Source organism: Adiantum capillus-veneris, chromosome 2 (assembly GCF_014529385.1).
Source record: "Adiantum capillus-veneris isolate H3 chromosome 2, ASM1452938v2, whole genome shotgun sequence".
NCBI classification, from domain to species: Eukaryota; Viridiplantae; Streptophyta; class Polypodiopsida; order Polypodiales; family Pteridaceae; genus Adiantum; species Adiantum capillus-veneris.
In genome coordinates, this window is record NC_140932.1 from 46,720,414 (window position 1) to 47,008,771 (window position 288,358).

At 40.7% G+C, this 288,358-nt stretch overlaps 2 protein-coding genes and 1 pseudogene across 2 annotated transcripts; 1 reads left to right on the top strand and 2 right to left on the bottom strand.

Annotated features, from left to right (window-relative positions):
* Positions 1 to 6,793: 6,793 nt before the first annotated feature.
* LOC147462711 (uncharacterized) lies at positions 6,794 to 57,617 on the bottom strand. Its single transcript, XM_086485133.1, has 4 exons — positions 57,184 to 57,617; positions 56,998 to 57,068; positions 55,846 to 56,239; positions 6,794 to 7,696 (listed from the first exon to the last, which is right to left on the bottom strand). The coding sequence occupies exons 2-4, from the start codon at positions 57,009 to 57,011 to the stop codon at positions 7,277 to 7,279; spliced, it is 828 nt and encodes a 275-aa protein (XP_086341259.1). The 5' UTR covers positions 57,012 to 57,068; positions 57,184 to 57,617; the 3' UTR covers positions 6,794 to 7,276.
* A 6,355-nt stretch (positions 57,618 to 63,972) lies between these two features.
* LOC147462712 (uncharacterized) lies at positions 63,973 to 188,308 on the top strand (annotated as a pseudogene).
* A 4,640-nt stretch (positions 188,309 to 192,948) lies between these two features.
* LOC147462713 (putative histone H2A variant 3) lies at positions 192,949 to 195,138 on the bottom strand. The gene is made up of 2 exons (XM_086485140.1): positions 194,890 to 195,138; positions 192,949 to 193,454 (listed from the first exon to the last, which is right to left on the bottom strand). Exons 1-2 carry the CDS (start codon positions 195,007 to 195,009, stop codon positions 193,158 to 193,160), a joined length of 417 nt encoding a protein of 138 aa, XP_086341266.1. The 5' UTR covers positions 195,010 to 195,138; the 3' UTR covers positions 192,949 to 193,157.
* Positions 195,139 to 288,358: the final 93,220 nt, after the last annotated feature.

The window sequence follows — 288,358 nt, forward strand, 5'->3', positions numbered from 1 at the left end:
ATTTTGGTATACTAAATAATAAGGTAATTATGTATACTGGATGGGCGGTCCGGCCACCCCACTACAAGTAAAGTTTTAACGCCTTTATTCCAATAGTGTAGAGAGAGAGATAGTAGTGAGAGAAGATGAGAGAGATAAGTGGATGGGATAGAGAGAGAGTGGAGAGGAGAGAGATATAATAAAGAGAGGTTTTGTTTTTATTTATTTTTATCTTTACTCTTGTTTTTGAACCTTTGAATAAAAATAGGAGGAGGTTCTCACCACAAGTCTACCAAAAATTTAATTTACCATTGCTAGAATTAAAATCTTATCGTCTCATTTGCTAAGGATCAATAAAAACTTGTCGGAACATAGACCAAGTCATCAAACTTTGTCGATACTCGTATAGGAAAATTTTTGATTTTGTAAATCTCCAAAAATGCCAAAATTAGCTTAAAAATCCAAAAAATCACTCAAAAATAAAAAACAACAAACCAAAAACATCCAAAGAAATCTCTAACTTTTTAAAACTGTTAAATTTGTTTTAGCAATCACATTTGCATACATCTAACATGTACAAGCAAGTCAAAAATAGGAGATTTTATCAAAAATATCAATTACAACAAAATCGTCAAATCAATCCTCAAAATTAGCAAAACTCAACTAATGACGGTGCAAAACACATTCAAAATAGCTTGTTAAGATCATAAATCATCACGTTTTTTACAAAATTGATTAGAAATTAGTGCAATAATTAGCAAAAAATGCCACAAAATACGAACATTATCCAAAACATTATTCAAAGTTTTATAGTGTAGCCAAATAAAATCTCAATAAATTGCCAATCAATTTCACCAATGAAAGTCAAAACTAAGCAATAAAATGTCACAAAATTGGATCAACAATGATGCCATTAGAGTGTGTAAATCCTTGTTTTGAGGTCAAACTTGCATCATTTAACCAATACACACATCAAATTTGTAATCAAACTTATATGCATCGCGTGCGGGCACGCGCACATACACACACACATACACTAATAATTGGAACTTTTAAACATTTTTTAGGTGCAAACAAACGTGTTAAACATGTCAAATTTGTACATTAAGCTCTAAAATGTCTAATTGGCACAATGCCCAAATCACAAATCAACAATTCCATTCTGTCAATCCCTAAAAGTAGGCATAAAATCACTCAAGTAAGGTGCACATACACTTATCTTAGTGCACACAATTGAAATTGAGCATTCAAGCATGCATTTGGCACATTCACAAGGAAATTGCCAATTTATGCACATTCATTTCTATAAAAAAATCAGTATTATGATGGCATGCAAACACACAAATCAAAAGTCCAATATCATAAGATCAACAACAATCTTGCATACTACACATTTCTCAATTCCACTGGCACCACCCATTTGTTGATTGCTCAATGTGTACATCAATTCCATTGAGCTCTAGAGCCCAAATCTTGCATTCAATAATCAAGCGATGGTTATATCACAAGCAAAAATTGACATTTTTAGAATGCAATCCAACCTTCTAATTAGACAAATATTGAAGTATAAGCACCAAATGTTAGTCCAATCAGTAAAAAAATTGTGTGTAAATTTAAAAAAAATTAGTGAAAGTAAAAAGAGATTAGTGAGAAACTAGAGTGTATAGGCACACAGTTAGAGTATATTGTATTAAATTAGGGAAAATTAAACACATTGCCATTTTCACACACACAAATCCAAAGCCTATAAAACAAGCAAAACACAATCAAATTGGTGAGGAAACCTATTTGCTTATGCCATAATTACATTAGTGTAGGCCATCAGTCCCTGGAAACGATGCCAAATGTCGGGGGCACCATCATAGTGTAGCTCCAATGACCAACACATAAATATCAATCTAGGGTGATGAGCTACCTGACTAGGGTATGGAAACACTCACACAAGATTAGTGAGCTAATCATTGACAACATGAACAGTGACTTCATTAGGTGACCTTCCCAGCCTATGGAGGAGCTAAGCCACAAGATTGGCAATCTCCACATCCACTTCTCTCCAACTCAATCACACACACTCACAATTGCAATGATGCACAACATCACTAACCCCATCATGCTGTTAGGAAATAAGACGCAGCTAAATAGATATTTGAGTAGATTACTTAATGGAGAGAGATCGATTTCACACACAAGAGATTATAGAGTAGAGAGAGAGAGAGAGAGTACAAACGATATACGTGGTTCACCCAATGTGGGCTACATCCACAGGAAAGCAGCCACTTAATGGCTTTAGTACTTCAAAACAAGAAGTATTTTACAAAGGGAATATACCCTTAATAGAGCTCCCACCTTGCTTCACTCTCACCACCTCGCACTCACCTTGTTGCATCAACTTCACACTCTAAAATGTGTATAGAAATGGCCTCCTTTTATAGGCCAAAAGGGCTGCCCTCTCTCATGAGAGGCAACCATGTGTAGCCGCCCTTGTGTAGATAAGTCCAAATCGGACCCTCCAATCCGCTCATGTGTAGCCGTCTTTGAGAAGACAAGTCCGCTTTTGAATTCAGCCACCGGTCACCGGCCATTGACTACCGGCCAACCGACCGGTCGTTTTCCGACCACTTTCCGGCCGCCGTCCGGCCATATTATTCCGACGAAAAGGAATATTCCGATGAATTTTTCTCGAGAGTGGCCGTGAAAATTTTGGTTTCGACTTATTTCCGGCGAGTTATTTTTCTTCACACACAATGGCTTCTCCTCATAATGAGGGCCTTACAAATGTGCGTTTTTACCACAGAAAATATCAGGCTCCATACTTAACACATGCAACACACTAATCACAAGTGCACACATAGATCTATCAATATATTTCTCACCAAATGCTGTGGTTGTCGCACATGTGAGGGGAGGGGAGGGGCATTGAGAAGCTGAGGCATAGGGTTGGGTGACTCGCTCTATGACCAATTGTGAGGGAGGTGGTGTGCCCATGCACATTCATGCAGGAAGGGGAAGAAGAAGAGAAGAGTGATCGGGGGAAACAACACATAGTGAGAAGTCACAATGTGTTTCCTTTTTTGTATATACACTTGAAGAGTACATCAAGTTAGTGAGTTAGTGTGTAGAGGGTGTTACTCACGGGCGGGTAGCCATAGGCCTTTACCCTAACAACTCCCTTATATTTGTAAAAGTCACCCACATATGGATCTAGAAATTGTTCAAATGCTTTTCGCAGCCTCAGAATCTAAATGAAACATTGGGAATTGTGTTTTTCCACCTTTGGGGCCCCACTAGGGATATATATTTTTGACAAACAAAACTTTTTGTAAGTTATGGACAAAATTAGGAGGAAGATGAGAAGGTAGGAGTATGTGCTTCTTCCCTTTTACATCAGAATGAAGGTTATCGATTCATTCATGATCCTGTACCTATCCTTCTTGCCAAGACTGAAAATGAGAAAATGCAACCTGAAAGAATAACTTTTTGATGGAAAATAACTTCAAGGATACAACACCATGTTTGTTGGGAAGATAAGATTGGGTTGCTAGACCAAAGGAGCAAGGTGGAATAGGGATATTCAACCTAGTGATACATGCAATAACCGAATGTGTCAAATTTGTGGTATCCATAATAAACCAAGGGTAGACATGGGACATTATGACATGGGATATGATTGACAAGGTAAAGCTGATCCTCCAGAGGGGCACATGGAAAGAGCTAAGAGCTCATGACAAACTATTGGCCCCACCTTGAGAAAAATGTGAGGATAGGTAGCAACATGGGGAATCTAGGAAGAAAATGTGCCAAAGTATTTAAAGCCCTTGAATAGGGGGAGACAATTAGATACGTCAAGAACTCCATAACCCATTGGTCCCTCTGGATTTCTAAGGTTTGAGGTGCTACTTAGAACGTCTTGGAGAGAAATATCTTAAAAAACGAACAAGAAGGGATTAATACATTTAACTCAGTTTTGGGGAGAGAAGCATCATGAGCTAGAAAGGCACAAACCAACTAGGTACCCAGTATAACCTCAACAAAAATGAAAGACTACTAGTCATCAGAATGGTTGAAGTTTTGAGAAAGGTTATAGCACCCATTAGTGAGGCAAAATTTGATTGGAAAGTTTAGCATTGGGTACAACAGGAACTTTGCTCTACCGCAAACTAAGGACATAGATTAGGTTAACTCACAAAGATAATTGGTATTTTCCACTTAGTAAACAGTGGAGGTTGCTATGACTTAAGTTTACTTGGGCACTAGTTGTAGGTAACATCCAGGATCCTCTATGTCCTAGCATAATAAAAAATCTTTTAAGAAAAATAAAAAAGTGTTTAGTTGAGCTTGAATTGCTTAAAACTCAAAAGTTACAAAGAGCCCAAGCATATCCTTTGCACAACGTTTTCCAACAAAAAATACATCATAGGGGATGACCATCGTAACTATCCTTACTTATTTATGTTGAAGTTCTTACTACAATGTATTTTCCACCAGCATGTTTCTAGAACAACATTTGTGTTTAGGAGATCACACTTCCCTTGAAACAATAGCATCTTTTTGGACTACTAAGATAGCTCTCAATACAATGGCTCTTACTATGCATATATTAGTCAAAAGATCCAAATCATCAACGAACCTCAAGCCTATAGCAAAGTCGCTCATAAAGAAGGTAGTTCCCAAATGTGTGTACACCCTTGTGTAGACTGAGCTCGTGATGTCACAAATTTTTGAACATCCCCTGAATAGGTGCGAGAGGGATTCATTTGGGTGGTTACACCTGACACAAGTGGCTTCGGCAAGACCTCTAGCATAATGCAGGTCTTCTTGAAAGGTGCTTTTGGGGCAAATACCTATTGGGAACAAGGTAAAAGCTAGGGGGATTGGCACATGCCTATGCTTAAGATGTAAAGTGGAAAGTAAAGACCCCTTCATCTACTCAAAGACTACACAACCACAAGATGTCTAGAAGTAAAATTTGCAAATGGGTCCAGAAGATTTAAAGGATCCCCTTTTTCAAAAAATGATGTAGTTCTAGGATGCACACAACTAGTCCGCTTTAGCTATCTCAAACAAACGTAGAAATGAAGAAACCTTTGAGTGTTTGAAAGAAACAGTGCAATGATTAAATTAGACGAAATCGTACAAGAAAGCAGGGAATGGATTCTATCTACTAGAGAAGCTAACTATGTGGTGACAAGTAACTATGGGCTTCCTGCTACCACTCGGTACACATCTTGAATTTTAAATCTATTAATAGGCATGCTTAGGTCTACCCCTTTTGTATCTTTTGGCTCCTCAAGGCACAAGCTATGCTTGAGGATTATTGCACATTCGTCTCAAAGATAATATAACTCAATCACTAGCTAGTGAAGACCTCCCCCACCTATCCATGGTATGTCAGGTGATCAGGGGCCTAGCAGGAAAAATTTGCAAGTGGGTCCAAAGAACATGGTAGATTAGATTCTTCAAGAGTAATCTGTTCCTTGATGGCAAGAAGTTGGGAAGCCCTCCTCTGCTCATGTGCACTCAAACTATCAGGTACTTCTTCTTTCATCATATATGCCAAGCGAGGAACCGCCGTGTGTTTGAAGGAGATCTTGACGTGTCAAGTTTTTCAAAAATTATACAAGAAAGAAAAGTGGTGACTATATGCTAGGACACAAGCAAGACTTGGAAGACTAGTCTAGGGCCACCCATACAATAAGTAAAGCCTAGAAATACAGCTCACCTACTCTTTTAAACTAATGATGATATGTCTCCATGAGAGGCGTTAGATATCCATCTTGTGATCATGAGCACCTCAAGGCTCGGTCTGAGCTTGAGGTTGGTTTGTAATTTTATGTTGTGCTTAATACAATTCACTCACGTATTGTGAGTTTGAAAAACAAAAAGGATTTCTTAAAATGATTATCTCTCAAGGAAACTAAGTAATAAAGGATAATGCCTCTTCTATGCATGCGAAAGTATTTTTCAAGAGTACGTGAATAATTAATATCACATTCTTTGACCCAACCCCTAACCATAGCTTGCATTAGTGCAAGATTATATGGGTCAAGGAGGCTTTTCCATTCCCCCTTTCAAGCATGAATATGTTTTATTGGATGAGTCATGGTTACATCAGAAACTACTTAAAAACTTACCTTTCAGAAGTTATCTAGTTGTTAGCAAAACCTATGTGTGTGTGTGTGTGTGTGTGTGTGTGTGTGTGTGTGTGTGTGTGAGAGAGAGAGAGAGAGAGAGAGAGAGAGAGAGAGAGATATGCAAAATAAGATGCACACATATATATTGAAACATTATAGGCATGTATACAACAATGTAAATATAGGAACAAATTTGAGTGAGAGAGAGAGAGAGAGAGAGAGAGAGAGAGAGAGAGAGATCTACGCAAAATAAGATGCATAGGAACAAATTTGAGAGAGAGAGAGATCTATCAAAGTAAGATGCATAGATATATTGAAACATTATAGGCATGTATACAACAATGCAATATAGAAACAAATTTCCTAATATTAAAAAGGCCCTTCAACCTAAAGAATGTCCTTATGTCTGAGAAAAGGGAGAAGGGATAAAATGCTCCTAGTAGTGTACCAAAATTTTTTTGGTTTGATTTCATAGTTGAAATTTTGCCTGTTTGGAGAAGCATTATAGGAAAGTGTTCACCAAAACTAAGAAAAAAGAAACATTTAAAAAAATCTCAAGTTTTGTGTCAAAAGCTTGAGGATTGGCTAGTTCTTACAATAATTTTTGTAAAGTCCAAATTACAAATTACAAATTACAAATCATAATCCAATAGAAAACCATCCACGCACAATTAGTAGAGATAGATAGACACTTTGCTTTTTCTCTCATATGGAAGAATGATATGAAACAAATACACCATACCTCATGGTCGCACCTCCGACCCCAAGATAACTATGTACACCATCTTTAAAATCCAATAATAGAGTGTGCTGAAGGCAATGCTTTTGCCTGAGTTGGTCATTTGTTGATTGCAACTACGAACTTATTGGGAATGTAGCAAGGTAATGAAGTAGGCTTGCTTTCTGGATTGTGCATGAGAAAGCCATGCACGCCAAAATGCAAGCTCGAAGGAAAATCTCGGTGGCGGCACAAATGAGGGGAATACAAAGATAGATTCAACAAAAATTGCTTGGGGTTCTATGATGGTGGAGCAAGTAGTTTTCTAATGTCTCCTTTTTTTTTTTTGGGGGGGGGGGGGGGGGGGGGGGGGGTGTTTGCTTGTGGGAGGAGAAGGGGAATGCACCTCTACGGTTGGCTAAAAAAAAGCATGCAATTTTATTTTGAGTTAGCTAAGGGTGGACCAAAAACGTTCGGTTTTGATACTACTATCGATAGAGGTGGCGGCGCTACTAGTTGAATTGGAAATGTAGGTGATGTTGTCAGGGGGTTGCAAGCTGGCATGATGCAAAGGGCTACTAGCTAGATTCATAGAGGTTGGGTTGTTAGAACCATTATTGTTGTGGAAAGGAGAAGTCACTGCAGCAGCCGCTGCTATTTGCATCAATGATGCATTCTCTGCATGGGAGGCAGCTCGATAGCGCATCACCTCCGCCTTCACCATGCTTAGCTCTGCTTGCAAGCTTCTGGCTTGTTGTTGTAATGCCGATATCACTCCCATGCACCCATACACAGGATCTCTTATCCTTGCATTCGCCTCATACACCAAGCTATTTGCCGTGTCTGCTCTTTGGCTTTCTGGAACCTCCTGCAAAATGCCAATTCCATTCCATTTGTCAATCCTCATCTTCTAAGACACTCATAGTAACTTTGATCGCTTCGCCTTAAAGATTTTTCTACATTCTAACATCACTAAAAAGAAGGTAGGGTGCTCATCTTCTTCTTGAAATTTTAGAGTCCAATAGGTTTATATGCAAAATTACTCCAAATTTTAGATATACATTGGATGTTTTCGCCTAAAACAAAATTGAAGGGATAAATTTAGGAAAACATTGAACCCAAATTTTTACACAAAGAATTCAAAACAAACTTGCCACCCCTCAATTTTAGAAACTAAAGTTAGAAATTCAAATTAAAGGAACAAAAGCCTAAAAATTTCCAGCATTAAGACCATTAGACTAAAGTAGTTTGTCCTCCTATGGATTATGGATTGAAATTCTAGCTAGCTAATTTAGACCATGATTCTTTGTACCATACACATTTATTTTGTATATAGTGATGTGTACCCATGCATGAAAAACACACACATGGTTATTGTGTCATGGCACATACATAATGTGAAATGAAATTCTACCTCATTTTTTATGCCTTTTTAATATGCGGGAACAAATGCTTCATTCTACATAATGTGATATATGTGAAAGCGGCTACAACACTTTGCAGTCATGTAGATGTACCAATTTGGGGATTCATGGCTGTAGATGTAGCACTGCTGGTTGTTTAATCACTTTAGAATATTCTTGGTTTAGAAATGTACATATGCCAAGTGCATCATGGTGGTACATTCATCTACCAAGAATGTGCAATAGAGTGATTATTGTTGGAGTGCGTGACATACTTCACACCTCCTATGGAACCTCTCCCTCTCCACTTGCATAGATTTTTCAAATAGTACCCATATATTGATATATGGCCCATGGGTGTTTCTACACATGTTCCAATTGCATATAAATACAAGAGATGAGTCAAAGCAGAGTCAAAGCAGCCTCTAAAAGAAAGCATATGGGTTCTATACTTGATTTTTTCCTTTTGGCCTAATCATTGAGTCATGTCATATCTTATCCATGATGTAAAGCATAAAGATGTAGCTCAACTCTATATAGCAAGCAACCATTGTAGTCATTTTCAATTTATCAATAATCAAACTCTATTATGCTCTCTCTCTTCATGAATGGATCACTTTTATTTTTGCCCTTACTCAATAGCTGGTATTAGAGCGTTTACTCAACTTTTAGTGTGGTTAGCACCTCCTAATCACCTCTTGATCCTAATCTATGTTTCCACCTATGCTAGATTGTGTGTGTATAATCACTACACACTAGATTGTCACTCAAATCTCACTTCTCCCTCTCTCTCTCTCTCTCTCTCTCTCTCTCTCTCTCTAGAATAATCATTGATCAATCCTTGATTAGCTCGTTGACGACATGCACATGGAACACTACCTTCACCATTTCATTATAGGATGATCACAGTTAGTTTCTCATTAGCTATTTCCTTAATTAGAGTTTTATTTTTTTCTATTTAGTTCTTCATAAAATCCAATCTTGACTTCATGAATGTGTGGGTTCATAGCCTACTACTCCAAATCCAAAATGAGTCCTTAAGCTCAGAAATAAGATCTTATTAGGGCTACCTAATCTACACCAAAGTATAGGTGTGTGTGATGAAAGACTACTCAAATTAAGTATAAAACATGTTTTGGAGGTTTTTCTATATATACGGAAATCTTGTGGGCCTCTTGGTCAAGGCAATAGACCCATTTCATGTGGCACCCACAAGGTGACTATTTCAAATTTTGTCAATTTTGAGAGAGGGATATTGGATAGATCCAAAACCCACTTAGTCTAATGTAGTTTATGGAGCGCTAGGTCTGTGAGTTGACAAACGTAATTGAATTGTTTTTTTCCTTACTTCCACTTGCAATCCTACCCGTCTTCCTTTTCTCCACTGGATGATCCAAATGACCACCACTCACACAATCACAGCTAATTCCCGCTTGCTAGCCAGCATCCCCGGGCCTTTCCCACGAGGCACAAGGGGCAAAGACCCTAAATCCCTTCAATTATGGTAGGTGTTCTCACACTGTAGAAACCACCAAGCACGTGTATAGGTAGTTTTTTCCGTGCCACGAACAAAAAGCTACGAACCATTTTCATAGGTTCACATCACGGGGGATTCACTAATAGTAATAGGGGGACGCCACCTGTGTGTAACAAAATTGACTTTTTAACCCCTACATACGAGACCCTCCAATGTAAAATCTATCCATTTGGCCTTAGAAAGCCCCCTATTGTACACTCACGTGATACCATACAATAACCCTTAGTGAATACCCCATGGTTCACATAAGCTCAAGCTCTCACCTATCGAGTTTGAAGATTTCCTATTACACCGAATGCAATAAGAAGCAACTCTCATCAAGGAGCACTTGTTTTCCAACTTTGGCTACAAAGGTCATACCATTTTCCTCCTTTCAAGGACTATTTAGTTCATCTAAACTTGTGTTGCCCCTTACCATTTGTAATAGATGTATAAATATTTTGGTGAAGGGAAACTTTTGTGAGTCGACTTTGTAAAGAGAGTAGACACCACAAAGGGAGTCCCTTAGTAAGATCCTCTCTCATGCACATGTAGATAATGGGAAAAGAAATCTTAGATAAGTTTAGTGGCACCCGCTTCCACACATGGAAAGTGAAGCTAAAGGGATACTTGATGAGAAAGCAAATCTAGAGTGTAGTAAAACCATTCGCATAGGGAGAGACCAGAAAAACTAGTGCATCAACATCAAAATTTCAAATCAAAGATGAGAAAGCACTAGGGATAATTCTTATCTTAGTATATAATAATTTTGTGCACTACTTGTGTGAAGCTACCATTGCACTAAATGCTTGGCAAACACTAGAATGCATGTTTGTTGTTAAAGAAAAACACTCTTAAATTTCACTCAAAATGCAACTTTATGGTTTAATAATGAAATAAGGAGAAGATATCTCTAGTATCATTAATAGAATAAAGATTATTTACACACAACTTGTTTACATAGAAGCACCAATCGATGAAGAAGACAAAATAGTAGTTCTACTCAAAGCTCTTCCTGAAGAATATCATCAAATTGTCACTATACTTAAAGAAAAGGAAACCATAACAAGCTTTTGGAAAGTGGAATAAATTCCCTACAAGAAGAAGGTAAGAAGAATGACAAAAACACTCAAGGAACCTCTAATAGAGCATTTTCTTAGTCACAAGTAACAAAAATAAGTAATGTCAACATTGTGGATGAAATAAATATTTGTCAAAGGATTGCTATAAGGTCAACCCATGTGACATATGTACAAAGAATACACTCTCATCAAAGTTCTATTTAGATGTTGTTACAAGCAACAAAAAAATATTTAAAGATAGAGATTAAGGTAGAAATCCCAACTGCAAAGGCAAAGTCAGTATGGCATCTCAAGATTCTGGCGACAAAGATGGTGAGGCCAACAATTTCTACATTGAAGACGTACTCTGAAACACCAACATTTTTTAGTCAAAACCTTGATGAAATACACTCATCAAGGGGAGGTATTTGTGTCTATTCCTATTATGTAAATTCTCTAGGATAGATTTTGATATGCTACACCCTATTGTTCAAATTCTGTAGGGGAGGCCAATTTGTACTTGCTAAGTGCTCCATATGACACACACGGAGAGGATTGTTAAAGTGCATGGCATACTTTTCACCTCTTATGGAACCTCTCCCTACCCACTTATGCATACCTAGACTTTCCAAATAATACCCATACATTGGAATACGGCCCATGGGTATTTATTTACATGTTCCAATTGCACATAAGAACAAGACACCTGCTCAAAGACCCTCTCTTCAGAAGAATCACCAAGAAAGCGTTGGGAAAGCTTAAGAAAGATGTGGTAATGAATAAACCTAGTGCTTATTTGTTCGGAGTATACAAAAATCTATCAAAACTTTGGGTCCCCGGATAAAAAAAGCCAATGAGGCACATATCAAACATCTCACAGAGGAGGTAGCACAATTAGCCTCTAGGAAGGCTGCCGGACTGGCTACCGAAGATGAGCACAAGCAATGGCTTGAAGCTAAATCTCACCTGGCCAAACAAAAAGCTAGAGGAAATCAAGAAGGCGAGATTGCTATCTAGGGAAAATTTCTTGCAACCAGAGCCTTCTAACCAAACACATTTTTCTAGGGCTCTAAAAGTGAGGAAAAGTCGAGGCCGTGTGCAAGTGCTCAATGATGAGAAAGGGAATACAATTCAAAACCAAGATGACATGGTTGCACTTATGCTCAAGTATCTCAACCAGATTATCGGCCAGCTAGAGACCAAACCTCAAGAAGTGGAAGAAGCCCGGGCGTCTTTACTTGGAAGTGTTGAAAAGAAGGTTCCCCAGGAGGAAGCCAACCGCATGGAAAAGGCCTTCTCTGAGGAAGAATGCTCAGCGGCACCAAAAGATCTTGGCAATGAAAAGTCCCGCAACTGGGATGGACTGACGGCGGAATTCTTCAGGGAATTTTGGGAAGATCACAAGGGTCCAGTCACACGGATGGCCAATCTAGCTGTTTTCGAAGAGTCGTTGGATGCAAGTGTTAAGAGAGGGCTTATCAAACCCATCCCCAAATAGATTTTTTGCTCTCAACTTAAACATTGGCGTCCCATTACGATGATTTGAGTAGCATACAAAATTATTGCCAAGGAAATAGCTCTCAGACTTGCCCCCCTATTGAGTCGGATTATCTCTCCCCATCAACACGGGTTCATTAAAGGGAGATCTATACATGACAATATCTTGGCAGCAATTGTAGGAATAGAGTATGCATCCTTCTCCAAGCAGGAGTGCATCTTGCTGCAGTTGGACCTCGACAAAGCCTATGATAGGATAGAATGGTCCTATATAGAAGAAGTCATGGGAGCTTTGGGCTTTGGGCCTTGTCTTTGTTGCCTCATATGCACACTAGGCGGTGGCAGCCAATCAGAGCTCTTGTTTAATGATAGAATTGTGGGATCTTTTGAGGTTGAAAGGTCTATTAAGCAAGGATTTCCCCTGGCCCCCTTGTTGTTCGCCATCGGGTCGCATCCTCTCATCAGAATGCTCGAAGCCAGTGCTGCGCGAGGAGAGATTCAAGGTCTGGCATTGCCGGGCAACAACCAGCTACTGGCCAAAATGTTCGCAGATGATTTGCTCCTATTCTTGAAGGCGTACCCTCAAGTTGTCCGGAGAGCTCTGGAGATTGTGCAAACATTTTTTGTGGCCTTGGGATCCAAGTGCAATATAGAGAAGTCAAGACTAATCTCCCTATCAGAGAACGACTCTTTTGACCCTGCAGTCTGGACAGGAGAGATTATCTCAAAAGGGAGTATATTTAGACACCTAGGAGCCCCCGTAGGGGTGGACGTAACCCATGGGCAAAGATTTCAACGGGTCATTGAAAAAAGAAGTGCCAAAATGAAAGGTGGGATTTTGTTCTCCTACCCCTCCAAAGCCGGATTAGAGTGATCAATGCTTTTATGATCACCTATATTGCTTTCCTCAGCCCCGTGCTCAAGATGGCTAAGTGTAACTGGAAAGAATTCTTAAAACCAGTGAAAAGGTTTCTGTGGAATAACAACACGAAAACCTCCCCGCCATGGCAGTGGGCTAGGTGGGAGGTACACTACAAGAGGTTGTGTGCTCTTGTGACGCTGCTACATCTTGTGGCCTCACATATGCTGCTTGACCAAAGCGCCTGCGAACACGTCTATTGGGTTGCAAGATTTCTGCTTGTTGGCCAGAGTCAGAGTCCGACGAGTTATGATTAGCAACAACTCGATCTATAATAGATGGATCGAACTCGCCAAATTCGCGAACGTGCTGCAAAGAAACGCATCTTGTCCGTCGCACAGCATGCTTGCATTGATTACAAGGACATAAGACCCTCATTGAGAGATAGGTGTTTCGGTTGGACGGCCCCACATCCTCGTCACTACTCATAATGAGGATAAAAATCTTATAACCTGGACAACAAATTTAATATTCTATTGGCATTCTTCGTCTTATCTCTCTCTCTCTCTCTCTCTCTCTCTCTCTCTCTCTCTCTCTCTCTCTCTCTCTCTCTCTCTCTCTCTCTACCTCACATTCTCTAGTCATGTCCAATCCCCGCACACCTCGGTCTAGAGGTGCACGGAGATCAGAACCACCGGGTTATAATCTCGTCTTTATTGGTCAATACCTATATTTGTGGGTACAAGAAATCTACAGACCCACGTCTACATGATACTACATGTAGTGGACAAAACCCCTTTGCCTCTTCTCTAGCTGTAGCACTTCACAGCATCTTAACATCTTTTCACAGTAGATCTTTTCACTGTTCGTCTAACTCTAAACCCTAAACAGTAAGTAATTCTTGCGTGGACTCGATCTAACGTAAATAAGCGTAAATCTAAATAAACATAAATCTAACTAAAAATAAACCTAAATCTAATTTAACGTAAGTCTACATCTAACCTAATCTTTAAAGTCTTTTGCGATAGTTTCCTACGACGTTAAAACTCTCTTCTTCTTGTGTGTGTGTGTGTGTGTGTGTGTAAACCTAAATAAACCTAAGTCTAATCTAATATAACATAAATCTAAATCTAACGTAAATTATGTTATATTAAAAACAAAGAACTAAACTAACAGGGATTATAAGAACCTTAAAATTGATTTAACACATAATTTTTCACATAACTCGGCAAGAGTTGGCATTCTCATCACTAAAGATGTGAGAGTTAACTTCCGGCAGTGACGCTGCCTCATCTCCATCCACATCTGACAACAGCAATTGGCCCTTTGGACCGCTCTTGCTCTTGTTACTAACTTTGAAGTTGCTGTTGAATGACTAGAGGTTGTCTAGATGGTCATTGTCGGGGATGTAGTGACTCTTGCCGCCCTGAAGATCCACCTTCTTCCCTATCTTCTGAAGACATTTCACCAGTACTTTTGGATCGACGGACCCACCATGAGTGAAGGCAGCAATACCCTATATTCCATTGAGGGCTTTCTTCACCCGCTTCATGCAGGCATCGCAGTCTATGGAGACCTAAATCTAATATAATATAACAAAAATCTAAATCTAGCATAAATAAACATAAATCTAATCTAATTTAACTTAAATAAACCTAAATCTAATTTAACGTAAGTCTACATCTAACCTAATCTTTAACGTCTTTTAGGATAGTTTCCTACGACGTTATAACTCTCTTCTTCTTGTGTGTGTGTGCGCGTGTGTGGATGTGTGTGCCAATAAAAAGAGATAAATGGTATAACCTTTCTATCACCCATGCCAAGTATGATAGATTGGTTATGCCATTTCCCTCTTGAATAATAGGTCTTGAGTTCAACTCCTCGTCGGCTAGATCTTTAGGTCTTTTAATTTTACTTAGTTTCCTACGACGTTAAATTAGTTTCTCTCTCTTTCTCTCTCAATGTGTGTGCATTTTTTTGTTTATGCATGTTTTCTCTCTCTTTTCCTCTCTCAATGTTCGGTTTTTTGTTTATGCATGTTCTCTCTCTCTTTTCCTCTCTCAATGTGTGCGTTTTTTGTTTATGCATGCTCTCTCTTTCTTTTCCTCTCTCAATGTGTGTGTGCATTCTTTGTTTATGTATGTGTGTGTGCGTTTTTGTTTATGTTTGTACTCTTTCTCTCTCTCTCTCTCTCTCTCTCTCTCTCTCAAAAACACTATGTGTGTGTGTGTGTGAGAGAGAGAGAGAGGGAGAGAGAAAGAGGGGAAGGGAACATGAGAGTGAGGAGAGGGAAGGAGCATACATGGCTCTCCTTCCTCTCCTCGTGTGTGTGTGTGTGTGTGTAGAGAAGAAAGAGAGAGAGAGAGAGAGAGAGAGGGAGAGTGTTACCTGCTCCTTGCTTGAGGACGCCGAAAAACTCAGATCTGAGATCTGAGTTTTTGGGCACTCTCTGTTATTTTTTTTACCCCAGCCGGCGTCGCTATGAGCGTCGCTATAAGCGTTGCTATGAGCGTCGCAAATTTACTTGTAAATTTGCGACGCTCATAGCGACGCCGGGAATTTCTTTTGTGAGTGTCGCTGTGTGAGGGTCGCTATGAGCGTCGCTATAAGCGTCGCTATGAGCGTCGCAAATTTACTTGTAAATTTGCGATGCTCATAGCGACGCTCATAGCGACGCTCATAGCGACGCCGGGAATTTCTTTTGTGAGCGTCACTGTGCGAGGGTCGCTAATATGAATAGCCTCTTGTAGTGGTATTTTCTCGCCCAATAGACCAAGGAGGGCTCGGCATTCTTAACCCTGTATCTCATGTTGAGGCCCTTTGTGCCAAATTTATGGTCTGATTGGCTAAACAGGACCAAGCTTGGACTATCATGACCAAGGAAATTCTTGATGCAACAAAACTGGGATCGAAAGGGGGAAAGTGAAAGGGGTTGTGATGCACGACAAACTTCTTTCCCCGAAGTGGTCTTATCTTAAATCTTGTGGACTCTCAAGGGAGCTGATGAGGAAGTGCAAAAGTGTTGCTGAGGTGTTGGAATGGGGGGAAGTAACCAGATATTTTAAGAACTCCATATTACACTGGTCCCCTTGGTTTTCTAAAATATTGGGGCCGCCGCAAAGCCCTTACTGGATAGAAAAGGCAAGGAAGGTGAATAATAAGGGGCTCATTCGACTAGAGCAATTCTGGAATGGCAACAGGAAGTGCTGGAAAACTACTGACTCTTTAGCCATCCAATTTCAACTGGATGGCTTTGAGATCTTACTAGTCTATAGGGTGATTAAAGATCTTGATAAGGTGGTGATGCCAATTTGTGAATCCAACTTTGAATGGGACGCTTGGAGATGGTCTGGGAGTAGCCTTTTTTGGAAACTACACTCTAAAGGCATTTACCATGCATTAATGCACGAGGCTAATTGGTGTAGCCCCCTCAACAAATTATGGAAGAGGCACTGGACAGAACAAAGGCGGGAGGGAGTCATGGATAACATCCGGAATCCAAGATGGCCTTAGTTTATGAAGATATTTCTGTGGAAAGTGATGTGGGGTGCTCTGCCGATGGGCGTAAAGATACAAAAAAGAGGCATCGGGTCTGATCGTTGCTTGGGGTGCAGAATAGCCATTGAATACCTTTCCCACCTTTTCATGGGATGCCAAGCAATCAGGGGCATGGTTGGGAAAATATGCAAGTGCATTCAAAGGACATGGAAAATTAAGTTCTTCAAGAATGATCTGTTCTTTGGTAGTAATAGGATGGGAAGTCCTGCTCTTCTAGTCTGCACTCAAATAATCAGGTACTACTTCTTGCACCATATTTGGCAAGCAAGGATCGGCCACGTGTTTGAGGGCGATTTAGCTATGGCAAGATTTTGTGAAATAACGCAAGAGAGCAGATTGATGATCCACATGATCGGGTGCAAACAAACCTCAGGACTAGTCTAGAACAATACATAACATCTTGTAATAAGTAAAGTCGAGGAGTAGGAGTGGTGTCTCTACCAAGCAGATAACTTGTAATCCTTTGACCCTCAAGGATTGGTCTGAGCTCAAGGATTGGTGTATAATTTTGTTCTTAATACTATCCACTCACAATTGTGAGTTTTGCAAAAAAAAAAAAGAACAAGATATGCATAGTCAAATCAGCCTCTAAAAGAAAGCATAATAGTTCTCCACTTGAACTTTTCTTTTTGGCCTAACCATTGAGCCCTATCACATCTCATCCTCCATGATGTAAGCATAAAGATCTACATCAAGTCTATATAGCAAGCAACCATCTTAGGCATTTTCAATATATCAATAATCAAACTCTATCATGCTATTTTCTCTCCATGAATGGCTCACTTCTATTTCCACCATAACTCAAAAATTATCATCCAAAAAATATGAGATGGTATGCACAATTGTCAAATAGATATCCATAGCTTTTGACAAGTGATAAAATGATCTTCAACATGAAAATTGAGCTTGTTAAAACTTTTTATGTTGAAAGAGGATCTTTTTTGAGTTAAAATGACAAAATGCAATAAAATGGTCAAAAATTACCTTTTATGGATCAAAGATGGCTTAAAATAACCCATCAGTCACATAATGGCATGATTTTAAGCCCTATCCTCTTTGAGAAGGGATACACATGGTTCTTCAATGGTGCACTAGTTCAGTCCTGCCTTGGTTCTACCATAACTTTGAATGTGTGAAGGTACCTATTAGGATTTTCTATCTCCAAATAAGTGTGTGGGATTGTCTATGGTAGTTCCTAAGCTTCCATGAAATCTCCTTGTCAAAGAATTGAGAGGAAAAAATAGGGTTTCTCACAAGGAAAGATTTTGCTGTATATGTGCATTGGGGTTGAGGCTACATGAAATCATCAAACACATGACAAGAGGAGTATGATGGCTTCAATGATGCTTTAAAGAGATATTTTTTCTTCTTTAAGAATGGAAAAGCTCAATAGAGGGAGACAAGTAGGCCATTGAAATGAACTTTTGGGGGGGGGGGGCAACTAGTCATTCCATATTTGTAGTGGAGGCTAGTACCTATGTGGAAAATATGGTTCAATTACAAACAAAGGATCGAGGCTTGATGGTTTTGATGAGGTTGATGGGTTATGGCAATATGCAGTGGTAGTAGCTAATAAGGAAAAATTTACCAAAGAAGTGCTAAATCAAGTTGGTGATTGCATATACCACACAATAATATGGGAAGATCTACTGGACTCCTTGTTACTACATGTATATCTTACCAAATATCATAATACTGAAGAAATTGTAGAAGAGAAGCGTAGGGGTGAAAATGGGGATGAAGGACTCTCAACCTCAAAGAGGGTTACAACAAGTAGAGGGAGAAATGATCAAAGATCCTCTCGTGACCACAAGATCCTCCTCCCCTTGAAGTACACATGGATGAATCATCAAGAATAAAGAAGAAAGAGGAGGCAAAAACAAAAGCAAAGGACCCTACTGATAGGTCACAATCTGACATTAAAGTTGCTATAAACTTGAAGAAGGTATTAGAGGAGAGGATTTTGAACAATAAGGTTGAGTTTACTTTGGAAGAAGTTCTTGAAATGGCCAAGTGTGATGTCCATGAGGAAATTATAGATATCATAAAGGGAAAGAGGTAGACTCTAAGAGTGAATCTATTCCTCCACAATATCACAGGGTGAAGAGAGATAGAAATTGAAGTCACAAGGGATACATGCACAAGAGAAGAAATGTGATGAAAGTGCGGCAGGATGCTACCAATTGTATGGAAGAGAGAAACATGGGTGAAGACAATGAAGGCACACACAAAAGCGTCTACTCTAAAAAGATTTACAATGAAAACTTGAAGGTGGGTGATGTTGAGGAGCCATATGTTGCTGTGATAGATCTTGTCTATGAAAGAAATCTCATGTCTATTAATCTTTACATGAGGAAAAGTGATTGATTAAAAATATCATGGTGATTGGATGAACGAAGCTACCAAAAACTCATTAGGATTTCTCTATTGGGCTTGTCCAAATGTGAAGATGACTATTGGAAATCTCAAAGATGAGCATGACTTCTCTGTGCACGAGATGTGTATTTATCCTCTTATGCTTTGGTATCCATGCATCATAGTCATTCACATAGAAAAGAGGTTTTAGATGATGGTTCTAACTTTCCCATGTTAAGGGGGGTACAAATGGAAAGAAGCCATCCAATACTTGGTTGTGTGTGTGCAAGAATCGTGAGAGAAACTATGATAGTCTTTAAAAGAATCTCTACTAAAGGCAAGAAAACAATTTAAGGATTTCAAAGACATGTTGGGGGTTTTGGCCAAGTACCATTGTAAAGTGAGATTGCTATGGTACATTAAAAATATATTCTCAACTACCACATAGGGAAAATATCTTATCCTACCGATTCTTGAGGGCTAAAGGAGAATGGATAAAAATGTTTCATGATACTTGAGGGTATACAAAGAAGCAAATGAAAATTTGTATATAATGTACAAAAGAGACATTCAAACAAAAATGGTTTCATAGAAGATAGTGAATGATATATCATAGAAGATAGTAAATGTCTATAAGATTCATCGACCAAGTTTCTTATTTAGATGCTATATGAGCTTGATGCTATAATGCTTTCTAGTTTTCACGATGGAATCCAAGTTGTGGAAATGTGCTCTATGTAAACATACAAAGTGATTGAGAATTTTCAAAATTAAGTGGGTTTCAATGTCCATGAATTGCCAAAAGTGTGGTTATAAACCAAGTACAAAATTGAGGCAAAAAAAGTAAGCTCCATATATTTACTTTTACAATTAGATTGTAGGGAACAAGCAAATCCTACATATCCAGAAAGAACTAGATAGATGCCACAATGGAATCTCTAATAGAACTAAAGGTTCCACATGAGGAATCATTAACACAAGATGAAAAAAGTGTTTTGAAGAAACGATCTCAACACGGTAAGGATTTTTATTTCTAGCCACATGAAATAAGGCATGGTGATGCCAATGTTATTGCACCTATTGTGATCTTTAACAGAATTATATACCTTAGAAATTGTAGCCAACTCCGGTTCCAAAAGCACATCTTCCAAATCTAATAGAGGTACTCAAAGAGAAGATTGGCATGTGTATTTTGGATCCTTCTTTTGCACCATATTCAAACAGGTGATTCATTGTGCCCCCTTTTTTTTTTCCATTTCATACAAGATATGGAGCATGTAAAGAAGGCTAGTATTAGGAATGTGGCACATGAACAATTTTGGATGAGTATCCAAGAAGGGAAATTTCTTAAGGGAAGATCTCTACTTGGGGTATGATCAATTTGAGCTCGCTATAGAGGAAAATATTTGACCACCATGAAAGTCCTTTAAGATTGGTAAGCATGCATACCTTACCTAGAGATCAACTAATTTAGTTGCACATATGATCAACATGATGAATAAGGTTCAGCATGTGTTCATACCTCAAATCACAATGCCAGTTCTTGATGATGTACCTATCAAAGGATGTGAATAAAGAGACAGGATGAATCTTTGTGCCAAGATATATTTGAGAGAAGGAGCAGAGATAAACTCAACTCAAATACGAGAGAGACAATGATATAATATGATGGAAGTTAGTATTAATCAAAGATATACCATGGGATACAATATAGGTACTTAAAGTACTTTTAAATAATAGAAGAAGGTACTCTAGATTACCCAGATAGGTACTATGGAAGTACCTATGAACATAGTATAGGTACCTTTTTGTTGGGCGGGCATGTCTATTACTCGATCTATTTCTAGCTATGGTGTATGCACCACCTCTTAGCCCTAGATGCCTATGTGGAAAAGTATCTAGACTAGTACCTTTACGGTATGTTATCTACAATAATATCTTAGATATTTATGCAACCTTATGTATGATACATCCCTCATGCCATTGATAGCTCTTCTATCTGAGAGAAAATCTTGTACATTTTTATCAAGCCATTTTTCTAGTTTCATTTTTCATATTTGCTTGAATTAAAGGGTATTTCTAATGGCTTCAAAAAAATGAAAAGGTCAAAACTGAAAGATATCAAAAAATTCATAAAAACCTAGGTTTAGTGTAATCCCATCTACAAATGGTGGGATTATATGGAATCTACATAGCGGAGTCCTACTGATATGATTTCACGACCTTACATAGCACAACGAAACTCTACCTACATAGTGCAATGATTTTTTTTTCAAAACTCACAAATGTGAGTATAATTTCTTAAACACCGAAAAATATTACAAAGAAGACTGCTCTTGTTGAACCATGATATCCACAGGTCAACCAATACTTCCATCACACGACAACATCACAAAATGACTACTAGAATATCCCAAAGTTTTAGGCTTTTACAGAGCGCCCATGCCCACTACATTAGAACCCAAGAAGTAAACAAGAACCCAGCAGCCTACAAACCAATATAACAACCTACCAATATTTCCAAAAGGGCGGGGGCCAATGTCCCCATCACTAACATTGGTTACCCGGGGTGCTACCATGCCGATGTCACTACCATTGACACCTACATGTCTCGGGAAAGGCAAAAGATACAACTGAACAAAAGAAATGATAAGCCATCGAAAGCCTAGACCAGGATGCAAAATCAAGCACAAACCACCAGCTGAGGCATATCCACCAAACAAGCAAAAACACCTTGTAGAGTCAACTCCTCAAATCACCAACAAGGCCATCTGAAACCAAACAGGCGACCCCACAACATGCCACTGATGCACCAATGCTACCTCTATTTTTGAGTCCTCTTGTGAGTACCCCACTCCAAATCATTCGCCATCGTTGTCCCACATGAAGGAGAAGGAAGGATGCCCTTTCCCACGACCACAAATAAGGGACAAGTAAATCACTTTGGAGTAGCACAGGCCGAGGTAGCCAAGCCCCCCCCCCCCCCCCCCCCCCCCCCCCCCCCCATCGAGGCCGCACTCCACATCGCAAGCTTATCACCTCCCATGTGCACCTTGAAACACGTTGAGCAAGCCTAATCTCCTATTGTAGATGACACATTGAGAACCCAAACTTTTGGTCTCTTGCATGCCAGACCCAGACAAGCTCAACAGGCGAGTGAGTGCAACAACCCTTCATGGAGTACAAAGCTTATACATTGTAAGGAAATTCTAAAAAGAAAGAAATGCTAAAAAAAAAAGGTAATGGAGAAGAAATGCACTCCACCACTTATTTTATATGGAGATGAAAAGTATTTTGACTTTCCATTTTAATGGGCTTCTCATTTTCTACGACTTTTCATTTTCATGGGGCTTTTTGTTGGATAAAAAGTCTTTTGAATTTCCATTTTAATGGGCTTTTCATTTCCTATGACTTTTCATTTTCATGGGGCTTTTGGTTTCCTATACTTACCCTTCACTTATGTATTTGAAATATTTTGAAAGGATTCTTATTTTTTTTGAAATAGGAAGCTTACACTTTTAACTTTTTAATTTAGTTTTAATCATTTTTTAATTATGAATGGTTTTTTATTTTATCTTCCTTGGTGGGTACAATTGGTATCAATCCAGGATGAATTTCTCTTAGTTTCTTAGCACTAATCACTCCTCTCCCCAATTTTTATTAGGAACTAATCAAGTCATCAGAAAAGACACATGTCACAGGCAAACAACACAAGTGTGCACTATTTTGGGTGCACAAGTGGCAACACCCCAAAGCTACTACTTGCTCGATGCTACAAAAATCACATGCTCATTATTCTTGGTTGCCATAGAAGCGTGAGAACATATGAGCCCCTTCAAAACTTATCTCTACTGGCAACTTGGCTTTCCATTTGCTAGTTCTTGCACAACCATAGCTTGTTGCCCTACACCTTAGCTACCGACTTAATTTCTCTAGGTCGACAACCTTTATTCCTTCCACCTCTATGTTTTAACAATAAACACACATTGTTTTTCAAAGACCCTCCACATTGGTGTTTGGGAATTGAATTGCTTTCTATAGGTCGATGACCTTTATTCCTTCTACCTCTATGTTTTAACAACACACACATGAATTGTCTCTGGTCACATCTAGTTCAAAAATGATAGTAGGATATTTTGAAGCGGACACATCAAATCTATGGGTGAATAAACAAAAAATGAAGAATGTGCTAAATAACTCTAGGGGTGAATAAACAATTTAAGGCTAAATAATTAAAAGACAGCCACATATTCGACTACTCTGAAGATGCGACAAATTGAAGCTGATCAAACCCAAGGGACTTCAACTAATAAACTTATTTAACTTCTCAAAACACCTCCAAAAACTACTGCAAACAAAGGGAAGGAACAAACCTAGGCCAGTACTTTGGAAAAGGCTTTGGTGGTACACACTTCTTTTCGGTCTCCACTTTTGGACCGCCTACAATAAACTCAAAAGAAACCACACTAGTCAACCAAGCGCTGATGGAATATCTAAAGAACTAGGACAATGAGTAGGAGGAGGATGGACCTCGCATAAGTAATTGCAAGTTTGATAATGATGAGGATTATGGTTAACCCCCTCCAATGTGTAGTTCAACTACTAGTGGACAACAAATGATAATATACAAGGAGCAAAAGGAACGGGTGGACATGCTGTGGATCAAACTCAAAACAGGGCCAATTAGGCCCAATTTGATCAAGCACAGTAGCAAACTCAGCAAGAGTTTACATAACAATAACAAGCTTAAGATTCTTAGAGAATAAGTGAAGGCAAAATCATTCTCATATATCTAGATTCAAACATTGATTGGATTACTCTAGTGAATGTTTAGGTCTGAATAAGCATTAGAGAAAATTTGCACTCACAAAGGGGCCTTATAAGGAGTTTGACTTCCTCTCTCATGTCCAAAACGCACGTGCGGTAAAATTTTTGCATTGGAAATCAACTCTAAACTTGACGGAGATTTGGCAATTAGAATCTACTCTTCAAGCTCTTTCTATTGATATATATAGCACGCCACGAGATTCCTCATATTTTGAAAGATTCTTTTTTTTATTCTCTAGATTCTAGACGGAGTTGTCACATCACAAGAGATTCAAAAATAGAATCTTTCAAAATATGAGGAATCCCTTGGCCTGCCATATATAAACAGAAAGAGCTTGAAGAGTAGATTCTAACTGTTGAATCTCCGCCAAGTTTAGATTTGATTTACAAAAATTTCACAGCACGCCCGTTTTGAACATGAGAGAGGAAGTCAAACTCCTTATAAGGCCCCTTTGTGACTCCAAATTTTCTTTAATGTGCTTAAAGAATAAGAAGGAAACACATATGAAAGGACACTTGAGTGATGATGATGCTTATTTAAAAATTTAGAGAGATTTTAGATGCTTTATTAAGTAGCAGTTCAAAAAATGAATTAGTAGTGAAAAATGATTAGTTACCATGAAAAAAATACCTTTTAATTACCCCCCATCCCAACACCATTTAGTTGTTGGATAACATAGTAGAGTATTTGCTATTAATGATGATATGTTGGTCAATCCTAAGGTGCAACAACCATCCACCATGAACTTTTGATTACCCCCTCATCCAAACGTCATTCAGTTGTTGGATAAGTTGTTGGATAGAGTACGAGAATATTTGCTACTACTTATGATATCTTGGTCAATCCTCAACTGAAACAACCATCTACCATGAACTTCTATAATAGGACTTACTTTTGCAAAGATTTTCCATAAATTTTGTTTGAAGCAAAATTTGATCATTTCAGACTTATTTTGGTTTTCAAAAAGTTTCAAATTTTGACTCAGGACACTTTTTGTTTGAGAGTCTGTTTTGAGGATGCTAGGGTCGGAATTTGGAAAATTTTGTGTGCAGAAAATGTAGTTTTAAACATGAGGAAAAATATTGATTCTTTGAGTTTTTCTAGATTACTTCATTTTGATGCTCGTTTTAGCCCGTAGATGAAGGAAAAAGTGAGAAAATGTTATTTTTACATTGTTTTTGTAGAAATTATCAACTTGCAGATGAAATTTTGTCCAATCCAAGGGATATGATTTGTTTTCATTACACCACTATCGAAGAGATCGAAGAGATCGAAGAGATGAGCAAATTCATATGAGACAGTCTCGAACAGATTTTATAAAGCAACTTGGGAGCGACATGCCGGTGAAAATGGCCAAAATTTTAGGACTTGAAAAAAACCTTTTCTAAATTTTACTAATTTGCATGTGTGGGATAGTTTTAGTTCCATTTTTTTGTTCAAGTGCAAGACACCTCTTTTTGAGCCTATTTTGGACCCCTTTGCTAAAGACAGGAGTTCGATGACAAAAATAGTCACTTTTTGGCTACCTAGTCGGGGACAAAGTGTCTATAATCGGCAGACAGAGGCTACACAATTGTGATTGTGATTGAGATTGCAAGTGTGATTGTGATTATGATTGTGATTGAGATTGCAATTGCAAGTGTGATTGTGATTCGGGGACAAAGTCTCTTTAATTGGCAGAAAGAGGCTACAGAATTGTGATTGTTATTGAGATTGCAAGTGTGATTGTGATTGTGATTGTAATTGAGAGTGGGAGTGTGATTGTGATTGTGATTGAGAGTAAAATGGCTTGGGGGTGGTTGGAGGTTATGACATGCTAGCTACATTCTTCTTGTAATCATTATCTTACATCAATACAGATTCTCTATTTCATTTGTCTACTCTATGTACTCTGTATTTTTCCTGTTCGTCAATTTATTTCTCTCTCTCTCATGTCGCGTTTCAAATGGTATCATACTAGTTTTGATTCTGCGACAACAATGAAAGCATATGAGCAATGATTGAAGGAGCAAGTGAAGCTTATTTTTATGTATCACTGAAGATCTTAACAAGCATGAGAAAGATGATAAATAAAAGGGAATAGCTGGTGAAGAAGGTGGAAGTGGAGGACAAGGTGGAAGTGGAAGCAAAGGAGAAGGTGGAGGTGGAATTTGGGTGGATTTTGTAGGTGGTTTTTGACCCACGGTTCAACAACACGACATAGCTCAACAAAGCCTTATTGTCTGAGAGTTATAAATTGCTACAGATTATGGTCAAAAACATCATTGTCATGAGTAGTTAGTCTAGTTGTAATAGCCAGGATGCAATAGCACATCCAGATTGTACATATAAAGGCAATTTACCCCTTGAAATCTATTTTAGGTTTAACATATGGTAGCCTTAGTATATAAGGTACCTAGGTCATTTTTTAAAGACAAATTTTATCATAATCAAGTTTTAAGTTGCCATTATGGACCACTTTTGGCGTGTATAAAGTAGCGTGTATATGCATGGTCATATGTACAAAAATATGTAAATACATGCATTTGGGAACTTTGCAAAGCGCTTTCAAGTTTTAAAAAGATGCAGCGTGTATACATTGTGAATACTCAGGTTTGCGTGTCAGCAGTCGAGCACATGTACATGCCTAGATAGGGTATCCGGGCCTTGGATATGGTTCTTGGTTGCCTCTTTGGGCTCTAGAGAATGTTTTTGATCTTTCTAGAATGTAAATAATGCAAGCGACAAGTGTGGGCACTCTCATCCCACTCAAGAAGTTTGGGACATGTAGTAACTGTCTATTTATGGTGCCTGATCTACGGTGATGCGTGCACCACCCTAGAATTGGTAAAAAATGGAATGTAGAAATGTGGCAAAGTTCTTTGGGTATCAAGGATCAAACATCCAAAATTTGATGAATTTTGGAGTCCGTTTGGGGTTTTTAACGCAAAAAATGTCCGTCGGGGGTCAAAATTGTCCAAAAAATGGTGTGAAAATGCTTCAAATTTCCACATCGCTCACAGTACCGTGTGTGTTCCAGATGAGGGAGAATTTTTGAAGCCAAGTTTTGGCACTTTCACCTCTTTGTGTGTGGGAAAAAGAAGGGTTCCTACAGGTGGTCTACTGTAGTCCCGTCGCGTTCGTGTCCTGTTTTCGAGTGTGTAGAGTAGTGAATGAGAGCTTTCTCTCTTGAATTTTGCACTTGGGAGAGTCTATTGAAGTTCTGAGGTTTCCATGGATGTGTATGTGCGAGGAATTGAGGGATGAAGGTGCGGCTTTCTGCAAGACTATGTGACCCTATATCGGTGCCATTAGGGTTGGCGCTACTCCAAAGAGTCCAACAGAGTGGATTTTGGTGAAGGCTTTGTAGTGGTTTGAGAGAGGCCTTTTGTGGCTGGAGTTTTTTATTTTTTGATGGTTTTTCTTGTATAGTTTGATCACCATCAAGTATGATTCAAGTGTTGATCAACTCGACTCACCTTGTAGTATCTGCGGGCAGGCAAGGGCTTGTAGGTCGAGGTGTTTGGAATTTGAATTGAGCTTGCGGTAGTATTTTATTGAGCTCTTGAGTGGTGTTGTGTGTGGGTTGGTGTGGGTGGGTTGGAATTTAAGTAAATTCCTCGTGTGGTGTTGAGTTGTCTAGTGTGTGAGTGTACGCACGATGTCTTTTGATCCATCATCCTTTGGCGATCCCGCTGGGGAGCAAAATTTTCCGGTTGTGCACCCAGGTGAAGCAGTTTTGCTATGAAGTTTGAGCTTCATTGAATAAAAGTGGTGGTTTGGTTGAGGTGAAAGACTTCAACTTTTGTGGAGTTACTCCTCACGCAAGGGAGAAGCGACTTCGAAGGGATGGCGTATAGTCGGGGAGTGTTGACAGGGAAGGAGGATGTGAAGGACTGGATTGTGGACTTTGAGTGGCATACGCTTGGTATGCATATTGTGAATGATGAAGCAAAGCCTCATGTATTTCCTCTTGCACTCAAAGGTGAAGCTCGAAGTGGTTTGAAGGTTTAGAGGAAGACAAAAAGAAAACATGGGAGTAGGTGAAGCATGCAATTTTTGACAGCTTTGGAAAGACTATAATTGCAACAAAAGCAACGAAAAAATAGAGAGGTTTGCAGAAAAAAATTCATGCTAACTTTCAAGAGCTTTTGCAACACTTCAAAGGACTTTGGGTGCAATTGGAGGCGGCATCCCAAGTACCTCCAGTGGATTTCTTTAAAGTGCATCACTTTATAGACTGTCTCCATCCAAGTGTAAGGGAGAAGGTTGATCAAGAGGAGCCTGCTACATTTGAAAGATATGTGGAAATTGCCGCGATCAAGAGCAAGAAGATCAAGAGAAGGTGGGAGCAAGGCATGGCACATGCTGAGCCAGTTGTGGTGCAACCAATGGTCTCCGTGGCAGTGGATGATAGAGTGGAGAAAGTGGTTCAAGGTCCAGATCCCATTATGGCCCGAGTTTTTCATGATCTTGCTGGTCAATTGCAAGAATTAAGAATTAACATAATGAATAGAAACCAAAAAGAAGAGTGGCCAGCAGGGAGAGGTAGGAGATGAATACTATAAGGCAAATGCTACAATTGTGATGAAGAGGGTCACTACGCCCCTGATTGTCTTGAACCACCATGAGAGAGAGGAGGGATATACCCCTTATATGGTTGTGGCCGAGGGAGAATAGAAGAAAATCATCAAGATCGGGCACTAGAAGCACCATCACCGCAACAACAACCACAATTGTTGCGTGCAAATGGAGAAGGTAGGGCTATTAACATCATTACCCTTGAGCATCAAGATGTGGATGCTTTGGCCAATAAGAGAGCTAGGCATGATAGGGAGAAAGAGACAGAAGAAGAGAGGGAAACAAGAGCAAGGGAAGGAAAGGCTAAGGTAGAAGACAAACCAGAGAGTAGCAAGCGGCAACGAAGGAGGAAAATAGGTCCAAAGGACTAACCCCTTGGCCAAGGTGTTGAAGACTATGATATTGTTGATGACATACGAAATCAAAAGGCAAATATATCTTTTGGTCAATTGGTGGCTTTAAATGCTAAATTGAGGAGGCAGTGGACCAAGTGTTTGAGTACGCGACTTCCTTCCTAAAAGGAAAAGCATCAAAGCATGGTGTCATCCTTGAGGTTCGGTCACCCAGTGGATATGGTGGAAATAGTTGAAGCCATGTTGGGAAAGAAGACAGAAGTGCAAGCATCTGTGGATGGTGGTGCCCAGGTATGTGTCATGATCGAAGCTATCATGAAGGAAGCAGGCATCAAGATGTCAGTGAATGCTTCAATCCGTATGAGGATGGCCAACCACAAAAAGGCAAGGTGTCTTGGGATCGTTGAAGATGTGAAGATAAAAGTCTGGGGATTGAGTGCTTGGTTGGTTGCTATGTGATGCAAGTGGGTGAGAATGCTTATCTGATCATTTTAGGGAGGCCATGGCTTATAACCCTTGGTGCTAAGCAGGATTGGGGTACGGGCTTGATCACCATCCCCGACCAAGAGAACGGAAGGACCATTGTATGAAGACACACAAGAGCCATACACAGTCCCTATTGGATATGCAAGATATAGATTCCACAGAAATTACGTCATACGATAGTGATGCTTCATCTACATCATCAGAAGAAAGTGTAGAGGAAGGCTTGATGCAATTATGTCCTTATCTATTTCGGATAAGTATCAAAAAGGAAGCATCGTTGCATGATGTGAAGGTCAAGGAGGAGAAGAATAATACAAAAGCAATTGTAGAGCCTACCAAAGTGAATGCAAGGAGCATGCTAGGAGAGGACTTGACAGATAAAGAAAAGAAGGAGTATGAAGACATGTTCATGGAATTTCCAAAGCTATTCGCCACCACTGAATATACAAAGTTGCAAGGAGCTAAAGGGGTCGAGCATAGAATCAATCTAAAAGAAGGTGCCAAGCGAAAGGTTCAAAAGATTAGGAGGTTGGGGGTCATTCATGAGAGCATACTTTGTGAAGAGATGATGAAGCTTTTGGAAGTATATTTCACAGATACATGCCCTCTCAATCTGTCTACACACAATTTGCCACTAGACTGCCATAGCCATAGCACTACAGAGAACTAGTTGTAACTTGAAGAGCACAACTCCAATTGGGGTACTTTAAAGCTTGGAAGAAATCTTGAAAAATGACTAGTGCAAAAGCTGAAGAGGATCAAAATTGATTTTACATGACTCTATGTGCAAAATTGACGTGAACAGATAGCTGTCCTGATATGACTACATGTAGAGAAGACAAGGCAAGGGCAAAAAAAATGCAACAAAATCATGGAGAAGCTAGAAAGGCCCAAAAATTATAACTTTTTGAACTTTGGCTGAATAATTTTTAGTTTTTACATGAGTTTTTGTTATATACAAGTATCACTTCAAAAAACTCACTAACGAGCACTTATATTAACCTGACAGCTGGTGTTATACTAGCAACCTGCCCTACATGTACATGTGCTTGCTAAATCAATCATAAAAACCCAAAATAACATGCTCAAATACTCTAATGAAAGTCTAAAGCGATATGTGTAGTTTTTTCAAAAAACGGGGATCTCAATCTACGCGCGACAACGTCACATTCAGGAAACCTTTTAAAAGCAAAAATTGTATTATAATAAGCAAAGGTAAGCAAAGGAGACCACTATCCTTTGATGTTAGAAATTTTGTTTTCTTAAAGGTTGTTCCTAAGCGTACTAATTTGATTCTTGGTAAGGATAGGCAATCATGTCCAAGGTTTGCTGGTCTTTTTAAAGTTTTTAAGAGGGTTGGGTGACTTGATATAAACTTGAAATGCCTGCACATGTGAAAGCATATCCGATTTTCCATGTAAATTTGCTAAAAACGCATGTGGACAATCCTTGACATGTTTTGTAAGAGAAATATAGTCTTCATGATGATGGGTCACTGAAAATAAAACCAAAAATAATTCTTGATCGTAGAGTTAGGCAGCTTAAGAGTAGAACTCTTGTTGAAGCTTTGGTTAAGCAGGATATGTATCCTATAGAAGATTCCTCTTGGGTTGATTTAGATGTTTTGCATGCTGAACACCTCTCCTTTCAACTCTGAGGGAACAAAGTTAATTTTAATAAGGGGAGAATGTAATAGGACTTATTTTTGCAAGCAAACTCTTTAAAAGGAGTAACGTCACAAAATTTCTCATTGTAGGTATTCTTGAAATAACATCACAACATAGAGGAACTTTTGGCTTCACATCACCTTGCAATCCAAGCTCTCTATATCTCTCTAGCTTCCACTCCTTATGCTTTGCAACCTTAACTGCATCCTCAAATGTCTTTGGTATTTTAAGCTCAACCTTAAATCTCAAATCCTCCCTTAATCTTTGCATAAACATACTCAATCTAGGCATAAGAAGAGGAAACTCGTTGCCCAAATCAATACACCATTTGTTCCATAAATCATTAAACTTCTTCACAAAGACATTTTCACTCTCATCATCGCCTTGTATAAGTCCTTCAATGGAGTTCCATATATCTGTTGGGTGCTTCACCTTCTTATAATTCTTAAGAAAACCATTTTTTAATGCATGATAAGTCATCACCTGTGGTGATTGGGGTGATTTTAACCAAGACTCATACTCATCATACCATGTCCTTGCATCCTCTTTCAAGCAAAAGAACAAAATCTTTAGCATAAGCAATGGATCTTCTTTATTAGAAATAAAACAAGAGAACTCAAGATTCTCAATGAATTTCTCAACACCTTCACCTACATGACCATAAAACTTTGAAATCTCTATCATCACATCACATTGAATTTCCTCGGTGGAGAGCACCCACATGCCTAGGAAGGAGGGGGCGAGCCCAACTAGTGGGGGATGAGAGAGAAACACACACACACACTCTTCCAAGCTCCCTTTACACAAAGGGTATAGTGGACACATGTCAGCTTCCTAGCCCAGCTACCCCCAAGGTGCATTCAAATCCTATTGGATGGCCAAAGAGGTGGACCAATGCGAATTAGGCTAGAGTAAATTTAGTTTAATTTATTTAAAAACACTTGATAAAAGAATACCACAATAGGAATTAAGCTCCCTAGAAGACTATTGGATAGTCTCCCAAGGGGTCCAATTGGCATTCAACAACCCGATGGCTTGCCTGATTCCTATTGGCCAGAAGACTAAGAGGTCCAATGAGAGTTTAAGTGCATTATTTAAATACCTAAATCTCTCACAAAAGGGGAACGAGGGACACATGTCACAAGGCTATCGCTTATGCTTATTAATTGTCATTGGCTAAGCTTTACAGAGGTCAATAGGATGCCAACATGAGCACATTAGGAAGAGGATGGGGTGTAGGAGGACCTCTTTATTTGCCATGAGCTTATGGAGGTGATTAACATTTTGATGAATAGGTGTCGCCATGTGTGCAAGAATGGTAGGTATGTAAGAGATGTGTAAGAGTGGTCAAAGGATGCACTTTTTCTCCCAAAAAGGAGGTGAAAATTTATATGATTTTCAACCTTCCACTCCCATATATGATCTCCGATTTGAGCAAAGATCATAGATCTTTCCATAGATATGCTACATGATATGGTTTTACCTACTACATTTTAAATTCCATTTTGGGGGGAAACTTTGAATTCAAATAAACTAGCCGTTTTCCTCGTTTGAATTCAAAAGCCTTTCTTTGATTTCTTTCTAAATACGAAAGGTTTGACTTCCCTAAACTGCCAAATAAAGAGGCTCTCCTAAACCCCATTCTCTTCCTAATAAAATAGCAAGAGGGGTCGACCAAGAGAGAGAGGGGGCTAATTTTTGCAAGGCATTATCACACACACACTCACACAATCTCATGTGTGAAGTAAAGAAGAGTATCTTCTTCTTGAGGGCACCTCTTTGTTCTATCTCTCTCTTCTTCACTCTTTGCACCTAGGAGGGGGGGACATTAGCAACGTCCCTATTGCCCCCTAGGCTCTTTATTTTTTATTTTTCACCTTTTACCCTTATGGTGCTCAACTTTGACTTTTGACCCTCTCCCTCTATCCATCCGACTCCTTCTTTCCCTCTTTTGTCCTTGCATTTGGCTTGGTTTTGCACTCTTTGATTTGCCCGGCTTCTTTGGTCTTCCCCTTTGCCCACCTTTGATTTGTACCTAACTTAGCTTGTCCGGCCCTTGCTTTGTCCATCTGGCTTCCCTCGGGCTTTATCTCTTTCCCTCTGGCTCGCTTACCCTGTTGTGGGACCTTCCCCTTACCTGAGGGGGGGAGGCAATAGCGATGTCGCTATTGCCCTCCTACTCAACATGTCGGCCGCCGCGGGAACTCCAGCTCCCTTGCCACGTCACCGTCCCTGCTTGCACCCTTGCGAGCGCGCGCCTCCTACACTACCACGCTTCGCCAAAATACGTCCACTTACCGCTCCTCACGGCCGCACGTCGCTCGGTAGCGCCACCTCGCAGCGCCCGCTGGGAATCCGCCATAGCTCCACGAGCTCCAAGAGCTCTCCACACCACTCTTCGATGCTAATAAGGCCTTACGGCGCAGTATATATACCATGTGAATTCGGGCCTCCTCTTCACATGTGGGCTCACCCCGTGCCACGTGGCAGGCCCTGGCTCCGTGGAATTGGGCTCAAAACTACCCCCCACAAAATATCTAAAATCACCATGTTTTATGGCCTCCTTCTCCTGGCCCTCAAATCCTGCTCCTTGGTTGAAACTTTGTGCCGCTAAGCTATGCCGACTCTTTGCCATGCCGGGCCCAGACCATAAAAACTCCGCCGCCTTCTGAGGTTTTTAGGACTGCCATTCGAGGCCCGAAAACAATATAAAAACATCTGCCAATACTTCATCTTCATGGTTTTTTTCCCAAGCCGTAACTTGGTGCTCGAGGCTCGGAATCATGCGCGGTCGGTTTTGACTAACTCCACATAGTGCATACTACCTTTGAGAATCTTGGCGACGCCCAAAAAACACCAGATGGCACATTTCCCCGTGTAGTCAAATGAGCACAGACCTGGCCCCCGGAAAATCTTCAACTGACCATATCTTTCTATCCAGAGCTCCGATTTGCAATCCGAGCAGATCAGCATGCTCCACAACTCGAGCACTACACGCATATACATTGACATCAGCCTGGGCCACCTGTCCCCAGCTGCCCTATCCATCGCGGGTCTGCTACACACTCTTTCTTTATAACTGCAATATCTTGAGTACCGGGGCTCCGTTTGACGAGCCGTCTGGACCGGCTTCTAGAGCACGCTGAACTCTACATTCTAGAGCTTTGACTTGGCATTTTTGACACTTTCACTGCCATCCCATCTGGACCATTCCGCTGCACTTTGGGCCTAAAAAACCACACCACGCATACTTTCCCACTATCCTTTGGCTGCCAAGGGCCTTGGCACCTGTCCTAGCCTTCTGCACTGCACTTGATTGCACCCTTTGCTTGGCATAGACCACTTGCTAGCTTGGACCAACTTTAGCTGCACCAACGCATCTCCTTCCCAAAGGAGAACTCAAGTTTCAATGGTAGAGCCCCCACTGAAGGAACAAGAAAGAAGTGAGTCTCATGCCACCTCGACGGAGATGGATCCAGGAAGAAACGCTCTCCAAAACCGCCTAAATGGAGAAGACAATCGCACACTTCTCCACATCATAATTCAAAGACGGATGACAAAAAATAAGAGAAGCAAAAGGCGAGAAAGAGGTCACCCTCTTCTCCATCTTCTTCTTCATGTTCCTCTTATGAATAAAGTGATGGTGTAGACAAGGAGGAACAAGGGAAGAAAAAGGCAAGAAAGAGGTCACCCTCTTCTCCATCCTCTTCTGAAGAAAGTGATGGTGCAGCTTTTGAACCACCAAAAAGAAGAGGCCATAGGAAATCCTATGCCGCATGGAAGAGTTCATTCGAGCTCAAAACATTCAAAGAGCGAGGAAAAAACATCTCTTTCCTTACCTACGATGACACCTTTGGTGCTACGAACAAAGTCTTGGCCTTCATCCAACAATTCGATGCAAGGTTTGGAGATGAGGGCTTCAGGGAGTCCTCTAAGCTACACCGTGTAGCTATGCATTTTCAAAAGTCCGCCGTGCAATAGTGGTCTAGCCTAGGGGAAAACGGTGAAGCTCCACAAACATGGAAAGATTTAAGAGCTTACATCATGAAGCAGTTTTTGGCTACTGATGCCAAAGACAAAGTACTCACCGAATGGCGAAGCTTGAAGCTCTCTCCCTACGAATCTATCCACAAATATGTAGACAATTTTTGGGACTTACATCTCAAAGCCATTGTATTCAAAAATATGGATTTTGGAGAGAAAAAACAACAGTTTTGTGAAGGTTTAACTAAAGATATGGTGGAGTATGTCAACTCCCAAAGGCCACGCACCATATCTGCGGTCATACAACATACCATGGTGGCTTCACAAATCAATTTCCAACAAGGGGATAAGAGAAATATTAAGCCCAGAGAGAATAAGGACCGTAATAACGAGCCAAAGGGGAAGGACAATGTCCAAAAGTATCCTAAAGGCAATGCCAACAACAACAAAGGTAAGGAGAAGGGAGTTTATAAAGGTAAAAATAAACTCTCTCCTAAAGAGCTTGAGCGTTATCATAAAGATAACCGTTGTTTCAAGTGCGGGGAGCAAGGGCATGCCTATCGTGCTTGTCCCCACAAGAATACACGAAATGAGCCTCCTAGAGCTACCTTGGTTGAAATCCAAGAAGAGGATGCTCACCACAAAATATCTCCTCTATGCCATGCTTTGGGAAGGTAAGAGAACATGATGCTTTTATTCTCTTTGACCCTGGTTCTACTCACAATTTCATATCCCAAAGTTGGCCACCTGCAAGCTAGGAATCCAAGCCTATGAGATGAGAGATTTCCTACCGGCCAATCATGCTTTCAAGGGGCAAGAAGCCTCAGTCACTCCCTTAATTGGCAAATTGAGGCTCCATGTCCAAAGCTATGTGGACAAAGGAGGACTTCTTTATCTCTCCTCTCAAGCACGAGGATGTAATCCTAGGGGCACCATGGTTTGATCACATGGTTGCCAATGTTAAATTCCCGGAAAGGAAAATCTACTTTAGGTTCAGGGAAAAAGATTTTTGCATAGATGCTAAGGAGTTGGATAACACCATACCCATTGTACGTACGCAAGCTTTCAATAAGTCAATAAAGAGCTCTATTTCCGTGTACATGATTTTTGTTAAAGCCTTCTCAAAATGAACCTAATGCTTTAGCAAAAGAAAATATAAACAATCACAAGGAATTAGAGTTATCCAATTTTCTCAAGGGATTTTAAGATGTTTTTATTGACGACATCCCTTGTGAACTACCTCCTAAACGAGGCAATGATGACCATGCAATTAAACTTCTTGCAAGAAGTTCACCGCCTAATAAGCCTCCTTATAGAGTTTCTCAAGCTCAACAAGAGGAGATTATGCGGCAAGTTCATGAGCTAGTTGAGAAGGGCATGGCTAGGCCTAGATCATCTCCATTTTGTTCACATGTGTTATTAGTGCAAAAGAAAGACGACACATATCGTATGTGTGTTGACTATAGAGCACTAAATAGGATCGCTATCAATAATAGGTTTCCCATTCCACGGGTAGAAGACCTATTTGATAAGCTACAAGGGTCGACCTACTTCAGTAGGATTGACCTAAAAAGTGGGTACCATCAAATAAGGATAGTTGATCAAGACATTGTAAAGACTGCATTTTGCACTACGTTTGGTCTTTACGAATACATTTTTCACTATGTTTGGTCTTTACGAATACATTGTCATGGCTTTTGGCTTGATCAATGCACCGGCCATATTTAATCGCTTGATGAAGAATCTATTCAAGCCTCACTGGACCTTTATTGGAGTGTTCTTTGATAATATAATCATCTACTCTAATTCACTAGATGAACACAAGAAACATCTCCAGGTAATATTTCAAGTCAAACGAGATAATAAACTTTATATTAATCGAAAGAAAAGTGAGTTTTTCTTACAAGAGATTCAGTATTTAGGCCACATTATCTCTCAAGATGGAATCCAAATGGATCCATCAAAGCTAGAGGTAATAAAAGGATGGCCTAATCCAAGGAATCTAGCTTCTCACAAATTGCAGGATCATTACATGACCTAACAAAGAAAAACGTTAGGTATACATGGTCTGCCAGGGAAAACAATGCTTTTGAAAATCTTATCTCTCAACCTATGCTTACACTAGTGGATCTCTCAAAGCCATTCGAGGTCCAATGCAACACTTGTGGTGATTGACTTGGAGCTGTTTTGCTCCAAGAAGGGTACTCCATAGCCTACTAAAGTCAAAGGTTTGACCCTATTGAGCAAGATCTAGGTATATAAGAAAGGGAACTCCTCATAGTTTTACATGCCTTAGACTCGTGGAAGCACTATTTATTGGGGAATCCTTTCATTCTCTGCGGACGGATCACCAAAGCCTTAAGTACTTGATGATGCACACCAAGCTCTCTGACAAACAAATGATTTCCTTTCGCAATTTCATTTTCATATTGCTCACTTTGTTGACAAGCATAATCAAGTAGCCGATGCACTCTTAAGATAGGTGAGAGTGAATGCGATTTCCATAGCAACTCACAATGATCTATCTTCTATGATAGATGAGTACGCTATTGATCCCCATTTTAGAGATGTGATTTCAACCCTTGTACTAGGGAAGAAAGAGGAACCATTTACCTTACAAGATGGTTATCTTCTCTATGGAAATAGACTATGAGTTACTAACTCACTACGTGAGAAAATAATGTATGAATCTCATGCTCCTCCTTATGCGGGGCATAGAGGGATTCAGTCTACCCTAAAAGGGATATAATTATATTTCTATTAGCATGTCATGAAAGCAAACATACAAGAGTATCTTTCTAAGTGTGTGGTATACCAAAAGACAAATTTTGATAGAGGGAAGCAACTTGGATTGCTTCAACCTTTGCCAATCCCTAATTCACCATGGGAGAGCATATCCATGGATTTTATATCTGGATTGCCTAAGTCTACCCATGGGAATACGGGAATATGGACGCTAGTAGACATGTTCAGCAAACAATCTCATTCTATACCCATCAAAAAGACTATCAAAGCCCATCAAATGGCAACCCTCTTCATATTACAAATCTTCAATTACCATGGCTTGCCAATGTCCGTAGTGTCGGATAGAGATCCTAGAATGACCGGTAAGTTTTGGAAGGGTCTCTTTGAGAATTTACGGACAAGGCTAAATTTCTCTTCGGCCTACCACCCTCAAACGGATGGCCAAAGTGAAATAGCTAACCTAATAATTCTTGATCTACTAAAATTCTACGTAATGAAAGTATATCAAAGATCCCAATGGGAGAAGTACCTACCCTTAGTGGACTATGCCTACAATAATACTGTACATACCTCCATGGAAAAATCACCTTTCAAGGTAATTGAGGGAAGATCTAAAAGTCCCCTGCTACTTAAGGTACACGGGAAGATCTTCGTTGCAGATGAGTATAGTCGAGACCTACAAGAATCTTTCCAAAAGATTAAGGATTTTATCTCTATCTCACAGCAAAGGCAAAAGGCTGCTGCTGATGAGCACAGAAGATCCCAAGCCTTTAAAGAAACTGATTGGGTCTTGCTTAAATTTCCCAAGGCTCAATTAAGGCACACGACGGACAAGAATCCTACGGGACACCAAAAGTAGTATGCTAAATTAGCAAAAAGGTACTATGGTCTCTTCCAGATTCTTAGACCAATCAATGAGATGGCCTATAAACTTAAGTTGTCTAGTCATTGGCTCAGACACAATTCTTTCCATGTGATCCTACTAAAGCCTTACAAAGGAGAGCCACCCCAAGAACCAACTATTGAAGACCCACCATAGATCGAGGACCAAGAAGAGGTGTTGCAGCCCAAGTCCACTCTCCAACATGAAGACAAGGTATTGAGAGGCGATAAGATTATCCAATCCTACGGTATCTTATTAAGTTTAAGAACTATTCTTTTGAAGATGCTAGATGGATGCAAGGCATACATAGTAAAGGATATAAACCTAAACCTTGTCAATGCTTACAATGCTTCCCTAGAGTAAGCAAATGTAAAAATGTTTAAAATGAACAAATTTTTTGTCCTATAAGACTCTCTTTTTCTTTATTGTGCAAAAATGTTAAGAAGTATGCATGCTTAAGATCAAGTTTGCAGAGACAACCTCTTCCAAACACCAAGTAGAGCTTGTCACTCTACTATGGAAGATTGATAGGACTAATGCACAAACATGCTTGCGGCGGCTTAGGCTCTCAAGCACCAAATGGATTAGTCATCCATTCTGGAACAATGTCGTAGGGTAAAATAGGGATCCTCTACCCGCTAGAAAAAGGACTAATGACTAGCCTTTATCTTCTCTACCTCATAGTCGACGACGACTATGATTTCAAGAGAGAGGTAATGTCATAATAACTAATATCTAATTCTCCTAAATGATTTTCTCATGTAAAATTGATCATTTAATATGGGGAAGTACCATGGCAGAAAAAGCTAGAATATTGGTTAGGCTAGCAGACCAGTGTTGGGGGATATGTGTTCGAAACGTGAGCCGGCCAGGCACCGGGCCTCTGGTTGTGGGAGGTGTGAGAGACTAGATGCCAAACACAAAGCAAAAGAGTCTGAAAACACCTTAAATGCTTAAAATTTGACAACCGTAATGTTTTAAGCTACTGATGATTAGTCGAAGTGAAATTCGATTACAAATGTTTGCCGTTAACGGCATTGATGGTGTTCGGAGAGTTTAATGCTCTCAAATTAGATCACGACTATAAATATCTCACTTATGCCTTTGAAGCTGATCAGGACGTACATATCTAGTGAAACTCCATGGTTGATGTCCTTGTAATTCCCAAATATGTACCTCTCTCCTTCTTGCCTTACCGCTCCTTTATCTTATTACTTAACCCTAGACTCCTTGAATGCTTGTCGAACTCCGACATCTGCTCTTGTCAAATTTCCTTCGCCTTAACTTTGCCTTACCGAAATCTGCTTATCTTCTCTTGCCAAGCATCCTTTCCCTTACCAAGTGCTTCACCGGATTCAAGCCTCGAGCTTGCTCTCCGCAATCAGGAGAGAGAGACGGAGAGAGACTTCGATCTTGCTTATTGCCTTGTTTACCTTCTTTCACTTGATTACGGCCGAGAGAGATATGATCCAAATCCTTGCTTTGATTGGAAATCGAGAGAGAGAGAGAGAGAGAGAGAGAGAGAGAGAGTAAACTTTGCCTTCTCCAAGCTTTCGAGCTTCTTCTCCTTTTTCGCTCCAAGGTTGCTTTGAGTATGAGAGGAGAGAGAGAGAGAAGCTTTTTCCCTCTCCTCTTGCCCTCGTTTATCTCCCTGTGCCTTCTTACGCTCTCCTCCTCTTCTTCGAACAACTCCCTTCTCTTCATTGATCCCCTTCTTTTTTCTCGTTGTCGAAAAACCTAAAAAAATTCCTCTCAAATTTTGCCCCCACCACGCAGTCACGGCACCGTGACTGACATGGCGCGGGAAACCCGGCTTGGTGACATGGCAGGCGACAAAAACCAACATGCTGAAACCTGCCGCTACCGGTCTCAACCGGAGCGCCCTGGCGACCTCTGCAATTCACGCTTCTTCGCCAAGCTCGTCTGAGAAGTGGGCTGGCGAGTGTGAGCTTCCTTTGCCCCACTCGCTGCATGCACTGCTCTGCTTGCCATCGACTTCCGTTTTCCCTTTTGTTTACACACCAAAGCCCTTTAATTTTCCAAGTGGGCTTAGTGGGCAGCCATTGAATATATTGGGCGGGCGGCCCTAGTGGGCACCACATTGCATACAAGCCGGCCAAGGCAATGCAGTAGGCATTAAATTTGGGGTACATATCCATTAAAGAATTGCCAAGCACATCAACTCCGAATCCTCTTTGGCGGCTTTATTCCATTGCTTTGGGCACCACATTTGATACATATGCCGGCCAAAGCAATGCCAAGCATGACATTCTCTTCCATCAGTCCTTGACTAACAATATCATTGTGAATTTTCCACAACCTTATCAACATCCGAAAGCCCCTAAATAACAATATTGTCTCGAATTTCATTGCCCATATCAGTGTTTTGAGTAATGCCAAAAATTCATCCAGCTCAGCAGTCCAACAACTGAAACCGGACCCTGCTTGCCAAGCCGTAAATCCCATTAGACTTATCAAATTGCATAAAATTCATATAAACCCTGCTGAGGCTATAAAATCACAGATGGAAATCTGCCCGAGTCGACCAGACTAGTGCGGAACCGGCCCCCGGTGAATCTTTATCAGCCAATACCTTGGCGACCGGGTCTCCGATCACTGATCTGAAAAGACCGACGCACTCCACAAAGTAAGCACTTCAAGCCCATGCATAGTCCCTTTTACATCATTAGGCATCAGTTGGCCCTTTTAGGCCGCATCTGGCATACATTAATCATTAAACTTGGCCTGTTAACAAGCCCTCATCAATGACCATTAATCAAGTAGGCTTTTAATAAGCTTGATCTGCATCTTCTTGGCATATTTCTTAGCATGGGAGCGGAGCTGCACGACACCGGTCATAGTAGGGATCCAAAGGAGAAAAAATAGGGATCCAAAGAGGTTCCATTTGCAAAAGATCAATGTGCATCAATGAGCTACATAGACCCTAAGGTTCATCTCATTAAAACTTTCAAAATGCTAAGGTTCCAAAATTCAAAGGTAATATCCAATCACCAAAGTGTGGGGGAATTGGATGGTCATGGAGAAGACTAAAAGGTCTTCCCACATCCCTAGGAAGGAGGGGGAGAGCCAAATTAGTAGACAATGAGAGAGAAACACACTCACACTCTTCCAAGATCCCTTTACACAAAGGGCATAGTGGACACATGTCAGCTTCCTACCCAATTACCCCCAAGGTGCATTCAGATCCTATTGGATGGTCATAAAGGTGGACTAATGAGAATTAGGCTAGAGTAAATTTAGTTTAATTCATTTAAAAACACTTGATAAAAGAACCAATAGGAATTAAGCTCTCTAGGAGACTATTGGACAGTCTCCCAAGGGATCCAATGAGCATTCAGCAACCTAATGGCTTGCCTGATTCCTATTGGCCAAAAGACTAGAGGTCCAATGAGAGTTTAATTGCATTACTTAAATACCTAAAGCTCTCACAAAAGGGAAAAGGGAAACACATGTCACAAGGCTATGACTTCGACTTATGCTTCTTAATTGTCATTGGCTAAGCTTTGCAAGGGCCAATAGGATGTCAACATGATCAAATAGCAAGAGGGGTGGACCAAGACAAAGAGGGGGACTGATTTTTGCAAGGAATTATCACACATACACTCACATAATCTCATGTGTGAAGTAAAGAAGACTATCTTCTTCTCAACCTTTAATGGAAAGCTCATCATCTACTCCAAGTTTGGGAGAAGGGAGGCCTACACCAACAACACTTAGCTTTGTGATGCAAATCCAACCAAGATCCAAGCTCCAATGCATGATCATCTCCTCTACCATGCTAATTACTAAGCTATGCTAAGCTATTAAGAGTGATTATTGAAGGGGATCGGGGAGCACCACAGACAGAGAGTGAGAGAGAGAGGAGACACACACACACAGATATGGGTGGGGAGACTCAAAGAGTGAGCAGCCCCCTATACACTTATGCTATGTATAAGGTATACAAGTCAGTGGGCGCCCAGACTCTGGGCGGCCGGGCAAGGCACAGGCGCCTATACCCCAACAACCTCCCACTTAAAGGTGACTGTGCCTTTAAGCAAGAGAATCAGTCTAAAGACTACAAAAGGTGAGAGAAAACCGCTCTCAACCGATGCCCACTGGCTGGCTATGATCGTGTGCATCCGGCTGTCCTGCTCCCGTGTAAGTCCATACACCACCAGACGTACTGCAATTATGTACGCAATACTTGCATATCTCCCTCGTGCACTATGCCATCATCAGTCAACAAACGACTGACAACCCCAAATGCAAATGCTCCCACTACAGCTACGATATCCGGTCTCAAGATCAACATCTCATACATGAGACCACCGAATGACGATGCAATGCTAGCGGGCCCTGCTAGCTCTACGGAGCATGCATCAACATATATATCCCTGGCAATAGGCATCTCTGACTGACAAGGCGTGTCAGCCACATGCATCTCTTGACTGTCCGTAAAAGACGCATCAACCTGTCGTCCAACCTCAGAGCAAACCAGCTGCTCTAGGTGTCTGCTGGAAGACATATCCTGCACAACTATATCCCCATGCTCACTGTCGAGCATAGAAAGGAATGGCTGTATAATTGCTGTCATCTCAGCCTCCTCTGCAATAAACATGACCACTCAATCTGCTCTGACTCACTAGAGCTCTCATGCTCTAACTCCGTATGCATAGACTCTTGCACAACGTCCTCCTGTCGTGACTCACTAGAGCAAGACCGCTCTACCTGTCTATTCTGCATAGAAGTATCTTGCACAACTGACTCTCTGCTTTGCTCAATCACTAGCAAAGCATGCGTGTCTAACTCTGTCACCTCTCTGTGTGACTGCTCAAGTCGTGCCCCAACTGTGTGCACAACGAGCTCACTACTCTGCACTCCATGCAAAGCATCCTGCAACCCACAAACAAAAGAGACTCGCCTGCTCTCTCGCTCTCTACCTGGCTGCGTGATCACAGAGACAACACCGTCTCTCTTGTGATCCACATGCAATGGGTAACCTGTACCACTCCTGGCACCTCTCGCAATCACTAGCGAACCCAAATGCATCACAAAATCTCGCTCTCGTAGCGAAATCTGACATCCACAATCTCTAAGCTGACCAATCGAGATCAGACTCACTGTCAAATCTGGTACATAGCGCACATGTCGTAACAAGTAAGATCCACCACTCGGTAATGAAAGTCTCACATCTTCTGCACCTGCTATCGCATGCACCGATCCATCGGTCAAACGTACACTGCCAAGCATCCCGCTAGAATAGCTACAAAACCATTCACCATGCAGCGTGATATGAAACATAGCATCTGCGTCTAGCAACCACTGCGAAGGGAGTGCACTATCCACATGTATAGCATCTCGTGCATAGCTCAAGGTAAAAGTGACATCCCCGTCACTATTATACTCCGACACTACATCTGCATCAACTGTCAAAGAAACTGAGTCCATGGCATCACTACATACATCTCTGAGACTGCCATGTCTCCTACGATGTCGCATACGACGAAAACAGCACCGTCTAACGTGTCCAGAATGACCACAATACCAACATATCATCTGTCGGTGTACTCGTGAATGTACATGTCTCACACGAGTCCATGATGACTGAGATCTATCATACATTTCATGTAATCTGTGCCAAAGTGCTCTCGAAGTAGTCTCATACATAACAAGACAATATACAGATTCCGCAAGGTGCAAAGGGAGTGTAGATAGTGCCATCTCCTCTAGCTCCTGCCACTGATCGTTAGACATGTTTGAAGGTCTACCTGCATCACCACTCAATGGTCGATGCAACCCTCGCTGTGTCAATGCATCAAGCATACACTCTCTCCATGCTGCAAAGTCTGACCCATCAAACACGTGCATCTGTGAGAGGTCACAATCTGATCGATCACCTATCTCTATCATGAGCACAAGTAGCAAGCTAGATAGCAAAACCACCTCACCAACAATACTTGGAAACTGTCTACAAATATGGCCAGAAACACAATGTAAAACCTGTGAGACACACTCCAAAATAGAGCTCCCACAATGTCAATACAAGCCTCACATGCTCTAGTATCACACTGCAATCTGTGAGCTAATCACCAAGCCCACACTGTGCGGTATCGATGCATACATACGCACAAATCTCCCACCTGCAGAGAACACCGCACACAAATGCTGAGTGCAACCCGCAATCTCTACCTAGATCGCATAAATGATGCGCATAAAACTCCTGGGAAAATTTCGCCAGAGTTTCGACGTACAATGGCTATCAACACAAAATAACCATTGTCCTGCAAGCTCAATACAATGAGCAATCAATGTGCATCAAACTACACTCAATATACATGCATAAGCTCTGCAAAACCATGGCAAACAATGCTCGAGATCACAAGACTCTCCCACCCGAGAGCAAACCACTGTCTCAAGCAAAGAAAGATACACAACTCCTCACTCTTGCGAGAGTGGATACAAAAAACACAAAACTGTGTCCAAACTGACAAAACCTGTCAAAGTGAGAGTAAACACTCGATCACAAACTATGGCGAGAATCTGGGAAAAATCCGACAAAATTTCCCCTGAAAACTGAGCAAAAAGCTCAAGTACAATCTCTACCATAAACCATAACACTACTCAATGCCAATGAGTAGAAATGCCAAAATGGCTCCACATTTTCACATACAATGGCAATCCGCACTCAACGTACATCAACAGAGTGACCGCGCATAAGCAAGCGCCAAAAGATTTGCAATCCGGAAACTTGATCAATGCGAAAACAATGCTCTCAAGAGAGCTCACCGGCACTTGAAAGTGCTCGCCAAAATGCATGTATAATGGGCATCAACCATGCGCCATAACCATATGCAAACCATCCGCAAATACCATGAATCCAGGCACAAAATCATTGCCAAAGTATTCTGTGAAAACCAGTGAAAGAAGCTCCACCTGTGTGCTCCAAAAACCTGCGTCTCTCAAGAGACCGCTTCGGTGGTGTGTAAACGCCTCCGTACTTCGTTGCCCAAGTCTACCAAAAAACCCTCAAACCACAAGCTTAACACAAGCTGCAATTGCATCTTCAGTTCAGAATTTATGCACTCAACTTCAAGCATCTCCCGTGCTTCCAAAAGTGCATCAAACTCGCACACAATGCGACAACAAAAAATCTGGAATTTCTGTATACAGTCAGTCTGAGCTGAATATCAGCAAAACGGTGAGGAATTTGCAAAAAGTTTCTTCTGCAAAGTTGTAGACTACGTCGAAACGGATGGGAAAAAGGAGAAAAAGGAATCTGAAAACAGTGCTACTGCGCACACAGTTTTAGGGCAGCACCTTCACTTACACACAATCTTCCACACTCCTTTCTGAGCTTCCACAAGAGCATACATCACTCTCAACTGAGCTCACAAGCTCCCATTGCATTCTCACAAAGCTTCCAAGATTTCTTAATCTCTCTACCGTCGAGAGAGAGCGAGCTATCGCCTCGAAGCTCTCAAAGCCGTCGTGCTCTCCGCGGTCACCATAGCTCTAATACCAATTGAAGGGGATCGGGGAGCACCACAGACAGAGAGTGAGAGAGAGAGAAGGAGACACACACACACAGATATGGGTGGGGAGACTCAAAGAGTAAGCAGCCCCCTATACACTTATGCTATGTATAAGGTATACAAGTCAGTGGGCGCCCAGACTCTGGGCGGCCGGGCAAGGCACAGGCGCCTATACCCCAACAATTATGTGAGGAGACATACTTCTTTCTCGTAATAATACTCCTTCTTCCTCTCGATCTACTCTCGTATCCCACTAGCTCTCACCATCTTCGAAGGTGTGTGAGGTCTTGGGTCTGAGACCGTGAGGGAATCGATGTTGTGTTTTCAAGTGTAAGCTTGGTGCTTGAAGATTCCATCTTCATTGCACCAGCAAGTTATTGAAAAATCACAAAGTATTGTATTGTAAAATGTCTATCTTGATGGGGGAAACATATAATACAAAACCTTTTGGAGGGGGGACCACCGGATCCATGTAAATCCGGTCCGCAACTGTTGTCAATAGATTAATTTCTCTCTTTTAGAAGTATTATTCGTGCCTATCTAGATAGGTGTTATGCTTTTGTTGCTCTCTCCATCCAAGCACTCTTGCTATGCTCATTAGGAATCTATTCTAATGAAATGCTTACTATGTCTATTTTATTTTTTGCTACACACAAGTTACTAGATCATTAGATGTTACAAAACACTTCTACTTACTGCCTCATCATGTTGCTCCAATGCATAGGCTCTAACTGCTTCAACCCTTTGCAACTCAAGATGCCATCATCTATAGTGGCCATGGCTTTCCCATGCATCTCAAAACATTGAGAAATTGGTCCTTCCTCCAACTAAGACTTTTCAAGATGTAGATCCACAACAAGGCATAATTTGAAGTGTATCGCCGCCCACTGTCACTCAACTTGCATCTCAAAAGGTTTCTATTTTTTCGTATCCTTGTAGAACTTCTTTGTGAGCCTACGATGAGTACTCTCTCCAAACCATGGGTGATGAATTCGTTATGAGAACCACCATGATGTATCAAGTACTACACCTAGATATATCACTAGATCCTATGAGTACACTTACGATAGTGATCATGCCAAGTTTGGCTGAAGGGGAAATTATTGGGGATCAGCCTAGCTTGGGTGGCCATCATATGTTTGCATCTTGTAATGCCTTTAAAGGCCAAAAAAAATCTTGATGAAACTCTCTTATTTTTTATGTGCACATTGATCTTATCCACTACTCTTGTCTGTTGCATCGACGCTATGTCAATTAGGAAGCCCTAGGCTATCCCCACAAGAGTTAGTGAGATCAAATTAGATAGATAGACTTTAGATAACATCCTAGTTTTTTTGTACTCGTGTGGTTGTCCAACCGTACTTTCGTACTCATCCAAGTACAGAAACATATAGAAAGTGATTTTGTACCCGGCAAAAAAATTGGGGTAAAAAATTTTAGCCTAGAATTTTTTGGCCGCGCGAGTTGAGCTGCTGACTCTGTTATGTAAGCATTGTAGCACATCAGTGAGCTGTGAGCTACGAATCAACGGCCAGCCCATCCATTACACACGTTCCACAACAGGACATTCACCCCCTCTAAACATGCACTTCATCTAGCATGTGCTACATATATCTTTTTGCAACATGTTTAGTCTTCATTTAATTCAACATACATGTCAATTTCATTATCATTTCCAACAAAATCTAACACATTGTCCTCTTGTTCTTCATCCTCACCCATAGAATCTTCATCAGAGCCTTCATTTTAACATTCCTGTGAATCAAAGGGGTATGTATCACCTCTCTTTTTGAACAACTTGATTCTTTTCCCTCCAATGGGAATCTTCATTTCTGTCCCATCCAACTGATGCAAGGTATAATTTTCATTCCCATGTACATGATGAACCACATAAGGACCAAACCATCTCTTTGAAATCTTTCTTATTGTTGAATGATGATTGTCAAGACTACTGTCATACACAAATACCCAATCACCTTCCTCAATAGCTTTAGTATGAGCCTATGCCTCTTAGATTTGTCTTTATTCTTTAACCTTGCATCTTTCAATCGTGATATTGCATTCTCAATATCTTGAGGCCTTCTTTCTAATTGTTGGATGCACAAAGCAAGAAGGTCTTCCCTACTCACTCCATTTTTCCAAGGCAATACATTCAATGTGGGAATTACATCCTCAATTGGAATTATAGGTTCCTTACCGTACATCAACTCAAAAGGTATATAACCAATAACTAAGCTATGGGTTGTACAATTGGCCCATGAAGCATAAGGCAATAACCTAGGCCACTCTCTATTTTACCTTTGCAGGCCTTAGCCAAAGCTTTAATGATAGGAGGATGCCCATGCTCTGATTTACCATTGCTCTCAAGATTATACATAGTCGTGAGAGCAAGTTTAATTCCCAACCTAGAAAAACTCCTTTGCTTTAATGTCAACATCCAACTCACCCGTATATCCGCTATTATTTTCCCAACACAGCCATAAAGTCTAATTGCATCATCGAAGAGGAGCTTACATACCCCTCCTATTCTTTTTGTTCTTAGAGCATGACCTTCAACTTGGTTGGTTAAATCTTCCCATGCAAGCACATGATGTATCTCATTTTTCATAAGCCCAATGTCATTGTAGCTTAAAGGCCAATGGATAAGAAGGGTGCAACCCATAACGGTGACATGCATTTGAATACATTTGACACGTTTCACAAGGCTCCACAAAGTGAGATACATCTTTATACATACCTTTCCACACATACATCTCTTTCGTTTTAGTAAAGGTGGCCCATACATCTCTACGTCCAACATAAAGACTCTCATGAAACTTTTTTATAAGCTCATTTTGAGTGTCCTTATCATTCAAGACTCTCAACGGCATTTCATTTCTTTGTTTTGGACGCTTCCATAAGTACCCATCTTTCAAAGAGTATCCATATGCCTTTCTTTGTATTCTTTTGAACTCTTGATCATTCCTTCTTGCCTTTTCAAAGTGCTTAGATAGCTTTTGATGAGCAACCAATCACCTTGATATAGGTCCTCTGTAAATGACTCAAGTACATTTGATAGGCAAACATGATCACCCTCGGCAGGAGAGATACTATGGAACCTTATGCCTACATCATCGCCTCGACAACCATGTCGTCTTCCTTTTCATATATACCTTGCTCTTGAAAGCATATCCACAACTGGATTGTCTTTTCCTGCAATATGCTTAAATTCTAGATTTAAGGACTTTATGTAGGCAATCCATCTCAACAGAGAAATGTTGAGAGTTGAACAGCTTGTGATCATTCCAAGGAGGGGTAGACAATCAATCTTCATTATTACATTTTCTCTTATCAAATACTCTGTCACATTTCAATGTTGCGACTACTCTCCATGACTCTTTTTTTGCCTGTGGATAGTTGCGTTTACGAGCACTTAAGAACTTTTCTCCAAATCTCACCACATATCGCTTGCCATTATCACCATCTTGCCCAATCGCCCATCAAAATTTCTATGGGGCTAGTATCTACTTTTATATGTCTTCCACATTCATAGTTTACTTTCCTCAAAGTTGGAGACATAAGCAACAACTTCTTTGGTTTTCTCATGGCATGGGTATGCATTACTTCTCATTGAATCTTTTGGTTCTTTCTCAAAAGTTGATACAAAGGTTCTGCCACATGCGCATAATGTGGAATCCAGATAAACATGTAGAACACACATGCACCCAAGTACCTAATTCGGACCTCATTTATGTTTATACATATGTCTTTCATTCTTTGAATCACATCAATCTTTGTTGGAAAAGGCCTTATACCATATGGACCGCACATATTTCCCACAATAAGAACTTCATTCACACCAAACACTGACTTTTGCCCAGACAAGGAAAGGTTCACTTCTTCCAACCTTGACAAGATCTCATCACAATCATCATCTTGCCCAATCACCCATCAAATTTCTGTGGGGCTAGTATCCACTTTTATATGTTTTCCACATTCATAGTTTACTTTCCTCAAAGTTGGAGACATAAGGAACAACTTCTTTGGTTTTCTCATGGCATCGGTATACATTACTTCCCATTGAATCTTTTGGTTCTTTCTCAAAAGTTGATACAAAGGTTTTGTCACATGTGCATAATGTGGAATCGAGATAACATGTAGAACACACTTACACCCAAGTACCTCCGGACCTCATTTATGTTTATCATATCCCTTTCATTCTTTGAGTCACATCAATCTTTGTTGAACAAGGCCTTATACCATATGGACCACACATATTTCCCACAATAAGAACTTCGTTCACACCAAAAACTGACTTTTGCCCAGACAAGGTAAGGTTCACTTCTTCCAACCTTGACAAGATCTCATCACAATCATTTTATATGATTTTCCACATACTTGTGGCACCCCCTCGAGTCCAAAGACACATCTATATCACTTACATCACATCCTTTAATTGGCACATCATCAAGAAAGGCATTGTAGTTTGAGGTATGAAATCATGTAGGACTTTGCTCATACCATTCATCATATGTGCAACTGAATTAGTTTCTCCCTCTTGAGGTAAGGTCCAAATCCTTACCAAACCAGAGGTGTCCTCATGTTAGTCAAATCCCTGCTTTCCATTGCTAGTTGGAACTGATCATAACCTTAGTACAATCTCTCCTTCCATGGTCAGTACTATCACACCATATGCATCTATTTACAAAGCCTTCTCTATTTTGAGGTCTTTTCCCTGTAGATTGACTTGATGGTTGTCCCTTTTCTTCTAGCCTTTTAAGATTTAACTTTAGCTCTTGCATTCCCTTGACGATATCATCTAGAGTGGACTTGTTACTCTTTGGAACCACAATAATAGGTTTCATGGGACTCTCAGGAACGCTTGGGGCCCATTGAGTAGGGTTAACTATCATCTTGTCACTTGGCTAGCAGTGAAATTGCATCTTCAACTTCATTCCAATCATTCATTAAGCTCTTTTCCGCATCCTTATCCTCAAGTAGTAGCTCTAACTTCTCTTGAATCTCTTTACATGTGACCTGCAAAAAGCGCTCTATCTTCTCCAAATTTAGGGTAGCCTTTTTAGTCCTTGAAATTTGACCATAGTGGTATTCAAATTCCCTTAGCAATTCGGTAGGCAATAGACCCTTTTTTGGCCTAACTACCCACTCTAAAAAAGTCCTCTTTAATGTCACCCTTTCGGAGTCTTCCATGAAATAATCTTCTTTTAAAGCTAATTTGAATGCTTTCCAAGTTGCCCCATGCTCATTTCTAATTCCACTTACATGCTCTCTAGTCTTAGGAACCACAGTTATCTCACCACAAGAAGAAAAATAGTGAGTATACACTTGTCACGCTAGGATTTAATCTTCCACTTTTCTTCAATCTTCAAGGGAAATTCATATAAGCTTTTGACACCACTTAAATATAGTGATAATATTTCTCCCTAGTGTTAAGAAATAACCATGACTAAAGGATATCATAGATTTTCTTGTAGAAAGATAAGTTCTTGGAATTCTCTACCATCTCAAGAAATTTTCCATGTGCCAAAAAAAAAAAAAAAAAACCAAGAAGTTTTTTTTCCTTCACGTGGTGTTATACATGACAAAGCTAATCTTTCAAAAGTGCAATTATCATTTAATCAATTCTAGCTCTCCTATAAGTCTCATAATGCTAGGGATGAGTAAAGATAGCTCATGCAAGTACTCCAAGGGATATTAAATCAACAATATCAGAGTATCACTAGAATTTTATGCATGGAGAACCTCATATAGATATCTTAACACTAATCCTATTTTAAAAAATGGCACTTTTGTGGCTTTTGTAAAATAATGAGATGGATATCTTACTTATCTTAGAACATCCTTTACTACAACAAGAGATGTCATTGGTGTTCAAGATGGGATCCCACCATAACAAGTGTTTTGTACTAATGGAACCTCATCATATGGAGTCCATACAAATATGCAACACATTGAAAAGGTAGAAAAAAGTGGCATTGTATATGTATTAGCACCGTCCCAATGTTTAGTCAAAGATTCTTTAAGTTAGCCGTGTATCATGAAACACACATAAATGTCTTATATATGCTTATAGGAGATCCCGCTCAATACTTCAATTCCAGTGTAACAAAAGATAATCAAGTTCTTGGCAAGATTTTTTTAATCCTTGATATCCACCCTTTCATAAGAAAGGTTATTATTCACCTCCCTTGAAGTACTCATAGGCTTGCAATGCACCATTCCAAATGCGCTTAGGAGCTGTATTGTATATTTTTGCTAAGAAATGAAGATAGCATTTAAAGTTTCCTATACCTTAGTAATTCTCAAATAGTAGTGTAGAAGCCATAAGAGTGTAATGTCCAAGTCTAACCATAAACTCTTTCACTCGAATGCATTTTTCAAAATCATCTATTATAATCAATGATCTACATAAAAGATAACAATTTCTTCTTTAATACATACAAATTTTATTGGAAGCACCCCCTCGATCTAAAACTAAACTTTTTGAAAAAACTATATATTCTTTTGTATCATGCACTTGCTTTAGGATACACAAATCCTTTTTTAACATATATATCCTTCTTCTTTGGATGGGATAAATCAAACCTTAACGACTGAGCTACATAAACCTCCAAATCGATAGTGCACTCTTCAAACCACACAAAGCCTTTTTTGACCTACAAAACCTGTTTTCTAAGTGAAGTAGAAACCCGATGGATAGTGACCAAAGGAGATATTATCAAAATAGTGGTCATGCAAGTTATTGAAGTTTATATTGTTTTAACATCAAAATCTTCAGCTTGTAAAAAAAACTAGGCACTAATACCTCTAATTTGTACTTCTTGAATGGTACTTGGATTTTGAAATCTTCTTGGTAATGATAAAATCCTTCCTTGGTGGTCAATCTACTAGCTCCCAAGTGAAGTTCTTTATCATGACATTGTCATACTTAAGCTGCATTGCTTCTTTCAAATTTAGTTAGCCATGGACTGTTCCAAAAGGTTTGGCTATGTTATATAGTCTCATCAAATCTATGTTGATGATATGTTCAAAGGTAGTATACTTGGGGACTCTAATGAACCATAAGTGTTTTTAGTACCAAAACACACTTCCACATTAGCATCAACCATATTATTGATCTATATAATGACACATATCATTAATATGTACAACACCATGCCATCACTACCACTTTATCAATTTATGATCTCTCTTTTCTGCCTCTTCCATGTACATGGCAAGGTTGCCACATTATGAAGCAATCCTTACTGGACCTCATCAACACATTGTCCTCAAATATCAATTTGGATCACCTACAATCTATCACTCCTAGATGACCAAGTCTTGCCCTTCGTGGTTGTGAAAAAGCCTTTCATATCAACCCAAAAGTCTTTGCTTGTTTCAACAAGTACATCTTAGTCAACAAGGTGCAATCATAAGTGACTTCTCTGGCTATGAATGTCAGTGTTCTATAATCAATCCAATGCCCTTTCATTTTTATATTAGTAAGTCAACCACATGAATCAGCCAAGATTTCCTTGCATTCTTGCAACAAAGAAGTAGATTTGAGGACTTCAACTTTCAAGTAATTCACTGTATCATCCGGATTCAAGGAGTGTTTGTTAAGAAAATCCTTTCGAGATTCACACTTTAATGACTACAATGACTCATTTTTCTTAATAAATCTACAATTTTTTATATTATCATTTTTTTTAAAAAAAAAAACCTTGATTTTGCAACTTTAGTGGCCTTGATATACCTTTTATCTAGAGAACCCTCATCTCAAATACTCTTTTATGAATACAATGACCTCTTTTTCTCAGTAAAACCACATAGTTCTTCTCAAATAGCTTTCCCTCTTGTATATGTAATTTTGCAACTTTGTTAATTTATGATACATGTATAGATTTTAAGGCAAACCTGTTGAAGAGTACTAGATCTCATCTTTGCTATTTTTCCAACCTCATCTGGCCATCAATACAAAACCAAAATAAGTACCAAAGAGATGCAATCGTGTTACTCCTAGGGATCTCAATTATTAGCCAAAGGAGAAAACTTCTATCGAGAAAAAGACAAACTCTAGAACTTAGAAGTCTAGGAGTTTTTTGGAGCCATAGTCATCATAGACAGCATATATTTAACACCGAAAACTGACTTATGCTTTTGTTGAATCAACATCGACGGTATCATCATTGCTTGAGCATGAAGGTACGATTTTTGTATACATTGTTTATGTAATTAAACATCAATTTACACTTTGGTGATGGAGTTTAGGACCCTTGAGACAATTGGTTGGGAGCCCAACACCTCTCTCTCTCTCTCTCTCTCTCTCTCTCTCTCTCTCTCTCTCTCTCTCTCTCTCAATCAAGAAACTTTTCCTAAGCAGAGAACCAAGGAGCTAAGTATAACCAACACAACCGAACAAGTAAGGGGTAGTGGTATTATTGTGATGTCTAGTTTTGTGTCATATTTATCACCACTTATACTAGAAAGAACTTTGAAGTCTCATTTTGACGATCAAGATAGCTCATGAAGCTCAAATGAGTACATGCTAGTATGTAGTCGCATTAACGTATCCCCATAGATAAGAGGGGGCAACAATTATCCATGTCACCATTTTTTGAATAGTTATAGCTTTGGGAGATTCTTTAATCTTACATTTCGTTCTTGATGTGTAGATGCGCAAAGAGATCAGTCTCCATTCCCATGGGCACATGCCGCACAGTGTCAACTCAATCTTTTCTGAGGATTATCACCTCTCATGAAACTCAACCCCCCTTCATAGTTGTCTAAGCTTGGGGGGCTCGTCATTAGCTAGAAGGTCCTCAAACTTTCAAGCGCAACCCCATACTTGACGACGAGCAACATAAAAAACAACCTGCAAGTGTCTATTAACCAACTAAATATAAGGATATAAAGCGTGACGAACTTGCAATAGGCGAAACTATAATGTAGAGGGTGCTTCAAGCACCCCCATCGAAAAAGCAAGGTGGCCTTTCGAGCTTCGTGCAATGTAGTTCACCTCGATTTGCGCTCTTAGAGGGCCTATGGGGGAGCCCTCTCAAATGAGGGCCCTATCTACTAATATGGCGGAAAGGCTCCCCTTTACACGTGTCGCAATCTGCGACCTGAAGGCTAAAATCCAAACAAAAAAAAGCCCACTTGCACGCGATAAAGAGAGAGAGCGGGGGAGAGAGAGAGGCTGGCCCCTTCGGCAGTACTAGTAAAGTTAAAGAGGGAGGTAATTGGGCGTTTTCGAGGGAGGTGAGAGCTCTTCTCAAAGAAAGCGATATCGAGGAATGAATGAGTGAATAAATTGGAATTGATCGAGTCACGTCCTTTGAGTTCCGACGACTTTTATGCAACCAAAAGGAAACACAAAACGAGAGCGTGTGACGATCGTGATCTTGAGATCGAGCGCATTCATGCTCATGCTCGCCTACTTTCATCAACTTCCACAACTCTCTTCTCCTTCAACCCGATCATGCACCAGCTACGCGAGATACACACACGCTGCTCTCTCTCTCTCTCTCTCTCTCTCCTTCTCTCGCCTTCTCTGAGACTTCTGTGAGGCTCGCTCTAATAGGTACGTAAGCCCTAAAAAGCAGCGGAAAAGCAAACATAGTGCTCTCTCTCTCTCTCTCTGGTATTCAGTCTATCACCTCTTGCAAGGCGGTCTAAGACAGCAAACGAAAAACAAAATTCTCTCTCTCTCTCTCTCTCTCTCTGGGGAAATAGAGATCAGTACCATGAGCATTTTGGAGACGTTGCTGGCGCCGTATATTTTGTGGACGCAGGCAAACTTGTGAGGCTCGTGGGGAGAGAAGTAGGGAGCAAAGGGGCACTCCTGTGCACATCGGCGACGCAGCAGCTTACATGCGGCACACGGAGTGACGATAGCTGCAGCACCGGAGCTGGTGCCGGCATTGCCTACCAACTGTTGATGCGCCTGCATACTGCTACCACTCCTACTGTTTGCAGCAAACGTCCCTGTTGCAGACGTGAACGACGACGTTGATACTGGGCCTATATTGCTCCTCCGGCTATTCGAAGGACCAGTCCCGCCGTAGTCCTCAAGATCCTCCCTGCTGCCTGCTGACCTCTTTCTTGCATTAATCGCCCCTTCTGATCTTGCTACCTCTCTGCACTTAATTGCATATCATGACAGCCCAGCATAAGAAAATGAGAGCATTTACTAGAAACAAACATACACAATCAGACAAGGCTAATGCATGTATGCATCCTTCATTTGTCTGAGCCACATGAACATGCCATGACCATAATATACCACAAACAAACAAAGCATCGTGCACGTTCGACACTAGCACACCTCCATGGAAACCCTTGGGGGGTTGCATCTATTATATATGCTACAAGGGCATTGAGTTCCCCAGCTATTTACACAAGAGCTTTTGAACAAATTTCTACAATAACTCCCCCATTGACAACATCATGAGTGTTTTTGTGGCGGAGGCACTGTGGTGCCTCTTGAGCAGAAGCTCGTGATGCTAAACAATACATGCAAACAATGAGAGAGAGCCCATTTTCCTATATGAGAAAAATGTCAAAATCTCTGAAGTATATATGCAAACTAGAACTTGAGAAACACATCAACAAGAACACAAAGATACAGTCGGTGCATAAAATGTGCACTTTCGGCAATTCACGTTGCAGAATTTAGTGTCATATTTCCTTCTATGATGTCCTTGCCGGCGTAAAAGAAATTCAGCAATGGAGAGGCTCAGGTAATTAGAGCTTCATGCAATGATCCCCTAAGAAATGAATGCATTGAAGACACCAAACCAAGCCATGACTACAATCAATGATGAAAAATGAAGGATGGATTCCTAATTGATGCTTTGTTTGCATGTGTGGCAAACTTGACGGTCAGATCTCTCACCTCTCCTTCGACATCTACCATTCATTTATCGGATCGATGTCATTCGCATTGCCATTCCACACACGATCGTCCTGCACACAAAAACTTGATCAATAATTACTGGATAATCTAAAGAAGACAAGCAGGTGATTTAAAAAGTAGCATACTTTGATGGTTTAAAGATTTGCAAAGTTTCAGCATACTTACCCAACCTAGAAATTGTAAAACAGCTGGAATTAGGGCCAAACGCGAAGAAGTTACAACCAATTATGACCTCAAGGCAATACAATAAAGGATACAAATCACAGATTCAATAAGCTTCAATGATGAACTGCTAAGATTAAGGCTGCTTAAGGACAAAGATCAAGGATTAAAAGAATAAATTAGCATATGATCAAGAAAAAGAGAAAGAATTAAGGCCGCTTTTACAGCTTACGATGAAGAAAAAGAGAAAGAGTTAAGGCTGAAACATTTAAGGGTTAAGGCCCATGAATGACAAAAAGCTTGAGGGATTAAAGGATCAAATCTCTCCTAATCCATTTACAGATCCCATTGAATCTTTACAAACACAAAGAGTTTGATAAGCAATTACGAGGCTAATTATCCGCAGATCTCACTATTATCATGGGGGTGGTGGTAGCTAAGGTAAGTTGCGCGATTTAATGGAAGGCTCAAGGTCACGAGATTTACATGAAAGAGAAAGCTCCTGATGTAGTAATAGTCTTCTACACCATCTCAAGCTCCTCTTGTGTGTGTGTGTGTGTGTGGGAGGGGGAGAGAGAGAGAGAGAGAGAGAGAGAGAGAGTGGAGACATGGTGATTAGGGTTTGGGTTGACCCTTACCTGTCGCCGAGGCACTCTCTCTCTCTCTCTCTCTCTCTCTCACACTCACACACACACACACACACACAAAGTAACGCACCGGAATTTACACGTTAGTCTGCTAAAACGCACTCTCTTGCTTCTTAAAGGCAAGCAAAAATTATACGCGACTCTCTTTCACGTGGTTAGTTTTCTCGTCTACGTGCTGCATGCACTCCAGCATTACCACTTTTCTTACTTTATTGGTTTGGCTTGCCCAAAGGGCATGGGCTATAGTGTTATCTGTTTGATTAAAAATATCCAAAAATAATATTTGGGTTTATATGTTGATTGGGAATGAGGAAAAAACATGATTCATGGATTACTCATTAGAAGGTCAAGTGTGAAAAACTTGGTGATCAAAATGAATGCATAACTAATATTCAAAAGTGATGAATTACGTAGGCATCGGAACATGTGTCGTGAGGCTATCACCCGCATGGTGTTGGAGTCATCATACGAGGGGTCTCTTCGGAGGGGGCTACCTGTTTTGAGTTACCCCCTCTCCCCTCCACTAAGAGATGCAGATGCAAAATCAATGTATTACCCCCCCCCCCCCACCCCCTTAATATGTGCGTGATGTACGTCACATCAAATCAATCAAATCAGCTTTTATTTTACGATTACCCCCTCTCTGAAGTCCCCCTCATAAATGGGACACAATCAAAGTGTTACGGGGATCAAGGGGTTGAAGATGGAGGACAAGTGGGAGGTTGAAGGTAGGAGGGGCATTACAGGGTTGCGATATTCGATGGCTGGAGCATGCCTTGAAGCCAGAAGGTCCACAGACAATGACGTTGGGCTGGGCGGACCTATAGTAACAATTTGGTCAAAATAGGAGCAACACGTACAAGCTGGAGGAAGCTCAAGAGATGGGGCAGACTTAGTGGGGCTAGGCTCAAAGAAGGAAGAGAATATTGTATTTCCACACTTTTTACCGCCAGTATTACGCGATGATTACCGCAACCAGGAGTATTTTCAAAAAAAAAAGAAAATGACCATTTGGATGGTCCTTGGTTGGTAGGACCCATCCAAATGGTCATTTGCCTTTTTTTTCTTATACATTTAATAAATTAAAAAACAACAATTTCATTGCACCAAAACTTTGGACCAAAATCAAATGTTTAATTATATTGGAGAAATTGTTCAAAAACAACAATTTCATTGCACCAAAACTTTGGACCAAAACGAAATGTTTAATTATATTGGAGAAACTGTTCATTACAAAATTGCCCAAATAGGCGATGCATGGCGGCTATACAACTGTGGCCAAAAGAAGACTTTGGGCCAAAATCAAGTGTTTAATTATATTGGATATTACAAAATTGCCGAAATGGATACATGGGGGCTATACAATTGTGGCGAAAAGAAGACGCGCGCGCGGGCCCAAAAACACTTGGAGGATTGAGCTACTTGGATCCCGGGACCTCTCGAGGGACTCCTTGACTCTGGAAAATAAAAAAACAACAAAACCTTTAATTAATACAAATGGATACATAAAGCTGCATACAATGATTTTTTTTAAAAAGTTCACACTTACAGGCTGTAGTGTACAACATGCATTTTCAAATTCTTCGCGATTGATTTCGTTGTTTTCATACAACCAGCACCATGTCTGATATTCGGAGTGGCTCTCTCTGTATCTTTGTATCTCTCGACTTGGACGGGTCATAGTAATATTTTGCTATATATCAATTAAAAAATATCACAAACCTAACCTTGTTACCACAAATTAAATCAATTCAAATGAAAATACGCACACTCACAAATTTATCTTTCCATGCTGCTTTTCCGCCCAAGCCGTAATGCGTGGGCGTTTGCTGCGCCCTTGCCTCCACTTGCCAAGTGTGCGCCCTAGCCCCTGTCGCTCTCTCGTCCTCCAACTCGCCTTGGGCTTTCTCCCACTCCTCGTCGTGAACATTTCCAGGGCGATAGTTGTGACCCTCAGATTCAAATGTTCGCTTTGCCGCCCTTCGCACACTGGACTTCTTATTTTTCAAGAAATTCTTGATGTATTCCTCGAGCCACTGCCTGGAGAACTCTTCCACTTGCGGATTAGGGAACCGCATGAGCAATGTCCTGTGAATGTACGTCACGTCGGCTGGGTCCTGATCTTTGAAAGATTTAAAGCAATCTTGGTATGTCGAGTGGATCAGCTAGTTAAGGTGCCCTCGAACTGTCCTCCCCAAAGAGGAACCTAGATCCACCTCCCCCCCACGATGTATATAATAGTAGTAGCCACGAGCGTCCGGGGCGGGCGCATCGCAGTCCTCATCCTCATGTGGAGCTCCAAGGGGTGAGCGAGGAGGTCGGGGTGTAAGAGGAGGTGAATTTGTAGCACTGCCCCCTCCACCACCAAAGCAACACGAGCCACTACCTTGACGAGAGCGTGAGCCACCACTACGGGAAGAGGTTGGCCACCCGAAGAGCGCTGGCCCGAGCCCGAACCGCAAGGTGGTGTAGGCGACGGATAACTCGACGGTGCGGGCGTGGATTGCTTCGAATGCAAGGTGGAGGGAGCTACGGGTGACGAGAAAGTCGAGGGTAAGGTGGAGGGAGGCACACTCTGCACGATCCGAGTGCTGGCGCCCGATGTCGCAAGCAGTGAGAGCCCATAGGCAGCCAACTGTGCTAGTGTGTACCACCCTCGAAGACTCTACTGCGAGGATAGCCACTCTGCCTGGGCGCGGTATGCCCTCTCGAGGTCGAGTGGTAACTGCTGTTATGGAATTGATATCTTATTATTTATTGCAGTTGTGACAGGTGGAAAAGGCTTGACCAAGCTAGGCTATTGCAAAAGGATATCATATTTTATGTACATTTTATTATTCAAGTTCTCTTTATGAGCTTAGGCCATTTATGACCGACCGGCCAGTTTGTAACCAATTTGACCATTCAAGAAATCTATATAACAAATACGTGCAAGAGGGAAATGGTCACTCTTGCACGGGGGGAGATTGCACCCAGTGTCTGTGTACTTCTTCTCTCCTCTCCTTTCTTCTCTCTCGTCATACCGGCATAGCACTCCGCTTTAGGAGGTGCACCTGCACGTTCTCTCTCCCTCTCTCCCACTCTCGTTCTCTCTTTGTTCATGTGCAACGTTGGTTACATACTCGTGGATGTGCCAGGTATACCGATTTGTGCTTTTCATGGATTGCAACGTGTTATTTATGTATTTATTAGGGCAACCGCACTTTCCGTCTGTAGCAACTGCATCTCGAAACCATCGAAAGCCGAAGGTGGATTGTGACTAGTGGGAGGAAGACTACGAGTAGTAAGCATCACAAGCATCCTCGTAAGAGAGGCCCTCGGCGAGAAAGTCCTCTATGGATCGATAGCCGGGCGTGGAAGAGGATGCCATATCCTACAATTTCACAAAAAAAGGGACCCTAATTAACATTGGATTCTAGTCAAAGTGAGATTCTTCCTTGCATAGGATTCCTCCCTGCATAATATACCTTTTATCTCCTATTTAAGAAATGGTTTATGTGCTTTTTTTTTTGCATCCATTTAGAGTGTGTGTGTGTGTGCTTCTAATTAATCTATTGTGTGTGTGCGTTAGTGTGTGGCAAAGAAATTAATTTAGTGTGTGTGTGTGTTGGACCTTAATCTACCGTTGGGCTTCTCGGTGACCATTGGGGTCTCAATCAACTTCATCGCACACCCACATGGAGGTATGTTTTGGTATATTAATGCGTATGGAGGTATGTTTTGGTATACTAATGCATGCCCAAGCACACACTAATGCATTGGTGTGTTTCACACACTATTTTAGGCACAATGCAAACATTAGTTTGTGTGTGTGTGTGTATAATGCATGCATTGTGCCTAAAATAGTGTGTGAAAACACACTAATTAGTGCACAAGCACACACTAATGCTTGCATTAGTGTGTGCTAGAGAGGTATGCACACACTAACGCTTGCATTAGTGTGTGCTTGGGCACAAATTAGTGTGTGGAAACACACTAATGCATGCACAGTAATGCAAGCATTAGTGTGTGCTAGAAAGGTATGCACACACTAACGCTTGCATTAGTGTGTGCTTGGAGATACACTAATGCATGCACACACTAATGCTTGCATTAGTGTGTGTGTGTGTGTGTGTGTGTGTGTATAATGCATGCATTGTGCCTAAAATAGTGTGTGAAAACACACTAATTAGTGCACAAGCACACACTAATGCAAGCATTAGTGTGTGTTAGACAAGTATGCACACACTAACGCTTGCATTAGTGTGTGCTTGGGCACAAATTAGTGTGTGGAAACACACTAATGCACACACACACTAATGCTTGCATTAGTGTGTGATTGTGCACAAAATAGTGTGTGCAAACACAATAATTAGTGCACAATCACACACTAATGGGCATTAGTGTGTGTGTGTGTATAATGCATGCATTGTGCCTAAAATAGTGTGTGAAAACACACTAATTAGTGCACAAACACACACTAATGCAAGCATTAGTGTGTGTTAGAGAGGTATGCACACACTAATGCTTGCATTAGTGTGTGCTTGCCCACAAATTAGTGTGTGGAAACACACTAATGCATGCACACACTAATGCACACAAACACTAATGCTTGCATTAGTGTGTGATTGTGCACAAAATAGTGTGTGCAAACACACTAATTAGTGCACAATAACACACTAATGCAAGCATTAGTGTGTGTGTACAATGCATGCATTGTGCACAAAATAGTGTGTGAAAACACACTAATTTGTGCCCAAGCACACACACTAATGCAAGCATTAGTGTGTGTATAATGCATGCACACACTAATGCTTGCATTAGTGTGTGCTTGGACACAAATTAGTGTGTAGAAACTAACTAATGCGTGTGTGTATAATGCATGCACACACTAATATGGGCATTAGTGTGTAAAAACTAACTAATGCGGCATTAGTGTGTAATTTGTGCACAAAATAATGTGTAAAAACTAACTAGTGCAGCATTAGTGTGTAATTTGTGCACAAAATAGTGTGTAAAAACTAACTAATGCATGCACACACTAATGCCTAATGCTTCCATTAGTGTGTGCTTGTGCATGCATTAGTGTGTTTACACACTAATTCATGCACAAGCACACCCTAACGCAAGCATTAGCGTGTGCTTGTAACGCATGCACGCACTAATGCCGGCATTAGTGTGTGTATAATGAATGCACTAATGCAAGCATTAGTGTATGATTGTGCACAAAATTGTGTGTGTGTGTGTGTGTGTGTGTGTGTGTGTACAATGTGTGTGTACATGTGTGTGGCATTCAATTTCGCGGGGGCACGCAGGTGCCCCCTTTATATATAAAAATTTTCCTGAAATATTACCGCGTATATTATCGCGCCAGTTACCGTCGGTATTACCGCCATTATTACAGCAAAAATCTCTCTGATGAGACATTGAGGTTACGCCGACTGCATGACCTCTTGTACCCACTCCCCTCTATCTTTAATGAGTGTCAGTCATGTCAGTACCAAAATTCTTGATTTTTCTTTTTCTTATTTAATTTTTTCTTATTTAGTGTGTGGTCGTGTGTGCAGGACGATTGGGATGACGTGGGTCCGCTGGTTGGCGCGGAACGAACTCGATGGTTGAGCGAGTGATTACCATGTCCATGTACGCGATGTAAGCGTGCAATTGCATGGCTTCGACGTATATGCTTGGATCACGTGGATGATTATGGGCTATGGGACGATCTGAGAAAACGCGCTCGAATGGAAACTAGCGATCCGAGGGTTTTGGCATCCATTGATGTCGCTCCCCATTGGAGTGTGATCGGGGGCGGAGGCGGGAGGAGGACTGAAGAGCGATTGCACCGGGAAGCAGTCATGGGAGGAGGTCACACCCGCCGTCCGATGTGGGTGGGTCCACACGAGCGCATGCGCATCCTACATCCACCACATATGGGGATCTCCCCACCACCCCGCCCCACATGGAGGTGGGGGAAGATCATTTGCACAATATGGTTGAGGATCTTCTTGCACGTGAGGCGGCGAATGAGTGTGAGCCTGAGTGTGCATGTGAAGAAGCCGCCCAAAAAACTAAAGATTCATTGCTAGAGGCAACACACACCGCTCTTTACGAGGGATGCTCCTACTCCATATTACGAGCGTCTCTTGAGATCTTGAATATTCAAGCAATGTTTGGATGGAGCAATGCAGGGGTCGATGCACTATTGAGGTACGTTTAAGTGTAATAAGTGTTAGTTGTGAGTTTTTTTCGTGGTTATATGCAATAACGAGTGTTATTTAATTATGTCATAGGCTATTAGGCAAGATGATGCCTAAAGACAATCATCTTTGAGAAAATCGAAGGAAGGCACGACAGGTGGTGACAGGGCTTGGGATGGACTATGATCGCATATATGCATGTGTCAATGATTGCATGCTATTCCGCAATGAACATGCAGGGCTTGATGCTTGCCCCGAGTGTGGAGAATCGAGGTACAAAGAGGGAATGCAAGGAACCACAATACCTCGCAAGGTTCTTCGTCATTTGCCCCTCATTCCCCTCATCAAGCACATGTTCAGCACCAAAGGAACAAGCGAGCTTCTTACATGGCATATGACAAATCGCTCCACCGATGGGGTTATGAGAGTGTCGGCTGACTCGCCGGCATGGCAACACATTGAGCAGACATGGCCGGAGTTTAGAGAAGAGCCTCGTCACTTGAGGCTTGGTCTGGCTAGTGATGGGGTAAACCCATTTGGGCATCGGTCTACCTCATGGAGTACTTGGCCAGTGGTTGTTGTGAACTACAACATTCCACAATGGGAGTCAACCAAGAAGGGGAACATTTTGCTCTCTCTTCTAGTCCCAGGAAAACACAAGGTGAAGAACATGGATCTATTTTTAGCACCTTTGATTGAAGAGCTTCAAGAGCTATGGAACGGCATAGATGTTTTTGATGTATCAAGACCACTTTGTGATCGGCGCACAATGATCAAGTGCATTCTCATGTGGACCATGCATGATTACCCTGGGCTTGGAGAGATTTCTGGTAAGCTTATACTTTGTGACGCTCTTTAATGTCTTTGCGTTGGTCACTTATATGCGGTTATGTCTTTTGTTTTTGTAGGACTATCGACATCTGGACATAGGGCATGCCCAACTTGTGGACCCTCACCCGTGACAGAGAGACCCGCTCTACTTGGTAAGGTGATCTACCCCAATAACCATCGCTGCTTGCTGCCCACACATCCATCTTATGCTCCACCGTGCAATGGGATGGAGCCACTCCATTGGACCATGGCTGATTGGGCAATACATTGGAATGAGCATCACAGCACATTGCCTCCTCCCAATGATCCACCTAGGGGTATGTCTAGGTACTCTATTTTCTTATCACTACCCTATTGGGCTTCATTAAAAATCCAACACCTATTGGATCCAATGCATGTGTTCAAAAATGTTGGGCAAGCTATATGGGATCACATAGTAGGCAAGAAAGATTCATTGGGGGCTAGAGAGGACATGAGGGCCATAAGGAGGCTCCCTCCTTCGGCCACACCTCGCATGGGGCCTCGGGGGAAAATGGTTCTTCCAAAGGTACCTTGTATTCTATCAAGGGTGGATCAAGAGCGGATGAAACAAGTCATTGCATCCATCCGTACTCCAACAGGTTATATGCGTTCGCTCAATGGTGCCTTCACTAAAACTAAGAAAGGAGGATCCACACAACTGTATGGGCTCAAATCCCATGATTAGCACAAGATTCTTCAGGTAATGTGTGTGTGTGTGTGTGTGTGTGAGTGTGTGTGTGTGTATGTGGTTTAGGGTTTTGGATACTAAAAAGTCTTTTTGTTTGTGCAATAGTTTGTGCTTCCAATTAGCATTAGTGGATTTGCGGACATAAAGGTAAAGACTGCAACATTCAAGGTGGGAGAAGTTGTCAGGTATAGAACATTTGATCCTCCCTCCTAAACTTTACTTTGAAGATTAACTTCACTATGAAGATTATGAATGGTTTTTTGGTTACAGGTTTGTGAGTTCCAAAAAAATCGAAGTTTCAGCCATTCCAACAGCTCGACTTCTAGCGATTGAAGCAACTTGTGCTATTGAGGATGCATTCCCACGTTCTATCCTTGTTAGCCAAGTTCACCTATTGCTCCATCTTGTTGAGGAGATCGCCATTTGTGGTGTGGTTCACTCCAGGTGGATGTTCTTTCTTGAGAGGTTCCTAAAGAACTTGAAAGACTTTGTAAGGCTACGATCACAACCAGAGGTATTCATCGATCTTAAGCGTTAAACCTTATTAGGATTGGATTGTATTCACAACGCTTTTTATTAGTTACTTTAATCACTAATGGTTTTATGTACATGTGTTCAGGCAAGCATGGCAGAGGGTTGGATTGTACAAGAGGCTTTTGTGTATGTCTCTCAATATCTTTTCACAATAGACCCATCATTGCCTCGTTTAAAGACGGAGGAAGAGGATGCAAAAAAACACGCAAACATTCCAAGTGGGAAAGGTTCTCTCTTGATTTTGGACAGGGAATTTCAAGCCATAGTCAACAACCAATGTCTACTCAATGCTCCCATCATGGGCAAATGGGTGGATATATATGTGGAGGTGCGTACATCGAGAGAAAGGGAGAGGGAAGCATGGAAGAGGTCGCATGGCGGTAGGCGAGCACCTCCCTTTCCTAAAGAGCTTGCCAAATAACTTGATCTAATTCCAGTTGGGTGGATACACAATGCCATGACCAAGGCCAAGACACAAGGAGAACAAATAAGCCCTAAAGAATGGGAGTACGCGCGAGGATGTCTACCAAGGGTAATATACTCAATGTGTTTAGTGTGTGTGTGTGTGTGTGTGTGTGTGTGTGTGTGTGTGTGTGTGTGTGTGTGTGTGTGTGTGAGTGTGAGTGTGTGTGTGTGTGTGTGGGTGTGTGTATGTGTGTCACCTCTCTCTCTCTCTCTCTCTCTCTCTCTCTCTCTCTCTCTCTCTCTCATCTATCTTGATTGGTTTTTGCAGGCCTTCACATTCAACTCTATGTGGTCCGAAGGACGTTATTTTTGAACCCGCAAGATAGATGAGCGTCAAACCACTCACGATAGTGGAGTTATGGGCAACTTTGACATGACAAGACAAGAGGTGAGGGAATGTGGAACAATAGAAAGGATAATCAAAGTGGATTTCAGAACATTTCACAAATATCTCTTTGATTGCCGATGGTTTGTGGGTGAGGTTAAGAGACATGAGAATGGACTCTATATGGTAGACTCCGGGCAATTTCATCGCGGGAAGACCGACAACTTGGTGCAACATAGTAGTTGTGAGCAGGTAAAGTCCATGTGCAACTCACTAAAACATTATATGATACATACAAAACTACATTCATGTTGTTGTTTGCTCTATGACCTACAGGTGTTTTATGTGCCTTGTATGTATCGAAGACGACTATGGTATGTTATTCCAGTCACACCACGGAGCAGATCTATCTTTGCAGATACGAACATAGAGACTTTGGCAGATCCCACCATACCATCTCAAGAAGACGCCAATGACGATGATGCAGTTGAGGTCGAGGAGAACCAACCATTCCCAATAACCAACCATAGTGAGGAGGAGGACGAGGATGGAGAGGATGATGATGATTCAATAGGAGAGGCTATAGAGGATGACTCAATAGATTTATTTGTTGATTTAGCTACCATGGGGTTGGACATGGATGTAAGCACTTGTAGAGATCTCTTGGAGGATGAAAATTAATAAATATCTTTTGGATTTTGACTTCTTTCCCTACTTATGCTGTACAAAAGGGCTATTTATTTATGAACGCAAGACAATACAATTTTGATCATCGTTCGCTTGAATGAGCAGAGTAGGAGAATCATACCAATAGTAAGGCAAGCAAAGAGAAGAGAGGTACTAAAAATCCCAATGAGAATGGGATTTCTTACACTCCGTGCAAAAAGGGGGTGACAATACAATTTTGATCATCGTTCGCTTGCCATTTCCATATGAATGCATAGTTGACATAAGATTTTGAAGTGGAAACAAAATATTTTTTGATATAGAATCTCATGGAGTACAAATGAGTAGAGTAGGAGAATCATACCAATACATGAGGCAAGCAAAGAGAAGAGAGGTACTAAAAATCCCAATGAGAATGGGATTTCTTACACTCCACGCAAAAAGGGGGTACCAATTTCTGAAAAGTAACAAAATAGAATAGGATTTATAGAAAGGGAAAAGTGGGAGAGGAATGGGCCACTTGGATTCTTTTCCGGGTGCGGTAATTTCGGCGGTTATGATGGTGGTAATAAATGTGGTAATACTCGCGGTAAAACTAGGAAACGCGCCAGCGGGTCTGCACCATACAATCTCTCTCTTTCTTGCAGCTCTCTCTCTCTCTCCTCTTATGCGGTAATGTTGTGCGGTAACAGCACCATTCTCCCATAGTGTATATGAAGGGAGAGAGGCCTTGCCTCAGCTTTCTTTCCTTCTCTTCATTAGGGCCAAAAACGACTCAAAAAGGGTTGTTTGTTAATCTAAGGATTAAGGAATAGTCCAATAGTTATTTGACACGTATACAAAATTATGGCACTCTTGTCTCCTCTATTTTGGGTTTTTGGTGGTCCTATTTTCATGGAGAACCGCTAAATGTCTTGATCATAAGACTGAAACTGCTATATTTGGGTGCTTTCGATGAGAGAGATCATTAAATTTGCGGCCCAAAGTAATGAAGTCTCATCATTTATTCTATTTTATATTTCACAAAAGTGTTGTCAAAAGATGCAAAATCTATGTCAAAAGGCTCTCAAAACAAGGGCATTAATGACAAATCACCTACGTTTTTCAAACATATACCTTTTTGACTCTCTCTCTATTTTGTGAGAGGTTTAAGTCTTTCCGTCTCTATATTTTCTTTCTTCTTCTCTAATCTCTGAGTTTCCATGGCGTCTTTTGCACGTTGCCCTTCACATAACATAACTTCTTGTGAATTTCATACCATTAGAGAGGATGGTCCTTAGAAGCCCATATCTTTTTGTGTGAATGACTGGGTAACAATGCTTCCTTCATGCAAAGGTGTACACAAAGTGAAGAGAACTAAACATGATAAAGTAAAAAACCATTGGAAAGGTCATGTTCTTGCTTTCAAAGTGACTGACAATGGGTGGCTAACTAAGGTTCCACATGTGTACATGGCCAAGGATATGGTGTTAGACTGGGAAGAACATCCCACACTGCATTCTTACTGTAAGTACAAAAAAAACTTCTATTTGATACAATGAATTTTTCATTCTCCCATTGTTTTTCTCATTTTTTGATTCCATTCCAGATATATTTCCTTCAATAGCTGTGGAATGGCAGCTTGTGGCGAGTCTAAGTGGGACGTTCAAAGCAATGCATAAAGGGATTGCAGATGCTATGTATGCTGACAAGCCACCTTCCTTTTACAAAGCAATGGATTTGTTTGTCTATTTTGTAGAATACAAAGTTCGATCACGAGAAGGTGCATATGGAGAACTACATCAGTTACCCGTTCCCACCATAAGTTCACTTGACTGGGAAGCTCCTGATGCATGTACTATATCAAGCTTCAACCCTAATTCCTTTTTTGTTAATAGGTTCTACCTTCAGTCCAAAGGCAGTTGCCTCAACCGTTGAGAAGGCATGGCTAGTAGCCATGTCCTCAACTAGCTTCTTTATCCCACCTTTGACAACGTTTGTCCCCACGAGCTTACCTATTTCACTTAAGTGAATATGGACAACTTTAAGAAAACAATCTCCTTCAATAAAGCACCTTTGAAACTTTCACAACCCCTCCGTCCATGGTCAGCACTATCACACCATATGCATCTATTTACAAATCCTTCTCTATTTTGAGGTTTTTGCCCTATAGATTGATATGATGTTGCCCCTTCTCTTGTAGCCTTGTAAGCTTTAACTTTAGCTCTTGTATTCCTTTAATAATATCATCAAGCTTTAATAATATCGTCAAGGATGGATTTGTCATTATTTGGAATCACAATCGCAGGCTTTATGGGACTCTCGAGAACACTTGGGGATTGAGTAGGTTGACTATCATCTTGTCTCTTCATTGTTGTCACTTAGCTAGCAGTGAAAGGGCATCTTTGGTGTCATTCCAATGAGTCTTTAAGCCTTGTTCTGCACCCTTATCTTCAAGTAGTAACTCTAACTTCTCTTGAACCTCTTTGCATGTTGCATGCGAGAATAACTTTGTCTTCTCTGAATTTAGGGTAGCCTTCTTAGTCCTTGAAAGTAGATCATAGCAGCATTTAAATTCCCTTAGCAGGTCGGTAGGTGAGAGTACCTCTTTTGTCCAAACTACCCACTCTAAAAAATTCCGCTTTGTGGTTGCTACCCTTTCAGATTCCTCCATGAAATACTCTTCTTTTAAGGCTAACTTGAATGCTTCTCATGTTTACCCACGATCATTTCTAACTCCCCTTACATGCTCTCTGATCTCAAGAACCATAGCTAGCTCAAAACTTAATGAACCATTTCTACTTCAATCACTCGATGCAGCTCCATCTCCTTTACATGCCCACAAAGATACTTTGTTACATCTTTACCATTGAATTGTTCCATTTTCTTTACCATTTTTATGTTTTTGGCTTGAACTATTTTCATTGTGACTGGGTCAAACCCAACACCTTGTTGCTCTTGTTGATCCATATATTTAAATCTTTCATTTGAGACTTTAAATGAAGATTTGGAACCCTCCCTATCCTACTTCGTGTCAAGTTCACGAGATTGTGTCAAGAAGTGTGCAATGCAGCTAGGAAAGCGTCGGGCCCCTGAATGTGAGAGTTCACAGCAAAATCAAGCAAGTTGTAGAATATTTGAAGCTGAAAATACACTAAAAAATAAAAAAACTCCAGCCATGAAAGCTTTAATTTGAAAAAGATCCAATATCAAATCAAAACTCTTGTGTGTGATGATTTGGTGTAGCATCGCTGCGAATTGCATAGTTCAGTGCTCTTTTGCCCTAATAAAAACCCTAAACAAACGCTTCAATTCTCCATCGTAGCCATTTCGTGGAATCTTAAAAACTTTATTAGACAATCCCATGTAAGTATTTGAAGAGGGGAAACCCTAATTGGTGGCCTCACAGCCTTGAATAGAGGCGTGGAACAGCATTGGACTACACTAGCAGACCATAGGTGTACGCTTTGTATCCCTTCACAAGAGATAAAAGTTCTGATCTTGTACTTCTGAATTTTCCTTCAGCCCTTATAGTCACGGAATCTTCAGTGATGTGGAATTTTGAGCCATTTTTGACGATTTTATGGCCTTTTTTGGCCATTTTTAGCCTGAAAATGCCACTATTTTCTCGTAAAATATCCAAACAAGCTAGGAAAACTCCCTAAAATTATGGAAACATCCATTGGGCTTAAATTTTATCTTGAACCTAATTTTACCGTTTTAAAATCACTTTGGATGCATCTCTTATGCCCACGCATGAAACCTGCTATCCCGAGATCATCCGCATTGAACTTTCAAGGCAAAACAAGTGTGCCACTTCACTACACATATACTGATGGAACTATTCTCAATCAAGAAAAAAAAAATGCCATATTATCCAAGGTGCAATGGTCAAGCAAAGAGCAGCAACAAGACAATCACGAGCATTCTTACAAAGATAGTCCAAAAAGAACCACATATGTGGGATACCACGCTCCAGACAGCATTATGGACATATCGAATTGTCTATAAAGTCACTATTGGAATGAAACCCTTCAAGTTGCCCATGCAGTTTTTCAATCCAAGCCTCAGACTATTAGTGGAGCATAATGTTGACTTTAATGCAAACCTTAAGCAAAGACTAGATGAATTACTCAAGTTGTGGTACTACTATACCAATCAAAGCTAGGACCAAAGAACCCTAACTTGAATATAGTTTGGTCTCGATCTATGAGGTTGACTACGTATTCTCCAATGAAATAGTGAGATTAAGAGACTTATCGAGACTATTGTTGCCTATGGTTAAAGCATTACTCTTATGCAGGTCATCTCCTAGTGAATCGCATATTTGTTCAAATACTTCGATATATTTCTCACATCCCCGTCTCCACTAAATTTTTGTGTGAGCTTGGCTATTTGTACTGCCTTACTTCTAGGCTCTCTATCAGACGTGTTACACATATTTTCAGCAATAGATCAACTAATATCTTGAGCAAATGTTTCCAAGTTACCCACTGGTGAGCAGGTATAGTGGGGACAGGTGCTCTTTGGACTGCATGTGGAATGGGGATTGACATTGGGTTTGGTGTATATGCAACCCTTGGGTTCCAAGTTGGGTACAATGTCGTTCCATGTGGTGGCCCAAAGTTCATATGTGTGGCCCTAGGCATAGCAGACATCAAGATGTCACATGATAATGCTAGCTGGTATGTTCTCATTGAAATAAGGGCTTGGATGTTGTGGTCGTGGAGTATATGTTGTTGAAACAATAGGAGGAGGACCCAAAGGTGCATATGATTGATACACACTTGTAGGTACTGTTGTAGGCATTGGGCCACCATGTAGTGGCACTTTACTAATAAATGAGTTCCATGGCATGTTTTTTGGCATGCCCATCACTGGGGCAGGCATGGTAGCCGTGGTTTCATCAAAGAAAGATGAGCTAAACATGGAAAGGTAAAGCTATCACTTGTGGGCTTAGATTGTACTGAGACCCCTGATAAAACAACATACATAGGATCCATTGGGCTTACTGAGGGAGTCTCCATTTGCGATAAAATTGGTTGCTTAGCCTTCCCTGTATCCAAGAATCACATGAGACCCGTTGAAGGCATGTGGATCCCTTTGTTCTACCTCTCCAACTCAATAACACTATGGATAACATCACAAACTCTTTGTTGTTGATCCTCTACACTAGTAGCACATGTTGTGGATTGTAGGACATCTAACCAACCCATGTGAAACACATCTAGACTCAGAAAATGAACCTTTTGACTTATTTCATATCAGACGATCAGAGACAAAAGGACAAGAATTTCTAGAACCAATAGAGTGTTTGGCATCCATTTGAGTTCAAATTGAAAACAAACAGAGACATTAGAGTCTGACATTCTTAAGGCTCATAGGCAAGATTCAATTTAGACAAGGGGAGAAACAGTTGAGGAGTCAATAAGAGAGAAACTAGTCAAACTAGTCCAAACTCAAAGAAGAGAAGAACTAGTCCGGAAAATCCAGTTAAGAGTCCCCATCTAGAAATAAATACACCAATCATTAAGCTAATCTTATCAGTGATCAATATAAAAACTGACCAATTGCGTGAGTGACACATCACAAACGGTGCACATAGATCTAAGATAGGAAAGGAGTAGATAATTCATGGCACATGTACATATGACAATATGAGAATTGTGAAATCCTTCACTTTACCCATAGAGACTTGTGCAACTCGCACCATGGCCTGTAGAGCTTCCTTGACCTTTGTCTATGACACCACTTGCAGCACAGCAAGCCTCGTCTCCACTCTCACCCTCTCCTTCCATAATAACTATAGTTCTTCCAAAAACCCCAAGGTGTTCCTACTTCGTCTCTCCACATCAAGTGAGTACTCTCTCTCTCTCTCTCTCTCTCTCTCTCTCTCTCTCTCTCTCTCTCTCTCTCTCTCTCTCTCTCTCTCTCTCTCTCTCTCTCAACTGAGTCAACGTCAGTTAACAGAAGTTGCTAAAGACCGAAGAAGTACGAATGCACATCGAAGATCAAAGTGAAGAAGCAGTAAAGATTGAAGTTACACATTTTCCTAAAATGGTCATGTATTGTAAATTCTCGTTTTATTTCAAGCCATTGTAATATTGTTAATGTGTTACAAGATCAATAAGAGATCCAAGATGTAAAGCATAGGTCATTTAGTGTACCTGGGGTGCTCATACAATAAGTGTGGAGCCTCAAAGGTCTTGGGCGCCGGACATTACACATTTTATACCTTGGCTAAGGTATAAAAGCCAACTTTGTAAAGATTTTATTAAGTTTTGGATAATAGAAACACGGTGTGAGCTAACGGTGCTCACTTCTCTCCTTCTCGCGCTTCCTACTCCCTCCCCGGTTGTCACATTGCAGTCGCGTCTGTTGTGTTGCAACCGCAGATAAGAGTTCTACACATTGACGTAAGCATTTCATGGTAGTCCGTAGTTTTTGGCGTCGTTGATCCGCGGTCTAATCTCATCATAAGTAGGAATCTACACTTCAAAATCATAAAATAAGTATAGGCGGGGTATTGGGACATCATTGCTAAGAATTTAGATGCATTATGGGTCAAAAACAACTAGGTCAAAAACTCACTGTTATTAATAATCGTGATTTTTTCACTTGACCTAAAGTGATATTTGAGACCATAAACATGTGTGCTTAGGTCTTATAAACATATCTTAGAAGTTTTGTAACGTTTGGATATCATTTGATGCTGTAACGGATGTGATTTGCTTGCCGATGAGCGATTAGCTTTTGGTGATTTCTGTCACTTGAGTGTAGCTTGAGTTAGATGCGAGTTGTTTGTTATTTTTCAAAAGATTGACAACCCCTTGTAGCCTCTATGCACTAGTCTAGTCAGCTTCGTCCCATGGATTGACAATTATATTTGTGGTTCTTGTTATGTCTGTAGTAAGATAGGAGTGAGGTTAGACACCCGTCCCACATTTGGCACCGCTTCCGGGGACGAATAGATCTAAACTAGGGAAAACACGAGTGTCTTGTGTAGTTGTTGATTAACTTTCTCTAGGTTCACCTAGAGTTAAACTTTCTCTTTAAAACCGCATAGCTTAAGAGTGTCGCCTTTTGCTATGTAGAGGTAGCTTGGAAGTAGGTTGTACTTGCTAAGTACCTTTTAGGATTGTAGGATTAGGTTAGGATTTTGAGAATGATTGATGGACCAGACAAATCTTAAGATCAATGCTCAAGAAACCATAAAAAACAAGAAAAAAGGTCTTTGTGGCCACTTTCCACAACCCAGTGCAATAGAACCTAGGAGTAGGGTAAGTAGAATCCAAGGTGAGATCTCAAATCATTGCTCACTCCAAAGGAATCATCTGTGAGTTGTTTATGTGAAGTTGCAGAGTTCCAGGTCTACGGCTTGAAACAACACCAAAAGACTGTCAATCATTGAACCGTCGGCTGGAGATTATGCTCATAAAAGTTGTATGAATCAGTGAGTAAGCTTAAGGATGCATTTGAGGTAAATTTTTAAAAGTTTGCAAAAACTCAGACTATTTACTTTTTCTTGGGATTTTAGGCCAAATTAAGGTTTGACTTGACTTAGAGGCTTAAAATAGATCATAAAAAGAGTGTCACACTGAAAAAGTTGAAAAAAGTTTTCATTTTGGGCCAAAAGTAAATAATTGCATTTTTTGCATTTGCTCAAAATGGATCAAGGTTGATACCACAGACTCTATGCATGATTACAAACATCTTTTGTGAAGGCTCATAGAGTTTGGATCAGAAAACAAACCAAAAACTTGACAAAAACTGAAATCCGTACTAATTGTCAAGAAATTGTGTCTGGCTTGATATATCTTGTTCAAATTCTGTGAAACTTGACTCAGAGGCTTAAAACAGGTCATAAAAAGACTATCTAGTGAAAAAATTACAAAAAGTGCTCAGTTTAGGTGAAAAGTAAATAATCGCATTTTTTGCATTTGGCTCAAAATGGATCAAGGTTGATACCAAAGCCTTTATGCATGATTACAAACATCTTTTGTGAAGGCTCATAGAGTTTGGATCACAAAATAGGCTAAAAACTTGATGAAAACTGAAATCTGTACTGAATGTTGAGAACTCAAGTTTGACTTGGTAAATCTTGCTCAAATTTAGTGAAACTTGAATCAGAGGCTTAATTTGAAGTGTTAAACAAGTGTATATGCTCAGATGACCAAAAATATTCAAAAATTTGTCAAAAGTACATAATCACGATTATTTACTTTTGCCCTATTTTTCAACTTTTTTGACCAACTAAGTGTACCACAAGTTTTAGCATGTTATATTAAGCCCACAAATCAAATTTGGTAAGATTTGGATCATTGGAGTGAAAATTGTGGCCAAATTTGTAAAGTCGGTTTGCAGACACAAAACTGTTGACCATTTGAACAGGGATTATCCAAACTTGGTGAAACTTTGCTAGGGAGCTTAAGTTCAGTTGCTTAACCAGTTGGTATCAACATTTTGACAAAAAGTTGTTAAAAAATACCATAAGTAAATAATCGTGATTATTTATATCAGCTCTAAAATTGAGAAATTTTTCACAATTGAGTATACCACAAGGTCAAGCATATCAAGTAGACTCACCAAATCAAATTTGGTGAAATTTGGATCACAAAATTGAGGCTTAAGCTAGATTCTTGGAATCAAAGTCTACGGACAGTAAACAATTGATAACTTGGACAAATCTTGTTCAGACTCAACGAGACTTGTCCAGAGACCACAATAAGGTGATTACTTGGCAAAACAAGCCTAAAAAGTGTAGAAACTGAGAAAAGTAAATAATCGCGATTATTTACTATTGGGGCCCGGAGACAAAATTTTAGGCCTTTGAGCTTGTACAGTGTTAGAGCAACATAATACAATGTCACTGGTCAAGTTTGGTTTTCATCGGATCAAAATTAATACATGATAACTTAGTTTTCAAGTTGCAGATTAGTCCTTTAGCTCCATGCAAGGATAGAATTTGGAAATCTCATTTGGTGACTCACTTAGCTCAGATTGAAAAACCAGGTTGCAGGCAAAGAATTGGGAGCTTGACAGGAGTTGAATTCAAGTCAAGTGGAAAAACCGATAACAATCTAATCCGTCTATTAGGTTATTTAAGGCGCAAATTTTCATTGTTTCAAAAGCTGCAATCAATTCTAACACGTTCAAGCTAGAGTTAGTGAACCCTTGGACTCTAAAGGGTGTGAACTACAAAAATTACTTTGGCCCAAGTAGTTTGTCAAGACGAACCTAGAGAAAATTGACCGAGCAACATCAAAATATGCTAAAGGACATCTTTACAAATTAAGCACAGCATGGACTCAAGTCAAGCCAAGATTTCAAATGCATGAGAATAAAAGCTAACTAGTAGCAGTGGGCAACATAGGTACAACTACAACAGGGCAAATTTTACAACTCTATGGCTACATTGGAGATAAGGTTTTGTATACAGATTTGGAAGGCCATAGATACTTGATGAGTAGCAAAAGCAACATAGCAGTCACGATCCTATTGATCAAAGTAAAGTCAAATTTAGAGAACTCCCAGATGTTCACAGACTTCTGTGGAGCCAGGTATTGCAAGCTCAAAGATGAGGTGCAAATAGAAGTGCAAAAGATGGATCCAAGTGTTTATCCAAAAATGTGCACAAGTTAGCAAAACATACAAGTGGTGCATATGCAATCAGGATCATTGTACATGGATTACAGTGGTCAAATCTATAATCGAGAATCAAAAATAAAAGATCCAATCTAATTGGAGAATTGAGCCAAAGACAGTATAAAGGTCAAGATGGAGAATTCTACAGCTTGATGCTTAGTGTCTTAAAAGAAGATGCCGACAATTTGGCAAGCATAGAAGCAAAAACTTCTCAGCTAGAGCTTGACATGACAAAACCAAATGAAATACCACCAGTCATGGCATATTGCTCAGATTGTGGAAAAAAAGGTGGGCATTTTTCTGAAGATTGTCCAAGAAATCCTGATAACAGAGACACATCACCTACCAAGCAAGGTACAGAGAAAATTGGAAATGCAAATTTTGATGTAAGTGCATCTAACTTGTCACTTTTAATGCAATCACATGATTCTGCATTACCATTAGAAGCATCAGTAAAAGCACTGCAAGTTCAAAATCAACATAAAGATAAACATGCACCTGAAAAGCTTAAAATTGATCCTTTGAACAACAAATTCTTGCATGAATTTGGTCAAGGTGTCCAGATATCACGAAAGGTTGAAAATAATGTTAGGTTTGCAAATGATTCTGCATCCACTTCCACAAGTGTGCAATCATTCACGAGTCTAGGGGACACATCAAACAGAATGTTGATATTATTATATGGTACACATAATTCATATGCACACTATGTAGACCAAAAAGGGTAACTGTACAAAAAGGATCAACCAGTGTTTGAACGGCCCACATACCAGCTCATAGAAATTCATCCAGTGATAGATAAAAAAGGATGGTTCATTTTAGAGGATAGAATCTATTATGGCCTATCCTCTCTAGAGTTGAAGGATATTACACGAGTGAACCCAGAAATTTGTTCAGAGCCAAACTCTCCTCCATCAAAAATCAAGCTTCGATATTGTGACCAAACGAGCACATACTTTCACCAAAACAATCATAGATATAGACGAGAGTCTAGCATCTATGATGCCTTGGGTCCTGAAACCACAGAAGCTCATATCATAGGAGACCCATGGTATAGACAATATCAAGTGCAAATCATGTATGTTTGAACTTGGAAAAGATGTGGCCAACCACAGCTAGAAGATGCTCCTAAAGTTGTGATTATATCAGGAGACAAACGAACAGAATGCTGGGGAATCATCTCCACCACCATTGAAGTAAGTTCACAGATCATCATAGCTCAATTCCACGTGATCACAGCAAAAGATATACCAGAGGACGTCATAATGGGAATGCGAATGGCCCAAAAGGTCCTAGAGATATAGAGTTCAATGAAGATGCAGTCTTCACAGACAACAAAGAATGAAGACCAAGACTGGTCATCCATGAATGACAACACAAAGTCCTCAAGCATAGTTAGAATGGAGATTGATATCAAAGCAGATCATACTGAAGAATATTCATCTCCATCAAACAGAAATTCAGAAGAGCTTACAGCAAACAGGATGATAGCAAGTGCAGATCAAACAGAGCAAAGAGAAACCACGATAGCTATTCAGCAAAGAATGCCATCAAAGCCACAAGTTAATAAGAACAAGGTTGCAGCAACCAGGAAGCAACAGGAAGTCCAAAGATTAGTCACTCATTGCCAGTCAAGTCAGCCGATGCAAGTCAAATTGGAAAGCAAAGTCTCAAGTCACCTTCCATAGAGACACAATTAGATCAAGATGAGACAATGGAAAAAGATGGACAAAGATCTTTAATAGAATCAACAGCAAGGATAGTTGTAGTTCTCAACAGTACAAAAGGAGCAAGTGTCAGATGTAATGCTCTACTAGATAATGAAGCAAAGTGCAATATGGTTTCAGACAATATCCAGAGCATTCTGAAGATTACTCAGGACAAGCCAAGTAATAGATAAATCATGGGTAAGGCTACAAGTCAAAAAGAAATGGTTGCTACCCTTAGCATCCAACAACATGAAGATCAAGTAAAATTTCAGGTGAAGCCTTCAAAGAAAATGCTTACACATGTCATCCTTGGATATTAGTGGTTAGACCATCACAAGGCCTACAAAGAAGATAAAATGTTTATACTCTCTTTTCCAAAAGGTAGCAAGTAGAACTTACATGTACCGTTAATGCTAGATTCAGAGTTGCAGAAGTCACAAGAATCGAAGAAAAATCTTGCAGACAAATCATTAGGGCCAATTTCGATGAAAAAAGGGTTGTGTAAGGACATAAAAAAGGGCAACATAAAAAATACCATGAAGATCTTACCAAAACTACTCAACATGGGTACTCATTGGATAGAGCTTATCAAGCGCCACCCATGGACCATTTGAGCACTAAATTTGGAATTCATATGTAAAAGTTATGGCTAAAATAGTGCAAAATATTCCAAAAGTAAGTGAAGGAGATCTTGACATGTGTACAAAGTGCCATACTTTTGGAAATGTGGCTCCTCCTTGACCCTTAGATCAAGAATAGAGAAACCCTAAACAGCCCTTATTTCATCCAAATTGGCCCTAATGGTAAAGCTAAAGTGGAACTTTTGTCCATTAGCATGAAAGGTGTGAGAACATATGCCTCTACATCAAAGAACCCTCATGGATCAACTTCTTCAAGCAAGTCAGGCTTTCAAAACTTCAAGTCAATTGCTGACCCAAATGAAATCTTTAAGGAGTCACCCAAACAATCAAAGGTATATCATCCAGAGTACTCAAGAAAGCAAAGGAAAGTCAAGCAAGTGTTTGTTCCAAGCAATTTAGTCAAAGTCAATGATCTGGTTTGGATTAAAGATAGGAAATCAACACATAAAGACAAACACATGGGATGGATATCATCAAAATGGAGCTTAAAAGAACAGGAGTGCTATGGAGGTAACATACAAATATAAGTACCAAAACCGTAGGTTAGGGCATATGAAGTAACTTCAAGTCCCTCCCAAGAAAGAAGGCCCACAAGGTATCAACTTCAACAATATCGTAGAATACCTAAGAAGCAGGCATACAATAAAACAACATCAAAAGATGCTAAAGTCAACCACAACTCTCAACAGGATACAAAACAAAGACGGATCTCAAAGGATCTTCCTCTTAGACAAGGATTCTACATAGGGTATACAAAGATTTGTCTATCAGTCAACCATAAGCCAACTGCAACTACACCAGACATGCATGAAGATCTCAAGAACTCAACAAGACCTAGAGCTCAACAAAGTCAACAAAGGAGCACAAAGGTCATCAAGAGATTTGGATTCCTAAGTCTTCCAATAAACTGAGTCAAAAGCCAGATGTCGAATGCTTACAACAACATCAAAGACTCCTATCAACATGCCTAATTGGAGAATCAAACAGATAATGGAGTCTTCACAATCAAATAAGGGCAACCCAAACAACGTGAATGCAGATTCAAAGATGATGAAACAGGTATGGCGAAAGAAACCTTTAATGACAACTTGGTCCTTCACTAATCCTCTTTTTAGGATTCAAGCTTACTTTTACCTGAAGAAATGTTTGTAGTAAGCACAATAATGTAAAAAGTCAAGTCTTCAGGGTGCAAAAAACACTCTTTGGCATATAAGTTTGACTTTATTAATCTCCCAACCCAAGCTCCCATCAAATAAAGTCATAATAAAGTCTGTGCTAAGAGTTATAGTTATAACTCTTAGCAAGACATATCTAAGTTGTCGATCATTGGATGATATGAGCGAGTCAATAATCTTTAACTTCATTTTGTGAGCTCAAGAGTCCAACACTAACATAGTGCCAAAGAGTGTTTTTTGCAACCCTAAAACTTGACTTTTTAATTATTGTGCCACTGCAAACATTTTCTTCAGGTAAAAGTAAAGCTTTGATGAATCCTCAAAAGAGGATTAGTGAGGACCAAGTTTTTCATTAAGGTTTCTTTCGCCATACCTGTTTCATCACCTTGGAATCTGCATTCACTTGTTTGGGTTGCCCTTATTTGATGTGAAGACTCCATTATCTGTTTGATTCTCAATTTGCATTTGATAGGAGTCTTTGATGTTTGTTGTATGGCATTCGCCATTGGCTTTTGATCTACCCCCCCCCCCAGTTTTTGGAAGACTCTAGGAATCCAAATCTCTTGATGACCTTTTGCTCTTTGTTGATCTTTGTTGGCTCTAGGTCTTGATGAGTTCTTGAGTATCTTCATGCATTTCTGCGTGTAGTTGCAGTTGGCTTATGGTTGAATGGATAGACAAATCTTTGTATACCCTATGTAGATCCTTTGTCTAAAGAATAAGATCCTTCATAGATCCTCTTTGTTTGGTCATCATGTTGTGAAGTTGTGGGTTGACTTTAGCAACCTTTTGATGTTGTTTTATTGTACTGCCTGGCTTCTTAGGTATTCTACGATATTGTTGAAGTTGAAACTTGTGAGGCCTTCTTTTTGGATGGGACTTGATGTTACTTTCATATGCCCCTAACCTACGGTTTTGGTACTTATATTTGTATGTTACCTCCATAAACACTCTGTTCTTTTTAAGCTCCATTTTGTGATGTCCATCCCATGTGTTGTCTTTATGTGTTGATTTCTATTCTTTAACCAAACAAGATCATTGACTTTGGACTAAATTGATTGGAACAAACACTTGGCTTGACTTTCCTTTGCTTTCTTGAGTACTCTGGATGATATACCTTTTATTGTTTGGGTGACTCTTAAAGATTTCATTTGGGTCAGCAATTGACTTGAAGTTTGAAAGCCTGACTTGCTTGAAAGAAGTTAATCCATGAGGGTTCTTTGATGTAGAGGCATATGTTCTCAAGACCTTTCATGCTAATGGACAATAAGTTCCACTTTAGCTTTACCTTAGGGCAATTTGGATGAAATAAGGGCTGTTTAGGGTTCTCTATTTCTTGATCTAAGGGTCAAGGAGGAGAGCACTTTTCAAAAGTATGGCACTTTGTACACATGTCAAGATCTCCTTCATTAACTTTTGGAATATTTTTATCTCTGGACTGATGGAAGATTGTATCTAGTGGACCCAATGACAAAGAGCACTCCCCCATTCTCAAATTGTTCATCTTTGATAAAATTTGTGGATGATGGTCAAAGAGGGTTGCTGGGTTATACACAGAGTCTTGCGGCAGAGAGAGATATTCTTAAGTTGGAAGATCATTTGACCAAACAAATGATAAATACTCTTAAACAACAACTTGAGGAATGTAAAGAGAGCAACGAAAAGCTACAAACTCAGCTCAAACAAGCTAGAAGCAAGAATACAATGTTAGGAAACAGACAAAGAGAAAAGAAGTTCAAGAACATTGAAGCCTTGAGACGTGGTGGAGGAGGTTGCAGCAGGAGAATCAGAGCAGCAAGGTATTGTTATTTTATATGATTCTGCTTATGCTTATTTTATATGATTCTGCTTATGTTAGGTTGTTAATCTTTTTGTTAAGTTGTATTGTGATTCTGCTCCACATTATTATGCTTATGTTATTGTTATTATGCTATTGTTCTTTATTAAATGATTAATATTCAGTTAACTTTAATTTAGTTTGTTTATTTTGTTGGTGTCATTTGGACAATAATCAGTTAATTTTGTACCTTTTGATTTAGGACTTTGCTACAACCAAACTCTGCATCAAACATGGAAATGGCAGTTAAACATTATTGTGATGTTTTACCTCTCAAGGTTGCCAAAAAGATTTTCACAGAGAAGAAGTTTAAAAAGGCAAAGGAGCAGTGCATTGAGGGATTTTTGCAAAGCTCTTGCTTGGACAAGGAGGATGTGCAATATACTATGGATAAGGTAGGCATTAGCAGAGATGGTTATAGCAAGTTGTTCAGAAATATGAAGTCAAGGTTAAAGAAATGTAAGGTCAGGTCCTCTTTGCTTCCAAAGCCATCCATTGTGCAGCAGGCAAGGAAAAAGATCAATGAGAGGATAATGGAGATGTTGGGTGAGCCTCACCACATTCATGGTACCTATCATGGTAAAAAGAGGGATCTTCAATTTGACGAGTTCAATAATATTTTCCTTGACTTGAAGACACTTCAGAAGGAAATGATCAGATTCTATGAGCTGGAGCATACAGAAGCAAATGGTGTTGTCAGTTTTGTGATAAAGCTTGATGAATGTGACTGTTTAAGAACAAAAAAATTGAGAGGATTTCCATAACTTTAATGAACAGAGCATTGAAACCGAAGGATACCAAGTACTTCAGCGTGCAATCGGAGAAGAATGTCTAGTGGCTAGGTGCTTTTGAAGTAGAGAGTGAAGACTTTGATGTTCTGGATTGGGTTTTCCATCAAACAACAATACTCGAAGTCATTAATGCACAAGAATTAGGGGAAGAGCTTGAAGTTGAAGGGTTTGGAAGTTACAGGGTGGAATGGCACATGGGAGGAGACCTTAAAACCCTTAAATGTATGTACAATGTCTCCAAAGGAGCTATGGCAAAGAGCCCTTGTCTGTATTGTATGGCATCAGCAAAAGAATGTAATCCTGCAAATTGGAACAAAGCACCCAATAGGCATACTCAAGATCCAAACTTCAAAGCAGTTTTAAATATTCCACTTGCTAATGTCCACATATGCACTCTGCATGCTCTTTGCAGAATTGTGGAGAAAATTGTACATCTCTATGTGGGGTTTGCCTGGAAGTTACAGCCAAAAGCAGCTAGAGATGCTGCAATCAAATGTATTGAAACGGTTTTATCAGAAATTGGCCTTCACAGTGGTAAGGTTAAGATTGAAACAGACCTGAAGAGGTCTTCAAATGGAAACAATGTGCCTAGAAAGGTATCTGTTGGTGGTGTGAAGGCCAGAGCTTTCCTAGGGTTTCATGGCAAACTAGGAAAGGTAAATGCCAAGAAGGGTTCATCCAATGTGAAGTATAACCAGTGGAAAGCTCTCCACAATGCCATCAAAGATCATGGTCTTGAAGGTACATCAAGAAACGAAAAGGCAGAGGTATGGGAATCACTAGACTAAGTATTTTCCTATTGTGATAAGACATCCTGGGGAAAAAATGATCTGCCAAATTTCAAGAAAGTGCTCAATAACTTTAGAAGTGCAATGAAAGGTGCTTGGGATCAGGAATTCACACATTACATGGTAAGTTTTTTATTCCTTTTTAATATGTACATACTTTTAGTTTGGAAGCATATGATTAATCTCATACTTACTAATTATTGACACACTTTTACTTTGCCAGCATATAATTTACAATCACACTCCCTGGTTTGTAAAGAGATGGGGCTCCCTGTCCATATGGTCTACACAAGGCATGGAGAAATACCATTATCAAGCAAGAACCAAGTTTTTCAAGCATACAAGACATGGAGGAGGTGCAGTGAAGGCAAGCAGCTTGCTTGAGGTTTTCCAATGGTTCTATAGACAAATATGGCATAGAACCAGATCAAAAATGACAAAGAAAGCACTACTGAACTCAGATTTAGCAAATGCCTTACACAAGAACAAGCAGAAAAGACAAAATTCATGTAATAGTTCATCTGCAAATGAAAAATTCTTACAATGGCTAGCTACAAGAGAGAGACAAGGTAGAAAGTGGGCCAAAGTACAGGTATGAGCAAAGTCAGTCTTTTGATGAAGGTACATCAACTTCACCCCTAAACTTCAGAAACTTCTGCTTATTGTAGCCTATCATTTGTCTCTTGAGGTCCCCAGAGTGGGAAAGCACATAGGATGCCATTGTTGCAAAATAACCAGCTCTAAAACCAGTAAGGCCAGGGAAGAATCCAAAAATTCTGATGGCTTCCTCCTTTTCCACCAATATTAACTTCTCTAACCCTGGAGGAAGCTGATATGAACCAACAACCTTTGCAAGTGCTTTAATTGCAAGCATTGGCAGCAATGGTTCTCTTGTAAACTTGTTATGGAATATAATGACAGTCTCTTTGTTGAGCTTCCCAATAAAGTGTCCCAAGCTCTGGTTCCTTCCTAAATTTAAGGGTCTGGAACCCTTCCCCCTGCCAAGGAATTTGTCTGTGTCCAGTATTTCAATCTGCAAAAATATGTCTTGGTTAATTGTTCAGCACATTAATAAGACAGGGCAAAATGGTCATTAACATACCTTAGGAGACTCATCCTCCTCAAACAAGGCAGGTTCCCATATATCAATGGATCTAGTTGGCCTTACTTCATAATCTCTGGTCTTTTCCTCTCCCATATGCTCTATTTTAAGCCTTTTCTGGATCTCATTGAACTCCTCTTCAGAAGGTACACCCTGTTGCTCATATCTCAGAACAATGTCCTGCACATGCTTTCCAACACTTGAGCTGTCAATAAAATTTTCTGCCTCTGTGTCCAAGACTGCTAAGGGGCAAGGTGAGTAATCAATAAATCCTATGTCATTAGATCCCCACTCAGCCAAAACTGCCAAAGCATAATCTTCCCTTAGATCAAAAAGATGTTGAATGTCATTCAGCAAAACATATTCCTTTTTGTTAACTTTGTATGTGGGAAATGTTGTTGTGCAATGCAAAGGATCAACATCTTCATCCTCAATGTCAACATTCTCCACTTTAGTGATGTTTTCTGCTTTAAATTTTGCAATGTCCAGCATCTCAGTGCTTTGTAGCTTCTCTTCCTCTTCATGGAACTCCATCTCTATCTCCTCTTTCTCTTGGTCCTCCTCAGCCTGGGAAATCTGCTTTGGAATCTCTTTGCCCTCTGGTGTTGGGAGTACACTGAAGAAAATGATAAGTCCAAGGTCATAATCTACCAACTGGCAATGCATATTACCATGAAATTTGCAAGGCTTTATGATCTTTTGCCAGTCTGGATGAAGGCTTGACCACTTCTTTGCAATACCTGTCCTTGACAAGCTACCTGCTTTGCATATATCAACAAAATGAACAAGATTGTCAAGCCTGTGATCTCTGATCAATTCTGTATATATCTCTTTCAAGTCACTAATTTGTGTAGAGAAGCCATCCACAAGTGCTTGAAGATCAAAGGTAGCATTAAAAATCTGTTTGACACTTTGAAATCTTGTAAGTTCATTAACTTTGTAAAGAAAAGACATTAGCCTATCATCAGCGGTCTCTTGTATATCCTCTGTATCCATTATGACAATCCACAAATGCTCAGCTGAAAAAGAGAAAAGAGAAGTCTATCAAGACATTAACCACCCTTCTTTATATCAAGTCTACAAACAAATTAAAAGCATAAAATTGTCAAGCAAATTAAGCGCACAAATTAAGCGCAAGCAAAAAAGAATTGCATAAAATTGTGACATTCTATGTTTGTCACTTGCTATGCGAACTTTGAGAAGTTAAGAGAAACTCATCACTCACTAACTACGCGCACAGAGTGACACTTGGTACGCGATTTCCTATTGCTAGGAAGAGGTTGACGTCCACCAAAATCGCGCACGGGTGTCGCGGTGTGTCGCTTGGAGGGTTGGAGGCTTAAATTCGAAGCCTTGTGAATGACAATAAGCGAAAAAACGGGTTGGGTAGGTTCCTTTTATGGCCAAAAACACCGCCTCGGGGGGTGTGCAAATCGGTTTCCGCCTCGAAGTTTGGTCCAACGGCTAGTTTTTATGCGCCTAGGGACTTGCGCCATGCACCCTATATAAACCTCCTCAGAGCCCAAACTAAGCGCATTTTGAAGGAGGTTTTGAAGGAGGTCCACAACCCAAAACTTCGAGCGCTTTGACCGTCACACCGTGCGCGATATTCGTAAGTGAGAAGACTTTGCCTCCTTTGTCATTTTGCGTACAGAGTTTCAAAGCAATGTGTTCCACTATGTCCACAAATGTGATCATGTTTACGATGTGTACCGCAATGTGTGCCATTATTTTCACCATGCATACAATATGTGTCTCAAGATTTTTAAGAGGTTTTCACCGCTTGGGACTCCCGTCACCCCGTGCGCGAATTTGGTAAGTGGGAGGACTGTGCTCCCTTCGCAATTTCGCGTACGAAGTGTCACCGCCTCTGTGTAATGCTCCGTCACCCCGTGCGCGATCACCGTTAGTGTGAGGACATTGGTCCCTTTGTGATTTCGCGTACGGGGTGTCACCGCAATGTGTTCCACTATGTACGGAAATGTGTGCCACTAAATATACATCGTTTACTTTTTTTACTAATGTTTGTTGTGTAACAATCATTCCTATCCCTTTTGAAGATGGCAAGGACCAAGAAGACTGCAAGGAAGCTTGATAAGCCGGTTGATAAGCCTCTATCCAAAGATGAAGAAGAAGCTCAGCCTAGCAAAGATTTAGCTGGTACTTCAAAACCAAAGGAGAGCACATCTCAGAGGAAGGACCCTAAACCAAGCACACCTGACCCTCAACCAAGCAAAAGAAAAACTACACATCATAGGAAAGCTTTCAAGCCAGTGCAGCTTAAGCCTCTCCTTACAAAGAGAAAGTTCAAGCAGGGGGTCAAATGTCTAAGAGAGATAAGGAAGGCCATAAAGGCCATCAATCTTGCAATTCCCAAACTGAACTTCCAAAGACTATGCAGACAAGTTGCAGAGGAGTACAAGATTGACATGAGGTGGACTAGAACTGCATTGGCATGTATCCAGGAGGCTTCTGAGGACTTTATGATTGAGCTTTTCCAAGATGCCTATATCTGTGCAGCTCATGCCCATAGGGTTACTTTGATGGACAAAGACATGATCACCCTCAGGAGGCTGAGATACAGGTTTTCAAGAATGTTGGAGCCTGTCCCTATGCATGATATTAAGGCCTTTAATATTCTCAACATTCCTCCATGGAGGAAGCCCAAGGAGCCTGAAGTAGGAGTAGTTGATATTACTGAAGAAGAGGAAAAGGAAAGGAAAAAGAGAGCAAAGGAAGACAAGGAAATTGCAGAGAGAAAGGAGCTTGATCTGTTGGAACCTCAACTAGTGCCCCTCTTGAGGAGTGTCAATCCTACTGGTTTTGTTGTCGCTCTATTCAGTGAGGAGGATCCTAGGGAGGATTACAATTCACTTGACTCTGAGACCTTGGAAATTCTCAAGGACTGGACCAAGGAGATCAATTCTCCACTCCTTATCACATGCCTCGGGTTGTTTTTGTTTTCCTATGTATTTTTGTTTATAGCAAGAACTCTTTATATAACAATATCTTGTACCAGGTTAATGATGCATACATATGAGCCAAACCTTCAAAAAAAGGTGGAATTTTTAGACCCTTCTATCTCCCACTTTCTCAGGACAGAGACAAATATTAGAGAGCTCACAAAGTGGTTGATTCATGTGGACTTGGAAATCTGTGAAATTTTCTTGATTCCTTATCATGAGAGGTAAGTTTCCTACCTACACCTTGTGAAGAGAATTTACTAATTCATGTTAGAAGGCTAACTGAGGCTTGTTTTTATAGCTCACATTGGATTTTAATTGCAATTGATATTGTGAAAAGAAAATGCTACTTTGTCAATTCTCTTGCTCGAGTACATGGTCAAGCAAAATTGTAAGTATAGTAGCAGACACATTTTGTAAACCACAAGCAGAACCTCAAGCACATACTTTTAATAAAGAATTTTGGACAGTGTTGCTACAAGATTTATAGAGACACTGGAGAATTGTCCACCCATGCCAAAGATGCTGACTGAAATCCAATTTTCAGTTGTGAAGGTTGGAATTCTTTATGCTTTGTTCACTTCAATGGATTATACTCAAATATTTTTTCCCATAAATACATGTAATGAGTTGCAGGTTCCAATCCAGCCTGAAATCCATTCATGTGGATGGAGGGTAGTGACAAATGCCAAGCTCCTCTTGGACTTCATATACTGCAATGACAATCAGAATATAGAAGTATAGCATATTTCATATTTGCTAGCTGTATTTTTTCTCATTTTATTGTTCCTAAAACTTGCTTTCTATTGCCTTGTATAGATCAACAGAGAGTGCTATAGTGAGAACCATGTATGGTTGACAAGAGCAAATATTATCAAGTATATGATTGAAGCAAATGGACGACTGCAAGAGGTATTTAAAGATGATGATGCTGAAGAGCTAGAAAAGGCAAAGGGGAAAGCAAAACTAGAAAAGGCAAAGGGAAAAGCAAAACTAGAAGAGGCAAAGGGGAAAGCAAAGCTAGAAAAGGCAAAGGGGAAAGCAAAACTAGAAGAGGAAAAGGGAAGTGAAGAGGAAGAAGAGAGTGGTGAGCAGGAAAAGGCAAGTGAAGAGATGGATGATAAGAGAAAGAGGAAGCAGCCCTCAAGCCCTCCTGCCAAAGAGCCCACAAGAAAATCTCCCAGGACAAAAGAGCCCACTGCAAAAGCACCAACCCCTAGGGACAGGAAAACTCCTGGCAGAAAACTATTCTAGCTTTTTGTAGCCCACTTGTATCAAGCTTCCCACTTGTATCCAATTGTCTATTCTATAGCCCTTTGTATCAAGCTTGTATCAAGCTTTTTGCAGCCCACTTGTATCAAGCTTCCCACTTGTATCTAATTGTAGCCCACTTGTATCAAGCTTCCCACTTGTATCCAATTGTCTATTCTATAGCCCACTTGTATCCAATTGTCTATGTAATTGCAAATATTTGAAATTGAATACATTTTGATCACCTTGTTTTAAGACTCTGTTACAAAATCAAATCATTGAAGTAAAATCATTGATGTTTGGAAAAGTTGCATTTCAATAACAAAATAAAGATCCTTTTAGATCTTTATTTCAATAAGATCCTTGCAGGTCATGTGATACAAAACAAGATCCTTGCAGGTCATATGATACAAAATAAGATCCTTGCAGGTCATGTGTTACAAAATTGCCTTAAAGGATGTTCAAGGCACCAAATGTACAATGCCATCCAAGATGTCCTTGCACTGTAGCCTCTTTTCATTCCTTTTTGATACCTACAAAAATAGCCCAAGTTAAATAAAGAACCAATAAGAGAACAAGAGACTTTTAGGGATAACAGTTACCTTTCCACCATTTATTTGAAAGCAGAATGTTGTGGGCAGTTCAATTTCATCATTTTGCAGGTCCAATCTCAATTGATGTAAGCTACACATGCCTCTTATCTTTACAATTGACAGATGCTCATTGTTTACCCATATATCAATGTCTTCTATTGGGCTGTCAATGAAGTCCTCCATGTCTTGATCAAGTGGAGTTAGCTGACCACCAACATAGTGCCATCTTCTATAATAAAATGACATAATGAAGTTTTGTGTCCCTATCATATATTTGCAAGCAATTGAGCCAGCTTGCACATTACAAGTGATTCCATTCAGTGTTTTGGTGTTCCAGCCCTCATCCACAAATTCAAGTACATTTGCTGAGTCTAAAGTCTTCACTGAAAACATTGTTCTAGATTTTTTAACTTTAGCATTAGAGAAGAAGTCTACAAAAACTGTAATGGGCATGAATATAGAAATTCTACTCTGTTTGCTTGCTATGTTTGCTTTCAAACACTTTTGAATCTCACAAAACAGTTTGCACCTGTAGCCCTCACTTGTATTTGAGCTAGGGAGTGACCATTCTCCACTTTTGAAATCAGGCAAGTCTAGCTTAGTTGTGGCTCCAAGTTCTCCAGTCCTTCTAGGTGGAACATAATAATGGTCAAAGAAGAATATTCCATTCTCTGCCAATGAACCCTTAGTCCTTCCCTTGTATATTTCTTCACCAATTGATCCATGACACACATCCAGAATATTTATAACACATTCTAATGGCTGCCATTCCATAATGTTTGAAGGATACAAATCTGTACAACAAATAACCTTATACAACATGCATTACAAATAAGAATTTAAGTTAAGAGACTTACAGTTTGGTCTATGTAATGGCAAAGCAGAACTCTCTGAGTTAATATGCAGATCTTTATGCATGTACACATGCTGCACCAGCACCTCTTTGATTGATTTTTTGTTGTCGCCAAAGCTGAAATCTTTAACAATGCCCTTCCATCCCGCCAAGAAAGAGTTTTTGGTGGAAGACTTTATTCTCTTGTTCTGTTGCATCAGTATCCACGTTCCTTTGTGTATAGTTATTGGAATCCATTCTCCATTTTGATCAATCGTGTTGTAAGTGACAATGGCTTCAATGGAAGTTCTTGGTCGTTTTGATCGTGATGAAGATTCCATGGTGAAAAAAGAAATGAGCAGAGAAGTTTAGCCTGAGTTCAAGAGAAGAATAAGCAGAATGTGCAAAAAACGGTTCAAATCTGGAAAAGATCATGAGATAGAATCCAAACGTTGTTTTATGATGACGACGTGCAAAATGAAAACAATATAATATGAGAAGTACGTCTTTCTAAAAGCGACAGCTATTGAATGCCTTTGCACTTTTACTTGTTTACATTGCTATTTACCAGCTCAAAGTTGCGGTAAAGATAGAATATTTGCTTTTTTTGTGAGTTTTCAAAAATAGAGGTTCCGTAACGGAAGCTCTTCAACCATTGGTTGAGACCACTCTCTCTCTACACGCTAAAAGGCACAAAAATGACCTCAAAATTCCCCTAATGAAAATTAGAAGGGGAGAATGTTAACAAAGTCAACGTCAGTTAACAAAAGCTTCTAAAGACTGAAGACGTACGAATGGGCATCAAAGATCAAAGTGAAGAAGCGGTAAAGATTGGAGTTACACATTTTCCACATTTTGGTTATGTATTGTAAATTCTCGATTTATTTCAAGCCATTGTAACATTGTTAATGTGAGATCCAAGATGTAAACCATAAGTCACTTAGTGTACCTGGGGTGCAGACACAATAAGTGTAGAGCCTCAAAGGTCTTGGGCACCGGACATTACACATTTTAGACCTTGGTTAAGGTATAACCAACTTTGTAAATATTTTATTAAGTTTTGGGTAATAGAAACACAGCGTGAGCTAATGGCGCTCACTTCTCTCCTTCTTGTGCTTCCTACTCCCTCCCCGGTTGTCACATTGCAGCCGGGTCTATTGCGTTGCAAGTGCAGGTAAGAGCTCTACGCATTGACATAAGCATTTCACGATAATCCGTAGTTTTTGCCATCGCCGACCCGTGGCCTAATCTCATCATACGTAGTAATTTACACTTTAAAATCATAAAATAAGTGTAGGCGGGGTATTGAGGCACCATTGCTAAGCATTTAGATGCATTCTGCGTCAAACACGACTAGGTCAAAAACTCATTGTTGTTAATAATCGCGATTTTTGCACTTTACCTTAAGTGAGATTTGAGACCTTAAGCATGTGTGCTTAGGTCTTATAAACATTTCCTAGAAGTTTCCTAATGTTTGGATGTCATTTGATGCTGTAACGGATGTGATTTGTTTGCCGATGAGCGATTAGCTTTTGGTGATTTCTGTCACTTGAGTGTAGCTTGAGTTTGATGCGATTTGTTTGTTGTTTTCCAAAAGATTGAAAACCTCTTGTAGCCTCTATGCACTAGTTGAGTCAGCTTCGTCCCATTGATTGAAAATTATATTTGTAGTTCTCGCTATGTCTGCAATAAGATAGGAGTGAGGTTAGACACCCGTCCCACTCTCTCTCTCTCTCTCTCTCTCTCTCTCTCTCTCTCTCTCTCTCTCTCTCTCTCTCTCTCTCTCTCTCTCTCTCTCTCTCTCTCTCTCTCTCATGCATTTCCCTTTAGTAATCCTTCTAGTGTCAATGTCTATTGAGGTTGATGAGAGACTGATTCTCTTCTTCTTTGTGTTGTCCCCAGCCACTTGTGTCCGGACCTTCTAAACATTGGGATGCAGTGGGGTGCAATTGGTAGAGTAAACAAATTACCATGCATACCAGGCCTTAAATAAGTTTTGGGATATAACTCTGACCATTTGTTGCATGAGAGTGGTGTACAAAAACTAGCAAATATGGATATTGGCTTTGGGAATGCGGATTTTTTCCATCAACATTGTAAATAGCTTTTCAAAAACATAAGTAGGGTTGTTACTTAAACTAATTGTTGGGATTAAAGCCCAAGTGGCCTCTTATGCGGATATGGCCGGCCGCCCGCCTAACTCACTTACCTCTGACTCTTTGTATATACTAACATATTCTTTGTGAATACTAAGGATTTGGGAGATAACCCTTCTAACATCTCTCTGCGTACTGTACTGTGTAAGCTCACTGTGTGTGTGTGTGAGAGAGAGAGTCGACCCACGCTCCGCTCCGCGACTTCAATTGGTATCAGAGCCTTGGTTCAGTGCGGATTTGCGCAATCGCGCGCGCGCGCACTTTTCCAGCAGATTCTGGATCCGGAGTTCGAAAATTCACACTCGGCATTCCGGGAGCGTTTCCACCAGGCGACCTGGCGTTTTACCCCCCTTTCGAAGCCGTTTATGCCCTCAGAATTTCGTTCTGAGCACTACAGCAGAAGATAGATTTCAACCACAAAGAAATCCGTCTTGTGTAGATTGGCAAGCAGGAGGTGGTCGACATCAATATCGACATCGACATACATCACTTATTCGTCTTCAGAGCATCATCTATAGACCAGGTACACATATATATCATCAGATATATATATTGCAGTCTGCATTGCTACTTCTTGTGCTTGCCAGGTTCCAGGGGAGGTGTGGCCATACGACGGCTTGACACCACTGGCATGTATTGCAGATTGATGTACTGTGATTGTGGGTCTGCTAGTTGTGAGTCACGCTAGCAGACAGACCGCCGCAGCGGTCATAGGACAGTGATTGGTCTATTATAGGATGTATGCTAGTTCTGGGCAGTTTGCTGAGCCATCTGAGAGGGTCGTGTGTGAGGTTTTTTGAAGCCAAGCACTGGGGGCTGGGTTACCCAGTGTGAGGTGGATTAGGTTGCTGGAGTTCCCCTCTACACGCATCCTCTTCGGCGACTTTTATCCCTTAGGATGTATGACTTTGTGTAGACACTGGATTGCATCTTATGCGTCAGGCCGTTGAGGCATTGTTCAGGGCTCAGTCTTGAGACAGATACAGGTTCTGTCATCGCCCAGAGAGGAGACAGTGTATGCTTACAGGACAACATATTACAGGGATTTTTTAGATTTGTCACTGGTCAGCTATTTATGATTGTTTCTTGAGCTATCTTTTGGTTCCCAGAGCTCAGTTTACAGGGGAGACTCTGTCAAAAATTTTCAAAAATACTGACAGTTCCTGAGGAGAGGTGTTCAGCTTGTTGATTATAGCTTGTTTACTGTGTACAGAGGCCAGTTTACAGGGGAAACTCTGCCGAATTTTTCTCAGGAGTAAACAATTTGGCAGATATGGCATCTTCTCACAGTGAGACTCTTTACAACATAAAGAAGCTGGATGGCACAAACTTTCCATTCTGGAAGAAGCAGATTTGGCAGGTTTTGGTGCAGAAAAAACAAGTGAAGCCACTGAAGCTCAAAGGGGAGAGACCAGAATTTATGGCTCAAGATGAGTGGGAAGAGCTTGACGAGTTAGCTTGTTCCACAATCATGCTGACACTGGCAGAAAATGTTTACTTCAACGTAGCAGAAGAGACTACAGCGTATGGCGTATGGCAAAAGCTATGTGATATGTACGAGAAACAAAGTGCTGCTTCTCAGATTTACTGGCTCAAGAAATTGGTGGATTTGAAGACGAAGGAAGGGACAGCCATGTCAAATCATCTGAATGAATTTCACTCAATTTTCAGCCAGTTAACAGCACAAGAGATAGTCTTTCCAGATTCAGTGAAGGCTATGTTTCTCTTAATCACTTTGCCAGACAGTTGGGATACTTTTCGTACAGCGTTAAGTAATTCTGTCGCGCCAGAAGGTCTTACAAGTGCCAATGTAGAAGGCAGCTTGCTCACAGAGGAAGTGAACAGGAAGAACATTGACAAAGGCAAAGGCAATAGTGCTTTGGTCGTTCGAGGGAGACAACAGTTTAAAGAGAAGAAGGGTAAGAAGGCACAAAACCGAAGTAAGTCTCGTGATTCGAAGTCAAAGGATGACATAGAATGCTACCATTGTGGCAAGAAGGGTCACATGAAGCGAGACTGTACGAAGTGGAAACAAGAAAAAGGCAAAACAAAGAGTTCTGAGCAAGATGAAAAGAAGAGTTCAATGAAGATTGAAGAGGTGAATGTCACAGGATCTGGTTCAGACAGTGATTCTGGTATAGCAGCTGGTGACATCTTCCTTACAAGCAATCTTGATTCTGTTTTCTTGACTCCAGAGGATGGACATGCTATGAGTGATTGGATTATCGACTCAGGGGCATCTTTACATGTTTCTCCGCACAAAGAGTGGTTTACATCATATGTGGCTACTAAAGACTATGTCAGACTTGGCAATGAGCAGGTTTGTGACATACTTGGAGTGGGAGATGTGCAGTTGAAGTTTCAGAATGGCTCTTCTTTATGGCTCAAGAATGTCAGACATGTTCCAGCAATCCGAAAGAGCTTGATTAGTACAGGGAAGTTGGATGATGCGGGTTATGTGACAGTTTTTGGGAACAGCGCTTGGAAGATCTCCAAAGGTTCGATGACTGTAGCACATGGCAGCAAGTCAGGAACTCTGTACACTTTACATGTTTCAGAGGTTAAAAACCATGTAATTAATGTGATTGAGCAGCCAAGTGTGTCACTGTGGCATCGTAGGTTGGGACATATGTCAAAAAGAGGAATGGAAATACTTTCTCATTATGGTTATTTGCCTGGCTTTTCATTTCAAGATTTCGAGTTTTGTGAGCATTGTGTTTATGGTAAGCAAACACAGGAACCACACAGATCAAAGAGGAATCGTAGGGACGAACGGTTAGCTCTTGTACACAGTGACCTATGCGGACCAATGCCTAGTTTGTCACTAGGGGGAGCAGCGTACTTTTGTACATTCATAGATGACTATTCTCGCAAAGTATGGGTTTACTTCTTGAAGCACAAGGATGAGGTGCTCAAGGTCTTTAAGACATTCTTGCAGCTGGTGGAGAATCAGAGTGGTCAGAAGCTGAAGTGCTTGAGAACTGACAATGGTGGAGAGTACGTTTCCAAAGCTTTTCAAGACTTTTGTCAAGAAAAAGGGATTAAGCGGGAACTTACTGCACCATATAATCCTTCACAGAATGGGGTTGCAGAACGTATGAATAGGACCATACAAGAGAAGGTCAGAAGCATGTTGTCAAATGCTGAGTTGCCTGATGGATTTTGGGCGGAAGCAGTGGCTACAGCAGTCCATTTGATCAACAGGTCTCCTAGTAGGGTTCTGGATAAGAGTGCAGTGGCCGAGATGCTATGGACAGGCAAGGAACCTTCGTATAAGCATCTCAGAGTCTTTGGTTGTGAAGCTTATAGCCATATTCCTAAGGAGTTCAGAAATAAGTTAGAACCAAAGAGCAAGAAGTGTATATTTCTTGGCTACGGAGAATCGGGCGAGATGGGTTACCGGCTTTGGGATCCTGAGTCCAGAAAGCTTATTCGTAGCAATGATGTGCATTTCAATGAAGCCAAGTTTCACGCTAAGCCAGAGAAGACAGAGGAGATCAGAAGAGTTGTCTTCAGGGAAGATGGACCTAGTGCTAGCACATCAAGACAGCATGGTCAGGCTCAGGAACAGCCTATAGTGGCTAGAGAGGCAGAATCAGTTGTGGTGAGACGTTCTGAGCGTGTCTCCAAACCACCTGATCGTTATGTGCCATCTCTAAATTATGTCATGCTCACAGATTGCGGAGAACCATCTTGTTACAAGGAAGCATTACAAGTGGTTGACTCGAAAAAATGGCAGTTGGCCATGCAGTCAGAGATGACAGCTCTGCATAAAAACCAGACATGGAAGTTGGTTAAATTACCACAGGGCAAAAAGGCTCTACCTTGTAAATGGGTTTACAAGTATAAGATCACCGCTCATGATAGTCAGCCAAAGTACAAAGCAAGGCTTGTTGCCAAGGGCTTTAAGCAAGAACAAGGCATTGACTTTGATGAAGTCTTCTCTCCAGTGGTCAAGATGACTACATTGAGATGCTTTCTTGCATTGGTTGCTATATTGGATTTGGTGTTGCACCAAATGGATGTCAAGACAGCGTTCTTGCATGGTGATTTAGATGTGGAAATTTACATGCAGCAGCCAGAAGGGTTTGTTGAGAAAGGCATGGAACATTTGGTATGCCAGTTGTTAAAGAGTCTTTATGGCTTAAAACAATCACCGAGGGCATGGTACCATAAGTTCCACCAGTTTATGCTTTCTCAAGGCTACAAACGTAGTGAGTTCGATCACTGTCTATATACAAAGAAGGCTAAGGATGGCAGTTGGCTGATCCTTATTTTGTATGTGGATGACATGTTGATTGCTGGCAAACACTTGGAAGAAATTTCAGCTTTGAAGTCAAAGATGGCAAAATCGTTTGACATGAAAGACATGGGTGAGGCAAGTCATATACTTGGTATGCGCATTGAGAGAGACAGATCAAAGAAGTTGATTTGGTTATCTCAAACAGAGTATATTGACAAGGTTTTGCAACGTTTCAATATGGAGAAGGGAAAGGCATTGAGTGTTCCATTGCCACCATATGTGAAACTTAGCAAACAAGAATGTCCTGTGTCTGAGGAAGAAAAGGCTGAAATGGATAAGATTCCATATGCGTCTGCAGTGGGTAGTTTGATGTATGCAATGATTGCTACACGTCCGGATATTGCATTTGCAGTGGGAGTGGTTAGCAGATATATGTCAAATCCCGGCAAGAAACATTGGGAGGCAGTGAAAGGTATCATGAGATACTTAAAACATACAAAGAGTATGCGCATATGCTATGGTAGTCAGGATTTGAGTGTCAGAGGATACACTGACTCAGATTATGCAGGAGACTTGGATAAGAGGAGATCTACATCAGGCTATGTCTTTACATTGGCTGGAGGTGCCATATCATGGCGATCTCGATTACAAGATTGTGTTACGCAGTCTACTACAGAAGCTGAGTATGTTGCAGCAAATGAGGCATGCAAAGAAGCTATTTGGCTTGGTAGATTGGTTGCAGACTTGGGAATCAATGCAGATATGCCAGAGTTATATTGTGATAGTCAAAGTGCTATACAATTGGCAAAGAATCCAGTGTTCCATTCGAAGACTAAGCATATTGATGTGAAGTATCACTTCATTAGGGAAGTACTTGAAGACAAGCAGATACAACTGCTGAAGATCCACACCAAGGACAATCCTGCTGATCTACTCACAAAGGGACTTCCAGGAGAGGGCTTTGTGCATTGTCGTGAGTTATTGGGCATTGGATAGATGGCAGCCATGTAAATCTTTGTACATTTATGTTCATAGATTTACAGTTACTTAAAGTGCCACATTGGACTTTAAGTGGGAGGTTGTTGGGATTAAAGCCCAAGTGGCCTCTTATGCGGATATGGCCGGCCGCCCGCCTAACTCACTTACCTCTGACTCTTTGTATATACTAACATATTCTTTGTGAATACTAAGGATTTGGGAGATAACCCTTCTAACATCTCTCTGCGTACTGTACTGTGTAAGCTCACTGTGTGTGTGTGTGAGAGAGAGAGTCGACCCACGCTCCGCTCCGCGACTTCACTAATTACTTCAACGGTGAGTTTGTATCCTGGTGTGCACTCTAATGCTGCCACTAGAATGCCCTATCCACCTGACTTTTGCTTCTTTCTGGTCCGAGGAAATCAATAAAGTATATGTAACATAGCACATGACTTCAACAGAAGGGATTTCATATTCTTGTAAAGCTACAGAAACATGTGTACATAAGGCCTATAAGGGTTACTCTTAATCCATTTTGGTGATACCATGTTATATAGGAAAGTTTTACATAAATAGTGAACACTCCGGGCTTTCTGTTTTGTTTGTCCTCTTTCAAGTACTAACTTAACTCATCAGATGTAGTAGTTGATGTAGCCTCATTTTTTCTACATTAAAACTTTAAGACCCCAAGGAAGTGGAAACAATGAGTGAAAAAATATCATCAATGCAGACTAATGCAAGTCCATCTTCCAAAAAGAAGAAGACAAGAACATTGCTGGAAAAAATTCAAGCACAGTTGCAGAATCCCACTGAAACCACTCAACTTAAAACAACCAATGCAAAGCCACCTGAAACTACCAGCACACTTGTGGAAGCCAAGGACACTAGGTTTTGGGATAATCCAAGCCAACAAGTGTAACTCTAGCCCCCAAACTAATGCACAATAGATCGAAGAAAAGGATCATGAATCTACCAGCACTAAAAAAACTTAGGAAGTAGATCAAATATCAATGTAGTTGGTCAAACTAGACATGTTACTTTGCCTCCAGAAATATCCATTAAAGGGAATGCTGATAATGGAAAATCCAGATAGAGCCCTATTGCCTTAATCTTTTCCTATGATAGTCTATGAAACTAATTAAAAAGATCCTGATACCATTACGAAGGGGTGTGCAACTTCGAATCAATATGAAATAAGATTGTAAATTCCATAGGGCAAAGGATGGAGCTCAAGCGTTAGTCTCCACTGTAGAAATGGTTGCTTGGGTAGAAGAACTACAATAGACTAAGATAAAAGCTGAGTCACAGAAGAAAGAAAAGAAAAATGGAGGAAACAACTGATGTATTTTCAAATTGACTAGAATTAGAGTACACGAACAATATCTACCTTCTAGCAAAAGGTCGACAATCTGACAGCTGAAAATGCAGTAATGGAAGAAGAGGAAATGATTACCTAGTAGGCAGCTAGAATATTTAAAAGACTACTGATCTTAAAAAGATATGCCTAAAGACACTGAGTGAAACTCACAACCTCATGAAGAGAGCTATACTTGAAAAATATATCTATGATCAATCTCTAGTAGACATTGTGGATGTTAATGGATACCTAGCTTCAAATCTAATTGATATGCAAAAGGTCATAGAGTTCAGTCTGATCTTCAAAACAAAACAAAGGAATACAACACTGCATTGGCCAATGAATCCATGACGAAGTTCCTCAACAACCATAAGGTGCAAGATGAAGACTCTGACAAGGATGAGGAGGAGGAACGTGAAGACGAAGGAATAGATCTCACCAACTAGGGTGACGATGATAAGGATGACGATAATGACAATAATCCACTATCTCCTCCGCCACCAAGATCTTCCATATGAGGATCAAAGGCCACTGAGCATCAAAACTCTAAGGCTAATACAGAAGGGGATGCTAGTGGACCAACCCAAACAAGGAAGCAGACTGGAATAGATTCATCCCCACATTAAAAAACAACAGCTAACCAATGACAAACAAGACATCAATCTAGGATCGTCCAAATAAATGATTGAGGTAAGAATTTTATTCCAGACTGAGATTCTAACTTGAAACATAACCACACCACAGAGCCGCTAATGCTCAATAAGGAAATGAGGAAATAAAAAGCACTTCAAATCCAAGAGGTTCTACATGATGAAACTATTTATTTAGACCTAGAAAGATTCCAAATGCTATATATGGGTTCTAGGCAAATGGTCAATGATTGGAACCAATCACTTATCATAATCAAGAGGTTGCTAGTTTCCTCCACACCCAAGCTATGTTTAAGTCTTAGAGAGAGTGCCGGTCTCAGTACTGATGATATGCAAGTGAACCCCCTACCTCAAGGACACCTTTGATAATTTGTAATCTCTAGGATTGTACATGGAAATGATTTTAGTAACTAATGCATGAAGGACATTGGCATCCAGATGAAAGAAATGTTGATTCAAATGCAAAGCCCCATAGGAGTCTTGGACCAGTAGGTCAAGGCACTATTGGATGATAATGCTACCAGTAGCAGAGGACCAAACAGTTGAATGAAATTAAGAGAACAAGAACAAAATCTAAAGACTCTCTACCATCTGGTCAGGATCAGTCAAAAGATGATGCATCAAGAAAAACAAATGGTAATGAATCTCCTAGAGTTTGTTCCCAATTCGCTCGTACTCCTATATTCCACTCCATTAAAAGAGGATGAATTGCCTTGGTTCTTTCCTGCATTGTACACAAGGATAATGAGCCTACTGACAAGCACGATATATTTGCATTGTCAATCAGCTCGGTGAATTGTATAAAACAAGTAAAGCTAAATGGATTGCATGGTGGTATGTTATAAACAAAGGTAAAGTAAAGCTAGTCCTAGATGAGCTAAAAGCATATCTTAGGAACTTTTTGATTCAAAATGGGTCAATGGAGGAGCCAAATTGGTGCATTGATGCGAATCACCAATGAGCTAATTCAATTGAATATAAAATCTTCCAAAATTCTTGAAAAGGAAATAGCAAACAAGGCAGCCTCTGAGACACAATTTTAGAGAAATGTTTGAGGTCCTATTTGAAGTGGGGATTAAAGCTAATCAGCCATTACAAGTAGAATGGCTATGTACAACATCATTTTTCCATAAATTGGCTAGGTCTTTGCTAACAAAAGGCAAAAACACTATACGATTCTAATACAAAGACAGGGGAGCCCCTCACCCTATGAAATGGAAATGACAACTGAGTATAGAGAGAAACTCAAATAAGAAGCAGTTACAAACTGATTCAAAAAGAAAGGGTTGGTTCCAATGCTTCAGGTGAGCCAAACTGGACTGATAGTGACTGATCTAGATAGGTCTGTCGGACTGACACTGCCTATCTCATCATCAACTATTGAAAATTTTGGTTTATATTAAAACTCAAAGAAAAGGGGAAATGAATCTAGATGATGGGAATGGCTGTCAGTCAAAGGCGTCTCGTCTGGTGATTTCCAAAGGCAGTTGCTATCATGACCAGAACAGTGTACAAGCAGTCAAAGGTCCAGTCTAGAAGACTATAAATAGGACCCATTACTCACTTTTATGGGCTATTGTTGGCTATTGATCTCTTGTATCTCTTTTAAGATCCAGTGCTTGTGTCTTAGAGCTTTGTATGCTCTTGTACCTTGTATTCCTAATTAAGCTCCGAGTAGACTTGACTCAGTTTGTTGTACTGGTTTACTCGTAATACATTCTAGTTCCAATTTTAAGTCATTAGGGCCAAAAACGACTCAAAAAGGGTTGTTTGTTAATCTAAGGATTAAGGAATAGTCCAATAGTCATTTGACACGTATACAAAAATATGGCACTCTTGTCTCCTCTATTTTGGGTTTTGGTGGTCCTATTTTAACGGAGAACAGCTAAATGTCTTGATCATAAGGCTGAAACTGCTATGTTAGGTGCTTACAACGAGTGAGCTCATTAAATTTGCGGCCCAAAGTAATGAAGTCTCATCTTTTATTTTATTTTATTTTATATTTCACAAAAGCGTTGTCAAAAGATACAAAATCTATGTCAAAAGGCTCTCAAAACAAGGCCATTAATGACAAATCACCTACTTTTTTCAAACGTATACCTTTTTCACTCTCTCTCTATTTTGTGAGAGATTTAAGTCTTTCCGTCTCTATATTTTCTTTCTTCTTCTCTAATATCTAAGTTTCCATGGCATCTTTTGCACATCGCCCTTCACATAACATAACTTCTTGTGACTTTCATAACGTTAGAGAGGATGGTCTTTGGAAGCCCATATTTTTTCGTGTGAATGACTGGGTAACAAGGCTTCCTTCATGCAAACGTGTACACAGAGTGAAGAGAACTAAATGTGATAAAGTAAAAAACCATTGGAAAGGTCGTGTGCTTTCTTTCAAAGTGACCGACAATAGCTAGCTAGCTAAGGTTCAACATATGTACATGGCCAAGGATATGGTGTTAGACTTGGAAGAACATCCTACGTGGTTTCTTCACACGGCATTCAAGTGGATCCCTCTAAAGTAGAGGCCCTTTTGTCATTATCTCCACCAACAACAACTAAGGAACTAATGACCTTCAACCACAAAGTGAGGTATATGTCTCGCTTCATCCATCTTCTAGCAGAAGCCATCGCCCCTTTGCATAGGTTGGCAAACCAATCTACACTTGAATGGGGGAAGGAACATGCAAAATGTCTGGAGGAAGTGAAGGGCATGCTTAGCTCTCTCCTGACCATAATGCCACCAGATCCAAAGGAGACCTACTATGTCACTCCAAGTGTAGGTTTGGAAGCAATCAGTGTTGTTTTGATGCAAAAAGATCCTAAAACATCATACATGAGGCCGGTCTATTTTGCAAGCAAGGTGATGACTCCCGCACATAAGGGATACACTAAAATGAAGAAAGTGGCATTTGCAATCTTGTTTGCTGTAAGAGTTTCAATCATATCTTCTTCCTATGCCATTTGTTTTTCTCACCTTGGAGCACAATCTACCATATGTAGTACAATATATGAGCCACTCATCTAGAAGAGCAAAGTGGGCTTGAACTCTAGGAATCTGAATACACTTTCCTTGTAAAAGATAGCACAAGAGCAGGACTTGCAGACATTCTCACCTACAAAGTGAGAGAAAGGGAAGGATCACAACTACAAAGAGAGGAAGGATCAAAATAGTTCAAAGAGAAGGAGATTGATAATGCCCATACTTTGTGATTTGATGGATTTTATCAACGCCAGCATGACAAAGCAGCAGGGGGAATCATCATTTTTAACCCACAAAAGGAGGTAATGGTTAAAAAAGGTATTACTCTACCCAATGTCTACTCTAACAATGAGGCAAAGTATGTTGCTCTAACCCTTGGGTTAGAAGAATGCAAAGAATTAGGCATGCAAAAACTTATTATAAAAGGTGATTCTTTTCTAGTAGTCAAGCAAATCCAAGGGACTTGGAGGTGCAAGAATCGTACATTGTTTGAGTGGCTTAATAGTGTAAGAGATTTGATGAAGGGTTTTAAAGCAACACAAGTACAACACATTGTGAGAACTCATAACAAGGAGGCTTACTTACTTGCAAATGAAAATCTTCAAATGGCGGTAGGAGGTGTGAAACTTTATGAACCCAAATATCAAGGTCAAGAGGAGCTAAAAGACATTATTTTCTTCCTACAAGTAGGTGAGTCTCCCAAACAGTTAGATAAGGTGCAAAGACTTAGACTAGTTAAGAGGGCCACACCTTACCAGTTGATCGTGGATGACTTATATCACAAAGGGAAAGATTTGGTCTTGAGGAGAGTACCAAGTGTGCAGGAGACAGAAAATTATTCTTTCATGTCATGATGATGTCTATGGTGGTCACTTTTCTCAAGATATTACTGCTAGGAAATAAGACGTAGCTAAATAGATAATTGAGTAGATTACTTAATGGAGAGAGACAGATTTATATACACGAGATTATAGAGTAGAGAGAGAGAGAGAGAGAGAGTACACACGATATACGTGGTTCACCCAATGTGGGCTACGTCCACGGGAAAGCATCCACTCAATGGCTTTAGTACTTCAAAACAAGAAGTAGTTTACAAAGGGATTATACCCTTAATGGAGCTCCCGCCTTGCTTCACTCTCACCACCTCACACTCACCTTGTTGCATCAACTTCACACTATGAAATGTGTGTAGAAATGGCCTCCTTTTATAGGCCAAAAGGGCTGCCCTCTCTTATGAGAGACAGCCATGTGTAGCCACCCTTGTGCGAATAAGTCCAAATCGGACCCTCCAATCCGCCCATGTGTGGCCACCCTTGAGAAGACAAGTCCGCTTTTGAATTCGGCCACCGGCCACCGGCCACCGGCCATTGACTTCCGACCACCGGTCATCGGCCATTGACTACCGGCCACCGGCCAACCGACCGGTTGTTTTCCGACCACTTTCTGGCCGCCGTCCGGCCATAATATTCCGGCGAAAAAGAATATTCCAGTGGAAAAAAAGTCTCGGGGGCCTCCGCCCCCGAGGCCTTTAAAGTTGCCCCTGATTCTTGTCCGTGAAAATTTTGGTTTCCGGTGAGTGATTTTCCTTCACGCACGATGGCTTCTCCTCATAATGGGGGCCTTACAAATGTGCGCTTTTACCACAGAAAATTACAAGGGTAAATCAGGCTCCATACTTAACAATCTCCCACTTGGAGACTGATCTCCAAACCAAACCTGTGACTGCTTTCCATTCTGGCTTCTTATCCTTGAATGCCGATTGAAGATGAGAAAAAGCTCAACTTCTCCTTCTTGACCACCTTTGTAAACATGTCTGCAGGATTTTCACTTGTATACACCTTTCCTAGCTTTAGTTGTCCCTCTTCCAAAAGAGTGCGTATGAAGTGATATCTCACCTCAATGTGCTTTGTCCTTGAATGAAAGGCTTAGTTCTTCGCAAGATGGATAGCGCTTTGGCTATCACTGTACAAGACACAATTGTCTTGTTTGAATCCAAGCTCTTCTAAGAATCTGTGAAGCCACAGAATTTCTTTGCTTGCCTCCGTCATTGCTACATACTCTGCTTCCGTGGTAGAAAGTGAAACCACTTTCTGCAGCTTTGAAGCCCAGCTTACTGTTGTGCCTCCAATCGTGAACACATAGCCAGTAGTGCTCCTTCGAGTATCTTTGTCACCTGCCATATCTGCATCAGCATACCCTTCTAGAAAAATATCAGTTCCAAATCATTTGTTGTTGTCCCTTTTAGATACCTAAGTATCCACTTCACAGCTTGCCAATGCTCTTTACCTGGGTTGTCCATGAACCTACTCATAACTCCCACTGCATGTGCAATGTCTGGCCTTGTCCAGACCATAGCATACATTAGAGAACCTACCGCTGCAGCATATGGAACTTTAGACATATAGGCTATCTCCTCTTGTGTCTTTGGACACATATCCTTCGTTAGTTTAAAATGACCAGCCAAAGGTGTAGAAACTGGTTTTGCATTTTGCATTGCAAACCTTTCTAGTACCTTCTTGATGTAATCTTCTTGAGATATCTTTATTGTCTTCTTCGTCCTGTCCCTTGATATTTTCATACCAAGTATCCTCTTTGCAGCACCTAAATCTTTCATTGAAAAAGATTTGGACAGCTCCTCTTTTAGGTCTTTGATGTCCTGCATGTTAGCAGTTGCAATCAACATGTCATCAACATACAACATTAGGATGATGAATTTCCCATCTCCCAAATTCTCCGTGTAGACGCAGTGATCCAAGTTGCATCTTGTGAATCCATGATCCAACATCCATCGATCAAACTTCAAGTACCATTGTCTTGATGCTTGCTTTAAACCATACAAGCTCTTCTTTAATTTGCAAGACATTTTCTCCTTACCTTTTACTTCATACCCCTTTGGTTGAAGCATGTAGATTTCCTCCTCTAAGTCACCATGAGGGAATGCCGTATTTACATCCATTTGCTCGAGATTTAGATCATGAGCAGCCACAAGGCTTAAGACAAGCCTAATTGAGTTCATTTTTACAACAGGAGAAAATATTTCATTGAAGTCGATACCTTTCTTTTGAGAAAAACCTTTTACCACAAGCTTAGACTTGTACCTTTTCTTCCCACCTTCTTCTTCCTTTAGCTAGTACACCCATTTGTTTTGAAGTGCCCGCTTACCTTTAGGCAACTCAACCAACTCCCATGTTTGGTTGCGATGTAGTGAGTCCATCTCCACTTGCATGCTCTTCGTCCATTCTTCTTTGGATTCATGTTGCATAGCTTCTTCATATGATTCCGGCTCTCCAGAATCTGAGATCAAGAGATGGTTGAAGGAAGGAACAAACCTTTCTGGAGGTCTACTTGCTCTTGTAGATCTTCGGGGAATAGGTTGAGGCTCCTCATTTGGTTGACGTTGTTGCACATTGTCACCGTTTGCAGTCCTTGAGTCTTCACCGTCCTCAAGCTCCATGTACTCATCACCTGTTTCTTTTGTTTTTTTTCTTTCCAAGTAATCTTTGTACATATTTTGTTCGTTAAAAAGTACATCCCTACTCCTTAAGATTTTACCATCTTCAGGATTCCATAGGCGATACCCAAAGTCTCCTTCTCCAGAGCCAATGAAAAAACACTTTTTGGACTTTGCATCTAACTTTGATCTTAGGCTTCTATCTATGTGCATGAAAGCCTCACACCCAAACACTTTGAGAAATGCATAATTCACCGGTTTACCTGTCCATGCCTCTTCTGGAACTCCCCCATCCAATGTCGTTGAGGGTGACCGATTGATTAAGTACACAGACGTACTTACAGCTTCCGCCCAAAGCTCAAGCGGTAGGCCTGCATGTAGCCGCATGCTTCGTGCTCATTCCATGATTGTCTTGTTCATCCTTTCCGAAATCCCATTTTGTTGAGGTGTCCTTGGGGTTGTCCTTTGCCTCCGAATGCCATTGCTAGCACAAAAGCTTTCAAAAGCTTGGCTGCAATATTCGCCTCCATTGTCGGATCTGAGGCATTTAACCTTGGTACCTGTTTCATTCTCCACAAAGGCTTTCTACCTTTGAAATATGGAAAATACATCGGATTTATTCTTCATGACATAAACCCATGTTTTTCTAGTCGCATCGTCTATGAATGTTACATAGTACAATGAGCCACCAAGTGATGGTGTACTTGCAGGACCCCAAACATCAAAATGAACCAACTCAAGTTTTTTATTTTTTCTTTCATTTCCTGATTTTTGAAATTTTACCCTCTTTTGTTTACCATAAACACAATCTTCACAGAACTCTAAGTCCACTTCTTTCAAACCTAGTAGAAGCTTCTTTGTTTGAAGGATTTGCATTCCTTTGGCACTCATATGCCCAAGTCGGTAGTGCCACACCGCACTGTCAACTTCTGTAGTTGCTGCACAAGCTGAAGGTTGCGTGCTAACAGTACACAAGTAAAGTGTACCGACTTTTTCACCCTTGGCAACCACCAAAGATCCCTTTGAGATCTTCCACTGTTTGTTTCCGAATGCAATGTTGTGACCTTCATCGTCCAATTGTCCTGTAGAGATCAAATTTTTGCGAAGAGAAGGAACATGCCTAACATCTTTAAGCTTCCATTCATTTCCGTTAGCAGTTTTGACAGAAACTGTATCTTTACCGACAATCTCAGAAGCTTCATCATCTCCCAAGTATACATACCCAAAATTACCTTTGGTGTAGTCTTGGAAATGTTGCTTGTGTGGTGTCGCATGGAATGAAGCCCCGGAATCTACTATCCAGGAATTAGACACATTGTCTAATGAGACAATTAGAGCATCTTGCTCTACTTTACCTGCCACATTGGCCTTCGATGTTGGCTTGTTTTCTTGAGACTCTGTCTCCTTCTTCTTCTTGGACCAGCAATCCTTCTTGACGTGGCCCTTCTTGCCGCAGTTCCAACATTCAAGAACTGACTTTGTGCGTGACTTGCTCCGCCTTGAGCGATCACGACCCTTTTGGTTTTTGAACCTCTCCTTAAGCCTTCCTCTTGTTTCCACTGATAGTGCAGCACTTGATGATTCTCCTGTGCTTCTCCTCCGCATTTCCTCGCTTAGGAGAACACCCACAACATCATCAAACTTAAGAGTATTTGTGCCAGAGATAGAATTACTTACAGCCATCACAAGGCTGTCCCAACTATCCGGTAGAGATGATAGTATAAGGAGAGCTCACACTTCGTCATCGAAATTGATTTTCACTGATCGAAGTTGACTTATGTTTGTGTTAAAGTCATTTAGGTGTTCTGCAACTGAACCATTCTCTGCCATCTTTAGATTGAACAAGCGCTTCATAAGAAATACCTTATTGGATGCCGATGGTTTCTCGTAGAAGTCATCAAGTGACTTCATCAAGTCCTCCGTGGTCTTCATCTCCGAAACATTGAAGGCCACCGTTGACACCAAGCTTAACCGGATTGTTCCCAGTGCCTTTCGATCAAGGACAATCCATGCTTCATCTGCCATTGTTGCGGGCTTCTTCGCAAGACCGCCTAGTGGCAAATAGAGGTCCTTCTGGTAGAGATAGTCTTCAATCTGCATCTTCCAATGTTGGCAGCTTTTGCCGTTGAACTTCTCAACCTTGAGCTTCCCTTCCTCCGCCATAACTTCCACTCAATTCAAGGAATCCTTTCCTTGAGATAATTTAGCTACGAGCAAACCTTGCTCTGATACCAGTTGTTAGGAAATAAGACATAGCTAAATAGATAATTAAGTAGATTACTTAATGGAGAGAGACAGATTTATGTACACGAGATTATAGAGTAGAGAGAGAGAGAGAGAGAGAGAGTACACATGATATATGTGGTTCACCCAATGTGGGCTACGTCCACGGGAAAGCAGCCACTCAATGGCTTTAGTACTTCAAAACAAGAAGTAGTTTACAAAGGGATTATACCCTTAATGGAGCTCCCGCCTTGCTTCACTCTCACCACCTCACACTCACCTCGTTGCATCAACTTCACACTCTTAAATGTGTGTAGAAATGGCCTCCTTTTATAGGCCAAAAGGCCTGCTCTCTCTTATGAGAGACAGCCATGTGTAGCCGCCCTTGTGCGAATAAGTCCAAATCGGACCCTCCAATCCACCCATGTGTGGCCGCCCTTGAGAAGACAAGTCCGCTTTTGAATTCGGCCACCGGCCATTGAAAATTTTGTCCCTGATTTTTGTCCATGAAAATTTTGGTTTCCGGTGAGTGATTTTCCTTCACGCACGATGGCTTCTCCTCATAATGGGGGTCTTACAAATGTGCGCTTTTACCACAAAAAATTACAAGAGTAAATCAGGCTCCATACTTAACATTTGAAACACCCCTAGAAATATTATCAAATCGAGGCCCAGATTTTAGGGCCAACCTTCTAAATGATCTCTTGAGGAGGTTAAACATGAGACACTTGCATTCCACACCATACTATCCTCAATGCAATGGATTGGTGGAAAAAGTGAATGGAATGATATGTAAGATCATATCTAAGCAGGTTGTGGATTGGCCTAATGATTGGGATTCCCATTTGACTACTACTCTTTGGGGATATAGGACATATTTCAAGGTATCTACCCAATTCACCCCTTTTCATCTAGTTTATGGACAAGAGGCACTTCTCACCATTGAGGTAGAGATCTCAAGCTTGTGCATTCTTGCAAGAGTGGCAAAAAAACCAAAGGAGGCTCTACATGAAAGAACCTTAGATCTCCAATGACTTGAGCTAGATAGAGAAGAGTCCATTGATCACTACATCACCCAAGCTGCGTGCCAAAGGACAAAATCAGCAAGAAGCTTAAGGGGAAAGGATTGAAAGAAGGTATGTTGGTTCTTCGCTATGATAATGGACTTGATACTTGACTCGACTATTTTTGTTTTTGCAAAGATGGGAGGGACCTTTCATGATTAAAAAAAATTTTGGGAATGGTAGTTACATATTAGCAGATCTATCAGGAAAACTCCACAAGACGAGAGTCAATGGATGGAGATTGAAGCCCTACTTTTGATGTATCAATACTCTAGTAAGAAGTCACCTACCTACATCGTCTAATCTCCAAATTGGCATGGCTCCATTTGGCTTGGCAAATGCTCCACCTATTTTTAAAGCTTTGATGTGCAAAGAAGACCCAGCCTTGGAATTTGAACCTCCCCAAAGCAACCCTCCCATCTCGCATTTATGGGACCGTGGAGTAAAAGAGTGCATGTCACTCCTCCTAAAAAAGAAAAAAAAAAGGAAAAGAAAAAAGAGAAAAAGAAGAAGAAGAAGAAGAAGAAAAACAACATTGTCCTCCTAGAGATATGAATATCTCTAGAGTTGGGGAAGGGCTAATATGACTGGCATAAAATGGCAACCATTTTTTGCAACATTTTCAGCCTACTCAACTTCTTCTTACTCATATGTGTACATATTTTACTACATTACTGATTTATCTAGAATAAATTTTCTCTCTTCGTTTAACCTTTGTGGCAACCATGGGGAGGTTATTAATAAAAATGTAACCTATCAGTGTGTCAACCATAGAAGAAGCATGGTAAAGGGTTAGAGCAGCTATGAAGATCATGGGCTGACAGGTAACAACAGATATGTATGGCTGATGCGGTTTACATGCCAAGAAAGGATCTAGAAGGGGTCTAATTTGGGGAGTAGGTGAAGGAGGTTCAAGATACAGTCTTTGGGTCCAGGAATGTAGAGCTTGAGGTGCTGAAGGAGCAGGTCTAGATGGCTCATCAAATAGGGCTACGGAGCCCAAGATATTGGAGTTTCAAGGTACGGTGCCATTAGGAAATTTCAGAGGTCATTTGGAGGGCCATATGAAGAGAGAGAATAATAGAGCACGTCCAATGAGCACGAAGGCTACGTTACGTAGGAAAGTACGTGGAAAGACTCAAAAAATAGGAAAATAGCATAAAACTTTCACGAATCTAGGATTGTAGCATCGTAATTTCCTTCCTTTTACCGAGCTTTTAGGTGCTTGCATGTGGTCCCACTTCTAATATTCTCTTATGGTCATTAACGTACTGGAGGGTGACCATTAAGCCCGCACAAGATATTGGAATTCTAAAACACTTTCCCTCCATTAGAATGCTTTCAAAGTGAATCTCCCTCCACTAAAGCTTTTCTCTGAGAGCTATGGCGTCCACGTCTTCTCGCAACAAAAGAGGTAAGTGTGGTTTTTTAGGGTGGTAGTGGCCCTCAACGGTAACGCATTTTCTTTGATCATACAAAAAGGCAAAATCTGACGTGTGAGCGTGGCATACACTGCAAACTATTGCAACTAGTGGCGACAAGTTTTGCCTTTGCATTGAAGACCATATGGCAACTCTGGAGCGCGGAAGAAGAAACTGAATAAATTCCTTGGTTCGTGGACGAACCACGACTCGACAAGTTCCCATCCGAAACGTTTGCAAATCCTCAAAGGGTTCTCTGTCACCGAGAGGCACCCGCATCAACAACAATCCATTGACGTCCAAGATAATCAACCTCAGTTGACAAGTACATATAAGTAGTTAGACACTGAACATATTTTGCCATACTTGAATAGACATTACCGGAACAACCGTATCTACAGGTAGCAAGGGTCCATACTGGGTCTCTGTAGTGTTCATGTCGTTGTTGCTCTCCTCTGCTTTATCTTCATAGTCATCATTCACATCTTCATCAGGGGTCTCCCCCATGACTCTTTCTGCCTCATTCAAGGTTTCCTCCAAGGTCTTTTCCTCTCCCTCGGTTGATCGGCTTGCCTCATACATCCTTGCCTGATCCATATCAGTTTGCTCATCCCTAGGCCTGCTTTCCTCATCCATATCCTTTTGCTCATCTATAGGCCTGCTTTCCTCATCTTGGGTTTCAGCCATAGGCTCTTTTGGCTCCTCCACTGGCTGACTTGGCTCTTTCATTGTCTCCTCTGGTTGTACACTAGCACCTTCCATATGCTCATTTGACCTTTCCTCATCCTCGGCTCTTTCATCTTCTGCTGATATGACCCCCTCGGCCCGTTGTGATTCCACTGTATCGGATGCAGGGGTTTGTCGTGGTGGCACTTCATGTTTTGTTAGATCAATAGTGCGGTCATCCAAGCCGCTATCTTCAAGCTCTCTCGGGCTAGACATAGTAAGCAGGTGTTGTATTAAACTTACCTGGTATCTTTGCAAATAATCATATGTGTAGTTTTTTAAAGCACTCTGCAAAATTGAAAGACCACATGGTGAGAATTCTTTTATAGACTAAACCAAAACTAACTAAATGCATTGCCAAATGGGTACCTTAGTCATGAAAGGTTTTAATGCAAAGTAGCTTTGCAGGACATATTCTGCATGGAGAAGACATCTCCAGCCGCAAGAATTTCCATTGGTTTGATTTGGGACAGGTACATCTTTGATTGGGGCCTTGTATAGTTCATACCTTCCACATAGCTTGCCATAGGCAAGCAACAACCTCTTTATACAACTGCACAAAGCAATGTCAAGATGTTAGAATAAGGCTTCAAATTTACATGGATATCTATAAGAAACACTTTCTGATACAAAACACTTACAGCTTAATTTCAGGGTGGGTTCCTTTTATTGAATTGAACACCCACACTGCTGGTTGGTCAACATCAAGCCATATGAGACTCCAGTGATGGTTGTTCTCATATGGAAAGATGATGACAGTAACTTCCAGCATAGCACAGTGGAGAAACCAACTCTCAAAGGTCCCAGATGGACTGTTCTTTTTTCTAATAATCACTGACATTTGTGGATCAAGAAGAAACACCTCTGTGTGGGTGTGCAGTGGGAGTTGACTTTTGATCAGGCTGCAGAGACTCTACCTGAGTTAGCAAACCTATTATCTGAGTTTTCAAAGCTAGCAAGATAGTAACACTTACTTAAGACAAGCATAGATAATTGTGTCTGAAATCTGAGCATCTGGATTCTGCAATAAATTAATGTCCACTTTTTCTAGAGCTAGCTTTCTGGCTCCATCTACAAATGGTATCTCTGCAAGCAAACCATCCTTCATTGAAAGTAGAGTTTCTTGATTGCTTGCCTCTATGGATAGGGTCACATTGCATTCTGTTTGCCTCTGGGACTCCACTGCTACTTTTGCTTTCTCCTTAAGCTCTGCTTCCCTCATGTCCTCTGTTTGGCGAGCAATAGTCTCTGCCCTTGCCCTTGTATTCACATCATGTGTGACATCTACAACTGTGAGTTGTGGCACTAGCTCCAGGGGGTATAACAAAATTTCACTCATTTTCTTATCCTTGCAGACATTGGGGACCAGTAGTTTGTCATACCTCCACCTTATTCTTTTCAGTGTCTCACTATCTTTGTCCATTATAGTAACCCTGTGGGCATGGGCTGCAACAATGGTCATGTCACTAAAGTACTCCAGTAGAAAGTCCTCTGCTGCTTCTTGTAGAGCCATTAATGCCACCACCTTCCACCTTTTGGTGCCCCAGGTAGCCTCATCACATATGGACCTCACCATCCTCTGGAAGGGCAACTTTGGTATGCATAAATCTACACATTTCTGTGCCTTTCTGATTTCTCTGAAAAGTCCCATGCAGGTTTGTAACTTATTCATCCTTGGCCCTTTCAGAATTTTATTGGGTTTTCTAGGTCTTTTCTTTGGGGTTGTAGATCTGCTACTTGCTTTAGATGCTAATCCTGGTCCCTTGCCTGCCTTCCTTGCAGTGGCTTTTGTTCTAGCCATTTCACTATACACAAAAAGAAGATTCTCTCTCTCTTTCTCTCTCTCTCTCTCTTCTCTCTCTCTCTCTCTCTCTCTCTCTCTCTCTCTCTCTCTCTTCTCTCTCTCTCTCTCTCTCCTTTCTATAGCTTAGCATATTTAAATAGAGAGAGAGAGAGAGCCCATTACTAAAGGCGCGCGTGGAGTACGTTTTTACCTCCACAAAAACCTCCACACGCCGTTAGTATAAGGTAAAAGAAATATACTCTCTCTCTCTCTCTCTCTCTCTCTCTCTCTCTCTCTCTCTCTCTCTCTCTCTCTCTCTCTATAACACTCAGACATACACTGGACAATGCACAGTACTAACGGCGCGCATAGAGACATGCACACCGGTTATGCCTCTCTACGCGCGCCTTTGGTATAGAGAGAGAGAGAGAGAGAGGGTATGTGTGTGTGTGTGCCTGTATTTGTGTGTGTGTGTGCCTGTATTTGTGTGTGTGTGTGTGTGTGTTGTGTTTGTGACTGTTTGTGTGTGTTGTTTGTTAAGACTGAGCTTGGTACTGTGACAGAAACAGAGATAGAGAGATAGAGGCAAAGGCAGACGGAGAGGCAGACCTTCGTTATGTCGATGGGTCGGCTTGCTGTCGGAGACGCAGACGACGGCTCTTGCACTCTCTCTCTCTCTCTCTCTCTCTCTCTCTCTCTCTCTCTCTCTCTCTCTCTCTCTCTCTCTCTTTCGCTCACTCTCTTTCACGAGGTGTGGTTTTTCTCTCTCTTGACCTCTATATATGACGTACAAAAGTATACGGTCTCAATAATGACCGCACGTGTGACAACATGCAATTATACTCTAATTTATAGTGACATGTGAGGCGCCGCCGTGTGTATCCGTTATAAGTGTGATTTTGAGAGAGAGAAAGAGAGAGAACAATAGAGAGAGAGTGAGAGTGAGAGAGCGAGAGAGAGAGAGAGAGAGAGAGAGAGAGAGAGAGAGAGAGAGAGAGAGAGCCATAGAAAGAGAGAGAGAGTGATCATACAAAGAGAGAGAGAGAGAGCCATAGAAAGAGAGTGATAGAGAGAGTGATAGAGAGACAGAGAGAGAGAGAGAGAGAGAACAGATTGTGAGAGAGATAGAGAGAGGGAGAGACACAGATTGAGAGAGAGATAGAGAGAGGGACTCCTTACTCTCAGAGAGAGAGAGAGGGAGGGAGAGAGACAAAGTCAGTTTGACACACAAAAAGCAATGGAGGAGACACCTCCCTTGGAGTTCTTGCAAACCCCACCAACAAAAGGTGATCTCTCACTCTTTCTCTCTGTATTTCCAACAGTTGGTACAAATTGTGTGTGTGTGTGTGTGTGTGTGTGTGTGTGTGTGTGTGTGTAAACAAAGAAAAACCCAGACTGTTGTTCAACACACACACCTCAACACATACTTCCATAGACAGAGACACACACACACATACACACAGACACACACACAGAGATATACACATTCTCTCTCTCCCTCCCCTCTCTGTCCCCGTTACTAACGGCGCGCAGAGCCAACCAAACACTGGCTCCAGCTCTCTCCGCGCGCCTATAGTATAGTTATGACTCTCTCAAAAGGCACATTTACATCTTTACGCGTCTTTCCCTCAATTGCACTTAAGGCGCGCGTAGAGAGTTGCAAAAAGCACGTTTTCGTCCTTGCGCGCCTTTAGTACAAATAGACACATACAAAGAGAGAGAGAGAGAGAGAGAGAGAGAGAGAGAGAGAGAGAGAGAGAGAGAGAGAGTCTATGTGTATTTTTTTAGTGTTCTTTGGAGAGAGAGAGAGAGAGAGAGAGAGAGAGAGACTATGTGTGTTTTTGTTTGTGCTTTGGTGAGAGATAGATATATATATATATATATATATATATATATATATATATATATATATATATATATATATATATATATATATATATATATATATATATATATATATGGAGAGAGAGAGAGAGAGAGTCTCTTGTCATGTTTCCTGATGAATAGGATTAAGGTCCAGTAGGCAGAAGAGGCTGAAACCAGATCCAGAGCTTGTGCCAGGATTTCAACCCTTGCAGGCTCAGTTGCTTAATGTATCTGCCAAAAGAACTGTTGACTTTTGTCAGGACATATCTGAAGAAAAGTCAATTGGTGAAGATCAATCAGAGAGGTCACCAGGGCAAGAGGATCCCTCACCCTACAAGGCTGTGGTGTCCTGTACAGTACTTCTGAAGAAAAATACAAGAAAGAGGAATATAGACTTCTCAGATGATGCAGATGTGCTAGAAAGTAGTCCCTGTGCAACTAAATGTAAAGACAAAGAGGATGTGTCTTCTCTGGAAGACCCAGCTGCAACTGATGAGAGGCTGTTTGATTTTGCAGCATCTTGTGGTGCTGGGGACAAGTTTGATCTAGTTCATTCTATGTTTAATCCAAAGTTTGACATTGAAGACCTGTTAGCTCAGCACAGTAATTTCTTGCAGTCCTACAGAGATAAGTTTGAAGTGATGGTGCAGGTGGGGAGGGTTGTTCTGCCTACTATGACTCTTGTGCATTTAAATGACTGTGGTGGAAAGGGACAGGGACTGAAGAAGTATAGGGAATTACCACCTTCTTGCCGACATTCAGCCTGCCCTTTGCATCAAAAAGAATGCAAACTCATTCAGGAAGCCTTTGGCTTTATGATTTACCTGAACAGCCTGTTTGGATTCCTCATGCAGAATCCTGATGAGGTGTTAGAGGAGCAGGATGCAGCACCAGATGAAGAATGCGAGGAGACAACTCATATACAAGAAGTCGAGGAGGTTGAAGACACAGTCGACCTTGAGGTTGAGGCAATTGAAGTACAAAGAAGTAAGATGCTCTCTTTGAAAACCACAGAAATCAAACTTCCATTGGATGTCAGTAACTTCAGTGAGAAGCATGCTCAGATGATGTTGCCTGCTGTGCCTGACTTCAGGATTGGAGACAGGACCTATATCTTCTTACATGATGTGCAAAGTGTCTTTTATTTAAGGGAGGATTTCTCCCTGGCTATTATTTCCAGAGTCCAAGAGGAGAGGAGTGGATTTGTTTCAGAGGATAGTAGTGATGATGAGGCAATGGAAACATCCAGCAATCCAATGGAATGCCTTCGAAGATGCTTTGAGAAAGCTGAAAAATACAAGGAGACACTACCTGATGAAGCCACCTTCCAAGCAATAAGACAAAGCCTAAGACCATCAACAAGTAACAAAGAAGTGGAGGATTGGTTTAACCATTCAGGTCAGGGGTCAACTACATATGTAGACCTGTGGCAAGAAAACCTCTTTCTGCAGGATGAGAGCTTCATGGTAACTCTCTCTCTCTCTCTCTCTCTCTCTCTCTCTCTCTCTCTCTCTCTCTCTCTCTCTCTCTCTCTCTCTCTCTCTCTCTCTCTCTCTTTGTGTCACTTCTGACATGGTATGTGCAGTCTTGGATTGCTGACAAGGATGACTTCCTTCGGCGCCGGACTCGAGAGTATCGAGGAAGGGATGCGGCCCTAGCGCAGTACCTTTCAAAGCTTTGCGAGTCACCGATAGTAGTTTTTCACAATTCCATGTCACAAGAGGGTTCAATAGCAACTTACACATTCAAGACACTATCACGCTTCTTGGGTGGACCGGTGCTGCCCAAAAGTGCAGATAAAGTCATTCTTGTGGACAAAGTGTTTGCTAGAGATTGTTTTGGTTACTGCCCGGGCTATACAGGTGGTCGGGCAGCGTATTACTACACCTACACAGCAATGGCACTAGCTCTTGGTAGACAAAACCCAGATGAACTTTTAGAGTATGGCAAACATCTCATGATTCGTTACAAGGGTGACGTGCCAAAAAACAAAATTGAACCTTCAAAATCTTGATACACTTCAAGTAGCAATTGTATAAGATCATGTATTACATAAATTTTGTACAATGTCATCCACTCAGAGTATCTTTCTCCACTTGTGATTCACATACACCATTGTCTCTCTCCACCTTCGTTGACTTTCACAAGCTCCGGAGTTGTTGTATGCCATTGATCTTTTAACTTTTTGTTGTTGTAAATGTCTGATGGCTTGTGCTGTTGCTGAATTTGCTAAGACTTCTTTTTCCCGCATTCGATGAATGATTCTACGATAGAACCATTCAAATAGTTCTCTCAAACTGTTAGCCTTGATTCGAGAGCCACCATGTCGTGTGTGCCTGAAATAAGCATTTCTCGCCATGTAATGAGACTTTTCCATCCCTTGGGTATTCCATATTGCCGGGTTCCCATACTTTTGTATAAAATATGGTAAATGATTGAAGATGATGTGCTGGATATGAAAACAGATTAGTTAGAATGTTTTACAGTCACATATTTGCACATAAGAGAGAAAGAAATACATGATAATACCATGTAGTGAGTAATCTGGGTGTCTGTCCATGCTGTCTTGAATGATTTTTTCAGAAGGTTGAGATTTTCCTTGAACTTGTTCATATCACCTTGTGACCAGTCATCTTTGTCGCACATCAAAAATAGGATGTCTATCGATCGCCAAACCTCAGCCTTTGCGTTACGAGTAGTTGGTTCGTGGTCTTTGACTGCAATATGTAGCTTTTTCCAGCTCTGATACTCTACCTTGCTAACATAAGATGTGTTATATATTTTTCCATGTTTTGTTAGCTTCGGATCTCTTGTACCTTGGGGCTTAGATAAAACCTCTGTGCCTTCACCCCACCGATGGATGGTTTGCATGGGACATCCTTCTCAGCAGTTGATCTCTTTTCATCCCGCTGGATTTACACATTGCCACCATGAAGCCCCATATCCGACAGTACCATTTCTAAGCACTACAGGTCTACTTGTCGTTCTGCGAAGTTCTTAATCTTCCAAGAAAACCCGATGTATAAGTAGACCAATTTTTCCACAATTCTACAAAGGGCATGCATTGTACAAATGTGGACATTCACAAGTGGTATTTTCAAAACCGGTCGAAAAGCAGGATCCTCAATGTGACGTGTTGGAGCTTTTCTCCACCACTTTGGGTCCATGACCTTTGCAGGCTCCATGCAGAACAAACACGGCGACTTTGCCATTGCACCCATTCCACAATTATACATGCACTTTAATGTTTTGAGGTCACTTGCAAGATGCCACTGAACTTGAAAGTCTCCCCTTCCATCTAGACGTAGTACCTCTCCCTGGTTAGTCTGTCGATCAATCACCTCCGGAATATTAGTTCGATGGAACACCCAATATAGAATCTCATGATCTTCTTTCTTTACCTGCAACACAAAATAAATGAGACTTAAGTAGATGTGAACATTTGAGCTTACCTGAGAATCTCGCTTACCTCAAACGCACCAAGCCACCATATGTTAGATTTTGATTGAACACTAAAATATAAAGGATCATCACTGGGACACTTTGAGAGGGCTCTATTCATTAAAGTAATAGTAACACGCTCTAGCTTTTTCTCTTTAACAAGCTCACACTCATCCAGTTTTAACACAAAATGTAATACCCCACGTGACTCTTCAAATGTGATGTTGTAAAACTCCACCATTCTCTTCTGTAATATCCGCAGGTCCATAAAAATATTGTTGAACTCATCATATGCCATGTTTGCTCCATGGCCACTGTAAGTTGCTTTAATATGAAAGGGCTGTCCAAGATAGTCTCCCTGTGCCTCGTTAAGCTGAAGCCTCTCTTTCCAAACACTTGAGGCTGATGGTAGAAGTTTGGATTTTATACCCTTCCTAACAAAGATGGATGAGACAGACTTTTGGATAGCCGAATATCCTCTTTTGCTTACACCAAGTGAATCAAGTGTGCCTTGTATCTCTTTTACAGGCACTGAGTTCTCTGAAATAAAGCGGCCCACTACATTTCGTTGTAGGACCTTAAACTTCTTGTCATGTACTATATCTGCTGCCAGGCTTCTACTTATAAGTGGCTTCAATCTCTTTCCTATATTGGCTTTGGGGTCAATGTTTTCCTTGTCAGGATAGATTGAATCTCTACATGAAGACAATGCATAAGTAAATAACAGAAAATTTGCTTCACTAACACTATTTAGGCACATGAAAACAATGCATAACAAGAAAAAACAAAAAGATTACTTAACTAAGACAATGTAGCCAACCAAGAAGCATCACCTTAATGCTCGGATTCTTTTCTTGAGACCTCCTGATGCAACCTGCAATGTTTCAAGATTGCGCAATTTCTTCTTTCGGATACGACCACCCAAGATGGTGTCCTTCATTTGACAACTTCGCACCTTTCCTTTCAGTTCTTGTACCTCTGTTTTATGTTGCAAAATGGTAACCTGATCTGTAGAATGTAAATGTGAAAGGCGAACAATCTCACATTGTTGAGCTTGGAGAATGCTCTTGTAAGTTTCAGCTTCTCTTGTAAGAGATTTACAATAACCCAGAAGGCCCTTTTCTCCATCACCAGCAAAGGTCAATAAGCTTGTAGGATTGACAAACGGTGGAGACGCATTAGTCATTGGATTCTTAGGGTAGAGAGAGCCTCTCGTCCAGATATCTATGTGTTTAGCTCCCTGAGCTCTGAGCGTGTCTATGGAAGCGGGAGGTATATGTGTGTTTGTTTTACTGCGCTTAATCAATGGTTGGTACTCATTGTCCAAATCAATGTGAAGGTGATATTTGGCTCGTTTCTGGGTAACATTTGTGCCATTTGAGGAGTGCACCATTAGCCAAATGTGCAGGTTTAATGGAAAGTGAATAGCGGCTGCGCCTTCGTCCCTCCATGTTAGCCTCATTCCCTCCATATTGACGAGGTTCATTCAATGCAACTGAAAAGAGGATTATCCCTCAATCACTACGAACGAATGTTCAGAAGAGTAAGGAATCTACTTAAAGTACACTTTTTGAACTTTTACTATGAAAGACCCAGCTCTTTTATTTGCCATTTTTTCTAGAGAGAGAGTGTAAAAAATACATTTTCTTAGAAGGCCCTCCAAATGACCTCCAAAATTCCCTAATGGTTGCAGATTCTTATCGGATAGCGCGGCTGGGGACAGGTGGCCCAAGTGTATGTTGGTGTATAGGTGCATAGTGCTCGTTTTATGGAGCCTACCCATCTTTTCAGATTGCAGATCAGAGCTACGGATTGCAGTTTATGGCTCGTTGAAGTTTTGCCGAGGGCTACGTTGGTGCCCACCTAATGTCATAAAATCTAATATCTAACCAACCCAAATGATTTTCTCATATTAAATTGATCACTTAATGTGGGAGAATAAACGGGAACAAGTGTTAAGATATAGATATGTGCTTATAGATCTATCTCAACACGGGGCCAATAGTAAAGGGGCCCAAATGGGAGATGGTCTATCAAGAGCAAGGCTAACCAATGGAGCATAAGACCTTAGGGTTAGCTTCATTGAAGACCTCCAATAATGTGTGTAAAAGTCCTTTGACCTTAGGTAAGCTAGGGCTGAGCTTGAGGTGGGAACCCGGCCCAAGCTCGAGGTGTTTGTCCTGCTTGAGGTGCTTGTCGTGCTTGAGGTGTTTGTCCTTCTTGAGGTTCTTGACTTACTCCATGCTTGAGGTGCTTGACTTGCCTCTTGATTAAGGTGCTTGAGGTGCCTTGACATGCTTGCCTGAGATGCTTGTGGGAATACCCCCTAGTCCAAGTGCTTTGTCATGCTTGATGACTAAGGTGCTTGAGCTCCTAAAGTCAAAAGCATCCCTACAAGAGGGGGGGCGAGCCCTTTTCCTAGGGATTAGAGAGAGAACACACACTCACACTCACAAGGGAAGCCCCATCTTGAAGAGGCAGCAAGGACACTTGTCAAGTTCCTCCTCATGTTGCCCTCATGGTGTGTCTGAAGCCTATTGGTTGGCCACCCAAGGGGTCCAATGATAATTTAGGATATTTAATTAATTGATTTTGCATTTATCAAGTCCTCTCTCTCAAAGGGGAAATGGGGACACTTGTCCCAAGGCTACCCATGTTGCTTGTAATGGCTCCTGCTTGTGATTGGCTAGACCTGGTGGGGTCCAATGAGCTTCAAGCATGAGCTACAAGGGGGGGTCGACCCAAGCAAGCTAGGGGGGTGCTTAGGGGGTATACTCACCCACACACACTCACAAACACTCTCATTGTGTACTATGCAAAGTGCAAGAACTCCCTCTCCTTCTCCAAGCAAGTAGAGGTTGAGAGCCTACACCAACACTCTTGGCTATGGAGTGCAAAACCATCCAAGAGCCATGCTTCAATGCTTGAGCTTGCCATCTATTTCTTCTTCATTACTATGCTATTATGTATGCTAGCACAAGAGTTATGATAAGTGAGGAACTAGCTCTTTCTCGTATGAAATGTTTCTTCTTCCTCTTCCCTACCCTCATTCCCTGCTAGCTCTCTCCACCTTCGAAGGTGTTTGAGGTCTTGGGACTGAGGCTTGGTATAGTTAAAGCTTTCTTCAAGTTTAGGTTATGCTATGATGGTGATGCATGAAGCTTTCCATCTTCATTGCTTCACCTAGGTCACAAGGAACACAAAGAATGTATTGTAACAAGTCTCTCTTTATGGGAGAAATCATAATACAAATGCCTATTGGAGGGGGGACCGGCTCCACATAAATCCGGTCCTCAACTGTTGTCATGTTCTCTAAATTCTCTCTCTTGCAAAAGTATTGTCTATGCCAAGTTAACTAATTGCTATGATTATGTTTCTATCTTCAATTATGTCAACCCGCTATGCTCACAAAATCATTTCTTGAAAGTACTCTCATATATTAAATTCCGCTACTCTCAAATTGAATAGGCAAATTCCATTACATTGGTATCAGAGCATTTGGTTTCTCGTTTCTTGCTTAAGAAGAGAGGTCCTTAAGTAGCCTATAAATGGTTGATGTTGTTAATTATAATAGAGTAAGTGGAACTGGGATCTAATATTGGTTTTGTTAAGTCCACTATATGGGGGATGGTGCACACCTCGGGAGCTTTGGACTTAATAATGGAGTCTTTTTAGACTTGCCTACGGCTTTACCATTATTGAGCCATAAGAAGTCCGAAAGGAGCTAGCCCTTGGCAACTCTGCTATGTTAGACCTACTCCTCTACTCTCTATAATCAACCACTTTGAGCCGTGGGTGTAGATATATAAGAGCCGATTTTCAAAGGCTAAGAGGAGTGGCAACTAAGGTTTTTTATTGCCAAAGCATACACTAAGTATAAACATAAATTTTGTTAACATGGCTGAAAATAATCAAGAGAGTAGAATGAACATTGATAGCTTTGATTTTGCACATGAAGGTGCTAATGATGATGCTCCCATGTTTGTGAATTATCTCGTCACTAGGTTGCAGCAAGCTATGGGCAACCCTGCTTTGCAAGCCGAAGTTACTCAACAACTTTGTGCTTATGGAATTTCCGTTCCTCTCCCAGAGGAGAGAGAGCTTAGGAGGCCTCTTGAAGAGACCCCCAAAAGAAGACTCTCTCCCATTCGAGAGGAGGAATCCAAAGAGAAAGAAAGCAATGACAGTCTAAGTTCTTCTGAAGATGTGGCTCCACGAAGATGGCGGTCTAGACGATCGCCTACTCCTCCCAAGAGGAAAAGAGCAACCTATAGTCCTTCTCCTCATCACTCTGAAAGGCAAGAGAGGAAACAAAGGAAGAAAAGGGCTAGGAAGAGGTCACCCTCTTCTCCTTCTTCTTCACCTTCCTCCTCTTCCGATGAAAGTTATGGCTATTCTCCTAGAGAATACAAGAGGGTAGGACATCGCAAATCATTTCCTGCATGGCGAAGGTCACAAAACCTAAAGAAGTTCAAGGAGGGAGGAAAGAGTATCTCTTTTCTCACCTGCGATGGCACCTTTGGTGCTACCGATAAAGTGTTGGCCTTCATCCAGCAATTTGATGCGGCCTTTGGGGACGAGGGCTTCACAGAGTCCTCCAAGCTACGCCATGTAGCTATGCACTTCCAAAAATCAGCTCGTCAATGGTGGGCTAGCCTTCGTGGCAATGGAGAAGCCCCAAAGACATGGAAAACTCTACGAGTTTCCATCATGAAGCAATTTCTTCCAAGCGATACTAAAGATAAAGTTCTTACCGAATGGCGTGGCTTGAAGCTTCTCTCTCATGAGTCTATCAACAAGTATGTAGACAAGTTTTGGGATTTACATCTCAAAGCTACTGTCTTTCAAAAGATAGACTTTGCCGAGCAAAGAAAGTAATTCTATGCGGGATTACCTGAAGAGATGGCCGAATACATCAACTCTCAACGGCCTGGTACTATTACCGAAGTAATCCATCACACCATGGTTGCTTCACGCATCAATTTCCATCAAGGGGCTAAACGTAATGTCAAGCCCATGGAAAACAAAGATAAAAATGATGCAAAGGGGAAATCCAATGCTCAAAATAATTCCCAAGGCACTTCCAACAACAACAATCGGTCCAAGGAGAAGGGAGTTTACAAAGGTAAAAACAAACTCTCTCCTGAAGAGCTTGAAGCTTTTCGCAAGGACCATAAATGTTTCAAGTGTGGGGAGCAAGGACATGGCTATCGTTTTTGCCCCAAGAAAAATACTCGCAATGAGACTCCTAGGGCTTCCACCATCGAAGCTCCAAAAGAGGATGCTCATTGCAAAGGATCATCACTCTCCTATGCTTGGGGAAAGGTAAGAGAGCATGATGCCTTCATCTTGTTTGACCCTGGCTCTACTCTCAACTTCATATCAATAGAGTTGGCCACCAAGTTGGGCATTCAAGCTTTTGAGATGGGAGATATAGTAACAGCTAATGCAGCTTTCAAGGGACAACAAGCCTCCGTTACTCCCTTGATTGGGAATTTGAGGCTTCATGTCCAAAGCTATGTCGACAAAGAAGACTTCTTCATCTCTCCTCTCCAACATCAGGATGTTATCCTAGGAGCACCATGGTTTGATCGCATGGCTGCCAACATGAAGGTCCCTGAAAGGAGAATTTACTTCACCTACAGGGGAAAGAACATGTATATAGATGCTAGTGAGCGTGGTCGCACTATTCCACTTGTAAATCCTCTTTCTTTTGATAAATCAATGAAGAGCTCAGTTTCTGTGTACATGATTTATGTCAAAGAGTCTCTAAAAGCTAATAATGTTTCATCAAATGAAAATGATAGGAATCAAGAAGAGTTAGACTTGTCTACTTTTCTAAAAGGATTCCAAGATGTGTCCATCGATGATATCCCTATGGACCTACCTCCAAAACGAGGGGATGATGACCATCGTATTGAGCTCCTTCCAGGAAGCTCACCGCCTAACAAACCTCCGTATCGAGTCTCACAAGCTCAACAAGAGGAGATTATGAGGCAAGTACAGGAATTGGTAGACAAAGGGATGGTGAGGCCTAGTTCCTCTCCCTTTTGTTCTCCAGTCCTTTTAGTGCAAAAGAAAGATGGTACATACCGTATGTGTGTGGACTATCGAGCACTAAACCATATCACTATCAAAAATAGATTTCCCGTGCCTCGGGTAGAAGATCTGTTTGATAAGCTACAAGGCTCTACCTACTTCAGTAGGATTGACCTTAAGAGTGGCTATCATCAAATAAGGATAGTGGATGAAGATATCCTAAAGACCGCGTTTCGCACAACATTTGGTCTTTATGAATATCTAGTCATGCCTTTTGGCTTGACTAATGCACCAACTACTTTCAATCGTCTCATGGAGAAAATTTTTAGACCATATCGTAAATTCACTGGAGTGTTCTTTGATGATATCATCATCTACTCCAAGTCTTTGGAGGAACATAAGCAACATCTCCAAGTGATTTTTCAAGCCTTGAGGGAGAACAAACTTTTTCTCAACCAAAAGAAAAGTGAATTCTTCCTTCAAGAGATTCAATATCTAGGTCATATTATCTCTCACGATGGTATTCGTATGGATCCATCAAAGTTAGAGGTAATAAAATCATGGCCTAACCCAAGGAATCTACATGAGCTAAGAAGCTTTATTGGTATGTGTGCATACTATAGAAGCTTCATAGCAAAATTCTCTCAAGTAGCAGGACCACTACACGACTTAACAAAGAAGAATGTTAAGTTTGTATGGACTGCTAAGGAGCAAAATGCTTTTGAAAAACTCAAAGAGAAGCTTACTTCCCAACCAGTCCTCGTGCTTCCGGATCTCTCAAAACCATTTGAGGTCCAATGTGATGCTTGTGATGATTTCCTTGGAGCAGTTTTGCTTCAAGAAGGGCATGCCATAGCATATGAGAGCCGAAGGCTCAATAGTGATGAACGAGTCTTGGGCATTTATGAGAAAGAGCTTTTAGCTGTTCTACATGCCCTAGACACATGGAAGCACTACCTATTAGGGACTCCATTTATCCTACGAACCGACCACCAAAGTCTCAAGTATTTCATGATGCAAACTAAGCTTTCAGACAAACAAATGATGTGGGCAAATTTTCTTTCGCAATTTAATTTCCATATTGCTCACATAGCTGGTAAGCACAATCAAGTTGCCGATGCACTTTCACGATGACCAAAAGTTAATGCGGTGTCTATAGCTACTCACAATGATCTATCCTCTATGATAGATGAGTATGCTACTGACCCTAACTTTAGAGACATAATGTCAGCCCTTGCTTTGGGGAAGAAAGAGAAACCATTCACCTTGCAGGATGGTTATCTTCTCCACGGCAATAGGCTATGTGTTACCCATTCCCTTCGTGAGAAGGTTATGTATGAATCCCATGCTCCTCCATATGCAGGGCATAGAGGTATTCAACCTACTCTCCGAGGAGTAGAGACGTATTTCTATTGGCCTACCATGAAAGTGGACATACAAGAGTATGTTTCAAAATGTGTAGTATGCCAAAAGACCAAGTATGATAGAGGGAAGCAACCTGGATTACTCCAGCCATTGCCTATTCCAAATTCACCATGGGAGAGTATATCCATGGATTTCATCTTTGGATTACCCAAGTCTATCCATGGGAATACAGGAATATGGACAATAGTCGACAGGTTTAGCAAGCAAGCACATTTTATTCCTGTCAAAAAGACTATTAAGGCACATCAAATGGCAACTCTCTTCATATCACAGATTTTCAAGCACCATGGATTACCCACATCCATCATGTCAGATAGAGATCCTAGAATGACCAGTAATTTCTGGAAAGGTCTCTTTGAAAATCTAGGAACAAGATTGAAATTCTCTTCGGCCTATCACCCACAAACGGATGGCCAAAGTGAGATAGCCAATCTTACGATACTCGATCTACTCAAGATTTATGTTACCGATGTAGATCAACGCTCACAATGGGAAAAGTATTTACCTCTAGTAGAGTATGCCTACAATAATACTGTACATACTTCTACGGGGAAAGCACCTTTCGAGATCATAGAGGGAAGACCTAAAAGTCCCTTGCTACTCAAAGTACATGGGAAGATCTTCGCCGCCGATGAGTATAGCCGTGACCTACAAGAATCTTTTCAAAAGATTAGGGAGGTTATAGCCATCTCTCAAAAAAGGCAAAAAGCTGCTGCAAATAAGCACACAAGAGCCTTAATGTTCAAAGAAAATGATTGGGTCTTACTCAAGTTTCCTAAGGCTCGATTAAGGAAAACGACGGGCAAAAATCCTACGTGCCATCAAAAGTATTATGCTAAACTAGCAAAAAGATACTATGGTCCTTTCCAAATCTTGAAGCCCATCAATGAGACGGCTTATCAACTCAATTTTCCCAACCATTGGCTTATACACAATGCCTTTCATGTAAGCCTACTTAAGCCCTACAAAGGAGAGCCACCAACTGAACCAATTATTGAAGACCCTCCCGAAGTTGAAGACCAAGAAGAGGTACTACAACCCGAAGTTGTCCTTCGGCATGAAGACAAGGTACTACGACATGGTAAGATAATCCGACGGTATCTTATTAAGTTCAAAAATTATCCTTTTGAAGATGCTAAATGGATGCAAGGAGTACAACTTAAGGATAGTATGAACCTTGTCAATGCTTACAATGCTACATTAGAGTGAGCAAATGTACAACTCTCTTTTAAATGACTCATGTTTTTGTCTTATAAGACTAATCCTCTTTTTAATTGTGCACAAATTTAACTAGTATGCATGCTTAGAATCATGTTTGTGATGACAATGTCTCTCAAACACCAACTAGAATTTGTCACTCTACTTTGGGAGAATGAAATGGACTAAAGAGCAGACATGCTTGCGGCAGCTATGTCTCCCAAGCACCAAATGGATTAGTCATCCATCTTGGAAAGATGTCGTAGGGTAAAAAAGGGATCCTCTACCCGCTAAGTACGATTGACTAATGACTAAGCCTTTATCTCTTCTACCTCATAGTCGAGGACGACTATGATTTCAAGAGAGAGGTAATGTCATAAAATCTAATATCTAACCAACCCAAATGATTTTCTCATATTAAATTGATCACTTAATGTGGGAGAATAAACGGGAACAAGTGTTAAGATATAGATATGTGTTTATAGATCTATCTCAACACGGGGCCAATAGTAAAGGGGCCCAAATGGGAGATAGTCTATCAAGAGCAAGGCTAACCAATGGAGCATAAGACATTAGGGTTAGCTTCATTGAAGACCTCCAATAATGTGTGTAAAAGTCCTTTGACCTTAGGTAAGCTAGGGCTGAGCTTGAGGTGGGAACCCGGCCCAAGCTCGAGGTGTTTGTCCTGCTTGAGGTGCTTGATGAAGGTGCTTGAGGTGCTTGACTTACTCCATGCTTGAGGTGCTTGACTTGCCACTTGATTAAGGTGCTTGAGGTGCCTTGACATGCTTGCCTGAGATGCTTGTGGGAATACCCCCTAGTCCAAGTGCTTTGTCATGCTTGATGACTAAGGTGCTTGAGCTCCTAAAGTCAAAAGCATCCCTACAAGAGGGGGGGCGAGCCCTTTTCCTAGGGATTAGAGAGAGAACACACACTCACACTCACAAGGGAAGCCCCAGCTTGAAGAGGCAGCAAGGACACTTGTCAAGTTCCTCCTCATGTTGCCCTCATGGTGTGCCTGAAGCCTATTGGTTGGCCACCCAAGGGGTCCAATGATAATTTAGGATATTTAATTAATTGATTTTGCATTTATCAAGCCCTCTCTCTCAAAGGGGAAAGGGGGACACTTGTCCCAAGGCTACCCATGTTGCTTGTAATGGCTCCTGCTTGTGATTGGCTAGACCTGGAGGGGTCCAATGAGCTTCAAGCATGAGCTACAAGGGGGGGGTCGACCCAAGAAAGCTAGGGGGGTGCTTAGGGGGTATACTCACCCACACACACTCACAAACACTCTCATTGTGTACTATGCAAAGTGCAAGAACTCCCTCTCCTTCTCCAAGCAAGTAGAGGTTGACAGCCTACACCAACACTCTTGGCTACGGAGTGCAAATCCATCCAAGAGCCATGCTTCAATGCTTGAGCTTGCCATCTATTTCTTCTTCATTACTATGCTATTATGTATGCTAGCACAAGAGTTATGATAAGTGAGGAACTAGCTCTTTCTCGTATGAAATGTTTCTTCTTCCTCTTCCCTACCCTCATTCCCTGCTAGCTCTCTCCACCTTCGAAGGTGTTTGAGGTCTTGGGACTGAGGCTTGGTATAGTTAAAGCTTTCTTCAAGTTTAGGTTATGCTATGATGGTGATGCATGAAGCTTTCCATCTTCATTGCTTCACCTAGGTCACAAGGAACACAAAGAATGTATTGTAACAAGTCTCTCTTTATGGGAGAAATCATAATACAAATGCCTAGTGGAGGGGGGACCGGTTCCACATAAATCCGGTCCTCAACTGTTGTCATGTTCTCTATATTCTCTCTCTTGCAAAAGTATTGTCTATGCCAAGTTAACTAATTGCTATGATTATGTTTCTATCTTCAATTATGTCAACCCGCTATGCTCACAAAATCATTTCTTAAAAGTACTCTCATTAAATTCCTCTACCCTCAAATTGAATAGGCAAATTCCATTACACCTAACCACATGGGGAATCATGCTATCTAGTGTTTTTTGGACCACAACAGTGTTTGAGAAGGTGCTATGTAGTGTATGGAGTTGGTAGGAGTTGATTCTACGTCAAACGAAGACCGGAGCAGGAAGTTACAACAGTGGGAAAGTTGGGTGTATTTGTTCGGATTTTGCTACAGATGAATATTTATGTTTTTTGCGGCCTTGGTTCGGGTCTCGGGGAATTTTGAAGTGCAGCAAGGTAGTAGTGAGCTTGTGGCCAAGTTTTATGGCTCAGTAATCAGATCGGTGGGTGGTGACTGGAAAGCAGTGCAAATTGGGAAAGGAAAGATGGATTTTTTTGAAGCTTTTGGGGGTTTTATAAAAGCGATTTTAAATTTTTGAAGGCCTGAAGTGTGGTCTCACAGGAAGGCACCATGTGGCACTACCGTAGTCCCACGTGTGGGGTTTTGAGATGAGTCGGTGGAGTATAACATCAGGGGCGTGAGACCATTACCATTGTGAAGCGAGCGAGTGTGAGCTCCTTGCACCCTAAGGAGATTCTTAAGCAAGTGGATGCAGTGGAAACTTATTGGATATCTAGGTTTGGCAACCTAGATGTGGAGATTGTGTTTAATCGTACTGTGTTTGATGCATTTAAGAAAAGCGTTAAAGAACCCTTGGCACAAGGGGTGTTCATAAGAGTCACAGAGAATGATTCCGAGCACGAGAAAGATTTGAGTATGGTCTTGCATGCATATAATCGAGATGGTGTTTTTCAACCAATGGATTGCAGCCTATCTTTTGTATATGCTATGCACTTTGGTACATCATCTATCAAGATTGTCTTTGTTCTACAAGGTTGGTGGCTTGTTACCAACATCAAAGAATGCAATGTTTGGTTCTGATAGCACGCGAAAGGATATTGACTCTTTTACTAGATTTACCCATTAGTGGTAGGCTAGGTTCTAAAGACAATTGGAGCTTTCCACATCAACAAGGAGGTCGTAGATGAAGGACTCTTTTTGGTACAATCTTGGGGATCATGATCCTAAGTATTTTCTTGGAAGGAGCTAAAGTACTCAATTATCCTTTTACTTATGGTGGTTACAAATCCTATCCTTTTTGGCATGAAGCAAGACATCTTATTGTTAGTACATTGCAGGTGACTATCCTATTCTTTGCTTGAGTTCCTGGAGGATATTGGCACAAAATTTTGGAAGCCATAGGCTTCCCATTTAGTCAAAGGTGGTTTGAGTTGTTGATAATTGATGATGCTCTAGCCAGGGAACCTTGTCAAGACATATTTCTTTTCTTGAAAATAGGTGAATGTTCCAGAGATCTCACTAATAGAAAAATGCAATGGCTAGTTCAAAGGGCAACTAGATATCGGCTTCTCTACTACTCAATCAACTCAATTATGGAACTAGAGGCATAAATGCCTCTAGCTTTGGGGGGAAAGCTAATGAGGGCCTCTTTTCAAATTTTGGACCACCTCTCTCTTGGTATGTACTTGATGGCAAGGCTTCAAGGCTTCATGGAAGAGCAAGGACCTCATGCATGAAAATCACAAAAAAACTATGTATATATTTTTTATATAGCTATGGTTTTGACACATTTGAATCTTGGAAATCAGGAGAGACAGGAGCAAACCCTATGGAAAAGAAAAATTATGCTGATTCTACTCGACGGTCACTACTTGATAGTCTACAAGTGAAGAGTAAAAGTCAATAGTGAAAGGAAGGAGAATCTTATGCATTATGGAGTTGAAGTCAACAAACTATTATCAAATTCAAGCATAATTCACTTGTGGACACAAGGCTTGCACATGGAGTCAAGAGGGGACCACCTGGAAGACTTTTGGAAGGAAAAAGACGGACATATATTTTTGCGGAATTTGTCTCTATTTTTTCCATTCCAAATTGGAAAAAAGTTTTCAACAACAAAGTTGTAGGTGTTGAGATGATATTTCGGCTCTTACTTTTTTTATAATTTTTGCAGCTACGGTTTGGGAGATATGGCCGAAATGGTGGAGTGTATTTGTCCACATGGGAAGAAGTCATGATTATCCAACTCCACACACAAAATTTCTTACAGGTTTCTCTCCATTATTGTTGTATTTTCTCTTATTTTATCAAGATTTTATAAGGAAGCTCTTGGACTCAAGCTATGGAAGGTGGCATGGAGACAAAGCTCGCCATGAAGAAGGCAATTATGAGGAAATTGGTCAATAAGCAAGGCACACAAAGCTCTCTCATTGGAGGAATGCCTCAAGCTGAGGTTACTTTGTAATAACCTTTTTTGATCATAATCTCTTTTCTAATCACTCTCTTGGCCTATACAAGGAGGCCTTCCCTTTTGTAAACGGAGACACAATCAAGCTTTGACACTACACACACACACACTACACCATAGGCACACATCCCATTTCCACATACCCACACACCTACACATAGACACCCTTGTGCTACATGCTAGTAGCATGAACCCTAATCACATGATCCCAACACCATCACCATCACCATCACCATGCACAAAACGAGCACCATGTCTCCACACACTTGTAATGAAGTATTGAAGAAACAATTTCAAGAAGAAGAATGATGGATACACTCATGATATTCCTCGCCATTAACTCCCATCCCTCCATTATGCATCCTACGGTCTTTTCCCCTTCTCATCTTCTTTCCTTATGCTACCTATTTGTATTCATCTTTTGCAAGCAATCAACACACTCCATCTTGGTGCCATACCTTGTGTCATTTGGGATACTCTTCATTGTTAGTATGGTATATTCTTGTTTCTTTCCATTTTGCTTATGTTGAGGTGTGCGGACTCGCCACCATACACACACTCTCTCCCTCTCATGTTTCTATCATCTTGCTACTTGCATCTTAAGGTGTGCGGATTTGCCACCTTTGGTATGAGAAGTGAGCATACTTGCATGTTTCCCTTATCTCATTATCTTCCTTACTACATGCACGAGTAGCAAGCCCATTCTCACTCACTCACCATTCCTCTCATCTTGTTTTCCGACCACCCATCCCACACTTGGGTGTGGATCTTAAAATTGTGCCCATGGCTTTCTTGATTGTGTATATGTATGTGTCACATATCTTTCTAGGTGGTGCCCCTATTGTGTACCTCCCATGATGAGGCCATCGTGCATAGTCTTGGTGTAGAGGCCACCGGGTCTGTTTTGCACTTCCGTCTCTCAATGCATAAAAATAAAACAATATGGATGGCTTTTATAATAGAAGTACCAGTTTAGAGGGGTTGCAAGTACCTATGGATGGCTTTTGTAATGTAAGTATCTATTCAGAGGGGCTGCAAGAGGATGTCATTATTGATGTTTTCTTAGCAAGTTATGATGCTTATAACATCTCCAATCCAGGAGACCATCTCCAATACAAGAGACAAACCATCTCTAACCCAAGAGACACTTGACACCTCCCCTCAACAGATGTATTAAACTGAGACCAACCTAGTCCAAGCTATCTCCAAACAAATACAATTGAAGGGGAAAGGCAAAACAAAAGCTAGAGAATGTTGTTGTACACTAGAAGACTACTGCTACCTTCTTCTTCTTCTTCTTCATCTTTGTCTTCTTCTGCCAAATAGACTCCGGGCCTTGGATTTTTGTTGGTGCTTGCTTTATCCTTTTTGAAACACTTGGAAGGAAGGTGACCCTTCTTCCCACAAATGTTGCAAGTCTTTGATGCTAGACAATCCTTTGCTATGTGTCCTTCTTTGCCACACTTGAAACAAGTTTTATTACTCAAACTAACTGCAAAATCTCCTCCCCATTATGTAACATTACTCCCTTGCTTCTTCTCCTTGGACATTAAAGAGTTGATTACATCTTGGAAATTTGTTGTTGGATTGTTGGATCCTTCTCCTCAATGATGGTCACTATCTGGTCAAAACTAGGTGGTAAGGATGCTAGAAGAATTGCAATTTTGTCCTCCTCTAGTAGTGCATTGTTTACATAAGCTAGTTGCGTGGTCATGCTTTTAAGGAAATTGACTAAGCTTGCAATATCTTTGTTATGTTCCATTTTTAATTTGTATAGATCATTCTTTAAGCTCACTTCGCTCTTCTTTTTCCTAGCTGCAAAGTTTTTTTCTAGTGCTTCCCATGCATCTGATGAGGTTTCACAATCATCAATAAAGTGTACATAATTGTCATGTAGTGTAGTGATTATGATTTCTAATGCCTGCTCATCCTTGTCTTGATTTTGTGCACTCATAAATTGTGTTTGTATGTGTGCTCCATCACTGGATGACGGATCAATGATCATTGGCTTGACTACTTCCCACAACTTCTTTTTCATTAAGTAGCCTTTCACACTTGGTTTTCCAAGTGTGAAAGCCTTCCCCGTTAAATTACCTAAGCCCCTTATCTTACATTGTGCTAATAGAAGGGTCTTAGCTTAGGAGACTCTCCTAGCTAGTGTCTATCTCTTTACACAAGCAAGACTAAAAAATCATCCCCTTAAATGTAGATTATAACATACATTTGCAAATGGTGCTTGGTTGCAAATTTTTTAAAGAGTTAATTGAGAGAGAGAGAGAGAGAGAGAGAGAGAGAGAGAGAGAATTCCTTTAAGCTTTGTGAAGCTCCTCTTCACCAGGCTAGAGCCCCTCTTCACAACGGGAAGTAGTGGCCTTGGCTGTGATCTTTCCTTGAATGTTTCTTGTAAGTTCTTTGCACAAAAAATTCCTTTGCCTTTGCCTTGAATTGGTATTCTCAAGGGCTTTAGCTTATGTTTTGCGAGAACTACCCCTTATAAGGGTGCTTGGAACAAGACTGGCTCTAGCGTATGCAATCCTGCTTGGGGTGCTTCAGTGCAAGAGGTGGGCGTGATTGCCCCCTTATGGAGGAAGAAGGGCTGGAGATGGCCCCGTGGAAAGGGGTCCCTATTAAGGGCTACAGGAAAGGGAAGTGGGGGCTAAATGCAAGAGGCGTGTGGGTATCCCTAGCAATGTGCAATAGTGCACGACAAACAGCTACGGACCCGAAAGCGCCATTACAAGGAATCAAAGGTGAGGTTGGTGTCCGAGTGGTGTGCACAAAGGCAACACTATGGGAACATGCCCCTACATGCCCGTTGAATGAATTATCAAGATTTGAGGGCCTCTTTCAATTTCACCCATGATCCTCCTTTCCAAAAGAAGGCCAGGGCTTGACCCTGAGACCTGCGGGACGCTCCAATGCCTTAAGATATGCAAGCTAACCACGTGAGCTTGCACTTTTGGTCATGTAGAAGACAAAAAAGTATAACTTTATCCTTACTTTTGGCAAAGTGCACACATACCCACAACACTCCACACACACCTATTAAGGGAAAAAACTGTCCAAATGGTTGTCATCCTTGTAGTCAATGCAAAGGTCTTGTCATAGTCCACACCATGTTGGGAGAAGCCCTTGAAATATGAAAGTTCATAGCAAAATCAAGCAAGTTGTAGAAGATTTCAAGGAAAAGACACACTAAAAAGAACAAATCTCCAACCATGCGATCTTCAATCTAAAAAAGAACCAAGGTCAACTCAAAACTTGTGTGTGTTTGATGATTTCGTGTCGCCTCGACCCTAACAGCATAGTTGTAGTGCTTGTTTCTTCCTCCCTCAATTCTTTCTAGAGTAAATTTCATGGAAGCTCAAGGACCTCCACAGTCAAGCCCACACACATTTTGGAAGAGAGAAAACCCTAATTGGAACCCTCACATGCTCGAACACGAGGTAGGAATAGTCAAGGAGGACTGCACTAGCATACCATGGAAGAAGCCTGTGTATCCTTTCATAGACAGGCTTAAAGAGTTGATATTGTTCTTCAAACAAGATCCACACATTCTAATAGTCAGAAAACCATGAGTGATGTGGAATTTGAGCCATTTTTGGGTTATTTTTTACCTTTTTTGGCCATTTTTAGCCCATAATATCCCTTTCTTCCCGTAAAAAACAAGTCCAAACGAGCTAAAAAAATATCCCTAAATTTGTGGAAAAAATTACCTTGGGCTCAAGTTACATGCTAAACCTCATTTTCCCACTTGGCAAGCACTTCATAAGCATTTTTTTAATGACTGTGCATGAAACCTGTATTTTTGGACAAGATCATCCACATTAAACTTTCTAGGAAAAATGAGTGTGCCATCCTAATGCAATTGACATATGTCCATGTCTAAAACAAATTGATCATGATTTTACATGATAAACCACATAACAATGCCATATTCACGGCCTCTCCTCCTTGGTAAGGGAGGCACACGACTGTAGTCATGGAAACCATTTTCACACATATGACATTATGTACATTATAGCACTTAGTCCCATGTAAAAAAAGGCATAGAAACTTAGGTAAACATTTTGATTTCACATCATAAATGTGTAACATGACATCCATTCCCTATAGACCTGCACATCCTTCAATGTGTGCCCTCCATGTGCCACACATGTCCACCCTCATCTATAACGTTTTCATTAGAGCCTTCATTTTGAATTCCTTGTGAACCAAAGGGATCCGTATCACCTCTTCCTTTAAACATATGTTTTCTTTTCCTTGCAATGAAAATCTTCATTTTTATCCCATCCAACTCATGCAAGGTGTAAGTTACATTTCCATGTACATGCTTCACCACATAAGGACCAAACCATATCTTTTAAAACTTTCTTATTGTTGAATGTTGGCTGTTAATACTACTTTCTTACACCAACACCCAATCAGCTTCCTCAATAGCTTTAGGTTTGAGCCTATGTTTCTTATCAAATATGTCCTTATTATTTAACCTTGCATCTTTTTATTGTGCTACTGCAATCTCAATATCTTGAGGCCTTCTTTCTAATTTTTGCATGCACAAAGCAAGATGGTCTTCCCTACTCATGCCATCTTCTGAAGGTAGTACATTCAATGTGGGAATTGCATCCTCAGTTCGCATTATAGGTTTTCGACTATACATTAACTCAAAAGGAATATAACCAGTAATAAGTGAGCTATGAGTTGTATGATTAGCCCATATATGGCAATAACCTTGGCGACACTCCCAGTTTTCCTTTGCAAACCTTAACCAAATATTTAATGATAGGAGGGTGCCACATTTTAATTTATCATTCCATTCAAGATTGTATGCAATAATGAGATCAAGTTTAATGCCCAATCTAGAGGAAATTCCCTGGCTTTGTTGACACCCAGCTCAACCCTATCTATTGTTATTTTCCCAACTCATCCATAATGACTAATCACATCTTTCAAGAGGAACTTACATATCCCTTCCACCCTTTTTGCTCTTAAAGCACGACCTTCAACCTAGTTAGTTAACTCTTTTCGTGCAAGCACTATGTAGCTCATTTTCCATGAGCCCAGCATTGTAGCCAGATCTATTATCCACTTATTACGCATGACCAATGGATAAGTAGGATATAACCCGTCACAATGACCCACATTTAAATATATTTGAGAGGTTTCACAAGACTCCACAAAGTGAGATACACCTTTCCACCAATACCATTTATTTTAGTGAATGTGGCCCATACGTCCCAGTGCCCAACATAAAGACTCTCATAAAACTTTTTGATAAGCACCCTTTGAGAGTCCTTATCAATAATAATTCTCAATGTCATCCCATTTCTTTGTTTTGGATGCTTTCACAAGTACTTTCTTTCAAAAAGTATCCATAGGATTTTTTGCATATTCTTTTGAACTCTTAATCAAACCACCGTTCTTGCCATTAGGAAAAATGTGGACTCTCCTTGGGCCATATAGGATTAAGGTTAATTAGGCTCCAACCAATAGGAAGAGAGCAATGTATATAAGTCTAGAACCTAAGAAAGTAGAGAGAATAATAGGGTTGTCCACTCATTTATTGCTTTGTATCCTAGAGGGAGGTGGATGGGTAAAAGAGGGAGGGGGGAAAAGGGAAGCGGGGGGGGGAGTGGTGGGTCCACAGATACGTTTTTTGTAAAAACCCTAAAATTTCAAAATTTTCAAAAAAAAATTAAATTCAAAATATTCCATCCAAAACTCCCCCCAAACCTACTCTATGATCAAAAAGTCATTTTCTCACTCTAGAACCTTTTTCCCAAGACTCCCTTCTTTCATAGCCCCTTTTCATAACACAAAGCTCTCAATCTCTCTCTAAACTCTTACACCTTCCTCCTTCTTCAAGCTCTCCATTGCAACTTTAAGCTCCCACTCTCTCTCTAAACTCTGTCTCCCTCCTCCTTCCTCAAGCTCTCCATTGCAACTTTAAGCTCCCACTCTCTCTCTAAACTCTGTCTCCCTCCTCCTTCCTCAAGATCTCCATTGCAACTTTAAGCTCCCACTCTCTCTCTCTCTAAACTCTGTCTCCCTCGTCCTTCCCCAAGCTCTCCATTGCAATTTTCAAGCTCCCACTTAAGCATCCATGGCAAAAAATGGTCAAAATAGACGCCCCAAACCCATCATTCAAAGTATGGTTCTCCACAACTCGAAGAATGAGGAGCAGCAATGGGAACCTCATGTTTTTCAAGAAGGTGCGTGGGTCTACATGCAACCTTCCGCAATCGGTACCCATTGTGTTCGTGAAAGAACAAACGTTGATCTCCATTAGAAGGGAAGACTAATAGGCTTCAAGCAAGTAAGAGACAAGGGTACGGTGGCAATCGTTCAACATGTCTTCATGTTTGGACACATGCGTCTACGAGGGATCACCAACCCAAGGGATTTTCCTTGTAATTGTATGTCCCTTGCACTTCAATGGTTTTGGTGGTAACAAAAAAATGGACTTTTTACATCTCACGGACTATTGTGTTTCTATGTAGATGTTTTCCCTTCTAGCCTTGTGGAGGAGCAACCGCTCTCGTGCCTTTCAGGCACATTTACGGCCATGCATGCAATTCTTGGGGATATGCTCTTCTCCAACACAACTTCATCAAACCTTGCACGACAAAGGGTGTTCTTCTACACCCACAAGTACATTGTACCTACAGATGAGGAAGGCTACGAAGAGCTACAACCTTTGGAGTCTACAACCTTGTGTAGCATGGAGTGGCCAAAGCCACATGCATTCATTGTATGTCTTTGAAAGCCAAGATTGTAGCTGATGTGAGAGCATCATTGAAATTTGAAAAAGCCTCATGTTCCGTTGGGCTTGGATGGTGTTGTCCTGCTCATATCTTCGCTAGCATCTTTGGATCTTTTCCTTTCCATCATACAAATACTATGTATGTTTGCACAGATCTACATTACAATACATTGGAAGCCATCCTTGGCGAGAAGTGGGGGTATCTTGAAGGAATTCACAACGGAGATCGCTTTCGGTGTCAAGTTGGAAGTTTCGGCATTGCTATCCGTTTCATCAAGGTGCGCTCCACCCTTTACGTGCGGTACTTCTATGAAAGATGGATGTGCAAGCTTGGTGAATGGATTCCATTGCAATCCACCGATGCTACAATTGAGGTATTTGATATTGCAATCAAATTGTCGAGTGGTGCCGTTGAGACCGTCCAAGTGAGCAAGCATTGGACATTGGCCAATGTGCGGGAGCACTTAGTGATAATGGGTTTAGAGCATGGAGAAGATACAAAATTTTGCATCGGACAACGTAAGGTGAATGATTTTTCTCTCTTAATTATGTTATATTTATTTTCTTTGGATTATTCCCTTCACTAAGGTGTGTATGCTATTTCTTTTTTTTTTTTGCTAGATTGGTAGCCGCATGGAGAGCACGATTCAAATTGAAAAGGCGTGGATGACGGAAGAGAATTTGATTTTATCATTAGAGTAGTTATGTTTTGTACTTAAATTTCTTATAATATCACAATTGTAAGTTCAAGCAGATGGTTGTATCAAATTTTGGTAATGCACATTATCTTAAAGTCGTAGTGATGTGTTTTTAGAGTTAAATGATTGTAATTTAATTTGAAATTTTTTTATAACTTCTTGTTATTTGTGTTACTTTATGAAAATTGTTTAATATTTTAATTATTTTTATTTTTTTTTGGGGGGGGGGGACGCTATATAAAGCCTCCTAAACCCTACCATTTTCACAATTCACCTACATAGCCTGTTCACACTCTCATTTGAACTCTAGCACTCTTTGCATTCCTACCTTAGGAGCTAGCATTATGGCATCCTCCTCCACCCCTCCCGAAGCCACGGCGTTACAACGCTTTCAAGCGTTTTTACAAACAACCGAGTGGCAAGATCGTGACGATCTCCATAATTTCTTCACCCAATTCCCTGATGTGAATGCAACTATTCACCTAAACAGCCAATCTTTTCAACCTATCTTGGAATTTTTTTAAATCTACTTCGACAAGTATGTTGTACCAATTGTCAGACAAGGGGAATTGTGGATTCCACGCAGTTTGCTTCGCTACATACACAAAGGCGATCGGCCTTTCACCCAACGGCTTCAGAGATTTTGTGTAATTGCCGGTGAGGCAGGTCAGTACATTGAAGATTCACATTTGAAAAAGAAGAAGGTCGGCGGCACCCAGTTTCTAAGTCACTTGGTGACTTTTGTGTTTCTTCTTGCGGAGGAGCCTGAAAGATCTGAGGTGAGTTTGCCTCATTTGCGCCTTGGGGGTGTCATCAAGGACACAAAGGAGCCCATTAGAGCACCTTGGGATGCAAGCAAAGAGGGCAATATTCTTGCCCTAACCTACCCAGGAGGTGTCATGGATGCCACCAAATCCATGGGTGATGAGGGTGCAGAAGCATCCTTTAAGCCCGCTGGGGCTGCAGATGTGCCGGAGGAGACATTAACTCCGGAGGTTTTTTTTTAACACCTCTCCCCAATTGTCATAAATGGGGAGGAATATTTGTTTCTACATGATCTTGACAAGACTTTTGACATCCGCATGGATGAGTGTCTGTCCATCCTCTGTGCCACTGTAGAGTCCTCTGCCATTGACCCCTCCTCCGATCCTTTGGATCGAAGCCTCCTACCCCTTGGAGAGAGTGTGGTAGATACATTGGAGTTGGCAATGGTGACGGTGACAGATGCACCGCACTCATCTGTGTCGGAGGATGAGTTTATAGCTACACGCTCATTGCTTGAAGCCCAACGCACTCCTATGCCTGTTCATATAGATGTACTTGAGAGTGTCGCTATGGCTCCCAATTCATCTATTTCTCTTGACAGCAAAGGCATAAATGATGAGGATGATGAAAAACAAGAGGTATTAATTAATTTTTGTTTTGTGATTACGTTAATTTTCATTGTTGCATTCTGATTTCTTTGTAGAATGTTGTGGAGCTATGAGCATGCAGGTCAGGGAGGAGACGGTAGGCGCCAAGCTTTTGGATGGCAGTCGTCTCTTGCGCATTACCTTGGCAAGCTCCCCCAGGACGTCTTTGCGATAATCCACAAGGAGTACACTCCTTGTGGTCAATTTTGGGTGTCAATGATGAAAGCAATGAGCCACATCCTATGCCTGTCAGCCATATCTCAAGCCTCCCAAGTTATATATCTTGTACATAAATATCTGGCCAGTGTTGCATTTGCGACACACATTCGTGGTCGTGTGCTTTGTAGCGTGGCCTTAAGCCAAGCTGTAGGTCTAAGCAATGTGGAACAAATTGCTTGGGATGTGCTGCACAAACAGCTTCCCTGCGCCCAAGAGCGCCGAGAAAACATTGCTCGCCATATCTTAGATGGCTCAAGCACTCAATAGCTGCATAAATCTTGTAATTAACTCCTTCAAATTTGTAATGAGACATATCACATCTTTGTACTTTGCTATTTCAAATTTCGAATGGGACTTGATTTTAACTGGTACTTTACATCTTCTGTATTGAGTTTATGGTACGATAGACAGTACGTGATTGGTTCTATCTTGTGATATGATTGTGCAACTCTCTGAATCAAAATAAAGAATTTTTTTTTTAATATAAATAACACCAAAAAAAGCATAATATCATTATATTCTTGTAAACCTAACCTAAAGAAAGTTTAAAACGGCTGTCTAGGGGCCTGCCGCAGAGGCGTGCGAGAAGGCAAAAGTAACTTTCACTTTTGCCTTCTCGCGCACCTCTGCGGCAGGCCCCTAGACAGCCTTTTTCCTTCTTTAGGCTAAGTTAACAAGAATACAATGATATTATGCTTTTTTTGGTTATTCAATCAACCACACTTGGTTGACTAGCTCTTCTATCCACATCTCTCTCTCTCTCTCTCTCTCTCTCTCTCTCTCTCTCTCTCTCTCTCTCTCTCTCTCTCTCTCTCTCTCTCTCTACCTACTTAGTTTTACTTATATCACTTCAAACACAAATGTACACGACTCGTTATATTTGAAAAAGCCACGACTCGTTATATTTCAAAAAGATATCTTTACATTGCCAAAATTGCATAAAAGTCAAATTCAATCTCTTTCTCCTCTGATTCGACGCACAAGAGATAAATCCTTGGGCATTATTGTCACCCGTTTTGCATGAATAGCACACAAGTTGGTGTCTTCAAAAAGAGAAATTAGATGATATTCTTCCGCTTCTTGCCAAGCTTCACGGTGATACCTTGAACTCGAAACGCCATTCGATAACTTTGCATGATCTCTTTCACCAAACGTGCGAATGGTGCCTTGCGGATGAGAAGGTCTGAAGTTTTTTGATAGTAATGAATCTCTTGCAACGCCTTTGGAATGCGTCGCTTCACAATAGGAGCCCGTTGTTGAGGGATGGTAGGATCTGGGACATGGGCCTTGCGAGGGCGAACCTTGAAAAACTTTTTCTTTCTACGAGAGGGCTTGCGAGGAGGAGCTTGCGCATCTTCAAGGCCACCATGTGCTCCGACTGGCTCTTCAACTCCACCCTGTGCTCCAACTAACTCGTCTTCTACATCCTCAAAATCCTCTTCATTTAGTAACCCATGATCACCTCTAGGCTGATCTGACGGCAGAGCGCCGAAGCCATGTGGCAATGTCTTCCCAGCCGGAACTCAATGATTGCTTGGGATCTCTTGTCCGCTCCATGGTGGGCTTTGTGCTTCGTTGTCCGTTTCGGTTTCTGTGTCTGATGTCACTACTCGTTTCTTCTTGCGTGAAGGTTGTCCATCCTGTTGCTCTTCACCTGACCATTCCCTCTCCATATCTTCTAAGAGCTCTTGTTCGTGTATCCAAGGTGGTTTTTGAAGGGGCAAGATTGAAAATGAGACTCCCTCTTCTCTAAAAGCCCTCTATTTTTTTTTTTAAAGGTCTCTTCACACTTGACCAGGCCACTTAATATCATCAAAATATAAAAAACAAAAACTGGATAAATGGAGAAGTATCATATGCAACTCAACAAAGACATCTACAAACATAAACATTACATTGCATAGCATCATTTGTTTTACATGTTGGGTAACCAACGCTTGTCCACTCTATTGCGATTTTCACGCCACCTAGCATGATTAAGGGGTCCGGTGGAGTTTCTCCATTTCTCTTTAGCAGTAAGTCGAGATTGTCTCCTAACCTCCTTGGCAAGACTTGACTTTCGCGCTCACTCTATGGCATGACATCTCCCCAAAGAACAACGAAAGAACCAATCAAACATCTCCTTCATGTAATTGGATCTCGTAGTTCCACCACCGTGACGTGTATTTTTAAAGTAAACACCTTTGGCTCGATAATGTGATTTTTCCATTCCTTGAGTGCTCCACATATCTAATGAACCATATTTTGACATAAAGAATGCTCCATGCGCATACAAAATATGCTGCATGAAGAAAAAATGCTTAGATCAAATAAATATTTATGTATAGCATCAAAATTTGAACTGAATAAAGTAACTTACCATGTAGTGTGTGATATTGCTCTCTCCCCACGCTTGCACAAATGCTTTAGTGAAATTCGAAATGTGATCTTTGAACAAATTTTGTTGCTCGCTCGTGGTTTGGGGTTTCCACATGATTTAAAGCACTGACTTCAAGTGGTGCCACACTTGCCTACGCAGATTTACAAGCACGGGATTTGAATCTTGATCGGTCGTACACTTGCAAAGAGCTTTCCATAGCTCCCATGGAGCATCCTCCTCACCCCTCTCCTTTCGCATCTCTGGTTTCTTGAAAAACCTACGTGCTTTCACACCATTCATAGATACTTTTTGTGGCACTTCATGCATATTTTCCACCTCATCGATGATAGAAACATTACCACCATGACATCCAATCGAATTTAGAATTGCTTCAACTATTCCAATGGCTTCCACGGATCTGGAAAGTGGTTTCATTGTGAAAGCGTACTCTATGTGAAGCTTTAACAAGCGATCAAATATACGCATAAAGGCATGCAAAGTGAAAAAGTGTACATTTGTAAGTGGAAAATTGATAATGGGATGCCATGTTTTATCTTTTGTCGACCGATTGGGGACCTCCATGATAGGACACTTCAACACCGAGCACACCCAATCCCTTGCATCATCATCCATTGACCCTGTTGCCTGACTTCCCTTGACACTTTTCTTTGAAGATGTGGAGCCACGAGTACTCTCCTTGTATCCTCGTACACAATATGGACAAGGAAGAAGTGATGAAGCACCTTGTTTACACCCAAGTATACATTTGATTGTTTTTAGATCACCTCCTAAGTGCCACTCAACATCAAATGTACCTACTCCATCTACTTCTAGCTTTTCTCCCTCTAGTTGTGCTTTAATAACCTCTGTGATCCACGGGATCATAGAGAAGACCCATGCCAACACCTCATGAGTCTCTTTCGGAACTTCAAAAGCTCCTAACCACCATATTTCTTTTTCCGATTGTACACTAAATGATGGTTTCTGAGAATGATCACCGATAGCATTGACTTTTGCAAAAAACATTGCCTCATTCATGAGTGTCACACTCATTCGTTCCAATCTCCGTCCTTTGACAATTTGACATTCATCTAGCTTAAGAATAAATATGATCTTCTCTCCAAGTACTAAAACAACACAAGAATTGAATTTTTATACTAAATGATATTCAATACAAATAAAAAATGACATTACAATTTGTATTACCTTGTGGAGACAAAGCATAAAATTTAACCATAGCTCGTTGTAGTCGTTTCTAATCAACAAAAATATTTTTGAATTGATGATAACTAAAAGACTTTGCCCCATTAGGAATAGTATTGCCTCCCTTTATATCACCACGTGACTTGGCACTCGTGGAAGAGTACATCATGGATCCTTCAATGTGTTTGTATTCGCCAAGGGATTCCCGAACGAGATCATCGTTTTCTTTTTTTGCAAGTCGGACCCTATGTGGAATAGGAAATAAATTCTCGGTGATGCCTTACTCTCCTAATGCATCTTTCATCAATCCATGAAGTGCATGGTATGCATTTGTGTTGATCCCAACCTCATCACACGCTCTCTCGACATCATCCTCAGACACAAGGTTAGAGATCTTTTTTAGGATCTCCTTCGTGATGGCATCTTTCATGTGTTTGGCCTTTTCACAACCTATGATGTAAAGTATATCTTCCTTTGAGATGCATCCTAGGAGAAGATTGCAACGGTCCTCTTGTCTAAAACTTCCACACACATCTTGTATATATGTCCTATTTCAAAAGGTGAACCGAGTTACAAATCGTGAATTAAAAAAAATACCTGGTTGCCGTGATCCGCTTCTTACGTGCCCCTCCATTAGAGGCTAAGTTTTCAATGGAAGAGAACTCCCTCTTACGCTCACGCATACCAAATGGAGTGGCTTTTAGGTGCATCATTGCAATCTGTAGCTTAGTTACCTCTGTTTCTGTAGCTTTCATCTCCTCTAGCTTTAAGATCTTTGAGTTGTTTCTCTGTGGAATGTAGTTGTTGTTGGAGATTTGTGGAATGAATGTGTAACACTTGACATTGTTGTCGGAAATATGGCGACGCACCTGCGTGATTGGAGTCCAATCTCTTACAATACCCAAGAAGACCACGTTCTCCTTCTCCCACATATTTGATTAAGCTTGGGAGTGTACGGAATTTCAGATGACAGCCCATGAGTGGATCTTTTGGATACAACCCTCCATCAAGCCACAAGTCAACATTGGTTTCTCCTCGAAACCGTCGTACAGATGCCGGTTGAGATGCTTTCTTGTCATTTTTTTTGTGGGAGCAAATTTGATCGGTAGACGCAGACTGACATTAGTTGACCTAGTAGATAACGGCGTAGGTGATTCATTGGTTATGTCACGAAGAGACATGGTGAAAAGTTATGATGGGAAAAAAATTTGATAAGATATACTTTTTGGGATAAACAGACAATTTTGGGATAAAAAGACTTAAAAATATATTTTTTCATATATAGGTTCGATTTTTGAGCTCAAAGGAGGGAAATTTTTAAATTTTAAAAATTTCAATTTTTAGGCTTTATTAGATGGACGTTTTAATGATGTGGCATTATCTATTTATTCTTGGAATTAATGTAGAGAGAGACCCAAGGAATTTTAGATTTGGAGCTTATAAAAGTTAGATTCTTCTAAACAATATTGCTTTATATATATATATATATATATATAGGGACCTTTTTAAATCTTAAAAGATCCATTTTGAAGATTTTATTAAAAAATCATTTTTTGGGGTGAATTGATGCACGAGCTGAAAAGTGGAAGATGTCATAACTACTTACTCTCTTTGTGGAATTAATGTAGAGAGGGATCCAAGGAATTTTAGATTTGGAGCTTATAAAATCTAGATTCTTCTAAAAAAATATTGTTGTGTGTATATATATATATATATATCGGGACCTTTTGAAAGCTTAAAAAATCCATTTTGAAGATTTTATAAAAAATTCATTTTTTTGGGGTGAATTGATGCACGAACTGAAAAGTGGATTTTGTCATAACTACTTACTCTCTATGTTTGGTGATAGGTAGAGAGAGAATGGTTCTTCTCTCTAATTTTACTCCTCTCTCTCTTTTTACTCCCCTCTCTCTCCTACTTTATCCCCCCTCTTCCTCCTACTTTACCACCCTCATTCCCTACTTTCCCCCCCTCTCCTATCTAGAGAGAAGTTAGAGAGAGAGCTACAAAAGTAGCCCTATTTATTGTCTTTGTTCCTTCCATCCCCTACAAAATTAGTTTTAATCCCTTAAAATTAGGAATCCTTACATGGCCCCAAGGGGGTCCAATTTTTTCCTAATGGCCTTATCAAAGTGCCTTCTTTTCATTTTCTTTTGGAATCTTGATCAGATCCCCCTTCTTACCTTGTCAAAGAGCTCAAAAAGCATCCAATGAGCAAACAATCACCTTGACATAAGTCCTCTATAAATGCCTCAATTTCATTTGAAAGGAAAATAAGATCACCCTTAGCATGCAAGCTACTATAAAACCTCATTCCTACATCATCTTTATCAACAACCATGTCATCTTCATCTCCATACCTTGCTCTAGATAGCATGTCCACCATTCGATTATTCTTCCAAGCAATATACCTAAACTCTAGATTCAATGACTTCATGTGTAACATTTAATGGCCTAAAATCTTATGTGTAGCGGAATTTAGCATGAACATAGTGGGCATTTCATTAGAATAGATTCCTAATGAGAATTACAAGAGTGCTTGGGTGGAGAGAGCAACAAAAAGCATAACACCTAGTTAGATAGCATCGACAATACTTTCAAAAGAGAGAGCAATTAAGCTATTGACAACAGTTGAGGACCGGATTTGCATGGAGCCGGTCCCCCCTCCAAAAAGGCTTTGTATTATGGTTTCTCCCATCAAGAGAGACATTGTACAATACAATTCTTTGTGTTCCTTCAAGACGAGCTAGTGCAATGAAGATGGAAGCTTCATACACCAAGCAAAACACTTAATCAAACACAACTTGAATTATCCCCGTTCTCAGACCCAAGACCTCACACACCTTCGAAGATGGTGAGAGCTAGCAGGGTATGAGAGTAGATTGAGAGGAAAAAGAAGTATCTTACGAGAAAGAAGTACATCTCCTCACATAATCACTCATATTAGCATAGCTTAGCTTAGTAATTAGCTTGGTAGAGAAGATGAGCATGCATTGAAGCTTGGCTCTTGGTTGGATTTGCATCCACATGCCAAGAGAGTGTTGATGTAGGCTTCTATCTCACAAGCTTGGAGTAGGTGATGAGCTCTCCATTAAAGCTTGGGAGGAGATAGAGTATTTTTCCTTCACACATGGTCAAGTGTGAGAATGTGAGAGTGAATGCCAAACAAAAATCAGCCCCCTCTCTCTCTTGGGCGAGCCCTAGCTGCTAAGTTAGGCTGGCTTTTGCCTCATTGGACCTCCCCAGGTCAAGCCAATAGGGATTAAGCAGCATAAGTGATAGCCTTCTGACATGTGTCCTCCTTTCCCCTTTTGTGAGAGCTTTAGGTAATTAAATAATTAAACTAAACTCTCATTGGACCCCTTTGCCTCCTGGCCAATAGGAATCAGGCAAGCCATGGGGCTCCTGAATGCTCATTGGACCCCTTGGGAGACTGCCCAATAGTCTTCTAGGACACTTAATTCTTATTGGTTTCTTTTATTAAATGTTTTTAAATTAATTAAACTAGATTTACTCTAGCCTAATTCTCATTGGTCCACTTCAAGGGTCTTCCAATAGGAATTGGGTATACCTTGTGGGCATCTGGCCTAGGGAGCTGACATGTGTCCCTCATTCCCTTTGTGTAAAGGGAGCCTGTGTGTGTGTGTGTGGTTTTCTCTCTCATCCCCTAGCTTTGGGGCTCGCCCCCTCCCATGTAGGGATGCAGAAAGACTTTTTGGGTACACACTAAGCATCCAATTTTCCCTAAGGTTAACCTTTGGACACAACCTTTGAATTTTGGAACCTTAGCATTTTGGAAGTCTTAATGGGCTGAACCTTAGGGTCTTTTTAGCCCGTTGTTTCATATGGCTCTTTTGCAGATGGCCCCCCCTTTGGATCCCTATTTTCCCTCCTTTGGATCCCTACTGTGGCCGGTCTGCTAACTTAACCAATATTCTAGCTTTTTCTCCCTTGGCACTTCCCCACATTAAATGATCAGTTTAATATGAGAAAATCATTTAGGAGAATTAGATATTGATTATTATGACATTACCTCTCTCTTGAAATCATAGTCGTCCTCGACTATGGTGTAGAGAAGATAAAGCATATGCATGAGTCCTTTTCTTAGCGGGTAGAGGATCCCTATGTTACCCTACGACATCATTCCATAATGGATGACTAGTCCATTTGGCGCTTGAGAGCCTGAGGCTGCCGCAAGCATGTCTGCACATTAGTCTTATCAATCTTCCATAGTAGAGTGACAAGCTCTACTTGGTGTTGGGGAGACGTCGTCTCCGCAAACTTGATCTAAGCATGCATACTACTTCATTTTTGTGCACAAATCAAGAAAAAGAGAGTCTTATAAGACAAAAATTTTTGTTCATTTTTAACATTTTGTACATTTGCTTACTCTTGGGAAGCATTGTAAGCATTGACAAGGTTTAGGTTATCCTTTAATTGTATGCCTTGCATCCATCTAGCATCTTCAAAAGGATAATTCTTAAACTTAATAAGATATCGTCGGATAGTCTTACCGCCTCTTAATACCTTGTCTTCATGTCGGAGAATGGACTCGGGCTGCAGCACCTCCTCGTGGTCCTCGATCTCCGGTGGGTCTTCAATAGTTGGTTCTTGAGGTGGCTCTCCTTTGTAAGGCTTTAAGAGGCTCACATGAAAAGCATTGTGTATGAGCCAATGATTGGGCAACTTAAGTTGATAGGCCATCTCATTGATTGGCCTAAGAATCTGGAAGGGACCATAGTACCTTTTTGCTAGTTTAGCATAGTACTTTTGGTGGCCCGTAGGATTCTTGCCCGTCGTGTGCCTTAATCGAGCCTTGGGAAACTTTAACAAGACCCAATCGTTTTCTTTAAAGGCTTGGGCTCTTCTGTGCTTGTCAGCAGCAGCCTTTTGCCTTTGCTGTGAGATAGAGATAGCATCCTTAATCTTTTGGAAAGATTCTTGTAGGTCTCGGCTATACTCATCTGCAGCGAAGATCTTCCCATGTACTTTAAGTAGCAAGGGACTTTTTGATCTTCCCTCAATTACCTCGAAAGGTGCTTTTCCTGTAGAAGTATGTACAGTGTTATTGTAAGCATACTCTACTAAGGGTAAGTACTTCTCCCATTGGGATCTTTGATCTACTTCCGTTACATAGGCTTTTAGTAGATCGAGAATAGTTAGGTTAGCTATTTCACTTTGGCCATCAGTTTGTGGATGATAGGCCGAAGAGAAGTTTAGCCTTGTTCCTAAATTCTCAAAGAGACCCTTCCAGAAATTACTGGTCATTCTAGGATCTCTATCCGACACTATGGACATTGGCAAGCCATGGTACTTGAAAATTTGCGAAATGAAGAGGGTTGCCATTTGATGGGCTTTGATAGTCTTTTTGACAGGTATAAAATGAGCTTGTTTACTGAACCTGTCTACTATCGTCCATATTCCCGTATTCCCATGGATAGACTTAGGCAATCCAAAGATAAAATCCATGGATATGCTCTCCCATGGTGAATTAGGGATTGGCAAGGGTTGAAGCAATCCAAGTTGCTTCCCTCTATCAAATTTTGTCTTTTGACATACCACACATTTGGAAACATACTCATGTATGTTCACTTTCATGGTAGGCCAATAGAAATATGTTTCAATTCCCTTTAGGGTAGACTGAATCCCTCTATGCCCCGCATATGGGGGAGCATGAGATTCATACATTACTTTCTCACGTAGTGAGTTAGTAACGCATAGTCTATTGCCATAGAGAAGATAACCATCTTGTAAAGTAAATGGTTCTTCTTTCTTCCCTAATGCAAGGGCTGAAATCACATCTCTAAAATCGGGATCAATAGCATACTCATCTATCATTGAAGATAGATCATTGTGAGTTGCTATGGAAACCGCATTCACTCTCGGGCGTCTTGAGAGTGCATCGGCTACTTGATTATGCTTGCCAGCAATGTGAGCAATATGAAAATGAAATTGCGAAAGGAAATTTGCCCACCTCATTTGTTTGTCGGAGAGCTTGGTCTGCGTCATGAAGTACTTAAGACTTTGGTGATCCGTTCGCAGAATGAAAGGAGTCCCCAATAAATAGTGCTTCCATGAGTCTAAGGCATGTAGAACTGCAAGGAGTTCTTTTTCGTATATGCCTAGAGCTTGCTCAACAGGGTCGAGCCTTCGACTCTCATAGCCTATGGCGTGCCCTTCTTGGAGCAAAACAGCCCCAAGGCAATCACCACAAGCATCACATTGGACCTCAAATGGTTTTGAGAGATCCGGTAGTGTAAGCACAGGTTGAGAGATAAGCTTTTCTTTAAGCTTTTCGAAAGCATTGTTCTCCTTAGCAGACCACGTATACCTAACATTTTTTTTTGTTAGGTCATGTAATGGTCCCGCAATTTGTGAGAACTTTTCTATGAAGCGTCTATAGTATGCACACATACCTATAAAGCTTCTTAGTTCATGAAGATTCCTTGGTTTAGGCCATCCTTTTATTACCTCTAACTTGGATGGATCCATTTGGATTCCATCTTGAGAGATAATGTGACCTAAATATTGAATCTCTTGCAAGAAAAATTCACTTTTCTTTCGATTAACATAAAGTTTATTCTCTCTTAAAACTTGAAATATTACCTGGAGGTGTTGCTTATGTTCCTCTAATGAATTAGAGTAGATGATAATATCATCAAAGAACACTCCAGTGAAGGTTCGATGAGGTCTGAACAGCTTCTCCATCAAGCGGTTAAATGTGGCTGGTGCATTAGTCAAGCCAAAAGGCATGACAATGTATTCGTAAAGACCAAATGTAGTACGAAATGCGGTCTTTACAATGTCTTGATCAACTATCCTTATTTGATGATAGCCACTTTTTAGGTCAATCCTACTGAAGTAGGTCGATCCTTGTAGCTTATCAAATAGGTCTTCTACCCGTGGAACGGGAAACCTATTCTTGATAGTGATCCTATTTAGTGCTCTATAGTCGACACACATACGATATGTGCCGTCTTTCTTTTGCACTAATAGCACAGGTGAGCAAAATGGAGATGAGCTAGGCCTAACCATGCCCTTCTCAATTAACTCATGCACTTGCCGCATAATCTCCTCTTGTTGAGCTTGAGAAACTCTATAAGGAGGTTTGTTAGGCGGTGAACTTCCTGGAAGAAGTTCAATTGCATGGTCGTCATTACCTCGTTTAGGAGGTAGCTCACAAGGGATGTCGTCAATAAAGACATCTTGAAACCCCTTGAGAAAATTGGATAACTCTAATTCCTTTTGGTTGCTTTTATTTTCTTTTGCTAAAACATTAGGTTCATTTTGAGAATCTTTAACAAAAATCATGTACACGGAAATAGAGCTCTTTATTGACTTGTTGAAAGCTGGTGTATGTACAATGGGGATGGTGTTACCCATTTCCCTAGCATCTATATACATGTCCTTTTCCCTGAACTTAAAGGAGATTCTCCTTTCAGGAAATTTAACATGGGCAGCCACACGGTCAAACCATGGTGCCCCTAGGATTACATCCTCATGCTTGAGAGGAGAGATAAAGAAATCCTCTTTGTCCACATAGCCTTGGACATGAAGCCTCAATTTCCCGATTAAGGGAGTGACTGAAGCTTCTTGCCCCTTGAAGGCACTGTCTGCGGGTAGGATATCTCCCATCTCGTAGGATTGTATGCCTAGCTTGGTGGCTAACTCCATAGATATGAAATTGTGAGTAGAACCAGGGTCAAAGAGAATAAAAGCATCATGTTCTCTTACCTTTCCCCAAGCATGGCATAGAGGAGATCCTTTGTGGTGAGTTTGGTGAATCTCCTCCTCTTGGATTTCAACCAAAGAAGCTCTAGGAGGATCTTGGCGGTTGTTCTTTTGGGGACAAGCGCGGTACGCATGCCCTTGTTCGCCGCACTTGAAACACCGGTTATCTTTACGATAACGCTCAAGCTCTTCAGGAGAGAGTTTATTCTTTCCTTTGTAAACTCCCTTCTCTTTAGCTTTGTTGGAATTGCCCTTAGGAGACTTTTGGACATTGTCCTTCCCCTTAGGCTCATTGGAACCTTTGTTTTCCGGGGGCTTATTATTTCTTTTACCCCCCGTTTGGAAATTGATTCGCGAGGCCACCATAGTATGGTGTATTACCGCCGATATGGTACGTGGCCTTTGGGAGTTGACATACTCCGCCATTTCTTCGGTTAAGCCCGCACAAAATTGTTGCTTTTGCTCTCCAAAATCCAACTTTTTGAAGACAGTGGCTTTGAGTTGTAGGTCCCAAAACTTGTCTACATATTTGTGGATGGATTCATTGGGAGAGAGCTTTAAGCTTCGCCATTCGGTGAGTACTTTGTCTTTGGCATCGGTGGCCAAAAACTGCTTCATAATGGAAGCTCTTAAAGCCTTCCATGTTCGTGGAGCTTCACCGTTGGCTCATAGGCTAGACCACCATTGTCTGGCGGACTTTTGAAAGTGCATAGCTACATGGCGTAGCTTAGAGGACTCCGTGAAGCCCTCATCTCCAAACGCCGCATCGAATTGCTGGATAAAGGCCAAAACTTTGTCTGTAGCACCGAAGGTGCCATCATAGGTAAGGAAAGAGATGCTCTTCCCTCCCTCTTTGAATTTCTACAGCTTGGACGACCTCTTCCATGCGGCATAGGATTTCCTATGGCCTCTTCTTTTTGATGGTTCAAAAGTTCCACCATCACTTTCTTCAGAAGATGAAGAATTTGAAGAAGGTGGAGAAGAGGGTGACCTCTTTCTCGCCTTTTTCTTGTCTTGATCTTTGTCGTCTTCACCATAGCTTTCATAAGAGGAAGAGGATAAAGAAGATGGAGAAGAGGGTGTCCTCTTTCTCGCCTTTTTCTTCTCTTGCTTTTTATCATCCCTCTTTGAATTATGGCGTGGAGAAGAGTGTGATGGTCTTCTCCGCTTTGGTGGTGATGGAGAGCGTTTAGCCCGCCGTCTTCGTGGAGCCATCTCCGCCGAGGTGGCGGGAGACTCGCTTCTTTCTCGTTCCTTCGGTGGAGGCTCTTGAGTTCTCCTTTGGGAAGGAGATGCATCATCAAGAAGTAAGTTCTTGAGCCCTTCATATGGGTTCTCTTCTTCTTCCCGAATCGGAGAGAGACCTCTTTTGGTAGTCTCACAAGGAGGCTTCCTAGGTGTTCTCTCGTCATGGTGATGAGCTTGGAGAATCCCGTGAGCACGGAGCTGCCGTTGCACTTCACTTTGGAGAGATGGATTGCCCATGGCTTGTTGAAGCCTAGAAACAAGATAATTAACAAGCATTGAAGCATCATTAGTAGCTTGCTCATGAGCAAAATCAAAGTTATCAACATTAATTTCACTCTCTTTAATATTGTCAGCCATTCTAACAACTTTTAGGTGTAAACTTTTTAGGTGTACTTTGGCACTTCAAGCCCTAGTTGCTACTCCTCTTTACCCCTTTAGAAAAAGCACTCAAGCTACTGTACCCGCGGCTCGAATACCATTAATTGCAAGGAATAGAAGAGAGGGTCTTTCGACACCAAAACAGCACCGGCTCCTGTCAAGCTTCTAATAGCTCAATAGTGGTTAAGCCGTAGGCAAGCCCCGTAGGACTCCACTATTAAGACCATAGCTCTCGACGGTGATGCCCCGTTAACTGCACAAAGGCAGGCGCACTGAAAGGCTGAAAAATCCCTATTCTACTTACTCACAGGCAATTAATAATACCAACCATTTGTAGCTAGCTTGAGGACCTCCCTTCTTGAGCAAGAAAAGAGAAACCTTGAGCTCTGATACCAATGTAACATTTAATGGCCTAAAATCTTATGTGTAGCGGAATTTAGCATGAACATAGTGGGCATTTCATTAGAATAGATTCCTAATGAGAATTACAAGAGTGCTTGGGTGGAGAGAGCAACAAAAAGCATAACACCTAGTTAGATAGCATCGACAATACTTTCAAAAGAGAGAGCAATTAAGCTATTGACAACAGTTGAGGACCGGATTTGCATGGAGCCGGTCCCCCCTCCAAAAAGGCTTTGTATTATGGTTTCTCCCATCAAGAGAGACATTGTACAATACAATTCTTTGTGTTCCTTCAAGACGAGCTAGTGCAATGAAGATGGAAGCTTCATACACCAAGCAAAACACTTAATCAAACACAACTTGAATTATCCCCGTTCTCAGACCCAAGACCTCACACACCTTCGAAGATGGTGAGAGCTAGCAGGGTATGAGAGTAGATTGAGAGGAAAAAGAAGTATCTTACGAGAAAGAAGTACATCTCCTCACATAATCACTCATATTAGCATAGCTTAGCTTAGTAATTAGCTTGGTAGAGAAGATGAGCATGCATTGAAGCTTGGCTCTTGGTTGGATTTGCATCCACATGCCAAGAGAGTGTTGATGTAGGCTTCTATCTCACAAGCTTGGAGTAGGTGATGAGCTCTCCATTAAAGCTTGGGAGGAGATAGAGTATTTTTCCTTCACACATGGTCAAGTGTGAGAATGTGAGAGTGAATGCCAAACAAAAATCAGCCCCCTCTCTCTCTTGGGCGAGCCCTAGCTGCTAAGTTAGGCTGGCTTTTGCCTCATTGGACCTCCCCAGGTCAAGCCAATAGGGATTAAGCAGCATAAGTGATAGCCTTCTGACATGTGTCCTCCTTTCCCCTTTTGTGAGAGCTTTAGGTAATTAAATAATTAAACTAAACTCTCATTGGACCCCTTTGCCTCCTGGCCAATAGGAATCAGGCAAGCCATGGGGCTCCTGAATGCTCATTGGACCCCTTGGGAGACTGCCCAATAGTCTTCTAGGACACTTAATTCTTATTGGTTTCTTTTATTAAATGTTTTTAAATTAATTAAACTAGATTTACTCTAGCCTAATTCTCATTGGTCCACTTCAAGGGTCTTCCAATAGGAATTGGGTATACCTTGTGGGCATCTGGCCTAGGGAGCTGACATGTGTCCCTCATTCCCTTTGTGTAAAGGGAGCCTGTGTGTGTGTGTGTGGTTTTCTCTCTCATCCCCTAGCTTTGGGGCTCGCCCCCTCCCATGTAGGGATGCAGAAAGACTTTTTGGGTACACACTAAGCATCCAATTTTCCCTAAGGTTAACCTTTGGACACAACCTTTGAATTTTGGAACCTTAGCATTTTGGAAGTCTTAATGGGCTGAACCTTAGGGTCTTTTTAGCCCGTTGTTTCATATGGCTCTTTTGCAGATGGCCCCCCCTTTGGATCCCTATTTTCCCTCCTTTGGATCCCTACTGTGGCCGGTCTGCTAACTTAACCAATATTCTAGCTTTTTCTCCCTTGGCACTTCCCCACATTAAATGATCAGTTTAATATGAGAAAATCATTTAGGAGAATTAGATATTGATTATTATGACATCATGTAAGCATTCCAGTGCAATATAGTAATGTCAGAAGTTGAACAATTTATAATCATGACAAGGATATGTAAACAATTTGTTTCACAATCACTACTACCCCTATCAACAAGTACTCCTTGTCATACATTAATGCATTATAATAACTCCCCACGTTACTATCTTCATCTTTGCATAATTCCTTTGCATCCTTTGATAGGTACATCATCAAAAAATGCCATTGTGATTTGAGATATGAAGTCACATAGAGCCTTATTCATCCCGTTCATCATATGCGCAACCAAATTAGTTGTTGCTTGAGGTAGGTACATGTTATGGGATTGACCAAACGGGTACCCACATTTGTACTCTTTGTAGCCGGACACCACATTTGTACTCTTATTATTTTGTCGAGCTAGTGTAGTGATACTCTATGTAAATCCTGATTCCAGAGTAGTAGGTCAATTCCTTGAGTTGTAGTTCTATCATGACATTTGTAAAAAGTCCATATGAATCGGTCATTGACCATTTAGAAAGCCCTACGTATAAAGATCAATAACTTTAATGTGAAAGGAGGCTTATCTTTAGAATAGAAAGAGCTCTACTGTACGTGCGCTCAAGCTACAAATCTTCTCCAACTTGTAATCAACTTTTCTAATGATTGGGTAATCAAATTTTGATTTCAAAACTTGCATTGTGTTCCTCTCTCTTTGCTCTTTCATTCAAGTGTAAGCATTGTCAGTTTTGTTGTGGTTCACAACTATGCATCTATGAGCCTTAATTGTAGGTTTGAGTGATTAAATCACTGTTTTTAGTTGTTTTGACCATAGAAAAGTGTTCTTAGATTATAGGGCGACATTTTTGGATAGTTTTGTAACAGTTTTTAGTACCTTTTTCATGATGGATCGTGATTTTGGTACCTTGTCAAATTGCGACAGACTTGGTTGGATAGTGCCCCTATGTGTCCTAGACCTCCTCCTAATGTTTTATTGCATTTCGAGTCCATTCGAGTGCCGAAATGGTGTGATGACCGGTGAGAAAGAACATAGGCAGATTTCCCTGATCATTGAGTGATTGATTTGCTTGTTGACTTGTTGCATTAACTTGTTAGGTTCACTTCTTGAGATTGACAACCTCAAAGAGTCTCCATGCCCCATCCGAGTCACTTCCTTGAGTATTGACATTATGTTAGTGCCCGATAGCACTACAAGAGGTTATTCATACTAGCGACGCTCACACAGCGACACTCAAACAAAAAATTCCCGCGTCGCAAATTTACTTGTAAATTTGCGACGCTCATAGCGACGCCGGCAGGGCTAAAAAAAATAACAGAGAGCGCCCAAAAACTCAGATCTCAGATATGAGTTTTTCGGCGCCCTCAAGCAAGGAGCAGGTAACGCTCTCCCTCTCTCTCTCTCTCTCTCTCTCTTTCTTCTCCACACACACACACACACACACGAGGAGAGGAAGGAGAGCCAGGTATGCTCCTTCCCTCTCCTCACTCTCATGTTCCCTTCCCCTCTTTCTCTCTCCCTCTCTCTCTCTCTCTCTCACACACACACACACATAGTGTTTTTGAGAGAGAGAGAGAGAGAGAGAGAGAGAGAGAGAAAGAGTACAAACATTAAAAAAAATGCACACACACATACATAAACAAAGAATGCACACACACATTGAGAAAGGAAAAGAGAGAGAGAGCATGCATATCTTGTACCCACAAATATAGGTATTGACCAATAAAGACGAGATTATAACCCGGTGGTTCTGATCTCCGTGCACCTGTAGACCGAGGTGTGCGGGGATTGGACATGACTAGAGAATGTGAGGTAGAGAGAGAGAGAGAGAGAGAGAGAGAGAGATAAGACGAAGAATGCCAATAGAATATTAAATTTGTTGTCCAGGTTATAAGATTTTTATCCTCATTATGAGTAGTGACGAGGATGTGGGACCGTCCAACCGAAACACCTATCTCTCAACGAGGGTCTTATGTCCTTGTAATCAATGCAAGCATGCTGTGCGACGGACAAGACGTGTTTCTTTGCAGCACGTTCGCGAATTTGGCGAGTTCGATCCATCTATTATAGATCGAGTTGTTGCCAATTATAACTCGTCAGACTCTGACGCTGGCCAACAAGCAGCAATCTTGCAACCCAATAGACGTGTTCGCAGGCACTTTGGTCAAGCAGCATATGTGAGGCCACAAGATGTAGCCTCTGACAGCTCGGGGGATGATCATGCAGAGCACATTCCCAACGAGACAATGTTTGAGCCCGAGATTGATGAAATGATCGAGACGATCATGGATTCAGAAAGGCTTATCTATGATGATATGAAAACTGAAGCCGATATGCCATTGTATAATGGAGCACGTATGTCTAGATTGAAAGCACTCCTGGTTCTTCTCAACATGCAGGCAAAGTTTGGATGGAGTGACACTAGCGTCACAGCGCTTTTCAGGTGATCTATTACAATTAGTTTACTTTAATAAAACTCTAAATGTATAATGATCTGATAGATTTTTACACGACTGTATCGTATTTTTATGTTGTGTAGATTGCTTAAAGAGCACATACTACCAGCTGACAATGTGATGCCAGATTCCCAAGATAAAGCAAGAAAGATTTTGCGAAACTTGGGGATGGATTACAATTCTATCCACGCTTGTCCTAATGACTGCATTCTTTTCAGAGGGGAATACATAGACATGGAGAAGTGTCCGAAATGTGATTCCGAAAGATATCGAGTAGATCTCCACGGGACAAAAATTCCACAAAAGGTTTTGCGACATTTTCCTCTGCTTCCTCGCATCAAGCATTTCTTCGAATGTAAGTCCATGGCCGCCCTATCATCATGGCATGAGGAGAATAATTCGAATGGTGTGCTACGAATTCCTGCAGATTGCGCAGCCTGGAAACATATAGATGGAACATGGTCGGATTTTGCCAGGGAAGCTCGAAATTTGCGCTTAGGCCTGGCTATGGATGGTGTAAATCCATTTGGTCAAAGATCAACATCTTACAGTGTATGGCCCGTTGTCATTGTCAACTACAACATTCCCCCGTGGTTGACTACGAAGAAGGGGCACCTATGGCTAAGCTTGATTGTGCCAGGGCGATATAAAGTGGAGAATATGGATGTGTATCTTCGTCCACTATTGGAAGAGCTACAACAATTGTGGATTGGCATAGAGGTGGTGGATATGAGCCGACACACAAGACGACGGAATGCTTTGATCAGAGGCATTCTAATGTGGACCATGCATGACTATCCCGGGCTAACAGAATGCTCAGGTGATCTATTGACACTCCTCACTCAGACACTGTAAATCTTGTTTTTTTCCATAGTTGATCTATTATCATGTGTATACATGCAGGGCTTCAAACAAGCGGATACAAAGCATGTGTCACATGTGGACCTAGACTGAATGCACGTAGGGCGCCCTCACTGAAGAAGCAAATCTACAAAGGTCATCAAGCATATCTGGGATGCAAAAGTGGATTTCACAATATGAGGATGCAAAGCAAGAGCGAAAAAGGGCACGAATCGAGTGGAGACGGGGAAGACGACTACCGATGCACTATGCGACGGGTCTGGAGAGCCTACCAACATTCATGAGCTTAAGATGGTTGCACAACAAATTGATAAGCGCACAACAATGCGGTGACGACGTGACTGAGGAAGAGTGGGAGTACTCTCGGGGTTGCGCGACCAAGGTAAGTTTGCAATGTACGACTAGCTAGTGACTTTATTTCTAAACGTTTGAACGGCCACTCATAATCTTTGTTCGTTGTAGTATAAGTCATACACAGCAGCATGGTGTAAAGGTCAACATTTTAGGGCGGAACGGATCGACAAAAAGCGTTTTACTCAAGATTGTGGAATCATGGCAAAATTTGAACAGTCTAGTCGACGACGTTCCTCTGATGCAGATCCTCTGGTGGCGGAACTCACTTACTTCGGCACGCTACAAGAGATTTTGAGGATCGATTATAGAGGATTTTTTGTCGACTTGTTCGACGTGCAATGGTTCAAGATAATCATGGAGGGTCGCAACGCTACTGTGCGTAGAGGAGAGTCTGGTTTTCTTGAGGTGGATTCTACTAAGAAATGGACTGACCTAAGAGACACTTTCGTACTACCCGAGCATTGTGAACAAGTAAGTATGTAAATAGTTAACATCCCCCTTTTACAAGTTATGTGCTTGAAAGCTCTCATGTAAGTTATGTGGCTCTGGCAGGTAATATTTCATCCTACAAAGTCTACATCAAACTGGTGGTACGTCATAGAGGTAGCCCCTCGTAGTGCAAGGACGTATGAAGGCTACCATGTGCCAATCACAACGGCATCAATGGAGGAGATCAGAGAAGATGCTCAATCAGAAGCCGCTGCGGTGGTGCCAGACGAGCATCAAGATGCTACTACTCTATATGGGGTGCATGCAGAGGAGCTACAAAATGAAACAGAGGATATGTGTTTAAATGGAGAGCTCTATATAGATATAGGAAGTTATGCTGAGTTATGCGAGGATGAGAGAGAGATCTCTTAAAGCATTTTCCTACTACCATGCTAACCATTCAGGTGCATCTTCACCAAGTGATTTTAAAAACAGAGTCATCAGCATACTTCATGATGAGTTTCCCGTTCCAACACAGGATCAGCGCTTCAATGAAGACCTGATGAAGATTCGAATGCGCGAATACTGCAAACACAAGCGTTCCGAAGTGCAAAAAGAAATCAAGCATGGGTGGAACAGGCCAGATTGGCTAGCCAAAGAAGATTGGAAGAATGCGAAGAAAGCAGCGCGCGAGAATCCCGACAAGTGGAAGCAACAAAAGGATGCAGCCAGAGCGCGAGTAGAGGCAGGGAGCTCGCACCACTTGGGGAGCGGTGGATGGGCATCATTTGAGGCCGATTTTGTAAGTGTTTTCGCATTGCTCTTTATGTTCGATAGTTTAGGGTTTATGAGTTTTTTAATTCTAACATAATGAAATCTTTGTATGTTTTGACAGTGGTCGATGACAGGACGTGATCCCACACCGTACGAGCGCGAGTACGCAGACAGGAAGCGCTTAAACGCCCTGATGGACATTATCAGTTCTCGCGGCGGCATGGTTAGTATTAGGGTTTACTCTTTTCTATTTTTTGTATTGTTTTATAAATTTCGTTATATGTTTATACTTACTGAAAGCTGTCTTATTGTCTTTTTTTGCAGAATCCGACAGATACGCCGCTTGGACGCGATGAGACATCTGACTAGACGACGTCAGTTTAGCCGTAGCTAGATAGCATTAGTTTAGGGTTTCTCATAGCTTATGTATCATGAGACGGATTTTATACGTCTTTTTGAACCATGTATATTATTACATTTGTCACCGCAGTTCATTTTTCCAATCAATTCTTTATGCCTATGATGTTGTACAATTGTCATTATTACATTTGCCAATCAATTCATTTTGCCTATGATGTGTAAATTGTCAATTTTACGCTTGTCAATTTTGCAAACAATGCGTCTTGTGGGTGACTATTTTGGGTCTATTATCTACCCTTGCACTTTTTTTAAAAAGTGAATCAAGTACAATATGGTTGATGGGTGGCAGGGCATTCAATGCCCTGTCACCAAAAAAAAATTCTCTCGGGCGTCACTATAACCGTCGCTATTTATGGCTCTGGAGCGTCGCTATAGACTTCTGTGTAAACGTCGCTATGAGCGTCTCTATATAGCGACGCATATAGCAATGCTCTCGTAGCGACGCTATTAGCGACGGTTTTAGCGACGCCGGGGGTTATAAAAACCCAGTGTATTTCCGTCGCTAACAGCGTCACAAGAGCACACAACCTCTTGTAGTGTAGCTATGCTACAGATGCCCGTCTTTGCGACCCGCTAATATTGGCACCGCTGTCGGGGATATGATCCTTAGATGGTGAGTGACCTAGTGCATATTTAGAGCATTCTTTTTCAATGATTTGTCTCTCTATTCCATTTACACTTTAGCAGTGAAGCAACTAGACACTGGGTTTAGTGCTTGATATAGTCTAGAAGTCGAGGACTTGCTAGATCTATTCTCGATATGTAAAGAGGGTTGTGAGTGAGATAGCCAAAATCATTTCATTCTCCAATTTTCTCTATGCTTTTAGAGTGATGTACCATTTTTCATTTCGACTTTATTTTGTACCATTCTATTTATTTTTGTTTGATATTTTATTTTGGTACTTAGGAGTGGGGTAAGTCAAACCTACCACCATCAAATTTGGGCTAAAAGATTGACGGAGAGATGAGTGAAAACCATATTTGGCTGAAATGACCATAACTCTGAAGTTCTAAAAATTTGATGGTAGAGAGCTGAAAAGTGATCCAAATTCAAAAATTTGTGGATCAAGGGCATCACCATACTCTCTAGAAGCAATCTAGAAAGTTTGAGCAAATTCTGTGAAGGAACATGGATCACGATCCGATCCATGTAGCCCAGAGATCAAATTTGTAGAAAACTGATCAGTGACATTGTGCATGAGTGGGACACTACTTTGATCAAGTTTGATTGAAAGAAAAACTCAAAAGTCACATCAAATTGATTGATAGGGCAAAAACAGTAAAACAAGCATTGTAGAGAAAAATTTGGGGTTTTTCAACTTTTTGAGATCCAAATTTGAAAAGGGGTGAGATTTGGATTCTATAGGGAATAGAGGACCAATAGAACAAAATACATGAAAAAATGTGTCCAAACATGGATCGCGATCCATGTACCTTATGACATTGGGGACTGATTATTGACAAGTACGTTCTTGATAACTAGTGGAGCAACTTTGCCAGAAGGGACCATAGAAAAAAATTGCAAAAAGTTAATCAAAACACCAAAATTCAGCCAGATAGCCAACAATCGCAAGTAGACACAAAATTTTGCTTCTTGTTGGGTAAAAGTGATTCAAATTCAAAAAGATTTGGCGAAGAGTATCACCATAACATGGACTATAAGATGACCAAGTTTCATGTGAAATTGAGGTCAAACATGGATTGCGATCCATGTAGCTCATCATGATCTTTGGTTGGAAATTGACGAGTAGATAGCTGATATCATTTGGAACAACTTTCCCAAAAGTCACAATGTCAAAAAATTGGAAAAGGTGGTCAAAAGAGCCAAAAATAGAACATTCTCTAAATTGCCTTAGCAAACTATAGAAGCTAGTTTTGGTTGGGCAAAACTGATCCAAATCCATAAATTTGTGGATGATTAGTTTTCAAAGATCATAAGCTATTAGCACACCAAAGATCAAGTCCAAAAGTGGTGGATCATGGATCGTGATCCATGTACCCCTGAGAAAGGTTTGGACATAAACTTTTTTAACATATAGCAAAGACCATTGTGAACAAAATTCTCCAAAGAAGTTTTGTGAAAAAAGCCAAAAAAACTCATCAAAAGTGCCAAAAATAGTTCAAGGTGAAAACCCTAAAACATACCTAGGGATTGACTTTTGCTTAACCTAAACCAGTCCAAATCACACAAAAATCATATAGCACGGATCAAGAGACCAAGGGCAAGCTGTGTGCCAAGTTTCATTACCATCTAACACATAGGTACATGGATCGCTATCCATGTTCCCCTGTCTCATAAACTAAGACCACACTTGTAGCATAGCTAGAGCACATTACAAGGAGTCTAGTGGTCTTTTCAAAAGTGAATTTGGATATCAAAAACCAAACCAAAATCCTAGAACTGTCAAGTACTCTAACAAAGTGCGAGAACTGACCTAACTTTCAATCCAGAGGTCCTTTAAAAAATAAAAAATAATTTTTTTAAAATACCATAGGACCTACTAATCATGTTGATTTTGATGGTACCAAGAAAAGTCAATTTGGGCTCCAAACATGGATCGCGATCCATGTACCCATAGTAGCAGCTTAACCTGAAACTTTCCAGATCAGTAGTGCATACACAAGGAAACATATCCCCAAGCCTAGTTGTGAAAAAATTTGAGCAAAATTGGGTCAAAAGGAAGCAAAACATGTGACAGATAGAAAACCGCAGTGCAGACCTAGTGTTGGCTATTTGACCTGCCAAAATAAGTCCAAATCCAAAACGATTTGAGATTTAGCTTGTGGACATAGAGTGCAACAAGTTGCCAAGAGATCAAGACCAGATGTGTCTGAACATGGATCCCAATCCATGTACCTCAACCTCAACATTTGATGAAAATTGGCATAGAGCCTGCACACGACCTTATCTACATATTGTCAAAATTTGAGAAAATTTGGAAAAATAAATTGACAGGGGAACATGGATCGCAATCCATGTACCTCAACATAGTGGGGGTTTTTGACTTGATGATCTTGTAGACATACTTGAAAACATCCCAAATCTCAAGTTTGGGCTAAAAATACCCTCTAGAAACCAAGATACAAGCCAAAGTTCCTGGATCCTGGTCCTAAGACTGTTTTGAGTGCTATTTCAAGTGAATTTCACTAAAAGTACTCCAGCTTTTGATAGAACACTCCAAATTCAATCAGGTATAGCCAGGAATAAAGCTTGCGGGCAATATATTGACACACCTAGATAAAAAATGGCAAGTTAAAGAAAGGCCTACAATGACAAGCAATGACGACATCAACAAGAGATCTCTCAACAACAAAACATAAGGACATCAACAGTGTTGAAGCTAGTGAAGCATTTAAAGTCAACAACAAAGACAGGCAACATCCAAAGAAATCTTAACGGCCAAAAGTGGCAACAAAAAGAAGAATGAGCAAAAGGATGTAAAATTTCCTCGACAATTGAAGAAAAAACACATGCATCAACAAGAACACAACACATATGAATCACTCAAGGAAGGGGGAGCATACTCAACAACAAAGCTCTTCCAAAGCTAAAGACCAACCTTGAAGACAAAGCTGTTGACAAACCTAACAACAAGGATGCACATGGTCGTGTCAAGGACGATATGAGCTAGGAAGGGGGGAATGTTACGGGATTGACCGAACGGATGTCCACTTGGCCGGACACGTAGCCAGACACCACATTTGTACTCATATTATTTTGCCGAGCTAGTGTAGTGATACTGTGCATTAGGGCCAAAAACAACTCAAAAAGGGTTATGTAAGGATTGATTAACTTACTAATTAGCAGAGCCGTTGAACCCTAAGTCGGCTCCAAATTTGGCCATTTTGATCATTTAAAGCATATCTACACAATTTAAAGCATGTCTGGGTACATATATCTAAATATTAAAAAAGATATCATTTTCTTCACATTCCTTTTTGCGACTCACCTCAAAATTTGTTCTCATTTACTTCACTTGGTGGCAAATAGTTGTTTCCACTTTTGAATCACTCAATCTCTCTTTTTTCTCTCTGACCTTTCACGAGCTTTCTCTCTTCTTTTCTAATGCTAAAAGATCTGCTACAACATTATCTCCATTATACTTTCTGTGTGTTCATTACTTAATATGAGTAATACATATTCCATTAGTGATAACTGCAAATGAATCACAACAACTTTGCAATGAGGGAAAGAAACACATTGATCTAAGGACAGATGGAAGCTTGTATCCATCGGATCCTTGCACAGGAAGGTATCCATCTTTTCACACACCTCATGATTTGATGAGATTTGTTGGAGATGGGGTTGATGGCTTACTAGGATATAGTTCTAGTCTATCTCATTTACACGTTGATCATACACATTACATTCAATATCTCAAAACTGCTTTGTCTTTGAATGCAACAAGAATTTTAGAACTTGAAAACCAAATAGCATCTCTAAAACAACAAAATCATCAGCTTTAGACTTTAAAAGAAACTCCAATAGGATTAAGAGCACGAGTAAAACATTGATCATACACATTACATTCAATATCTCAAAACTGCTTTGTCTTTGAATGCAGCAAGAATTTTAGAACTTGAAAACCAAAAAGCGTCTCTAAAACAAGAAAATCATCAGCCTTAGACTTTAAAATAAACTCCAATAGGATTAAGAGCACGAGTAAAACTAACGAGAGATGTAGTAAACTTAACAAAAGGTTCTTGACAAGGGAAAAAAAGGTTAAAGATTACTAGAGAACATGTGACCAGCCTTTTAGGATTTGATATGTCCAATGCTCAAGAAAGGGTGAGATTTTTGAATGAGGTAATGAACAAGAGTGACATTTTGAAACATTTGAAACTTCCCAAAAATTGAATCCAGAAGAAATTGGTATTTCAAAATTTACTGAAAGATATGGGTTTATTGGTCCAACCTTCTCAAATGCAAGAAGTTTGTGACATAGTGGGGGTGAGTAGAAGGGGTAACATGGCCATCTCTAAAACCTGATTTCACGTCCTAACGTATTACAAGATTAAAGCTTTTGGATTGCCTAGGCCTCACAATGTTGGGAAAGTAAGGACTCTGTTAAGCAAAGAAATACCCGAACATCTTGGAGAGTACTATCATATAGAAGGAACGATGCCATACAAAAAACAAAAAAATATATTCTTTTGAGTATAATGTTTCTAATAACATTTGGATGAGTATAAAAACATACAATCTGTTATGGTGAGATACTATAACTTGCGAGAACTAGATTGTGAAGGAAAACTCATATTTGTTATGAAATTGAATGAAGCTCAAATTCAAAAATGTCAAAAAATAGAAAGAGTTTCCATATCCCTAATGAATAGAGCATTGGATTATAGCCATGGTAAACTTGATTCCCCATACGACAAAACTCAATAAAAGCTTTGGTGGATTGGAGCAGCTCAAATAGTAGTAGAAAATCACGATACATTGAAATGTCTCTTTTTGCAGACCGATATCCCTCCTATTATACAGGACCAAAATGCAGGTGAGCCACTCCGTGTAGATGGCATGGGTGACTTCATTGTAGAGTGGAACCTGAGTGCCGACCTAAAAGCAGTGAAGTGTATGTCTGGTGTATGTAGAGGTGCCAATACCAAGTATCCATGTTTTTATTGCATGGCAAGCACTAGAATGAAAGGATGGCTTGCAGAACACGATGTTAGAAAACCACCATCGAGAAATAGTGTGAACGTCATCGACTACCCATTGTCTTCTATGGTTTGGGATCCAATTCTAGTAATAGATTTAAAAAATGTACATATATGTTCAATACACACAGAGATTAGAATCTTGGACAAATTGCTTCGACTCCATCTTGATTATGCATATTCTATTAAGCCAAGTAAACTTGCAGGTGAGTGCATAGAAAAATGCGATGATTTGATCTCATGAATGGGTTTTCATGGTGGTCAAGTAGATCTAAAACAAGGTCCTACTCTTTCAAAAGGAATGGGTGATGTTTTGCAAGATGTTTCAATGGGTAGAGCAAAAGCCAAAAGATTTTTGAGCAACCATGACAACAAACAAGTTGACACTACGTGGAACAACTGGAAGGATCTTTGTGTAACAACAAACAATGTCAAAAGTAGACCAAATGTAGCCAACAAATGCATGGAAGTGTGGAAGAAGCTCGACAATTTTTTGAAAATTTCGAGACAAAAAGCTAGCGCTACTACTTATGCAAATGAATTTAAGAAGACAATAAAGCTTTTAATAACTGCTATCACAGATGCTTGGGGATCACATATTACTTGGTGAGTACTCAATTGCTTTTTAGAGTCCGGATAGTACTTTATATCACATCCTATGAATTCAACTAGCCTTTTTTTTTTAAAAAATAGCATATTACCTGCATGGACTATGTTTTGCAAAACAAGGACCCCTTGCAACATGGAGTACTTAGGGAATGAAAAAATCTCACTATCAAGCGAGGACTTCATTTTTTCAGATGTACAAGAAAGAGAGGGGGACAAAGAAGGAGCAATGCGCTAAAGGAATTAATCAATTGGTTCTATAGAAGGAAATTACAACGGATGAGATCAAACAATCATGCTACTCAACCACAAACGAAGATTAATGCTTCACTTTGAAACTTTGTACTGAGTCTTTCTAAAGAGATCCAAATTCAAAAAAGATAAATATTGTCACTTTTACATCAATTTTTGATTTTTTTGGTATCACTAGGTATGTCACCCCTATGTCACCCCTATATCTCAAAAACTTTCTTCTTTTATAGCCCCCAAGAAGGTTGACATTTGTCTCCTCAGCTGCTACTGCATAGCTAGAGTAGCAAAGAAGGTATCCTGCTCTTGAGGCATTGAATCTTGCAGCATACCCAAATATTCTAAGTGTTGCAGCTCTCTCAAGTAGCATGATCTTGTTTGCATTGATTTGAAGGGGAGTGTACCGCAAAAACCGTGACAATATCTTTAGGGAAAATATTGGCAACTCAGGGTCTTCAGAATACTGCATGTGAAAAGCACATAAGGTGGCACTATCCAATGTAGCATGTAGTACATGAGAGAGGAGGCATCCCTTCTTGAAGTGCCCTCTATTGCTTTCCCTCTTGAGCCTTTAGCTCTCCCAAGAAAATTGTCTTTGTCAAGGAGTTTAATCTGCAAAACAAGAAGTAATGAGTAATTAAAACAAACTTGAAAAAAAAGGAAGATTTTAGGAAGGGAGATCAAGGTGAAACTGAATCTACCTTTTGCAACTCATCCTCGGCAATGACTTTTTCTTGAAGGAGATTTCATGATCCAGTCATCTCTCTTATGTCAATGTCCTTTTCAACTTCCATTAATTTAAAGTCTGTGCCAAAAGATTGGATGCCAAGCTCAACAAGTCTCTTCTCAAAATCCTCATCTTTGAGAGTAGGTTTCTCCTCTTCCACTCTTTTCATGCATAAAGCAAGTGCATCAGGAGTAGAGAGAAATAATTTATCAGATGTCTGTAAATCAAGTGCCAAAAACTCCTCTTTTGACTCTTATTCTGTGTCAATGAAATCTTTGACCACCTCAGAAGCTTCAAAAATGGTTGCAATACAGTAGTCCTCCCTGATATTAAGCAGGCATTGAATATGATGGAGAGGGATATACTCTTTTCCACTGATATAGAAGTAGGAAAGGTTTGGAACAGTAAGGGAGGCCTCAAATACCTCTACCTCCTATATGGGCTCATCAATGACAATACTAGCTCTAAATTGAGCCACATCAAAATTTGAACTTTCCTGCTCCTCAACTGTCACATCAATTTCCTCCTCCTCTAGAATTTCACTTTTCTCAAGCTGCAAGACTGTGGCAACATTTGTATTTGCTCCCTCTTTTTCTATATCTTTCACTTCATCACCTTTGCCTTGCATATCAATTTTAAGGAACAAAAGGAAAAGAAAGGAAACTTCTTTTGGAACAAGGTTGCAAGGCTTTGAATGTACATGACAAGAAATGGTCCGTGGACAAATAAATAAATTCTTTTTAGAAAATCTTCCTAATCTCCTTGTTACTTTGCCTTTCTCTATTGAGTTGGTAGTAAATTTAGTTAGATGACAATAAGTCTTGCCATCCAACACCAAACAATTACCCTCAACTGCCTCTTCAAACTCTTTGAATTCCTCTGACAAAAAGTCCTTCAATTTGTCTAGCATAACTGCAAGATCCAACAAAGGATTGAATATTTCATATGCCTTGGAGAACACTTCCATATCACCACCATCCATGATAGCAACCAAGAGCTTCTCACTTGGGCTCTCCTCTAAAATGTCTTCACGACCTTCACTCATGTTTTGGTTGAAAAGATTGGTTCCAAACTTAAGTCTTTGCACCAAACTTGGTACCAAACTTAAAAACTTAATGATGCAAAACAAGCCTGAAGGACACTGCAATTGCGTTATGCAAGAGGTTTAGGGCATGGAAGTAAGACCCAAATGGAGCGATAGAGGCACGAGACAAATTATGCTAACTCCGCCTATCACATTGTGTAGGAGGTTTAGGGCGTGGTAGTAAAACCCAAACGGAGCAATAGAGGTACGATGCAAATTTTGCAAACACCCAATATCATGTCGTGCATGAACAAAGGGAATGGCATATGGAGAAGGAGGGAGAGTAGTGGAATGGAGTTGAGGTGAGGGAAAAAGAGTGCTTGGAAGGCTTTGAAAGGGTTAGAGGATGATGTGTACAGGGTTAGAGCATGTATAAAGGATCTAAAGAGAGTGTTTTGAAGGGGTTAGAGTTAACGTTCTTTGCGTCGTGCAGCCCAAACAAGTAATAAAGTACGAAAAATGGCAAGGGTCAAGCTTATATAGGGGGTCCAAAAATGACCGTTTTTGACATGTGGCACTCATATGATACGTGCCACACGTGGCATAATCCTAACGGATATTGTACGGATGGTCTGAGGTATAAAAGGGTGATGTCACATGTTCATTTTTCACCTCTCCCAAACAATACGGTCGTGACTTTTTGTCCCTCCATCATCCTCCACCATCACTTCCTTCATCTTCCTCCTGTTACATTTTTCCCATCTACCCGCACGGCGCAATAGCGAAGAGTTGGAAGCTTTGGGAACGCCTCCTTTTGCGTTCTTTCCGCTATCTTTTTCAAATTGATTATTTTCATCTCATCTGCCCGCACAACGTGATAGCGAGTAGTTTCAAACTTTGGAAACACCTCTTATCGCGTTTTGTGGGCTATTTTCTCAAAGTGACTATTTTATTCTCACCTCCTTGCACGACGCAATAGCGAGTAGTTCCAGACTTTGGAAATACCTCCTATCACGTTGTTCTAGAAATTATTGAGGCATATGACCTTTTCATCCTATCTTCCGCACGGCACGATAGCATGTTTTTTGGGAAGTATCGTGAACCTCCTATTGCGTTGTTCGGAAATATTTTGTGGAAAAGATAAAGCATGCCTCTTTTTTACTATCAGATGGCAAGGACAAAGCAAACTACAAGAAAAGTTTACCAAGCTTCGAAGGATTCAGAGAAAGATGATGAAAACCAAGAAGAACCAGTCAACCCAAAGGTTGGAAAGAAAGAAGAAGGAAAACCACTTACACAACCTCATCAGAGGCCTACTGCTAGGAAGAGAATTAATTATCAAGTCAAATCTCTAAGTGAGATAAGGAAAGCACAAAAATCTACTTGTCTTCTAAGGTGGAAATGTCAAGCCTTGATGTGCCTTCAAGAGGTTGTTGAGGATTTCCTAATAGACTTTATGAATGATAGCTACATTGCAACTGCATTTGCTCACAGGGTGACACTGATGAGCAAAGATTGTGTGCTTGTGTCAAGGCTAAGGTATAAGTTTGATAAGACTCTTAAGCCTATTCCTAGTGAGGATCTTAGGGCCTTTCAGATTTTAAATATCCCCCCTTCCAGGCAGCAGAAGAAGCTAGGGGTTGTCATTGAAGATGTTACACATCAATATGAGACAAGAAAGGCCCAGAACATCAAAGTAGGCAAGGAGCTTGAGAGGGAGCAAGACATGATGTCAGAGGATGATATCCTTATAGAGCAAGAAAGTTTTTAAGAGCATCCAACTCTCTCCTTTATGAAAGAGTTACAGGCCAAATGGTTGTTGATGTCTCCATGTGTGGGGATGATGAGGTGTACTGTGACATATTTCCTCAAGACACAAGTATTCTTGTAAACCCCAACATTGAGCTTGGTGATATTGTGCTCTTTATCTATCTCAAGTATGTGTTGTCCCTTTGCTAACTAGTACTGCATGTGCGCCTACAACGGCCTCATTGGGGGATGTGTTTTCGTTGAATTCAAGTGTCTTATGAGGGATCTTCTAGAGGCTATAGCTATGCAAATATCCATACTTGATCCTCTAGTGACACAGTCCCTATTCAATAAGCAAGGAAGGCTTTCAAGTTTTTTTGAAGATTTTGACATACTGACTTGCAATTACATAATATACCCCTATGTTGAAGGGTAAGTCTTAACTCCTAACAATTTTTAATATTTTGTGGTATTCTTAGATAATTGTTATTTTTTTTGTAGAGGGCATTGGAGTCTTATTATCTTCAATCTTTTGGACAAAGATACTATATTTATGAATTCATTGTCAAGTATCCATGGGAGAAGTAAAGTGTAAGTATGAAGTATGATCTATGCTTGATGGCCCATTGTTTTCTATTAGTAGCTTTTTGATTGATGTCTTCTTGCAGTGCTACCAAACTTATCGTTGGTCACCTGAGTACCACAAATAAGGATTACAATATAGAAGGTTTCAAGTACTACAATAAAAAAGTACCTTTACAAACAGACTCAACATCTTGTGGATGGAGGGTGCTTGCCAATGCATGGAGATATCTTGAGTTAAGGTGCAGGATGACTACACTCACTGTAAGTATACATCTCATGTTCCATTGATTTGTTTTGACTTCCTAACTTATGTATGTACTCATGTTCTTTATTTTCTTTTTCTACTTGTTGCAGTTGCATGAATATCCAGAGTCTTGGGTCACGTGGGTGAGAGAGAAGGCTGTTTATATGGTTTTGGAAATATCAATAAACCCAAAAGATCCAAACTCTCCTATGACACCAACTACAGATGAAATAGATTCTCCTTTGCCACCAAAGAAAGGTAGAGCCATCAAGGGTTTGGATGCAAAGAAAAGGGATCACAAGAAGAAGAGCCCAGCAAAGAAGATCCCTTCAAAGAAGAGCCCTTCAAAGAGGAGACATACAAGTAAGAGACCTTCAAAGAAAATCCATACAAAGAAGAGTCCTACAAAGAAGAGCCAGGCCAAGAAGATTCATGCCAAGAGGAAGAGCCCCACCAAGAAGAAGAGAAAAGCAGATACAAAGGGCCATCCATTCCACTCACCATTGAAATTCAAGGTTCAAAAGCATCATTGAGCTAAGAGCTCACCTTTCAAACTATCATCCATGTTGCCAAAGAAGGTTGCCAAGTCACCCAAGCCAACCACTCCTCAGGAGCCCAAAGCACCAACCCCTACCAAGTCCCCTGTGCCAAGCCCTGAGGAGCCCAAGTCACCACCACCCCCTCCTGAACTGACTTCACCCCCTCCTGAACACAAAATAAAAAGGGTCTTTGAGGATGCAAAATCCTCTCAAGCAAAAAGAAAAGTGGAGTTTCATGATTGATTACTCCACAAAAGTTATGTGAGTAATCAAAAGTTATATACACTTTTGTTCATTTTGTCCATATGAACATATACCCTTTGGTGGTTCATAATTTTGTACTTCAAATACTTAATACCAACTATTCAATTCTTAAATGTGTATAATGGTGTCATGTAAGTTTAAAACAAAAATAAATAACAAACACAACAAGGTAGAAAAGACAAATATATTTGCAAAATGCAATGATTACAACATTGAACTTGTTTTTTCAAGTCCTTGCACGTGGCTCAAATACAACTATTTTTGGGGGAAGGCATGTGATGCAAGAGGTTGAATTCTCCATCCTTGTGCTCACCACAATTCCATCCACTTTGAATCTATACTCAAGAGATGCTTCATCAAGAAACTCAAGAGATTCTCTAGCATCCTGTAGTCTCCAATTTGTTGTTACTATAAGGCTTCTATGCTCAATGTGTGGATGGACTGTGACCTTTAGTTCAAACTCTGGACAATTTTCCTAAGATGCGAGGGGAACCCAACTACCTAACTTGCTTCTCCATCTCCTGTAGAGTCATAGACCATAACTAATGACTGACGATATAGTTGATATGAGATAAACATAGAATTTGGGCTTACTCCACAACTAATATTATTGCCAATATGGAAATTTTCTTTGGTATTCCATCTGTCTCCAAGTACATTATCCAGTTTATTCATACAAAGTCTTCTATTAAGCCACATCGTCTTTATCCTCTGCGAGTCCATTGTTTTGAAACATGCCACAAAGACATGTATAGGCAAGAACCATTGAACTTTAATCCTTCTTGATATCCTACCCGGAGACATAGCTTTAAGGATGTGTTCTCTGATCTTGGATTTGAAGCTTGATATAGTACATGCATCAGGGGCTTCCTAGTCAAGTGAACTTATGGTGGGAATGGGTAACTGATGTAGTTCTCCATATGCACCTTCTCGTGATGGAACCTCGTATTCTACAAAATAGACAAACAAATCCATTGTTTTGTAAAAAGAAGGTGGCTTGTCAACATACATAGCATCTGCAATCCCTTTATGCATTGCTTCGAATGTCCCACTTAGACTCTCCACAAGTTGACATTCCACAATTGTTGAAGAAAATATATATGGAATGGAATCAAAAAATGAGAAAGAACAATGGGAGAATCAAAAATTCATTGTATCATATAGATAAGTTTTTTTTTACTTATAGTAAGAATGCATTGTGGGATGTTCGTCCAAGTTTAACACCATATCCTTGGCCATATACACATGTTGAACCTTAGCTAGCCATCCATTGCCAGTCACTTTGAAATTAAGAACACGACATTTCCAATAGTTTTTTACTTTATCTCGTTTGGTTCTCTTCACTCTGTGTACACCTTTGCATGAAGGAAGCATTGTTACCTAGTCATTCACATGAAAATACATGGGTTTCCAAAGACCATCCTCTCTAACGTTATGAAAGTCACAAGAATTTATGTTATGTGAAGGGTGACGTGCAAAAGAAACCATGGAATCTTAGAGATTAGAGAAGGAAAAAGAAAATACAAATATGGAAAGACCTAAACCTCTCACAAAATAGACGGAAAGTGAAAAGGTATACATTTGAAAAAAGTAGGTGATTTGTCATTAATGGCTTTGTTTTTAGAGCTTTCTCACATAGATTTTGTATCTTTTGACAACGATTTTGTGAAATATAAAATATAATAAAAGATGAGACTTCATTACTTTGGGCCGCAAATCTAATGAGCTTACTCGCCGAAAGCACCTAAATATAGCAATTTCGGCCTTATGATCAAGACATTTAGCCGCTCTCCGTCAAAATAGGACCATCAAAACCCAAGATAGAGGAGACAAGAGTGCCATAATTTTGTATACGTGTCAAATGACTATTGGACTATTCCTTAATCCTTAGATTTACAAATATCCCTTTTCTAGCCGTTTTTGGCCCTAATGGTGCAAATCTTGATTCCAGAGTAGTAGGTCAATTCCCTAAGTTGTAATTCTGTGATGAATTTATAAAAGTCCACATGAATTGGCCACTGGCCATTTAAAGAGCCCTATGTATAAAGGTTAATAACTTCAATATAAAAGGAGGCTTACCTTTAGAAAAGAAAGAGCTCTATTGTACGTGCGCTCAAGCTACAAAGTTGCTCCAACTTGTAATCAACTTTTCTAATGATTGGGTAATCAAATTTTGATTCCAAAACTTGTATTGTGTTCCTCTCACTTTTCTCTTTCACTCAAGTGTAAGCATTGTCAGATTTTCTGTGGTCGAAACTGCACGTAGGTGCAACCAAAGTTGGTCGACCATAGAAGATGGCATGGGCAGGTATGTACAAGCTATCAGAAGCATGGTAAAGGGCTAGAGCAGCTATAAAGATAATGGGTAGACAGGTAGCAGCAGCAAATATGTATGGCTAATGCGGTTACAAACCAAGAAAGGCTTTAGAAGGGGCTAATTTGGGTAGGAGATGAAGGAGGTTCAAAGTGCAATCTTTGGGCCTAGATATGTAGAGCTCGAGGTGCTGAAGGATCAAGTCTAGAAAGCTCATCAAACAGAGCTACGAAGCCCAAGATATTTGAGTTTGAAAGTTCAGTGCATTGTAGATCCACGCTGGGCAGGGAAACTGGGGACATGTGGCCCAAGGGGTTTTCAGTGTATAGGCACGTAGTGCTTGAGTTATGGAGCGTCTTTTCAGATTGCAGATCAGAGCTATGGATTGCAGGATATGGCCTTTTGAAGTTTTATCGGGGGCTGAGTTGGTGCCCACCTAACCACATGGGGGGTCATGTCGTCTGGTGTTTTTTGGGCCTTGACACAATTTCAAAAGGTGCTATGTAGTGTATGGAGCCAACAAGAATTGATAGCTTGTCAAACAGAGCCCAGAGAGGAAAGTTATAGCAGTTGGAAGGTTGGGTGCATTTGCTTGAGATTGGTTGCAGATGAAACCTAGCATTTTTGCGGCTTCAGTTTGAGGTCTTCCCAAATTCTAAATGAAGTGGGGGTTATGTGGCTTGCAGCCAAAGACGGGGGGTTTCAGCCGACCTTAACAGCTTGGTGGGCGGAGCATTTTGCGGTAGTTGGCAGACAAGGCAAGCAGGGACAAAAAGTTGCAATGCTTGGGAGGTTTTGGGAAAAAAAAGCTTAAAATTTTTGAAGGCTTGGGAGTGAATGCTCTGGAGGCCGCCACGTGGCAGGCAAAAAAATTCACATGTGCTTCTCAAGACCTGCATGACAGGGTATAAGACTTGGCCTGTGAGCCCCATTTGTAGTGTGAAGGCGAGAGGGAGAGCTCCCCTTGAGCATGGCGATGGCTGACGCCCCTTGGGCACTGCGCAGTGGCATGATGGGTGCATGTCCGGTGGTTTTGTCCTACACCGATGGCGCGCTGGCAGTAGCTGGAGGCCGATGGTTCATTGGGGTTCTTTGTGCAGTGATGATGTGGCATGTGCTTGGCATGAGACAGTTCACACGCGCCCCCTGGGGCCAAATGTTTGAAGGGAGGGGGGTCCCCCCACTAGCAATATAATGTTGGGGGGTGTCCTGCGACCACTGGTAGAGAGAGAGAGAGAGAGAGAGAGAGAGAGAGAGAGAGAGAGAGAGAGAGAGAGAGAGAGCTCATAGATTCCCCAAGGGGGGTGCCATATGCCAAAGGGGCGAATTCATAGGGTGAGTAAAGCGGGCAGCCAAACTCGGCAGACAAGAACAAACCGAGTTGTCCACCATGTAATCATTCTAAAAAGAGAGTATGCCAATTGTATGCAGCTCACAAAAATGCTAAAAGGAGTTGAAGTTGAACTGTATGATCTGGAGAGCTCTCTTTTTTCTTTTTGGACTTAGCCCCCTCTGTAAAAGGGAATAAAGGTGAATTTTTAAGGGCTTTTTGCCAATGCGTCTTTTGCTCTTGGAGCTTTTGCCATTAAGCTTTTTTGGCCGAGGGTTGTGCCGACTCAGAATTGGTTGTACATGGTTGTGTATAGGAAAACGAAGCCATCATTGCTGTCTCTTGGCATCATTCCCCCTTCCCCCATTCTCTTCTCTGCTTGTATGTGTGTGTTTCCAGGCGTGTGGCGGCATGTGTGCCCCCCGAGGTTTGTCATGCAAAGAGAGATAGAGACATGATGTTGATAGCCGTTTTTTTGGCTCTTTGTAATTGCCACAGTGAGTTACCTCACCCTACCAAAATCACCCAAACACTGTGGTTATCTCTACCATTTCACTGTACATAGGCGTGCGTGAGTCACGGGACTTTTTCCATATCTTCTTAAAAACCCTCAGCTAGCTAGTCACTGAGCTAGGTGAGCCAAAAAAAATAAAAATAAAAATAAAAAAATAAAAGTATATTATGGCCTCTTTGTGTGTAAATATTTCATTGTATATATGGCCTAAATATAGGGATTTTTTATAATTATTTTGGTATTTTATTTAAATATTTCTACTTAGGTGTGTGTTTTATTAAACCTATGTATACCTTCTTTCATCCTCTTACACCATAATTTTATTTTTTTGCCAATATGTACATACTCTAACCTCATATTTTTCCTTTATACAAATCACTCCCACATTTTCACCCTCACCCTCGTGAAAACAAAAAATTGATTTCTACTCATTGGTTACTTTTATTATATTATTTACTTGCATACATTTTTCTCTTTCACCCAAAATAATTCAAGGAGGGACCATATCATACGATTCCAATATCTTTCCATATCCATAACTCCTCCATATTTTTATTATTATTTTTACTCATTATTCTAACACCATGTGCTCATTGAGCTAAAGTCCATGAATAGTCCATACACTAGTCCCACCATGTATATATTTCTTATTTCACCAATAATCCTCCTCCATGCATGGGTCAAGGGCAACTTGAATGCTTTGTATTATAATATGACAAAGGAGGGGCTCACTCTTGGATGCATTGTACAAATTCAACAAAGGAGGGGGCCACTAAAAGACTTTTGCAGGCATAAAAAACAGGCTTTTTGGTGAGAATTTTGGCACCTATCTCCACTCCGAATTTGGAGCGGTGGTCAAAAGAGAAAATGTAGCCCACGCTCTGAATAATCACACCAAATTTTTTCATGATTTTTGGAGCTACCAGCTGTGAGCTATGATTTTTTTAGTGGACCCCAGTTTTCCCATGCTATGCAGCCACACTCTCTCTTCCACTTTATCATTTTCCTCTTTCACACACACTTCTCCACTCATCATCCCCATCTCTCTCACCACTCCTCTCTGCACACTACTCACCTTCTCCTCAACCTTGAAGAATAAGAGAAACCATGGTGAACTCATACCTCCCACACACAATTCCATTCCAAAATTGACCACCTAGTCTCATTTTTGCTCCTCCAAATTACCCATATCTATCAAAAAACCACAAAATTCAGCCTCTTCTCTTAAAAGACAGCATCATGGTGGTTGATTACTCAGCTTCAATTACCTTGTCTCTCAAAGAAGGTCAAGAGTGGAGAAAAAATGTACCGTCAAAGCTAGTGGACCGTCAACAAGCGTCAAAATTGGCCCTACTCAAGACACTTGGAGCATCAACCTTGTAAGAAATCCACCTTTTCTTACCTCTTAAGAGTTTTTCTTCCTTATTTGTATCCTACATGGATACTCCCATTGTAAATATCCAATTCCATTTGTAAATTAATACTAACTCTACTAACACTAACCCACTATGAAAAGTCCTATCACCTCCATTTCTCTCCTCTCTCTTTCCCCACCAACTTCTTGATAATTCCAAGCAAAAGAAATTAGATAAATTGCTGAAAATCTAACCCAACCATGGTTAGAGGAGTAACCCTAGCCTTCAAAATTGCTATAAAAGGAGGGTGTAGCTAGCATAAAAAGGGGGGAGCCATAAGCAAGAGCACTATGCTATAGCTTGAGAAGCCAAGCTCAACCTCTCTAGAAGGAGCTCTTGAGTGGAAGCTCATTGTCTTATGCATGTGCATGTGTTGTAATAGGGGATTAGCAAGGGAAATCTATGCCATTGAAAGAGAGAGAGTGATCATTCAATTGAGAGTAGGAAATCTATCATTTCTCCTACTAGTGTAAGCCCAACATTCGCTGAATCAAGGAGGGTGGATTTGGACTAAGCTTGGATACTTTGTCTCCCTTCCAACGTGAAGTAATGGACAACAATGATGCGTAAGTGTCTTGGTGTTTTTTTTTTTTTTTTTGATAGCTTGTCTCTGGTGTTGTCATCAATCTAGCCATAAATCCCACATACTGTAAGAGGGCGACAGGGTGGAGAGGACTCCCCTGACCTTAAGACAGTGATTGGGGTGGCTTTTCTTGTGATGTGTTGTGGTGAAATTTACGCAAGCTATGTTGAACAAGTACTAATCTCACTTTGATTTGTCATGACAGATTTGTAAGAAGGTATTAATGCAACAAGCACCCCCTCCCCCTTTCTCTCTCTTTCTTAAATAGATAGTTTTGTTTGCTTGATCATTGCCGATACGTTTCAAAGCAGCCCGAGCACTATCTCTCTCTCTCTCTCTCTATCTCTCTCTCTCTCTCTCTCTCTCTCTCTCTCTCTCTCTCTCTCTCTCTCTCTATCTCACTATCTCTCTCTCTCTCTCTCTCTCGTGTTTTAGTGTGTGAGAGTATTCCATTGGTGATAGGGTTAGTGTAAATTCCTTGCTTGTTTGTGGGTTGCTCTAACGATTCTCCTCTTTTGCGTCCTAGTTCGCTCTTAAACTAGGTGGTGCCCCTTGTGTAGTTGGGATTTGGCGGTGGGTTTGTTGTTTTGGTTTGTGTTGCGTTGTACCCCAGCCCCATTGAGCAGCACGGGAGCCTTGAAGGGTGTCTAGAGGCCACTCTTCTTGTTGCCCGCCCCGGACCGCCTCAATGTGTGCGTGTGGAAGGCTGTGAATTGGGTAGAGTAGAATGATTGGGTCTGTTTGGTGCAATACAAAAAAAGCGTGTGTGTGTATGGCCATGTGCAGGCGGTGGTTTGCTTGTGGATAGTGTTGAGTTTTGAAGGTGAACTCTAGTGTATTGGGGCATTGTGTATACCGTGGGCTATAGTGAGGCATTGATTTGTGTGCTAGGTGTGTTCCCCTTTCCCCCTCTCCAATGTCTGTGAGCCTTAATTGTAGATTTGAGTGCTTAAATCTTTGATTCTAGTCATTTCGACCATAGGAGAGTGTTCCTAGACCATAGGGCAACATTTTTGGATAGTTTTGTTGCAATTTTTAGGACCTTTTTCATGATGGATTGTGATTTTGGGACCTTGCTGTATTGCAACCATACTTGGTAGGATAGTGCCCCCCTAGGTGTCCTAGACCTCCTCCTACAATTTTGTTGCATCGAGTCTGTTCGAGTGTCAAAATGGCATGATGACCCAGAGCGGTGAGAAATGACATAGACAAACTTTCTTAATCATTGAGTGATTGATTTTCTTGTGGAGTTGTTGCATTAGCTTGTTAGGTTCACTTATTGAGATTGACAACCTCAAAGAGTCTCCATGCCCCATCAGAGTCATTTCCCTGAGTATTGACATTATGTTAGTGCTTGATAGCTATGCTCTTGTAGGGACTGATGTGCCCTTTGCTTTATCTCGCATGAGAAGCGATTGAATCTGTGTGTGGGTTCTATGTGTTTGAGTTTCCACGAGAAATTCCGAGGCCCACATTGTCTTTGGTCCATGTGTGACCATATTTTACATTTTCTCCATTTGCTCAATGACTTGATGGGACACTAGGCTTTGGTATCCATATTTGATGATTTTCTTTGTAGAAGGCTTCATTTTGGAGTAAATGACAAGGTATCCATCTCGAGGTTATAACAGCCTTGGTTGCAATTGGCTTATGTTGGCTTGTTGTTGTCATTGCTTGCCTTTGGACGGAAGCTTGTGCTGCATGATTTCTCTTGGTTGTTAAACCATATTTGAGTGTTATCTTCATAATATCCTTGTGCTTCAAGTATCTTGATTGGTATCATCCGCTGCTTCACATGTCTTTCTTGGGTAGCTTGACGAGCGTCTGGCTTTGGTACTCTAACTTGTCCCGTTGCTTGCTTGGAAGGTATTTTCTCTTGTCTTTTGCTATTTTTCTTTCTCCTGGTTGAGTTATTTGTGCTCCATTGATAGATCAGCTTGCTCCTTGTAGAACTTCCTACTTGAGGTCTAGGCTATGACTTTAGCCTTTTTGGCCCAAACATTAGCGTTTCCTTCGAAGTAGCCCTGAGCAGTGATTGACTCGTTTGATGCTACCCGCCCTATCACTTTTAGTTTTTTAGGTTGAGCTTGTGCTTCATGTATCCAAACTAGGTCTTTTACTTGGATGTGCTCTTTGGATATTAACACTTGGTTGATTCTCTTTGGCTTCTTCTTGATGCTTTTTTGTGATGAAAACTTTGGTTGATAGACTTTTTGTTTCGGTTTCCATTGCATTGTTGATGGGTTGGCTCTTGATGTAGAGGCTACACAAGAAGTTTGATGGTTTCTCATTGAAGGTAAAGTCATCTTGCGAGGTTGATATACTTCAGTGTTTACCTTTGCTTTATCTTTTTCCATGATGGTTGGCAAATTCTTCGCAAAATAGAGTGTTAAGCAAGTAGTCCCTAAAAACCCCTTGTGTTCTATTGAACAAATCAGTGTCATGAAGCTAAACAAAAAAATTCCCATATGACTTACTGCAAATGCAAATTGATAGCTCAATCAACTTAGTAGAGCTATCCTTACAACAATCCTTAAAATCTGTGCAGTACTTAAGGTAGCTTGCACAAGAAATGTGGCTGCAACAAAACCTTCCAAAATGGGTTGTGCATCCAAATCAAACTCTGGCTCAATATATAGTTGAGAGCTTGCATATGTAAAATTGAAGGGTCACATTTTTGACATAAGCTTAAGTCTCGCTTGTCTTTCTTGGATGTGGCCTTCAAAACAGGCCTATGGCTATGTACTAAAACACTTATAGCACCTTCAGACAATTGTTTTGACAAACAGTTTGAACTATAGAGTCTATAGACATAATCATCCTTTGTGGAAAATGGAATACACCGGCAATTCACATGGTTATAGAATTGTCATGATCATGTGACTCTTGCCTTTCCCTAAGCCATCATAAGGTAGCAAAACCCTTTCTTACTAAATAATAGTTATTTCTACCCATAGAAGATTTTGTACACATGTGGCAAACTTTCAAGAAGTGGCGTATGTGCCAATATCACTAGGCTGCTACAAAAGGCAAAACCAACAAAATAAAATGATGTAAATTCTCAACTATTAGATAGGCAAAGTCGTTACATTTACATCTTCAATAAATATACAGAGCAAGAACATGTTGTTGACTCAAGATAAATCAGCTTAAGCTATAGCTAGTTAGTGCATGTTGTATCAAAAACTGAAGAACTGCATGGACATTGAACATCTTAATACAACTATGATCCCATTGTCGGGGGATTTTTATTCGAAAGGTGATCCGGGAAGGCACGGGGCCCGTGGCTGTGAGAGGTGTGAGGGAAGGAGTTGCAGCAACCGCAAATAATGAAGATAGAGCTTAAAACAGACAGATTGAAACTTGATAGCTCAAATCGAATTGAACAGTACCCCTTTTTCAATCAAATATTAATGGAGGAGTTTATGCTCCTTACAAGGATTATCCTGCTTTAAACCAAGTGCTAATCAAGAAAATCAATTCTGAACTGCCTTGAACTGCTTCATTTTCCTTCTGCTTCTTCCCGCTATGGCTTTAGGAGCTTCGAATTCCAATGGCCATCTGATTTGGCTTAATTCCGGGTTAAGAGGATTAAGGATTTGGTTTAGAGCTTAGGTTGACGGCTAATCAGTTTGAGCAGCTTGGCTTAGAGCTTACAATTAGGATTGCTCAATGATATCGGGAGGAAAATTCGCTTGGAGAGCTTATGGTTATCAAAGGTTAATGATGAATTAATGGGATTGGAGCTTTGGCTTAGAGCTCGTGATAATCTGGGCTTAGGCTTGGCTAATGGAGCTTATGAAAGCTTAGCTTAGAGATTAAGATAAGATGGCTTTGATTGCTTAAGCTTCCGATGAGAGAGCTTATGATTAAGATGGCTTATGATTAATAGCTTAGGAAAATTTGGCTTAAGCGAGATTAGAAATTATGGTCATCCAGGCTAAAGAGTGTCGAGATTAGGATTGGCTAATGAAAGCGAGAGATTTTGGTTTTAGGAGATTGCTATTCTCCTCTAGAGAGAAGAGGATGAATGAAAAGAAGAGAGATCCCCCAAAAGTTGACGTACATGTAGCTGTTATCAATGCACTGCAGGAGATAATATTTTTCGGATAAGATTCTCCTCGAGCACTTACTTTGATGCACTCCAAAACCCGAGCGAGAGCCAAAATCTCCCAAATGGCACTCCGGTCGAGTTGACTTGACTGGCAAAGAACCGACCCTGGTGAATCTATAACGGTTAATAACTTGGCAATTGTGACTCCAATCAATGATCTAAAAACACTGATGCTCTCCACAAAGTGAGCACTTCAGTCCTGTGTACTCATTTCATTTATGTCCCCTCAGTTGAAGTTGCCCAATCCGGTACGGATCTGCTACTGACTCAACTTAAAATATTCCTTTTTGTCGGAATATCTTGGCCGGATGACGCACGAAAGACAATCGAAAAATGGCCGTCCAGTGGTCGACCACGTCCAGTGGCCGGTAGCCGGTTTTCCGTGGTCTTTGGCTGGTGGTCGACAGCCAGTGGTCTTTGGTCGGTGGCCAAATTTCCTTGGCTAGTGGTGGCTGAGTTCTAGGAGGACTTGTCTACCCAAAAGTGGCTACACATGGGCGCATGGGAGAGTCCTACTTGGACTTGGCTATCTAAGAACGGCTACACATGGGCGTTTAGAGGATCCCTTACATCTATATAAGGAGGCCTTCTCATGAGTAATGCGATAGAATGGTGTGCACACTTGACGCACACAATACATCCTGGTGTAAGGATTGTTAGTCCCTTGTATTCCTACTTGCTCTAGTTGTCTAGATCTCCATATAAGCTCTACCTTGAGAGTGCATGGGTGGATGACACCATCACTTTGTAATAGTGTGCTAATCTAAAGTTTTTGATTTGCCACTAATCTACTTTGCATTGTATCTCTCTCTCTCTAGTCTCCTTGCTACTAGATCTTTATTGTATTCCACATTTCTTACATGGTATCAGAGCACTAGGTGCTTGTAGCTAAGAAAGTACAAGAAGTACTTTTATTACTTTGCAAAATGAATTATGTCAGCGTCTTCAAGTGTTGTTTCCGGTGCTGCTCCGCTTCGCATTCGTCCACCAGCATTCATTGAAGGAAATCTTGACGGCACCAACTACACATTGTGAAAATTCAAAATTTTTGCAATTTTGGATTCATATGAATTGTTGGATACGGTGTTGGGGCCAAATGGTGCAGACCCGGAGCCCACTGCAACAAATGATCCGAAAAATCCAAGTGTTGTAATTCCCCTGGATGCTACTTTTCTACGTGCCTGGAAAAGAAGGAATGTAGATGCATTATGCACCATTTTCATGTGTGTAACTGATTTGTCCTCACTTTGGTTCAGCATACCACTAAAGCACATGAAGCTTGGAGCATATTGGCTCGCCAATGTGAGACGCAGAATCACACCAGAATTCAAAATCTAGAAAATTAGCTTGCTGCTGAGAAACTTAATGATGCAGAGAACATGGAGGACTTTATCAAGCGGATTAAGGACCTCCCAGATCAATTATCTTCCATTGGTGTGGCTATTTCTTCGAAAGATTTAGCTCGGTGCTGCATTTGCATACTTCTGGCGAGATATGATGGTCTCGTTTATGGCACTCAACACTCAGGTTCGTCCAACCCCTTTTATGTTTGAATTATCTTGGTGCTGCATTCGCATACTTCCGGCAAGATATGATGGTCTCGTTTCAGCACTCAACACTCAGGTTCGTCCAACCCCTCTTATGTTTGAAGAACTAAGTGCAATGTTGCTTGAAGAGGAGCTGCGACTCAGGACCAGGGATGGTGGAGGTGATGCTGCCTTCAAAGACAATGCAAAAGGAAAGGGGCTACGTCAAATGCTCCTAAGAAGAAGCCCAAGAAGAGGAAATTTTCAGGTAGCTATTTTTACTGTGACAAGAAGTGTCATGCTAGAAAGAAGAAAGCAGACGAGAAGAACGGCACCATGAAATCTTCTTGGAAGGAAAGAGAATCCACCAACAATGCTGAAGCATACCTTGAACTATGGGCCGTCATAGAAGAGGTATGCTCATCAGCACAAACTCCACTTGTTGATGGTTCTTGGATTCTAGATAGTGGTGCGTCCCGACATATGACTAGTAAAAAAGACTGGTATAGTTCCTGGAAGCCTCTATAGGAACCCATAAGTGTAATTGTTGCAAATAATGCCAAATGTCCAGCCAAAGGGTCTGGGACAATTTCTTTTTTAGCAGCTACTACAGGTGAAATTAAAGAGCTCTCTAATGTGTTGTACGTGCCTCAAATCAAAAAGAATTTGTTGTCCATTGCTGCAATCACTAATCGTGAACTTGAAGTTCGTTTCAAGAAAAATGGAGCAAAAATCTTGGATTCTAAAGGAAACACATTGGGAAAGGGCGTAAGGCGCAACAACCTCTACAAACTTTCTACACTTACGGCCACTACAAAAAAGGTACAACTCAATTATGGCATGAGAGATTTGGTCACTTAAGCATTGTTGTGCTAAAAGAGATGCAAAAATCTGGGATGGTGGCACACATGCCTCAAATCTCATGTATGAATGAAATTTGTGAAGCTTGCATGATGGGCAAGCAACGAAGAAAGGCATTTCCACAAGAGAGTAGTAATTGAGCTCAGTCTCCTCTAGAGTTGGTACACGCAGATCTCTGTGGAAAAATCTTTGGGTGGATCTTTCTACTTTTTGCTACTAGTCGATGACTTTAGTAGGAAGATGTGGGTGTATTTCATTTGTGAGAAGTATGAAGAAAGTTTAAAATGTGGCAAAAGCTTGTAGAAAATGAAACAAGAAAGAAGGAGAAAAAGCTTTGCACAGATCGAGGAGGAGAATTCATCTCAAATGAATTCAACAAGTACTACAACAAGCATGGCATAAAACGACACCTTACTACACCTTACACACCACAAAAAAATGGATTGTGGAGCGTCGCAAATGGATGGTGATAGAAATGACAAGGTGTATGCCCAAAGCCAAGGGTGTGCCAGATTCCTTTTGGGCCAAAGCAGTAAGTACGTCAATGTACATTCTCAATCAAAGCTACACAAAGGCTTTGAAAGGGAAAACACCTCAAGAAGCCTATTCTAGTAAGAAACCTTCGGTCTTGCATTTCAAAACATTTGGGTGTTTTTGTTATGCACATATTCTTGATTTACAAAGAACAAAGCTAGAAGCCAAAAGCAAGAAGTGCATATTTATTGGATACAATGAAGAGTCTAAGGCTTATTGACTCTATGATCCAGAGGCAAAGAAAATACTCACCGGCCGAGATGTGGTATTTGAAGAAGGGCCACATACGGTGGAGAAACCGGTTTCATCCACTTTCTCATCAAACAAAGAAATAACTCACCATGTGCCAGATTAAAGTCAGGTAAAAAATCAAGAGGAGGAGTTGTTCGATGATGACAACTCAAATAAATCTAACCAACCTATTGCAGCATTATAGGAAAGCCACTACCAAAGTGGGCTCAATAGCTTTTTGACACTCGAAACCCTCAAGTTCACAATCCTCATGAAGAGGAGAGGGGTTTGTGATGGTCAAAGAGAATAGAGGAGCAAAGGAGAGCCTCTGAATACATCGTCAACATGGCTCTCATGACGGAAATTGTGGGCTCTGTGAAGGAGCCAGCCTCCGTCCCAACGAGGCCATGGTTGATCCAAAGTGGAAGGAAGCGATGCAGTCTGAATACAATAGCATCACAAAGAATGACACTTGGGAAGTAGTGAATTGGCCTCCAAAGAAATAAGTCATCGGCACAAAATGGGTGTACAAGCTCAAGCATAAAGTTGATGGCTCTTTGCAAAAGTACAAAGCCAGGTTAGTAGCACAAGGATTCTCTCAAGTCAAAGGGTTTGATGTAAGTGACACCTTCGCTCCCACAACTTGAATGACAACTATTCGCCTTGTGCTTGCTCTTGCTACTATCGATTTATGGGTTGTTTACCAAATGGATGTTGTGTCTGCATTTTTTAATGGACTTCTCAAGGAGGAGGTGTATATTGAGTAACCACCTAGGGTTTGAGACGCCTCATTCAAAACAGAAGATTTGCAGATTGAAGAAGGCTTTATATGGCCTGAAACAGTCTCCAAGAGCATGGTATGTCAGAATTGATAAGTTTTAAAAAAAACTTGGCTTTAGAAGAAGTGCTTCAGAAGCAAATTTATATGTGCTTAGAGAGAATGGAAAATAAGTCATTATTATCTTGTATGTCGATGACTTGATAATCACAGGTGACCACGAAGAACTCATCCAACAAACTCGTGAGAGTTTGAATTCTGAATTCAAAATAACAAACTTAGGTTTGTTGCATTACTGTTTGGGGATTGAGGTTTGGAAATCCTCATAAGGTATCTTCATCTCTCAACAAAAGTATGCAGCAGAGATCCTAAAAGCTTTTGGCTTGATGGATTGAAAACCTGTGAGCACTCCAATGGAGGTAAATACAAAACTCTCCATGGAAGATTATTCTTCCTGAGTCGACATTAAAAAGTACAAAAAAACTTGTGGGAAGCTTAATTTTCTTGTGCAACACTAGGCCGGATAATTCTTTTGCAGTAGGTGTTTTAAGCAGGTTTTCCAACCAACCAAGAGAATCTCACTGGAAGGCAGGTATGTGAGTTCTTAAGTACATCAAAGGTACTTTGGGCCATGTCATTGCCTATGGCATTGGCACAAACACTCTTAGTGGGTATTGTGACTCCGATTGGGCAAGAGATTGTGACTCTAGAAAGTCAGTTTCTGGATTTTGTTTCTCACTTGGTTCTGGAGTGTTTTCTTGTATTAGCAAGAAGCAGCCAACCGTCGCTCTTTCTTCAACGGAAGTAGAGTATAAAGCTGCTTGTTTTGTAGCTTGTGAAGCAGTTTGGTTAAGGCGAGTCCTCATGGACTTAGGCATTTCTCTTCATTCAGCAACAACACTTCAATGCGACAATGATAGTTGCATGGCGATTGCCAAGAACCCCATCTTCCATGCACGCACAAAGCATATTGAGGTTCAGTATCATTATGTTCAAGAGCTAATTGAGGATGAAATTGTGGAGCTAGAGTATTTTCCTACTGAAGATAATTGTGCAGATATCTTCACCAAAGCTCTAGGGAAAGACCAGCTACTTTGACATCTTCATCAACTTGGAGTTGGCTCATGGCCAACTAGATCCTTATTCTATTATGCATTTCTTACATACAATAGGGGGGCCTTCCTAGGAGCTAGTGTGGAAAGGAAAGTAGCCTAGGAGTGGAATGGAAGTAGTCAAGGAAGGCCATGCAAGTGACAGGGTGGTCTCCAAGCAAGGGTGCAACCTCCACAGCATGGCGTGGTCAGAAACCTATAGCACCATCTCCCTCCCTCACTCCTTTAGGGCCCTTGGTGTCCACTCCTTCAAGCTCAGAGTCGCCTCTAGAGCCATCCCTAAGCAAGAAAGATCACTATCTCTTATCCTTTCTCAAATGGTTACGCTCTTTCTCCCCCCAAAAGGTCGGTGGCTTGGTGTTTCTAAACAACTTTTCCACTTCTTTGTGAGAGAATTGGTAGCGAGTCTGGATTGGAACCTTGCTCCTACACGCTAGGGGTTGGATTTTCAAGCACGATGCCCCAAAAAATCCAAGGCTTCTCACTTGCAGTGCCCTTGGCTTGCTGATGCATACATTGCACTACTAGATGAGACAACTTAGTGACATTATCGTTCAAACATGCAAAATTTGTTTCTAAAATAGACATGTGTGCTTGCGCTACTCTAAATTCTTTCATATCAAGAAATTCTATGTTGTCATCCATGCTAGTTGTTGTGCAAGCACCTTCCATGAGGGTAGCCAACTACAGTGCAACAACAGCCCTAACAAGTCCAGGGCTCTCAAAGTCGAAATCATGATACAATCTATATCTGAATCCATAGTGAAGTGCATTGTGTTAAAAAGAAAAAGATGAATACCTTGTGAAACAGCCACCTTGTGAAGTGAAGCTTCTCCGAAGTGAAGTGTGTCTAGCCCCAACGAGAAACCACAAACTAGAGAGAGCGATTGGCCATGCCAAACCAATCTCCAAAATCAAAAGGACTTTCCAAAAGCAAGTCGATGCCATCTCCAAAATTACCTCTCGTAGCTTCAAATGCCCGGACTTGAAAACTTTGTTGTTGTTATTTGTTTCCAAAAAATAGCCAAGACCAAGCCTTGTCATTTAACTTCAAATTCATGCAAAATTGATCATATAAGTTATCTTGCAAAGCGTAAAATGTCTTTCAAATTTCAAAAAAGAACATGAAAATTTTGTAATTTCTATAAATTATGTAGCTACTATCAATGATGCTTCCCACTTGAGAGCATCCTCATGCTCGAGAACATTGTGGCAATGGCGACAACAGTGCTTGAGATTTTTTCATGGAAACCTTGCGAGTGAAAAACCCCTTGTATAACCTTTAAGGCCCAAAACTTTAAATTTTTGGCCTTGTTGTGTGAAAAAGAAGCTTCACAAAGCTCCCATATGGCATGCCAAGGATGAGGGGAGGAGAGCTAGCAATGGCATGGCCAAAAGGATACCGTGTAGGTATAGATATAGATCTTGCTCCTTTGTGGTGCCAAGAGGATGAGGGGAGGAGAGCTAGCAATGGCATGGCCAAAAGGATACCGTGTAGATATAGATATAGATCTTGCTCCTTTGTGGTGCCAAGAGGATGAGGGGAGGAGAGCTAGTAATGGCATGGCCAAAAGGATACCGTGTAGATATAGATCTTGCTCCTTTGTGGTGCCAAGCCACCCAACTATTTTGAAGACAAAACGATGGAGGTCGAAATCTATCGCCTTGTATTAGAGACCCTACACATGCACGATCCTCCTTCTTTGTCATGGTTTCCTACTCCATGGCTCACGCCCTTGCATACCCCCAATTGAGTTGAAGCTCTGATACAAATGAAAGGCCTAAAATGAGGAAACTGTATGCTCCTCCCATCCATCCCCGTCTATTCATAGACTTGCCCCTGCATTGGTTCCCTACTAGTCGTGCCCGACCCTTGGCCTCACATAAGAAAGTTGTGGAAAAACATAGGAGAGCTATTAAGTTCTCCTTCTTTGAGCTTAGGAGAAGAAGTCCTTAATTTTAAGAAAGCTGCTAGAGTCAAAGATAACAATGCAAAGAGAAGCCTTGCCCAAATCTTGGTAAGTAGCACTTTAGTCCTTTTCACATTTTAGAAAAGATCAATGATCCATCTTTCATATTAAAGCTGCAAGGTTATAGAAGGAGTCACAGTTCTTTTCACGTGAGTCTCCTTAGACCTTTCTAGAGTGAAGTGCCACAAGACTTGAGTGAAGATGCACAAGCTAAGGTTGAAGAGACATAAAAGATTTTTTACTAAGAGCAAGTGTTGGCACACAAGAAAACAAGAGTTAAAACCAAGGTGATCCAAGGATATTTTGTCAAGTTCAAAAACTATCTTGTTGAATATGCCAAGCTGTTAAAAGAGGGGAGTGAGGATCCCTAGGTTTTGGATTTGTACTTGGAGGCTTTTGGATTAGAACCTTCCATTCAAGGTTCAGGTTATTTCATTGTTTGCACTTGGTGTAGTGCTTGCTGCATAAGGGGATATACTAGCAAATTGGTCAACCAATTAGGGTTTATGATAGTCGTAGAGGTGTACTACATTTTATAAGCATATATCAAGTACTAAGTTGATAGTACTCTGAGGACTTTATACATGTACATATTGGATCTTTTCCATAAACACCTCCATTTAATGACATAAATATGCCACTAATTGATTTCAATAGATATCCATGATCCAAGCCGGATCATATCAAAGCTCAAATACCTATGGACTTTGTGTGTTCCACTAATTGTCTCAAGGGTATATACTTAAGGGTTTTCAAATTGAATTTATCCCTTTAAATGGTGAAACTACTGATTTAGATAATAGTCCCTAGCAACGATGCCAATGTTAGCAAGCTTCCACAACAAACAATGTAAAGTAGCTATCTACACACTAGTAATTACTCGATGAGCAAATGCTTCAAGGCAACTCAAAAATTTGAGCATTAAGAAATTACCACAAGATCACTACTCATGCACACAATGCAATAGAATGACTATTTGAGCAACAAGACAACAAAATTTCAAACCTTCAAGAATAAAAATTATGCAGCAAAATGAACAAACAAGCTCACATTTAAATGCCACAAATTTAAAGGTACATAATGTCTAGATATGCCCAAAATAATGATACCAAATAGATCATTTAATTTGCAAAATTGAGGACAAACATGCTATATAAGAGCTCGTGTACCTTGCCTCTCTTCAAAAATGAGGTAAACAAGTAAACATCATAATCTTTTGGGGATTTAATTATATGCAGAGTTCAAATTGAGAGTCCCAAAAGGAGAAAATTATACAACTTATAAGCCCTAAGCCCCATCAAATTACATGGGTTACATCTGGGCTTATCGACAAACTAAAGCATTTTAGCTTTCCCTAAGCTTCTTACTTTCAAGACCCAAGGTTAGGCGAACCTTTTATTTTCCATAAGGCTTGTACTAATTAAGACTTTATGGAGTCTAAACTTATACTCATTGATGTGTAATCAAGTTTATGTATGTATATACACACATACACATACATATGCATACACATGTACATGTACAAATGCATACACATGAGCATATGCATATGCATATACATATGCACACATACATACACATACATATATACAAATATATATACATGTGTGTATATATGTACTTATTCATATGCACATATACATATGCATATATGTATGCATACACGTATAAGTACAAATACACGTACATATACATACATGTTATATATATATACATATATACATATATACACATGTATGTAAGAGTTGTCAAGATAAATAAAAATTAGAGGAAGTATAACCTTTCTATTACCCAAGTGCCATCGGATAGTACTTCGAGGTCTCTTGGAATAGCTTCCAACGAAGTGAAAATTCTTTGCGTCATGGGTGTGTGTATATGTCGGTGTATGAGTGTGTTAATAAGAAGAGGAAAATGGTAAAACCTTTCTATCACCCAAGTGTATCAACACAGCAGAGGCAGGTGAACCTACAAAAACTACAGGATCAGAAAAAACCTTCAAACTACGTTTGTGATATGATGTGCAAACCATTATAGTGATCAATTTACCACTAAAAATTTTAACATGTACTTTCTAAAATATGCAAATTTACACAATCATGGGTGCACGAGTTCAGTCGTGCCCTTGTGCCCGCGTGCATGTGCATGTATGCACACTTGGGAATCGGTGAAGAATCCTGAGGATAGGTGAATCAAGAAAGCTGCATAAGACAATCAAGGACACTCACTCCCTGTATCAAGCTCCATGGGTTGCATGTCTAACCACTTGCAAAAAGATGCAGCAAGTAATCATGACAATAGTAAAGTCGGCTTGAAAACGACATGGCCTCAGAATAGGAATCCATGCTCAGATGTTATCAAGTATACCCGTGATGCACAATCCAAAGGCACACCTTCAGCTCCACTTAGGCAGCCAGCTTCATATATGCTGAAGAGACAAACCTTCCAAGTCGTACAGCTTGATATTGCTCTTTTGCATGAAAGCCACATGTTCACTCAATGGTAAGATTTGCAGGTAAATAAATTGTCACATGAATATCAATCCATTTATTCCGACGAGAAAAATGGCATCACTATTGCTGTATATCAAACACAAAGACATAAAAGACCTTCTCAAATCAACTAATATGGCAAGCATATCCAACGGTACAAAAGCCTCTCTTGAATATAGGTGCACACACATTAAATCAAACGTAGACACAGGTATATAACAACAATCTAGTCTAGGCACACAAGCCCAAGGACTTGATGAAAAAATCTAATAAAAGTAGCCATAAACGACACTGCCTTTGAAGCCCTATTCTAACTGTAATCAACATCATCCCAACCATATCTTCAAAATGCAAGCGCCTGCTTCATCAACAGCTTTTAATCCTTGACAGACTTGTTTACAAGAGACTTGTGTATGTGAGGAATAACTCCACCCCCTGCAATGGTACCTTTAATCAAAGTGTCCAACTCTTCGTCACCTCGAATTGCTAGTTGCAGATGGCGCGGCGTGATCCTCTTCATCTTCAAATCCTTGCTCGCATTTCCTGCCAGTTCCAGAACTTCTGCTGTCAAGTACTCCAAGATTGCGGCCGTATACACAGCTGCGGTTCCTCCTACTCTTCCATTAGCAGTGACCCTCTCTTTGAGAAGACGGTGCAGACGGCCCACAGGAAACTGCACACAACAAACAAGGCCTCAATTTTTCTGGCATTCAGCAGGCAAAAGGTTATGTCTGTACATGATGAAATGCAAACACTTAATGCAAAGGCCAATCAAAAAGAAGCTATGTAAGAGAAAAATAAGAATAAACTGAAATAAAACTATCGAAGCTGGATTAAAATAAATGGACAACCCCGATCATAATTGGGCATGCATCGGCATCAAAATGTCGAAAAGAGTGGACATTCAAAGATGAAACTGCACAGGCACTTCCATCAAGACATTAACCTTTCCCTACTAATCGAATTGGGAAACTCAGGCGTTGAGGATATCTTTACATCTGCACTTTCATGAGAGCATTGCAAGACTTTGAGCACACAAGCTTAAAAGATTTGAAACAATGAATCGAGCACAAAACTTGCAAGATCAGGACATGAGGTCAAATTTTGGCTTCAGCATCCCTTAAGCAGGACAACCCTCAAACCAATAAATGCTCCCAATCAAGGGTCTTCAACGTAACGCTCTTGTCTATGTGATGAAATAAGTTGTCATGTACAAGTATCTCTTGATCCAAATTAGCAATCAAAAAATCAATTAAGCAAGTAAGCGCCCTCACATTTTGGTAGCGACCCAAGGAAATGTCAGGACATTTGAAATGCAAATTTTTTCCTCACAAACTTGGGTGTGTGTAACTGTTGAGAATCGTTGGGAAGACTTAACTTATTACAAACCCCCTTTTTTATTTTAAAAAACTAAAAGAACAGGGCCCAAATCACCACTATAGATCTAGCTAATTCAAAGTAATTAGTAAGGCTTATCTGAATCTCTCCAAATTGAAGATCACTACGATAATGTGCTATGTTTACTGGATTTGCAAGAAAATAGTTTTGCACGAGCATAACAACTACAAACGCAGATAAAGAAAATCACTGTAGTCCAATCTCAAGTTAGTGCATTGACAGATTATTCACCTCCCAACAGATAATTCCAGCAAGAGACTATGAGAGCCTACCCACATTATATAAGCCAAGCAGTAAAATTTTGTTGTTTAAAATGTTCGTGCTTAGACAGAAGTATGGGCACATGTGCATTGTACATATTATACACTAGCATCTATTTACGGGTAAATATGAGCTCCTCCTATCTTCGTTATGGTGGCATACATACGCACTGAAATGCCCAGTAAAATAGAGTCCACACATAGTTTAAATGCACGTCGAATCTGTCAAGAACAAGCCCATTGAACAGCTTGTTACGTCATGGCTGAGACAAAACTCAGACAAGTGAAAAAGTAGGCAGAAGCGTCGAGGCCAGCAGTAGTAGTTTTTTCTCATGATGGCTGTGCATCTCTCGGTCAAAAAGGAAAAAACTTTCGTAAATCTGCGTTTCTTTTCGAGTCGACAAGAGAAAAGAGAGAAATGGGCAAGAAGATGGTGGGGTAGGAAAGTACCTGCAAGCCAGCGCGAGAGGACCTGGTGATGGGTTTCTTCTTGTCTTGCGATTTGGGAGGGGCGGCGGGGTTCTTGCCCATAAGAAGCCCCTTGGCGCCCTTGCCTGCCGTGATCACCATCGCTGCGAAAGCTTCAAGCTCCTGGGTGTCGTTTTGAAACGAGCAGAAGGAGAGGGCGGGAAGAAGCCTGCACAGAGCGAATGCGAAATACGAAGACGACGCGCTCCAGACTCAGGAAGAGAAATTATATTGTTTCACACACAAATCTCTTGCGCTCTTAAGTCAAGAATACATTGTTACGGTTAATTTTCGTGAGCCTTTGAGATGTAACCTAATGGTTGAGGGTTCGAAGCTCATTGGCTTTGTCAACAAATGGGTGCTACCCACTTCCCCATCAGGGCAGGGAAGCTGTTTACATGGTGTAGTGAGTAAATAATGTATAGTTGGGTCCTTTGTGGGTGTACTATGTAGCAATGTATAGTTGTGAATACATAGATATGTATAAAGTTCTCTCTATTTTCCTATCAATGTACCTACTAGCAATGTGGAAAAATAGGAAGTTGTTCCCACGGTATGTCTGAGAGTCTAGGGATTAGCACATGCAACCCTCTATCTAACCATGCTTAATATAGACTCTTGGCCTGCTAAATATAGGCTCCCATGTGTACTACATGAGTGTCCTAACCTTTGACCCTGGCTCCTACCTTAAGTCTGACATTACTTCCCCCTTGGAGAAGTGTTTCTGTTCTCAAAAACAAAAGTGGTGATATCTTCATAAGAGCACTAATGTTTTCTACAGTGGAATCCTTCATGGATCAAGCTGTCCATTTGATTGATACACAGTTCAGTAGGAGGTTCAACGAAATCAAGAAAAAACATCTTGATTTTTCGCATTGTTGTCCCTTTGCAACCGTTTGTGTAATCGGTCCATAATCAACATAAAGTGTAAACTCACTTTCGATGAAAGTAACATGGTAACATAACGTATCAGCAAAGATTAAGTCCTTGACGTGTTATCAGTTCTCATCGGTAAAGAACCCCACACTAAACATGAAGAGACTAAACCTAGTCTTCACAACATGTTTTAGCAAACTCTAGCTAGAGAGATAACCTTCCAATTGGATTGCTTTATGCTAATGTACGTGCTTAGCACAAGATTAACACTTGTAACCTGCATATCCATCTCTAAATGACTAGCAGTATTGGGGTGTGTTCAACCATTTTATAGACAATCCTCCAAAATGACTTGTAGAGTGGGATCACGATTTCTTGCAGCATTGCTGAGTAATCAACACTGTTATGAACAGGCAAATTAGTTAACTTTAGAGATTGGAAAAAGTAGATTTAATAGCTTCACAAAATTTAGTCAACTTACCTATAAGCACACACACTGAGCCATAACCTCTGATGGTGATTGATAGATCCACAATTCATCTCATAGATAGACCGCACATAGAGTGCGGAATGCATGACGCTCAAAATCTACGTTTGTTAAACATTAGGACCCATAACACCTAGTGTGCATGCACTTAGCAAAAACGAATCCGAACCTGCATTTCCATGACCTCACTTGCCAATGCTTATGGCTAATGTTATGCTCACAACCTATAGATAAAGAACTAAATACTTTCCCTGTAATTATGTGAAAGTCGTATCAACATAGCTAGAGCATAATAGAATGTGAAAACTAATCACATATAGGTGCCAACAATACAACATATTCATGAATAGAAAATAGCTTTGCTACCTGTGTAAACAATCATTCGTTAAAGTTGTTTAACAATACTTGTAACCTTAACAAATCTTACTGAGTATTTAATATTTTTTTGCCACTAAAATTGTTCTTGATATTACATGCTCAAAATGGTCTAATAAACGGATCTGGTTAGCACCTAGAAACTTTTCACGATACATAATTGAAATAAAGAGCGTCAATGTCGATCCCAAAGACTCATATTCTCCACATGTGGAAAATGATTCATATAAGGATGTCCAAAACAATGACATCCTTCAAGTACGAGATGTACTTGTGTGTGAAGGTAACTATAAGCACTAGGTGGCATGAGTGAGAGGGACCCTGGCTAAATCGAATTCCATGAGTTCCTAGACCATGTTGTATGCCTTCTGCAACATGTGCCGAACAAAACCCTACCATGTAGGTCTATAATTGCAAGATGCAAAAATGTATCTGGTACACTATTGTCCAAAAATTCTTTGCTCCTACATGACCTTGTCATGTGTCTGAATAGCAAAATGGATGAAAGCATTCTAGCTTATACATCCCACTTGGAAAACTTAATCAATAATCAAAAATGAAATGAAACCAAAAATATACCTACCCGGAGGTTGAAAATAGTGTCCACTTACCCGAAGTCAAGTGCACTATCCAAACGTGAAAGGTGAAACTTGGAAGGTACATTACGAAAAATTGAGCGTGAAAGACCTAGTATGTATTTGACCTATTGTAAGATAGAGGGGACTAGAGCATGCAACTCTCTACCCAACCTTGCTATATATAGGCTTGTATCCATCCAAATATAGCACCCCTTGATCGCATGTCCGTCTTGGCCCTTGGCATGTTTCGTCTTGCCCTAAGCATGACATCACTCCCCCCTTGAAGAAGCGTTTTTGTCCTCAAAAACAAAATTGATATTATATTCATAAAGAACACTAATGTTTTATGCAGTGGCATCCTTCATGGATCCAGTTGTCCGTTTGATCGGAACACGGTTTAGTAGGAGGTTCAAGGAAATCAATATGAACATCTTGATTTTTACATTGTTGTTCCTTTGCGACCGTATTGTGTAACCGGCCCATATTCACCAACATAGAGTATAAACTTCATTTCGAACTCACTTGAGTGTGCTAAACAAGTTATCACAAGTAAGATGTATCTAAAAGAGTACCTTTTTCACTTTTAATGAAAGTAAATGGTTGATGTAACTCATCAGCAAAGTATAAGTCCTTGAATTGATATCATTCTTCATCAGTAAACAACCCCACTGTAATTGATGTTCAATGTTGAGAACCCGATTTAAAACATGAAGAGACTAAACTTAGTCTTGCAAACGTCAACTAGAGAAATAGTTCTTTCAATTGGATTGCTTGGTGCTAACGTATGCGCTTAGCATATCCTTTAGCACAAGATTAACACTTGTCATATTCCTATCCTCTTTGGATAACTGACAGTATTGAGGTGTGTTTTTCCACCGTATGCGCTTAGCATATCCTTTAGCACAAGATTAACACTTGTTATATTCCTATCCTCTCTGGATAATTGACAGTATTGAGGTGTGTTTTTCCACTAGTTATAGATAGTATTCCAAAATGACTAGTAGACAAGGATCACAATTCCTTGCATAATAGCTGATTAATTAATAATTTTAGGAACAACCATCTTGGTTAATTGTAGTGAGCTGATCTGCAAGCACCCAAACCGGGCCATAACCTCTATTGGTGATTGATAGATCTACAATTAATCTCATAGAGATAGTGCACATAGAGTGTGAAATGCTTTACAAGCTATCAATATCATGAATGTGCATGCCGCTTCAAATTAGACTTTGCTAAGCACTAGGGTCCATAACGCCTAGTGTGCATGCATTTAGCGAAAACAGATCCGAATTTGCATATCGATAACCATACTTGCCAATGCTTATGGATAATGTTAGGCTCACGGCTCATAGGAAAATAACTAAATACTTTCCACGTGAAAACCGTGCTAACATGTTTGGACCATAATAGAATGTGAAAATCCATCACATCTAGGTACCAAATGAGCTTGTTCATTAACAGAACATAATTTTGCTACATGTGTAAACAACCATCCATTAAGGTTTTTTAACAATACTTGTAACCTTAACAAGTCTTACTAAGTATCTAACAATTTCTGGCCACTGAAATTTTTCCCACTACAATGTGCTCATAATGGTCTAATAAACAAAATTGACCAGCACTAGGGACTTTGTCGCGACACATAATTGAAATAATGGGTGCCAGTGTCAATCCCAGAGACTCATAGTCTCCACATGTGGAATATGTTTCATATAAGGATGTCCAAACAATGACATCCTTCAAGTATGAAATGGACTAGTGTGTGGAGGTAATTGTAAACACTCACCGACATCAGTGAGAGGGACCCTCAAAACACTTATCCACACTAAACCAAACTCCATGAGTTCCTCGACCATGTTTCTCCTCTTGTGAAAACATGTGCCAAACAAAACTCTACCATGTAGGTCCTTAACAACAGAAATGTATCTAGGACACTATATCCCAAAATTCTTTGCTCCTACATGACCTTGTCATACGGGATAGAGGCAACCTTTGCTTGTCATGCTTGGAATGTGGAGAAATATGCAAGATTCCATGAATTCATAATTTAAAACATTAAAGTCAACTTGCTTACCGAGGGCACTTTGAGTGGCGAGACCATGTTATCGTAGTCTTGATGCCCTCGTTGTCAATATCTTGCATGTTGCAGGATCATGCATGCCAAGCTTCTCGTCGGTAATCCTTGTTGGCTTGTAGTCATGCCAATTTTCCCTTTTTGAATCTCGAGCCTTGCTCAAGTGCCTACGACCTTGTCGTAGCCTTGCTACTCGTCTGCCATGTCCAGCATCGTTGCCTCCTTTGGGGCAAACCAAGGAAATTTCCCCCGCGAGATTGTGTCAACCAATAGGGTTTTTTCTCCTCTAATCAATGCTTGATTATGTGTTGGATTGCAACCGTTACAATTTCTCTTTGACTTTTGGCACCTTGCCCTGGTTTTATGCATTCGAGTTACCACATAATAGGTCCAATCCCATGACATTGCATGCGTGGCTATCCTAGTGGTTAGTGGAATGCAGACCCAGGGGAACTGCCTTTCATGTTTTCTATCGACTACAACATGGGCCACTACATGCATAGCCAATCAAGTTTTCCCCTCCTCCATAGCTCCACCCTCCCCTAAGCTTTGATACTAGTGTAAGACATCGGGGAGTGGACATTGCAACTCTCCACCCAACCTTGCTATATGTAGGCTCGTAGCATTCCAAATATAGCACCCCTTGACCGCATTTCCATCCTGGCCCTTGGCGTGAATGGTGGTAGAGGAAGGTAAGTTCAAGATTGTGAGGTTCAATGGCAAGAATCATCATCATTGAAAGATGCAGATCAAAGATTATCTCTACCAAAAAGTTCTATACTTTCCATTAGGAGGCCTTGCAAAGAAGCCTTCAACAATGGCAGATGAACTTTGGAGTGTTATTGATTGAAATGCATTGCAAAAAATTTGGCTTTGCTTAGTGTCAACATTGGATATCAATGTTCAAGAGATGGACCACAAAGAACTTGATAAATTCTCTTGAAGGCCTCTATAAGACATCATCCACATCAAACAAGGTATTTCTCATGAAGATAGTCAAACTGCTGAGTGCAAAAAGTGGGAACAATAGAGGAAGGCGTGGAAGGCTAAGGGTAAGGAGAAGATAGTAGACGAATGGCAAGAACAAAGGGAGCTAGAAGCAAAAATCACTAAAAATCTGGCCAAGAAGATTCCAGAACAACTAGAAATCTCAAACGCTTGGACCATTCACAAAGTACTACCTCACTCTTCACCACCAAAATCAGATAAGGTAGCGGATGGACTAGATGAGTCCATGATTGCTGTAGTACGGAGCTTGTTCAACTTAAAAATGGCAGAGAATCGTTCGGTTGTAGAACATTTAAATGAGTTCAACACCAACATAAGTCATCTTCAATTGGTGAAAGCCAAGTTTGATGATACATTTTGAGCTCTCCTAATACTGTTCTGTTTGTCGGATAGTTGGAGTAGCCTTCTGATGGCCATAATTAATTCCATTTCTGGTACAAACACTCACAAGTTTGATGATGTTGTGGGTGTTCCCTTAAGCGAAGAAATGTGAAAAAGGACCAGAGGAGAAACATCAAGTGTTGCACTATCAGTAGAAACAAGAGGAAGATCAAGAGAGGGATTCCAGAACCAAAGGAGTCATGATCGCTCAAGGTGTAGCAAGTCATAGACAAAGTCAGTTCTAGAGTGTTGGAATTGTAGCAAGAAGGGCCAAGTCAAAAAGGATTTCTAGTCCAACAAGAAGAAAGAGTCGGAGTATCAACAAAGTAAGCCAATATCAAAGGCCAATGTGGCAGATAAGTAGAGCAAGATGCTCTAGTTCTTTCATTGGACAATGTATCATATTCTTGGGTAGTAGACTCTAGGGATTCATTCCATGCAGCATCCCACAAGAAGAATTTTCAAGATTACACCAAAGATTATTTTGCATATGTGTATTTGAAGCTTGTTGGCAAAGGCATAGTTTTCATGAAAACTAAAAATGGAAATGAATTGATGCTTAAAGATATTAAGCGTGTTCTCTCTCTTCACAAAAACTCAATCTCTACGAGTTAATTAATTGTTGATGAAACATATAGTGGTGCATTTGAAAACAAACTAAGAAGGTCTTGAGAGGATCTTTGGTAGTTGCAATGGGAGACAAGGTGGGTACACTCTAGTTGTGCATGGTTAGCTCACAATCCTCCATTTGTGTAGCATCTACAATAGCTAATGTTGTGGTATGGCATTATTAGCTTGGGCACCTGAGTACCAGAGGAATGCAAATCTTGCAATCAAAGGAAATTCCACCAGGTTTGAAGGAAGTAGACTTGGAGTTTTGTATGGACTCTGTTTTTGGAAATCAAAGGAGTGTAAAATTTCCTAAAGTAGAAAATTAAAGAAAAATCAAAAAGCTTGAATTATGTCTTTTTGATATATGGGGTCCTACTAGTACACTCTCCCTTGGTGTCTCATTGCATGAACTTTGTTTTAAGACTTTTGGTTCTTAATTTCACAAGACCACAAGACTTGAATCTTGAAAAAGTGGATGTAAACACGGCATTCCTTCATGGAAACTTGGAGGAGCATATTTACATGCTTCAACGTAAAAGGTATGAAGAAAAGGATAAGGAGAAAATGGTATAGAGGTTGAGAGAGTTTATATGGTATAAAGCAAGCATCAAGACAGTGGTACCTAAATTTTACTTATGGATGCTAGATCATGGATTCAAATGATGCAACTTCAATAACCATATATACGTGAAGAATTTAGGAGATAAAAAATACATCACCCTAATGTTGCATGTTGATGACATGCTAATTGCAGTTGTTAACATACTGGATATAAAAGATCTAAAAGAAGATTTGTCTAAATCTTTTTCAATGAAAGATTTAGGTGTTGCAAAAAGAATACTTGGTATGAAAGTATCAAGGACATGTTGAAGCAGATATTAACACTATCTTAAGAGGATTACATCAAGAAGCTAGCGGGAAATGAGGGTAGGGAAGAGGAAGAAGAAACATTCATATGAGAAAGAAATAGTTCCTCACTTATCATCACTCTTTTTTCTTAGCATAGCATGATAGCATAGTAATGAAGATGGAGAAGATGGCAAGCTTAAGCATTGAAGCATGGCTCTCGGTTGGATTTGCATTTCATAGCCAAGAGTGTTGGTGTAGGCTCTCAACTTCTCAACAAGCTTGGAGAAGGAGATGAAGTTCTTGCACTTTGCCAAGTGAGAATGAGCATGTGAGTGTGTGTGAGAGAGAGTATACCCCCCAAGCACACCCCAACTTGCTTTGGTCGACCCCCCCTTCTAGCTCATGCTTCCATTTGATTGGACCCCTACAACCCTAGCCAATCACATGCATAGTGCATATCAAGCAACCATGCTAGCATTAGGACAAGTATCCTCCTTTCCCCTTTGAGAGAGAGGACTTGATAAATACATAAAAAATTAATTAAATTAGTTAAAAGATTATTGGACCCTTTTAGAGGCCAACCAATAGGCTTTAGGCACCTTACGAGGGCAACATGGAGAGGAGCTTGACATGTGTCCTTGTTGCCTTGTGAGGTCCCTGCCCCTTTTTGAGAGGAGCGGAGTACCTTTGATAGGTCTCCAATCCTGAAACCAACGGACATTGCCTTAGCTACTACGTAGCCACGGGCATGAACCGTTAGTGAAGGATTGGTCCTATCTCGCTATGGCGGAGCGTGACCACCATAACCCTATCTAAAAACTATCTATAATCAACTATACCTAAAATTATAAATCTTAGAGTGACCAACCTCTGTGCTTTTTCCCCCATGTTTCAGAAGCACAGCCGCCAAGGTTTGTCTCTTTTAAGATTTATGACTAATAAAAAAAAAATCTAGCATTGGAAAGTTATCTGACTCATCGGGTCCACCCGTCCATAGAATGATATCGTCGGGGTATCATTCTTCCACTTTCCACACCACACTCACCCTTCTTTTGTTATCTAATTACTACCACACTGTTTAAACATACATGTTCCTTTACTTTATTTATGATACTGGTTCGTTAAAAACAGCCCTTCAAACAGTATTACAAACAATAGTCAAACAAGAAGTCGTCCAATTTTAAATCAACAACCTTTGGATTAGGTTCACTTAAGAATCTCTACTGGCGCTATTATGTCCATACCGCTCGACAAGTACTCGTTGTGCTAATCTGGACGTACTCCCGCCACAGCAACAACGGTGCCAATTTGGGCGTCATCCTGACGCCACGACAAAACAAAACTGCAGTATCCAGTTGGGCTAATCTGGGTGTACTCCCACCACAGCATCAGCGGTGCCATCCTGGGCGTCATCTCACGCCTCGGCAACTGCCACATAATACCAACGCTAATAAGTAGAGAGACTTGAGAGAAACCCTACCGAAGGTTTTGGACAAACATTCTTTCCTATAGCAACCAGTTCAACCAAACAATCTTTCCTACTTGTCAAACATATGCCGAGTTTCTTGGGGTTAAGCCCCGTGGTTTCGGTCCGTGTTTTCTTTTCATAAGGTAAATTATATATCCCTATGGTCTCGCATATGCAATAAGGCATAACTTGAAACTGCAATACTAACCTATATCATAGCTCTGATTGGTCCGATTGGTGGAGACATAGCATGTTCCGCACGAGTTCCCCCGTTGCTTGTACCGGCTTCATGATCATTAGCGCCTTGTGTTCGAGCACGCTTTGGAGCCATTTTTTTGTACTACACTTATGTTATACACTTAGAACATTAAATTGGTCAATTTCCCTAGTAATCTCCTTGTTTCCAAAGAGAGTCTGTAATTTGAATCCTCGCCAACTCGGATTCACACTTAGTGTTGTTGTTCTATATCTAATTTCTATACATCAAATATTTGCTAATCGTAATTAATCAAAAATTAAGTGTGTAAACTACGAGTGAAAGTTTAGGACTGCATTACTTTTATGCATGACATTTCTAATCCAATTCTAACTTCCATTTCTATACTTCAACTAAATCAATTTTTAGTATTATTCAAAATTCTACTTAATCTAATTGACAATAAAATTGTTGAATGATGATTTCATCATGTATAATAAGAATATGATGAGTTCTCTTATGTATTAACTTTCAATTAACTATGCATAAGTTAATAGTGAAGATGTATTAACTAGAGAGAGTAGGTATACTTAGAGAGATTAGAGTAAGAGAAAACATACACACACATCTTTTCTAAAGTTAATTGAATCTTACTAATCCATTAGAAGATTAGAGTAAAAGAGAACACACACACATCCTTTTCTAAAGCTAATTGAATCTCACCAATCTATTAGAGAGATTAGAGTAAGAGATAGCACACACGCACACATATCTTTTTTAAAACTAATTGAATTTTACTAATCTATTAGAGAAATTAGAGTAAGAGATAGCACACACACACACATAGCTAATTGAATCTTACTAATCTATTAGAGAGATTAGAGTAAGAGATAGCACACACACACACATAGCTAATTGAATCTTACTAATCTATTAGAGAGATTAGAATAAGAGATAGCACACATACATCATTCTTAAAGTTAATTGAATGCTTAATTAATACGCACCTTATTAGTCCACTAGAGTTTTTGCTCTCTTAGTGGTTTGTGGACGCCTTCTCTCTAAGAGAAGTGGCAGCACTTCGTGAGTGCTATAGAGACAATCTCTATGTCTAAAGTGTGACCATGGATGCTCTATTTATAGCAGAAAAGAAAACGTCCAACTTTTTTTTTCCAAAAATTTTTTTTTTATATAAATTTTTTTCTCCAAAAATCATACCCGCGTTTTTGGTACCCTTGTGGTACCCATCAGCTTGACCACTTTGTCATTCTCATCAAAAGATAAGGCCACACAGCCTCCCCTCATTAAGATTAGTCAAGGCTAGCCTCTCCTTTTCATGTGACAGTGTGTCCCACTTTGTCCCCTCCTATGTGAGTCCATGTGCCTTCATTTGTCATCCCTGTGTATTCTTTTGTCTTTATAATTATTTTATTTATTTCCTTAATAATAAGTTACTTTATATTTTTAAGTTAAACTTTACAGTCTTATATTAACTTTACAGAAGTAAAGAAAATTCTACAATCAGTAAATAAGTCTTGCAATAAGTTAGTTATTGATTCATATAACTAAACATGTCAGAATTTTGTAGCGTAAATTTTAAATTCTAGGTTTTCTCAACCTACGATTCATAATTTGAACTCGAATATCTTAAATAATGAGTGATGGTTAAAAAAAATTCAAATACGTAATAGAACTTGTGTGAAATTCGAAAGTAGAGACCTTACAATCTCCCCAACTTAGAATTTGAGATGCCCTCATCTCAAGAATAGTGAAGGGTAATCCTTAAGAAGGGATGTCTCATCTTCCCAAGTAGCATCTTCTATAGGGAAATCCTTCCATAAGATAAGATGTTCTTTTATGGATCTATTCCTAAGCTTTCTCTCCAGAGTTTCTAGGATAGTATCAGGTTGGAGTTGTAGAACATCTTGAGCAGGTAAAATGATTTTCTCATCATCAAGGACATGGTCAGGGTTATATACATAAGGTTTTAACAAACTCACATGAAATACATCATGCACTTTGAGATGAGAAGGGAGTTTTAGTCTATAAGCTTGATCACTTACAACCTTGATTATTTCGTAAGGTCCACAATATCGGTAGCTAAGCTTCTTATACCTTCTGAGAGACAGATTGCTCTTTTTGGGCTTTACTCGTAAGAAAACTTTGTCACCTTCTTTGAAAATCTGATCAGATCTTTTTAAGTCGGCATACTTCTTTTGTCGATCTTGAGCCGCTTGAATATCCCTTCGAATAGCTTTGGTTTGAGCTTCCATTTCTTCAAGCATTTTCTTTAAGGCTTCTACCCATATAGTGGGGTCAAAAAAGTTAAGAGGTGATAAACATTCTTGACCATAAAGAGCATTAAAAGGTGTCATTCCAATACTTCTATGAGTAGAGGAATTGTATGCATACTCTACCAAGGGTAGGTATTGAATCCACTTGCGAGGTTCTCTATTGTAGTAGGCTCTGAGGATGTCTTCAATTACTTGATTAACTCTTTCAGTTTGGCCATCAGTTTGAGGATGATAAGCAGTACTAAAACATAACTGGGTTCCAATAGCTTGAAACAATGATACCCAAAACTTTGAAGTAAACTTGGCATCATGATCGCTGACAATCCTCTTGGGTAAACCATGAATTTTGAAAACCTCCTTCACAAACAGACGAGCAATATCTGAAGTTGTAAAGGTTGTCTTGACTGGGATTAAGTGAGCCACTTTAGTAAGCAAGTCGACTATGACCATGATTGAATCATAGCCAGCTTGAACAGAAGGAAACCCGGTGATAAAGTCCATGCTAATACATTCCCATTTCATTTGGGGAATATCTAAAGGATGTAATTTACCTAGCATCTTTAGTCTCTTTGCCTTAATCCTTTGACAAGACAAACATTGCTTGACATAGCGAAGGACATCACCCTTCATACTGATAGCCGTTTTTCGGTTCTCTGTAATTGCCATAGTGAGTTAACCCACCCTACCAAAATCATCCAAACACTGTGGCTATCCCTACCATTTCACTGTATATAGGTGTGTGTGAGTTAGGGGACTTTTCCCATATCTTCTTAAAAACCCTCAATTAGCTAGTCACTAGGCTAGTTGAGCCAAAAAATTAATAATAATAATAATAATAATAAAATCATAAGTATATTATGACCCATTTGTGTGTAAATATTTCATTGTATATAGGGCCTAAATAAAAAGATTTTTTAATAATTATTTTGGTATTTATTTAAATATTTCTATCTATGGTGTGTTATTTATGCTATGTACATTGACTCACCATAACCATATTTTTTCTTACCATTTTGCATACTCTTTATTCCATATAAAAATAATTTCATGCAAGCTTCTCTTATTTTTGGTGTAACTCCATCCCAACAAAAATCCAAAAAAACTAGTTCTATTTATGTGTATATTTTTTCACTATTGTGATTTTTTCCTTCCTACATCTATTCTCTATTACTCTCATAAATTAGACCACCAAAAATATTCATCTTTTTATGGTAGACTTATAATGAGAGATTTATTTTGACCCCTTTATATTTTTTTCACCTATATTATTTATATTTGACATGTACATATTTTTTTAGACCCCTCAATATTTGATATTCTTAGTTGTACTATTCACTTATATCATGATCTCAACAATATCTTCAATTATAGACCTACCAAATAAGGTCAAGGGTATGTGGCATGCATGCATGCACCATGGGGGGCTCACTCTTGGAGGTATTCAAAAGAATCATCCAACGAAGGACCTTACAAGGACTTTGTGCAGTGGAAAAAAACAGTCGGTTTTGCTGAATTTTTAAAGATCACATGCTCCCCGAATTTGAAAAGGTGATACAAACAAAAGTTGTAGCTCGTGGGCTGAACTTTTACCTCAAATTTTTTCATATTTTTTTGAGCTACGAGCTGTGAGCTATGATTTTATTGGTGGACCCCAGTTTGCCCATGCTATGCAGCCACACTCCCTCTTCCACTTTATCATTTTCCTCTTTCACACACACTTCTCCACTCATCATCCCCACCTCTCTCTGCACCCTACTCACCTTCTTCTCAACCTTGAAGAATAAGAGAAACCATGGTGAACTCATGTCTCCTACACACACTTCCATTCCAAAATTGACCACCTAGTGTCATTTTTCCTCTTCCATATTATCCATATCTATCAAGAAAACCACAAAATTCAGCCTCTTCTCTTGAAAGACAGCACCATGTTAATTGATTACTCATATTCAATCACCTTGGCTCTCAAGGAAGGTCAAGAGTGGAGAAAAAACGTACCGTCAAAGCTAGTGGATCGTCAACAAGCGTCAAAATTGACCCTACTCAAGACACTTGGAGCATCAACATTGTACGAAATCCATATTTTCTTACCTTAAGAGTTTTTTCTTCCTTATTTGTATCCTACATGGATACTCCCATTGTAAATATCCAATTCCATTTGTAAATCAATAAAAATACTAACTCTACTAATTTACTAACACTAACCTACTATGAAAAGTCCTATCACCTCCACTTCTCTCCTCTCTCTCTTCTTCATCTATCCACACCAACTTCTTGATAATTCCAAGCAAAAGAAATTAGATAAGTGCTGAAAATCTAACCCAACCATGGTTAGAGGAGTAACCCTAGCCCTCAAAATTGCTATAAAAGGAGGGTGTAGCTAGCACAAATGAGGGAGCCATAAGCAAGAGCACTATGCTATAGCTTGAGAAGCCAAGCTCATCAACCTCTCTAGAAGGAGATCTTGAGTGGAAGCTCATTGTCTCATGCATGTGCATGTGCTGTAATAGGGGTGATTAGCAAGGGAACTCTATGCAATTGTAAGAGAGAGTGATCATTCAATTGAGAGTAGGAAATCTATCATTTCTCCTACTAGTGTAAGCCCAACATTTGTTGAATCAAGGAGGGTGGATTTGGACTAAGCTTGGATGCTTTGTCTCTCTTCCAATGTGAAGTAATGGACAACAATGATGTGTAAGTGTCTTGGTGTTTTTTTAAGTTCTTGATAGCTTGTCTCTGGGTGTTGTCATCAATTTAGCCATAAATCCCACATACTGTAAGAGGGCGACATGGTGGAGAGGACTTCCCTGGCCTTAAGACAGTGATTGGGGTGGCTTTTCTTGTGATGTGTTGTGGTGTAATTTATTCAAGCTATGTTGAACAAATACTAATCTCACTTTCATTGGTCATGACAGATTTGTAAGAAGGTATTAGTGCAACAAGCACCCCCTCCCACTTCCCTCTTTTTTTTACATATATAATTGTGTTTGCTTGATCACTGTCGAACATTTCAAAGCAGCCCGAGCACTATCTCTCTCTCTCTCTCTCTCTGTAGCAGCATTTCTGAAGTGAACAAGTTCAACAAAATTGATTCTCATCTCCTATTTTACATACAATGTCTTCCGGCACTCGCAAGGGTTCTTCTTCTTCAACAAGGTCCACAACCATTGTGGAAAATGATCCAAAATCTCCTAAGTGTGGAGATAGCAACACAACCACCCAACCAACGACATCGGAAACCATGATCATGGCGTACTTGGTATCATTGCAAGAGACCGTAAACAAACAAGGCGAAGACTTACGAGCACTTGCAATGGAGAATGGCACACTAAGGGTACTTGTGGTTGAGAATGAGAATCTCAAGAGGACACTTGAGATGCAAACAACACGTTTGATGCAACTTGAAGAGGAATTCAAGGAATGTAAACGCTCTTTTGTGGACTTGAATGCTTTGAAGAAGCGGATGAGGAAAGTAGAGCATGACCATGTATTGAAAGAGGAGAAATTTGACATTATGAGCCGGGATGTATGCGACATGAAAAATGTATGCACAAACAAGTCTTGGGCTGATGTATGTGGTAGCAATGTGGTTTCTAATTCCTCACTCATGCAAGCTATGGTTCAAACAAAGAATGTTGAGAATGTGGATGTGGAGGAGTTGAAGGAACGGGAGCGACGTTCCAAGAACATTGTTATTCGTGGAATTCCCGAAGAGAAGTTAGAGACACCTCCTTCTCTTGCCATTGTTATTGAATATTTCTTCAAAACCCACTTTGGCATGTCCGGAGTTATGGTCTATGGAGCACATAGAGTGGGGAATCAAGGAGCTCCTCGCTCGGGAGAACGGCCAATTGTATGCACCATGCCGGATGAGACCAAGCGAAAGATTATCCTTGATAATAGTTGGATCTATTTGAGGGATACAAAATTTTTTGTATGTGAAGATCGCACTATTAAGCAACAAAATATGCGTCACAAGGCATATGAGGAAAAGAATAATAAAAACAAGGAGATCTCTCATGAAGAAAATGTGCCCAAGGAGGAGGAAAGTCTCTCAAGCAAATAGGGATGCGTGACCTATGAGACCGAGTTACAATTGAAAATATGCTTTTGGAATTGTAATGGATACCCATGGAATGCGGGGGTTGGCATTGATGAACTAACAAGCAAAGCCGATGTTGTACTTCTTGTTGAAACTTGGGAGCATGATACACAAAGGATTAACGGCTTGGAGGATTACAATGTACATTCATTGATGTGGTCAAAGAATCTCAAGCAACGAAGAGGACAAGGAGGGTTAGCATGTATGGTTAAGAAAGGATTGGAAGATTTTGTATCAATTGTGAAAGATGACAAGTACAAACGTTATGTATGGCTGAAAATTATGACACCAAAAAGAGCACCCATTTTTGTAGCCGGTTGCTACATTCCTCATCATGATTCTCCCTTTTATGCTTGCATGGATAGAGATCAACCATTTTCTGATTTGGAAGAGGACATTGCTTATTTCAAAGGTGAAGGTGATGTTATTGTATTTGGGGATATGAATGCTCGCACAAAAACATTGCAACATGATACTCAACAATTTGATATGCCATACATTTCAAGGGAGTTGGAGGAAGTTCACTTGTATGATCGTACTTCAATGGATGGAAAAAAGGGCCGGATCACTATGGAAAGTTAATTTTACACATGTGTAATAGCACGGGTATGCTCATTGCCAAGGTGTATCTTTGTGGAGTGGAACCAATGGATTTACATGTAGGAGACATAATGGGGATAGTGTGATTGACTATATGCTACTCTCTGAAGCCATCATGTATCACATAAAGAGTTTTATGTTTGGTCAATGGACCCCGGAATCCGACCATCGCACCTTATGTATTGACCTTTCATGTGGAGAAACAACTAAGCATGATAATCTCAGCCAAAGGAAAGAGAAGTTATCACTATGTATGGATTTCAAACGGGCACCAATGTACATTGAAATGGTTGAGCAAAAATTATGGATGACAAAGCTTCAATGTGATGCACCACTGGAAACTAAATGGGAAGCTTTCAAGAAAGCTATTTGTTCTTGTGCGGAAGAATGCTTTGCCATAAAGCATCTCCATGGTATCAACAAAGATAGATCACGCAAAAGGTGGTTTGATAAAGAATGTCAAGATGCTCAAAAGTCCTTGATTAAGCTTGATGCAACTATAGACAAAGACAACTATCAAAGTCATTTGCATACATACAAGGCATTGATTCAAAAGAAGAGAAGAAGATGGGAAGTAAAGCAACAAGAATTTCAAGTCCAAGAAAAGGCACATGCATGTGGAAGATTTTGGAGAAACTTGAGAGGCAAGCGGGTTGAGAATTTTGGTAACTTGAGTCTAGTGGATATGTACACACATTGTAGGCAATTATATGAGCAAGCAAATTCTGAAAAAATGCCATTTTATGGTTCACTCCCATGTATGCCGTCTTTTTTTACTATTGAGGATGTATGCGGTGGGCTTGAAAAGTTGGCCACTCGCAAAGCGGGAGATCTTCAAGGTATCAAGCCGGAGATGATCAAATGGACGGGAGATTTTACCCATGAGTGGATGTGTGATATGTTCAACCTTGCACTTCAACATGGTATGCCTTATGATTGGAGTACTAATTGCGTTAAGCCTTTGCATAAAGGAGGGGATGTAAAGAATGTAAGCAACTACCGGACTATAATGATTGGGTCTCTTATGGCAAAGTTGTTTGGGTGCATAATGGAGATGAAATTGAGTGACTGGGCTGAAGAGAATGACAAGCGTGCAAAGGGACAAGCGGGTTTTCGTCGATGCCATAGCACCATTGATCATCTTGTCACTCTTCGTGTTCTCATGGAGGAAAGTCGGTTGAAAGGCAAGCGATTGTATTGTTGTTTTGTGGACTTTAAGAAAGCCTTTGATATGATTCCACATAACAATTTGTGGAGAAGGATGGAAGAACTCCAAGTACCAAGTGAGTTTATGCTTGCGGTTTCTCGAATCTATGAGAAGGTGATTTGTCAATTGCGCATGGGAAGAGAAATTTCAAAAAAATTTGTAAGCACTATTGGGGTTAAACAAGGATGTCCATTGTCACCAACTCTCTTTGGTCTATGCATCAATCAATTGGAACAAATGGTACTTGACTTTATGCAAGAAGAAGGCATTGAAGAGGTCACTATTTGCAATGCGGTAATCATGCTTTTGTTGTATGCGGATGATGTAGTGCTTCTAGCACACACTTTAGAAGATGCACAAAAGCTTATGGTTGTCCTTGAGAACTTTTGCTTGCATAGTGGGCTGATTGTAAATGAATCCAAAACAAAGGTCATGCTTGTGAAAACCAGCCATAAGGAGAAGCCATGCATTGTGTACAACAACGAGACACTTGAAGTTGTTGAGAGCTTTAAGTACCTTGGCCTTGAGGTTCCATCCAATCATAAGTGGCATGAATGTGCTATGCATCGTTTGGAAGCGGGAAAGAGAGCATATTATGCATTTGAGAACATGTGTAATGCGGGAAACATCAAGTGCTGGGTTCTCAAGAAGTATCTTTTTGATGCATTGGTGACACCGGTTCTTCTTTATGGAGTTGAAGTGTGGGGCGGGAGCATCTCAAAGTCTACTTGGAAAGAGTTTGAGAATGTCCAAAAGCGTTTTTTTACAAACTTTCTCCAAGTTAAGACACAAACACCATATATGCTCCTACTTCTTGAGTCGGGATCTCTTCCAATTGAGGTTATGGGCATGGAAAGGGTTGTGGAGTACATGATAAAGATGCGTCAAAACCCCTCACATCGACTTCCTACAATTGCATGGGAAGCAAGCAAAAAAGTTCAAAAGACGCATAAAAGCAAGATCTTGAGCACGGGATGGATGCAAGACATAAAGAAGTGGTTTGGGAGATGGGATGCATTACACTTGCTACATGATGCTTCAATTGACTCTCAAGTGAATGAAGCTTTTCTACAACGCCAATGTATTACGGCTTGGGAGAAATCCGGTGGGTCACGCTTCATACATTACACCACCTATATTGCCCCCAACTACAAAACCATGTTCTTCGCTGAGAGAGGAAACCGTACTCACACTTACATGCTTGAGCCTATTCCCTTGTCCGCGATATGCACTATCGCAGCAATTCGGCTTAGCTCCCATTTCCTTCGATGCGAGATAGGGCGTTGGGGCAATGGAGAAGAGTCAAATCGATTGTGCACATTATGCTCACTGCAAGTTCGAGAGTTTGAGTACCACACACTACTAGAGTGCTCAGATTTTGATCACATCCGAACTTGCTTCTCTCATATTTTCAACCATAACTTAGACCTACACACTTTCCTCTCCCAGCCAAAGTGTGGGCTCTCCATTGCGACTCTCATCACTACAATTTTGGAGCATCGAGAGTCACTCATCAGCCATACACATACTACATCACATGTAACTTTGGTCCCATAGGTCATATTTGACCTCCGAGGACGATAATAAAATCTATCTATCTATCTCTCTCTCTCTCTCTCTCTCTCTCTCTCTCTCTCTCTCTCTCTCTCTCTCTTTGTCTCTCTCTCTCTCTCTCTCTCTCTCTCTCTCTCTCTCTCTCTTTACGCGTCCTAGTTCGCATCCAAAACTAGGTGGTGCCCCAAATTTGTGTAGGGTTAAGTTGCGGGTTTGTGTGTGTGTTTGTTGTTTTTTCCAACCCCAACCCAATTGAGCAGCACGGGAGCCTAGAAGAGTGCTTAGAGGCCACTCTTCTTGTTGCCCGCCCCGGACCACCTCAAATTGGTGCCCCTACGGAGGACGGCTTGTGTATGTTTTGTGAAGGCTCAACCTTTAGCATAATCAAGTAGCTTGCATGAATCACGAGAATTTGTATGATCCCTTCATTCCCATTGCAAGGCAAAAGGTACACATAATTGCTAGTACTAAGTTGCAATTTCAACGTGTAATTCGTAGAATTTCAGGTCCTCTTAGGTTGGCAGAGATAAACGCATCAGTAAATCCTTTTATTTTGCCTCTCATTAGGTACGACCTTAGTTTGGACGTCTATATTTTTGTTTTGTTTTAAGAATTAGGTCATGCACAGACCATGGATAATGGCCCAGAAATACAGGTTTTCCCCTTTCATTTCACTACACACATTAGAGTAAACATTGCAATTAGTAGAAAAATCCATTTTCAACAACGTATGGTGTTCATGTTTGGTGCCCAAAGAGTAGGAGAAATTCTCGCGTCACCAAACCCTGTCATTCTACCTCTTATTGATTATCATAGGTCATTTGATGTGAATATTTTTATTTTGTTGTAGAATAGATTGCAATTTAGAAAACATTATTGTGTAAATTTTTTTAAGAAAGAAAAACAAAAACGTGTTGTCACTTTGAAACCGATTCAATGGAGGCCCAACGCCAAATGTCCGGATATCCTCTTTTCTTTGGAGAGCTTGGAGAGGATACAGAATTATTTTTAGCAAATTTCAAGATGTCTTGTCGTATCAAGACGATAGTAACTGATCAAGAACGTGTAGAGATATTTGAGGTGGTCCTTAGGAAAGATGCTGGCACTTGGTTTGACTCTTTGCCTGAGGAAGTTAAAGGGAATTACACTAAAGTTGTGAATCATTTCAAGAGATACTTCTTTGATCCCCAAAACACTCAAAAGCTATGGCAAGACATTGTTTCTCATAAGCAAAAAGACTTAGATGACTACTACTTGTACAAGCAAGAGTTTCTACGTCTTTGGGCTGTATGGGTGAGAAATGTTGCTAACGCTGGTGATGGTGCAGAGTTCCTAAAGAAGGAGAGGTTCATAGCCGGACTCTTTCCTGACCTTAAGATAAAAGTTGAGGCGGGTGCACCTGCTACCTTTGATGCAGCTGAAACTAGGGCTGCTGAGAAATATAGAAAACTCAAGTGCCTAAGGGGAGAGGTTCCAATAGAAGCTCTTAGACCCAAAGGTAAGTCACAAGCATCAACATCTAGGGAGCTTCCTGAGGTAACGGCGGAAGTGATTGAGAAGTTAAATGAATCTTTAATCAGCTTGTCAATTCACCTTGCACAAGCTGTAGGTCCAAAGGGACAAGCAAAGAAGTTTGAAGAGCGAGATCCACGACCTAGGAGAGTCTTGCAATGTTGGAATTGCAGAGAGTCTGGACATGGGATGTATAATTGTCCTTGGCCCCGTGGGGAGCCAGGGAGACCTAACTTGAATTACCCAGTGATGAATGCAGGTGAAGGAACTGGTCAACAACCAAGGCTTCTACAAAGACCAAATGGACCAAGACCACCTCCACAAGGGATAGAAGGAGTTCCACCTTTGCCAGATCCAAATGTGCATGTGGTAGAGGTGACAAACTCAAATGAGGTTGACATGGAAGCAAATGGCATTAAGCGTGGCCGAGGAAAAGGTAAAGAGAAAGAAGGTGTCACATCACAGAGTGACCATGGACGAGGCAAGAAGGCAAAGGAGACCAAGGAAGCTAAGAGGACTCCACGTCGTATCAATCTCCAAGACTTCCCTCTTGGACATGGTATGGCTCCATACAACCTATTGGAAGACATGAGAGGTAAGGGTCCTGATATCTCATGGCCTCAGTTTCTTGCATTATGCCCACAAGTTAGGAGGGATTTAACGAAGGCAGTTAGCACTAGGAGAAAGATAAAAGAGAGTGTTCCTGTTGTAAAAATTGCACATGCTGAAATGAATGAGGATATTTGTTACATCAAAGGAAGATTGGTTAGGAAAGGTCTAGTGGATGGGGGTGCACAAATTTGCATCATGACAGAAGGACTCATGCAAAGACTAGGCATGCACATCCATGAGACACCTGAAATTAAAGTCAAAATAGCAAACAATAGCAAGGCTAGGTGCGTAGGCATTTGTAAAAATGTCTTTGTGGAGGCCTTTGGCATTAAGAAGGCAGTGGATTTCTATGTCATGTCTGCCAAAGGAAATGGTTACCCATTTATCCTAGGGAGACCATGGCTAATGAAAATGCGAGCTTTGCAGGATTGGCAGAGTGGAAAGCTAATTTGCAAGAATGACAATCATAAGAAGGTTGTCTTTGACATGAAGGAGCAACGCTAAGAGGAGCTCCATGAAGAATCATCTCAAAGTGAGACGGAGGAAGGCTGGACCGATAGCACTTCAGAAGGAGAAAGTAGCGGCAGCATTACTGAAGAGGAGTCTTACATCGAAGTCATGGGGGTAAGGTTTAATCCAAACAGCCAAGAGACCTCTTGCCCAGGTTTGGAGAGGTAGGTTCCCAAGAGAACCAAAATGTGCAAGATGAAGGAATGTTAGAAGGTATGTTGTCTACAACACTTACAAAGGACGAAAGAGAGGAGTTCAAATGTGTGCTAAGGAAATTTCCTAAGCTTTTTGCTAAAGACTACACCGATGTGCGTGGAGTAGATGCTGTTCAACACAAAATTGAGTTGAAGCCAAAGGCCACACCTAAGGCTCATAAGCTACAAAGGCTAGGAGTCATCCAGAAGCAGGCTTTACTCAAGGAGGTAAGAAAGCTTCTAGCAGCAGGTTTCATTTATCCAGTGGAGAATTCATAGTGGGTCTCTCCCGTTGTTGTCACTCCTAAGAAAAACGGCAAGTGGAGGGTGTGTATTCCTAATGCTTTTACCTTGTTCTTTGATGGAGCTTTTCGACGAGCCACATGAAAAGCAGGGGGAGGGCTAGTATTGCTCAACCCAAGTGGAGAGGTGGTCATGAAAGAGAAGGTCAATCTACCAGGTTCAACTAGCAACAATGAAGCAGAATACGACACACTACTTCATGGTTTAAAAATGTGCATTGGCCAAGGTATACGACGTCTCATGGTAAAGGGAGATGCACTTCTCATTGTGAAGCAGATTTTAGGCATTTGGGCATGCAAGAATGAAAACCTAAGGACAAAAGTTCATGCCATTCGTAGGTTGTTTAATCAATTTGAAGAAGTGCAACTATATCATATCCCTAGGAAACAAAATGAAGATGCAGATTTACTTGCACAAAAAGCAGTTGCATGTGTTGAGAGTGAAGTGCAGGTCATCATGGCAGCAACAGTGTTAAAGCAACCAAGGTACCAGGGGATGGAGTCATTGGCTCCCATTGTGAGCTACATTTTAGAGGGTGAGTTTCCAGAGGGCTTCACAAAGGCTCAAAAGCGGAGGCTCATTAAGAAGGCGAGTTCATATTTGTTTTTGGAAGGTGCCCTTTACCAAAGGGGAAAAGATCAAGTTTGTAGGAGAATACCAACAACCAAGGAGATTCCAGCCATTCTTGAAGGTTTGCATGAGGAAATGTGTGGTGGTCATTTTGCACAGGAACTCACAGCAAAAAAGATTTTGCTTGCCGGATATGTTTGGCTAAGCTTGCACATTGATGTTCATCATTGGTGTAAAAGCTATCACAATTGTCAGATTAATGGAAACAAGCGTCTGTTACATGGTCCACGTCAGTTAGTCCTTGAAAATGGTCCATTTGAAAAATGGGGCATTGATGCTATGGGTCCATTTCCCAGGACTAAAAATGAAAAATTGTATATCTTGGTGGCTATAGACTACATGACTAGGTGGGTCGAAGCACAAAGTGTGGCAAAGGTAAATGAGAGGACAGTGAGCAAATTTGTCTACACTCATATTTGTTGTAGATTTGGCACACCTTTGGAGATTGTTTCTAATAATGGTCCAGGGTTTAGAAAGGGCTTGCTCACAGAAGTCTGTGATGAGCTTCACATTCTACATCGGCATAGCACTACTACCCTCAGTCAAATGGTTTGGTAGAGAAGGCTAATGGCATCATTGTAGGAATCATTAGAAAGATGGTGAAAAACAAGACAAAGTTGTGGGATGACTTCTTGGATGGTGCCTTGTGGGCGTATCGAACCACATATATGGAAGCCACGGAGTTCACACCATTTCACTTGGTCTATGGTCAAGAGGCTTTACAACCAATTGAGCTCAACATTCCAACAATGCGACTTCATGGCAAAGCAACACAAGATGATCAAGAAGCATGGATGGATCGACTTCTTACCTTAGCTGAGCTTGAGTGGAAAAGAGAAGAAGCATACGAGTGCTACAAGAGGAAAGCCACACAGACGAAAGAAAAGCTTGACAAGAAACTGAAGGACAAAGGCATCAATGAAGGAGATCTTGTGCTAAGGTATGACAATGGCCTCGATAATCGTTTTGATGCCAAGTTTGAAACTAGATCGCAGGGGCCATACATAGTCAAGAAGGCTTTCAATTCAAGTTACTATCAACTTATGGATTTGAATGGGAAAGAGGACTCCAGGAAGGTAAACGGGTATCGCTTGAAGCCTTATTTGAGTCGCCTTCTACCAAAGGATCTACCAAAGATTTGTCAAAGGGCAGATATCTCATGTAAGTACTATTCCATGAAGCATGAGTGTGACTCGAGCCAAAATGCCGAGGGGCCAAACAATGAAGATCTCGTCAAGGAATCTGAAGCACTCTCTTTGGAAAAGATGCTCTATGATGGTACATGAATATACCATCATCCTGGGGGAGGGCTAATGATACCGTTTTTCAGCTCTCCGTAATTGCCATAGTGAGTTAACCCACCCTACCAAAATCATCCAAACACTGTGGCTATCCCTACCATTTCACTGTATATAGGTGTGTGTGAGTTAGGGGACTTTTTCCATATCTTCTTAAAAACCCTCAATTAGCTAGTCACTAGGCTAGTTGAGCCAAAAAAAATAAAAAAAATAAAAAATCATAAGTATATTATGGCCCATTTGTGTGTAAATATTTCATTGTTGTATTTCTTTAGTCTGCAACCACTAATCCAGTTAGGCATTTCCTCTCCCTCTAATGTCGCAAGTTTGATGGCACCGCTAGATGATATGTCATGAATCACATAGGGTCCATTTCTTCACTTTTTGAGTTTCCGGGAATGTTGTTTCAGGGTATACATTAAGACGTAATCCCCAGTAGCAAATTCCTTGCTGATAACATGTTGATCAAAGAATGATTTCATGTTTCGTTTTTGCGCGTAGATTGATGCAACGGCTCTCAATCTAGTTTCATCCAGTTTTTCTAGGACATCTACCTGATTGGATAATTCATGGCCCGTCCATTCTAATTGTTTAGCGACTCGAAGCGTGGGAATAAGGAATTCAAGTGGCAAAATCGCTTGAATTCCATAAACCATTTTGAATGGAGTCGTTCCGATGGATGTTTTGTAAGCTACTCGATATGCCCATAAAGCTGAATGTAACTTTTGATCCCAGTTAGCTCTCGATTTGCCGACAATTTTGGTGAGAATTGTCACTAAAATTTTATTCGTACTTTCTGCTTGGCCGTTCGCTTGTGGGTGATAGGGGGCGGACTTCCTGTGAACTACCATGAATTCGTCCAATAGGAATTCGATCACTTCATTGATGAAGTGAGTGCCTCTATCGCTCACGAGTTCAATTGGTAAGCCATATCTGGTGAAAATGTTCTCATACAAAAACTGTGCTGTCGTTTTTGCATCATTTCTGGCTGTTGCTTTAGCTTCCACCCATTTTGTTAGATAATCTGTTGCCACAATAATGTATTGAGCGTGCATTTTATATCTTGGAGGCGCTATCGGTCCTACAAAATCTATTCCCCATTTCGCAAACGCTCTTGCCCCCATCATCGGTCTTAAGGGCATATCATCTCGCGCTCTCGGAATTTCATTTTCTGGCACTCATCACATCGTTTCACAAACTCTTCAGCGTCCATGAATAGCGTAGGCCACCATATGCCTGCAATAAGAATTGCTTTGGCCATTTTGTCAGCTGAGAAATGTCCACCAGCTTGTCCATTGTGTGCTTGCTCTAAGATAGGAATGTATTCCTCTTCAGTCGTGCACATTCTCAATTGATGGTCTTTCCCCCTCTTGTAAAGAGCATCCTCAATCAGTACATAGTTTTCTGCCTCTTTCATGATCGTTTTGGTTCGTGATCTACTCATCCCCTTAGACAGTATCCTGGTGGTGAGGTATTCAACGATGTAGTTACTCCATCGGGGTGCTACAGACAATCTGAATAGAGTCGCGTGCTTTATTGGCCTTTGAAGTGTGCATTTAACACAAGATTTGACATGCATATGAACACTATGTTGCATTTTTGGCCAATATGCACCCATTCTCATCAATCTCTGGTACATCTGTGCATGCCCATTGTGAATTCCCGTTGTTTGTACATGAGCTTGGTTTAGGTACAATTTCCATTCACTAGATTCAACACAAAGCCTAAGGATTTGATCCGATCCTTGTTTGTATAGGCTGCCCACCAACATTATCAATGATCTGGATGATGCAATGGTAGAGGGTTGTCTTGTCATATTCAAAGACCCGATAGTCAGCAAAGGAATTACGTCCTCGCTCCATCTTGAAACCATTTCTATGTTGAAAAGATATGCATCTGGAAAATCATCATCAACTCCTACAGGGTTTTCTCCATGCATCATTCTAGATAAATGATCCGCTCTTTGGTGTGTAGTTCCTTTCTTGACCACTACTATAAAGTCAAACTCAAGCAGTATGATGAACCATCGAATAATCCTCCCCGTACTGCAAGGTTTGTTTACTAAGTACAATAGTGCTTGGTGATCAACGAAGAATACAAATTTATTGGAAAGTAAGTAGTGTCTAAACTTTTTTATCGCATAGACCATACCCAATCCCTCCCTCTCAGTTGTCGTGTAATTCTTCTCTGCATTGTTCAATTGTCTACTGGAGTAGCTTATTGGAAAATCCATGTTGTTCTCTCCAGGTTGTGCAAGTATGCATCCTATTGCATACGCTGATGCATCCACGTGAATGTGAAAGATCTTTTCCCAATTTGGAGCCTTCAAAATTGGAGCGAAAATTAATCTCTGCTTCAACGTTTGAAAAGCTTCCTCGCACTCTTCTGTCCACTCAAATTTAGTTATCGGCGCGTAAAGTGGTTTTGCAATTATAGCATATGAGTAGATAAATCTGCGATAATATCCACAATGACCCATAAATGCCTGTACCTCTTTCACCTTTACTAGTCGCAGTAGATCAACAATGACGCTGATCTTCTCCATGTCTGTCGAAATCCCGTTTGTGGACCTATATGTCCCAATATTTTGCCCTGTCTTACCATGAAGACACATTTTTCTGGATTCAGGCAAATCCAATACAGCCTGCATTTTTCGAACACCTTGGTCAAGTGCTCTATGTGCTCCAGTCTTACAAGGGAGTAAACGCACAAGTCATCCATGTAAATTTCTAAGAATTGTCTTAGATATTCTTGAAAAGCATGACCCATTAGCCTCTGAAATGTGGCTGGTGCATTTGTTAGGCCAAAAGCCATTACCCGGAATGCAAAAATATCCCATTCAGTTGTGAAAGCCATTTTGTGCCAATCCTTTGGCTTTATTGCGAGTTGGTTGTAAGCCGAAAAGCCATCTAAGAAGCTATAAGCCTCTTTTCTTGCTACCCTTTCTATTAAATGATCAGTAATGGGTAGGGGATAGTTGTCTCGAATTGTAGCAGCGTTTACTTTCTTGAGATTGACGCACACTCTCAACTTTCCGTTTTTCTTTGGGACCACCACAATTGGTGAAACCCAATCGGTGTGCTCAATTTCGTAAATAAACTGTGCCTCCTTAAGTTTATCTATCTCCTCCTTGATCTTTTTGGCAAATGTTTCATTGTAAGTATAGGGACGTTGTCTGCTGGGTTTGGCGTCATTCTTAAGGGGTATCGTGTTTTGACAGATACTAGGATCCACCCCCTTAAGATCTTTGTACGACCATGCAAACACATCTCTATACTGTTTAAGAGTAGTTACCAAAAGCTTTTCCTCTTCTTCAGTAGGATCCGTGGCAATATATGCAGGTTTTGGATCTTCTCCTGGCTCCGCTAGATCTATTCGTTTGGCTTTTTCAAGACCGACGTACGATGTACTCGGTTCCTTAAATTCCCTCATAGGTTGCTGCACTATGATTTTCCTATCTTGTATGGTATATTTCTTATAATGGGATGGTGCATCTATCTTGTCAGAACTTGTGTCCTCATTCGTTTCAAAGTCGGTCGTCCATATGTCTTTGAGGGTTCGCTTGAGCTTATTGTACTCTGTTTTCCTCTCTGTTTTGGTCATTCCAGACCCTGTTTTCCTCTCCTTTTGCGACTTAGTCATCCGCTTTTTGTGTATGTTCTTCTTGTTGTTTTTCCATGGTTTAGTTTTGGTAAACCGGCCAGTGACCTCGTCTTTGACACAATCCTCAGCTTTGACAAGCTTTAGATATCCCGTTCTGTCATTGACAAGAGGCATAGGGTTATGTTTATTCGCCCTTGATTTTCTCGTTCTCTTTGATTTATACCGCTCCTATCGACTAGGTTTTTGGTTATGAAACTTGTAAAACCTGTCCTGTCTCAACTTGTATTTCCCGTTCATCTCTGATGCGCTTGATCTTTCATCATCAGCCTCTATCAGTTGGTTTTCATCGTCCAATGATGGAAGGTCACAACATAGTGAATCCGTGAATTCCTCCTCTGTTTGAATCCTATCGTTCACTACACATACCTCATCAATTATTCTTTTACACTCAGTCTCACGTGGAGGTTCTTCCTGTTCCTCGCTCTCCGACCCCGACTCAAGGATAACGCTAGCCATTTGCAACGTTACTAGGTCGTATCCTTCTTCGTCACAAAATTTCATAGGTGTGCATTCCTTAACACATACGTTGTCAGGAGTATTTTTGAGCAAGGGATTGCGCATATGTACATACACATGCATGGTGCATCGAATAAAGGTTTGCCCATTTTCCATAGCCAGGTGGTTACGTGAGGCCCACATGTGTACAGGTAGGACAGCATGTACATAGTGCATCGATTTTCACTATCACCAGTACCAGTATGTTTTTTCTACAATAATGAGGAGTTTATAGCGCGTAAAAATTCTCGAGGAAGCTATCCGCGGGCCGACGACATGAGGTAAGCAGGTGCGTCAGATGGCATCTAGTGGCGTCAGGAGGGCGAACGGGGTCAATATTTGCACGCGGATGAGGACGGACACAACGTGGGTGTTTTCTTGTGAGAGTTATGTAGAAAGTTCATCATTAGGACCACTTTTTGGGGCCACTTCATGTGGTTGCGAGACGCATTATTGAAAAGAAATGAGTGCCAGGTGTGCGGATGATGCAAAAAGGTGACAACTATGCACTGCGAGGTCAGTTTTTGGCCTGTTCGGGGTCCGTTTGAGGTCATCTAAAAGGCCAAGGGTGCCCAACTAATAAAGCTAAGTGTGGGAACTGAAAAAACAGAGAGAAGACCAGAAAAAACGTGGAGAAGAGAGAAGGAACAGCCGCAGGTGTGTTTTTGGGGTTTTTGGAGCCTGTTTTGGCCGTAGACTGCTCATCCGATGTCGGATTTGAGCACTTTGACATTGTAGACTGGGGTTTTGGGTCGTTCCGGACGCGATGGTGCTATCCATTTTGCCAAATTCCTCACTCTTTTCTTTCTGTTTTTCTGTGTAAGTTTCTCCTATGAGCGAAGTTTCTGCTCTAGTTTGTGATTGTATCTGGCTTATTTTACCCATATTGTGTGAGCTATTTGCCCCATTGGTGTTGGCCCAAGCTCAATTGTATCTAAACATCAGAAATTATCCTCTTTTGAGCTGAGTTTTTTGGGTGTGTGTGTGTGTGTGTGTGGAGTGGGCAAGTGGATAGTCTCTCTTCTCTCACTCCAGAGGTGTGTTCCCTGTCTCGGCCAGGTGTGTTGTCTAAGCCGAGTGGTGCCCCATAGTGTGTTTGTGTGTATCTTCCCAAGAGTGTGTGTCGGGTCATTATAGAGGCGTTGTGTGTGTTTTCATCCCGCTCACATTCTTTTGGTGCCCCCACTGAGGATCTTCTTCGAGTACCTTCTGCGTTGAGCTTCAAGCTTCGAGATTAGGGATTACAGGTTGCAGGTTGCAGATTACAGGTTACAGGTTAGAGGGACAGGTACAGGTACAGGTGATTCACACAGGTACAGGTAGCTGGAGTACAATGATATACTAGCAGTGATGTCACTTGCAGTTGTTGTGGGTATGCATCACTTGGCGCCTGTTTTAGCGCATTGTCTATTGGATTGTACATTACTTGTGGAAACTGCCATGGTACGCCTTTGTGGAGCCATATATGGTTTTATTTGGCAGTCCCAGCCATTTCTGAGACTTGGTCTGGAAGATAGTCATTTCTGAGACTTGACTATATGCGATTTGCATTAGCCTTCGTGTGAGGGTCGATAGCGTGAGGTTTTTATTGAGCTGGGGGATTCTCAAATGTGGAGATCCTTTCGGTGATACAGGTAGCTGGAGCACCCTCTTTGTGACCTCGCCATAGGCTATGTACTAGTGAGTCCTACTTGATGCTCGGGTTCTATTGTTGACAGTTTATGCATACATAGACAGTCTATATTTTGGGTTCCTACTGCTCTACTTTTGGGGAAACTCTGTCGAAATTTTCCCAAGTTATGATGGCTGGTTTTTTGGTATTTTGAGCCATTTATGCTGAAATTTTGGCAAAATCAGAGGTTGAGTCAGGTGTGCCTTCTTGGGAGCTTCATGGTTGGCTTTAATGGATGATCAAAATGGCCCTCAGTTCACTCCTTTCCATTTAACTCAAAGAATTCAGATTAATGTTCATGTCTCCAGGAAGATCTTTTTCCAGCAGCGCGTAGTCTTTATGTTTGGGCCAAGAAGATTGAGAGAGATCCTGGAATGTCCTTTGCCTGTTGTCATTTCGATTATTAACTATGAAAACTCATTTGATGTGCATGTGTTTGTCCTTATCTAAAGCTGATCTCCATTGAAGTTTCTGGGGATTGGGTAGTGAAAAGTTTTGGGTTCTTGCACGTGTGTTCGAAGGGGTTCTCAAAGCATCATAATTTGGGTAGCCATGGCTTTCTCTTATCCGGAGTTTCATGTAAGAAGTGATGAAGATGTGGAAGATTTTTTGGAAAAGATAGAGGTTTCCTGCATTAGCAACCAGATTCATGACCCTGCGCAGATGTTACGTTGTCGAGAAATTTGCGGTCTTGCTAGGAAAGCACCGGGCTTATGGCTGTGAGAGTTTGTGAGAGAACTCAACAAAAACTATATGAAGGAGTTAAACCATAGATCCCATGAAGAATAGGGTTTGGAAAGAAATGCAATCAAAGAAGACTCACTCTTTCTCTCTTGCACTCACACACACAAAGAAAGAACGCAAAAGAGAATGTCAAAACAATACGAAGATGAAACCATCAAGGCTATGGTCATATCGTATCATGGGTAATATGAAAGGGTTAATGGATGAGTTAATGGCATTCAATCTTGGCTGACCAAATAGGCTACGAATTGTTCTTTGGAATTGTAGTTTTGTGCTTACCATAATATATATATTTTGTCTAGTGATTGGGATTAATTGTGTGTACAAATCCTCTTGGTTCATAGCAAGATAACTACGCTTACATCAAAAGAAAAATTATAGTCTATGAGAGGTAGTATGATGGGATCCGGTGATAGAAGTATTTCATTAAGCCTTTCTGGGCCAAAGAGAAACACTATACGTTGTTGAAAGTGTATTTTTTGGCTAATCCATACGTTAATGCTAATAGATCGTACAGAGTGAAAGCGATAGAAATGATCATCATGTGGGTTATTCATCTAGGATAGTATGTGAGAAATGTAGATATGAGAGAAGTGAAGAGATGAGAAGTTTCCCTCCCAAGCCCTATTCTTGCACGTAGGCAATAAGGATACTGCGGGGAGAGATGTACCTGTAGCAAAGAGAACCTAGAGAGGATGAATTACTAAGAATGAGAGAGATAGGTTTGGTTAAGGAGATGAGATTAGATACATATATATATGTTGGATTAGAGATGAAAATGAAAACAACAAGAAATCAAGAAAACATCAATGTAGAACACATCTTACTTGAAACCCTTCGGCACCATTATTGATGGGAGAGAGAAGAAGAGGGGAGAATTCAATGTTGATTGATACGCCAAGTACAACACCTTCTTTGATTAGAGTTGATCTTCCAAGGATAGCGTACAAGAATGGCTAGTCTTCCTCTAGGAGAAAGTGTAGGCTTGGGCTTATGTTAATGGGGCTAAGTACAATTAGGCATTACTACTCACTCCCTCAAGAATTCCTCTCATCAATGGCTTGAATGCTTGAGTTCTTTTCAAGGAAGAGGAGGTCCCCTTTTATAGGTGAAGGGAACCCCCAAGGGTTTACACAAGAAGAGAGGAGCCAGTGTGATCAGGAATTGGAAAAGTTGGAAATGAGCTGTCGCTGCATGATGTGGGCAGACTGGGGTCCAGTATTTTGATCATATCTCCTCAACCGTGGCTCCAAATAAAAAAGTAAAAATATGGGCAAAAACTTCAGCTCATTAGCTACGATTTTCATTTTAAAATCATTTTCCCATTCGAATTGGAACCTTGTGTAAAAAATTCATCAAAATAGGGTCCATTTCTGGCAGCAAAAGTCTTCCCGTGGTCCCCTTAGCCTAGACTTTCATTTAATTCCATAATGCATTAAAATAAGTGTATCTTTGAAATCATGCCACCTAGTGTCCCACTAGGATTTGATTCCCTCCTAGTAGCTATTTAAAAAGAAATATAAGAAAAGTATAAAAAATACATAGAATATATATATATATATATTGGATTTTACCTTAGATATAGGATCTAGCTAGGGTGTGAGATGATAATGAGATAGTAGAAATAAAGAATCAATTCTTTTTGCCCCAAGTTAAAGAGGCGGAGCTATTGAGCTTTTCCCATAGTATTTTCTGATGGTAAAGTAAGGATAGGTTACCCTTGAGAAAAATAATAGGATGAGATAGAAGGCTTATTATTGTACTTAAATATGCATATGTACACTATAGGAAATATAATTATGTATCTAAAAAAATACAAGATAGATCTTGTAGCATGCGTTCCCACTATGTACGTGTCACAGCACGACATCCACCCCCTCTAAACCTGCACATCCTCCGGTATGTGCCACATTGTCTCTTTGTAAGATTAGACCTCTTGTACATCTTCCTTGTCTTCTTCTTCACTGGATGATTCCAGAGCTTCATGTTCATTTTGATCTTTACCTGTGTTTTTCTCTTCTTCCTCATCCATATCTTCTAGATCATTGTCTCCTCTTCTCTTAAACATTTTAATCCTTTTTCCTGCAATGGGAATCTTTACTTCTGTACCATCTAGTTCAGACAAGCTGTAAGTAGCATTTTCATGCACATGATTTACAACATACGATCCAAACCATCTTTTTGAGAACTTACGCATGATTGTGTGCTGGTTATCAAGGCTACTATCATACACTAAAACCCAGTCACCTTTGTCAATTGCTTTGCTCCTGAGTCGATGTCGCTTATCAATATAGTCCTTGTTTTTCAACCTTGCATTTTTGAGTTGTTCTTTTGCAGCTTCAATGTCTGCAGTTCTTCTCTCTAGCTGCCTTATACGCAGTGCAAGGAGATCTTCCCTACTAAGCCCCTCTTGACAAGGTAGTACATTCCATGTGGGAATTGTATCCTCAATCGGCATCACTGGCTTTTGACCATGCATTAGCTCCGCAGGCATGTAGCCAGTTACTGAGCTATGTGTTGTATGATCAGCCCATAAAGCATATGGTAACAATTTTGGCCACTCACCAACTCTTCCTTCACAAGCCTTGGCCAAAGCTTTGATGATAGGAGGATGCCCTCTTTCACTCTTTCCATTGCCTTCAGGGTTGTAAGCTGTAGTAAGAGAAAGCTTGATCCCTAATCTAGAAAAGAACTCCCTTGCTTCTTTGGCATCCAATTCACCTCGATCTGCAGTGATTTTTCCCACACAACCATAACGGCAAATCACCTCATCAAGAAGGAATTTGCACACAGCTTCTGTGGTCTTAGCTCTTAATGCTCTTCCTTCAACTTGGTTAGTTAGGTCCTCTCGTGCAAGAACCAAGTATCTCATCTGCCAGAGTCCTAAAGGCATCGTGACTAGATCCACAACCCATTTATAGTGCATGGCTAGTGGATATGTAGGGTGCAATCCATCACGATGTCGAACATTTGAATACATTTGACAAGTTACACATGACTCTACAAACTGAGATACATCTTTATACATACCCTTCCACCAGTATTTTTCTTTCAACTTGGAGAAGGTTGCCCACACACCCCTGTGTCCAGCCCATAGACTCTCATGAAACTCTTGCATGAGCTTTACTTGAGTCTCTTTTTTACATATAACCCGTTGTGGTGTAGCACCCTTTTGTTTAGGATGCTTTCACAAGTAACCATCCCTTAAAAAGTACCCATATGCTTTCCTGCGTATCCTCTTGAATTCTTGTTCAGACCAATCATCTTGTTTTGTTAGAGTACTCAAGTACCTTCCAATAGAAAGCCAATCACCTTCATAAAGATCTTTCAAGAACAATTCAAGTGAATTAGTCATGCAGACATTGTTACCTTTGACATGAGAGATAGAATAGAATTTTGTGCCTACATCATCTCCCTCATCAATCATTTGTGACTCATCTTCATACCTTGCCCTTGATAGCATATCTGCCACTGTATTGTCTTTACCTGCAATGTGCTTAAACTCGGGATTTAAGGACTTAATGTAGGCAATCCACCGCAACATAGCAATGTCTGGTGTTGAGCAGCTTGTAATCATCCCAAGAAGTGATAGACAATCTGTTTCTACAACCACACATGCACCAATTAGGTACTCTTTCCCACTTTTCAAGGCTGTAACCATACCCCATAACTCTCTCTTTATCTGTGGATAGTTTCTTTGGCGAGCACTTAGTACCTTTGCTCCAAATCTTACCACATACCTGTGTCCTTCTTTGTCATCTTGCCCTATTTCCCATCCAATCCCTGTAGGACTGGTATCTACTGTCACAATCACTGGCCTTTGACACTCATAGTCTACCTTTCTCAAAGTCGTTGCTGACTGGAGTAACTCCTTTAGCTTTTTCATGGATTTTACATGTGCTTCTGTCCATTTAAACTTTTGATTCTTTCTAAGTAGCTGATAAAGAGGATCAGCTACATGTGCATAATGTGGAATCCAAATAACATAGAAGACACATGCTCCCAGAAACCTTCTAACCTCAGTGATGCTAGTGCATGTTTCTTTCATTCTTTGGATGGCATCTACCTTTGATGGACAAGGTTTCCTACCATATGGCCCGCACATGTGCCCCACAATGAGTACTTCTTTGACACCAAATATAGAATTTTTCCTTGACAATGTAAGATTCACTTCTTCCAACCTAGACAAAATTTTATCACAATCATTTATGTGATTTACCACAAACCTGCGACATCTCTTGAGATCCAAAGCTTCATCTTTGTCACTTTCTTCACATCCTTTGATAGGCAAATCATGAATGAAAGGCATTGTGATTTGAGGAATAAAGTCACGTAAGACCTTATTCATCCCATTCACCATATGTGCAACCGAGTTGGTTGCTCCCTGTGGCAAGGTACACATCCTTACCAAACCCAAGCTTTCGATTGCAAGCTGAAATTGATCATACCCTGAGTAGAGATCCCCCATTGAGTAGATTGCCCTCCCTGCAAACACCTCTGCAAATTCATCCACAATTGGACCTGTTCCTACATTTCTAATTGTCACCTTGTTCACTGGTTGCATATCTTGGATGAAGCGTAGAGAACCATTCTTCTTTGGAACTGTGAACCACCTGTTTGAGTATGGAGCACAAGAAGGCTCCAAGATTCCCATTTTGATTTTCTCATTCAGTAGCTCTACTAACTTTGGCAAATGAGCCTTTGGAACCGGAATAGGCCGCAGATTCCAAGGCACATGAGGTATTGTGAAAATTACCATAGGAGCTACAATAGAAGGATCAACACATCCTATCTCATGTGGCTCAAATGCAAAAGCCTTACCATGCTTTGAAAGCATTTCTTTGAAGCACTTTGTCTCCTCCTGTGTTAGAAACTCCTCGCAACCAATCTGCAACTCTTGAAAAGACTCCTTTGTGAAGGTATGCCCGATCTTTTTAGGATTCCGTAAACTTGGTTGTAAAGAAGCCTGTTCAATCTTTTCCCTATTGTTGGGTGGTAAGGGTGAAGCTACTGGTTTCACCTTCTTTGCTACACTCTTGTATTTAGTTTCAACATGGACTTCTGAGCCAACTGTTTGGCTTTCTTTAAAGGCTTCTATTACTTGATACATTTCCATAGAGCAAACTTCCACAACTTCATTTTCAAGATGCAAACTAGACCTCATTATAGCATCAAGCTCACCCATAGTATCTACAAAAGAAACTTGTTCACACAAACCCAAAACATTTTCAGTAGGCTTTAGCAACCCACTCTTTTTCATGCCTATTTGTACATTATGCACATATTGCCTCTCATATCTCTTCAAATCTTCAAGTTTTGTAAAACATACTGATCCATTCCTTGTTACCAAGGAGCTCATCGAGAAAGTTTCACCTATTTTTGGATCAAGCGAGACCCTTTTTCTTTCTGTACCACTGCAATCCCGCTTTACAATGGTACTTGGCCAAAACCCATCATTTCTCTATGATCATGAAACTCTTTGCTTACCTTTGGTAGACATTATGTTTATTTCTGAACCATGGTCAATCAAGGCAACAAATGGCTCTTCAAGATCACCTACCTTGACCAAAGTTTCTATAGTAGCCCTTGCCCAATGACTTCGTGAATAGTAATTCCTAGGAATATCTTCAACTTTTTCATCATCATTTGAGAAATACACTTGCTTCACTCTCCCACTAGATTGGTAGCATCTTACCACATCTCCATCATTCTCCTTATTTTGCAGTTGCATCCCTTGTGTCTTTGAGGTTTCCCCTTCAACCTGTGGACGAGAAACTTCAGCAAGGGTTTTCCTCTTTCTCTTGATGATGTCAATGATCTCCTCATGGAATTCACGCTTTGCAATGCCAAGAACTTCTCCCAGAGTAAACTCAATCTTGCTATTCAAGATCCTTTCCTCCAAGACTTTCTTTAAATCTGTAGCAACCTCAATATCAGATTGTAGTTTATAAGTTGGGCCTTTTGTCTTACCTTTCATTGGCTCTTTCTTCTTTCCTGTTGTAGACTCCTCCATGAGTACTTCAGGTGGAGATGCTCTTTGTGTTGAGGGTGTTTGAGAAGGCATTGAGTCGCTTCTTCCCCCACTTCTAGAAGCTCTTTTTGATGGTCCTTCATCAGCATTCTCACGTCTGCGCTTCTCTTCTACAATTGCCTCATTTTGTTGGCATTTTGTAATGTAGGCATGCACTGACAATGAGTCCACTGGATCATTCCATCCTGTTTCTAGACGTATGCAATCACCTGCTTCATGTAGAATCTCTTTTGTAAGATTTCCCTTTTTAGCTAATTGCATGAAATTTGGCCAAATTTGACCATGATGGTCACTCACCTCTTCATCACAAAAATGTTCAATTTTTACTCCATAAGTAGCTGCCTCAACTGAAAAGGTGGCATGCTTGGTTGCCATATCTTCAACTAAGGTTTGCATTCCCCCCTTCCCAAAGTTAGTTCTCAAGTGTAGACTTGTCTCTCTTAGGTGGATTTTACCATCCTTAAAAAAGACAACATCTTTTGACAAAGCATCACTAAAATCATCACAATCCCTTCTTACATGGTCTGTACTATCACACCAAATACATCTATTAACAAACCCTTCTTTGGGCTGTTTTCTTTGCCTAGGAAGTGGCCCTGATGGTTGGCCTTTTTCTTCAAGCTTTGCAAACTTCACCTTCAAGTCACGCATTCCCTTCACAAGCTCATCTAGCATGGACTCATCAAACTTCGGAGCGATAAAAGTAGGCTTTACCATTTTGTCAGAAGTTGAGGTGGAAGGACTTGTAGTGTTTACTACCATCCTGTCCCTTCTTCTTTGACGTTTGGCAAGCAGTGAGACAGCACCTTCAACCTCATTCCAGTCGGTCTTTAGTCCTTGCTCAACATCTTTATCTTCAAGAAGAAGCTCCAAATTTTCTTGAAACTCTTTACCTGCAGCTTGTAAGAAAAGATCTGTCTTCTCTGCATCTAGTGTGGCCCTTTCTGTCCTAGTGAGTTGTGCATAGCGCCGCTCAAATTCCCTAAGTAGCTCTGTTATTGATAGTCCTTGCTTTGTCTTGACTACCCATTCTAAGAATGTCCTTTTGGTCACTCTCTCCGAGTCCTCCATTAAATATTCCTCCTTTAAAGCTACTTTGAGTTCTTCCCAATTTCTCCCATGCCCATCTTTAATTGCCCTAACATGCTCCCTAATTTCTGGAGCAACAACTAGCTCAAAGCTTTGAATCATCTCACCTTCTGACACGCGATGCAGCTCCATCTCCTTCACATACTCGCGTAAGTACTTGGTTACATCTTTGCCATTGAACTGATCCATTCTGTTGACGACCGCTTGTATGGCCTTCGTTGCTCAAATCTCCCTTCTTTCAATAGCATGTTGTTGTTGCATGAACATTGCAAATGCTTGAAACATTTGCATTGTTGCTGGGTCAAAATGCATACCCTGTTGCTCAACATGATTACCCATGGTTACCCACAAACTCTCACCCTGGCAGTTTCACGTCGGGTTCACCAAAAATATGTCGAGAAATTTGCGGTCTTGCTAGGAAAGCACCGGGCTTATGGCTGTGAGAGTTTGTGAGAGAACTCAACAAAAACTATATGAAGGAGTTAAACCATAGATCCCATGAAGAATAGGGTTTGGAAAGAAATGCAATCAAAGAAGACTCACTCTTTCTCTCTTGCACTCACACACACAAAGAAAGAACGCAAAAGAGAATGTCAAAACAATACGAAGATGAAAACATCAAGGCTATGGTCATATCGTATCATGGGTAATATGAAAGGGTTAATGGATGAGTTAATGGCATTCAATCTTGGCTGACCAAATAGGCTACGAATTGTTCTTTGGAATTGTAGTTTTGTGCTTACCATAATATATATATTTTGTCTAGTGATTGGGATTAATTGTGTGTACAAATCCTCTTGGTTCATAGCAAGATAACTACGCTTACATCAAAAGAAAAATTATAGTCTATGAGAGGTAGTATGATGGGATCCGGTGATAGAAGTATTTCATTAAGCCTTTCTGGGCCAAAGAGAAACACTATACGTTGTTGAAAGTGTATTTTTTGGCTAATCCATACGTTAATGCTAATAGATCGTACAGAGTGAAAGCGATAGAAATGATCATCATGTGGGTTATTCATCTAGGATAGTATGTGAGAAATGTAGATATGAGAGAAGTGAAGAGATGAGAAGTTTCCCTCCCAAGCCCTATTCTTGCACGTAGGCAATAAGGATACTGCGGGGAGAGATGTACCTGTAGCAAAGAGAACCTAGAAAGGATGAATTACTAAGAATGAGAGAGATAGGTTTGGTTAAGGAGATGAGATTAGATACATATATATATGTTGGATTAGAGATGAAAATGAAAACAACAAGAAATCAAGAAAACATCAATGTAGAACACATCTTACTTGAAACCCTTCGGCACCATTATTGATGGGAGAGAGAAGAAGAGGGGAGAATTCAATGTTGATTGATACGCCAAGTACAACACCTTCTTTGATTAGAGTTGATCTTCCAAGGATAGCGTACAAGAATGGCTAGTCTTCCTCTAGGAGAAAGTGTAGGCTTGGGCTTATGTTAATGGGGCTAAGTACAATTAGGCATTACTACTCACTCCCTCAAGAATTCCTCTCATCAATGGCTTGAATGCTTGAGTTCTTTTCAAGGAAGAGGAGGTCCCCTTTTATAGGTGAAGGGAACCCCCAAGGGTTTACACAAGAAGAGAGGAGCCAGTGTGAACAGGAATTGGAAAAGTTGGAAATGAGCTGTCCCTGCATGATGTGGGCAGACTGGGGTCCAGTATTTTGATCATATCTCCTCAACCGTGGCTCCAAATAAAAAAGTAAAAATATGGGCAAAAACTTCAGCTCATTAGCTACGATTTTCATTTAAAATCATTTTCCCATTCGAATTGGAACCTTGTGTAAAAAATTCATCAAAATAGGGTCCATTTCTGGCAGCAAAAGTCTTCCCGTGGTCCCCTTAGCCTAGACTTTCATTTAATTCCATAATGCATTAAAATAAGTGTATCTTTGAAATCATGCCACCTAGTGTCCCACTAGGATTTGATTCCCTCCTAGTAGCTATTTAAAAAGAAATATAAGAAAAGTATAAAAAATACATAGAATATATATATATATATATATTGGATTTTACCGTAGATATAGGATCTAGCTAGGGTGTGAGATGATAATGAGATAGTAGAAATAAAGAATCAATTCTTTTTGCCCCAAGTTAAAGAGGCGGAGCTATTGAGCTTTTCCCATAGTATTTTCTGATGGTAAAGTAAGGATATGTTACCCTTGAGAAAAATAATAGGATGAGATAGAAGGCTTATTATTGTACTTAAATATGCATATGTACACTATAGGAAATATAATTATGTATCTAAAAAAATACAAGATAGATCTTGTAGCATGCGTTCCCACTATGTACGTGTCACAGCACGACAACTTCTTCTCCAAATTTGTTTGAAGAGTGATGCACGAGTCTGGTCCAAAACATTTGAAGAGGAGTTGCGTGCAGTGGATCCATCTGTAAGATTGAGTTGGGACAATCTACGACATGGGTTGGAAGTGGAGTTTGTAAAGATAGAAGATCCTGACAAAGTGTGGCAAGAAGTACAGGCTTTGGTGCAAAAGGAAGGTGAGGTAGTAGATGCGTACATACGTAAGTTTTCATTGGCATGGGAGCGAATGTGCAAGGCCTTAGCACCACAGGTACCCCCGCCTGACATGATGAAGAAGGACAGGTTCTTGGCTGGTCTTTGGGAGAATATACGTTGGAGAGTGGAGCTAAAGAAGACTAGGACATATGAAGATGCACTAGAGGTATCAAGGAACAAAGAGTGGAAGTTGAGGAAAATGAGCCAGTTAGGGGTGGAGTCTTTGCCCATGAGGTCTGAATTTCAGCCTATAGAGTCTTTACAAGGTCGCATGTCTGGGGTTCATCACGAACCAGTGGTTCCTATTACTACTCAGGTTATGCCAGCAATGGTCACTACAGCAGTGCAAGATGATGGGCTAAGGCAAGACATGAGGCAAATGGTAGATTTGATGAAGAATATCAGCCTAAACATGCTAGGTCAAGTGGGAAATAATCGAGGTCGAGGGAGGTTTGCAAATCAGCCAGGAGGTGAAGAAAGGCCTAGGAATGGTGTTGGACAAAGCAATGGTAGGTTTTGGAGGCAGACGCCCACATGTTATAATTGTGGAGAGTTGGGTCACATCAGCCCACAATGTGATAAGCCACCAAGGATGGGGGGAGACATGTATCCATTGCCAAGACAGATGCTAACTAGGTCAAATGATTATGGCATCGAAATTAATGGAGACGAAGGAACCAGTGGACTGACCCAGGAGGAAAAGGGAAAGACAAAAGTGCTAAGTGTAGTCACCTTGGAGAAGGCATCAAAGCTAGAGGATACATTAGTGATGCCTATTGGGAAGAGGACCACAGAGGATAAGGAAGGAAGAAGTGCCCCAGGTCCTAGTAAGAAGAAAGGAAAGAGCCATGAAGACGAGGATGTCAAGGCCAAGAGAAAAAGAAGAGCTCGTCGAAAGTTTCATGTTTCAGATTTTCCACTAGGGGATGGGCAATTAAGCTATGACTTGAAGGAGGATCTGACGAGCAGGAAGGCAGATGTTACTTTTGGGCAGCTTATAGAGATGGTGCCTAAGCTAAAGCGACAATGGAAGAGGATGGTTAACCCAATGGAGAAAGAGCCAGAGAGAGGTTCAGTAAAGGTGTTGGCAATGGATGAGCTACCAGACATTTGTCCAACAGTAGATGTGTGGCATAAAAGGAAAAATTTGGGACAAGGTTATGTGGATGGCGGAGCCCAAATATGCGTCATAACACACTCATGCGTTGAGAAGATGGGTCTCACAGTGGCTGGGTGTCAGGTTTTCAGATCAGATTGGCAAACCATCAAAAAGTAAAATGCTTGGGTGTTGTAAAGAGCTTAGAAGTGGAGGCATATGATGCAAAGGCAGTGGTTGATTTTCATGTGATGCCAGCAGGGTTGGGAGCATATCCTATTATACTAGGCAGACCATGGTTACGTGCAGTGGGAGCTGTTCAAGATTGGCGACATGGTACGATTAGCCTCTATGGAAAGACATGTACGATTAGCCTCTATGGAAAGACAGGTACCAAGAAGCTTTATAATATGGACACAAGGAAACGATTAGAGGAGCTTTATGAAGATGAGGATGAGTCTAGTGATGAAGACTCTTCCACGGTGACAGATGAGGACAGTGATAGCACTACCAGCAGTGATGAGGATGCTGATGGTGCATTTCTTTTGATGGACAAAGAAATACAGGAGTTTGGTTTAGATGCATTTGCGAATGAGGTTGAAGATGAAAGTGAAGGGCCTTATGAAGTGATTGAAGGGCTGATGCAAACCAAGGTTGAGTTGTCAAAGAAGCAGGATTTGATGACACAAATGATCAGTGGAGACCTCTCAGCTATGGAGAAGGATATATATTTGCATATGATGGCTAGTTTTCCTGATTTGTTCATTACTTCATATGAAGAGATCAGAGGGTTCAAGGGTGAAGAGATGCATATAGAGCTGAAAGAAGGTGCTAAGCCAGTGCGGCAAAGACTAAGAAGGATGGGTCAAGGGCAAATGGAAGCCTTGCGAGAAGAGGTGGACACGTTGTTGAAGGCAGGGTTCATAGTCCCTGTGGAGACCACAGAATGGGTGATTCCAGTAGTAGTCAGTGCAAAGAAGGATGGGAAGTGGAGAATTTGTGTAGATTTTAAACCCTTAAACGCAGCCACTAAGAAGAACCCATATCCTCTTCCATTCATCGATCAGATCTTGGATTCAGTGGCAGGTTATGAGAGGTACAGTGTGTGTGATGGTTTTTCAGGCTATCTTCAATTGAAGATTGCTCTTAAAGACCGCACAAAGACAACTTTTATTACGCCATGGGGCTGCTATTGCTACACAGTATTGCCATTTGGGTTGTCAAATGGACCTTCCTTCTATCAAGAGAGAGCAAATTGGGTGTTGGAACCATTCATTGGTAGTTGTGTTAAAGCTTTTATGGATGACTTCTGTGTCTATAGCAGTAGGGCTGAACACCATGAGAAGCTGCAGATGGTATTGGCTCGATATGATGAATGTGGAGGACAACTAAATCCAAAGAAATGTCATCTAGCACAGCCAAGGGTGAAGTTATTGGGCCATATGGTGTCAGAAAATGGCATTGAGGCTGATCCAGATAAGGTTAAGTCTATTATTCTTCTTCCATCACCTATGAGTACGAAGCAATTGGCAACCTTTATACACAAAGTGAAGTACATGGCAAGGTTTATTCCATTGTCTTCTCAGATTCTTTATCCATTACAACAAGTGGCAAAGCATGATCCATTGCAATGGGATGACAAGTGTGAAGAAGTGTTTCAAGAGGTGAAAGAGGTGTTAGGGGGTTTGTCAGCCATGCAGGCTCCTGATTGGGAGAAAGTTTTTTATGTAAATCCCTCAGTAGGGGATGATGCCATTGGAGCCATGCTATTGCAAAAGGGGAAGGGCAGCCATTATATGAGGCCAGTGTATTGTGCAAGCCGAGTGAAGTTGGTAGCGGAGAGAAAGTTATCGGAAGTAGAGCTAGTGATGGCCAGTGTAATATTTGCTTGTTGACGATTTTGTCATTACTTGCTACCACGGCCTTTTGTTTTCTTGACGAGTTATGCCTTTTTGCCACAGTTAATTAATGGTACTAACATGTCAAATGTGGTGAAGAAATGGGTAATTGAGCTGCAGGAGTTTGAGTTCTCTTTTCTAGTGGAAGATAGTACAAGGGCTACCCTAGCTGATTTGTTGACCTACAAGGAGAATCCCCTATTGTTAAGGAAGAGGTGGTGAGAAAGGTAGTTGAAGAAGTGCCACAGATCAGCAATGCACATGTGTTGTTCTTTGATGGTTCATACAGAAAGAGCCACGATGCAGCTTCAGGGGGTATAGCACTTTATGATCCAGAGGGGAAGCTAGTATGCAAGAGAGGGTTCAAATTGGATGCTCATAGTAACAATGAGGCTGAATATGCTACTCTGGAAGCCGGATTACACATTTGTTTGAAGCATGGGGTTCGAAGGTTGAGCATAAAAGGTGATGCCTTGTTAGTGGTGAAGCAAGTGTTGGGTGTGTGGAAGAGCAAGAACACCTCATTGAAGGAAATGTGCTTCAGAATTAAAGGCCTGTTAAGCTAGTATGCAAGAGAGGGTTCAAATTGGATGCTCATAGTAACAATGAGGCTGAATATGCTACTCTGGAAGCCGGATTACACATTTGTTTGAAGCATGGGGTTCGAAGGTTGAGCATAAAAGGTGATGCCTTGTTAGTGGTGAAGCAAGTGTTGGGTGTGTGGAAGAGCAAGAACACCTCATTGAAGGAAATGTGCTTCAGAATTAAAGGCCTGTTAAAAAAGTTTGAAGCATGGAGCATCAGACACATTGAACGTGCTCTAAATGGAGAGGCACATGAAGCAGCTCAAGGCATGATTGGGGAGCTATTTGTGTTGAGGACCACTTTACCTCTTTATCATGGCCGGGAAAGTTTGGCTCAAGAAGAGGAGTTTTTGCTAACAGGAATCATTCCAAAGGAGATTCAGAAGTCTAAGAAGTATGGCTTTGTGCGTAGAGCATACAGGTACAAATTGATTGGTGATGTCTTATACATGAAAGGGGCTGATCTCGTGTTGAGACGTGTACCTTGGCGGGAGGAGCTTTACAGAGTGTTGGAAGAGAATCATGAAGGCGCATGTGGTGGCCATTTTTCTCTAAAGATCACCTTGCATAAGATTTTTCAAGAGGGGTATGTATGGCCTAGTTTGCACAAGGATGTTCACCATTGGTGTAGGTCTTGCAATAGGTGTCAAGCATTTGGGAAGAGAGTGTTGAAGCCAGAGCTACGAAAAACCATTATGGCGTTTGATGTGTTTGAAAAGTGGGGGATTGATGCAATAGGCCCGTTACCTATCACAAGCAGGGGAAAAAGCTATATTTTGACGGCAGTGGACTATCTTTCTAGATGGGCAGAGGCTATAGCAGTAAAACAGATCACTGCAAAGGATGTGGCAAAATTTGTGTATGATGAAATATGTTGCAAGTTTGGGGTGCCACTGGAGCTACTTTCAGATAAGGGGTCTGGCTTTCGAGCTAAACTGCTAGATTTTTTATGTGCAAAGATGAAGATTAGGCACTAGCATACCACTCCTTATTACCCACAGTGTAATGGCTTAAATGAAAGATTCAATGGTGAGTTGGTACAGATTCTTTCGAAAGTGACAGAGCACCAAGGAAAGAATTGGGATTTGGAATTGCCTAGTGCATTATGGGCTTACCGTACTTCGGTGAAGACAGGTACAGGGTTTACTCCATTTCATTTGGTGTATGGAAAAGAAGCACTATTGCCTGTGGAAGTAGAGTTGCCTGCGGTCAAGATGTTAGAGAAGTTGCTTGGGCCGCCTAGTGATGCATTCGAAGAGAGGCTCTTATAGCTACAAGAGGTTCAGTTGGATAGGATGAGTGCATTGGAACATTATGGGCAGATGCAAGATAGGGCTTTGGCAAAGATAAATGAAAAGGTCAAAAGTAAGGGTATCAAGAAGCATGACTTGGTTTTGTGCTACAACAGTAAGTTGGACAACACCTTCCAAAAGAAGTTTCAAATTAAGTGGGAAGGCCCTTTCAAGGTAGTGGAGTGTTTTCCAAATGGCACATATCAGTTGGCTAACCTGGATGGTGTTCTACATAAGTCAAGGGTAAATGGATTGCATCTTAAATTGTATCATGCTAGATTGATGATGGTGGAGCAAGATGAGCTGTCTATGGAGCAAGCAATGTTGGTGAAGGATGAGGAGACCTGTGATGCGGCGAGTCTCATATCTCTCTTTGCTGCTGCTGATCATGAATGATCTAGCAGGCTAGGGGATGGGCAAATTATGTCAGGAGTTTTTTTGAGCAAGGGATTGCACATATGTACATACACATGCATGGTGCATCGAATAAAGGTTTGCCCATTTTCCATAGCCAGGTGGTTACGTGGGGCCCACATGTGTACAGGTAGGACAGCATGTACATAGTGCATCGATTTTCACTATCACCAGTACCAGTATGTTTTTTCTACAATAATGAGGAGTTTATAGCGCGTAAACTTCTCGAGGAGCTATCCGCGGGCCGACGACATGAGGTAAGCAGGTGCGTCAGATGGCATCTAGTGGCGTCAGGAGGGCGAACGGGGTCAATATTTGCACGCGGATGAGGACGGACACAACGTGGGTGTTTTCTTGTGAGAGTTATGTAGAAAGTTCATCATTAGGACCACTTTTTGGGGCCACTTCATGTGGTTGCGAGACGCATTATTGAAAAGAAATGAGTGTCAGGTGTGCGGATGATGCAAAAAGGTGACAACTATGCACTACGAGGTCAGTTTTTGGCCTGTTCGGGGTCCGTTTGAGGTCATCTAAAAGGCCAAGGGTGCCCAACTAATAAAGCTAAGTGTGGGAACTGAAAAAACAGAGAGAAGACCAGAAAAAACGTGGAGAAGAGAGAAGGAACAGCCGTAGGTGTGTTTTTGGGGTTTTTGGAGCCTGTTTTGGCCGTAGACTGCTCATCCGATGTCGGATTTGAGCACTTTGACATTGTAGACTGGGGTTTTGGGTCGTTCTGGACGCGATGGTGCTATCCATTTTGCCAAATTCCTCACTCTTTTCTTTCTGTTTTTCTGTGTAAGTTTCTCCTATGAGCGAAGTTTCTGCTCTAGTTTGTGATTGTATCTGGCTTATTTTACCCATATTGTGTGAGCTATTTGCCCCATTGGTGTTGGCCCAAGCTCAATTGTATCTAAACATCAGAAATTATCCTCTTTTGAGCTGAGTTTTTTGGGTGTGTGTGTGTGTGTGTGTGTGTGTGTGGAGTGGGCAAGTGGATAGTCTCTCTTCTCTCACTCCAGAGGTGTGTTCCCTGTCTCGGCCAGGTGTGTTGTCTAAGCCGAGTGGTGCCCCATAGTGTGTGTGTGTATCTTCCCAAGAGTGTGTGTCGGGTCGTTATAGAGGCGCTGTGTGTGTTTTCATCCCACTCACAACGTCTAAAGTTGACAATATTTGAGTCCACCCGAATGGCTCAAATAAATGTTCCGGGAAAGGTTCTGGGAAATATGCCTCGTCTTCGACGGATCTTTCCAGAACGCATTCCTCTCTGATTATCTCACCACAATCAGATGCTCCATACATCCAGACATGCGCTTTTGTTTGCATCCATGTAGGTATTTATTTTTCATTTACAGTGGTCGAATTAAATTCTCTGGTGTTTTCGCAACGTCTCTATAGTTGTGATCCTTCATGTTGATTTTCGTTATTAGCTCTTCGTGCCTTAGGTAGATTTGATCGTAACCCCAATCTTGTATCATTTTGAGTTGACGCATGAATGGTCGTCCCAAAATAATGTCAAAGTTGTTCGTTTTTCCGAAATCCACCATGACAAAGGTGTGCTCATAGTTAATTCCACACGAAGTTACAACTATTTGGTGCAGGATCCCCAATGGTCTCTCTACATACCCATTTAGGAGTTGCAGTTTCATTCTAGTTTTCCTGAGAGCTGGACGGCCCCACTTCTCCCAGATTTGCTTTGTAGCAATCGCCACTCCCACTCCACTGTCTAGGATAGCTATTGTTTTTATATCCTGATATTCAACAGGTAATGTTGTGTTACCCTCCTCTCCTTCGCAGTAATCTCCAACCTTGTTTATGGGCACTGGTTGGGGTTTGGGTTGACTTTCCCGTTTGTTCTCTTCTCCCGTAGGGTTTGTCGGAAGAGGAATCTTTACTCCCTTGTGCTCCAAATGTTTCCCCATGTCTTGCCATAAGTGTGGTCTGACTCTCAAGAGTTCGGACAACGTGATTGTGCATGTTATAGGTGTCAACAGCATATCTTGAAGACTCTTTGAGTCAACCATATGTGGGATAGTTCTCATCTGGGATGGAACTAACCTTATCTCCGATTGTGCCTCATGTTCACCTATAAATGAAGGCAGGGTTTTCAAGGATTGGGCTTTGCTTTCCACCAAAATTTCTGTTCCCGCATCCCCATATAACGATTGTATATCGGCTGGATAAAATCCGTTATCCATGTTAATTTCAGGAATTGGAGCAGATTGTAACGTCGCGCTTCCATTCTTTCTGTTTCTAATGGTTTTCCATAAGTGTTGTGGCCATTGTTTTTCAACTTCTGGAATTGGTATCATCGTCATTGATTTAGCGTCATCAGTCGTGTTTGGCACAACTCGATGATCCAGTGGCAATACTGTTTCAGGTCTGGGTTCGTTTACTTGTTTTGGTTCATCGATTTTTAGTTTTTCTCGCTCTTTGTGAATCAATACTTCTTATTCTGGGGTTCTAGCTATCTCAGGTTCTATCAACGCCTGGGCTGTCTCAATGAGGTGTTTACACATTTCCAAACATTTCGTTTCCACTTCTGGTTGAGGATAAGTCAACCATCTCTGCTCTAAGATTTGGTTTGTTTTTAGCCTTGCTTCGTATGCTTGTAATAGAGCATCTAACGGCTCTAGCACTTTGTCAACCAAGATTGATCCTCCTGAGGACGCTTTCCTCGGCTTGTTGTTGACCTCAGTTGTCTTACTCTCTCTCTCTCTCTCTCTCGTTTGAGTTGCTCCTTCGTTTCATCCAACTCGTTTTGCATGGAAATCTGTGTTTTCAACCTTCTCTTTTTCATCCTGTCTCGTTTCGCCTTCCAGGCTTTTCGCTGGGTTCTCACGGATAAGCTCTCATTTTCTGTGGGTATCGGCAACTCGACCTTTTTCTCCATGGACTCATTTTTCCTTAAGTCCTTGGCTTGGGCTCTAGTTATCGCATTGATTTGGATCATTGGATCGGTTTCTGATCTGCTGCTTGCACTTGGTATCACCCCCACTATATTCATAGTCGCTTTTCCCTTGTTGTCCGGATTTTTTGGGCAATCTGGCAATATGTGATTCACACCACATCCGTCACAAAACCCAAAATTTTTCACTCTTTCGCCTTTGAAAGGACAGTTACGCTCCCAATGATCCGTACTTCCACAGCTATAGCACTGTCCAATTGGTGTTTGATTTTGAGGAGGTGGTCCCATAGGTTGTCCTCCTCTATTAGGATACCCTCTTGGTTTGTAATTCTGGTTCACAATGAACATTAACGTTCTCTCGTCTACCAAATATTGATCTCTCGAAGGTTGTGCTACATACGTTGGTGGTGCCATACCCTCGCTATTTCTCCACGGTTGATATGCTTCGTCTGCGTATATTTGTGATTCGGGTTCGGTTGCGTAAGGCTCATTCGGTTCCTCGTAATAAGACACTTGAAGTGTACTATTCCTTCCTGGTGATGCTTCACACGGTTGAGTGTATCTAATCATGGCCCTATTTTCCTGTGGTAATGGAGGTTGTTGACCCAACACAGGTTGAGGTCTGTCTGCTCCTGCTACCAAATTCATATTTGGTCCAACTTGATACCTTGGAGGAGGTGGTTGGGATGGTCCTACTGGAGGTCCATATGGTCTTTCCCTCACATAATTTTTGTTATAAAAACACTCTTCAGTGCTATGATTCGTCCATTTCTGCTCTATGGCACACCATTTCAATACTCGTCCATTCGCAACTGGTGCTTTTGGCTATTGAGTGCACCACGGTGTCGGATGATCCCCCCCACATGTGTCACACTTCCTTGTCTGAGGCTATCTCATCACCGGATTTGATCTCATATGTTGCTGCATTCTCTTTGTTACCTCCTCTATCAATTGATCAGCTGTCGGTATCAAGAATGTTTGGGCATCTTTCTTGGTAGAGGGTTCGCTTTTAATCGATGAAGAGACACTGGTTACTGAATTAGTATCCTCTGACACCTCCCCATATGCTTTGCAGTTATCGACAAGATATAACGCTTCCCTTGTAACCTACTGAAACGTGCTACAGGTCTTCAGGTGAAGGTCCTTTTTCAAGGTTTCATTCCTAAGTCCTTCGACGAAGAGCACAGACAATCTCTCGTCCTGTGGTAATTCTCTCCTCGGGCACCTCTCAATGTATTGCTTGAATCTCAAGGTTTCTTCCTTCACTTTTTCATTCTCCCTTTGTTTAAAAGCGTATATCTGTGATACAATATTATGCTTTATACCCCATTTTGAGAATTCTTCTGCGAACTCGCGCAATACATGTTCAATATTCGGACAAGTTTTAGGGTCTAAAGGTTGAAACCATGTTAATGCCGTCCCTTCCAAGGTCAGCCCGAATCCCTCGTATTGAGTATGGAAATCAGTGATCTGTTCCGCTCTTAAGACTTGCTTGAAAAGCGATACATGGGCATATGGATCCCCCGAGCCGCTATACTTCTTCGGCATGCACTTTGCTACTTGGGATGGCCTGATCCATCTATGGTCTGCGGTCAATCTCATTACTCCCATGTCTTGACTTAATCGTTCTCGTGCCTCGGGGAGGTCGTAGGTTGCTCTCGTTGGCTCACCCGCCCCTAATCTACTACTAGGAGGCAAATGTGATGGGATGGCTGCAAATGTCGGACCTACAGTCGTATGTGTAGAGATAGGAACCGTACTACCTCGATTCGTAGAAGCCATCGATTCTCTGGAATGTAGCGTTCCCATGGGGCTTGGCATCGAATAATGAGGTTGACTGAAAGAATCAGCTACATGAGTCCTCCCTCCACCTGTGGTCAACGATTCTGGCACAACAGTTGTAGGTGCTGGTCTAAGAGGGCTTGGAGTGACATAGTACTGGTGAAGTGGTCCCCCAAAGTACGTATATCCCTCCAATTTGTTTTTATCGATTGCTGCATATCGTCTTCCATACTTGTCATATGCGGCAATTTTCATTTCCGCTCCCTCGGTGTAGGTGAAGACATAAAGTCTTTTCCGCTCAGTCATCTCTCCAACGTAGGGTTTCTCGCATCTATAATAGAGATCTTGCTCTCCATTATTATACTTGTATAAGCCCAAGTAGACATTATCCGTGTTGATTCGCATCGTTTCGTTTTCTCGCCTTAATTTCGCATTCGGTAAGCTCATTGTTGGAGCTCTTTCCTCATGTTCCTCGTCTATTTTGGCTTTTGTGCCCATCAATCCCCACTTGTCTACAATGTTAGGATTTAGGACTACCAAATACATGATACCCTCGTTATCTAGGTACCTGTCTCCGCTATAGCTCACAGGAACTAAGTCCCTGAACTCGCTTGGTCTATCTTCTATTTTCACACAATAGCGATCCATACCATCTTTGTATATCTTGGCACCTTGCTTGTTGTCATATCGATACTTGATGAACAATAGCTTTAGTGTGGCCAAGGGGTCTGATGGTCCTGCCGCCATGTTTTCTCTCCCGTTTAGTTTTATTTGCCCCAAGTGTTCTATGGAGTACTCGGAAGACCTCTCTGAAGAAGTATCGGAAATGACTTCTTCAAGGATCGGCTCTAACGGTCGTACTATCCCTTGGTTTACACTCTCCTCCGTTGACGTGACACTCATTTGATCCGCTAAATCTAGGTGTCTGGTGTTGATTTGTTTTCTCGATCTCAAAAACATGAAGAAAGTGGGATTTACTGATTGAATCCAAACCTCTTACCTGGAGATGGAGAGATCTTCCAATTTCGACAACTGCTTGGACTGTTACTTGACCGGTCTCTGCAAATGAATACACTGGATGGCTATGAGATCACTGTATCATTCCAACTGTTAGCAGCTTCAACACTTCAAAATGATCTCAACACAATTTTGCTTGTTGCAGATTATTGACAGTATGTCCAATTTGAGTTTTGACAACTCTTGGTATCTTGTATAACCTAGGTCTATGAACAGGTCAAAAATGAGCTGGATCTAGGCCAGAGGTACACCGATCGTGATCGTACTTGTGAGCCCAAATCAGATGAAACTTTACCAGCTTGTTCACTAGGCTATTTTAAGACTACTAGCCAGACACTTTTGTATTTGGACTCAAAAAAGTCAAGTTTTTACCATTTCTTGGTTGGGAGTGCATGTTTCTCCCAAATTTATCAGTTTGACTGAATTTTGATGTTTGATTTGGGATTTGAAAGATACCAGAGGTTGTCCTGTGTACAAGCTATCCCTCTGTATGGTTCCTTCCCAGTTTTGATGTGTTTTGGTCAACTGAAAGTCAATTTCTAAGCCAGTTTAGCAATTTTTGACTTGGATCTGTATTCAAGTGGTTTGACAGGTATCTTGAGGTTTTTGGCTCTTGGTCCTTTAGGCTTTTATGCTTGTAAACACCTGGGGATTCCACAGATGAAATCTGGTCAAAATCTGGCACTTAGGTACACCGATCACGATCGTACTTCTGAGCCCAAAGCAGACCAAATTTGGCATGCTTGTAGACACTGATGTTTTAAGTCTATCCCCAAAGTCTTTTTGCATTTGGATCACCAAAAGTCAAGATTTTGCAGTTTCTGGGTCTGTTAGGCTAGTTTTACCCAAGTGGCCTGATTCCCTTGATTTTTGATGTTTTTGGGTGTGGTTGCTTTAGACAAACTTGTTTAGAATCTTATCAGGAAGGCACATGTCAAATTTTGTACACTTCTGGCACTGAGGTACACCGATCGCGATCGTAGTACCTGAGCCAAATCTGATGAAATTTTGTCTGCTCCCTCTGACAAGTGTTTCCTAGTGTTTTGTGCTACCACTTTGTGATTTGAATCAATATTAGCCCTGTTTGGTCAGATTTTCAAAATTTCAGAGTCTTATGGCTTTTTTGGCCAAGGTTATGGTTTTCTGGTTTTTCGACTCTAACTTTTGCCCCAAATCTGATTGGAATGTGATTTGCTTATCCTACTCCTAAGTACAAAACTGAAAAAACATAAGAAATTGAATCAAACAAAACTAACACGACGGATTTCGGGTGAGATTTCAGTACTCAATCGAATTAGAGAAATTGAAGAGCAAAAATGCTTTAACACGTTCACTCACAGCTCCCTAAATCTCCTAAGAGAGGATCTGGCCGGTCCACTGACTCTAGACTCCCCTAGGCTCTAAACCCTTGTCTAGTAGCCTAACTGAGGTGTAAAATGGATTTGTGGATTGATCTTTTTTTTAAGGAGTCTAATTGCGCACTCGGTCACTCATCACCTAAGGTGCATTCCTCGGCAACGATGCCAATGTTTGCGGGTCGCCGCGACGGACGTCTATAGCATAGCTCTCAAGCATCAACATATTTATCAATACAGGGGAAGCGACTCGGATGAGGCATGGAAACTCACTTGGTTGTCACTCCTAATGAAGTGAAATCGAAGAGATGCAACTACTAACTATACAAGTAAATCAAACGCATCACCGCCAAGTAATCTAACTATGTCCTTCTACCCAGCTCTACAGTCGTCATGCCCGTTTACCATGCAAATCTATTCGGAATCGCACGAAACTTGAAGGGAAGCTTCAGGGGACTATTAGGATCATATCCTATCACCGTCACAACATTCTGGAGAGGTACAACGATCGCGATCGTTCGTCCCAAAGTCAACAAAAACAGCGAACAATTGATCCTAATGGGTCGTTTTAGGGTCCCTAAAGCCCCTCTTAGGGTCGAAACGACATAAAACACGCATATAAACACTCAAAACAATGATTTAAAGCTTCAAACACGTAGTCGGAAACCTACACCGAATCTTGAATGATTATACTTGAATGAAAGAGCAAGAGGAGAGGAACACAATGCAATAATCAAAACTGAATTTGGATTACCGTAGTCGCAATGGCGAAGATTATAAGTTTGAATAAGAAGAAGCTCTCAAACGTACGCTGTCTTCTCAGTTGCCCTTCAAAAAGATTATCCAAAACTTACAAAAAATGACCTTTATAGATTAGGTCTTTGCAAATTGGCTTGTCCGGCCATAAGCCCCTAATCTTAAAACTGGCTCTCTAATATACAAATGCTCCCATAAGAATAATCATACATTTTTGACAATTTCATGGCTTAGAGATGCTTCTTTACAAAAGAATTTTACAATGGCTTCTCAGAAAAATATGGTCCTTCTGGCCACGGCCGCCTGTTGCTTCGTCCGCCAAACACCAGACGGCACTGCAATGTGACAACCGAGAAGGGAGTAGGAAGCGCGAGAAGGAGAGAAGTGATCAGCGTTAGCTCATGCTATGTTTCATTATCCAAAAAACGTACAAAAATTGGCTTTTATATCTTAGCCAAGGTTTTTGTGGTCAAAACTAATAGTCTGGGAGCTCCAACTAAAGATCGGTTGATACAATCTGGACGCTTGTAGCCCCGACTCATCAATTACACTATTTATCTGGAAAGTAGGAGTTACAACATTCCCGATTCATCAAAATAATAAGTGTTTTTACAATAAAAGCTCCGAAAAATGTTATCCAGCTTAGCTTGCTGGTAACAGCCGCGGTGGTTGGAAGTCAATGACTGATGGCCGGTGGCCTAATTCAATGGCCGATGGCCAATTTCAAAGACGGACTTGTCTTTCCAAGGGCAGTCACACATGGGCAGATTGGAGGGTCCGCGATTTGGACTTGTCAACACAAGGGCGGCTACACATGGCTACCTCTTATGAGAGAGGGCATCCCTTTTGGCCTATAAAAGGATGCGTTTTCTACACACAAAAACGGATTGTGAAGCATTGTGAAGTTGATGTGAGGTGGTGAGAGTGAAGCAAAGTGGGAGCTCCAAAAGGGTATAAACCCTTTGTAACTTACTTCTTGTTTGAAGTACTAAATCCATTGAGTGGCTGCTTTCCTATGGATGTAGCCCACATTGGGTGAACCACGTATATTGTGATCTCTCTCTCTCTCTCTCTACTCTATAATCTCTTGTATGAGAAAATTATCTCTCTCCATTAAGTAACCTACTCAATTATCTACTTAGCTACGTCATATTTTCTAACAATATCTGGCTCCTTAGCAATAGGCTTTAGGGTCATTGTTTGATTCCCCGATGCTTGCGATCTAGTAGATTTAGTCTCAACAGACACTCTTTCTCTTTGAATCATTAAGTTATCCTCCAATTGGATCACATTGGTAGTGACTGATTCCCAAGTGGTGATTACTCTAATGACTAGGCCATTGTAGATATCCTCATGTCGTAGTCCCCTAATGAATCTATCAAGAAAGTGGTTATCATTGAAGTGCTCATTTGGATTACAATGAGAATTCAAATGCTTCAAGCGACTAATAAAGTCTCTCACGGACTCTCCTTCCTCTCGTTGGGCTTTCTGGAGAGAGCTGAGATGCTACACCCCAAAGAACTCCCTCTTGTATGTATTCTTTTAAGAACAGTCTCCTAAGAGTAGGGGAAATCGTTTTTCTTCCACCCTTAGGATTCTATACCAATCCCCAACCTTTCCACTTAAGGTCAGTAGGCTTAAAGCATTACTCTTATGCAGGTCATTGTGTTCTCCAAGAGAATTGCAGATTTGTTCAAACACTTTGATATGCTTTCTCACATCCTCGTCTCCACATAACTTTTGTGTGAGCTTGGCTGTTTGTATTGCCTTATTTCTAGGCTCTCTATCAGGCGTGTTACACATATTCTCAGCAATAGATCGATCGATAGATTGAGAAAATGTTGCCAAGTCACCTAAGTGAGCAGGCACCGTGGGTAAAGGTGCTCCAAAGACTACATGTGGAGTAGGTATTGGCATTGGGCTTGGCATATAGGAAGCCTTGGGTTCCAAGTTTGGTACAATGTTGTGCCATGTGGTGGCCCAAAGTTCATATGTGTGGCCCTAGGCATAGCAGACGTGGTAGCTAGTATAGTCCCATTGAAATAAGAGCTTGGATGTTGTGGTTGTGGAGTATAGATTGTTGAAACAATGGGAGGGGTAGGAGCAACATGAGTAGGAGGACCTATAGGTGCATATGATTGGTACACTTGTAGGTACTATTGTAAGCATTGAGCTACCATGTAGCAATGCAAAATAAGGTCCATGGCATGTTCCTTGGCATTCCCATCACTGGGGTAGGAATGGTAGCCATGGTGTCATCAAGAGAAAGATGAGCTAGACTTGGAAAGGTAAAGCTATCACTTGTGGGCTCAGATTGTACTGAGACCCCTGGTAAAAGAACATATGGAGGATCCATCGGACTTACCGAGGGAGTCTCCATTTGCGATAAGGTTGGTTGTTTAGCTTTCCATGTATCCAAGAATACCATGAGACCCATTGAAGGCATGTGGATCCCCTAGTTCTGTCTCTCCAGCTCAATAACCATATGGATGACCTCACAAACTCTTTGTTGATCCTCTAAACTAGTAGCACCCATTGTGGATTATAGAACATCTAACCAACCCACATGATAGGTGTGATCTGTGTATAGGTCGGTTAAAGTCTCTGTTTGTAGTTCATACTCCCACTTTTTGTTTAAAAATGCTCCATCTAGGATTGAGATGCTAGGGTTGTCCTTTGAACTAGATGCAATGTGACTCTATGGGTTGGTGGTCGCTAATTTAGGAGCACTCAATTGATCACCTAGCATGGATGTTGACAAAGGGACTTTCTCTTTTAACTCTCTCCTTTGCTCTGCCCTACATAAGCCTCGATTTCCTTTTCCCTAGCCGCAATGATATACCGCTCAGCCTCTTGCACTTCGGCAAGGATTCTATCATTAGGTAATATAACCTCGAAGGGGAATAGCTATGAAGAGTCAGGGGGTGCAGTGAATGTGTTATTCACGTGCAGACTCTCTAGGAGCATGGGGTCTACGCCCGGGTAGGTCACCTAATAAAAATGTAACCTATCACGTGAGTTCAACAGAAGGGTATTTAAAGTTCTTGAAACTTACAGAAATATATGTACAAAAGGGCATTATTTTTTCAAATTTGAAAAAAACTTACAGATTTTAAAAGAAAAGGGTACATTATATTCTTAACAAAACTCACAGATAAGGGGTTTTACAAACATGTCTTGAACGCACGTGATATGGTAGTTTTACACATAGTGAACCCCCTGAGGATCTACGTTGGTCATGAATGACAAATTTACTTCCCCTCATTTACATCATTAGCTCCATGTTCGAATGAGTGTCTCTACTAAAGGTTTCCTTCAAGCGGCTAAGCACGCTTGGCCCGGACCGTGGGCCCATGGCATGCATGTCTTGGCTTGACCTATCGGCATTAGGCATCGGGTAACCTTCCATGACGTTGTAGTCAGAGGAAGAGTCACTAGACGCTATATGTGGGTCCTGCGTGGTACTACCTTGGGTTCCCGCTGAGGGCCTAGAGTCTAAGGTAGAGGAATAATGAGTGCCCGTGTAAAGAAGACACTCTCTATGTGCTCTTCCTCTAGCGCATGACCAGAGTGTAGGTGCATGTGACCTCAACACATTAGAAGTGTTGGCAAGTGCCCGTGAAGGCTGCTCACCTAGTTTTTTAGGTGTTACGATCCAAATTCTTTGTTATTTTTTATCCCCTTTTTTAACCAAGCCACGGAATATTGCGTCTGATAGCTCAAAATGAGCATCTTGGCTAGGGGACGTGCCGTGCTTTACAACCCCCAATTTGGTTACGTACAGCCCTCGGAATCCTAAAACTACTCTTTTCCTAGGTGGAAAGAGAGCTAGAATTAGTAAGTCCAAAGGGTGAGTGTTAAGGAAATGGTGGAGGACTTGAGGAACTTGTCCCACATGCCCTCCCTTCACTTAAGGTCCTAGTCTTTATATATAAAGTAGTGTGTATAGTGTATCATAAGATTGAGGACTAAGGCCTGGGCCTGGGCCTGAGCCTTGGGTTTTGGGGAATGATCCCGATCCTTCCTTTTAAGATAAGGTTTTTTAAATTATTGTTTTGAGTTTGCTTTTTAGTCCCAAATATCCTGAGCGTTTTTTTATATTTAGAAAAATAAAAAAAACATTTTTAAAAGAAAAAATCATGAGGATAATGTTGCCGCGTGACGCCGAGCTCCCACCTGCACACAACAGCTCTTGCGAGCTTTGTCTAACCTCTTTTCAACGAACACAGCTAATTAGTACTAACTACCTTTGCCAATGCACTATCAAACATAGTACATTGCACACTCACAGAGACAGATAACTCTACTGCTCATTGTCTACTCTACTTCTCACTGTCTTCACTCACTAACCGATGTACTAAAACCTGCACATTACAGATCTTGCAAAACTAACAAAACAAGTACAATGCAGCACTAACAGAAGCTAACAAAAAGCTGCTAATCTATCCCTTGAAGCCACTTAACAGTTCTCATACGACTCAGCAAAAAACAAAAAACAGATGGAAGAAAAACTTCAGTAGCCTTTGATAACTTGACCAAGGGTGCAAAACCATCCCTCTCTGAAGGGTGGAGGCTAACTTTTTCATTTTCATCTCTGCAAACAATTGGCTACCACCTCTGCATGGCTTTCACTTCCCTACCATAGAGTGACATGGACGTAAGACAAATCACTCTTCTCATTCAAGAGTACTATGAAGTCTCTCTCTCTCTCTCTCTCTCTTCCAGTGCATCCGTTTTTTGACCTAAAAGACAACAGTTTACTCTTTTGATCATAACTTCTTCATCCAAACTCCGATTTGGGTGATCTATAGCCTCAACCAAAGAGCATGATGCCCTATATGAATTGATGTAGAGACATAAATTTTTAGAGTGATGGAAGGCGTCTTTGTAGCAAAATTTCTGAAGTGAATAGGTTCAAGAAAGTTGACTCTCATCTCTTATTTTACATACAATGTCTTTAAGCACTCGCAAGGGTTCTTCTTCTTCAACAAGGTCCACAACCATTGTGAAAAATGCTCCAAAATCTTTCAAGTGTGGAGATAGCAACACAACCACCCAACCAACGACATTGAAAACCATGATCATGGCATATTTGGTACGTTGCAAGTGACCTAAACAAACAAGGCAAAGACTTACGGGCACTTGCAATGGAAAATGGCACACTAAGTGTACTTGTGGTTGAGAATGAGAATCTCAAGAGGATACTTGAGTGCAAACAACATGTTTGATGCAACTTGAAGAGGAAATTAAGGAATGTAAATGCTCTCTTGTGGACTTGAATGCTTTGAAGGAGCACATGAAGAAAGTAGAGCACGACCATGTATTGAAAGAGGAGAGATTTGACACCATGAGCCGAGATGTATACGACATGAAAAATGTATGCACAAAAAATTCTTGGGATGATGTATGTGGTAACAATGTAGTTTCTAATTCCTCACTCATGGAAGCTATGGTTCAAACAAAGAATGTTGAGAATGTGGATGTGGAGGAGTTGAAGAAACGAGAGCGACGTTCCAAGAACATTGTTATTCTTGGGATTCCCAAAGAGAAGTTAGAGACACCTCCTTCTCTTGTCATTGTTATTAAAGATTTCTTCAAAAACCACTTTGGCATGTCCAGAGTTATGGTCTATGGAGCACATAGAGTGGGTAAACAAGGATCTCCTCGCTCGGAAAAACGGCCAATTGTATACACCATGCCGGATGAGACCAAATGAAAGATTATCCTTGATAATAGTTGGATCTATTTGAGGGATACAAAATGTTTCATATGTGAATATCGCACTATTAAGAAACAAAATATGCGTCACAAGGCATATGAGGAAAAGAATGAGAAAAATAAGGAGATCTCTCACGAAGAAAATGTGCCCAAGGAGGAGGCAAGTCCCTCAAGAAAATAGGGATGCGTGACCTATGAGACCGAGTTACAATTGAAAATTTGATTTTGGAATTTCAATGTATACCCATGGAATGTGGGGTTTGGCATTAATGAAGTGACAAGCGAAGCCGATGTTGTCCTTCTTGTTGAAACTTGGGAGCATGATATACAAAGGATTAACGGCTTGGAGGATTACAATGTACATTCATTGATGTGATCAAAAGAATTTCAAGCAACGAAGAGGGCAAGGAGGGGTAGCATGCATGGTTAAGAAAGTATTGGAAGATTTTGTATCAATTGTGAAAGATGACAAATTCAAACGTTATGTACGGCCGAAAATTATGACAGCAAAAAGAGCACACATTTTTGTAGCTGGTTGCTACATTCGTCATCATGATTCCCCCTTTTATGCTTACATGGATAGAGATCATTCATTTTTTGATTTAGAAGAGGGCATTGCTTATTTCAAAGGAGAAGGTGATGTTATTGCATTTAGGGATATGAATGCTGGCACAAAAACATTGCAACATGATACTCAACAATTTGATATGCCATACATTTCAAAGGAGTTCCAGAGGAAGTTCACTTGTATGATCATACTTTAATGGATGAGAAAGAGCCGGACCACTATGAAAAGTTAATTTTACACATGTATAATAGCACGGGTATGCTCATTGCCAATGGTGTATCTTTGTGGAGTGGAACCAATGGATTTACAATGTCAAGATGCTCCAAAGTCCTTGATAAAGCTTGATGCAACTATGGACAAAGACAACTCTCAAAGTCATTTTCATACATACAAGGCATTGATTCAAAAGAAAAGAAGAAGATGGGAAGTAAAGCAACAAATTTTTCAAGTCCAAGAAAACGCACATTCATGTTGAAGATTTTGGAGAAACTTGAGGGGCAAGCGGGTTGGTAACTTGATTCTTATGGATATGTACACACATTGTACATGCAACTATATAAGGAAGCAAATGCTAAAAAATGCCATTTGGAGAAACTTGAGGGGCAAGCGGGTTGGTAACTTGAGTCTTATGGATATGTACACACATTGTACATGCAACTATATAAGGAAGCGAATGCTGAAAAATGCCATTTTATGGTTCACTCCCATGTATGCCCTCCTTTTTTACTATTGAGGGTGTATGCGGTGGGCTTGAAAAGTTGGCCACTCGCAAAGCGGGAGATCGTGAAGGTATCAAGCCGGAGATAATCAATTGGACGGGAGATTTTACCCCATGAGTGGATGTGTGATATGTTCAACTTTTCACTTCAACATGGTATGCTTTAAGTTTGGAGTACCAATTGGGTTAAGCTTTTGCATAAAGGAGGGAATGTAAAGAATGTAAACAACTATTGGACTATAATGATTGGGTCTCTTATGGTAAAGTTGTTTGGGTGCATAATGGATATGAAATTGAGTGATTAGGCTAAAGAGAATGACAAGCGTGCAAAAGGACAAGCGGATTTTTGTCGATGCCAGAGCACCATTAATCATCTTGTCACTCTTTGTGTTATCATGGAGGAAAGTTGCTTGAAAGGAAAGCAATTGTATTGTTGTTTTTTGGACTTTAAGAAAGTATTTGATATGATTCCACGTAACAATTTGTGGAGAAGGATGGAAGAACTCCAAGTGCCAAGTGAGTTTATGCTTGCAATTTCTTGAATCTATGAGAAGGCGATTTGTCAATTGCACATGGGAAGCGGAATTTCAAAAAAAATTGTAAGCACTATTGGGGTTAAACAAGGATGTCCATTGTCACCAACTCTCTTTGGTCTATGCATCGATCAATTGGAACAAATGATACTTGACTTTATGCATGAAGAAGGAATCAAAGAGGTCACTATTTGCAATGCAGTAATCATGATTTTGTTGTATGTGGATGATGTTGTGTTTCCAGCACACACTTTAGAAGATGCACAAAAACTTATGGTTGTCCTTGAGAACTTTTGCTTGCATAGTGGTCTCATTGTGAATGAATCCAAAACAAGGTTATGCTTGTTAAAACCAACCTTAAGGAGAAGCCATGCACTGTGTACAACAATGAGACACTTGAACTTGTTGAGAGCTTTAATTACCTTGGCCTTGAGGCTACATCCAATCACAAGTGGCATGAATGTGCTATGCATTGTTTTGGAAGCAAGAAAGAGAGCAAATTATGCATTTGAGAACATATATAATGCGGGAAACATCAAGTGTTGGATTCTCAAGAAGTACCTTTTTGATACATTGGTGACACCGGTTCTTCTTTATGGAGTTGAAGTGTGGGGCAGGAGCATCTCAAAGTCTACTTGGAAAGAGTTTTAGAATGTCCAAAAGTGTTTTGTTACAGACTTTCTCCAAGTTAAGACACAAACACCATATATGCTCCTCCTTCTTGAGTCGAGATCTCTTCCAATTGAGGTTATGGGCATGGAAAGGGTTGTGGAGTACATGATAAAGATGCATTAAAACCCCTCATATCAACTTCCTACAATTGCATGGGAAGCAAGGAAAAAAGTTCAAAAGACACATAAAAGCAAGATCTTGAGCATGGGATGGATGCAAAATATAAAGAAGTGGTTTGGGAGATGGGATGAATTACACTTGCTACATGATGCTTCAATTGACTCCCAAGTGAATGAAGCTTTTCTACAATGCCAATGTATTACCTGGGAGAAATCCGGTGGGTCACGCTTCATACACTACACCACCCATATTGACCCCAACTACAAAACCATGTTCTTTACTGAAAGGGGAAACCGTACTCACATTTACATGCTTGGCCTATCCCCTTGTCAGTGATACACACTATCACAGCCATTTGGCTTAGCTCCCATTTCCTTCTATGCGAGTCATGTCATTGCGGCAATGGAGAAGATTCAAATTGATTGTGCACATTATGCTCATTGCAAGTTCAAGAGTTTGATTACCACACACAACTAGAGTGCTCAACTTTTGGTCCCATTTGAACTTGCTTCTCTCACATTGATCCGAGCCTATTACAAATTTTTGTTTACTATATTTTGTTGGTTTTCCTTGCTTCTAGAGGTTTACAATAAAAGAAAGAGTGAGAACAACCTCTTGGAAAAATTAAAAAAATGATTTGATGGGAATTTTTTCTTGACTAGTTCATCGGAGGTGAAAGGTAGAGGGAGAACCTAGTGGTAAAGGGAAGGGAAAATATGTAAATGTGAAAAGAAAAGATATGATGTGGTTGTGGAGCCATGCACCCATGATTCAAGGGTCATGAGTGGCTCATATCATCATGGCTTTGGAGCCATATGATGATTCAAACAGATGGGACCCAAGTAGAAGACTTGGTAAAGGAAGGAACCCGACACATGATTTTGCTGGATTTTTAAAAAATACTTCCACTCCGATCCAAGAAAAGTTGTCTTCATCAAAGTTGTAGCTGATGAGCTGGAGATTCTGACCATATTTTTTTTATAATTTTTGCATCTGCGGTCTAGGAGATATGGCCAAAATGGTGGATGCCAATTTTTTCAACTGTGGTGGAGACCACCCCCTCTACCTTTACACACACACCCTTCCTTTTCCACATTGAGACCTTCTCTAAAAATCAGCCATCAGTCTTCTCACCCTCCCCTCCTTCCTCCTCTCTCTCAAGCTCAAAAAACCATCACAAATTCCTCTTCTAATCACCTCTCAAGTCATGCTTAATATTGTTGTAATTCATAAGTTCTCATTCAACCCCTTTCTATTATTACTAGATATGTATTGATTTTATTTAGATTCTTTACATTTTAAATAAGGAAGCTCTTGGACTCAAGCTATGGAGGAAGGAGTGAAGACAACACAAGTGATGATGGAGCCAATTGGTTGCAAATTGGTCAACAAATCACTTGGAAGGAGCTTCTTCATTGGTTGAATGTCCCTAATCAAGCTTCATTTGTACAAATTACACTTGGATCTTAACCTCACTCCTAATCACTCTCTTTGCTATATAAAGAGGCCTTCCCCTTTGTAATTTTAAGCCTCCCTCAACCCCATTGAGTCTTTGTATCACTCACCATGAGCCCATAAAGCTCATTCATTCACTCTATTCTTGCACATTCTAGAGTGAAAATTGTTTCATGCTAGTAACCTCCCCTCCTCTTACTTATGTTAATTAAGAGAAATCTTTTATGTGTGTGTGAGAGTGCTTGATGTGATTTTGGCTAATCCTTGAGTGGTTGTTTAGTAATCTACATGCTACTTGTGTTGGGAGTGTTTGAAGTTATCCATTCCTTGTACACACACTAAGGTTAATGCTTCATTCATAGTGATCTCTCTCTCTCTCTCTCTCTCTCTCTCTCTCTCTCTCTCTCTCTCTCTTTGTGTAGCGGTCCTAGTCCACGCTTCCAAGACTAGGTGGTGCCCTCATCTCATTTCCCTTGTGGCGCAATGGAGTTTGTTTTGGTGTAGAGGCCGCTATTCCAAATTTCCTTCGTCAACATTTTCAGCCATTGCTTAGATCTACACACTTTCCTCTCCCAGCCACAGTGTGGGCTCTCCATTGTGACTCTCATCACCACAATTTTGGAGCATCGAGAGTCACTCATCAGCCATACACATACTACATCACATGTAACTTTGGTCTCATAGGTCATATTTGACCTTCGAGGACGATAATAAAATCTCTCTCTTTCTTTCTCTCTCTCTCTCTCTCTCTCATGCAGAAGAAGGCTCAACAATTAGACTCATGCCGATATAAATATTCGCTCAAATTCGCTAAAAAAATGTCGCTCAGTGTATGGTAAGACTCTACCATAAAGAATCCTTTTGAATATCCCCAACCTTCATAACTTGTGGGCCTTTGATTTGTACCCTTCTTTGAGTAGAAGGCGTTGCTCCACCCCTTTGTCTCCCCATAGATCTTTGTACTCCATAGCAAAAAAATTAGGATAAGATGCACACAACTTCACATAGCCCTCTTTTTTCTACTTGGTTAATTCATCACATAATATACCTTCCACCTCTATGGCATCTACACCAAGAATTTGAGACTGCACACCTTGCTTTGCAAGGGGAGTATCTATGCACTTTCAAGATTAAAGCAAATCCTATTAAGTCTACATTTTTTGAATGCCTTTTTGAGGTGTTCAAAATGATCATCCCGGATTGATGAATGTACACATGTATCATCCATATATACTTCCAAGAAATTCCGAAGGTATTCCTTAAAAGCATAGCTCATTAATCTTTGAAAGGTGGCAGGAGAATTAGTTAACCCAAAAGGTATAACCCGATAGGCAAAAACACCCCATTCAGTTGCAAAGGTAGTTTTATGCTGATCTTTGGGGTCGTATCCCGAAAAGGCATCTTAAAAGCTGTAAGATTCTTTCCTGCAACTCGTTTTAAAATATGCATTCACTTTCTTGAGATTGACACACACCCTTAATTTTCCATTTTTCTTGGGTACTACCACAATTGGAGACCCAATCTGTGTGTTCAATTTTATAAATGAATTCGGATTCCTTTAGCTTTTCTATCTCTTCTTTGATCTTCCGGGCAAACAGTATGTTGAAAAATTTCTGGATCAACACCCTTGAGATCGTTACAAGACCAAGCAAAGATATCTCGGCATTCTTTCAGTAAGCTTAACAAATTCTCTTCTTCTTCTTCCATCAGGTTGTTTGCAAATGTAGGCAGGTTTAGACTCTCCTCCTGGTTCGGCCAGATCTATCTTTTTTACGTTTTTAGGTCCTTCGGACTCGCCCTGTTTTCTTAATTCCCTGACAGGTTGTTCAACTATGATCTTTCAATCTTGGAGAGTATATTTCTTGTAATGGGATGGACCACTCATTACATCTTCACCTTCTTCCTCGGTGTCTTCCATTTCAGTGGTATACATCTCCTTTAGAGCTTTCTTTAACTCTTGATACTTATTTTTCTTTCAACTCGTGTCATGGTTGAATCCTTGTCCTGGTATTTAGGTTTTTCTTGAGTTTCCTTCCTCGTTTTTCTTGATGTTTTTGATATTTCTTGCTTTTTGTTTAAAAGATATCTACCAGTGATTTTGTCTTTGACACAATCATATGCATCTATTTGCATAAAAAACTGTGTTCTACTAGAGACTGATGGCATATGTTCACATTTCAAGTTTCTGGTGTCTCTTTTTCTTCTATACCGTTTTTGTCTTCTCGGTTTCTGATTTGGAACGTCAAAAAACTTTTCCTCCCCTGAGTAGTTTAGCTCTCACATGTTCTTTTTTCGACCCCGAATCATCCGAGGTAGCTGAATGTTCTTCTAACTCGTCTGCTGCATCATAGTAAAGGTCTGAAAAGACCTTTTGAACTTTCATTAAGTCCTTGGGTTCTTGAATTTTTTCTTTGATGTAAAAGGTTGAGATCATTTGTATAAGAATTATGTCATAGACGTATTTACACACACATCCATTGTTGCTAAAATTTGAGTCCACTCAAATGGTTCAAACAAATGCTCCAGCAAGGGGTCATGTACATAAGCTTCAACTGTGCAATCCCTTTCTAAGATACATTCTTCTCGTTTTACGCTCCTGTTTTCTGAAGCTCCATGCATCCAAATAGGTGTGTCTTCGTTCAACCAAGATGGAAGCTTAGTTTCAGCCACAGAGACTCAGTTAAATTCTTGTATGGGCATTTTCATGACATCTCTATAAGTGTGATCTTTTAGATTAACCTTTGTTATTATTCCCACTTGCACTTGTCGCATGAAAGGTCTTCCCAAGATGATTTCATAATTGAGTTTCTTTTCAAAGTCTACTATTGCAAAAGTATGTTGATAATTAACTCCACAGAAACTAACTATCACTTTTTCAAGCAATCCTAAGGGTTTTTGATGTGTCCACCAACCAATTGCAACTTCATTTGGGTTTGTCTAATGGCTGGTTTTTCCCATGATTCCCATATTGCTTTTGTGGCTATGGCTATGCGTGCCCCACTCTCCAGTATTGCCATGGTTTCTACATCATTATATCTCACTGGAAGGGGTGTGTTTCCTTCTTCTCCTTTGTAATATTCTCTGACTTTGTTCATCTGGACGGATCTAATCACTTTGTTATCCAATTCGTGTTTCAATTTTCCCAAAATTTTTGCGATTAGCCCTGTTATCCCCACCTTCTCTAGGGTTTTTTGTAGATCATTCCATAAATATGATCTGATTTTTAACAATTCTCCTAAAGTGAGATTGCATTGAATGGGTGTAGACATGATTGAATGGATGTTGTGTACCTCTAGGGTCTATTCCGCTCTTTTTATCTGAGTGGTTTTACACACTATGGAGTCATCTTCGCTATCTCCCAAGTAAGAGGGTATTGTTTTCAAAGTCATTGGTTTAAAGGATTTTTTGGACAATCTTCAAAGAAGTGTCCTTCCTTTTTTCAACATTGTATACAAAAAGCTTCAAGTGGCTTAATGTTTTTGTCAGGCTCTGGGCATTCATTTTTCTAGTGATCGTCTGCACCACAGTTATGACAGTTTCTAGTTCTTGGCTTAATCATGGGTCTTATCATCAGAGATCTAACACCTTGATTAGATACATAGTACATCAGTGAAAGCTCTGGTGTAGTATAAGTCACGGGTTCTTCCATTGGTGATGGATGTGAATTATACCAATCTCCTTCTACCATTATTATAGATGGACTAGGCTCAACATAGGGTGTAATAGGCACTCATGCTTGCTCATCTATGACTCACTCTGAATGCATGTACTTTACAAGTACTGCATTCTGTCCAAGATATGGAGGTTGCTGACCCAACACGGGTTGAGGTCTTTCCATACCATTTGGTGGTCTTTGAGTTGGGGCCATATCATGCTGATATCTGTACACGGTTGTCCTTGTGGCCTCATAGGCACATAATGAACATTTTCATCACACTTTGATCGGTAATAGCACTCATTGGTCTCATGGTTGGTCCATTTACCCTCAATTGAACATCATTTTTGTGGCCTAATTGGTTGTCCCTGTTGAGGTATCCCTTGCCCTTGTCCCCTCATAGGTGTTTTTTGCATGTTATTCATCATTTCATTCATCCTTTTGAGCGTATCTTCTATGGTTATAAGTGGTGTTGCAACAACCGTTCCCACTTGTGTTGGTTTTGTGAATGTTGTTTTCTCGCTTTGATTATCCTTAGGGACATCTTCTTCATTGAAAATATCACACTTATCTCCTAAGTAAATAGCATCTGACACACACTCTTCTAGGGTCATATGTTTCTTGATATACAATATAGCATGAAGCTCTTTGTTTAGCAGTCCCTCTAGAAAGAATGATACTAATCTTTCTTCTGCAGGTATTTCTAGTTTTGGGCATCTTGCAATGTATTGCTTCATTCTAGCTTCACAATCCCTAATAGACTCACCTTGTTTCTGTTTCAAGCTATAGATATGAGCTATAGTATTATATTTGATCCCCGTTTTGAAACATGCAGCTACAAGTCCTTGAGCTAATGTATTTAAGTCCATGATCGACCTCGGTGGAATGTTTTAGAACCCAGTCAATGCTTTTATTTCTAATGTCATTCCAAATCCCTCAAATTGAGTATGGAAATCAAATATGCAACCTCGGTGGAATGTTTTGGAACCAAGTCAGTGCTTTTCCTTCTAATGTCATTCCAAATTGAGTATGGAAATCAAATATGCGTTCTGCTCTTAGAACTTGCTTAAAGCTTGCTAAGTGGTCATATCAATCCCCAGATCCAGTGTATTTTTTGATCCATTTTTGAAAGTCAGCTGGTCTGACACGTCTATTTGGTTCAACTCCAGGTCTCTTTGCAGTTGGTCTTGTCTGGAGTCCTTCAAACCAGTCTGTTAGAAATAGTGACTCATGTAGCCCTGGACTGGCTTTAGTGTCACGCGGTTTTCTTTGCAATGAGGTAGTTTTGGGTTTTTTAACATTGCTCCCAAAAGATCTCTCGCAAAGTTACTCTCTTGGAATAGTTTCTGGTCCTTGACCCAATATCCAATCTCTTATGGAGTACCCTTGGTATTTGGTTTGTTCTACCTCGTCAGAACTCATCATAACAAAGTTATTGTTATAACAATCCTTAAATAGGTAGGAGATCCTTTGAACCCTTGTCTTTGATTTTGAAGATGTAGATGATCTTCATGGATGTTAACTGTCTTGATTTGGCATGAGAAATCCATAGAAGATCTTTGACATTTCTATCTTCCCAATGATAGAGATCCTAAGATTATCCTTGCTAAGCCGTTTCAAAGGCTTCAAATCAACTTGATCATATCCCTCAAATTCTAAAGTCGATGGTCCTTCTTTTGCTGCCATATCTGGTCTAACTCCCACTTGTCTATCACATCAGGGTTTTCAACTTGCAAATACCGAGTTCCGTTTTTATCCATATACAGTTTCCTTGTTTGGTTTCCCTGATTTCCTCTTCAAACTCTATGTCATGGTCATCAATGCAAATGGCATACTCTCCATTAGGATCCAGGTAAACCTGAGCTACATGGCCATTACTCTTATAAAAGGTGAGTATGTGCTTATATTGCACTGCCGTTCCGGTTCTTGAATGGGTCAAATAGGAAGGCATTTCAGATGTTGCTTCTGAAAAAGTGTCTGAGACTTCTTCAAAGATAGTGTCCAAGTGATCGCCTTGATTCAAACTCTCTTCGATGGATACTCTACGAGGAATCTCTCAAAATATACCTTTGTTTGCTAGTATACGACCAGATCTAAGGTTCATGTAGACTTGTGAAGCCCTCGATAGAGTACTTACCATTGGATTGACTTGTTATCAGTTTTTTTCACTTGACTTGATTGTAACTCATGTCAAGCTTTCAATTCCTTGTCTCTAACCTGATTCCTGCATCAGTTTTAATCAAGTTAGCTATTCTTTCACAAAGACTGTACAATTTTTGCTTACTATTGTGATTGGTCTATGTGTATCACTTCAATTTGAACTAAGTGAGTCAGCAATTGAAACTTTCATATCTACTTTTGCAAAAAGCCAAAGGACTAATCTGCAACTTGGACATTCAGAGAACATGTACTAATTTGGATCCGATTGAACCCAAAATTGATCTATGGTCTTGTATTATGTTGTTCTAACACTGTACAAGGTCAAAAATCCAAAATTTTGTCTCTGTGTATCAGAAGTAAATAATCACGATTATTTACTTTTCTCAAATTTTTCACTTTTTGGTTTGCTTTGCCAAGTAATTACCTTGTTAAGGTCTCTGGACAAGTTTCACTGAGTTTGAACAAAATTTGTCCACGTTATCAACTTTTCGTGTTCGCAGATTCGGTTTTTTGAGAATTTGGCTCGCTTTTGTGATCCAAATTTCACCAAATTTGATTTGTGTGGTCTACTTGATGTGCATGACCTTGTGGTATACTCAAATGTGTAACCATGTCCAATTTTGTAGCAGGTGTGAATAATTGTGATTATTTACATCTGGTATTTTTATACAATTTTTGGCCACAATATTGACACAGAATGGTTAAACAGCTCAACTTAAGCTCCCTAGCCAAGTCTCATCAAGTTTGGTTAATCCCTGTTCAAATGACTCACTTTACAAATTTGGCCACAATTTTCACTTCAATGATCCAAATCTTACCAAATTTGGTTGGTGGGGTTAATATAACATGCTAAAACTAGTGGTATGTTGAATTGGTCAAAAAAGTTATAAAATGGAACAAAATTAAATAATACAATTATTTACTCCTAGAAAATTCTTGCATCTTTTTGGTCAACAATTCACCTTCAAGTTCTCTCGACAATTTGTACAGATTTCAGTTTTTATCAAGGTTTTGGTCAGTCTGGCGATCCAAATTCCTTGGGCCTTTACAAAAGATGTTTGTACACATGCATAGAGTCTCTGGTATCAACCTTGGTCACTTTTGAGTTGAAAGTAAATAATTGTGATTATTTACTTTTGGCCCAGAATGAGCACTTTTTCAACTTTTTCAGTGAATAGTCTTTTTATGACCTATTTTAAGCCTCTGAATGAAGTAAAAAATTAATTTGGCCTAGAATTTCAAGAAAAAGTAAATAGTCTGAGATTTTGCAAACTCTTGAAAGCTTACCTCAAATGCGTCCTTAATCTTACCCACTGGTTCATACAACTTTTAAAGCATAATCTCCAGCCGGATTCAATGGTTGGCAGTCTTTTGGAGCTGTTTGCAGCCGTAGACCTGAAATTTTGCAACTTCACATAAACAAATCACAATTGATTCTTCTGGAGAGAGCAATATTTTGAGATCCGACCTCGGATTCTACTTACTCTACTCCTAGATTCTACTACAATGGGGTTGTGAAAAGTGTCCACAAACATCATTTTCTTGTTTTTTATGGTTTTTTCAGCTTTGATCTTAAGACTTGTCTCGTCCATCAATCATTCTCAAAATCCTAATCTAACCCTACAAAGGGTTACAATCCTAAAAGGTACTTAGCAAGTACAATTTGAAAGGGAACTTAACAAGTACAATTTTAAAAGGTACTTCTTGTACGCTAACTTCCAAGCTACCTCTACACAGCAAAAGATGAAAATCTTAAGCCATGCAGTCTTAAAAGGAAAGGTTTTGACTCTAGGTGATCCTAGAGGAAGTTAAAGGACAACTACAAAGATGCTCGTGTGTTTCCTTAGTTTATGTCTCTTCAATCCCTGGCACTGGTGCCAAATGTGGGAGAGGTGTGTAACCTTACTCCTATCTTATTGCAAACATAGCGAGAACCATGAATATAATTATCAATCCATGGGAAAAAGCTGACTTAACTAGTGCATAGAGGCTACAAGAGGTTGTCAATCTCTTGGAAAACAAGAGACAATTTGTATCTATCTCAAGATACACTCAAATGAAAGAAATCATCAAAAGCTAGTCACTAATCGGCAAACAAATCATAACCGTTACAACATCAAATGACATCTAAACATTACGAAACTTCTAGGACATGTTTATAAGACGTAATCACACATGCTTATGGTCTCAAATCTCACTTTAGGTGGTTACCATATACATGTGGTAGTGATGTGTGTGAACACACTAGGACCACTAGGGCATTTTCTCCCCTCTCTAGGAGGTTTTTTCCCATGTGCATTGTATATACGCCCATCGCTCTAGGGCTATCTATCTTTCCATTGCACACTAAGTAAAAAATTCTCAATTGTGTGCCTTGAGCTTCCTTCATCTTCTCCAAGCTGTGAGCGTTTCTCTGCAACCCTAATTCCAACAATTGGTATCAGAGGAGGTTGTATCCTCTCGGGCTTAGTCGCAAGAAGCTCTAGCACACACCTGCTCACTTTCTCCGATTTCAGTGAGGTTTGGCAAGCGTTCACAGGTCAATAAATATTTTGGCTGCTACAACCGTTTCCACTTGTGCGGGTTTTGTGGATGGTGCTTTCTCACTTTGATTATCCTTAGGGACATCTTCTTCATTGAAAATATCACAATTATCTCCTAAGTCAATAACATCTAACACACACTCTTCTAGGGTCATATGTTTCTTTCTATACAATATAGCATGAAGCTCTTTGTTTAGCAGTCCCTCTAGAAAGAATGATACTAATCTTTCTTCTGCAGGTATTTCTAGTTCTGGGCATCTTGCAATGTATTTCTTCATTCTAGCTTCACAATCCCTAATAGACGCACCTTGTTTCTGTTTGAAGCACTATAGATTTGAGCTATAGTATTATGTTTGATCCCCGTTTTGAAACATGTAGCTACAAGTCCTTGAGCTAATGTATTTAAGTCCATGATCGACCTCGATGGAATGTTTTGGAACCGAGTCAGTGAGAATAGTCTTTTCAACTTTTCCAGTGAATAGTCTTTTTATGACCCATTTTGAAGCCTTTGAATGAAGTCAAACATTAATTTGGCCTAAAATATCAAGAAAAAGTAAATAATCTAAGCTTTTGCAAACTCTTAAAAATTTACCTCAAATGCGTCCTTAAGCTTACCCACTGGTTCATACAACTTTTAAAGCATAATCTCCAGCCGGATTCAATGGTTGGTAGTCTTTTGGAGCTGTTTCCAACCGTAGACCTGAAATTTTTCAACTTCACATAAACAAATCACAATTGATTCTTCTAGAGAGAGTAATATTTTGAGATCCGACCTTAGATTCTATTTACCCTAATCCTAGATTCTACTGCAATGGGGTTGTGAAAAGTGTCCACAAACATCATGTTCTTGTTTTTTATGGTTTTTTGAGCCTTGATCTTAAGACTTGTCTCGTCCATCAATCATTCTCAAAATCCTAATCCAATCCTACAATCTTACAATCCTAAAAGGTACTTAGCAAGTACATTTTAAAAGGTACTTAGCAAGTACATTTTAAAAGGTACTTAGCAAGTACGCTTACTTCCAAGCTACCTCTACACAGCAAAAGATGAAAATCTTAAGCCATGCAGTCTTAAAAAGAAAGATTTTGACTCTAGGTGATCCTAGAGGAAGTTAAAGGACAACTACACAAAACGCTCATGTGTTTCCTTAGTTTATGTCTCTTCAATCCCTGGCAACGGTGCCAAATGTGGGACAGGTGTGTAACCTTACTCCTATCTTATTGCAGACATAGCGAGAACCATGAATATATTATCAATCCATGGGAGAAAGCTGACTTAACTAGTGCATAGAGGCTACAAGAGGTTGTCAATATCTTGGAAAACAAGAGACAACTCCTATCTATCTCAAGATACACTCAAATGACAGAAATCATCAAAAGCTTAATGGGCAAGCAAATCATAACGCTTACAGCATCAAATGACATCTAAACATTACGAAACTTCTAGGACATGCTTATAAGACCTAAGCACACATGCTTATGGTCTCAAATATCACTTTAGGTGGTTACCTTATACATGTGGTAGTGATGTGTGTGAACACACTAGGACCGCTGGGGCATTTTTTTCCCTCTTTAGGAGGTTTTTTCCCCCGTGCATTGTCTATATGCCGATCACTCTAGGGCTATCTATCTTTCCATTGCACACTAAGTAAAACACTCTCAATTGTGTGCCTTGAGATTCCTTCATCTTCCACAAGCTGTGTGCGTTTCTCTGCAACCCTAATTCCAACAATTGGTATCAGAGCAGGTTGCGTGCTCCTCGGCCTAGTCGCCAGCAGCTCCAGGACACACCTGCTCACTTTCTCCGATTTCTGTAAGGTTTGGCAAGCGTTCACAGGTTGATAAATATTTTGGATGCAACAACCTTTCCTAGTTGTGCTGGTTTTGTGGATGTTGTTTTCTCGCTTTGATTATCCTTAGGGACATCTTCTTCATTGAAAATATCACAATTATCTCCTAAGTCAATAGCATCTGACACAAAATCTTCTAGGGTCATATGTTTCTTGCTTTACAATATAGCATGAAGCCCTTTGTTTAGCAGTCCCTCTAGAAAGAATGATACTAATATTTCTTCTGCAGGTATTTCTAGTTCTGGGCATCTTGTAATGTATTGCTTCATTCTAGCTTCACAATCCCTAATAGACTCACCTTGTTTCCGTTTGAAGCTATAGATTTGAGCTATAGTATTATGTTTGATCCCCGTTTTAAAACATGCAGCTACAAGTCCTTAAGCTAATGTATTTAAGTCCATGATCGACCTTGGTGGAATGTTTTGCAGCCGAGTCAGTGCTTTTCCTTCTAATGTCATTTTAAATCCACCAATGTGAGTATGGAAATCAAATATGCAACCTTGGTGGAATGTTTTGGAACCAAGTCAGTGCTTTTCCTTCTAATATCATTCCAAATTCCTCAAATTGAGTATGGAAATCAAATATGTGTTCTGCTCTTAGAACTTGCTTAAAGCTTGCTAAGTGGTCATATCGATCCTCAGATCCACTATATTTTTTGATCTATTTTTCAAAATCAGCTGGTCTATTTGGTACAACTCCTGGTCTCCTTGTAGTCGGTCCTGTCTGGAGTCCTTCAAACCAGTCGGTTGGAAATAGTGACTCATGTAGCCGTGGACTGGCTTTAGTGTCACGCGGCTTTCTTTGCAATGAGATAGTTTTGGGTTTTTTAACATTGCTCCCAAACGATCTCTCGTAGAGTCCCTCTCTTGGAATAGTTCCTAGTCCTTAACCCATAGTCCTTAACCCAATATCCAATCTCTTATGGAGTACCCTTGGTATTTGGTTTGTTCTACCTCGTCAGAACTCATCATAACAAAGTTATTGTTATAACAATCCCTAAATAGGTAGGTGGGTAGATTTGTTGAACCCTTGTCTTTGATTTTGAAGATATAAATGATCTTCATGGATGTTAACTATCTTGATTTGGCATGAGAAATCCATAGAAGATCTTTGACATTTCTATCGTTCCAACGATAGACTCTGATCCTAGGATTATCCGTGCTAAGCAGTTTCAAAGGCTTCAAATCAACTTCATCGTATCCCTCGAATTCTAAAGTCGATGGTCCTTCTTTTGCTACCATATTTGGTCTAACTCCCATTTGTCTATCACATCAGGGTTTTCAACTTGCAAATATTGAGTTCCGTTTTTATCCATATACATTTTTTCTTGTTTGTTTGCCCTGATTTTCTCTTCAAACTCTATGTCATGGTTGTCAATGCAAATGGCATACTCTTCATTAGGATCCAGGTAAACGTGAGTGCCATGGCCATTACTCTTATAAAAGGTGATTATGTGCTTATATCGCACTATCGTTCCGGTTCCTGAATGAGTCGAATTGGAAGACATTTCAGATGTTGATTCTGAAAAAGTGTCTGAGACTTCTTCAAAGATAGTGTCCCAGTGATCGCCTTGATTAAAACTCTCGTTGATGGATACTCTACCAGTGGTCCCTCCAAATATGCCTTGGTTTGCTAGTATATGACCAGATCTAAGGTTCATGTAGACTTGTGAATCCTTGGATAGAGTACTTACCGTTGGATTGACTTGTTATCAGTTTCTTTCTCTTGACTTGATTGCAACTCCTGTCAAGCTTTCAAATCCTTGTCTTAAACCTGATTCCTACATCAGTTTTAATCAAGTTAGCTATTCTTTCACAAAGACTGTACAATTTTCGCTTACTATTGTGACTGGTCTATGTGTATCAATTCAATTTGAACTAAGTGAGTCAGCAATTAAACCTTTCAGAATTTACTTTTGCAAAAATCCAAAGGACTAATCTGTAACATGGAAATTGAGAGAACATGTACTAATTTGGATCCGATTGAACGCAAAATTTACCGATGGTCTTGTGTTATGTTGTTCTAACACTGTACAAGGTCAAAAATCCAAAATTTTTTCTCTGTGTATCAGAAGTAAATAATCACTATTATTTACTTTTCTCAAATTTTTGCACTTTTTGGTTTGCTTTGCCAAGTATTCAACTTGTTAAGGTCTCTGGACAAGTTTCACTGAGTTTGAATAAAAGTTGTCAAAGTTATCAACTGTTTCGTGTCCGCGCAGATTCAAAATTTGAGAAATTGGCTCACTTTTGTGGTCCAAATTTCACCAAATTTGATTTGTGTGGTCTACTTGATGTGCTTGACCTTGTGGTACACTCAAATTGTAGCAGATGTAAATAATGACGATTATTTACTTCTAGTATTTTTATACATCTTTTTGCCACAATATTGACACAGATGGTTAAACAGCTCAACTTAAGCTCCCTAGCCAAGTTTCATCAAGAATGGTTAATCCCTATTCAAATGATTGACTTTACAAATTTGGCCACAATTTTCACTTCAATGATCCAAATCTTACCAAATTTGTTTGTGGGCTTAACATAACATGCTGAAACTAGTGGTATGTTGAATTGGTCAAAAAAGTTGAAAAATGGGACAAAAGTAAATAATTACGATTATTTACCCCTAATAGATTTTTGCATCTTTTTGGTCAACAATTCACCTTCAAGTTCTCTCGACAATCAGTACAGATTTCAGTCTTTATCAAGCTTTTGGCTCGTTTGGTAATCCAAATTCCATGGGCCTTTATAAAAGATGTTTGTACATATGCATAGAGTCTCTGGTATCAACCTTGGTCACTTTTGAGTTGAAAGTAAATAAACGTGATTATTTACTTTTGGCCCAAAATGAGCACTTTTTTCAACTTTTCCAGTGAATAGTCTTTTTATGACCTATTTTAAGCCTTTCAATCAAGTCAAAAATTAGTTTGGCCTACGATGTCAAGAAAAAGTAAATAATCTGAGCTTTTGCAAACTCTTGAAAATTTACCCCAAATGCGTCCTTAAGCTTGGTTCATACAACTTTTAAAGCATAATCTCGAGCCGGATTCAACGGTTGGCAGTTTTTTGGAGCTGTTTCCAGCCGTAGACCTGAAATTTTGCAACTTCACATAAAAAAATAACAATTGATTCTTCTGGAGAGAGCGATATTTTGAGATCCAAGACCTCGGATTCTATTTACCCTACTCCTAGATTCTACTGCAATGGGGTTGTGAAAAGTGTCCACAAACATCATTTTCTTGTTTTTAATGGTTTTTTGAGCCTTGATCTTAAGACTGTTAGAAAATAAAACGTAGCTAGATAGATTTTTGAGTAGATTACTTAATGGAGAGAGATAGATTTCACACACAAGAGATTATAGAGTAGAGAGAGAGAGAGAGAGAGAGAGAGAGAGAGTACACACGATATACGTGGTTCACCAAATGTGGGCTACGTCCACGGGAAAGCAACCACTCAATGGCTTTAGCACTTCAAAAGAAGAAAAATTTACAATGGGATTAAACCCTTGATAGAGCTCCTGCCTTGCTTCACTCTCACTACCTCACACTCACCTTGTTGCATCAACTTCACACTATGAAATGTGTGTAGAAATGGTCTCCTTTTATAGGCCAAAAGGGCTGCCCTCTCTTATGAGAGACAGCCATGTGTAGCCGCCCTTGTGAGAATAAGTCCAAATCGGACCCTCCAATCCGCCCATGTGTGGCCGCCGTTGAGAAGATAAGTCCGCTTTTGAATTTGGCCACCGGCCACCGGCCATTGACTTCCGACCACCGGCCATCGGCCATTGACTACCGGACACCGGCCAACCGACCGGTTGTTTTCCGACCACTTTTCGGCCGCCATCCAACCATAATATTCCGGCGAAAAAAAAAAGTCTCGGGGGCAAACCATAATATTCTTTAATCTGCAAACCATTTTCTCCTTACCTTTTACTTCATACCCCTTTGGTTGAAGCATGTAGATTTCCTCCTCTAAGTCACCTTGAGGGAATGCCGTATTTACATCCATTTGCTCGAGATTTAGATCATGAGCAGCCACAAGGCTTAAGACAAGCCTAATTGAGTTCATTTTTACAACAGGAGAAAATATTTCATTGAAGTCAATACCTTTCTTTTGAGAAAAACCTTTTACCACAAGCCTAGACTTGTACCTTTTCTTCCCACCTTCTTCTTCCTTCAGCTTGTACACCCATTTGTTTTGAAGTGCCCGCTTACCTTTAGGCAACTCAACCAACTCCCATGTTTGGTTGCGATGTAGTGAGTCCATCTCCACTTGCATGCTCTTCGTCCATTCTTCTTTGGATTCATGCTGCATAGCTTCTTCGTATGATTCTGGCTCTCCAGAATCTGAGATCAAGAGATGGTTGAAGGAAGGAACAAACCTTTCTGAAGGTCTACTTGCTCTTGTAGATCTTCGGGGAATAGGTTGAGGCTCCTCATTTGGTTGACGTTGTTGCACATTGTCACCGTTTGCAGTCCTTGAGTCTTCACCGTCCTCAAGCTCCATGTACTCATCACCTGTTTCTTTTGTTTGTTTTCTTTCCAAGTAATCTTTGTACATATTTTGTTCGTTAAAAATTACATCCCTACTCCTTAAGATTTTACCATCTTCAGGATTCCATAGGCGATACCCAAAGTCTCCTTCTCCATAGCCAATGAAGAAACACTTTTTGGACTTTGCATCTAGCTTTGGTCTTAGGCTTCTATCTATGTGCATGAAAGTCTCACACCCAAACACTTTGAGAAATACATAATTCACCGGTTTACCTGTCCATGCCTCTTCTGGAACTCCCCCATACAATGCCGTTGAGGGTGACCGATTGATTAAGTACACAGACGTACTGACAGCTTTCGCCCAAAGCTCAAGCGGTAGGCCTGCATGTAGCCGCATGCTTCGTGCTCGTTCCATGATTGTCCCGTTCATCCTTTCCGAAATCCCATTTTGTTGATGTGTCCTTGGGGTTGTCCTTTGCCTCCAAATGCCATTGCTAGCACAAAAGCTTTCAAAAGCTTGGCTACAATATTCGCCTCCATTGTCGGATCTGAGGCATTTAACCTTGATACCTGTTTCATTCTCCACAAAGGCTTTCCACCTTTGAAATATGGAAAATACATCGGATTTATTCTTCATGACCTAAACCCATGTGTTTCTAGTCGCATCATCTATGAATGTTACATAGTACAATGAGCCACCAAGTGATGGTGTACTTGCAGGACCCCAAACATCAAAATGAACCAACTCAAGTTTTTTATTTTTTCTTTCATTTCCTGATTTTTGAAATTTTACCCTCTTTTGTTTACCATAAACACAATCTTCACAGAACTCTAAGTCCACTTCTTTCAAACCTGGTAGAAGCTTCTTTGTTTGAAGGATTTGCATTCCTTTGGCACTCATATGCCCAAGTCGGTAGTGCCACACCGCACTGTCAACTTCTGTAGTTGCTGCACAAGCTGAAGGTTGCGTGCTAACAGTACACAAGTAAAGTGTACCGACTTTTTCTCCCTTGGCAACCACCAAAGATCCCTTTGAGATCTTCCACCGTTTGTTTCCGAATGCAATGTTTTGACCTTCATCGTCCAATTGTCCTGTAGAGATCAAATTTTTGCGAAGAGAAAGAACATGCCTAACATCTTTAAGCTTCCATTCATTTCCGTTAGCAGTTTTGACAGAAACTGTACCTTTGCCGACAATCTCACAAGCTTCATCATCTCCCAAGTATACATACCCAAAATTACCTTTGGTGTAGTCTTGGAAATGTTGCTTGTGTGGTGTCACATGGAATGAAGCCCCGGAATCTACTATCCAGGAATTAAACACATTGTGTAATGAGAGAATTAGAGCATCTTGCTCTACTTTACCTGCCACATTGGCCTCCGATGTTGGATTGTTGTCTTGAGACTCTGTCTCCTTCTTCTTCTTGGACCAGCAATCCTTCTTGACGTGGCCCTTCTTGCCGCAGTTCCAACATTCAGGAACTGACTTTGTGCGTGACTTGCTCCGCCTTGAGCGATCACGACCCTTTTGGTTTTTGAACCTCTCCTTAGGCCTTCCTCTTGTTTCCACTGATAGTGCAGCACTTGATGATTCTCCTTTGCTTCTCCTTCGCACTTCCTCGCTTAGGAGAACACCCACAACATCATCAAACTTAAGAGTATTTGTGCCAGAGATAGAATTACTTACAGCCATCACAAGGCTATTCCAACTATACGGTAGAGATGATAGTATAAGGAGAGCTCGCACTTCGTCATCGAAATTGATTTTCACTGATCGAAGTTGACTTATGTTTGTGTTAAAGTCATTTAGGTGTTCTGCAACTGAACCATTCTCTGCCATCTTTAGATTGAACAAGCGCTTCGTAAGAAATACCTTATTGGATGCCGATGGTTTCTCGTAGAAGTCGTCAAGTGACTTCATCAAGTCCTCTGTGGTCTTCATCTCCGAAACATTGAAGGCCACCGTTGACGCCAAGCTTAACCGGATTGTTCCCAATGCCTTTCGATCAAGTACCATCCATGCTTCATCTTCCATTGTTGTGGGCTTCTTCGCGAGACCGCCTAGTGGCAAATAGAGGTCCTTCTGGTAGAGATAGTCTTCAATCTGCATCTTCCAATGTTGGTAGTTTTTGCCGTTGAACTTCTCAATCTTGAGCTTCCCTTCCTCCGCCATAACTCCCACTCAATTCAAGGAATCGTTTCCTTGAGATAATTTAGCTACGAGCAAACCTTGCTCTGATACCAGTTATTAGGAAATAAGACCTAGCTAAATAGATAATTGAGTAGATTACTTAATGGAGAGAGACAGATTTATATACACAAGATTATAGAGTAGAGAGAGAGAGAGAGAGAGAGAGAGAGAGAGAGAGAGAGAGAGAGTACACACGATATACGTGGTTCACCCAATGTGGGCTACGTCCACGGGAAAGCAGCCACTCAATGGCTTTAGTACTTCAAAACAAGAAGTAGTTTACAAAGGGTTTATACCCTTAATGGAGCTCCCGCCTTGCTTCACTCTCACCACCTCACACTCACCTTGTTGCATCAACTTCACACTATGAAATGTGTGTAGAAATGGCCTCCTTTTATAGGCGAAAAGGGCTGCCCTCTCTTATGAGAGACAGCCATGTGTAGCCACCCTTGTGCGAATAAGTCCAAATCGGACCCTCCAATCCGCCCATGTGGGGCCGCCCTTGAGAAGACAAGTCCGCTTTTGAATTCGGCCACCGGCCATTGACTTCCGACCACCGGCCACCGGCCATCAGCCATTCACTACCGGCCACCGGCCAACCGACCGGTTGTTTTCCCGACCACTTTCCGGCCGCCGTCCGGCGAAAAAGAATATTCCGGCGAAAAAAAAGTAAAAAAAAAGTTGCCCCTGATTCTTGTCCGTGAAAATTTTGGTTTCCGGTGAGTGATTTTCCTTCACGCACGATGGCTTCTCCTCATAATGGGGGCCTTACAAATGTGCGCTTTTACCACAGAAAATTACAAGGGTAAATCAGGCTCCATACTTAACAATCTCCCACTTGGAGACTGATCTCCAAACCAAACCTGTGACTGCTTTCCATTCTGGCTTCTTATCCCTGAATGCCGATTGAAGATGAGCAAAAGCTCAACTTCTCCTTGTTGACCACCTTTGTAAACATGTCTGCAGGATTTTCACTTGTATGCACCTTTCCTAGCTTTAGTTGTCCCTCTTCCAAAAGAGTGCGTATGAAGTGATATCTCACCTCAATGTGCTTTGTCCTTGAATGAAAGGCTGAGTTCTTCGCAAGATGGATAGCGCTTTGGCTATCACTATACAAGACACAATTGTCTTGTTTGAATACAAGCTCTTCTAAGAATCTGTGAAGCCACATAATTTCTTTGCTTGCCTCCGTCATTGCTACATACTCTGCTTCCGTGGTAGAAAGTGAAACCACCTTCTGCAGCTTTGAAGCCCAGCTTACTGCTGTGCCTCCAACCGTGAACACATAGCCAGTAGTGCTCCTTCGAGTATCTTTGTCACTTGCCATATCTGCATCAGCATACCCTTCTAGAAAAATATCAGTTCCTCCAAAATACAAAGCATTTGTTGTTGTCCCTTTTAGATACCTAAGTATCCACTTCACAGCTTGCCAATGCTCTTTACCTGGGTTGTCCATGAACCTACTCACAACTCCCACTGCATGTGCAATGTCTGGCCTTGTCCAGACCATAGCATACATTAGAGAACCTACCGCTGTAGCATATGGAACTTTAGACATATAGGCTATCTCCTCTTGTGTCTTTGGACACATATCCTTCGTTAGTTTAAAATGACCAGCCAAAGGTGTAGAAACTGGTTTTGCATTTTGCATTGCAAACCTTTCTAGTACCTTCTTGATGTAATCTTCTTGAGATAGCTTTATTGTCTTCTTTGTCCTGTCCCTTGATATTTTCATACCAAGTATCCTCTTTGCAGCACCTAAATCTTTCATTGAAAAAGATTTGGATAGCTCCTCTTTTAGGTGTTTAATGTCCTGCATGTTAGCACTTGCAATCAACATGTCATCAACATACAACATTAGGATGATGAATTTCCCATCTCCCAAATTCTTCGTGTAGACGCAGTGATCCGAGTTGCATCTTGTGAATCCATGATCCAACATCCATCGATCAAACTTCAAGTACCATTGTCTTGATCCTTGCTTTAAACCATACAAGCTCTTCTTTAATCTGCAAACCATTTTCTCCTTACCTTTTACTTCATACCCCTTTGGTTGAAGCATGTAGATTTCCTCCTCTAAGTCACCTTGAGGGAATGCCGTATTTTTATCCATTTGCTCGATATTTAGATCATGAGCAGCCACAAGGCTTAAGACAAGCCTAATTGAGTTCATTTTTACAACAGGAGAAAATATTTCATTGAAGTCAATACCTTTCTTTTGAGAAAAACCTTTTACCACAAGCCTAGACTTGTACCTTTTCTTCCCACCTTCTTCTTCCTTCAGCTTGTACACCCATTTGTTTTGAAGTGCCCGCTTACCTTTAGGCAACTCAACCAACTCCCATGTTTGGTTGCGATGTAGTGAGTCCATCTCCACTTGCATGCTCTTCGTCCATTCTTCTTTGGATTCATGCTGCATAGCTTCTTCGTATGATTCTGGCTCTCCAGAATCTGAGATCAAGAGATACTTGAAGGAAGGAACAAACCTTTCTGGAGGTCTACTTGCTCTTGTAGATCTTCGGGGAATAGGTTGAGGCTCCTCATTTGGTTGACGTTGTTGCACATTGTCACTGTTTGCAGTCCTTGAGTCTTCACCATCCTCAAGCTCCATGTACTCATCACCTGTTTCTTTTGTTTGTTTTCTTTCCAAGTAATCTTTGTACATATTTTGTTCGTTAAAAATTACATCCCTACTCCTTAAGATTTTACCATCTTCAGGATTCCATAGGCGATACCCAAAGTCTCCTTCTCCGTAGCCAATGAAGAAACACTTTTTGGACTTTGCATCTAGCTTTGATCTTAGGCTTCTATCTATGTGCATGAAACTCTCACACCCAAACACTTTCAGAAATGCATAATTCACCGGTTTACCTGTCCATGCCTCTTCTGGAACTCCCCCATCCAATGCCGTTGAGGGTGACCGATTGATTAAGTACACAGACGTACTGACAGCTTTCGCCCAAAGCTCAAGCGGTAGGCTTGCATGTAGCCGCATGCTTCGTGCTTGTTCCATGATTGTCCTATTCATCCTTTCCGAAATCCCATTTTGTTGAGGTGTCCTTGGGGTTGTCCTTTGCCTCCAAATGCCATTGCTAGCACAAAAGCTTTCAAAAGCTTGGCTGCAATATTCGCCTCCATTGTCGGATCTGAGGCATTTAACCTTGAAACCTGTTTCATTCTCCACAAAGGCTTTCCACCTTTGAAATATGGAAAATACATCGGATTTATTCTTCATGACATAAACCCATGTTTTTTTAGTCGCATCGACTATGAATGTTACATAGTACAATGAGCCACCAAGTGATGGTGTACTTGCAGGACCCCAAACATCAGAATGAACCAACTCAAGTTTTGTATTTTTTCTTTCATTTTCTGATTTTTGAAATTTTACTCTCTTTTGTTTACCATAAACACAATCTTCACAGAACTCTAAGTCCACTTCTTTCAAACCTGGTAGAAGCTTCTTTGTTTGAAGGATTTGCATTCCTTTGGCACTCATATGCCCAAGTCGGTAGTGCCACACCGCACTGTCAACTTCTGTAGTTGCTGCACAAGCTGAAGGTTGCGTGCTAACAGTACACAAGTAAAGTGTACCGAATTTTTCTCCCTTGGCAACCACCAAAGATCCCTTTGAGATCTTGCACCGTTTATTTCCGAATGCAATGTTGTGACCTTCATCGTCCAATTGTCTTGTAGAGATCAAATTTTTGCGAAGAGAAAGAACATGCCTAACATCTTTAAGCTTCCATTCATTTTCGTTAGCAGTTTTGACAGAAACTTGACCTTTGCGGACAATCTCACAAGCTTCATCATCTCCCAAGTATACATACCCAAAATTACCTTTGGTGTAGTCTTGGAAATGTTGCTTGTGTGGTGTCACATGGAATGAAGCCCCGGAATCTACTATCCAGGAATTAGACACATTATCTAATGAGAGAATTAGAGCATCTTGCTCTACTTTACCTGCCACATTGGCCTCCGATGTTGACTTGTTGTCTTGAGACTCTGTCTCCTTCTTCTTCTTGGACCAGCAATCCTTCTTGACGTGGCCCTTCTTGCCGCAGTTCCAACATTCAAGAACTGACTTTGTGCGTGACTTGCTCCGCCTTGAGCGATCACGACCCTTTTGGTTTTTGAACCTCTCCTTAGGCCTTCCTCTTGTTTCCACTGATAGTGCAGCACTTGATGATTCTCCTGTGCTTCTCCTATGCATTTCCTCGCTTAGGAGAACACCCACAACATCATCAAACCTAAGAGTATTTGTGCCAGAGATAGAATTACTTACAGCCATCACAAGGCTGTCCCAACTATCCGGTAGAGATGATAGTATAAGGAGAGCTCGCACTTCGTCATCGAAATTGATTTTCACTGATCGAAGTTGACTTATGTTTGTGTTAAAGTCATTTAGGTGTTCTGCAACTGAACTATTGTCTGCCATCTTTAGATTGAACAAGCGCTTCGTAAGAAATACCTTATTGGATGCCGATGGTTTCTCGTAGAAGTCGTCAAGTGACTTTATCAAGTCCTCTGTGGTCTTCATCTCCGAAACATTGAAGGCCACCGTTGACGCCAAGCTTAACCGGATTGTTCGCAATGCTTTTCGATCAAGGACAACCCATGCTTCATCTGCCATTGTTGCGGGCTTCTTCGCAAGACCGCCTAGTGGCAAATAGAGGTCCTTCTGGTAGAGATAGTCTTCAATCTGCATCTTCCAATGTTGGTAGTTTTTGCCGTTGAAATTCTCAATCTTGAGCTTCCCTTCCTCCGCCATAACTCCCACTCAATTCAAGGAATCCTTTCCTTGAGATAATTTAGCTACGAGCAAACCTTGCTCTGATACCAGTTGTTAGAAATAAGACGTAGCTAAATAGATTTTTGAGTAGATTACTTAATGGAGAGAGATAGATTTCACACACAAGAGATTATAGGAGAGAGAGAGAGAGAGAGAGTACACACGATATACGTGGTTCACCAAATGTGGGCTACGTCCACAGGAAAGCAGCCACTCAATGGCTTTAGCACTTCAAAAGAAGAAGTAGTTTACAAAGAGATTAAACCCTTGATAGAGATCCTGCCTTGCTTCACTCTCACCACCTCACACTCACCTTGTTGCATCAACTTCACACTATGAAATGTGTGTAGAAATGGCCTCCTTTTATAGGCCAAAAGGGCTGCCCTCTCTTATGAGAGACAGCCATGTGTAGCCGCCCTTGTGCGAATAAGTCCAAATCGGACCCTCCAATCCGCCCATGTGTGGCCGCCCTTGAGAAGACAAGTCCGCTTTTGAATTCGGCCACCGGCCATTGAATTCTGACCACCGGCCACCGGCCATTGACTTCCGACCACCGACCAACCGACCGGTTGTTTTCCGACCACTTTACGGCCGCCATCCGGCCATAATATTCCGGCGAAAAAAAAAGTCTTTGGGCCTCCGCCCCCGAGGCCTCTAAAGTTGCCCCTGATTCTTGTCCGTGAAAATTTTGGTTTCCGGTGAGTGATTTTTCTTCACGCTCGATGGCTTCTCCTCATAATGGGGACCTTACAAATGTGCGCTTTTACGACAGAAAATTACAAGGGTAAATCAGGCTCCATACTTAATAAAGACTTGTCTCGTCCATCAATCATTCTGAACATCCTAATCTAATCTTACAATCTTACAATCCTAAAAAGTACTTAGCAAGTACAATTTTTTAAGGTACTTAGCAAGTACGTTTACTTTCAAGCTACCTCTACACAACAAAAGATGAAAATGTTAAGCCATGCGGTCTTAAAAGGAAAGGTTTTGACTCTAGGTGATCCTAGAGGAATTTAAAGGACAACTACACAACACGCTTGTGTGTTTCCTTAGTTTATGTCTCTTCAATCTCTGGCAGTGGTGACAAATGTGGGACAGGTGTGTAACCTCACTCCTATCTTATTGCAGACATAGCGAGAACCATGAATATAATTATCAATCCATGGGAGGAAGCTGACTTAACTAGTGCATATAGGCTACAAGAGGTTGTCAATCTCTTGGAAAACAAGAGACAATTGTTATCTATCTCAAGCTACAGTCAAATGACAGAAATCATCAAAAGCTAGTCACTAATCGACAAACAAATCATAACCGTTACAACATCAAATGACATCTAAAACATTATGAAACTTCTAGGACATGTTTATAAGATCTAAGCACACAGTCTTATGGTCTCAAATCTCACTTTAGGTGGTTATCGTATACATGTGGTAGTGATGTGTGAAAACACACTAGGACCGCTGGGGCATTTTTTTTCCTCTGTAGGAGGGTTTTCCCCCGTGCATTGTATATATGCCCATGACTCTAGGGCTATGTATCTTTCCATTGCACACTAAGTAAAACACTCTCAATTGTGTGCCTTGAGCTTCCTTCATCTTCTCCAAGCTGTGTGCGTTTCTCTGCAACCCTAATTCCAACAATTGGTATCAGAGGAGGTTGCGTCCTCCCTGGCTTAGTCGCCAGCAGCTCCATCACACGCCTGCTCACTTTCTCCGATTTTAGCGAGGTTTGGCAAGCGTTCACAGGTTGTTAAATATTTTGGAGGAACTCGTAGAGCTCAGTCTGCTCAGATTTTTGATTTGGGCTCATTTCGGCCTCCGTTTCCACTACAGGCAGGTATGCACAGGCAATTTTATCATTTTGTGCAAAATTTCTGTCAGTGCAACATTCTGCATAACAGGTGCCTTACAGTTTTCTACGGTTTGTGCTATATAGCACATGTTGTTCCCGCTTTGTTTGTCCTCTTTTCGAGAAGTTTTCACATTAGGTGCAACATTTACCATGGCCGACAACAACACAGATGTGTTCAAAATGTTTCCTGCTGAGGACAGGTTGGATGGGGACAATTATCCTATGTAGGCTTATATGATGCAACATGTTCTTGTGTCAAAGGGCATCTATAAAATTGTGCAGGGCATTGATGTACGTCCTGGTTCTGAGGATGTAGGCGATGTTGAGGATGTTGCAGGTCTTGCTGCAAGAATTGCTGCTATTAGAGTTTTTTTGTCTATGTAGAACAAGATCATTGGGATGTAAAGGATGCACAAGCTCATGTGTTGATTGCATTTTCTGTGAACCACACCATTACTCCTCACATTCGTTCAACAAAATCTACAAAATAGGCTTGGGATATTCTAACAGGTCTTTATGCAAGCCGCAATGAGGCTAAAATTTCTTTGCTGCGTAAAGAGCTGGAATCAAAGATTATGCATGAGAAAGATGATATAGAAACTTTCCTTGTTGGTGTCAAGGATATCAATGAGAAACCTATTTCTGCAGGTGAAGTCATTTCAGACAGTTTCCCTTGTGTAGACTATTCTTGATGCCTTACCAGATTCTTACCAAATTTTTTCTAACACAGGGGACTTATGACCTAAGGAAATCCTAAAGTTGTCAAGTTTGATGCATTATGCAGATTGGTGTTGCAAGAGTCACTTTCCAAAAAAAAAACAGAACTAGACAGCGTGTAGTTGAACAGGCTTTTATTGCTTCTCAAAGAAAGGGTGGTAATAGCAACGCAGCCACTCCTTATGGTTCTGCTGTGAGTGGCAAAACTTCTATTCCTAATGCTTCTACTGGCAGCAATTTGTCTAGAAATTCAGGTGACAAGGGCAAAAGGAATATGCGTTGCCATTATTGTACAGCTAATGATCACTTGATCAAGCAGTGTCCTAAGTTAAAGGCCAAAGAGGCTAAGAAGAAAGAGGGTGGTTCCACTACAAATGCAGCCATTGTTGAGTCTTTTGTGAAAGGAGACTTTGATGTTGATGTTGATGCAGAATGGGCTTTTAGTGCAGAGTGCACTTACAATCCTGCTGTCCATAATGCATGCATGTCGGTTGCTACAGATTCACATATGTGGTATTTCGATAGTGGTGCTACAAATCATATTACCTCACATCGTGAATCGTTCATCTCTCTCGAGTCTGTCCCACATGAGAATTCAGTCACTTGTGCTAACAATGCCTCTTATCCTGTTCAGGGGGTTGGAAAGATTGTCCTTAGTGTTGCAAATGGCAGTTCTTTCACACTTGTTGATGCACTTTATGTACTTGGGATCAAGAAGAATATTTTCTCTTTATCCGCACTTGCTAGACTTGGACTTGTAGTCAAATTTGTGGATGACACATGTACTGTACATGATCTCAGTTTTGGTGATGAAATTGTTGCATCTGGCCTTTTGTATCATGGCTATATAAGCTCACTTTGTATGACAAGTGTGGACAAATGTTGTGAATGCAGTTGCAGATTCAAGGGCTGTTTCAGATGATGCAAAACTATGGCGGCATCTGAATTTTACTAGTTTGCTGCGTTTGCAAAAATCTGATATTGTTGCTTCTTTGCCACCTGCTCAAGCACCTATGAAACATGTTTGTGTAGGCTGTATTTTGGGTAAAATGCAATGTTCTAAGTTTCCAAAGGATGGTTCAACTAGGGCCACATGCAGATTGCAGCTTGTGCATAGTGATGTTTGTGGGCCCATGCAAACTCCGTCCTTGGGCAATTACCTGTACTTTGTGACTTTCATTTATGATTACTCCAAGCATGCATGGGTATTTCTGCTTAAATCGAAGTCCAAAGTGTTTATGTGCTTCAAACAATTTTTGGCTATGGCTGAAAATGTATCGAAATGTACTATGGGCACCCTCCGTTCCGATCGAGGGGGGAGTATATGTCTCATGAATTTAATGCATTTTTGGCTAGTCATGGGATAAAACACCAATGTACATTGCCTTATACACCTCAGCAAAATGGTGTTGCTGAGAGGAAAAACAGGTCACTTATGGAAATGGCACGATGTATGGTCAAAAGTCAAGCTTTTTCGCATTCTTTTTGGCTTGAGGCCATCATGTGTGCCACTTATGTACTTGACAGGTGTCCTACATTTCTTTGTAGTCTATTACTCCATATGAAGCATGGCATGATAGAAATCCTTCTATTGAGCACATGCGTGTTTTTGACTGTTTGGCAGATGCTTTGGTGCCATTCCCTCTATGATCTCAAAAGGTGCCTTTCCCATAGTAGTATGGACAATATTATTGTAATTAACGCATACTCTACAAGGGTTAGGTACTTTTCCCATTGTGAGTGTTGATCTACTTCTGTAGTATAAGTCTTTAGTAGATTGAGTATCATAAGATTGGCTATCTCACTTTGGCCATCCGTTTGTGGGTGATAGGCCGAAGAGAAATTCAATCTTGTACCTAGATTTTCAAAGAGACCTTTCCATAAATTACTGGTCATTCTAGGATTTCTATCTGACATAATGGATATTGGAAATCCATGGTGTTTTAAAATCTGAGATATGAAGAGAGTTGCTATTTGGTGTGCCTTAATAGTCTTTTTGACAGGAATAAAGTGTGCTTGCTTGCTAAACCTTTCAACTATTGTCCATATTCTCGTATTCCCATGGATAGACTTGGGCAATCCAAAGATAAAAGCCAAGGATATACTCTCCCATGGTGAATTAGGGATTGGAAATGGCTGGAGTAATCTAGGCTACTTCCCTCTATCATACTTGGTCTTTTGGCATACCACACATTTTGAAACATACTCTTGTATGTCTACTCTCATGGTAGGTCAATAGAAGTAGGTCTCTACTCATCGAAGAGTAGGTTGAATGCCTCTATGCCCCATGTAGGAAGGAGCATGGGATTCATACATGACTTTTTGACGAAGGGAGTGGGAAACACATAGCCTATTGTCATGGAGAAGATAACCATCCTGTAAGGTGAATGATTCTTGTTTTTTCCCCAATGCAAGGGTTGAGATTATGTCTTAAATTTGGGGTCAGTAGCATACTCATCTATCATAGAAGATAGATCATTGTGAGTTTCTATAGATGCCACATTAACTTCTGGCCGTCGCGAAAGTGCATCGGCCACTTGATTATGCTTACCAGCAATGTGAGCAATATGAAAATAAAATTACGAAAGAAAATTTGCCCACCTTTTTTTTTGTTGGAAAGCTTGGTTTGTGTCATGAAATACTTGAGACTTTGGTGGTTTGTTGCCAAAATGAATGGAGTCCTGAGTACATAGTGCTTCCGTTTGTCTAGGGCATGTAGAACAGATAGAAGCTCTTTTTCTATATACCAAGGATTCGTTCATCGGTATTGAGACTTCGGCTCTCCTATGCTATGGCATGCCCTTCTTGAATCAAAACTGCTCCAAGGCAATCACCACAAGTATCACATTGGACCTCAAATTGTTTTGAGAGATCCAGAAGCATAAACACTGTTTGGGAGGTAAGATTCCCTTTGAGCTTGTGAAAAGCATTTTCCTCTTTAGCAGTCCATGCATACTTAATTTTCTTCTTTGTTAAGTCATGTATTGGTCATGCAATTTGAGAGAAGTTGGCTATGAAGCGGCTATAATATGCACACATACCAATAAAGCTTCTTAGCTCACTATAGATTCCTTGGATTAGTCCATGATTTTATTACCTCCAAATTTGATGGATCCATGTGGATACCATCTTGAGAGATAATATGACCTAAGTATTGAATATCTTGAAGGAAAAATTCACTCTTTTTTTAATTGATAAAAAGCTTATTCTCCCTCAAAGCTTGAATAATCACATGGAGATGTTGCTTGTGCTCCTCCAAGGACTTGGAGATTATGATATCTTCAAAGAATACTCGAGTGAACTTGTGATAGGGTCTAAAGATTTTCTCCATTAAACGGTTGAATGTGGCCGGTGCATTAGTCAAGCCAAAAGACATGGCTAGATATTCCTAAAGACCAAACGTTGTACAAAACGTGGTCTTTATGATATCCTCATTCACTATCCTTATTATGATGATAGACACTTTCAAAGTCAATCCTACTGAAGTAGATCGAACCTTGTAGCTTATCTTTTACCTGTGGTACATGAAATCTATTTTTGATAGTGATATGGTTTAGCGCTTGTTGATAGTCCACACATGTGCGGTATGTACCATCTTTTTTTTGCACTAAAAGGACTAGAGAACAAAAGGGAGAGGAGCTAGGTCTCACCATCCCTTTGTCTACCAATTCTTGTACTTGCCTCATGATCTCCTCTTGTTGAGTTTGGGAAACTCAATAAGGAGGCTTATTAGGCGGTGAACTTTTTGGTAGGAGCTCAATTTGATGGTCATCATCCCCTCGTTTTGGAGGTAAGTCCAAAGGGATATCATTGTTAAACACATCTTGAAATACATTTAGAAAATTAGACAAGTATAATTCTTCTTGATTCCTAACACTTTGCTTTGTTAAAACATTAGCATCTAGAGACTGTTTGACAAAAATCATGTACACAGAAACTGAGGTTCTCATAGACTTATCAAAAGCGGGTGAATCTACAAGTGGTATAGTATGATCAGACTCACTAGAATCTCTATACATGCTCTCTTCCCTGTCAATGAAGTAGATTATCCTTTCAGGGAACTTGATGTTGGCAGCAACCATGCGATTGAACCATGGTGCCCCTAGCATAACATCCTCATGCTGGAGAGGAGGGACGAAAAATTCTTCTTTGTCAAAGTAACTTTGGAAATGAAGCCTCAACTTCCCAATCAAGGGAGTAACAGAGGCTTTTTGTCTCTTGAAAGCTAAATCGGCAGCTACAATATCTCCCATCTCAAAAGCTTTAATGCCCAACTTAGTGGCCAACTCCATTGATATGAATTTGTGAGTAGAGCCAGGGTCAAAGAGCCAGGGTCAAACAGGATGAAGGCATCATGCTCCCTTACCTTTCCTGTCACAAAACTGGGCACCCTCCTGTTGTAGTGGTTAGCTGCAATTGGGATAGTTGGCGTAATGGTTAATTATGTGCTGTCTATTTGTTTTACTAATTGAGTTGATGATGATTTTGTAGAATGAAATGCGGGGAGTTGATGAAGAGGCGACGGCAATTACTCTTGGCCATTTTATATTTGCACAACATCTTAGAACATCATTTCAATAAGCCACTATGGCTCTGTAAATAGTTGTAGTGGGAACTCTCCTTATGGGTCATGCAAGAACTAATGAGCTTCACTCATTTACAAAAGTGAAGTGGTTGTAACAAGAGGGGCCTCAATTTTTGTCACCTTAAACTCAAAAATAATATATTAAATACCAACTCCACAAGAGAGGTGCCGTGGAGTTTGGGACTAGATTTAGGCCTTTTCTTTTCAGATTCTCTTCTCTACTCTCTTATGCTATGCTCTATTTGCTATGTACTCTCTAATCTAGTCTCCATCTCTACACCCTCTTACAAGCATGTCTATGCCAATTCTATGTTTATTGTGTGAGTGTGTCATAGTCTAGGTGTGAGTGTGTGTGCTTGGAAATTGGAAGAAGAGGTGGACAAGTTGATGTTGATGCTTGGGAGCTTGTATTGAATAGTTTAAGCGGTCGATCTCCCCCTCTTCTCCCAACAGTGGTATAAGAGCGAGGCGATGCTCTTGGAAATGCGACGACCATGGGGATGAAGATTTAAATTGGAATTGGAGCTTTTGAAATCCTCTTGGTGCCAAATAAAAATTCACAACCACGAAGATCTTTGATCAATCATTACAGCTAAGTTTAATTTTGTTTATATCTTCATATAATTTATTCTTAAGATTAGTTTTAAGGATGTGTCTCATGCATCTAAATCAAGGACACCAATCAATAATTACTCCCTCGTGCCATTCTTGGTACCAAAGGGAAGAGCTCTCCAATAAGCCTATGAGAGAGGCTGAGTCTATAATAGTAGGAATTAGGAATCAAAGCAGTGGTTAATGTCAAAGAAGACACTTACTGTCAATTAAATGATATTAGTATATAGGGAATATTCATAAAGCAGTAGGTGGATTGAATTGGCGAACACAGTAATAGAGAGGCAAAATGGTAGAGAGAAACATAGGTGCCGTTGTAGAAAAAAAAAAGAGAGGAATTTGGAAAGGTTGCCGAGACAATTCCAAGCAAAAAGATATTAAAATTATAGACTGCAAATTGTGGGAACAAGACCCGAGCTTGTGCTGTCAGCCAATTTTTGAAAAAAAACAAAAAACTTATGAGGTTCTTCGTACACTATTGCACCATTGTTTTCTTTCTCTGCAATTGAGAGCAAATTGTGCGACCAACGAGGCCCTCCAGGCTTCGATTTGTTCCACACTGCTGGCCCCTACCCTCTTGCTAAGCTATCGGCATCACCCAATTCATTGGGCCTGTTGAGATTCGAGAACGAGGTCGCCTAAGCCTCAAATGGCTTTTTGTTTTTGATGCTATCATCAAATTCATCTACTGTTGGTGGGTACAAGCCGAAATTAGTTATCCAATCGTCTCATCTCCTCACAGCTTCTCAAGGCCGCCACTGCAAGATCAAGGGCCGACTCAGGTAAGCTATAGGTGCCATGTGGGCCACCAGTATCGCAATTCTTACACCAGCAACTCGTGAGTTAAGGTGAGCGCAAATCAACCCGCTGCCTGCAAGCACGAGCCGGTCACACCTTCTCCTTCCGTTGTCGTCCTCAGACCCTGCGCACTCTCTGCTCGCTGCCACTTTACTTTCCTCCATGCATTCACATGCAACTTAAATGGTGCTTACTAAAGCACTAGCCGGCCGCTTCTCTCCACCCCTTTTGGCCGCCCACTCAGCTCAAGGACTCATAGTCCTTAAGGGTGCAATCACCCCTCTTATTCAATCTCTTGGCCGGTTACCAAATGCAATAATAAAATAAACCCCTGGCTACTCCCTTGGTCTCCAATCAACCCC

Bases quoted from the DNA above. Each gene is read 5' to 3' on its own strand.
- LOC147462711 (XM_086485133.1), bottom strand. The intron at 7,697-55,845 runs GTACTGATCTCT...GGCATTTTGCAG, and splicing joins ACGTCTCCAAAATGCTCATG to GAGGTTCCAGAAAGCCAAAG.
- LOC147462713 (XM_086485140.1), bottom strand. From the start codon at position 195,009: ATGGTGATCACGGCAGGCAAGGGCGCCAAGGGGCTTCTTATGGGCAAG. The intron at 193,455-194,889 runs GTACTTTCCTAC...TGTTGTGTGCAG, and splicing joins CCTCTCGCGCTGGCTTGCAG to TTTCCTGTGGGCCGTCTGCA.